The sequence below is a fragment of the Pinus tabuliformis genome, chromosome 1_1, assembly GCF_031772625.1.
Source record: "Pinus tabuliformis cultivar Carrire ecotype Pingquan chromosome 1_1, CPIR1, whole genome shotgun sequence".
Lineage (NCBI taxonomy): Eukaryota > Viridiplantae > Streptophyta > Pinopsida > Pinales > Pinaceae > Pinus > Pinus tabuliformis.
In genome coordinates, this window is record NC_142297.1 from 369,328,555 (window position 1) to 369,616,912 (window position 288,358).

Consider the following 288,358-nt stretch of genomic DNA (forward strand, 5'->3'; position numbering starts at 1 on the left):
CTGATTCCTGAGAAATCAAGTCAACAACTAGATGATACTAGAGTTACCCCCCAACCTTCTTCTTCTCTTGTTTCTCCCTCCCCTCCTTCCTCTTCACTTGGTGAAGCTGGTAAAGCTAAAAACCAAGTAACTGAGAAGAAGAAGAAAGGGAATGAGAAAGAGAAGAAGAAGAAGGAGCCAAAGGCAAAAAGGGGCAACCATGCATCATCTAGCGAAAATCCACACACTGCACCGTCCAGACCTAAATCTCCATGTGTCATTTGCAAAGGAGACCACTATCATCGAGATTGTCCTTGCATCCCTCGGATCTTAAGGGACTGGTCTCCTCATTTTCACAATCCAGTGTTGTCAACCTCTGACAATCATGTTCAGAGTACACTGTCAACTAGTGAAAACAAAGTCTCTAGACAGAAGGGAAAATGTAAATTCCCTTGTAGACTATGCGAAGGCAATCATGCCATCCACCATTGTCCCTTCCTGGATGAAGCTAAAAGAGTCTTGGATAACCGTCCTGCTTCACCGCTACGGCTTCCTCCTAGGTACAAGAAACTCTTGCCGAGTCCATTGCTAGTTGAAAATCCAACTGACACGCCCTTGTGGTTGGTTGAAGCATCTATCATTGAAGATAAACCCTCTGAGTCCACACCAGATGAAAGTCAAAAGGTTGAGGTAGCAGTCGACCCGGTCTTGTCTCCAGAAGGTCCGTCTTCAGATGATACCATCAGCGAGGAGAATAAGAATGACACCATTAAAATTCTTTTCGTAAACATAGACTCCGATGAACAGGGGGGAAATCTACCTATTCCTTTACCGTAGGAAGGAAGTTCGTCGAAGTCATATCCGGCCATCTATTTGTTGGCATTATGATTCTAGTTTGGCTCTATGGTACAGGTGTTGTACTTGATGGAAACTCACTCAAGTGGCAAAACTCTGTTCAGGCTCTCAAAATGATGAAAATTACGAGGTTCACAGGTGAATGGTTCAAAAGGTGCGGACCAGCAGGTTCATCGTTCATGAAGTGCGGTCATACTCGCAGGTTACCCGTTCAGAAAGTGCGGTCCCCCAGTTCACTCACTTTAAGGCAGAGGGAAGTGCGCTCACGTGGGGTTTCTTATGTCTAGCCCGTGGTATTTAGCCCGTCGTTCATGATCCTATGGTTTTGGCCCGTGGCATAGGATCTAATTTAGCCCTGGTTTGGATCCCTTGTATTGGTTATTGATGGTTTTGTCCCATGGTGTGAATAAGGGCTTGACTATAAATAGGGAAGGATATCACTTGGCTGAGATATATTTGAAAGTTGAAGATCTTAAGATCTGAATTTTGGGTTATCAGTTTTAAAAGCTAGGTCTAAATCAAGGTAAAATTAAAAGGTGAATCTATTGCTAAAGTCGTGATCTCTCGGGCGCATGATCAGATCTGTGGATCTGACTGTCTGTGGTACATTGGAGGACTATTAATTTGGCCCTAATCAGAGGTTCGCAGGTGATCTACAGCGTGAGTGCGGGGGTACGCAGTACAGAAGAAGGCGCAGTGCGGGTATACGCAGCGCAGCTGAAGGCGCAGTGCGGGGTACGCAGTACAGAGGAAGGCACAGTGCGGGTATACGCAGCGCAGCTGAAGGCACAGTGCGGGGTACGCAGTACAGAAGAAGACGAAGTGCGGGTATACGCAGCACAGCTGAAGGTGAAGTGCGGGTATCCGCAGGCTTATATTGGTGAAGTTGCGGACCTGTTTTGAAATATTTGTTGGCTGCCTATTTTCTATTTGCTGTTGTGTTCTGGGTTTAGGTTACTGGTGTTGGTTTTCTGTTTACAACATTCTGAGAAGTTTGGGTGGCTCATTGGTTTGATTGTATAAGGAGATTGGTTGATTCACATGTACTTGATGTTTATTTGATGTTCTTGGATCCAGTCTGAAAATTAATGAAAAGTGGTCCTTGAAAGAAAAGAAGTAGGGGGTTGTAGCTCCCTTCCAGGAGAGACTGGAAAATGAGAGAGAGTTGTAGCTCTCTGCAGGTTGCAGCCTGCATACTGGTAAAGGACTGCACCAGTACAAAATCATTGTAAAAGGAGTTTCTAATTGAAAGAAGATAGAGACATATTGCAGCAGGTGGTTTTCACCCACATTGGGTTTCCACCTTATATCTGGTGTTCTTTGGTGTGACTATCTGTTTTTCTTGTTCATGCTCATTATTTTATGGTACTGACATACAATATCTGAAGAATAATTCAAAGTATAAATATATTGAAAAGAATTTGATAATACTGATTCACCCCCCCTCTCAGTATTATTTCCAACAATTGGTATCAGAGCAGGTCCTTCTGAAGGAGCTTGATCGCTTGAAGGAAGATCTTTCATCATGAGCAACTACGAGAGGGAAGCATCAATCAGGCCACCGATTTTTGATGGGACAAACTTCGTGTATTGGAAGGTAAGAGTTACTGCCTATCTTCAATCTTTGGGTACAAAAGTCTGGGACATCATAGAAACAGGGTATACTTTTCCATCAGCTACTCCTACAGATCCAGCTGAGAAGAAGAAATATGAAACAAATGCAAAGGCAGTCAATACTCTTCTAGGATGTCTATCTCAATCAAAATTTGTGAAAGTTATGCAGTATAAATCCGCAAAAGAAATATGGGACAAGATTGTTCTGAGCTATGAAGGAGATGATCAGGTAAAACGTGCAAAACTTCAAACCCTCAGGATTCAATATGAAAATCTCAAGATGTATAATGATGAAAGTGTGGCTAACTATTTTCTTCGTGTGGATGAGATTGTTAATTGTATGAAAAATTTGGGTGAAGAAATAAAAGAGGCTGTTGTGGTTGAAAAAGTTCTAAGATCTTTGTCACCTAGGTTTGAATCTAAAGTTTCTGCTATAGAAGAAAAGGAGAATCTACAACATCTTAAAATGTCACAACTGCATGGAATTCTAACTGCTTATGAAATGAGGAAAGGAGGTCCATCTGACAGGAGAGAAGCTGCCTTCAAGGCTTCAGGCAAAGGAGAGTACTATGAATCAGGACATGGGTCAGAAGAAGAAGAAGAATCAAATTTTGTCAGAAATCTTCAACGGGGTGCTGGACGGTTCAGAGGTAAGTTACCCTTCAAATGCTTTGCTTGTGGAAGAGTAGGTCACTATGCTGCCAAATGTCCTCATAAGGATAAGATTGACAAGGGAAAGGAACCTATTAGATGGAACAAGAAACATAATGCAAATAAGAAAAGCTACTACACTCATGAAGACAGTGATGGTCTATCAAATAGTGATGAAGATGAACGAGGTAATGACTATAAACTTTTAATGGCCTTTGAAGATGATGATTACATGGATGCTATAGATGTGGATAGTTTCTATGAAGAGATTTCTAGACTCAAGACATGTATAGAAGAAAAGAATGTGATCATTGATACTCTCCAATTTCAAATTGATGAAAAAGAAAAATTTCTTGAAAAGTTAGAATGTGAAATTGTTGGCCTTAGAAAAGAAATTGAGAAAACAAAGGCTATTAATCTTAAGTTTGTCAAAGGATCTGAAACTCTGGATGAGGTCATCAATGTACAGCGTTTTCCACTAAACAAGGCAGGTTTGGGGTATAATGGAGAATCATCTCAAGCATCCACCTCAAAGAGTTATCTTGATGCAGCAAGAAGGAATGAGAAAAAGCACAATGGAGATCACCAGGTAAAGCAGGGACGAATTACATCAAGAACAAACAAAGACTACCAGGTAAACCAGGGGCAATCTGTCTTAAGGATGAACAAAAGCTACAACCAGCCACAGGTAAAATCTTCTCAACCTGCTTCAAGAATGGATGACAATAGAAATTACAATCATTTGGCCGGTAGATTTGATAACCGCAGAAGTTTCTTCAATGGCCAATGTTTCTCTTGCCATAACTTTGGTCACAAAGCAGCTCAATGTGTTGCATATAAAACAATCATGACTAGAGAAGCTCAAAAACAAAGAAGTATGACTGGGATTACAAAAAGGACCTATAACAACTTTTCGGCTCTTGAAAATGAAATTGAATGTTCTATTTGTAATAACTTCGGTCATGAAGATTCTGAATGCAGGAGCAGGTTTCAGCAGACAAAGGAACAAGCCTCAAGCACCAGAACATGGAGAATAAAGGAACCACAATCAGAAAGATGTGGGATAGCCTTTTATGCAGAGGGACAGGAAAATCTATGGTACATCGATAGTGGATGTTCGAAGCATATGACAGGTGATAAAGAAAAACTTGAATCATATTCTGCTTTAGAAAAGGGAAAGAAAGTTTCTTTTGGAAATGATACTCCTGCAGCTATAAAAGGAAAAGGCACAACTCAGTTGAAAGAAAAGGTCAAACCTGGAAATGTTTTGTATGTTAATGGCTTGAAGCATAACCTTCTGAGTGTCAGTCAGATGAGCGATCAAGGAACCGAGGTAATATTTCGATCAAATGGATGTAGTGTTCGTGATCTTGATATAGGGAAAACGGTGATCAAAGGTAGAAGAACTCCAAATAATCTATACATATTTGAAGAAGGACAACAACAATGCTATTTGAGCAAGGATGATGAACATTGGTTATGGCACCAGAGGTTGGGGCATCTAAGCTTTTCACAAATAAGGAAGGCATGCAAATATCAGGCAGTTCGTGGTCTTCCAGATATCAAAATTCCAGACAACACCATATGCAAATCATGTCAGTTTGGTAAGCAAACCAGAACCAACTTCCCGGAGAAGGAAGGATCAGCTAGCCGGCCTCTTGAACTAGTCCATACAGATGTATGTGGTCCTTTCAGGACAAGGTCACCACGAGGAGAAGAATACTTGATATTATTCATTGACGATTTCTCCAGGTTTGTTTGGTTAGGACTTTTGAAGCACAAAGACGAAGCATTCAAAAAATTCAAATCCTTCAAAGCCTTGGTTGAAAATGAATCAAGTTACAAAATTAAGTGCCTCAGGTCCGACAGAGGTGGGGAGTTTACCTCAAATGAATTTTTCGATTTCTGTGAAGAATATGGGATAAGAAGGGAATTCTCTACAGCTAGAACACCTCAGCAAAATGGAGTGGTGGAAAGGATGAATAGAACTGTCCAACAAATGGCTCGTGCTATGCTTGATGAGTCTGGAACTCCCGCAACTTTCTGGGGTGAAGCTGCATATGCTGTGGTTGTTATTCTCAACAAAACAAATGTCCGAGTAAACAACACTTGAACTCCTCATGAGCTCTGGTATGGTGAGACTCCTTCGGTAAAGCATTTCAAAATTTTTGGGAGCAAATGCTATATTAAGAATACTGATGAGAAACTTGGAAAACTTGAACCTAGAGCAGATGAAGGTATTCTTCTTGGTTATTCTCCACACAGAAAAGCATATAAGTGCTACAATAAAAGAGTTGGAAGAATTGTTGACAGCATTGATGTAGTGGTTGATGAAAAAGGATACATTCCTAGGCAAGTAAATCATGAAAATATCGAAGAAAATGAAGACTACCCTCAAAGACAGAACGATGAAGAAGAAGAACGTCAAGGAGCACCAGAGGAACATATAAGGATAGAAGAGAAGAATCCATCCAGGTACGTTAAGAAGAATCATCCAGAATCTCAGATTTTGGGGCAGAAAGAAGCAGGTGTACAAACAAGAAGAACAATTGTAGAAGCTTCAAGCTATTTGGCATTACTCTCCTCCATTGAACCACAAAATGTAAGAGAGGCATGCAAAGATGAATGTTGGGTCAAAGAAATGGATGAAGAACTTGAGCAGATGGAAAATAATAACACTTGGGAGTTGGTTCCTAGACCAAAGGATAAGAATGTTATAGGGACAAAATGGATCTTCAAGAATAAGTTGAATGAAAATGGGGAAGTAATTAGAAACAAGGCCAGACTTGTTTGTAAAGGGTATGCCCAGGAAGAAGGAATAGATTTTGAAGAAAATTTTGCTCGTGTTGCAAGACTTGAGGCCATCCGAATGTTCCTTGCTCTCTCAAGCTTTCAAAAGTTCAAAGTATTTCAAATGGATGTGAAATCAGCCTTTCTGAATGGAGACTTAGAAGAAGAAGTATACATTGAGCAGCCAGATGGTTTCATTCTTGGAAATGATCCAAATCTTGTATGCAGACTGAAAAAGGCTCTCTATGGTCTTAAACAAGCTCCAAGGGCTTGGTACTATCGTTTGGACAAATATCTTCATCAATAAGGTTTTTCAAAAGGATCAACAGATAGCAATCTTTATATAAAAATTGAAAATGACAAATTGGTAATACTTGTTGTGTATGTAGATGATATTATCTTTGGCAGCAATGAAGAAGCTATGAGTCAAAGCTTTGCCTTGGTGATGCAGAAAGAATTCGAAATGTCTTTGCTTGGAGAACTGACATATTTTCTTGGATTGCAAATCCAACAAAATGGAGGGATCTTCTTGTCTCAAACCAAGTATCTCAAGCAGATTTTGAAGAAATATGGTATGGAAGATGCAAAACTAGTATGTACACCCATGGTCACAGGATGTAACCTCAGTGCAAATGATGAATCAGTAGCAGTGCATCAACCAACCTACAGATCTATGATTGGAAGTCTACTTTATTTGACAAGTACTCAACTAGACATCATGCATGTAGTGGGAATAGTTGGAAGATTTCAGGCAAATCCAAAGGAAACTCATCTTCAGGAAGTGAAGAGAATTTTCAAATATCTTCAAGGGACTCAAAACTATGGCTTATGGTATCCTAGAGATACAGATCTCACACTTCATGCTTATACAGATGCAGATTGGGCCGGAAGCGTGGATGACAGGAAGAGCACAAGTGGTGGTGCATTCTTTATGGGTTCCAGATTAGTATCTTGGTTCAGCAAGAAACGGAGTTCAATTGCTTTGTCTATAGCTAAAGCGAAATATGTGGCTGCTGCATCTTGCTGCACTCAACTCCTTTGGATGATGCAGACCTTGCAGGATTTTCAAATCACTTGTACACCACCTATCTCCATCTTATGTGATAATACAAGTGCAATCAACATTTCAAAGAAACCAGTCATGCATTCAAAGACCAAGCACATACCAATCAAGTATCACTTTCTCTGGGAACAAGTGCTTGAACAAAAGGTCAAGTTGGAGTATGTTCCTTCTAAGGAACAAGTTGTTGATATACTCACCAAACCATTGCCCAGGGAGACCTTTGAATACCTTAGGCAAAAGGTGGGGGTTGTTGATACATCATCTTGTTGTTAACTCTCTTCTGATTGTTGGTTGTACGCAAGGTTCATATGGGGTATATGCGTACATTTGCTGAGTTGCGGATTGGTCGAAGATCAAATGGCACAGGTTCAGGGGGAGCATATAATGCATTGTTGGCATTATGGAGGAAGTACAGAAGGAATATTGCTGCAATATGTCTCTATCTCTTTCATGGTCATTTATGGTGTTTGGTGGATTATGGTTCTTCTTGAAGAAATTTCTTTCCTTTGCAGATCTGGTTTATAGTCAGGGGGAGCATGTTCTTAGGGGGAGCATAACCCTTTGCCCTTGATGTCAAAGGGGGAGAATGACGTTGAGGATCTTGAGGTTGCCATCAAGTCCAAAGGGGGAGATTGTTGGCATTATGATTCTAGTTTGGCTCTATGGTACAGGTGTTGTACTTGATGGCAACTCACTCAAGTGGCAAAACTCTATTCAGGCTCTCAAAATGATGAAAATTACGAGGTTCGCAGGTGAATGGTTCAAAAGGTGCGGACCCGCAGGTTCGTCGTTCATGAAGTGCGGTCATACTCGTAGGTTACCCGTTCAGAAAGTGCGGTCCCCCAGTTCACTCACTTCAAGGCAGAGAAGTGCGCTCACGTGGGGTTTTTTATGTTTGGCCCATGGTATTTAGCCCGTTGTTTATGATCCTATGGTTTTGGCCCGTGGTATAGGATCTAATTTAGCCCCGGTTTGGATCCCTTGTATTGGTTATTGATGGTTTTGTCCCATGGTGTGAATAAGGGCTTGACTATAAATAGGGAAGGAGATCACTTGGCTGAGATATCTTTGAAAGTTGAATATCTTAAGATCTGAATTTTGGGTTATCAGTTTTAAAAGCTAGATCTAAATCAAGGTAAAATTTAAAGGCGAATCTATTGCTAAGTCGTGATCTCTCGGGCGCATGATCAGATCTGTGGATCTGACTGTTTGTGGTACATTGGAGGACTGTTAATTTGGCCCTAATCAGAGGTTCGCAGGTGATCTACAACGTGAGTGCGGGGGTACGCAGTACAGAAGAAGGTGCAGTGCGGGTATACGCAGCGCAGCTGAAGGCGCAGTGCGGGGTACGCAGTACAGAGGAAGGCACAATGCGGGTATATGCAGCACAGCTGAAGGCACAGTGTGGGGTACGCAGTACAGAAGAAGACGAAGTGTGGGTATACGCAGCATAGCTGAAGGTGAAGTGCGGGTATCCGCAGGCTTATATTGGTGAAGTTGCAGACCTGTTTTGAAATATTTGTTGGCTGCCTGTTTTCTATTTGCTGCTGTGTTCTGGGTTTAGGTTACTGGTGTTGGTTTTCTATTTATAGCATTCTGAGAAGTTTTGGTGGCTCATTGGTTTGATTGTATAAGGAGATTGGTTGATTCACATGTACTTGATGTTTATTTGATGTTCTTGGATCTAGTCTGAAAATTAATGAAAAGTGGTCCTTGAAAGAAAAGAAGTAGGGGGTTGTAGCTCCCTTCCAAGAGAGACTGGAAAACGAGAGAGAGTTGTAGCTCTCTGCAGGTTGCAGCCTACATACTGGTAAAGGACTGCACCAGTACAAAATCATTGTAAAAGGAGTTTCTAATTGAAAGAAGATAGAGACATATTGCAGCAGGTGGTTTTCACCCACATTGGGTTTCCACCTTATATCTGGTGTTCTTTGGTGTGACTATCTGTTTTTCTTGTTCATGCTCATTATTTTATGGTACTGACATACAATATCTGAAGAATAATTCAAAGTATAAATATATTGAAAAGAATTTGATAAAACTGATTCGCCCCCCCTCTCAGTATTATTTCCAACACTATTTGGTCCCACCTCCAAGCAACCTAGTTGTTTCCTTCGATTGAAATCTACTAGACAGACCTCGTCTACCGTCTAATGTACCATTCCGAATCATTGTACAAAATTACAGAATGGTCATGGTTGGTACCATCATAGATGAGGGGGCTTCTGTGAGTATCCTTTCCTCAATTTCTTGGAAAGCGCTTGGTTCCCAATCGCTTCTGCCTAAGATGCGAAATCTAACAGGCTTCGACAAAGGAACCAGTCGACCGTTAGGGATCCTTCCAAGTTTGCCCATAATTTTGAGAGGGAAAACCGTGTATCTGAACGTAATGGTAGTCCAAGGACCTCTAGATTATAATCTGCTCCTTGGACGCGACTATATTTATAGCATGGGAGCCATCATCTCCTCGCTCTTTCGAGTAATGTGTTTTCCGCATGAAGGCCGAGTGGTCCAGCTCATAGACTAGATTTCATTCCCCGGCTCACACATAGCTAATAGTCAAATACCATCTCTAACTGGTCATTTCATGCAAGGAATGTCTCGTCAATCTCTAGTATGTCCACCTGATGAACGCAAGTACTTCGATGGCCATGACTGAACCCTAGGGGGCATGCACCCTGGTCTGCTTCGGCAGGGAAAATTTGGGTATAGGGTAGGTTTCCGTGAAGGGTATATGACTGGTCCTGTTATCACCCCAAGAAACTCACCTAGGTTGTGTATCAGTGATGCTCGGGAACATTACAAACTCAACAAATTTTTGTTGGATAAAATGATGGATGAATGAAAGAAATGTTGCACATTCAAGCCAGACAACCACTCCTACTATGATTTACCCCAAACATGGGTGAACACCCCCAAATTACAAGGCTTTTAACCACCAATTACTCACAGCTTAAGAATAAGGTGATAATGGAGAAGACTGACCACACCGGCAGATGCATAGGACCCTGTGATGGCCGGCTGCAACCAGTTAAGAGGTTTGTATATCTATTATCTAATACACAGACAGGATGACAGCTCTCTGGTATTCAACAACAGACATCTGCAAGCAATTTCAATGATACAACTAAATTCTAACATAGAGGCTGGATGATAGCCCCTCTGATGCTAAACATTCATAGACCATCAAATACATGCAAAGTAGACACAGCCTAGAACATAGAAGAAGTGAAAAATGGGCAAGTAACGGAAAAAAGAAGCTTGTATTGGTTGGGAATGAAGACTAGACGCTGCAGGTCACATAGCAGTTACAGTCTCCAGAAGTTGAAACTCATAGCAAACTCGCACTCAGCTAACACTCATCAAACTGATTACATCGTTTTTCTCAGTATATATAGAGTTTGTCTACAAAAATCTCTGCTAGAGTATGCGTGGAGGTGTCTTAATGGATCACCAACCACATTTATAATTTGATATGGGTTTTCTGATTCATTCTGATTGTTTTAATGGATGAAGATGGCCTTCTGCTGTTCTGCTGTACTTCTCGAGCAGGTGGAGTGGAATTCCATAACTGATAAATGTGCTGATCTGCTCGAGGCTGGTCCTTTTTGTCCTTCGGCCATTCTGTCTTTAAATGCAGTTGGTGAGGAGTAATGGCACAGATAGATAACCATCGTTGGATCACAGAGAACAACGGCGGAGATCGACTTGGAGGAAAATTTCAGGAGGAAATGGGAGCGAACAAACGAGAGCCGTCAGATCACTGGCGGACAGATCCGACAGCGGGGAAGCGATCGCAGTATCGCATCGACGGAAGACATAAGGGGGAAGCCTTGATACAACTGTCGGATTGGGCGATTTGCGATTTGCGATCAGATCGCATCGCGAAATCGCAATCGGCAGAAGACACGGTGAAACTTTAAGACACAGATGGCTGCGATTTGCGATAGCGATCATATCGCATCGCATCGCAACGCTACATCGCATCGCAATATCGCAGTGCGGAAGACGAGGACGAAGATTTAACATGCATGGCTGCGATATGCGATAGCAATCCGATCGCATCGCAATATCGCAGCGACGGAAGACAAGGGTGATAGGAGGCAGTGGGAAAATGTGCGATAGCGATCAAATAGCACCGCAAAGGGAAGAAAACGGAAATAGCGGGATTATTAAGAGTATAATGGGCATGAAGGAAAAAGGAAGAGAAGACTGTTGCGATCTGTTTTTCTGAGCATAAACACATGGCCAAGCTGATATTTGGTCCTCCCAAAAGCTGAAGTATGTAGCAGAGCTAACACTGGCTCCTTCTGGGGATGAGATCCTCCCTGTGAGGTCTCAAGAACCTGCAGACTACTGCCTTCCTAGCTGAAAATACATTAGGAAAAATTACTAGTGTTCCATTGGGCATGGAGTCAACTTCGCCTGCAAAAACTGAAAACAATAAAATATTTACAACTTTTAAGGCCATAAACCTTAAACAATATAGATTTTCAGAAACCGCCCATTGACTGGGCCATCAAAAACTGCTTCACCTCCCATACTTTTCAGTATGAAAGTATTGTTCCCTTGAATCTGTGAAATGATGAAAGGACCTGTCCAGAAAGCATCAAATTTCCCATGATTGCCTTTCTTTTCCTTCAGTGCATCCCATTTTAAGACCAAGTCACCAATTTGAAAACTATTTGTTTTTGCCTTCTTGTCAAAGGCTTCCTTGGTCTTTCTTTGATGTGCTGCAGCTTTCTCAACCAATTGTTCTCTAATCTGATGCAATTCTGTCAAATCAGTGATTCTGTTTGCCATATTTTCTTCTTCATTCTGTTCTTCTTGAAGAAATTTTTCCACAGGGAGAGTTAACTGAATTGGGAATATAGCCTCAGTGCCGTATACCAGCTTGAATGGAGAACTCCCTGTAGATCTCTTAATGGTCACTCTGTCGGCCCATAGTGCATACTTGAGCTTTGAATCCCAATTCCTTTTATTGTCTTCTAACAATTTTTTAATTATCCTGATCAGGCTTTTATTAGAGGATTCCGCTAGACCATTTCCTTGTGGATAATAAGAGGTGGAATAAATAAGTTTAATGCCCATTGTATCACACATTTCCACCAAATCCTTTGATTTGAAGGCTGCTGCATTATCTGTGACTAATTTGTGTGGACAACCAAATCCGCTGAAGATATTATCTGTTAAAAACTTCATGACCACATTATGATCAGCCTTCCTTGTAGGGACTGCTTCAATCCATTTGGTAAAATAATCCGTGGCAACTAATATCCACCTGTGCTGGCCACTGGAATGCGGATTGATTTCACCAATGAAATCCAAGCCCCACTGCTGAAAAGGTCCTTTTGCAATTATTGGCTTCAGGGGCAGGGATTTCAGCTGCTGCTTTCCTTCAAATCTTTGGCACCTGTCGCAAGCTTTAACAAAAACCAATACATCAGAAAATAACGTGGGCCAATAGTACCCAGCTCTGAGAATTTTGTGAGCTGTAGTTTTCCAATAATGATGCCCTCCACACTCGCTGGAATGAAACTGCTGCATGACTTCTCTTGACTGCTCTTTGTCCAGACACCTTAGAAATATCCCGGATGGATCCCTCCAATAGAGCAGGGTATTATTGATGCAATATTTTGCTGCCCTGAGTTTTAACGTTCTAGCTTGACTTGTGCTTAAGCCCGAAGGGATTTCTAGCTTCAACAAAAAACTAATTATTGCAGCATACCAATTACATGAAGCTAGATTCTCGGCCACCGACTGTTTTTTCCTTGTTTCAGCTGCGCTTTCCTCTTCTTGTACTTGACCATCTTCTGCAATCGTGCCCAGGAGATCAATGTCTAAATGTCTGCAATTTTCTTCAGCCAACAACTTGGCAAGCCCCTGACCTCTTACCAGCTTGGTGGGCCTCAAGTCTATGTTAAACTCAATCATTTTTGCAATCCACTTAGCCCTTCTTCCATCAGCATCAGGTTGCGTTAGGACGTCTTTAATTGCAGCCGAAGGCACATATGCAATTATCTTTGAATGCAAGATATAAACTCTGAAAGATTTTAAGGATTTAATAAGAGCATATGCCTGTTTCTCTATAATTTCATACCTTAGTTCAACATCCCTCAAATTCTTGCTGAAAAATGCCACTGGATGCTCTGAACCTTCTTCATCTTGCTGCAACAGAACGGCTGCAATGGTATCCTCAGAGGCAAATGAAAACAGGTGAAACTCCTTACTATAGTCAGGACTTATTAATGTTGGAGCTTCCATAATAGCCTTCTTGATGGACTCAAAATATTTTCTTGCTGTCTCAGTCCATTTTACCTCTGCTCCTTTTCTCAACATGGAGGTAACATGCTTTACCAGCTCAGCAAAATTAGGAATGAACCTCCTTACAAAGTTAATTTTGCCCAGAAAAGATTGAATATCTTTCTTTGATCTCGGTACAGTCAAAGCTTGAATTGCCTTGACTCTTTCTGGGTCAATTTGAACACCTGCAGCAGACACAATATGTCCTAACAGCTTGCCTTCATGCAAGGCAAATTGTGATTTCTTCGGATTGACTGAAATCCCAAACTCCCTGCACTTCAAAAACACTTTTTTCAAATGCTGTAAATGATCATGATGGCTGCTGGAATAAACAGTTATATCATCAAGGTAGATGAGGACAAATTTGTCCTTCTCTCCCACAAATGCTATATCCATAGCCCTCTGAAAAGTGGCTCCAACATTCATCAATCCGAATGGCATTTTGGCATACATGAAAGTACCCCAAGGAGTGGTAAATGCAGTCTTTTCTTGATCATCTGGGTGCACAACAATCTGATTAAAACCTGAAAATCCATCTATGAAAGACATGACTTTAGCTCCTGAGACCTTTTGCAGCAAATGCTCCATCTTTGGCAAAGGATAATTGTCTTTTTTTGAGCATTTATTCAAATTTCTAAAATCAACGCATAGTCTGATTTCTCCATTCTTCTTCCTTACCACCACCAAATTAGCTACCCATTTAGAATACCTGAGGGGCACTATGATCTTGGCAGCCAGCAATTTTTTAATTTCTTTCTCAATTAATGGAAGAAGCATTGGGTTTATTGGCCTCAGCTTCTGTTTAAAAGGAACTGAATCTTTCTCAAGAGGGATTTTGTGCTGAATTATGTTCTCGTCATATGTTTTCAGATCACTATATTCCCAAGCAAACACATCAGCAAATTGCCTCATTAATTTGCAGTATTTAGAACTTTGGTCAGCTGACAAACGAGTGGACAAATTCACATACCTGGGCTGACCTGGGCTTCCTATATCATGCTTACAAACTGCAGATTGATCTTCTTTTTGGGCAGCTTTGTAAGGCACATCATTTTGGTCAAACAGTCTCTCAAGAGGAATTAAACCTTTAGGAATATGGTTACTAGGAAGTTGGACAATGTTGCTTTTGCCAATCTTACTTCTAAGCTGGGACTGGGGATTTTCTAACAAGGCATCATTTTCTTGGTCAATTTGCATCTCAGAAAACTCATCAATGACTTGAAGAAATCTATTAATCTCACCATCATCATCAAAAACTTTCCAATGCAGGACATTGTCAGGCAGGGATGGTCTATATTTCATTTGTACTTCATACACTAGTTTGGGAGGCATTGGGGGAATAAATAAACTAGCAGAAACAGCAAGGGAATCAGCAAGCTGATTTTGGCTTCTAGGAATATATGAGATACAGAAAAAATTGAAAGAATCTCTCATACTCCATACCTCATCTCTGTATGCTCTTAGCCTTGGGTGCTTTGCTTGAAATGTTCTATTTACTTGCTGGATTATCAAATCAGCATCTCCAAACACCTTCAGGTTCTTGATTCCTCTGTCTTTTGCTGCATTGAGGCCCAATAGCAGTGCTTCATATTCTGCTATATTGTTCGTCACTTGAAAAACTAGCTTAAAAGACAGCTGAATGCTTTCTTGTTGTGGAGATACTAGCACTACCCCTGCTCCTGCAGTCTCCTTGGTACATGCTCCATCAAAGAACATCTCCCAAATTTGACTTCCTTGCTCTTGCTCAGCCTGAACAATTGGTTTCCTGATTTGCATCAAGGCCTTTTGAGATTCATCTATTTGGAGAATACATGCTCCAAAATCAGTGTCCACTGCATATATAGGATGATTTGTAGGATTCTTCTCATCACTGATGATGTATGCCAACTGTGCTTCTCTATATAACCTCCTGCTTTCTCCTCCAAATACTGGGACAGTTGCATAAGATAGGTCATTCTGTAATGTCCCACCTAGTCTCTTAATCCATCCTCTAGACAACAGCATGCCAAACTTAGGAGGGACATCTGCCACCACAATATCCATCATCATACTCTTCATAGGCAGTTGGGTAAGGGTAATGGCCAGATCCTTAATTAATCCAAGACATTTCACCTTCCTTGAATCAAAAGAAAATAAATCATGATAGGGTCTAGTGATATCAAGGCCTAACTCTTCCATGACAGTTTTAGGCATTAAATTGTGGCTGGCCCCTGTGTCTAGCAGACAATTGTGGAGGATTTTATCATGGATGGTTAATGAAACATAGAAAGATGGAGAATTATTATCAGCAGGTTGAATCATGGGGCTAAGCACAACAACAGGCTTGTCATCTTGCAAATTGACTGAGTCAATGGAGGTTTGTTTGGTCTCTAGCTCAAGGGCTTCAAGGATAGGCTTTCTAAATAATTTACTCTTCACCAACTCAACCAAAGGCACAAATATCTTCAATTTTTGGACCTCTGACTCAAAGCTGAAAGAAGAAAATGATTTATCAACAATTTTTACCTCTTGAACTGGAGCTTTGAGGGTGACAGGATCAGATGCTGGTCTTCTTTGCCTGATCCTCTGCGGTTCTGCTTGGACGACAACACTTTGTGCAGGATCCTCCTTGGCATTTTTTACATTAGATCTCAGGTTATATCTCTGTTGTTGTTCACCAGATTGCAGAACAGCACCCCTATCCCACATCTGACTGTTTTGCTCTTGCAGCAATGACTCTTCATATTCAGCCAATGTTAAAAATGCAGCGCTGCCTTTATCTTCCATGCAGTGAATTTCATCTTCATCCTCTTCAAATTGTTGCTCCTCCATGACTACATTCTAGAAAGGAGCCTTAACATTCTGATCTTCTTTTGACTCTTCACCCCTTTGCATTATTTGTAACTGATCATTTACTCTTCTGAATGGATTTGGATTTCTTGGAACAAATGTGTTCTGCTGCCTTGTTTTGCCTGAATTCTGCTCAACCTTAAGCTTAGAAATTTCAGCGGCCAATGACTCTATTACTTTAGTCATTTTATCTAATTTAGGTTCTGAAGTTGAGGCAGAGGAAGAAGAAGTCTCACTGGCCCTCTTTCTTCTGTCAGCATGACCTTTAAGTTTTTCTGCTGCCATGATATTAGATTCCACCTCTAGGGCTGCATCCTGCATATCAGCCAGGGTAGCACAACGTCTTTCTCTCAACAACAAGCAGAAATCAGCATCAAAAGCATTAGCATATGTGAGTTTGGCAGCTGTGGGAGTAGGCTTTACCTCAGCTGGTATTTTACTATACATCCTATTAAATCTTTTATTAAAGTCAGGCAAAGACTCACCCTTCTCTCTTTTCAAGTTTCCGAACTCAGTATGATAATACAACAAGTCCTTCTTATCTCCCCATTGCTTCAAAAATGCATCATCTAATGCTTCTATATCAGTTATTGATCTCTGGGGTAATTCTCTAAACCACTTCCTAGCCTCCCCATCAAGGCTCTGGACAAAAACTCTCATCCACACATCATTCTCACTTATATCCAAATTATCAGCATAACTGTAAAAAGCTTCTAAATGTTCTTCTGCTGTTACTCCCTCTGTTCCAGTGAATTTGGGCATATACTTCTGATATTCTCCCACAGGCATAGGATTTAAAGGCACAGGCAACACCAACGGTCCGTATCTAGCAGCTACAATTCTTTCTATTCTCGTAGGTGCTTGCTGTCCTGCCATGATTGGAATATTTGGAAGAATGCTAACAGATGGAGGAGTAGGAAGCAATGTGATGGATGGTAATGAATACGGGATGCTTTGGATTGAATGGGAAGTTTTCTTTGGACTGAGATTCAAAGGGGAACTAATTGAACAAGGGGCTGAACTAATCTCTGAAGGAACTTGCTTATTAACAGTGCTGATTTTTAAATCTTGAAACTGTAAATCTTCAGCAACAACTTTATCTTTCAGAGAAGAATTAGACTTCTTAGGCTTACCTGATCCTGATGCCCCTTTTTGTGATGATTTCTTCGATTTAACAGTCCTCTCAGGGTCAGGCAACGGTTCAGCTGGAGACTTCTGAGGATTTCTTCGGGTATGTCTCACAAACTGAGCCAGAACTTCAGTGTGGAGTCGCCAAAGGATAGTCTTCCACCAATGGAGTCGCCAGATAGATGATTACAACCGAAATACTGCGTTCAAACCTTCTCTATCATCAAAGCTTGAAACTATGTCGTTCTCCCAGGGAAGCTGAGCTTCAATTCTCCTCTCCCTGGCAACGACGCCAATTAATGTTATCACCCCAAAAAACTCACCTAGGTTCTGTATGAGTGATGCTCGGGAACATTACAAACTCAACAAATTTTTGTTGGATAAAATGATGGATGAGTGAAAGAAATGTTGCACATTCAAGCCAGACAACCACTCCTACTATGATTTACCCTAGACATGGGTGAACACCCCCAAATTACAAGGCTTTTAACCACCAATTACTCACAGCTTAAGAATAAGGTGATAATGGAGAAGACTGACCACACCGGCAGATGCACAGGACCCTGTGATGGCCGACTGCAACCAGTTAAGAGGTCTGTATATCTATTATCTAATACAAAGACAGGATGACAGCTCTCTGGTATTCAACAACAGACATCTGCAAGCAATTTCAATGATACAACTAAATTCTAACACAGAGGCTGGATGATAGCCCCTCTGATGCTAAACATTCACAGACCATCAAATACATGCAAAGCAGACACAGCCTAGAACATAGAAGAAGTGAAAAGTGAGCAAGTAACGGCAAAAGAAGCTTGTATTGGTTGGGAATGAAGACCAGACGCTGCAGGTCACATAGTAGTTACAGTCTCCAGAAGTTGAAACTCACAGCAAACTCGCACTCAGCTAACACTCATCAAACTGATTACATCATTTTTCTCAGTATATATAGAGTTTGTCTACAAAAATCTCTGCTAGAGTATGCGTGGAGGTGTCTTAATGGATCACCAACCACATTTATAATTTGATATGGGTTTTCTGATTCATTCTGATTGTTTTAATGGATGAAGATGGCCTTCTGCTGTTCTGCTGTACTTCTCGAGCTGGTGGAGTGGAATTCCATAACTGATAAATGTGCTGATCTGCTCGAGGCTGGTCCTTTTTGTCCTTCGGCCATTCTGTCTTTAAATGCAGTTGGTGAGGAGTAATGGCACAGATAGATAACCATCGTTGAATCATAGAGAACAATGGCGGAGATCGACTTGGAGGAAAATTTCAGGAGGAAAAGGGAACGAACAAACGAGAGCCATCAGATCACTAGCGGACAGATCCGACAGCGGGGAAGCGATCGCAGTATCACATCAACGGGAGACAAAAGGGGGAAGCCTTGATACAACTGTCGGATTGGGTGATTTGCGATTGCGATCAGATCTCATTGCGAAATCACAATCGGCAGAAGACACGGTGAAACTTTAAAACACAGATGGCTACGATTTGTGATAGCGATCATATCACATCGCATCGCAACGCTACATCGCATCGCAATATCACAATGCGGAAGATGAGGACGGAGATTTAACATACCTGACTACGATATGCGATAGCAATCTGATCGCATCGCAATATCGCAGTGGTGGAAGACAAGGACGATAGGAGGCAGCGAGAAAATGTGCGATAGCGATCAAATAGCACCGCAAAGGGAAGAAAACGGAAATAGTGGGATTATTAAGAGTACAATGGGCATGAAGGAAAAAGGAAGAGAAGACTGCTGCGATCTGATTTTCTGAGCATAAACACATGGCCAAGCTGATATTTGGTCCTCCCAAAAGCTGAAGTATGTAGCAGAGCTAACAGGTCCGACACCCGTCTGTATGGGAAGATAGGATTAGACTAGAATAAGATACCTCAGTTAAGGTAGGCCTTTCTCGATAGAACTAATGTTTTGTCTGCAAATTGAAGGGTAATTTGGAAACTCTACTTCACTATACCTGGGGGCATGCAAACCTTTTTGGATGCAAGAAAAGGGCGACCATTTGTTTTCTTAGTTTGTAGATTCTCAACCCTTTAAACTCGTAGGATTGGTCGTTCCTAGCTTGCATAATGAAAGGATGCGGAGCAAAGTTTCGAATGGTGCAAGCTCCTTAAAAATTGAACCTGTCGATGAGACATCCTTCTCATATGTCTGGCACAAGCAGTTTTTATGTGAAGTTCAAGCTCGTTAAAAATTAAACCTAAGGAATGAGCAAATGTTCCCCCAGAGTTTAAGCTCATTAAAAAATGAACCAACCTCTGGTAAATAACCATTGCGAACGCATTATCATCAGCTTTTTGAGCCTTGGTCGTGTTCTTACCATCACCTCCACTCTATTTTAGCCGATCATACGCCTCCATTTGATTGTTTACCCCTTTCGAGGAACAGCTGCGAAGAGTGATTCTGTTAGCCATCCTTGTGACACTGCCATGATTGGAAAATTCCAAACCTTACCCGGAATTAGCAGCTACCCGAAAATATCACTCCTTCCTAAAAAATGAGTCTCCTTTAAGCTATTTTCATCTGAATCGTAAAATATGAAAAGATTGTCGAGCAATTGGCCTCTCCAGCTCGTTAAAGCTACCGGGAGTGCTATCCCTCCTCTAGATTTTAATCTTTTTGGACCTGAGGGCTTATTACACAAAAAGATCGAGTGCTTGTCTTGTTCGGCTCGTTAAAATGATCGAAAAGTCATCCCTTTCGTATTATTTTATACTTTTTCGGACTTAAGGGGTTATATGACGAAAAAGGATTACCGGAGTTTCCTTTCCGTCCCTTTTCAGACTCTCTAAAACTGAAAAAGGACCGAGTTGTCTTTGTCGTTAAAATCGTTAAAACCAATAGCGACAAACTTGTCCATGCAGACAAGAACGAGTTTCACTATCGCTAGGCTCGTTAAAACATAGCGACGGGTTTGCCCGAAGGGAAAATTATAGAACAAGCATATGTTATCCTCCTCAAGCTTGATAAAAATAAAGAGGTACTGGTCAGCAATGATTGGGTAAAATTGGGAAGAAAACTTGAAGAAACTTTATTGGTAGCGATTCGCTCTTGAACATGACACTTTCACTCCATCACCATGATTGATTCGGGTTGGGTTATTCCATTCACCGGCCATACTACCATTGGTCCACCATACCATCCATATTTGGGTTAACGCTACCAATCCATTTCAGTGTCACCAATATGTTCAAGAGAAGTCGATCAGAGAATTCACCAACCCATCTTGTGTCTCATCCGCTGCAATACCTTCACACTTCATTCTTTCATGACTGCCACCCTGAACCCTGTATCGTCAGATCATTTTCACCTCCACAAAATCATTTGCTCCATTCCGTGTCGTAGATGTGGGATTCATTAAGGCCCTCCTACGATGGGTCACTTCTTGTCGACATCAGCTCATTATCCAAGAAGTCGACCTAGGAACAACCCTTTCACTACTTTGAAGCTTGCATGCCTCATGGCAAGTTTCTCACTTCCGGCAATAGGTTTACATCAATGGCCTTCGACCAAAAGATTTTACGTGGTGTTTGACGCCAAGTCCCTCTTTCACACCATGTAAACTATACTGTCATACCTTGAGGGTCATCATCATTATCTATGATTCCTCTCGCGCCTGTTAACAGCTTACATCATTGGCTGGTAATCAGGCGATGTCTTTCCATGTTCGACTCCAGAACATTTTTCACATGGATTGACTTGTACTTCGGGCGAAGATTGGACGAGTTTGAAGACCCCGCATCTAGTTTCATCCATCCGAGCTGTGATATATTCAGGAAAATAAAAACATAAAATGTACATCATTGCTGCACAGATAATCATCCGAATCAAAGGATGATGGCTCCATCAGAATCATCAGTCTGCCACACAAACAGTTGTCTGTCCTATGTACATGAAAATGAATTTATAAAGTTGAGCATGGGAATGCCCAGCTCAGCTAGATCATGAAAATGTTATGAAGATAATGTATTGTATTGTATCTTATTACAGGTCGCGTTCCTGTTCGAAAAACCTCGGATCCTCATGATAAAGCGTTTAACCCGGCATCAAAAGATTTTCGACCTCATGCTTTAGGGCGCAACTGTTATAGACATATTTGGGCACTGTAACCCCAATCACATATGTCAATAAACCAATGGCTTCTGAGTCCCTAAAACTGTTGTTTCATGCCCTAAAGGAAAAAATTCAGCTGATTACATCATCTCCCAGAAGTTCTCCACAGAAAACTGCTCAGAACTGGTCAAAACTAGACCATATAGATTGCTTAGCGCTAAGGGTGCGATGCATTTCACCTGCCCAGTGAAAAAAGTGCAATGCATATTGGAAAGCCCTTCTGTAGGGTGTGATGGACGAGAGTGGACAAAGGGCAGAGATAGTTTTCGAGGTGGATGATTATGGAATCTTCCAGAAGACTTCTCCTATGGCACTTGCCTCTGTGAATTCGCCCGGGGATGAGTAAGAGATCATCAATCTCTAAGTGGAATCAAGAACTATCAGAGAGAAGACACTAATCAAAATCCCAAAAGCTGACTCACCCCCCTACAATCATCTATATATGGATCCCTCATCCCAGAGATCCAGAGGCGGGAATTTTGCATCTTGTAAGGAAGTGTTGTTGGTTTCCTAGTGGAATATCATAGTGTTGGGTGATCTAAGCTTTTCATGAGGTGAAGAAGGGCTTTCATGCTGGGAGGATGATGCTGGTCAGATCAATGGGTTGTAATCCTCTCTTCTAATCTTTACATCAATAAAGCTATTCAAGTTTTCCTCCACATTCTTGTATGTCTGATTATATATGCATTTGTGTGGTTAATATATATCTGGTCCTATATTATTTATGATTGTAGATCTCTGCACTTTGAAGGTATTATGCTGCTTTGACTTTACAGGTACTCTTTGAAGCAGAGTGGTCATGGAAAGAGCAGCGAAGATCTGTCAGTGAGGAGAAGGAACAAGAAAGGAATCGAGCGAAATATCGAGGTTGGTATTCTTTGCTCCTCTCCTATCTACTTCTCATAAAGGAAAACGAAAGTATATTTAATCTGTTTGTTTCTAAGATAGCTACCCATCTTAGTGGGACTAGCAGCTCTGCATAGACACTAGATTTCCTGATAACACCATACAACCCAATGTGTTATTCCATGCCTCCATTCTAAATGATCATGAATGGATCCTTCGATACCTGAATCCAAAACAATCCTTTGGTCAATCCTACCCCCAATGGATTCTCCTAGATCCCAATGCCACCTAAGTCCTAGGACATGTTGGTTATGACACCACCTCAGCCCTCCATCATTGCTTGTGCTTGACGGCCTGAGTTGCAATATGCCCTTGGCTAAGAGTATCCCGTCAATAGAGTTCCAACTCATAATCTCATGTAAATCCATCTCGTGGGAAGTATATAATGCATGAATCCCTTCACATGGAATAAATATACCATGCTGATGTTGCCTAACGCTCAACTCATGTTGCTCCACCCGATCACCCATCATGATCCATTTGTATAACTCTTCCTTGCTATCCCTAATGTATAATGGTAGGTTAGTAGAGCTGCAAGCCTTATCTATGTACTCTTCCTGCCTTGTGAGGGACTTGAGTCGTTCCTCAACACTAGACAACTGGGTCATTGATTCAACACATACCCCTATGAGGTCCTCAAATTTTCTATTCTCCTATAAGACAGTGTTTCAGGCTGCCCTGACTCTCTAGTTTAACATCGTAAGATCTGTCTTGAAATGCATGATTCTTTCCCAAAAGTCTTCTACTAGAAATTCTCGTGCCCTGCAGAATGTCTCTATATTTGACTGCACCGGATGCGCCATGACCACAACTTTAACTTGAACCTTTGTTTGACCCTCCAGAAATGGCTTATCCTGCATACTATATTTGTCATGATACCCTACATGATCATGCTCATCATGTCGGTTTATTATTATTGGCTCCTCATTTGGTTCTCCTAGAATGTCTTCTTCCTGGCCTTTTTCACATGTGGGGATAAGTTGTCCACCCTCTTTGATTGTCAAACATGGATGTATTGGTGGACTCTTATCTATACTTTATTGTCCATACTCTTTATGGATGTTCTCCTGGATATCTATAGACTCAACTACCTCATCATTAGGAGGAATTCCCTCCTTCCTTTCCCAATTTACTTTGTCAAATTGATTGATTATCATCGACGCGTCCTATAAGTTTCTATGAAAGACATGGTGTTGTTGCTCACCATTTGTACTTGACTGCTTGGATCCTTCATAGGTTCTCTTCTAAAAACCAGTGAAACCAACTATGGATGAATCTTCATGATCTGCCCTTGTTTCCTCTTATCACTTGGACATGAATGGTTAAGGGCCCAAGGTCCTCTCATCCTTAGTTCATTATTGATGGATATTTTGTTCTTGCTTCCTCCATCAATCCTTATCAACTCCTTCATAGGGAGCACCCTTTTGAGTAACTTTATGTTTTTCCTAACAAACTTCTTGACTAGATCATAGGATCCCCGTGGTCCTTCCTCCAAATGGCAAACAATTTATATCTTAGTATCTTGCACATGTGAGTACGACCTTCTAATAATAGAGACACAATCTTTTGCATGCTTGTTTTGAGATGGCCTGAATGATTTGATGTAATACTGGTGTAAAAGTTATGGAGCAACTAAAAGATCAACTCATCACATTCCAAATTCAGTATGAATGTGCCAAAGTTGAATTCTGCCATGATTGTTAAAATTTCTACATCGGTTCAAAAAGGTAGGAAGCGTGATGTTATTCAACCCTTTAAGGCCTTCCATTATCAACTACAATATCTCCCTCATAAGATCATTATTGTAAGACAATACTTGGGATGTTAAAACTATGAGCTTGCTGAGAGAAAAAGCAATTGTGAGCTTGACCTCTTCACAAGGATGCTCCTAGAGTTTGGGTTGTATTAATGCAAGCATAGATGGCTTGAGATTTCAACTGAGTTTCCTCCATTCTGGTCGCCCCACCTCTACGAGCCATGTGTGTAATTCCTCCAATTTCTGAAGGTCTATGGTTGACTTCGTTCGTTGCAATTAAGATCCAAGTGCGAAGAACTTAGCTCCTCTTTGTTGTCCTTCCTTCACTTCCCATGGGAATTTTTGTTGCATAATGACATAGACCATTTTTGAGAAAGACTTGCTATTCTATTATAAAGTGATATTGCTAAGACAAGGGCCCATGCTTCGTTTATTTTATCTAGAATTTTGTCCAAAATTTTTTGAGTGTTTTTTAGGGAAAGTCCCATATCCCCTCATACCAAAGCATGAATACACTAATTCTTCAATGAATTTTGCCCCAAGATAAGGTAAATACAAACTTGATTGATAATAGTAAGATGATTGTACCACCACCTTCCTTTCCTATTCCCCCTTTTTTTTTTAACACAAAATCTCCTTTCTATCATCAAAATACAAAATTTGACAAATCTCGTGTCAAATGCTAAAAGCAATCGAAATTTTCAAAACTATAAACATGGTTTAGTCCATAACCTACCATCTTTCATGCTTCCACACTGAGATTTTTGAGCGGAAAATCTGTCTAGTTGGAAAGAGAATCAGTTTTCAGGTAAAGACTTAGATCTTCATACGCTAATCAAGAGTCTGTGGACCCAATAATTATGCCCTTACGAGTGATCAATGGATCATGTGCGACATTGAATTTGATGTTAGAGGTTTGAAATGTATAGGCATAAGACTATATTTGACAATGATAAACCTCTACACCAATCCAACCACATAATGCAACATACTATATAACGAAAAAAGACATAGCATTACTTTATTTAATAATGGTGACCCACCATGAAATATTTTGATGAAATATAATTTACTCGATTCCGCAAAAGCACAGTGTCTTTACCTCTATGACTAATGTGTGAGTGATCTTGATGTAGCGAGATCAATTTATCTAATGTAATAAAAAGAATACTTTGGCGTGCACCTGAAGAGGACCATGGTTGGCTCCTCGACTGATGCTACGGTAAAAATAATCTTGTCTCTGCTACTAAGATTGATGACAACTTTGGCTCCCATAATGAACCGATGGTCAATGATAGAACCGAAGCCTATGAAACTTGCTCGGCTCCTTCCCGCGCTTAGAGAGTTGTGGTGACAGTGCAACGTCTAAGCTATGTCCACTTCCTTTCACCTAGAATAGATATGGGGTTGCTCAATTCCTTCCTCTGCTCAGATAGTTGTTGTGATAGTGTTTTGGCAATGCGACCAATGCTCAGGCTATATCAACTAATCAGCATGCACACTCCCTTTCACCTTCCATTGAAACAAATCAGAGGTTGAAACCAATCTAACACCTCTACTCATTAGATGGCTCGTTGTTCATTTTAACACAAAATTACCCTCCTCACGACCTCGACTGCTACTGAGAAACATCACCCTTCAGATCAGCAATGCAACTGTTTGGTTATGAGTGCCTTGAATTCCCTTCTGTCAGTGGTATAGTCCCATGTGATTGATTCGATGGGTCTGCGTGATTTTCGGCCGAGCTCCTTTCTCTAGTGATTTGAATACTCCCTTTCTTGGTGAGGTGCCTCCTGGAAGGTCAAATGGTGGATCAGACCATTGTTGACCTGATCCATAGCTAAATAATGTCGGTAGAGTGTCTTGATGCAATCTATGCCTATGGCTATTGGTTTTATCCTCAATGGCCCTCAAATTCACTTGCTAAAGAAAAAATATTCCACCATCTCTCCTTGTTTAAATTGGTCCCCTTTGATGAAAGTGTTATCACCAAAAATTGATCATCTAGCCTAATTTACTAGATGGATCAAAGTACACCATGTAAATTCAATTTTACCATAGTAAAATTTCTTTCATTATGAGAAATTACTTAATAAACCACCTTTGTTAAGTAATTTATAATTAAACCCATGAAGAATAATTAAATAAATCACTATTTATTTTATTTTCTTCTAGGAATAATTAATTAAACTATTGTTCAATTATTATTCCTTGTCATATTTGACCCAATTATGAAAAATCAAAAGATAAATTATTAATTATCTTATTTTTCTCTAGGAATAATTAATTAATCACTAATTAATTGTTATTCCTTGTCAAATTTGACTAAATCCCTTAGGAATAATTAAATAAATCATTATTTATTTATTATTCCTTAACCAATTTCTTGAGATGATAAATAAATCATTTATTTATATATTATTTCTAAATAAAAGTTTAAATACGTTTTCCCTCCTAATCAAATATCATAAAATATTCCAAGTGGTTATTCCAAGAATGGGGTTAATAATATTTTATTGTTGCTCATTATTTGAGGATAAATCAATATTTTGTTACAAATAGAGGGGTTTTCCATTCATTATTCACTTTTGATTATTTTTGTTGTTGCACTTATTGTTGTAACTCTTATTATTTTCTCTGCCATTTGAGTTCCCATTAAGCCCAAACATTTTATTTGTTGGGTTTTCACATTACAGAGGAGAGAGACTCCACACAAGCTGAAGACATTTTAGGATAGATAAGAACCCATCCCATAGAGGGGGAATGGTAAAATTTATTTGTTACCTTCACAGGTGTTTTAATAAAATATATTCTTTGTATATCTGGTTTCCATTGGATGATTGGAGTTATTACTGTTTCTTTTTGCTGTTTAACTATGATTGTGTCATAGGTCAAGACTTTGCTCGGTTTTGTTTCTATCATTTGCTGCAAATCTACAATGTTTAGTAGCCATTTATATTATTTAGACTGTTTGTCATCCGCAGTCTTAAGTGGGTTCTTTTTGTACATCTTTGAGACGAAAACACTACAACAAAATTGGCAACTCCATTGGTTTTTTACTTCAGATCGAGAAACTTGGGTGACCTGCAGTTTTTAGGTTAGGGTTTCTTATTTGTTCTAACTCTTAATGTTATTTACTAGCTTTCTAACCCTAGATATGTCAAATTTCTAACTTCTTCAAGTTTTCTGGTCTTTTCCGCAGGTCACAGGAACGAGTTGCTACAGAGATGGTAGTTTTTATGAGATTTTCTGATGGGGAATCAAGGATCAGAAATCACACTTTTTAGCTCAATGCACGCTCACTAAAGATGTTACAAAATGGTATTTAGACTAGCCCACCACATTTCATTCCATTATCGTGACGCTTGCTAAATTGTTCCTCTCATATTTCTAGCTACCTCTCTGATACGACACTGGTAAAAGGATATTGACCTCATTTCGTCAGTCCTCTGCCACTCGCCTTTCTGACCATGATAAAGAGTGGTGTAGAAGGAGGAGCAAATTTCATGCCCCGCACTTCGAAGACCGTGTCTATCTAGATTGGTTTCTCAGGAGCCTTTTAGCAACCATTGCAAAAGATGTCACGTCCCATTTTCCTTAGACTGAGGAAGAAGCTCTCCAAACTGCTCTGAGATATGACCTGATTTATGTGCAATCTGGTTCTATCTATACCATCATTCCAAACCTTCCCTGTCCTGGAGGTTCCAATGCACCGGGGGAATCTCGCGTTGCCGACGATATTGTTGGAACCATTTCACATCCTTCTCCATATACTCAGCAAAGTTATGGCCATCCACAGGGGGGCACCAGTTCCTCCAACACTTATGCCCCTCCTACTGGCAACATGTTTTCAGGGCCCCATCCTATCTACCAAACCATTGCTCCTCCTTATGAATAGTCAAGCACTCCAGCCCCTCAAGCATTAACACCATGGCCTCCCATGCATCCTTAGCCCCCGCAGCTACTGCGCCCTTAGCGTCAAGAGTTTACACAACAGAGTGCAACCAATCCCAAAAATTTGAAGAAAAATAATAAGGGAAAGGGAAACAACGGTAACAAGGGTAACCAGGGTAATCAAGGTAATCAACCTAGTGAATCCCAGGGGAACTAGCCTAACACCAACAACTAGCAACAGGGAAGCTAACCCAAGCAAAACAAGGCTATTCGTACGAACAAGCCTTGTGCATGTTGTGGTGTACATGGCCATTATACACATGAGTGTATTATCTTACCCTAGATGCGCCGAATGTGGGAAGCTCAAGCAGCTTCTAGAGGCCAACAATTGCCTCAGAATCCTGCACCATCTCAACCGACAGTGCTTACAAATCCTTTCCCTCAACAAGTATTTGTTTCTTCTCAACCTCACCCAGGTCAAGCAGCCCACCCTCCCCAACCTTCTGGTCCTCGTGACTACCAAATCCTCATGATGAGCTCTGATGAGGTTAAACCCTCTAGTATCAAATTGTAAACTCGATCACATCAATATGATAAGCCATCAACTTCGTCTGCCACTGAGTCCAAAGCAAAATCTTCTACTAAGCCTCTTACGACGTCAAATGTTCCATTACAGAACCCTCAACCTAAAGATGAGGAAATTCCCAAGATCCCATAGGGACCATTACACCATAAGATAGCTTCTAAATGAGTTGCCCATACATGCAGTATAGTAGATGACTTGGCACAGTCACCTGCTGCCATGTCAATGCTGGATGTACTCCAGTCATGCCCATCTCAAAAGAAAGCTTTAATAACTTCTTTGGGCATAGTAGATCCTTCTGACGATCATTTCATTGTCTTGCCAATTGATACATTAGAACATCCCCCATTGCCTTGCTTCGTTTCTTTCTAGGTACTAGTCCCAGTCTGTAATGTCATCATCTCTCGATGCATTACTGATGATGGTGCATCCACCTATGTGATGTCTGCTAAAATTTGGAAAAAAATTTAGTCACCTGAGTTGTCCCCCTCCACCATCACTTTGCATGCTTGGGACGGACACTCCTCCTAGCCTCTTAACATGTACCGCAACTATCCAGTGACCATTGCGGGCAAGACTGTCCATGTAGATATTGCGGTTATTGATGCCCCTTTAGATTACAACATTCACTTGGGTAGTAGTTACACATATGCCATGTTAGCTGTCGCATCTACGGTTTTCCGCAAGATGTGCTTCCCCCATGAAGGGAAGATCATTATCATAGATCAGTTGACATACTATGAGCGGACATCCGTTACATCCCCTGAGTCCATGCTCTCATCAGTGTTAGATAAGAAGTCTTCAACTCCTCTCACTGGTGTTTCACTGAGAGTCTATAAAGATTCCTCATTGTTGGGTTCTTTCCCTGGTCCTCCCCGTCTCATATTAGAGCCTAAATCTTTCAGCATCACGAGTTGTCCTCAAGCAATCTGGTACATTCGATCCACAACGAGCTCATCCACACCGTGCAGTTACCATCCCAGTCGGGCCATCCAGATCCACCCCACAGAACCTCCTCCATTTGTGGGTGCCTCTCCTATCTTCCCCCGGGAACTATTCCTCTAGGTCTCAACCATCCAATTGTTGTTCCACCGAGACATTACCTTGCAGGCTAGATACCTTTCTCATTTCCCCCCTACCCCCCCACAATATTTTATGTACCTATCATGGCTTTATTTTTCCTTCCTAACATGAATTTAGGGATCCCTGTATGGTACATTGATCCTCCTGCAAGCATTCTTCCTGGTCAGCAAAGACCTTATCATGCTCTGACCCTGGTTCAACTGGTCCCTACAGCCCCTACCACTACTTTAGTTCCATTACAACCTCAAGATAAACCCACTCCTGTTGTGAAAGCATCTAGACAGGGAGGAAAAGCTAAGAGGAAAGAACCTGAGGACAAGGCTCCCCAACCTCCTCTAGTCCCCAAGGCCCCAAAGTCGTCACCTTTGTGCGCTTTGTGTAAAGTTGTGGGGCACACAACCAATAATTGTCCTGAGCTTCCTCATCTCAAACCTTTGGTTCATGAAACATTCCCTGAGTCAAATATCCCTAAAGTCCATGTTAACTTACCGGGTCCACCCAAGAAACTTAGAATGTTAAGCAAAAATCACCCTTGTGCCCTGTGTGATCATCATGGTGACTACTCCCATTGTTGCCCTCATCTCAATGAATTTTGGGATTTCATTAAGGCACTTCACGAATATGAGACCGCTCATAATTGATCACCTTCTCCTCCTACTGTGGATTTTGGTACCAATATTAAACCAGAATAGGGGGAATCCTGTCCCACCATCGTGATCGCTTCCCTAGATGTTGAGATGATGGACACCATGGGCCATATCCTTTACCTGTCGTCATCCTTGAGTTCCTAATAGGAAATCCTTTCTGAGGTTTCTGAGCGCGCTTCTATTCAACCTATTTCAACAGAATCCCAGGTCTCAACATACATAGATCCTTCAGCTACTATCTCGTCATCTACCATTCCAAATTATGCGTATGTGAACCTTCTTTCTCAGGTTGATGCACTAGGTACTGCGCCGCATGATGTAGTCAATATTCCTCTCGTCCGCTCATCTTCCATTTTGATGAAGACAACATGGAAGCTAAGTCTACCCCTAATTACCTTTGCACTTAGGCAAGGGGGAATATTTTTTGGAGGATTCTAAAGGCCATTTCCTTCCTAATAATCCCAATGCAATCTACCTAAAGATATTTTTCTCATAGCTTATCTCTTTGATTTGCATGTCCTTATTTTTGTCATGAAGTTAGGTAGTATGCATCATCTCATCTATCATCTTTTGCACCTTTCAGATGGATCCATCATCCACACCATATATCGGTCATGTTGATGGTGCAAGTCGCTTCTCCAAGAATATAGCCTCGACAGCCTGGGCCATTTTTACCCCCTTCCATACATTAGTCCTTTCGAAAGAGGTGTGCATTGGATCTACCACCAATAACCAAGACGAATATGATGCAGCGATAGGTTCTTTAGTTGATTCCATTTCTCATCGCATCCTTCATCTTCATGTTCATTTATATTCCTTGCTACTTGTCATGCAATTGAATGGTGTGTATCATGTGCATAACCAAGTCATATTTAGAAAATATGCGTGTTAAGATGTTGGTATGTGAATTTGAAACCATTACTTTTAGTCAAGTTCCTAGAGCCCAAAATAACTATGTAGATACCATTGCAAATAAAATTTAGATTGGCATTTATCACATGTATACCACAAAAGACAACCATAAACAAAACACATGGCGAACCATCATCGTGCTATAAAAACGCATAATCATATTTTGTATCATATAAGTGTTCGGAGCCCATAGCTCTAAATACATCCGACATGCCCATAACATGTTACAAAAATCAAAATCAAAGGGACCCACATGACCCCATATCTAGTCACTATCCGAAGTATCACGCACCAAAGGCTCTGCCCCACTTGCACGTAGATCATGTACTGCATGACTAGCCATTGCCATGCACCGCATGATACCTCGCCACTCTAAGGGAAGGTTGTTACACCCATATATGTATCGATCATCTAGCTCATGCCATCCATGCTCAAAAACTCTGGTCAAGAGTACCGCACATCTACGGTGTAGATAAGCGAGTAGCACACTATCCTCTGGACCCTGACAAGATGGCAATGTTCCCTAATCTGCAGCCATAGGCACTGGGGCTCGTCCTACATTTCTTGCCTATTTTACAGGTTCTATGTCTGAATACTACATATTTTATATTTAGTACCATATACATGTGATAAAAATATGAAATGCACCTTAAAAATAGCAACTTAACAATTACCATTTGGTCCCCATGCTTGCCTGAGCGAAAGTGGCAAGTCAGGATCTCCGTGATAGTTCATCCCACCATAAGGATAATCGTCAATCTAAAGGGGTATCTAATCCCAATGTGCAAAAAATACGGGTTGGAACACCTGTCTGACTCCCCATCCTCCTCTCCGTAATAGCTGACCCCAGTGGCAGATCCTGGGCTCCTGTGGGCCCCCATATCAGATCTATACATGAGGAAGGATGGTGGGTATTTTCTCAAAGAAGAATGTGCATAGTACTGTACAAAAAGCATAGTCATGGCTCACCTGCATAGACTTAACTATCGTTTCACCGACGACAGCATCATCTCGGCCCACCCACAGTAGGTACTAGCCAAAACACTCTCAACCAGCGTCATCTGCTCATTAGTGATGTGGTGGAATGCATGGCTGCCCAAGACCCGTAGCATAGCTGCAGAAACAACCTGTGTCTATAGCCTATCTAAATCACCAATCGGGATAGTCGTGCCCTTCACATACACATCCTGTGGACAATGGTGCTCCACAAACTCTGTAATGTTCCTCCCACAAGGGAACACTAGATGGATATCCCCCACCACTCTTAGGGGAGGGATTTCAATGAAGAAATAAATATCCTGTAATGTGAGCTCAATATTGTGCCCCTGCATGACAAATACCTCATGGTCTGGATCCTAATATCCCACAATTCTCAATAGCAAGGCTCACCTGCCCTCATCAATGGGTCCTCTACCAACTTGAGAACCCCATATCGAGCCATTGCCCCTTGAACCCCTTAATCCATCTGAATCTCGAATCGGAGGGTATCTAAGTCTCACTCACACCAGTTGATTTTTAGCTATGCCATGCCTGCAAAACACCACATGTCTTGTCAATTGAGAGAAGAAAACACTGGTCTACAGTAATCAATCTACAACCCCCACTAAGTGAGCAAACCACCCCTATTTTCAGCCCCAAATCACAGTTTTATGCCCAAAAAGTGTGAGCTCATAGGTTTTCACCTGTTTCCTATGATCTAAATTGCACTTCTAGGCACAAAAAGTGTGATTAGACCGTGAAGTGGAGCAAGGGTCTCCCAGGGAGCTGCTAGGAGCCAAAAATCATGAAATAAATAATTGAAATTGAAGAGATGAGTAAGGCCACCTACCTAAAAGTCACAGATTCTGATTTTGATGGCTGGTTTGTCTGCTATGATCTCCACAAGATTTAGGGCCTTTTCCTCCTCTCCAAATTTACCACAACTCACTGAAAAAATGAATTCCAATTGGAGGGAAAATGTCCTTTCATAGAAAAATCCACAATTTTTCTGTCACTTGCTTTGACAAAACGGTAGCTCAGCTTGACGAACCATCAAAATCATTGGAAATCTCTCATTGAGTACTATAAGGAGTCTTTCTTAGTTTTGGATGATTTGAAACTTCACTAGGAAGCCATTTTTCCAAGAAGGGTCACTTCATCACCTCTCAAAATCATATTTCTTCATATGCAACACTTGTAATTTGGGGACCACCTTCCCTTGGAACTTTTCATCTCACGTGTAAATTTTCATCATGCGTAACCATCATTTACTCATTTTCTCATGGTGCCCACCAAGCCTATTCTATGTGGTAGAGTCATCGGGTCACCCTTGTTCAGGGCATCCGTGATGAGTCACCCTTGCATCCATGGAGTTTGTTTCGTATCCCATTATATCATATCATAGTATTCCATCCACATTTTGATACCGTTCATCCCGTCTTGCCCATTTTGGCCTCCAGTCATACTGTCCGCATCCCATCTGGAGTTGAGTCAGTCGCTCCTAGGTCAACCATGCACTTTATTCTCTAACAAGGGAAGTCATCTATTTGTCCCTCAATCCCTCATTTTCCATTATACCTAGCGTCAGTCCATTAGTCACATTACTATTTTCCCTCATACCTTAGTTGATGATCCTCATTGCCTCACCTATCGTGGGCCCTATTCTGTCAACATCAGCTCATTTATTCCATAAGAACGACCTAGAGGGTGGTGTATCTTGGTTCCAGCTTCCATTCTTGTTCGGTACTCTAGATCGACTAGAGGGACTCATTATTGCCCTTTGACTTGGTTGTTTCATATTCGTGATCCATACACTCGATGGTCTAGTGATGCAGAAAATTGTACTAGTGATTCCTAGGTGTGCGTGAGATGTTTGAGACCTCATGAGGGGGTGGCCCTTCAGGTAGCCCCCCACATGCTCGGATGCATTCCTATTATGCTACAGCCTTAGATGCAGTTCCGCAAATATAATGGGTTCGGTTCCTACCAATCACAGTGTTCATAGCATGGACATCTCCTTCAGATGATCCATTTAGTTTTGTAGATCCCTTCCTTATTCAACAGGGCTTCTTCGATTGTTCTACCCTCCCTCCAACCCATTTTTTGAGGGAAGGGTCATTACATCTCATGTAATCAGTTCATATTATATTCAATCCTGGCTCATATTTTTTTCTGGTACACTATATATATGGGACATTTTGTATTATTTTCTGACTCAGTTAGGCCAACATGTTATGTACCATTCAGCATGTACTTCATTGCTCAATTTGATGTTTCTCAGCACACCATTATTTTTGTAATAAGTTATCTCGACGAGTATATGTATGCCTTCCCCGCCTCATTGAGGTCTGGTACCACAACATAAAAGGTGACTTGCATTGGTCTTGCCCCCTCTGTCCCTATCCTCCTTCTTCAGTTGTATTGGTCTCTCTTTCTCTCTCTCTCTCTCTCTCCACTTTGTTGTGTAGTGATTATGTCTTTACAACACAGTTCGGTCATATGTTTTCCACCTAACACTCATACGTTGGGAGGAAATCTGTTATCACCAAAATATTGATCATCTAGCCTAATTTACTAGATGGACCAAACTACACCATGCAAAGCGAATTTTACAATAGTAAAATTTCTTTCACTGTGAAAAATTACTTAATAAACAACGTTTGTTAAGTAATTTATAATTAAAATCATGCAGAATAATTAAATAAATCACTATTTATTTGATTTTCTTCTAGGAATGATTAATTAAACCATTGTTCAATTATTATTCCTTGTCATACTTGACCCAATTATGAAAAATCAACCGATAAATTATTAATTATCTTATTTTTCTCTAGGAATAATTAATTATTATCTCTTATCAAATTTGAAAAATCGCTTGGGAATAATTAAATAAATCATTATTTCTTTATTGTTCCTTAACCAATTTGTTGAAATGATAAATAAATCATTTATTTATTTATTATTTCTAAATAAAAGTTTAAATATTTTTTCCCTCCTAACCAAATACAATAAAATATTCCAAGTGGTTATTCCAAGAATGGGGTTAATAATATTTTATTATTGCTCATTATTCAAGGATAACTCAATATTTTGTTATAAATAGAAGGGTTTTCCATTCACTATTCAGTTTTGACTATTTTCATTATTGCACTCACTACTGTAACTCTGATTATTTTCGTTGATGCACTTCATTTCTCTGCCATTTGAGTTCCCATTAAGCTCAAACATTTTATTTGTTGGGTTTTCACATTATAGAGGAGAGAGACTCTAAGGAAGATGAAGACATTTGAGGATAGCCAAGAACCCATCCCATAGAGGGGGACAGGTAACATTTATTTGTTCCCTTTACAGGTGTTATAATAAAATCTAATTTTTGTATATATAGTTTCCATTGGATTATTTGAGTTATTACTGTTTCTTTTTGTTGTTTAACTATGATTGTGGCATAGATTAGGACTTTCGCAAGTTTTGTTTCTATCATTTGTTGCAGATCTACAATTTTTAGCAACCATTTATATTATTGATACTGTTTATCATTCACAGTCTTAAGTGGGTTCTTTTCGTACATCTTTGAGAAGAAAACACTACAAGAGAAAGAATTCTAGAAAATGCGTGGAGCAAGGACCCTTGAAACCCTCAGTCTTTGGAAAATAAATGTCGCCTCCCAATCTTAAAATTTGGCTATGGGTTCAACCTCAATCCTAGGATGAATTTGATTAAACAATTTATATTCTTCCTTGGGATCAAGTTTAGAAACTCGACCTTCCAACCCTTGCAATTTGACCTCTTTTACCTCCAATGAAACCAATCCACAATTATTTCAAGGAGACACTTTAGATCTATGAGCAAGTTAAAAATGGCATCGAAAGGCAGGGTCTCCTCCTTAGATTTAAATGATCCAGCCTCTTTCCAATATATATTACAAAAATATATTCATACCATTGACCTTGAAATGAAACGGATATAATCCAATATGATACTTGTGCTTAGAATTTAGCCTTTGAACCCTTGGTGTTTGACCCACTAGAAGGAGATGAACTCTTCCATTGGATTTCTATACACCTGTAATCAAATTATAGTCAAGATGGTAGTACTTCCTACAACAAATCTCACAGCCTTGCAATACAATTGAAAAGAGACCCTCAAATCTAATAGGGGTTCGATCTTGACCCCATAAACTTGAATGGATAAATATGGTAAAGCAGACCCAGTTCTAATCTAAAAATTTGGCAAAGTAATGTTTTCTCTTTTGTTTGCAATAAAATAATAACACTCAAAATAATGTAGAAAATTCTCCTTCCAATCAACTGAAAAATAGAACCAACTAGGATGATACGAAATACCATTGAAGACGAAAATGTTGGCTAGGGTGAACATAAATTCCACCAAAGTTCCCTGCATGAAACCTCCAAATAACCCTGCAAATAATTTTGAATTTTCCAATAAAACCCTCAAGCTGGCGGGATGCACAACTCTGATACCACTGTAGTTTCCCAATCATCAAAATTTTAATCATTTCTGGTACATTGTAGGTGTTCTAATAAAATTCATGCAGTAAAAACACAGAACATAATAAAGATCTGAGAATGTAGCCTCTTATTTATGTAAATAAATATAAAAAGAATTACATGCCCACAAAAGCACTACTAAAGCTCGTGCCTTCGCATGTATGGCTTCCAATCAACAGAGAAATTAAAGATGCTGAAGCACAATCTTAGATCCTCGATGGATCCACTAGAGAAATTACTCCCATGGGGTTTTCGTCCTTGGAATCAACTAGAACTTGACTTGACAAGCTCTCAACAAAATAAAAATAGACAAATAACTCTCGATGATTACATTGTTAGGCTCCTATACCCTTTTATATGCTTCATTGAATCTCTAGAGACTTTATTTTATTGTTTTCACTCGAAAAACAAAGGCAAATACCATGGGTCAATGCCATGGGCAACTACCACGGTAAATACCATGGGTAGATTCCATCCACTTTAACCATATCCACAAAGAAAAGAATATTACAAATCGATCGCTTCTTATTTAGTCTAAGAAGTTTATGTTTAGGAATTCCCCAAGATCCATAAAAGTAGAAACTTAATAGAAATTACTCATCAACACCACAAAGTATGTTATTTGTATTGAGAATATTGAGCACATGGAAAGCTGCTTGTTAAAGTGGATGTTAGAGAAATCCCTAATGCATAGGTCTAACAATAACAAGAATTGTGTTACCTTTTGGGTAATTTTCTTAAGAATCCTAACTATGTGTGAAAAATGTAGCTTGGCGCATTAAATTTAAACAATATTCCTTATTGATTTGGGATTGGGATGAGAGAGAGATAGGAGATATTGTCTATTCTAAAAATAAACCTCTTTTCACTTGTATCTTTTCCATACATAATGTCTCTTTTTCATAAATTAAATGGACAACCTTCTTTCCTTAATTCTTCATGAGAAACCATCCTTTCAAGAGACATGAAGGCCATTTCTAGACAAGTAAAGCCACCTACTCAGTCATAGATTTGAAATCCAACGACTCTACTACGAGCTCACCAAGATTTAGTACCTCTTACTCTTCTCTAAATTCTCCAACAAATCAATGTACAAATGAATAGGAATTGGGAGCAAGAAGCCCTTTTATAGGAAAAACTCTAGTTTTTGTTGGCCATTAGGAGTAAATGGTAGCTCGGTTTGACAAACCGTCAGCAATGTTGGAATTCTCTTACCAATATCTACAATGGGTCTCCATGTTTCTCGTAATTTGAAACTTCGCCACAGATCCATTTTTTCCATGATGTCTCACTTTGGCGCATTAAATCAAATCTCTTAATATGAGTCACATGTACTCTCGTACCACTTTTCCTTTGAATCTTTTGAATTATGAGTCGAGTTCTATCACGAGTAATCACTATTTACTCATTCTATTATGGCGCGTTGTGGGCCTTTCCCATGTGGAAGCATCTTATAGTCACCTTTCTTCAAAGCATTAGAGATGAGTCAACCCTACATCTATGGAGTCTGTTCAAAGTCCCATTGAGTCCTGTTACAATATATTATCCATCTATGTGTTGCATTTATCTCATTTTTCTTATATTTGACCTCCATCTATCCTCATGTGCCTTTGAAAATCCTTCGTCTGAGTAATTGACCATCCCTTATGGAATTGTGTCAGTCACTACAAGGTCAACCTTGCATGTTATGCTCTGACAAGGTAAATCATAACTCCATGAGTCCCCATATCTTCCAATTATCATCCCTGGTGTTAGTCGTTATTAGCCATAATACTATGATCCTTATGCTTTTGTTGAGGATTCGTAATTGCCTAAACTTTGGTGGGCCTGCTTTTGTTAACATCAACACATTTATTCCAGGAGAGTAGTTTAGAGGATGGTGTACCTTGGTTTCATCTTTCATCCTTTTTTGGATCCTCTAATCAAGCAAAGTGAATCATTATTTCCCTTTTACTTGGTTTTTTCTCGCATGCTCAAATTCAACTCATTGTCACATGATCAAGAAACATACACTTGGTGGTTTAATGATCTAGCATATTTTCCTAGATTTTCTGAGGTGTGTGTGAGATGTTCTAGACCTCATGAGGGGATGTCCCTTCAGGTAGCCCCTCACATACCTAGATGTCAGAAAATTATGATCTAGCCTTAGAAGAAGTTATTTTTATTTGAATGGCTTTATTTCTACTGATTGCATATCTCACAAGATGAACCTCTATTCAAAATGGTCCATTGAGGTATTTAAATACCTCTCCTATTCATCAGGGCTTCTTTGGTTGTGATCCCCCCCCCCCACCCCTTCACCACACCAACGTGGGGGAATTATGTCTCGTGTCCTCAAATCACCATACTTAATTGTATAAATCCTGGCCATTGTATTCGAGGAAATTATGTATATGGGGATCATTATCTCATTGTATCATTTTTTGCCCCATTAATGCCAGCATATCATGTATCATGTACTATGTACCTTAGACCTAGATTGTTAGGCACACCATTATGATTTGTACTTGGTTATCTGGTACGTATGGGTATATCTCCCCCACCTTATTGATATCTTGTACTCATCAATAAAGGAAACTTTTATCTCACAGGTAGGTTTCATCCCCTTCAACTTCATTCCTTCCATCATACGATGTGCTCCTCAAACTCTTATGTTGGGAAACAATCTGTTATCTCCCAAAAAATGATCACCTAGTCATGTATTACTAGGTTGATCAAAATGCACCATGTAGGATAGGTTTTTACATATTAAAACCTTCTTTTACCTTAGGCAATAATTTAGTGAACCAATTTCCTAAAGTATGTCGTTGCATTCTAGACTACTACAGGTAGGGGAATTTTAAGACAAATTTTTAAGACAATAAATCTTTTGTCTGAAAATTTTCGATATGATGCACTAGTAAAAAGGGTAAAGGATTAGGGGTTCGTCTTTATACTATTGATGGTTTCTTCGGGAAGTAGAGTGATGGAGGTTGACAACAACTAATGAGATTTAGGGTGATGGAGGCTGAAAGTAGAGGTGTGTGTCATGAGAGAAGCGATGGAGGCGCTTTCGCAGAACATTAATGGGTGGTAACATAGTTGGAGTACTTTTGAGGGTCTCCATCGATTGTGTTTTAATATGTGTTTTTTTACTGTTTTATTTATTTTGAATGCTACTTATATACATTGGTTGTTGTTATTAGAAAATTGTTGTGCTAGATTGGCAACATGGATTAGATTCACTTGAAGGATTGTTGAAAAATGTGGCAAGAAATTCTCAATTTGATTTTGCCTTGATTAAATTGAGAAAATTTGAATTTCCACATCAGCAGACAACTTGGATGCAATTATCTTGTATGACATGGTTTGTGTCACCCATTTTACTCAATCAATTCGAGTTGGAGGAGTTAGAGTTCAGTTAAGCATGTGTGATTTCTAATTTGTAACAATCAAAATCAGTTATCTCAAGTTGTTTTTAGTTAAACTAGGTATAACTATTGGAGGAACTAGTGGAAGGCTAGTTGTGCAGTGAGACTTCAGTCAAATGCAGTGATCATCTAGTTAAGTGATCAATCATCCCAAAATTGATAGTTCATGCAAACAATTCGAGTTCCCCAGTTATGGTGGAGATTCCAAGGCAGTGTAATATTAGTTGTAGACTAGTCTTGAGCGTACAAGTGTTGCATGCATTCACATGATCAACCTTAGGAATTATGCAATCCATTTTGAAAAAAACCTAAATAATAGGGGCCTAATTTCTCAAGGAATTGCATAAGGAAATAGGGGCTCAAGCAGAGGTAGGAATTAACAAAGTTTGGGTTTGAGCTTCTTAGTGAGCAGAGGGATAGGTTATTCACTTACGGGTTATGCATGGTTGAGTAAATCAATTGTAATACATCTATATTCATAAGATTGATGCAAGAAGGCATTGGAGTTATTACAAGATTTCTTTCCCCATGAAAATTATTATGTGCATGTATTTTATTTCTTATTGCATGTCTGAATTTTTTGTTCTAAATTGTGAATTAACTTTCATAGAGTAGTAGAGTAGGTTTGTGTCTTATGATTTTGAAAAAACTTCATGATGAGTTGCAAATTTACACCATAATTTCTACATCGTATCATAGTAGGATTCACAATAGAACATGAATTTTGAATTTGTTTCTCATGAGGTTCGAATTTGCAGTTCAGTGTAGCAAGATCTCTTAAGAACTGAAAATATGACCTTCAACGGGCTGAGGCTAGAGTATTCCATGGAAGGCAACTCTAATTTCATTGACTACAAGGACCGCATGGAGGAGGTATTCGATGACAATGGATTGATAGAATACATCAAGAGAGATGTTACAAAACCAGCAGAATCTGATGTCCAAAACCTTGCTCAGTGGAAGAAAGTTGTAGCGAAGGTGTGGATAATAATATTGGAGGGACTACGAGACCACATTGTGAGCAATCTCCATGGGAAAGCAAATCCTTATGGAATGTGGTAGGCACTCACAAATTTGTTCTAGAATAGTAGTGACCACAAAAAGTTGGTGCTCAAGGATAAACTTTGAAATATCAAGATGTAGAAGAATGACTTTACCCTGCAATATCTGATGAGGTTCACACAAATTCATGATGAGCTTGCAATAGCTAGTGTTATTCTTTCAAAGGATGACTTGGTAAGAATATCCCTTCTGGACCATCCCAAGAGTTGGCATACCTATCAAGATTAAGTGAATGGGAGGGAGAAACTATCGAATTGGGAACACTTATGGTATGATTTGGTACAAGAGGAAATAAGGCAGAATACTAGAGATGGGACCTCATCCAAGGGCAAGGATGAAGAAAAATTTGCATTGGTTGGAAAGGGAAAGGAGGGAAAATGGGATGAAGTCTCAAACCAAACCAGAATCCAACCAAGGGAGAAAGAAGAAAGATTTGTCAAAAATTAAATCCTTCCATTGTCACGAATATGAGCACTATGCCATGAAGTGCCCACAGAAAGAGGCAAGTGAGAAGACCTTAGGAGGAGTAGTGGATGAAGCCTTGGATTCATAGTTTGACCTTGACTTTACCCTTTTTGCATGCATGTCCAACATAGTGATGGGGAGTGTGTGTTACTAGGACTCAGGTGCATTGTTCCACATGACAGGGTGTAGAGACTTTTCAGTGACTTGGAGGAGAAAGATCTCCATATGTACATCAAGCTAGGGGATGACGAAAGGTACAACGTGACCAGTATTGGTACAGTCAACTTCCAAAGGGAGTCAGGCTCGCCTCTCAGGCTCAAGGATGTCATGTTTGTGGTAGGCCTAAAGAAAAATCTCATCTCAGTTGTAGTTTTGGAAGACCATGGTTATGACATGATCTTCAACAAAGGAAAAGCATTCCTGAGACACATAGCAACGAGGCAGGTGAAGAAGATCGAGGTTTGTGTGAAGAATCTATATAAGTTAGATGTGGAAGATTATGGTGCATTAAAAACTAAGGAAGAGAAAGTGCAGGGCCATGATGTAGGTGAACTTTAGCACATAAGCCTTGGCCATTTACATCATGGCACCTCAAATAGTATACAAAAAATATCCACTATCCTCCCTAAAGGAGCACTTGAGCAGCAGGATGTATGCAAAGGATGTACCTTGGGGAAGTACATAAAATCCGAATTTCATGATTGGGACAACAAAGCGCATGCAGTCCAAGAAAGGATCCACTTTGATGTTTGTGGACCTTTCTTTATAGCCTCCACTGCCCGACACAAATATTTTGTCCTTTTTATTGATGACTTTTCACATAAGTGTTGGATCTCTTCATGCGGAAGAAAGATGGGACATAGAATTCAAGGCACTATTTGAGAAAGAAACCAACAGGAAGGTGAAGGCTCTTTGGAGCAATAATGGAGGTGAGTATGTGTTGAATGAATTTAAAAATTTATGTATGAAATAAGGCATTCGATGAGAGTTGACAACACCCCACAACCCACATCAGACTGGGGTGGTTGAGAGAAATATCCATAGCATTTTGGGAGCAACAAGGGTGATGTTGCATGACCAAGGCCTACCTCTACATTTGTGGGTTGAGGCATGCAATACAATAGTTTGTTTGCAGAATTGAAGTTCTCATCGGATTCTTGGCATGATATTACACCAGAGGAGGCTTTCTTGAGAAGAAAGCCAGATGTGTCGCACTTCAAGAGTTTTGGAGCCTCTATTTACTGCCATGTCTCCAAAGAATCAAGGAAGAAGTTTTAGTGAATAGAAAAATTTAGGGTATTTGTGGGTTATGAAAAAACTCCGCACAACTAACATGTGTACTTGCCATCACTCATAATGATAGTTATGTGAAGGGATGTAAATTTTGATGAGGAGAAATCTATGTGGTGCTCTCTTGAGAGGGAGCTTTAGATGCCACGAAAAGATGTGATTTTACTCAAAAATAGGAACCTCAAGAAGTTGTAGAGCAACCAGAAATTTTGGAGCAAAGAGTGGAGACATTCACTAAAGAAAAACCTCCAGAGAAGACAGAAAAAGAACTAAGGAAGTTGATAGATTTGTTTAGGATGCAAGGGAGAATGTGGGATATCCTTCAAATTTGCATAAGCAAAGGAAGTCACCTGAGAGGTACACTGGTGACATGGCTCTTATGACTGAGCTTATAGAGATTGAGCCATCATATTTTGAGGAATAAATAGAGAAACTTGTATGGGTTGTTGCAATGGTGGAGGAATATGAATCCATTACAAAGAACCGTGTTTGGGAAAAGATCCCAAGAAGAACATATAAATCAATAGTGGGTTTGAGATGGATCTTCAAGGTGAAGCAGGCAAAAAACGGAAGAATAGGGAAGTATAAGGCCAGATTTGTGGCCTAGGGGTACTCTCAAGTTAAGGGAATTGACTATGAGGAGACATTTTCTCTTGTAGTAAGGTACTCATCCATTAGATCAACTCTTCGTCTTGCTACACATATGGGGTAGAATATCCACCAGATGGGTGTAAAAACAACATTTCTAAATGGGGTTACTAAGGAGGAGGTGTACATAGAGTAACAGAAAGGTTTTGGGACATTTGATCATGAGTCTCATGTGTGCAAACTCAAGTGAGCACTGTATGATCTCAAGCAAGCACCTCGTGCTTGGTACACCAATATCAATAGTTATCTCACTGGTTTGGGCTTCACCATAACTGAACCAGATGTAAACCTCATCACATATGGATAGAAGGTAAATTTCTTATTATTGTCTTATATGTTGATAATTTTATTTTAACTAGTGATGAGACGTTGATCATATCTTGCAAGGAGGACCTTGCAAGGGAATTTTAAATGAAGGACATGCGTCTCATGCACCACTTTCTCGGGTTGGAAGTATGACAAGGTGATGGGTAATTATTTGTCTCTCAAGGAAAATATGAAAATGAGATACTGTAGATATTCTGCATGGAGAGTTGTAAACCCATGGAAACACCTCTAACGAACAACTAGAGGAAGGAGGATGCCACTTCAGGTGAAGTGGATGATACCATTTATCGACAGCTAGTGGGTCCACTCTTGTATCTTGTGAACACATGACCAGATATGTGATGTGCAGTCAATGAGCTAAGACATGCTATGGTTAGGTCAACCAAACTATTTTGGAAAGCAACTAAGCATGTTTTATGGTACCTCACATGCACTACCCAGTTTGGGCTATGGTATAGACGAGCAGAGGGAGTGAAGTTGTGCGGCTTCATAGATGCAGGTTGGGTACGAAGTCCATTAGAATGAAAGAGTACATCAAGTGTAATTTTTAGTGTTGGGTTTGTGTTTGTTTCTTGGTACGATAGGAAGCAAAGACCTGTGGTGCTCAGCTAGACAGAAGCATAATACGTGGCTACAAGTCAAGAAACATGTGAGGCAATATGGATGAGAAAGATACTTGTTGGACTATTTGGTTAGATGATGGATCCAATTGTGATATTTAGAGTTGCATCAATCTCTTTGAGAATATTATATTTCATGATCAATCCAAGCATATAGATATCCAATATCACCATTTACAAGACTGTGTCTAGAGGCAGATGATGTTGCTACACTCCATTCTAATAGAGGAGTAAGATGTTAACATTTTGACAAAATCTTTGTCAAGAGGGAAGCTTGAATTCCTTAGGTGTAGGATAGGGGTGGTTGATAATCCCTTTCTTGCAGAGAGGGATTCTTAAAAAATGTAGCAAGAAATTCTCAATTTGATTTTTCCTTGATTAAATTGAGAAAACTTTAATTTCCACATCAACAGACAGCTTGGATGCAGTTAACTTGTGTGACATGGCTTGTGTCACCTGGTTTACACAGTAAATTCAAGTTCGAGGAGTTATAGTTCAGTTAAGCATGTATGATTGTTAATTTGTAGCAATCAAAGTCAGTTATCTCAAGTTATTTTCAGTTAAACTAGTTCCAACTACTTGAGGATCTAGTGGAAGGCCAATTTTGCAATGGGACTTCAGTCAAACTCAGTGATCATCCAGTTAACTAATCAATCAACCCAAAATAGCTAATGCATGTAGAATTCGAATTCCCCAGCCGTGGTGGAGATTCCAAGGCAGTGTAACGTCAACTGTAGACTAGCCTTGAGTGTACATGTGTTACATACAGTCAGATGATCAACCTTGGGAATTTGGCAATCCATTTTGTAAAAATTCCTAAATAATAGGGAACTAATTTCTCAAAGAATTACGCAAGGAAATATGGGCTCAAGCAGAGGTAGAAATTTACTAAGTCTGGCTTAGAGCTTCTCAGTGAGTAGAGAGATAGGTTATTCACTTGTAGGTTGTACTTAGTTGAGAAGATAAATTGCAATACATTTCCATTGATCATATTAATGCAAACAAACATTGGGGTTTTTAGCATATTGTTTTTCTTAGGAAAAATTTTGTGTGCATGTGTGTTATTTCTTATTACATGTATGAAATTTTGGTTGTAAATTGTGAATTAACTTTCGGAGAGCAGTAGAGTAGGCTTGTGTCTTATGATTTTGATTGAAACATCATGAGTAGTTGCAACTCTACACCATAATTTCTACAAGGATAGTGGAGGCAAATTACAGAATATTCATTGGTAGACAATATGCCTACTTCATAATATCTATGACAACTTTTGCGAGAAGAAGACATTGAGGATAAAAGATTGGATTTTCGAAGAATTAGTCACAAAATTCACAAGGGCGGTAGTTTTGGTTGCAAGTGTGGAGGTAGATGGATTAAATGTAATTTTGGTTGCATGTGTAAGTAGAAAAGTCACAGTTACTCCTTCGATTTTTGTTGATGACGTGTTACTATTTGGTAGATTGACCTATTTTGATTGGTCTTTGGACTCCTTATGGATAACATTAAATCTCATATGATTTATTCTTACCCAGATGATGAATTGGTATTGGAGATTTATCATATTTTTGGTGTTATCTCCACTGCATTGGATGCATATTTTAAATATTTTAGATTTATGCTCCAACCCAATTGTTATGGAATTAAGGATTGGAGCTGAATTATAGAGAAAATCCACTGTATACTTTTATCATGGGCACACAAGAGGCTCTCCCTAGGAGGCAAGTTGACTCTAGTTCGAGCTGTCCTTCAGAGCATCTCTGTATATTGGCTTCATATTTTTGCTCTGCCTAAGAATATCAATAAATGTATCTTTCCATCTTCATCTTAGCATGGGACAATTTATGTCGTAAAGGATAGAGTGGGCCTGGTTGTTGTTTACTCTGTATGGAGCCGATGGATGCCGAGAACCATCTATTTGTTTGATTCTCATTAATAAAATCAATTTGGAATGGTGTATTTAATATGTTCCATTTACAGGCAGATTAGAACTACTCTTTTGTGGTTTATTGTATTTCATACTAGATTATTGAATATAAAACATTTGGACCACTTCCAATATACATTGGGGGTTTGACCCAAATAATGCATTACTGTCCCAAGCTCCTTTATTGTTATACATCCACCTCCATCCTTGTCAAAAAAGCTAAAGGCCTCCCTGAACTTAGACATAACCTCCATCCCATATTCCTTTAGTAGATAAAACCCTTCTCTCATTTTCTGACCATGCCAATCTACCCTCCATCCCATATTCTCTCATGAGCCCTGTGTAAACCACAATTTCATTCAAGGATGGGGATTTTGATGCCTGCTCTAACCATATTTGATAGATAATTTCCCCCTTTTCTTGCTTATGATTTCTTGAGTTGGCCTCCTCTAAATATTCCCTACTCTCCTTAAATTATTTGAAAGGTATCCTTTGGCTACTAACCCCATTTTACTAGAGATCCTTGACATGTCCCTTGAAATTTTGATTCAGCCCCATGAACTATTTTATGCCAGTGAGTCGAAAGCTTTAGATTTCTTTTCCACATATTCATTCATGACCAAACACTATACCACTAGTTCTAAGAATCTTGTGGTTATTATCACCACAATAAATTTATATTGTATTTTAGAGGAGATAAGAATTGTATATTTCTCTTTGGGACACTCCAAAGATATTTTGATGCACCCTGTTTGTCTAACACTCTAATATACCTTATAACCTTAATTCCCATTCCACGTTCATCCATGTGGATGCACTTTATGATGTTCTAGGACAACCTAATGTCCTTGTCAACTCCCTCTCATCTTCCTTGTCATGTTTTCTAGGACTTGTGTATCCAACAAGAAATTTGGGAGATGATTGACATCAAGGTAGAAAATCAAGGGGTTTTCAAGTCATTTATTTAGGGTTCAAATTTTCATAGTCCCACCATATGATTCACCCAATCTCTAAATTGGGGTTTAGTGCTATTTTAATTAATTATTAGATGATCATGGTGGGCCATAATTCCACGTTAAATGTTATGACTCTTCATAGGATATTATTGGAGATACTTTAGGACACACCTCTTTGGCTAAAGGGTCAAGGAAAGATTTTCACTTCAATATCAAACCATCAACCATATCCTCAACATATCGAACCAACAATCATGAAGACAACTGAGGTGAAGCATGGGAATCCTCTCTCGCCCATGTTGATCAAGATATATATCAATCTATGAATGCCTCTACACTCCACCAACTGTGCATCAATAAAAATTTTGTTTGCCCCATTGTCCACCAAGATGGATACATATTGTCCCAACATTGTGCCTTTGATTGCCAAAATTGTAAAATTGGGATTTTCCATGTCAAAATTTTAATTCAAGACTGACCGTGCATTGGAAGGCCAAACACAATATTAGCACATAAAAATTGAATAACTGACACAATACCAAATACAATACATACATTGAGTTTTGTCTCACAAGGTACCTAGATGCTAATTGGGCAAGTTCACACAAAGAGAGAAAGGCAATGTCATGATAAATTGTTCAATTTGTAATCAAGAGCATTATCTTTGATAAGGGAGAAGTAACATTTAGTTTCTTTCTCATATACAAAGGCAAAATTATGAATCAATGTCAAATGCCTTTTGTGAAGCAATGCTGTTGTAAAGGGTGTTAGAAAGCTTACATTGTAGGCAAGGCCCTCACACCATACTAGATTGTGTTAACCAAAGCATGTTAACCATGTCCAATGATCTCAAATTTCATGAGCATGTTCAATGAGTGACCATAAATGAGGGGTGTCAGAGTGGCTAATAATCATAGCTTATAGTGGATGATAGTCATCATACATAACATATGTGGTCCAAGTCATTTGTTTGGTGCCCAATATTGGTGAATCATTGTATTACATCATGGTAGCATATCTTGCCTTTTTTAAAGCAAAAGTATATTGAAAATAAATTAAGTTATGTCTCATGCAAATGTTCAATATTGTTGTGTTGTGAGTGGTTTGCATATTATATGTATCATATATCTATAATCACTTATTTCAAGCATACCTTAAGAAATAAACGAAGAGGTGCTGGGCCTTTTCATAATAAGGACTCCCACAACTCCTCTCCTCATAGAAATCTTTCAAATGTTAGCCCATAAATCAAACACATGCCCTTGATTCCCTTGTTTCTCTACTTTGGAAACCCTTGGATGGATATGACAGTGAACTCCTCCCAACCACTTCTTTAACCATCTATTGAATACCTTTGATTGGTATGTGTAAATGATTTTGATTGATTCCTGGAGAGGTGTGAAATCTAATTTTGCATTGACATAATACAAAGAACAAACTTAACCCGTGATAGCCAACTTTCAGCCTTACAACTCTCTCATCCAATATTAAATACATCACTAATTAGTCAAGGGGTAATCTCCTTAACAATATATTAAATATAGGAAGCATTCATATTAATTGTCAAAATAAGAATATTATTTAATATTAAGTTATAATGCAGGTAGCTGCCAAGTTGACATATGAGACCCCGTTGTTTGTGAGACAAGGGATGCCCTCCATTCAATGCTTTAAATATTTAATCTATGGATGTGTACATACCTTAATTTCCATTGGATCGAATCTTGTGACCTTTAAAGACGAAACACTTTAACACAAATCGAACATGTAAATACAAACTTAATTTGTATATGTACCAAAGTTACTTTGAGAGTTGCATGGAATGCTTAATTTTGTATAGAAGCAAGGGAAAACTTGAAGGGTTGATCACAACAAACATGTATGGTCAATTATGATTATCATAGGTATATTAGTTTGGTTTTCCCAATCCAAAACTTGCACACTTTGTTACTACTGTTAAAGGCATGTCATGATGGTTTACTGGTGTAACATCATGTACATTTAGTTGTGCCTATTAAGGGCATGTTAGTTCGATGACAAAACCAATGGTTTGTCAACTTGGTCAGCTTAGTGAGCTATGTGTTAATCATCTCAATGAACAACATATAAGGTCAATTAGCTTAGCCATTGACATGCACATTCCATTGTCACTATTAGTGACATGTTAGGTTGGATATTAATATGTATTTTTGATTGAAATTATCTAGGAGATTAACCGAATCAACATGCATGTTCGACTACAAATGTGGGAGATATGTTAGATAGGTCAACCCCATCAACAACATTTATGTTCTATTCCACATGTTAGAGGCATGACACAATGGTCAATTGATTAGTAACATGTACATTTTGGTTATCGTTATTAAAGTTGTGTTAGGTTGGTTAACTTGTTCAATGACTTGTATATTTGGTTACAATTATTAAAGTCTCACTTGATTGTTTAATAGAATAAATGGAGTGTAAGTCTAGTTACCATTATCGAAGGCATGTTTTGTTGGTTAAATTAGTTAACATCATATACATTCAACTATGATTGTTAGAGCCATCCAAGGCTATTAAACCCATTTAAAGTAGTGCATAACATCGATGGGGGCTTGCTTATTGCATTGTGTGTGAGTATAGTGTGTTATTTTTTTTCTAAGTTGAAGATTTTTCATTAGTCAAAAAGAATGTACAAGGGTGTCAAAATGCATGGCTTATAATTATTTATATATTTAATGTAAGATGCCTTTCATTGAGAAGAGGAAACAAACTTTGGGGGATAGGGGAAATGGCGTTGTCTAGGGGAAACGTCGATCTCATCTATCTCATCTTCACTCTCCCTTCCCTATCATTAACATCCCTCTCCCTTTTTTCATTATCCACCAACACCATCAATAGACTTTTTGTTAAGAAGGAGCATTGGATGACTCAAGACAAGGGTTAGAGCTCATATGTTTATCTTGGGTTTCTCCTTGGGGTTTCTGAGCTTACGTATCTTGCTTTAAATTCTTCTTAAACATCCCAACAATATCCTTTCCCATCTCTTGTTCATGAAACTTCAGCTTGCAAGCACAATATTCATCCTAAATTTACTTTGAAGATTCATGTAGCCATTTTGCACCAAGGCCTATTCCTGGGGGGAGATTGGGAGGATCTACCTTTGTCAACAGACCTTTTTATTATTGTCCCATGCCACCCCAAACTTCATAGCCCATGTTTGTAGCCAAGATATACCCTCTTCCATATGTAAACTATTTATCAAATTGATAAAAAGAGAAAACTGAGCTCTTCCACGAGCTTTTATTTGAAGATGAGAATGACAGTGAAATGTTCATTTTTAACTGTACACCTAAACAAGCTTAGAGACCCTTCCATCTCATTGGATTAAAATCTGGACTCAAATCATGCCAGAATGTGACATTTTGAAGTGTGTCACTCTAGTCCCTTTGACAAGGAGTGACATGACACCTTTTGTGAAAGAGCAGCAAGAGACTGTCACCTCTTGCCCCTCTGAAAGTGGTGAAACTTTTTATAGAAAAAGGGTAAATGTATAAAAACCTCATGGAAAAAGGTTTCCAAAAATGTAAGAATGATTCCATTTTATTGAATCACTACTACAAGAGACTATCACCTTTTCCACCTTTCAAAAAGGTGAAACTATCTAGAAAAAAAATATATCTGAAAAAATCGTGAAAAAAGGTTTCCAAAGCATTTAAAAATAATTCCATTCCATTGAATCACTACTACATGAATTCATCTTAAAATTTCATTTTATTTATTGAAATTATCATAATCAAAATTCCCCATGGAAGACATTGAGAGGCATTAGAAGATATATATATTTTTTTCATAAGAGCTTGTTAAAACATACCATGGCAGTTTAATAACTTTATGTAAGACATTTTGTCTCCCACATACCAGTCACCGAATAAAATTTCAAGGTGGGCGATGCTATTTTTGTTCAAACCCTCAAGGATCACCCTCGAGGAGCTTTCAAGAATGGAAGAAGAACAATGGGTGATGCAACTTTGTTCATACCCTGGATTTTTGAATTCTGGAAAATGCTTCAGCAATTTTGTTCAAACCATGAATTTTTGAATTCTGGAGGAGGTTTTAGCAACAGAGACCAACATTCTTCTACAAGTATCCTATATTTCCCTTCCAGTTTGATAGAGGAAGGGGATTGTTGGAATTTTGTGCAGGGAACGGGAAACCTAACTGGAACTTGTGCGACTCCTTGTCTTCGCTATGGAACCCCAGACCCACATAAGGTTCAAATAGGGCTTTTCCTTTCCACCATCACCCAAAAAATGCCCCTTTCTCTATAGGTTTTCGACTTCTCCTCCAAGGTAGTGAAAGAGGTTGATAGACCTATTCCAGAAAGTCTGGACTCGAGTAACTGATGAAAAAGCTTCGATTGTTGGACATCCCCTTTGGAATCATACATTTTCCCTAGCATAGGCAACAAAAACCCCTCTGAGGCTGCTGCAACAAAGGCTGTTGATAAATCTAGGGAAGAGGGAAAAAAATTCATGGAGCCCGTTAACCAGCCGAGCCTTGGGAATGAACTTTCTACTGTATCCATTTCTTGCAGCAGTAAGTCTCTATCTAAATCCAGTTCTATTATCGAATTTCTGTCTTTAGAAGATTTGATGGTTATTGAAACTAGAGTAAATTAGAGGAAAGGAAAAACCATAGTAAATTAAATTCAGTTTGAATCGATCAAATAAAATAGACTTCTTTGACTAAGACTAATTCTATCCTAGCTTTAACTGATGGAATGCAAATTTGGCAGCTATGAAAAATAATGTGTAGCATGCACCGAGCATGGGTACTAGAAATTACTAATTAGAGAATATAAAGGTTTTTTAAACCCAAGATGTAAAAATCATATAAAAACTGATGGCTCTAGGCTAAACCCACGTGTGTGTCCTGATTGCCTCAATGAGTTGATATGAGAAGAAATGTTGAGATGCATTTGGCTTAGACACCAATAACAATCATACCTATTTAAATGAGATTTTAGAACATTGTGTTTTAGATTTCAAGATCCTTGAAATGATATTTATTTGTCATGAACCCCCTCTCCTTTGATACCAGAATCTCAGAGACGCATAAAGGTTGATCCTTTACCTTCAATAAGCATCTATCCAATGGAAAACCATGAAAATTATTTTTCAAACCCTCTTGATTGATGTCCAAGGGCCGAGGATACTTCACCTTTTTTAACATTTTATACTTCTCTGTGAGACAGAAAAATCCCTAATACAAGGTCGAAGGCATGTCAATGAGCTCAAGAATAATATTATATATATGAACTTAGATGCACTAGGAACTTTATAGCTTCAGATATGATTTTATATAAACCTGCAATAGAGAAGGAATTGCGAGTGAGACACTATCTCCAAACCAAATTCAATTCAACGGTGATTTCATAACAGAATATTTGACCCTAAAGCAACCAAAGCTTCCTGGCTGTAGTCATGACAAAAGGCCTTAGATATAGATAATTTGACCAACAATTTGACAGAGAGCTCTATCCTAGAGATGCTTGATTGATGAGGCCTTGATCTCATTTCCTTTCTGGGATCTATAACCTAGAATTTTGCAGTAGGAGTTTCAGTGCTTCATGATGACTGATCTTTGAAGAGGAAGGAGGTCAGTGTTGTCAGAAAACTTCTTGTGATTTCTTTCTTCCTTGCTTGGGTTTGCCCTCAGCTTAGCTCGGATACCTTGCCCTCACCTTAACTCTGATAGCATTCTGGCGGGCCAAGCTAAAGATGACAACGATAGAGGTAAGAAGTTGTGATTCCTGTGTTGTTTGTCTTTTAGCTTCTAGAACATCATATGTTTTATTGCCAATTTCTGCTAAATTTAAAATTGACAAACTGATCTGAGAAGAGGGTTTGCAATGCTAATAACCTCTTCTTCAGTCCATGTTGGCACACTCGAGTCATGTTAAAGGACCAATTGTTTCTTGTGAAAAATTCAAAGCAGACGACAACATACAACATGTTTTTTGAGAATCAAAATAGCTTGTAGAAGTGCTATGACATTAATCCAACACTATGTTTATAAATCGGTTCATACTAATGGACACAGGATGTGTAAAATGTATTCTTTAACAAAAATTTTCTCTGTCAGCTGGTTTAAAGCTTACAACCTTACTCCTATCTTGAAGAAAGGGTACTTGCTTCCCTTTCACTTCATAGGTATATGAAAACCTAGTTTTGTAAGCACCCATAACCATGAATATTATACCAACTCCCTATGGTTAGTGCATCAATAATGTAAGTGTAACACTCATCCATGTGGCAGTCATAAGGCATTTAGGTAAGGTTTTACTAACACTGGCATCCCAGAACATTAAGATCTATCCATGGCCTCAAAATGATGTATTTCCTTTACTCAATAGAACACTCATCATTTCTCTCCCCCAATCATCAAATTTTTTATCTTCATTCTGAATGAGAAATCAATCAAAAAGTCATCCTTTTAAATGTTAGATCACAATATGTTTAGCTTCTCTCTTGTCCTTACACTCTAGTATTCTCGCAACTTTAGAATCATGAATCTTAAACGCAGTCTCATGATGTGCATTCAGGGAGGCATAATTCACCCTTGTTCTACATCAAATTACCCCCCTAGCATTCCCTTTACCCTTACATGCATCAACGCAAGGCATGCCAAGTCAGAACTTGCTCAGTTAAATTAGTAATTTGAGGGGCGTCATATATACCCAACGCTGCCTGTTTGTTCTTCCTCTTCCTATGTCGTAGTGTATGAACGGTCAACCAGATTGGTGAGGATCCCCATTAATAATAACATTTATGTTGGCATCTGAATCTGAATGATGTGTTTCCCTTAACTATATGTTTTGGTTTTTTAACTAAAAGGGCTAATAGAGATAGAGACCCTCAAATCTGTCTACTTCCAGCCCCTATGCCCATTTTCATCTAGGTTTTTACCATGTGAGTGTCCCTTTCTTTCTCAAAATTGCATGAACTTAGTTGATCTATTCATTTCGTAATGCCTTTGGTAAATTTTTATATCAAATGCTCTGAAGTATATATGAGATCTAAGGTTTTTTTTGGTTGTTGCTGACTTCATATATTTCTACTAACCATGATATGGGTTTGATGTATAGGATTATGATTGAGTAAGGGTTGCATTGCTCGATATCTGTTTAGGAGGAGGAGAAGGAGAAAAGTGGTGTTAGGGTTGAGAGCTAAAGATGCCTGTGAAAAGAGGAGGTGTGTGGAATGGAGGGTTGTAGGGCTACCAGCATGGTAGAAATGGAGGATGGGGAGGTCAGGGTTTTCATCATCGAATAACTGTGGTGGGCTTCCTTGTTATCTTTATGGTCATGCCATTAGTTTTTCTGGTAGCTAGGTTTCTTCACTCCGCATCTACATCTGCAACTGGTAAGCTTCTTCCTTCCCTCCTCCCTCGCTCGTAAGTTTCTTCCTACCCTACTCCCTCATTGGTAAGCTTCTTCCTTCCCTCCTCCCTCGTTAGGTTGCTTCTGTCTCTTTTTCTGGGGTGGGTCAGTGTTTAATTTATCCTTATTGGCAAGCATGCCGTTTCTTAATCTGGTAGTATTACAATGAAGTGTAGACTTCTTATAACATTCAAGTAAGATCTCCATTACAATGAAGTGTAGTCGTCTTATACTATTTTAGAAAGATCCCTTTCATTGAGAACCCATTGAATAATGTATTTATGTGATTTGAGCCTTCGTAGGGAATTATCATCACCCCCGGTTAACCATTGAACCAAGACCCCATGGACCTGCTTCGAAATTTTGTTTGCCTTCACCACCCCTGGTTAATCATTGAACCAAAACCCCATGGACCGGCTTTGGAATCTGATTTTCCTTTTAGCATTTTCACAAGATCTGAAGGTGCAGATGTTATCAAACTTACTTTCCTCGCTTATTGTCAAAAGTTTAGCGCCTTTAGCATTTTTCCAAACATTTTGTGAGTTTTCTTTATAGGTTTCCTCTCATTTTATCTATGTGAAGCTGTGAACTCCATCTCTGCATTAACACAGTACAATACCTACTAGGAGAAAGATTCAAAGTTTGTACCTCTCTCATGCAAGAGCAAAGGTTTTGCCAACTACCCCTAGGGTAATTTCCCTTGCCAAAGATAATGGAACCATTCATCTTGATAGCAAGAAATAACAATGCTCTTTCCATTTTTTAACAAAGGGAAATGCATATGACTGGTAATTTTGCTGGGCAACTACTCGGTGAATTCACTGGGCACTCCTCATTCTGAGGAGGATGGTACTAAGTGTGCGCTAGATTCTACATAAGCTAGATGGGAATTATAGAAATATATTTGTTAAGAGTTCAGTTGAACATCTTACTCATGGGAATTGAATCTTGTGGGAATTGAATCTAGGTGGGAAGGGTAACAATCATTCTTCCTGTCCACTCATTATCCAAGCCAGACCCACTTTCCATCCATAAAGCTAAATCCACTTCTCATCAGTCAAGCTAAAACGAATTCTGATCCACCCAACCGAGACCCAATTCACAACGACAATCTTGTTCACCAGCTACTTTCTGCTATACATATCATTTTCACACTATTCCCATAGTGTTCACAGAACATTGGCCAAAACAAACGATAGATATTATACACACCATTTTATTATTGATGTGTAATGAAATCTCGATCTTAGCATATGCATGATAGCAAAGCAAACCCCTTTTTAGCATTTCAGTATTTTTATAGATATTCTTCTCCATCATGTTTTTCTGCTTGACCTTTTATGCATTTTTTGTCATTTAAAATAGAAGGGCACAACATCTCAGGAGATGGATCTGTTAGAATGGTATTCTCTTTCCACATCTTGAAAATCAATTCTATTTTTCTATGGCCATTTTGTTCTTTTTCAGGATCTGGGCAATGCACTTGCACTTACGTTAGTCTAATCCTAGAAAATAAATAGTGTGCCTAAACTGAAATTTAATCAACTTGAGTGGATTGAAATAGAGAGGAATTATTGAGGATACTAGAGCTCTGTCATATGTTTAAAATCACTCTTATCTATTTATCTGTGGGGTTCACAGGAATAGGTAGATGACTGGAGAAAGTAGAGTTTAACAGAGAGCATTGACTCTCTCTTCCCAAAGGAGCCAAGTATAAGAAACCTGCTGCATTTGGATATCTTAAATTTGATTTCTCCCCTATTGAGCAGAGAATTGAAAATAAATTTTATTTACTGGGTAGGTGATTGATGTCATAACAACTAACACAGAGGACTCAGGAACTCTAAACTTAAAAAGTTGCACTAGGTCACTACTTTTTGTTCTCATGGAGAAGGGAATAACTATATTATTTTCCAAAATCCTTTTTGAATGTTACTTCTCCAATAGAAAAATTTTATATTTCTTAGACTTTAGCATAGTATGCTTTAATTTATAGTAGTTTAATGCTTACAACAATTGAGACAAAAGAGGAGGGAGAAAAGGTCAAGAGAGCTTATTTAATAGGATGAAGAAAAACGAGTTGAGCTTGAAAACGCAACAATTAAACGTTCCAAGCAGGTAGATTCTGCTATCCTAGGAAAATACAGCATTTGGAGGCAGGAGAATGAGAACAAGAATTCTGACTCCACTGTTAGATTGATGCAAGACCAACTGATCATGGCTAAGGTGTATTCAAGCATTTCCCAGGCTAGGAATAATCTTGATTTATACCATGAATTGATGCTTCGTATTAAAGAATGTCAGTGTACATTGCATCAGGCTAATGCAGATTCTGATCTACGTCAAGGGTAATAGTTTTCGCATTGGCCGCTTCTAAATCAAGAGTAGTAAGTGCTTCCATTTGCATTTGGTGTTCATATCCTTTTTTTTCTTTTAAAGTTTTAGATTGTGTGTCAATATTTTTGCTTTTCATTCTATTTTTCATGGTCGATAATTGATATGAATGTTTCAGTGCACCTGAGAAGATCAAGGCTATGGGTCATGTCCTATCCAAGGCTAGAGAACAATTTTATGATTGTGCTATAGTAACAAAGAAGTTGTGAGCCATGCTTCAGTCTGCATACGAGCAAGTAAGGACCTTGAAAAAGCAAAGTACAGTTTTAAGTCAGCTAGCAGCGGAGACTACTCCCAAGGGCCTGCACTGTCTGTCCATGCGATTCACCATGGATTATTACTTGCTTGCCCTTAAAAAGAGAAATTTCATAAAAAGGACAAGTTGGAGGATCCAACTCTTTATCATTATGCATTAGTTTCTGACAATGTATTGGCTGCATCTGTGGTTGTGAATTCAACTGTCATGAATGTTAAGGTGAAGTGTTATTAATTTAAAATACTCTAAAGTTTGGAAGTCCAACAATTTTGCTGCATTTTACATTTAATATTTGGATCTCATCATAGGTGATTTACCAGTGTTTGCAAGAATCTCAAAAACATGTATTTCATCTTGTCACAAACAAGTTAAATTTTGGGGCCACGAAAATATGGGTTTTACTTAATACCCCAAGGAAAGCTGCGATGCATGTAGAAAATGTTGATGATTTTAAATGGCTCAATTCCTCCTATTTCCCTGTGCTTCAAGAACTTGAATCCAAAGCTATGAAAGAGTATTATTTCAAGGGAGATCACTTGAATACAATCTCAGCACGTTCCTCCAATTTGAAATATATAAATCCAAAATATTTATCCATGCTAAATCATCTTTGTTTCTATCTTCCACAAGTTTATCCCAAACTGGACAAGATCCTTTTTTGGGATGATGATATTGTGGTGCAGAAAGGTTTTACACCCTTGTGGTTAGTAGATCTTCATGGAAATGTTAATTGTTCAGTGGAAACTTGTGGAGAAAGCTTTCGTTGGTTTGACAAATACCTTAATATTTCCAATCCGCACATAGCCAGGCACTTTGATCATAATGCTTATGGTTGGGCATATGGGATGAATGTATTTGATCTCAAAGAATGGAAGAAACAAGATATAATTGGAATATATCACAAGTGGCAGAACATGGTAAGTGTGTAGTGTGGTTTATTTATGTTAATTCCTGTGATGCTTACTTTAAAGTATTTGAAGTAAATCTGAAGTAATTAGCTAGAAAACTTAATGGGTTTTTCTTTGTTTGATTTCTATGTTTTTCTTTTATTGTATGTCAGAATGAGGATAGAGTGCTGTGGAAACTTGGAACACTACCCCTTGGATTTTCGCATTGGCTGCTTGAAAATCAAGAGTAGTAAGTGCTTCCATTTTCATTTGGTGTTCATATCCTTTGTTTCATTTAAAGTTACAGTCTGTGTGTCAATCTTTCTGTTTTTCATTCTCTTTTTCATGACTAATAATTGATAAGAATGTTTCAGTGCACCTGAGAAGATCAAGGCTATGGGTCATGTCCTATCCAAGGCTAGAGAACAATTTTATGGTTGCACAATACTAACAAAGAAGTTGCAAGCCATGCTTCAGTCTGCAGACGAGCAAGTAAGGACCTTGGAAAAGCAAAGTAAATTGTTAAGTCAGGTGGAAACAAAGTCTGTTCCCAAGGGCCTGCATTGTCTGTCCATGCGATTGACCATAGATTATTACTTTCTTCCTCTTGAAAGGAGATAATTTTCTAAAAAGGACAAGTTGGAGGATCTGACTATGCATTATTTTCTGACAATGTATTGGTTTCATCTGTGGTTGTGAATTCAACTGTCACAAATGCTAAGGTGAAGTGTTATTAATTTAAATTACTCTAAAGTTTGGAAGTCCAAAAATTTTGCTACATTTTACATTTAATATTTGGATCTCATTGTAGGTGATTTACATGTGTTTGCAGGAATCTGAGAAACATGTATTTCATCTCATCACAGACAAGTTAAATTTTGGGACCATGAAAATGTGGTTTTTACTTAATCCCCCAGGGAAAGCTGCGATACATGTAGAAAATGTTGATGATTTTAAATGGCTCAATTCCTCCTATTGCTCTGTGCTTCAACAACGTGAATCGATGGCTATGAAAGAGTATTATTTCAAGGTTGATCACTCGACTACACTCTCAACATGTTCCTCCAATTTGAAATATATAAATCCAAAATATTTATCCATGCTAAATCATCTTCGTTTCTATTTTCCACAAATTTTTCCCAAAATGGACAAGATCCTTTTCTTGGATGATGATATTGTGGTGTGGAAAGATTTGACGCCCTTGTGGTCAGTAGATCTTCATGGAAACGTTAATGGTTTAGTGGAAACTTGTGGAGACAACTTTCATCGGTTTGACAAATACCTTAATTTTTCCAATCCGCACATAGCCAGGCACTTTGATCCTAATTCTTGCGGTTGGGCATATGGGATGAATGTATTTGATCTCAAAGAATGGGAGAAACAAGATATAACTGGAATATATCACAAGTGGCAGAACAAGGTAAGTGTGTAGTGTTGTTTATTTATGTTAATTCCTACGATGCTTACTTTAAAGTATTTGTAGAAAATCTGAAGTAATTAGCTAGAAAACTTTATGGGTTTTTCTTTGTTTGATTTCTAAGTTTTTCTTTTATTGTATGTCAGAATGAGGATAGAGTGTTTTGGAAGCTTGGAACACTACCACGTGGATTGAACATTTTATGGCTTGACCCATCCTTTAGACAAGTCTTGGCATGTGTTGGGTTTAGGATATAATCCTAGCGTAGACTATTTAGAGATTGACAATGCAGCTGTTGTTCATTACAATGGGAACATGAAACCTTGGTTAGAGCTGGCAATGATGAAGTGCAGGCCTTACTAGACAAAATATATAAAATATGATCATCCTTTCTTACAAAAATGCAATACAAATGAATAATTGTGACCTCAATATTCATACTGCAATAGATTATCAAATGTAAAGTGTAAAGGCCCTTGATTTTGGTTGATAATTCATTCTAATTCATTTGTTTTTGGAGTTCCATAGAAGTTTTCTAGTTGATGGCTTAATGAGTCAATTTTTTGGAGGTGCAGTGGCCTAGCCATGTTTAAGATTTACAAATTTTATGTCCTCATTGTATTCCTTCATAGTTGGAAGTAAACTCCTATATAAATATTATTTTCTTTGTTAGTTAATATTTCTCTTTCATCAAGTAAGTACACAAATTATTCTTCCAAGAATACAAAGAAGTACAAGACACAGAGATTTAGGCTTTCAAGCCAGGGAAAAACCTCTCAATAGTGGAAAACCCAACAATCCTCCTCTTATTGAATTTATTCAAAATGAGATATCCAACACAAGACCAAAGAGTCCCTCCAAGTCAGCCCTCCTCTTTAAGTCAAGGTCAATAGTTGAGTCTCTGCCTAGTCAAAGTCAGAAGCAGCTTCTGAATTTATGTTCGTATTGCAGGTTTAGTCTCTTATTATAATAGGATGACTTCCAATTACAGAATCTTTGCCTTCTATTACTGATCTTTGGCTACTATGTGTTATAGACATTTTTGTGCCTCGCGTCAAGGAGCAGGAAATGTCGATAATTACAGGGATCCTCAGTCCCTAAACATGTTGTTCTTACCCCTAAAAGAACAAGGTCATCAATCAACAGCACTTCCAATCAGTTCTCCACCTGAAAACACTTCAGAACAGGCTTATTTTGGATCATGTCAGCTGCTTAACTGAGCTTCTGCGTTGTATTGCAACTGTCCCACTCTGTACCTGCGCTGGAAGTCAAAAACAATGAAGGCTACCTGCGCTGGGTGAGATTGGCCAAGTGGCACAGTCCTCCTGCAAGGTGTCAATTGCCCAGGAAGCTTCCAAACTGACACTTGGTTCATCAGATTCGCCTTGTGATGAGTAAGAGGTACTTGATCACCATGTGTAACCAAGGATCTCCAAGTGGACTCAAGAACTGAAGATTAACTGAAGAGGGAGAGGACACTAGTCAGCTCTATGCCAGCCTCAAGCTGACTCATCCTCTCTTCTTCTCTCCTATATATAGAGCTCTTCTATGAGGTCTAAGGAGGCTGGAATTTTGTATAAGCAAGGAGGTGCTGTTGGTATACTGCCAGGATTATTGGGTGATTTTTTTACTAGAGGTGAAGAAGAGAGTTCTTGCTGTCGAGGAGGTGCTGCTGGATTGGGGCCAACATCATTGGTTGTAACTTCCTCTGGAACCCTGTTACTTTCTATCAATAAAGTTTGCATGTTCTTCTATATACTAGTTTTACATAGATGCTTTTGTGTTTACATGTATATTTGATGCAACCTAATCCATGCTTCAATTATGATTGCTTGTATCTCGTAGTTTGCTCCCTTTTGTTGTGCAGATTCTGTGTGTAGCTGGATCGGCTTGGAGAGTAAAGAGCTGGGAACGGGATACAAAGCGAGAAGGACAAGGATCGACTAAGCGCAAGACACCAGGTTGGTTGATCCTCTTTCTATTCTCTCTGTGCTTTCATAAAGATGAACATGAAAACTTTGTCATTCAGTTGTTGCTAAAGTCTGTCAGCTTTAGAAAGGGTTAGTGTCATCCGCATCGGATACTTTTCCCCACAACACTATGGCAAACCCTTCACTCTTTACCATAGATATTCAGATCCTGCTGCAAATAGATAGCTTTAGATTGAGATTCGGCTTAGTCATAGACTTCGGTTTCTTCAAGTGTTGTAGACTTTTTTTATCCTAATTTTTTCTTCTCCTGTTGGATTACAGACTTTGAGCTTTTTCACTTTCTTGGTTGCTACCCAAAAGAGGTTGAATATAGGCTAAAACACCTGGATATCATTCTCCATGAGCTTTGACTTAACTAAACAAAGAGTGACTATGCCTGGATTGTTGCCTTTGTAATGTTGAAATGTCATGCAATATTTTCCTGTGACAAGATGTAATAGCCCTAATTGGACAACATGGATACTAGCTCAATTCAGCGTTTAAGTGCCATGACCAATTCCTTCATTTTCCCATAACAACTATGCTGCAATAGTCTCACATGGAGTGAGGGATAATTTGCACGTGGACATCTCTCTTTTGACAATGAAGGAAATGTGCTAGGCTCTCATCTAATATATCTTCCTAAGATATAATAAACTTATGGTGAATGAGTATTTATGGTAGAATGTAATTATATTATAATGTTGTTAAATTGAGATTCATTACTTGAGTGATTCAAGTTATATGTTGTTCCATTGGTATTGGAAATCGTTACATGAGAACCCATTAACTATAATTATTCACCAATAATATCTAGAGGTTGTTCTGTACTAGAATGATGATTGTCCACTATGATGTATAATGAGGATAAGGTTGAGGAAATGAATGAGGAGAAATCACATTCAGGGGGCAGTGTAGATGAAAGTTGTATTGTAGAAAAACAAAATATAACAGTATGGACAAATATGGACAAATTCTGATGAAGAACATGCAACATTAGCCAACTTCGATGAAAACACAAAGTGTGAACAGTTTGAGCTGTCTAATTTCGCACTTATTGCATATCCAACTGGTGGATCTGTATCTTCTTGTATTGATAATATGGAAGATCAAGATTACATACAACAATGTATACACACTTTTACCTTAAGGAAAAGTGTTGGGAAAAATACGCTCAAGGAAAACTCCCCTGAGACAAGTATCAAGTCAGTGAGCAAAAACTATTGTAAAGACGCTAGTAGTCAATTGTCCAAGGGTGATTTTTTGATGCCCTCATTAGAACTAAAGATTGTATCCCACTATACAAAGGATCTTCTCTCGACTAAAAGGGGTATGCTAATAAATTCTTATGGGAAAAAGGCACAACACATTTATCTTTGGTTGGGAGTTTATCCATATTGCCCATGATGTAAATAGTTATAATGTCATGTTGAGTAGATTTTTTGCACACCTTTAAGAAGGTATCATTATCAAATGGGGGCTAGAAATCTAAAATGTTATCCATTGAATTAGATATAGGATTATATTTGTCTAGATGGGAATTTTGATATAGTTTGAGCTTGTAGGAATTAATTATCGGAGAATACCCTATTGCAAAGGAAGCTTTGGGTTGAATGAAATTTCTTGAACCTACTGTAAAATATGTAAGCTAAATTTTTTATTTTTAATATATTTTTGCCTTATACTATTTCTTATGATGGATGGCATATGATATGTAGGAAGCTCTTCGCTCTATAGAAGATATTCATGGCCTTTTGTGTGGTCAAGAAGATTCCTAAAGCTCAAATCACGACAATCTGCTATTAAAAGTTAACAAAGATATTTTGGATATTAGAAAGTCATTTGTATCATTCTTATGCATGGTACAAGCTCTATATCCTCCAGAAAAGCTACAATAAATACTTAGCATAAAAGGATTTGCAGCTGATGGCATCATCTAGATTGTTGGCTACCATTGTGAAATGGGATGAGGGAAATGTGTAGGGAAATCATATTCTAGAAACCATTTATCTTTGGTTAGGAGTTTAGCCATATTGCCCACGATGTAAATAGTTATAATGTCATGTTGAGTAGATTTTTGGCACACCCTTAAGAAGGTATCACTATTGAATGGGGACCAGAAATCTAAAATGTTATCTATTGAATTAGATATAGGATTATATTTGTCTAGATGGGAAGGTTGATATAGTTTGATCTTTTAAAAATTAATTATTGGAGAATACCCTATTGTAGAGGAAGCTTTGGGTTGAATGAAATTTCATGAACCTACTATAAAATCTGTGAGCTAAAATATTTTTATTTTTAATATATCTTTTCCTTATACTATTTCTTATGACAGATGGCATATGACATGTAGGAAGCTTTTCACTCTATTGAAGATATTCATGGCCTTGTGTATGGTCAAGAATATTCCTAAACCTCAAATGATGAAAATCTACTATTCAAAGTTAACAAAGATATTTTAGATATTAGAAATTCATTTGTATCTTGCTTATGCATGGTACAAGCTCTATATCCTCCAGAAAAGCTACAATAAATAATTAGCATAGAAGGATTTGCAGCTGATGGCATCATCTAGATTGTTGGATGCTATTTTTGTTATGCCCTATGATCACAAGCATGGGGCTCACCATTTTGAGCTAGAGAATGAGAAGGAAAGAAGTTCAAGAATGGCCAATCTTCTAAGTTTTGGGATTTAGTTTGGATTCTAAAATGGATACCAGAGAAGTGGTAAGTTATTTCAATGAAAAGGCTTAAGTTCATCTATCACTATTTGAGATGTTTGCATTTGTATAGGTTTTTCTAGTATAAGTATTATATTTTATGCTTAGGTCAAGGAGTTTTCTTCCAATATGTCTAATAATAATATGGTTTTTTGGCAGTTTTCACGCTCAACACTTCTATCTGAAGTGGTAAGTAATAGGTACAGAGATCATTAAAGAATTTATTTTTGAAATTAAGTCTTTCCTTGATGTTGCTAAGAAGTCAGAGCACACATATATTCTTCTAAGCACTTTTTATGCTTGTACAGGTTACCTCCCATATGTCCTTCCATATGTACCTTGTACCTTGTTACCTCCTAATGTACCTTGTTACCTTCAAACTTGAAAGTAAACTGTTACCTTCCATATGAAGAATTATCAGCCATTGAGATAGAAATCTTTCACCTGCCAAAGGTCCCAATGTTCAATCAAAAGCAGTACCCATAGCAGCAACTCCACCTCCTATCCTAGATCTTCTTGGTTATTTGATAGTTTTAGGCAATGCACTTGTCCCTAGAGATTAGTGGGCAGTAGGCTCTGGGTGGGTATTAGATAGTCAATTCCATTTCATTTTGTAAATAAAAAATGGAAAATATTGGCTTTATTGTTGTTAGATGTGAATTGTATTTACTATGATAAGTGTCAACTTGATTAAAGCAACTTGTGATGTTTGGTTAATGCTTTGTGCAGGCCTCCATTGCCTGTTTTACTTGCATCATCAGTATGTCAAGGCCTTCAAATGAATGGGAAACTTATATGGCGTGATGGTCAAATTTTTTACAGCTTGAAGCTTTAGAATAACTCTTTTGGTCTTGCAGCTGTTGGACCTCTACAGGTACAGTTTAAAAAATGTGAAAATAGTTGAGATATTTGTTCTATTTACTGTAAATATTGCTAGTTTAATAGGATGTAGATGGAAATCTATTTTGAGTCCTTTTCTTAAGTTTCATTCCTAGTAAATTAGGTTCCACCATTGGAGCTTGGTAGCTCAGCACACACACTACTACCAATGGTACTATTTCAAAACATATCTCCTGCACTAGCAAATGCTCTTTTGTAGGTGGAAGTAAAAAATAATCAACAACTTGTTTGGTATTTTAATGATAATATTTCATTTTAAGTTCTCTTCACTAAGGATGGAAGGATGGAGCGTGCAACATTTTTGGACATAATAATGAATGATAAGATCTAAATTTTAAGATTTGGAAGTTTTCTTCATTGAGGATGGCAAGATGGAGCGTGCAACGTTTCTGGAGGTAATAATGATTGCTAGGACCATTCCCCTTCTGCCACTCTACCTGCGCCTTCGACTCTGTTGGATTTTTAGGACTTTTGGGTCAGAAGGACTGGGTAGGATGGACAAGTCCAAGAGATCAAAAGGGGAAGAGGAAGAGCACATAGACGGTGAGCTTGTTCTCTCCATTGAAAAGCTGCAGGAAATCCAGGATGAGCTTGAGAGGGTAAGTTCTCATGCACTCTGAAAACTGCTTTTTGGGGATATTTTATTTTATTTATTTATTTATTTTTAAATTGGTTTTTTTCTTATCTTTTTTTAAAACATTTTTCCCATTCGTTTCTCTATGTATTATTTTTTTGATTTATTGGTGCATCTGTGGATTGATTGAATTTTTTCTTGTTCGTGGGCTGCTTGAGAATGATTTGTTACAATGCTTAAGAGTGGGTTTGAGGAAAAGAGCGGTTTTTTTCAGTAAACCCACACTTCATCTTCATATTCTTTCAGTCTTTTGGATATGGACATTTTGACTGGTTTAAATATATTGTTTTTCCAATAGTGTCGGGCAATTTATTTGAAGGAAAAATTGAAACTAGAACATACTCAAATTTGTTATTCCAGTTTTTTTGCCATATCCATTTATTGTTTTGGCATGAGTTGGTAAAGCTCAGGGTTCAACAAATATAATATTTTATGCGAAAATTCTTGATCAGTTACAGTCTGCCTGTTTACAATTAGGTTCATAATCACCCGGTGACCTGAGGCTCTCTCAATGTAGTATGCCACACTCCTAAATCCCTTTTAGTCTCAATTACAGTCTACAGGTTTATGATAAGGTCATAGTGGCCTGGTCACCTGGGGTACTCTCAGCCTAGTCACTGCCCCCAAAGGATCTAACAAGGTTGCTGGACTTAATGGTAAAAGTTCACAATTCTATTCGGTTCTATTCGGCACCTGCCCTTAGGGAAGGGTAGAACTACATTACCTATATGGTTGTTGACAGTTGGCTTATTCTTACATTCATTTTTTTATTAGTTGCTGGAAAGTGTTCTTGGAGGAATTAGTGGATAGAGTTTAAGTTGGATTCTAGATGATAATCAGAGTATTCCTACATTACATATTTGTAATTTCATAGTTTCATCCAATTGAGGAAAAACCAGATTCATTGTATCACTTTTGTTTTCCCTTTCCCCACTTATATAGCGATGTTGCAGCTCTAGATTTTATTTTTTCCTTCTACTTTTTCTCTCTGAGAGTGAATCTAAAGTTTCCAGTACCTAGCAGAGCCTTTTTCTCTTCTATCATAAGATGCATGTGTGTGTAAACCTATATAGTTGATGAAATAAATTTGGAGTGGGTTGAAACAGTGAGATTTTGCTATGGTGGTGGTGATGAATCATTTTTTCAATTGAGCATAACATTTCTATATGATATAATGGAGAAAAATGGAAAACAAAGTGAAAATTTTAAAGGGTGCATTGAGCTACTCTCTTTTGGCTATTCATATCCAGTTATGTTGAATGTTAGAACTGGGGGCCAATCGTAAAACTTTATTTCTTTCATGAGAATACAGAAATTAGTCTCCAAATGAATTGAAAATGTCTTGGTGCACTCTGGGTTGTTCTATCACTAGTCTTACATGGGATGTTTGTATTCAAGTCATTCAGGTTAATATTTTTTTTTAGTTATTATATGATGTCCAACTGAGTGGGGCCTTCTACATGAGTAAATTTCACTTGGGTATTATGGACGATTGAGTCCTCAATTATTTTTTGTGCTTTTCCTTTCACTATAGGGTCTTTAACATTCAATACTGTTTGATACACTGAGCATTAAATATCATCTGCCCTTCAACATAAACGATAAAAGATAAAGATTTCTTTATATATAATTTATTTGAATGAAAAAAAGGGAGAGAGTTGTTGTCTCAATTTCTCTAGCGTGGCATACATGAAACTGTGAAACACATCATTTCTATTTGAATAGAATAAGCATGCAGTTCATCGAATTAAAAATCGAATTATATCAAAGCTAAAAATCAGAACACCCATTTTTAAAAATCTCCCTATTAGGGAACAACATGGAAATATGATTATTTCCATTAGAATCGAGTGTCAAGGCTATGATACACAGCTTAATGTTATGAACATTGCATCCTATTTACATGAGATTACCATTGTGAACTAATGGCATTCTAGGAAGGGGTGTCTTCCTTGTGTACAATTTGAAACAAGTTATTTGTTAGATATATCAAATTTTCTGATAATACAACATTCAATAATCATGTGATTCTGGATCCTATGAATAGTAATAATGGGATACATGGGACTGAGAATTGACCATGGTTGGCAATGTCTAATCTCAGTAATTAGGCAGGGAAGACTGTAACTGAAGAAGGTGATGGTAGCAATCTACAGTGGAAGGCCTCTGATCTCGGTCTTGTTCCAAGCATCTAATCTGTAAATTCCTCAACAGCTCAGACACATTCATCCCACTTGTCTTGATAAGGTGTCCAGTACTCCACACATCAACTTTAACCCCATGAAAACCCCTAGACATCTCGGGAGCATGGTTCAAGCCACTAAGATTATGAGGGTAAACCTGAGGTGCACCAATGGCATCCTCAAAATCTATTATAAATCACTCATCTAATTCAATGTTCTTCATCACGTTATCCCACCTTAGATCCCTGTACATAAACAAAAGGGTGTGAAAAGACACCAGTGCCTTCGTCACAAATTTCAGAGCTTCCACAAGCTGTTTGGATTTGGTGTTTGAGTTTGTTCATAGTTTTTAATTTTTATCTTTTTTCTTTAATTTGAAATCAACGACTATAAATGTAATTTTTAACTCTTCACTTGGTTTGGTGTTGGGTTTGTTCATAGTTTTTAATTTTTATCTTTTAAATTTTTTCTTTAATTTAAAATCAATGACTATAAATGTAATTTTAAGGATTGGCATAACTCTTCACATAATTTTTTTAAGTGTGCTAGCTCAATGGAGGAGCGTTTTCTTTAGGAGGTAACATGAATTAATCAATGATTTTGTAGTTCATTTTTAATTAAATGTTTTTTTATATCAATTTATTTCAATGGTGAGATATTTTTGGATTCATTGTTTTGTATTGTCTCTAAAGAGACAAAAGTGATCTTTAAATAATTTTTTTATCGTCTCTAGAGAGACAATAGCTAGTATTAAAGACATAGCGTCTCTAATCCAAGTGTTGTCTTTAGAGAGAGAAAAATGAAATAGTCTCTAGTGAGACAAAAATGAAATTGTCTCCTAAGAGACAATAATGGTTGTCTTATATACTCTCTTTATAGAGACAATATTTTTTAAGACAATAATCTTTAAAACAATATACTTTAAGACAATATTTTTTAAGGCAATAATATTTAAGACACTATTTTTTAAGACAATAATCTTTAAGACAATAATTTTTGAGACACCCGCTTAAAGACAATATTTAAGATAATACACAATTTTTTTTTGTCTTAAGTTAAGACAATTTACCCAAAAATTGTCTCAAATATTGTCTTAAAACCCTCCTTTATGTAGTAGTGTAAACTAACTGTATATCAACACATAGTCAGTCCTAGATAAACCAATAATCTTGCACTCCATTTATTCTTTCCCATACCTACCATGCAATAATAATGCACTTAACCAAAACCAAAAGAAAAGAAATCTATGACGCCTTTTTGTATACCAAAAAGAAAGCGAAATCATGAACCATGGCATATTTGTGCTTATACTACACTGAAGAAATATTTAATTGTATGTAATGCACTGAAGAAATATGAAGCAAGATATCACATAAATATCTATAAATATGTAACAATAGATACCCTTAAATTTAATTAGATACATTTAAATGAATATATACATTAAATTTAATTTTGATTGATAATATTTTATTTAATTTGTTTATTTAATTAATTATTCAATTAACTACTTATTAGGAGATATCACGACCTGACCATAAATTAATTAAAACAAAGTAACCACGCAGGTCGGTTTTGCTCATACATAAATCAGAATTACACTATTCCAACGTCCATCTTCTTCTATTTATAAGTAAATAGAATATTTGGCTCTTTTCGTACATCTTTGAGACGAAAGCACTACAAGAAAATTGGCAACTCCATTGGTTTTTTACTTCAGATCCAGAAACTTGGGTGACCTTTAGTTTTCAGGTTAGGGTTTCTTATTTTTTCAGACTCTTAATGTTATTTACTAGCTTTCGAACCCTAGATATGTCAAATTTCTAACTTCTGCAAGTTTTTTGGTCTTTTCCGCAAGTCACAGGAACGAGCTGCGACAGAGACGGTAGTTTTTTCTGAGATTTTCCAACCGGGAATCAAGGATCAGAAATCACACTTTTAAGCCCAAAAAGTGCGATCTCGAGTCTAGAGTGCATATTTCACCCCAAAAACTACCATCCCCCCTAAAAATAGGTTACTACCTATGATTTTAGGGTTTCTGGGTTTTTATCAGATCTGTTTCTGGGTTTTGTCGAGAGCTATGTGTTGGGTTGTTTCACCTATGTCTCATCCTACTTAGGCCTTGATCTACTCTGATTTACTCATCAAAGAGGAATTTATCCCCTTAGGGCTTTTGGTACGCTTCCACCTTTATAGGAGGAGTTTAGCTGAGTAAGAAGTTTGAGTTTCTCTAGCACGTTTAGCCATATTTTCTAGATCTGTACCCTTTTCTTTCAGATCTCCAAATATTGGTTGTTTCCATCCATGGTTTCATATTAAACCTTGTTTGGTCATTCGGCTTAGGGTCCCATCGGTTTCCCTAGGATTAACACCCATCTCCCTATAATTTTGTAGCGATCTTCCTCTCAGGTTTTTTGTTGTTGCTGCACCTTTTCCCAGCAGTCTAGTGTAATTTCATCCTAGTCACACTGAAAATTAGATCCCTTCAACTTTTTAGTGTGTTTTCAGTCGATTTCACCACCAACCAGCATAGTGTTTGCAAATTTAGTTTAGGTGGGGTTTAGTTAATGGTTTTGCTATTCATTTACTATTGTTAATTTTAGTGTACTTTCAACAATATTTTTTCTTTTTTACAAACACGATCTAGGCTTAATTAATAAATACACTCGCACACATAATCACACCTTAAGTGAAGGGCAGTTGGTTTACACCCCCAAGCCAAGACTGAACATAATAAATTTATCTCCCTTCATTGAGACAAAGTCATATTATTGATCTCCCTTCACCATTTTCATGTCACATGTGTCTTACCACCATTGCGACACCAAGGCGATTTTCACAGAGACTCTTATAGCTTCATCTCCATTTTCCACTCGAGCATATTACTCCTCCCCACTGGGTTCAAGTTCATAGCCCTCTGAGTCCCCATACTGACTCTTCTCCTAGTTCATCTGATTCCAAGCCTCCTTCACCACATATTGTCACCATGTTTGGACCCACAGCTGGTGTAGGAACCCAACCTAGTGTTGGCTCCAGTTCTACACTAGTGATCACATCTAGAGGAGCAATCTCATGAACAGTTTAGAAAACTCCCATACTCCCTTTTATGGCTGGCTTAAGTCTCCTGGATTTTAGCTAGTTGATAAACAACCCAATACACCACAATTTTGGTTGGCATGCTATGCCGACAAAGCTTCCCTCAAATATCCCAAAGTTTGAGGGTAATTCTGGAGAGTATTCTATTGATCATGTTTTCTCCTTCCACATGTGGTGTTCATCCAACTCCATTACCAATGACTTCATTCGTTTTCGGCTGTTCCAATGCACACTCACTAGAGACACTACAAAATGGTATGTAGAATAGCCTGCCACATTTCATTCCATTTTCATGACGCTTGCTAAATTGTTCCTCTCATATTTCTAGCTACCTCTCTGATACGACACTGGTAAAAAGATATTGACCTCATTTCATCAGTCCTCTGCCACTCACCTTTCCGACCATGTTCAAGAGTGGTGTAGAAGGAGGAGCACATGTCGTTCCCCGCACTTCGAAGACTGTGTCTATCTAGACTAGTTTCTTAGGAGACTTTTAGCACCCATTGGAAAAGATGCTGTGTCCCATTTTCCTCAGACTGAGGAAGAAGCTCTCCGAACTGCTCTGAGATATGACCTATTTTATGTGCAATTCGGTTCTGTCTATACCGTCATTCCAAACCTTTCCCGTCCTGGAGGTTCCAATACACGGGGGGAATCTCAAGTTGCTGATGGTATCATTGGAACCCTTTCACATCCTTCCCCATATACTTAGCAAAGTTATGGCCATCCACACGGGGACACCAGTTCCTCCAACACTTATGCCCCTCCTACTAGCAACATGGTTTCAGAGCCCCAACCAATCTACCAAACCATTGCTCATCCTTATGAACAATCGAGCACTCCAGACCCTCAAGCATTAACACCATAGCCTCCCATGCATCCTTAACCCCTGCAGCAACTGCCCCCTTAGGGTCAGGTGTTTGCAGAGCAGAGTGCAACCAATCCCCAAAATTTGAAGAAAAATAGTAAGGGGAAGGGTAACAAGGGTAACAAGGGTAACCAAGGTAATCAAGGTAATCAACCTACTGAATCCTAGGGGAACCAGCCTAACACCAACAACCACCAACAGGGAACCCAACCCAAGCAAAACAAGGCTATTCGTATCAATAAGCCTTGTGCATGTTGTGGTGTACATGGCCATTATACACATGAGTGTCCTATCTTACCCCAGATGTGGCAAATGTGGGAAGCTCAAGCAGCTTCTAGAGGCCAACAATTGCCTCAGAATCCTGCACCATCTCAACCGACAGTGCTTACAAATCCTTTCCCTCAACAAGGATTTGTTTCTTCTCAACCTTACCCAGGTTAAGCAGCCCACCCTCCCCAACCTTCTAGTCCTGGTGACTACCAAATCCTCATGATGAGATTTGATGAGGTTAATCCCTCCGATATCAACTTGCAAACTCGATCGCGTCAATATGATAAGCCATCAACTTCATCCGCCATTGAGTACAAAGCCAAGGCTTCTACTAAGCCTCTTACGACATCAAATGTCCCATTACAGATCCCTCAACCTAAAGCTGAGGCAATTCCCAAGATCCCAAAGGGAACATTATGCCATAACACAACTTCTAACCGAGTTTCCCATACATACAGTATAGTAGATGACTTGGTGCAATCACCTACCGCCATGTCGACGTTGGATGTACTCCATTCATGCCCATCTCAAAAGAAAGATATAATAACTTCTTTGGTCATAGTAGATCGTTATGACGATCATTTGATTGTCTTACTAGTTGATACATCAGAACATCCCCCATTGCCTTGTTCCATTACTTTCTAGGTACTAGTGTGAGTCCATAATGTCATCATCTCCCGATGCATTACTGACGATGGTGCATCCACCTGTGTGATGTCCACTACCATTTGGAAAAAACTTTAGTCACCTGAGTTGTCCCCCTCCACCATCACTTTGCATGCTTGGGACAGACACTCCTCCTAGTCTCTTAGCATGTATCGCAACTATCTATTGACCCTTGCAGGTAAGACTATCCATGCAGATATTGAGGTTATTGATTCCCTTTTAGATTACAACATTCTCTTGGGTCGTAGTTACACATATGCCATGTCAGCTGTCACATCTACAGTTTCCCGCAAGATGTGCTTCCCCCATGAAGGGAAGATCGTTATCATAGATCAGTTGACTTACTATGATCTAACATATGTGACGTCCCCCAAGTCCATTATCTCATCAGTGTTAGGTAAGAAGTCTTCAACTCCTCTTAGTGGTGTTTCACCGAGAGTCTATAAAGATTCTGCATTGTTGGGTTCTTTCCATGGTCCTCGCCCTCTCTTCTTAGAGCCTAAATCTTTCAGCGTCACAAGTTGTCCTCAAGCAGTCTGCTACATTTGATCCACAACGATATCCTCCACACCATGCGGTTACCATCCCATCTGAGCCATCCAGATCCACTCCCCAAGACCTCCTCCATTTGTGGGTGCTTCTCCTATCTTCCCCCAGGAACTGCTCCTCTAGGTCTGAACCATCCAGTTGTTGTTCTGCCGAGACATTACCTTGCAGGCCAGACACCTTTCTTATTTCCCCCTCCTGCAATATTTTATGTCACTGTCATGGCTTTGTTGGTCCTTCCTAACATGACTTTAGGGATCCCCGTATGGTACATTGATCCCCCTGCAAACATTCTTCATGGTCAGCTAAGACCTTATCATGCTCTGACCCTGGTTCAACTTGTCCCTACGGCCCCTACCACTAATTTAATTCCATCACAACCTCAAGAGAAACCTACTCTTGTTGTGAAAGCATTCTGATAGGGGGTAAAAGCTAAGAGGAAAGAACCTAAGGACAAGGCTCCCCAACCTCCTCTAGTCCCCAAGGCCCCAAAGTCGTCACCTTCGTGCGCTTTGTGTAAAGTTGTGGGGCACGCGACCAATAATTGTGCTCAGCTTCGTCATCTCAAACCTTTGGTTCATGAAATGTTCCCTGAGTCAAATATCCCAAAAGTCCATGTTAACTTACCGGGTCCACCCAAGAAACTCAGAACGTTACGCGAAAATCACCCTTGTGCCCTGTGTGATCATCATAGTGACTACTCCCATTATTGCCCTCATCTAAACAAATTTTGTGATTTCCTTAAGGCACTTCTCGAATACGATACCACTCATAATGGATCACCTTCTCCTCTTCCTGTGGATTTTTGTACCAATAGTAAACTGGAATAGGGGTAATCTGGTCCCACCATCGTGATCCCTTCCCTAGATGTCGAGATGACAGACACCACGGGGCATATCCTTTACCTATCGTCATCATTGAGTTCCTGAGCGCGCTTCTATTCAACCTCTTTCGACAGAATCCTAGGTCTCAACATACACAGATCCTTCATCTACTATCTCGTTATCTACCATTCCATATGATGCATATGTGAACTTTCTTTCTTAGGTTGATGCACTAGGTACCACGCCGCATGATGTAGTCAATATTCCTCTCATCCGCTCATCTTGTATTTTGATGAGCACATCATGGAAGCTATGTCTACACCTAATTACCCTTGCACTTAGGCAAGGGGGAATATGTTTTGGAGGATTCTAAAGGCCATTTCCTTCCTTATAATCCCAATGCAATCTACCTAAAGAAATTTTTCTCATAGCTTATCTCTTTGATTTGCATGTCTTTATTTCTGTCATGAAGTTAGGTAGGATGCATCATCTCATATGTCATCTTTTGCACCTTTCAGATGGATCCATTGTCAACACCATATATCGGTCATGTTGATGGTGCAAGTCGCTTCTCCAGGAATATAGCCTCGACAGCCTTGGCAATTTCTACCCCCTTGCATACAATAGTCCTTTCGAACGACATGTGCATTGGATCTCCCACCAAAAACCAGGCCGAATATGATGCAGTGATAGGTTTGTTAGTCGATTCCCTTTCTCATCACATCCTTCATCTTCATGTTCATTTATATTCCTTGCTACTTGTCATGCAATTGAATGGTGTGTATCATGTGCATAACCAAGTCATATTTAGAGAATATTTGTGTGTTAAGCAGTTGGTACATGAATTTGAAACCATTACTTTTAGTCAAGTTCCTAGAGCCCAAAATAACTATGTAGATACCATTGCAAATAACATTCTAGATTTGAATTTGTCACATGTATACCATAGAAGACAACCATAAACAGAACACATGGTGAACCATCATCGTCATATAAAAATGCATAATCATATTATGTATCATATAAGTGTTCGGAGCCCATAGCTCTAAATACATTGACATGCCCATAACATGTTACAAAAATCAAAATCAAAGGGACCCACATGTCCCCATATCTATTCACTATCAGAAGGATCACGCACCAAAGGCTCCGCCCCACCTGCACATAGAACACATACTGCATGACTAGCCATCACCATGCGTCGGATGATACCTCGCCACTCTAAGGGAAGGCCATTACACTCATATATGTATTAGTCGTCTAGCTCATGCCATCTGCACTCAGAAACTCTGGTCAAGAGTACCCCATATCTACGGTGTAGATAAATGAGTAGCACACTATCCTCTGGACCCTGACAAGATGACGATGTTCCCCAATCTGCAGCCACAAGCACTGTGGCTCGTCCTACATTTCTTGCGGATTTTACTAGTGCTATGTCTGCATAGCACATATCTTACACTCAATACCATATACATGTGATAAAAATATGAAATGCACCATAAAAATAACAACATAACAATTATCGTTTGGTCCCCATGCTTGCCTGAGCGAAAGTGGCAAGTTAGGATCTCCCTGATAGTTCATCTTGTTATAAGGATAATCGTCAATCTAGAGGGGAATCTGATCCCAATGTGCAAAAAACGTGGGTTGGAACACCTGTCCGACTCCCCGTCCTCCTCTCCACAGTAGCTGCCCCTAGTGGCGGATCCTAGGCTCCTGTGGGCCCCCATATCAGATCTATACATGAGGAAGGATGGTGGGTATCTTCTCAAAGAAGAATGTGCACAGTACTGTACCAAACACATAGTCATGTTTCACCTACATAGACTTGACTATCATTCCACTGATGACAACATCCTCTCAGCCCACCCATAGTAGGTCCTAGCCAAAACACTCTCAACCAACATCATTTGCCAACCAATGATGTGGTGGAATGCATGGCTGCCCAAGACCCGTAGCACAGTTGTGGAAACAACCTGTGTCTCTAGCCAGTCTAAATCACCAATCGGGATAGTCGTGCCCTTGACATGCACATCCTGTGGACAATGGCGCTCCACAAACTTTGTAATGTTCCTCCCACAAGGAAACACCAGATGGATATCCCCCACCACTCTAAGGGGAGGGAGTCTGGTGAAGAAATAAATATCCTGTAATGTGAGCTCAATATTGTGCCCCTGCATGACAAATACCTCATGGTCTAGATCCCAATAGCTCACAATTCTCAATAGCAAGGGCTCACCTGCCCTCATCAATGGGTTCTCTACCAACTTGAGAACCCCATAGCGAGCCAATGCCCTTCAAACCGCCTGATCCATCTGAATCTCAGATCAGAGGGTATCCAAGTCTCACTCACACCAGTTGACTTTTAGCTCTACCATGCCTACAAAACACCACATGTCTTGTCAGTTGAGAGAAGAAAACACTAGTCTACACTAGTCAACCTACAACCCCCACCAAGCAAGAAAACCACCCCTCTTCTTAGCCCCAAATCACAGTTTTATGCCCAGAAAGTGTATCTCGCGGGTTTTCACATGTTTCCTGTGATCCAAATTGCACTTCTAGGTACAAAAAGTGTGATTAGACCGTGAAGAAAATCAAGGTTCTCCCAGGGAGCTGCTAGGAGCCAAAAATCATGAATAAATAACTGAAATTGAAGAGATGAGTAAGGCCACCTACCTGAAAGTCACAGATCCTAATTCTGATGGCTAGTTTGTCTGCTATGATCTCCACAAGATTCAGGGCCTTTTCCTCCTCTCCAAATTTACCACAACTCACTTAAAATATGAATTTCAATTGGAGGGAAAATGTCCTTTCATAGAAAAGACCACAATTTTTCTATCGCCCACTTTGACCAAACAGTAGCTCAGCTTGACGAACCATCAACATCATTGGAAATCTCTCATCGAGTACTATAATGAGCCTTTCTTAGTTTTGGATGATTTGAAACTTCACTGGGAAGCGATTTTTCTAGGAAGGGTCACTTCGTCACCTCTCAAATTTTAATTTCTTCATATGTGACGCTTGTAATTTGGTGACCACCTTCCCTTGGAACTTGTCATCTCACGTGTCAATTTTCATCATGTGTAACCATAATTTACTCATTTTTTCATGGTCCCAAATGGGCCTATTCTGTGTGGCAGTGTCATCGAGTCACCCTTGTTCAGAGCATCCGCAATGAGTCACCCTTGCATCCATGGAGTCTGTTTCGTATCCCATTATATCATATCAAAGTATTCCATCCATATTTTGATACCGTTCATCCCATCTTCCCCATTTTGGCCTCCAGCCATACTGTCCACATCTCATCCAGAGTTGAGTTAGTTGCTATCAGGTCAACCATGCACTTTATGCTCTGACAAGGGAAGTCGTCCATTTGTCCCTCAATCCCTCATTTTTCATTATACCTGGTGTCAGTCCATCAGTCACATTACTATTTTCCCTCATACCTTAGTTGAGGATCCTCATTGCCTCACCTATCATGGGCCCTATTTTGTCGACATCAACTCATTTATTCCATAAGAATGACCTAGAGGGCAGTGTATCTTGGTTCCAACTTCCATTCTTGTTTGGTACTTTGGATCGAGTAGAGGGACTCATTATTGCCCTTTGACTTGGTTGTTTCATGTTCATGATCCATACACTCGATGGTCCAGTGATGCAGCAAATTGTACTAGTGGTTCGTAGGTGTGTGTGAGATGTTTGAGACCTCATGAGGGGGTGGCCCTTCAGGTAGCCCCCCACATGATCAGATGCATTCCTATTATGCTACTGCCTTAGATGCAGTTCCGCAAATATAATGGGTTCGGTTCCTACCAATCATAGTGTTCATAGCATGCACATCTCCTTCGGATGATCCATTTAGTTTTGCAGATCCCTTCCTTGTTCAATAAGGCTTCCTCGGTTGTTACACCCTCCGTCCAACCCATTTTTTGAGGGAAGGGCCATTATATCTCATTTAATCAGTTCATATTATATTCAATCCTGGATCATATTTTTCTAGGTGCACTATATACATGGGACACATTGTATTATTTTCTGACTCAGTTATGCCAGCATGTCATGTACCATTCAGCATGTACTTCATTGCTCAGTTTGATGTTTCTCAGCACACCATTATTTTTGTACTAAGTTATCTCGGTGGGTATATGTATGCCTCCCCTGCCTCATTGAGGTCTGGTACCAAAACATAAAAGGTGACTTGCATTGGTCTTGCCCCCTCTATCCCTATCCTCCTGCTTTAGTTGTATTGGTCTCTCTCTCTCTCTCTCTCTCTCTCTCTCTCTCTCTCTCTCTCTCTCTCTCACTCCAATTTTTTGTGTAGTGATTGTGTCTTTACAACACAGTTTGGTCATATGTTTTTGTCCTAACACTCATACGTTGGGGGGAAATCTGTGATCACCAAAATATTGATCATCTAGACTAATTTACTAGATGGATCGAACCACACCATGTAAAGCAAATTTTACAATAGTAAAATTTCTTTCACTGTGAAAAATTACTTAATAAACCACCTTTGTTAAGTAATTTATAATTAAAGTCATGTAGAATAGTTAAATAAATCACTATTTATTTGATTTTCTTCTAGGAATAATTAATAAACCATTGTTCAATTATTATTCCTTGTCAAATTTGAAAAATCCCTTGGAAATAATTAAGTAAATCATTATTTCTTAACCAATTTGTTGAGATGATAAATAAATCATTTATTTACTTATTATTTCTAAATAAAAGTTTAAATATTTTTCCCCTCCTAACCAAATACAATAAAATATTCCAAGTGGTTATACCAAGAATGGGGTTAATAATATTTTATTATTGCTCATTATTCAAGGATAACTCAATATTTTGTTATAAATAGAACGGTTTTCCATTCATTATTCTCTTTTGACTATTTTCATTGTTGCACTCACTACTGTAACTCTGATTATTTTCATTGATGCACTCCATTTCTCTATCATTTGAGTTCCCATTAAGCTCAAACATTTTATTTATTGGGTTTTCACATTATAGAGAAGAGAGACTCTAAAGGAGATGAAGACGTTTGAGGATAGCCAAGAACCCATCCCATAGAGGGGGACAGGTAACATTTATTTGCTCCCTTCACAGGTGTTATAATAAAATCTATTCTTTGTATATATAGTTTCCATTGGATAATTTGAGTTATTACTATTTCTTTTTGTTGTTTAACTATGATTGTGGCATAGATTAGGACTTTCGTAGGTTTTATTTCTATCATTTGTTTCAGATCTACAATTTTTAGCAGCCATTTATATTATTGATACTGTTTATCATCCACAGTCTTAAGTGGGTTCTTTTCATACATCTTTGAGAAGAAAACACTACAAGAGAAAAAATTCTGGAAAATGCATGGAGCAAGGACCCTTGAAACCGTCAGTCTTTGGAAAAGAAATGTGGCCTCCAAGTGATCAATCTCCAAATTTGGCTATGGGTTCAACCTTAATCCTAGGATGAGCTTGATTAAACAATTTATATTCTTCCTTGGGATCAAGTTTAGAAACTCGACCTTCCAACCTTTGCAATTTGGCCTCTTTTACCTCCAGTGAAATCAATCCACAATTATTTCAAGGAGACACTTTAGATTTATGAACAAGTTAAAAATTGAATCGAAAGGTAGGGTCTCCTCAGATTTAAATGATCTAGCCTCTTTCCAGTATAGATTACAAAAATATATTCATACCATTGATCTTGAAATGAAACAGATATAGTCCGATATGATACTTGTGCTCATAATTTAGCCTTTGAACCCTTGGTGTTTGACCCACTAGAAGGAGATGACCTCTTCTGTTGGATTTCTATAGAACTGTAATCAAATTATAGTCAAGATGGTAGAACTTCCTACAACAAATCTCACAGCCTTGCAATACAATTGAAAAGAGACCCTCAAATCTAATAGGGGTTCGATCTCAACCTCGTAAACTTGAATGGATAAATATGGTAAAGCAGACCTAGGTCCAATCTAAAAATTTGGCAAAGTAATGTTTTCTCTTTTGTTTGCAATAAAATAATAACTCTCAAAATAATACAGAAAATTCTCCTTCCAATCAACTGAAAAATAGAACCAACTAGGATGATACGAAATACCATTGAAGACGGGAATGCTGGCTAGGGTGAACATAAATTCCACCAAAGTTCCCTACATGAAACCTCCAAATAACCCTGCAAATAATTTTGAATTTTCCAATAAAACCCTCAAGCTGGCGGGATGACAGCTCTGATACCACTGTAGTTTCCCAATCATCAAAATTTTAATCATTTCTGGTGCATTGTAGGTGTTCTAATAAAATTCATGCAGTAAAAACACCAAACACAATAAAGATCTGAGAATGTAGCCTCTTATTTATGTAAATAAATAAAAAAAAGAAATTAAATGCCCACAAAAGCACTACTAAAGCTCGTGCCTTGGCACGTATGGCTTCCCATCAACAGAGAAATTAAAGATGCTGAAGCACAATCTTAGATCCTTGATGGATCCACTAGAGAAATTACTCCCATGGGGTTTTCGTCCTCGGAATCAACTAGAACTTGACTTGACAAGCTCTCAACAAAATAAAAATAGACAACTAACTCTCGATGATTACATTGTTAGGCTCGTATCCCCTTTTATATGCTTCATTGAATCTCTAGAGACTTTATTTTATTGTTTTCACTCGAAAAATGAAGGCAAATACCATGGGTCAATGCCATGGGCAACTACCACGGTAAATACCATGGGTAGATTCCATCCACCTTAACCATATCCACAAAGAAAAGAATATTACAAATCGATCGCTTCTTATTTAGTCTAAGAAGTTTATGTTTAGGAATTCCCCAAGATCCATAAAGGTAGAAACTTAATAGAAATTACTCATCAACACCACAAATAATGTTATTTTTATTTAGAATATTGAGCACATGGAAAGATGCTTGCTCAAGTGGATGTTAGAGAAATCCCTAATGCATAGGTCTAACAGTAACAAGAATTGTGTTACCTTTTGGGTAATTTTCTTAAGAATCCTAACTATGTCTTAAAAATGTAGCTCGATGCATTAAATTTAAACGATATTCCTTATTGATTTTTGGATTGTGATGAGAGAGAGATACAAGATATTGTCTATTCTAAAAATAAACATCTTTTCACTTGTATCTTTTCCATACATAATTTCTCTTTTTCACAAATTAAATGGACAACCTTATTTCCTTAATTCCTCATGAGAAACCATCCTTCCAAGAGGCATTAAGGCCATTTCTAGACAAGTAAGTTCACCTACTAAGTCATAGATTCGAAATCCAATGACTCTGCTACGAGCTCACCATGATTTAGTACCTCTTACTCTTCTCTAAATTCTCCAATAAATCAATGTACAACTGAATTGGAATTGGGGGCAAGAAGCCCTTTTATAGGAAAAACACTAGTTTTTTGGTTGGCCATTAGGATTAAATGGTAGCTCGGTTTGACAAAGCGTCAACACTGTTGGAATACTCTCATCAAGCTCTATAATGGATCTCTATGTTTCTCATAATTTGAAACTTCACCACAAAGCCATTTTTTCATGAGGTCTCACTTTGGCGCATTAAATCAAATCGCTTAATATGAGTCACATGTACTCTCGTACCACTTTTCCTTTGAACTTTTAGAATTATGAGTCGATTTCTATCACAAGTAATCACTATTTACTCATTCTATTATGGCGCGCTGCAGGCCTTTCCCATGTGGAAGCATCATATAGTCACCTTTCTTCAAAGCATTAGATATGAGTCACCCCTACATCTATGGAGTCTGTTCAAAGTCCCATTGAGTCCTGTTACAATATATTATCCATCTACATGTCGCATTCGTCCCACTTTTCTTATATTTGACCTCCATCTATCCTCATGTGCCTTTGAAAATCATCCGTTTGAGTAATTGACCATCCCTTAAGGAATTATGTCAGTCACTACGAGGTCAACCTTGCATGTTATGCTCTGACAAGGTAAATCATAACTCCATGAGTCCCCATATCTTCCGATTATCATCCCCAGTGTTAGTCGTTATTAGCCATAATACTATGATCCTTGTGCCTTTTTTGAGGATTCATAACTGCCTAAACTCTAGTGGACCTACTTTTGTTAACATCAACACATTTAATCCAGGAGAGTAGTCTAGAGGATGGTGTACCTTGGTTTCATCTTTCATCCCTTCTTGGTGCCTCTAATCAAGCAAAGTGAATCATTATTTCCCTTTTAATTGGTTTTTCCTCACATGCTCAAATTCAACTCATTATCACATGATCAAGACACATACACTTGGTGGTTTAGTGATCTAGCAGATTTTCTTAGATTTTCTGAGGTGTGTGTGAGATGTTCTAGACCTCAAGAGGAGATGTCCCTTCAGGTAGCCCCTCACATAGCTAGATGTCAGAAAATTATGATCTAGCTTCAAAAGAAGTTATTTTTATTTGAATGCCTTTGCTTTTGCCAATTGCATAACTCACAACATGAACGTCTATTTAAAATGGTCCATTGAGATATTTAAATACCTCTCCTATTCATCAGGGCTTCTTTTGATGTGATCTTCCCCCCCAACGCCCCCCCCCCCTTCACCACACCAACGTGGGGGAATTATGTCTCATGTCCTCAAATCAACATACTTAATTGTATCAATCCTGGCCACTCTATTCGAGGAAATTATGTATATGGGGATCATTATCTCATTGTATCATTTTTTGCCCCATTGATGCCAGCATATCATGTATCATGTACTATGTACCTCAGACCTAGATTGTTAGGCACACCATTATCATTTGTACTCATTTATCTCGTAGGTATGGGTATATCTCCCTCGCCTTATTGAGATCATGTACTCATCAATAAAGGAAACTTTTATCTCACAAGTAGGTTTCACCCCCTCCAACTTCACTCCTTCCTATTACTTGAGTGATCTCTCTCTCTCTCCCTATGACTTCCCTTCGGCATTTTGCGAAAGTGAAGCTACGACATATTTCCATCATATGATGTGCTCCTCAAACTCTTATGTTGGGTAATAATCTGTTATCACCCAAAAAACGATCACCTAGTCATGTATTACTAGGTTGATCAAAATGCAAAATATAGGATAGGTTTTTACATATTAAAATCTTCTTTTAGCTTAGGCAATAATTTAGTGAACCAATTTCCTAAAGTATGTCGTTGCATTCTAGACTACTACATGGAGGGGAATTTTAAGACAAAATAAATCTTTTGTCTTAAAATTTTCAATATGATGCACTAGTAAAAAAGGTAAAGGATTAGGGGTTCGTCTTTATGCTATTGATGGTTTCTTCTGGAAGTAGAATGATGGAGGTTGACAACAACTAATGCGATTTAGGGCGATGGAGGCTAAAAGCAAAGGTGTGCATCGTGAGAGGAGCGATGGAGGCACTTTCGAAGAACGTTAATGGGTGGTAACATACTTGGAGTACTTTTTGGGGTCTCCATCGGTTGTGTTTTAACATGTGTTTTTTTACTATTTAATTTATTTTGAACGCTACTTATATACATTGGTTGTTGTTATTAGCAAATTTTTGTGCTAGATTGGCAACATGGATTAGATTCACTTCAAGGATTGTTGAAAAATGTGGCAAGAAATTCTCAATTTGATTTTTCCTTGATTAAATTGAGAAAATTTGAATTTCCACATCAGTAGACAACTTGGATGCAATTAGTGCTTGTACGACATGGTTTTTGTCACCCATTTTACTCAATCAATTCGAGTTGGAGGAGTTAGAGTTCAGTTAAGCATGTGTGATTTCTAATTTGTAGCAGTCAAAGTTAGTTATCTCAATTTTTTTTCAGTTAAACTAGGTCTAACTATTGGAGGAACTAGTGGAAGGCTAGTTTTGCAGTGAGACTTCTATCAAATGAAATGATCATCTAGTTAAGTGATCAATCATCCCAAAATTGCTAGTGCACGAAAACAACTCGAGTTCCCCAGCTATGGTGGAGATTCCAAGGCAGTGTAATATTAGTTGTAGACTAGTATTGAGCGTACATGTGTTGCATGCAGTCACATGATCTACCTTAGCAATTGTGCAATCCATTTTGGAAAAAACCTAAATAATAGGGGCCTAATTTCTCAAGGAATTGCACAAGGAAATAGGGGCTCAAGCAAAGGTAGAAATTGACAAAGTTTGGGTTTGAGCTTCTTAGTGAGTAGAGGGATAGGTTATTCACTTACGGGTTGTGCACATTTGAGTAAATCAATTATAATACATCTATATTCATAAGACTGATGGAAGAAGGCACTGGAGTTATTAAAAGATTTCTTTCCCCATGAAAAATATTGTGTGCATGTATTTTATTTCTTATTGGATGTCTGAATTTTTTCTTCTAAATTGTAAATTAACTTTCGTAGAGTAGTAGAGTAGGTCTATTCTTATGGTTTTGAAAAATGTTCATGATCAGTTGTAAATCTACACCATAATTTCTACATCGTATCATAGCAGGATTCACATTAGAGCATGAATTTCAAATTTGTTTCTAAGGGGGTTCAAATTTGCAGTTCAGTGTAGCAAGATCTCTTAAGAACTGAAAATATCACCTTCAACGGGCTGAGGCTAGAGTATTCCTTGGAAGGAAACTCTAATTTCATTGACTGCAAGGATTGCATGGAGGAGGTATTCGATGACAATTGATTGCTAGAATACATCAAGAGAGATGTTACAAAACCAGTAGAATCTGATGCCCAAAACCTTGCTCAGTCGAAGAAAGTTGTAGCTAAGGTGTGGATAATAATATTGGAGGGAGTACGAGACCACATTGTCAGCAATCTCCATGGGAAAGAAAATCCTTATGGAACGTGGTAGGCACTCACAAATCTATTCTAGAATAGTAGTGACCACAAAAAGTTTGTGCTCAAGGATAAACTTTGAAATATCAAGATGTAGAAGAATGACTTTACCCTGCAATATCTGAGGAGGTTCCCACAAGTTCATGATGAGCATGTAGGATTTGGTGTTACTCTTTCAAAGGATGACTTGGTAAGAATATCCCTTCTGGGCCTTCTAAAGAGTTGGCATACCTATCAAGATTAATTGAACGAGAGGGAGAAACTACCGAATTGGGAACACTTATGGTAGAATTTGGTACAAGAGGAAATTAGGCAGAATACTGGAGATGGGACCTTATCCAAGGGTAAGGATGAAGAAAAATTTGCATTGGTTGGAAAGGGAAAGAAGGGAAAAGGGGAAGAAATCTCAAACCGAACCAGAATCCAACCAAGCGAGAAAGAAGAAATATTTGTCAAAAATTAAATCCGTCCATTGTCACGAATACGAGCACTATGTCACAAAGTGCCCACAGAAGGAGGCAAGTGATAAGACCTTAGGAGGAGTAGTGGGTGAAGCCTTGGATTCATAGTTCGACCTTGACTTTACACTTATCACATGCATGTCCAACATAGTGATGGGGAGCGTGTGGTACTAGGACTCAGGTGCATTGTTCCAGATGACAAGGTGTAGAGACTTTTCAGTGACTTGGAGGAGAAAGATCTCCATATGTACATCAAGCTAAGGGACGACAGAAGGTACAACATGACTATTATTGGTACAATCAACTTTCAGAGGGAGTTAGGCTCCCCTCTCAGGTTCAAGGATGTCATGTTTTTTGTAGGCCTGAGACACATAGCCACGAGACAGGTGAAGAAGATTGAGGTTTGTGTGAAGAATATATATAAGTTAGATGTGGAAGATTGTGTTGCATTAAAAACTAAGGAAGAGAAAGTGCAGGGCCATGATGTAGGTGAACTTTAGCACATAAGCCTTGGCCATTTGCGTCATGTCACCTCGAGTAGTATACAACAAATATCCACTAGCCTCCCTAAAGGAGCAGTTGACTAGCAGGATGTATGCAAAGGATGTACCTTGGGGAAGTACATAAAATCTGAATTTCATGATCGGGACAACAAAGTGGATGCAGTCCAAGAAAGGATCCACTTTGATGTCTGTGGACCTTTCTTTATAGCCTCCACTACCCGACACAAATATTTTGTGCTTTTTATTGATGGTTTCTCACATGAATGTTGGATCTCTTCATGCGGAAGAAAGATGGGACATTCTCCAAGTTCATAGAATTCAAGGCACTGTTTGAGAAAGAAACCAACAACAAGGTGAAGGCTCTTTGGAGCAATAATGGAGGTGAGTATGTGTTGAACAAATTTAAAAATTTATGTGTGAAAGAAGGCATTCGACGAGAGTTGACAACAACCCACAACCCACATCAGGCTGGGCTGGTTGAGAGAAATATCCATAGCATTTTGGGAGCAACAAGGGTGATGTTGCATGACCAAGGCCTACCTCTGCATTTGTGGGTTGAGGCATGCAATGCAATAGTTTTTTACGGAACTGAAGTTCTCATCATATTCTTGGTATGATATTACACCGGAGGAGGCTTTCTCAGGAAGAAAGCTGGATGTGTCACACTTCAAGATTTTTGGAGCCTCTGTTTACTACCATGTCTCCAAAGAATCAAGGAAGAAGCTTTAGTCAATAGCAAAATTTGGGGTATTTGTGGGTTACAAAAAAACTCCCCACAACTAACATGTGTACTTGCCATCATTCATAATGATAGTTATGTGAAGGGATGTAAATTTTAATGAGGAGAATACTATGTGGTGCTCTCTTGAGAGGGAGCTTAAGATGCCACCAAAAGATGAGATTTTAGCTCAAAAAGGGGAACCTAAAGAACTTATAGAGCAACCACAAATTGTGGAGCAGAGAGTGGAGACTTTCACTAAAGAAAAACCTCCAGAGAAGGAAGAAAAAGAACTAAGGAAGTTGATAGACTTGTGCAAGATGCGAGGGAGAATCTGGGATATCCTTCAAAATGCATAAGCAAAGGAGGTCACCTGAGAGGTACACTGGTGACATGGCTCTTATGACTGAGCTTATAGAGATTGAGCCATCCTATTTTGAAGAAGAAATAGAGAAACTTGTATGTGTTGATGCAATGGTGGAGGAATATGAATCGATTACAAAGAACCATGTTTGGAAAAAGATCCCAAGAACAACATATAAATCAATAGTGGGTCTGAGATGGATCTTCAAGGTGAAGCAAGCAAGAAATAGAAGAATAGGGAAGTATAAGGCCAGATTTGTGGCCAAGGGGTACTCTGAAGTTGAGGGAATTGACTATAAGGAGGCATTTTCTTTGGTAGTAAGGTACTCATCCATTAGATCAATTCTTTGTCTTGCTACACAGATGGGGTGGAATATCCCCCAGATGGGTGTAAAAACAACATTTCTGAATGGGGTTATTAAGGAGGAGGTGTACATAGATTAACAAAAAGGTTTTGAGACATTTGATCAAGGGTATCATGTGTGAAAACTCAAGTGAGCATTGTATGATCTCAAGAAAGCACCTCAGGCTTGGTACAACAAGATCAATAGTTATTTCACCGATTTGGGCTTTACCATAAGTGAACCAGATGTAAACCTCATCACGTATAGATAGAAGGTAAATTTATTATTATTGTCCTATATGTTGATAATTTTATTTTAACTAGTGATGAGACGTTGATCATATCTTGCAAGGAGGACCTTGTAAGGGAATTTTGAATGAAGGACATGGGTCTCATGCACTACTTTCATGGGTTGGAAGTATGACAAGGTGATGGGTAATTATTTGTCTCTCAAGGCAAGTATGAAAATGAGATACTGCACAGATTATGGCTGGAGAGTTGTAAACCCATGGAAACATCTCTAACAAATAACTAGAGGAAGGAGGATGCCACTTCAGGTGAAGTGGATGCTACCATTTATCAACAGCTAGTGGGTCCACTCATGTATCTTGTGAACACACGACCAGATATGTGATGTGCAGTCAATGCGCTAAGACACGCTATGGTTAGGTCAAACAAACTATTTTGGAAGGAAACTAAGCATGTTTTACGGTACCTCACAGGTACTACCTAGTTTCGGCTATGGTATAGACGAGCAGAGGGAGTGAAGTTGTGCAGCTTCACAGATGCAGTTTGGGCACGAAGTCCATTAGAATGAAAGAGTACATCACGTGTAATTTTTAGTGTTGGGTTTGTAGTTGTTTCTTGGTACGAAAAGAAGCAAAGATCTATGGTGGTCAGCTAGATAGAAGCATAATACATGGCTGCAAGTCAAGAAACATGTGAGGCAATATGGATGAGAAAGATAGTTGTTGGACTATTTGGTCAGATGATGGATCCAATTGTGATAATCAAAGTTGCATCAATCTCTCTGAGAATCTTATATTTCATGATCAATCCAAGCATATAGATATCCAATATCACCATTTACGAGACTGTGTCTAGAGGCAGATGATGTTGCTACACTTCATTCTGATAGAGGAGTATGATGTTAACATTTTGAGAAAATATTTGTCAAGAGGGAAGTTCGAATTCCTTAGGTGGAAGATAGGGGTGGTTGGTAATCCCTTTCTTGCAGAGAGGGAGTCTTAAAAAATGTAGAAAGAAATTTGATTTTTGCTTGATTAAATTAAGAAAAAATGAATTTCCACATCAACAGACAGCTTGGACGCAGTTAACTTGTGTTACATGGCTTGTGTCACCTGGTTTACATAGTAAATTCGAGTTAAAGTAGTTATAGTTCAATTAAGCATGTATGATTGTTAATTTGTAGCAATCAAAGTCAGTTATCTCAAGTTATTTTTAGTTAAACTAGTTCCAACTTCTTAAGGAACTAGTGGAAGGCCAATTGTGAAGTGGGACACCAGTCAAACTCAGTGATCATCCAGTTAACTAATAAATCAACCCAAAATAGCTAATGCATGGAGAATTCGAGTTCCCCAGCTGTGGTGGAGATTCCAAGGTAGTGTAACATCAACTGTAGACTAGCCTTGAGTGTACAGGTGTTGCATACAGTCAGATGATCAACCTTGGGAATTTCACAATCCATTTTGTAAAAATTCCTAAATAATAGGGTCCTAATTTCTCAAGGAATTGCACAAGTAAATATGGGCTCAAGAAGAGGTATAAATTTACTAAGTCTGTCTTAGAGGTTCTCAATGAGCAGAGAGACAGGTTATTCACTTGTAGGTTGTGCTCAGTTGAGAAGATAAATTGTGATACATTTCTATTGATGATATTAGTGCAAATAGACATTGGGGTTTTTAGCATATTGTTTTCCGTAGGAAAAATTTTGTGTGCATGTGTGTTATTTCTTATTGCATGAATGAAATTTTGGTTCTAAATTGTGAATTAACTTCCGGAGAGTAGTAGAGTAGGCTTGTGTCGTATGATTTTGATTAAAACTTCATGAGTAGTTGCAACTCTACACCATAATTTCTACAAGGATGGTTGAGGCAAATTACAAAATATTTCTTAGTAGACAATATGCCTACTTCAAAATATCTATGAAAAATTTTGCGAGAAGAAGACGTTGAGGATAAAATACTGGATTTTTGAAGAATTAGTCACAAAATTCACAAGGGCGGTAATTTTGTTTGCAGGTGTGGAGGTAGATGGATTAAATGTAATTTTGGCTGCATGTGTGTAGGTAGACAAGTCACAGTTCTTTGATTTTTTTTCGATGATGTGTTACTATTTGGTAGATTGACCTCTTTTGATCGATCTTTGGACTCCTTATGAATAATATTAAATCTCATATGATTTATTCTTACCTAGATGATGCATTGGTACTAGAGATTTATCGTATTTTTGGTGTTATCTCCATTAGATTGGATGCAGATTTTAAATATCTTAGATTTATGCTCCAACCTAATTGTTATGGAATTAAGGATTGGAGCTGAATTATAGAGAAAATCCACTGTATACTTTTATCATGGGCACACAAGAGGCTCTCCCTAGGAGGCAAGTTGACTCTAGTTTGAGCAGTTCTTCAGAGCATCTCTGTATATTGGCTTTATATTTTTGCTCTGCCTAAGAATATTAGTAAATGTATCTTTTCGGATTCATCCTGGCATGGGACAATTTGTGTCATAAAGGATAGAGTGGGCTTGGTTGTTGTTTACTCTGTATGGAGGTGATGGATGACCAGAATCATCTATTTCTTTGATTCACCAGAGTAAAATCAATTTGGAATGGTGTATTTAGTATATTCCATTTACAGGCATATTAGAACTACTCTTTTGTGGTTTATTGTATTTGGCACTAGATTGCTGAATATAAAACATTTGGACCACTTCCAATATACATTAGGGGTTCAACCCAAAGAATGCATTACTGTCCCAAGCTCCTTTGTTGTGATACATCCACCTCCATCCTTGTCAAAAAAGCTAAAGGCCTCCCTAAACTTAGACGTAACCTCCATCCCATATTCCTTTAGTAGATAAAACCCTTCTCTCATTTTCTGACCATGCCAATCTACCCTCCATTCCATATTCTCTCATGAGCCCTGTGTAAACCACCATTTCATTCAAGGATGGTGATTTTGATGCCTACTCTAACCATATTTGTTATATACTTTCCCCCTTTTCTTGCTTATGGTTTCTTGAGTTGGCCTCAACTAAATATTCCCTACTCTCCTTAAATTATTTGAAAGCTATCCTTTGGCTACTAACCCCATTTTACCAGAGATCCTTGACATGTCCCTTGAAATTTTTATTCGGCCCCATGAACTAGTTTATGCCAGTGAGTCAAAAGCTTTAGATTTCTTTTCCACATATTCATTCATGACCAAACACTATACCACTAGTTCTAAGAATCTTGTGGTTACTATCACCACAATAAATGTATATTGTATTTTAGAGGAGATAAGAATTGTATATTTCCCTTTGGGACACTCCGAAAATATTTTGATGCACCCTATTTGTCTAACACTCTAGTATACTTTATGACCTTAATTCCCATTCCATGTTCATCCATGTGGATGCACTTTATGATGTTTTAGGACAACCTAATGTCCTTGTCAACTCCCTCTCATCTTCCTTGTCATGTTTTCTAGGACTTGTGTATCCAACAAGAAATTTGGGAGATGAATGACATCAAGGTAGAAAATCAAGTGGTTTTCAAGTCATTTATTTAGGGTTCCAACTAGCATAGTCCGACCATATGATTCACCCAATCCCTAAATTGGGGTTTAGTGCTATTTCAATTCATTATTAGATGATCATGTTGGGCCATAATTCCAGGTTAAATGTTATGACTCTTCATAGGATATTATTGGAGATACTTTAGGAGACACCTCTTTGGCTAAAGGGTCAAGGAAGGATTTTGAATTCAATATCAAACCATCAACCATATCCTCCACATATCAAACCAGCAATCAAGAAGACAACTGAGATGAAGCATGGGAATCCTCTCTCGCCCACGTTGTTCAGGATATATATCAATCTATGAATGCCTCTACACTCCACCAACTATGCATCAATAAAAATTTTGTTTCCCCCATTGTCCACCAAGATGGATACACATTGTCCCAACATTGTCCCTCTGATTGCCAAAATTGTAAAATTGGGATTTTCCATGTCAAAATTTTAATTCAAGACTGACCATGCATTGGAAGGCCATTAAGACAATATTAGGACATAAAAATTGAATAATTGACACAATACCAAATACAATACATACATTGAGTTTTGTCTCACAAGGTATCTAGATGCTAACTGAGCAAGTTCACACAAAGAAAGAAAGGTAATGCCATGATACATTGTTCAATTTGTAATCAAGAGCATTATCTTGGATAAGTGAGAAGTAACATTTAGTTTCTTTCTCATATAGAAAGGAAAAATTATGAATCAATGTCAAATGCCTTTTGTGAAGCAATGTTGTTGTAAAGGGTGTTAGAAAGCTTGCATTGTAGGCAAGGCCCTCACACCATACTATATTGTGTTAACCAAAGCATGTTAACCATGTCCAATGATCTCAAATTTCATGAGCATGTTCAATGAGTGACCATAAATCAGGGGTGTCAGAGTGGCTAATAATCATAGCTTATAGTGGATGATTGCATCGCGCATAACATTTGTGGTCCAAGTCATTTGTTTGGTGCCCAATATTGGTGAATCATTGTATTACATCATGGTAGCATATCTTGCCTTTTTTAAAGCAAAAATATATTGAAAATAAATTAAGCTATGTCTCATGAAAATGTTCAATATTGTTGTGTTGTGATTGGTTTACATATTATATGTATCATATATCTATAATCACCTATTTCAAGCCTACCTTAAGAAATAAAAGAAGAGGTTCAGGGCATTTTCATAATAAGGACTCCCACCAACTCCTCTCCTCGTAGCAATCTTTCAAACGTTAGCCCATAAATCGAACAGATGCCCTTGTTTCTCCAATTTGGAAACCCTTGGATGGATATGACAGTGAACTCCTCCCAACCACTTCTTTAACCATATATTGAATGCCTTTGATTGGTATGTGTAAATGATTTTGATTTATTTTGGAGAGGTGTGAAATCTAATTTTGCATTGACGTAATATAAACACCAAACTTAACCTGTGGTAGCCAAAATCTCAGCCTTACAACTCTCTCATCCAATATTAAATACTTCACTAATTAGTCAAGGGGTAATCTCCTTAACAATATATTAAATATTAGAAGCATTCATATTAATTTCAAAAATAAGAATATTATTTAATATTAAGTTATAATGCAAGTAGCTGCCAAGTTGACTTATCAGACCCCCTTGTTTGTGAGACGAGGGATGCCCTCCATTCAATGCTTTAACTATTTAATCTTTGGATGTGTTCATACCTTAATTTCCATTGGATCGAATCCTGTGACCTTTAAAGAGGAAACACTTTAACACAAATCGAACATGTAAACACAAACTTAATTTGTATATGTATCAAAGTTACTTTGAGAGTTGCATGGAACGCTTAATTTTGTATAGAAGCAAGGGGAAACTTCGAGGGTTTATCACAACAAACATGTATGGTCAATTATGATTATCATAGGTACATTAGTTTGGTTTTCCCAATCCAGAACTTGCACACTTTGTTACTACTGTTAAAGGCATGTCATGATGGTTTACTGGTGTAACGTCATGTACATTTAGTTGTGTCTATTAAAGGCATGTTAGTTCAATGACAAAACCAATGGTTTGTGAACTTGGTCAGCTTAGTGAGCTATGTGTTAATCATCTCAATGAAAAACATATAAGGTAAATTACTTAGCCATTGACATGCACATTCCATTGTCACTATTAGCGACATGTTAGGTTGGATATTAATATGTATTTTTTATTAACATTATCTAGGAGATTAACCGAATCAAAATGCATGTTTGACTACAATTGTGGGAGATATGTTAGATAGGTCAACCCCATCAACAACATTTATGTTCAATTGTACATGTTAGAGGCATGACACAATGCTCAATTGATTAGTAACATGTACATTTTGGTTATCACTATTAAAGTTGTGTTAGGTTGGTTAACTTGTTCAACGACTTATATGTTTGGTTATAATTATTAAAGCCTCACTTGATTGTTTAATGCAGTAAATGGAGTGCAAGTCTAGTTACCATTGTCGAAGGCATGTTTTGTTGGTTAAATTAGTTAACATCATATACATTCAACAATGATTGTTAGAGCTATCCAAGGCTATTAAACCCATTTAATGTAGTGCATAACATCGATGGGGGGTTGCTTATTGCATTATGTGTGAGTATAGTGTGTTATTTTTTTTTGTAAGTCAAAGATTTTTCATTAATCAAAAATAATGTACAATGGCATCAAAATGCATGGCTTATAATTATTTATATATTTAATGTAATATGCCTTTCATTAAGAAGAGGAAACAGACTTTGGGGGATAGGGAAAATGGTGTTGTCTAGGGGAAACGTCGATCTCATCTTCACTCTCCCTTCCCTATCATTAGCATCCCTCTCCTTTTTTTCTTTATCCACCAACACTAATAATAGACTTTCTGTTAAGAAGTAGCATTGGATGACTCAGGACGAGGGTTAGAGCTCATATGTTTATCTTGGATTTCTCCTTGGGGTTTATGAGCTTACGTATCTTGCTTTAAATTCTTCTTAAACGTCCCAACAATATCCTTTCCCATCTCTTGTTCATGAAACTTCAGCTTGCGAGAATAATATTCATCCTAAATTTCCTTTGAAGATTCATGTATCCATTTTTCACCGAGGCCTATTCCTGGGGGGAGATTGGGAGGATCTACATTTGTCAACAGACCTTTTTATTATTGTCCCATGCCAACCGAAACTTTATAGCCCATGTTTGTAGCCAAGATATACCCTCTTCCATATGTAAACCATTTATCAGATTGATAAAAAGAGAAGAGTGAGCTCTTCCATGAGCTTTTATTTGAAGATGAGAATGACAATGAAATGTTCATTTGTAACTGTGAACCTAAACAAGCTTAGAGACCCGTCCACCTCACTAGCTTAAAATCTAGACTCAAACCATGGCAGAATGTGACATTTTGAAGTGTGTCACTCTAGTCCCTTTAACAAGGAGTGACATGACACCTTTTGTGAAAGAGCAACAAGAGACTATTGCCTCTTGCCCCTTTGAAAGTGGTGAAACTTTTTAGAAAAACAGTAAATGTCTAAAAACATCATGGAAAAAGGTTTCCAAAAATTTAAGAATGATTCCATTTTATTGAATCACTACTACTAGAAACTATCGCCTCTTCCCCCTTTGAAAAAGGTGAAACCATCTAGAAAAAAAAATATATCTGAAAACATTGTGAAAAAAAGTTTCCAAAGCATTTAAAAATGATTCCATTCCATTGAATCACTACTACATGAATTCATCTTAAAATTTCATTTTATTTATTAAATTTATAATAATCAAAATTCCCCGTGGAAGACATTGAGAGGCATTGGAAGATATATATATTTTTTTTCATAAGAGCTTGTTAAAACATACCATGGCAATTTAATAACTTTATTTAAGACATTTTGTCTCCCGCGTACCAGTCACCAAATAAAAGTTCAAGGTGGGTGATGCCATTTTTGTTCAAACCCTCAAGGATCACCCTCAAGGAGCTTTGAAGAATGGAAGAAGAACAATGGGAAACACAATTTTTTTCATAACTTGGTTTTTTGAATTCTGGAGAAGGTTTCAGCAATTTTGTTCAAACCATGAATTTTTGAATTCTAGAGGAGGTTTCAGCAATGGACACCAACGTTTTGCTACGAGTATCCTATTTTTTCCTTTCAGTTTGATAGAGGCAAGGGATTGTTGGGGTTTTGTGCAGGGAACGGGACACCTAACTGGAACTTGTGCAGCTCCTTGATTTCGCTATGGTACCCTAGACCCACATAAGGTTCAAACAGGGCTTTTCCTTTCCACCATCACCCAAAAAATGTCCCCCTCTCTCTATAGGTTGTTGCCTTCTCCTCCAAGGTAGTGAAAGAGGTTGATAGACCTATTCCAGAAATTCTGGACTCGAGTATCTAATGAAGAAGCTTCAGTTGTTGGACATCCCCTTCGGAATCATACATTTTCCCTAGCACAGGCAACAAAAACTCCTCTGAGGCTACTGCAGCAAAGGCCATTGATAAATATGGGGAAGAGGGAAAAAAAATTCATGGAGCCCGTCGACCTGCCAAGCCTTGGGAAAGAACTTTTGACTGTATCCATTTCTCGCAGTCGTAAGTCTCTATTTGACTCTAGTTCTATTATCAAATTTCTGTCTTTGGAAGATTTGATGGTTATTGAAACCGGAGTAAATTAAACGAAAGGAAAAACCATAGTAAATTAAATTCATAACTTTTGAATCCATCAAATAAAATATACTTCTTTGACTAAGACTAATTCTATCCTAGATTTAACTAATGGAATGCAAATTTGGTAGCTATAAAAAATAACGTGCAACATGCACCGAGCATGGGTACTAGAAATTACTAATTAGAGTATATAAAGGTTTTTTTAAACCCAAGATGTAAAAATCATATAAAAAGTGATGGCTCTAGGCTAAACCCACGTGTGTGTCCCGATTGCCTCAATGAGTTGATATGAGAAGGAATGTTGAGATGCATTTGGCTTAGACACCAATAACAATCATACCTATTTAAATGAGATTTTAGAACATTGTGTTTCAGATTTCAAGATCCTTGAAATGATCTTTATTTGTCATGAACCCCCTTTCCTTTGATACCAGAATTTCAGAGACACACAAAGGTTGATCCTTTACCTTTAATAAACATCTACCCAATGGAAAACCATGAACACTATTTTTCAAACCCTCTTGATTGATGTCCAAGGGCCGAGGATACTTCACCTTTTGTAGCCTTTTATACTTCTCTGTGAGACAAACAAAGCCCTAATATAAGGCCGAAGGCATGTCAATGAGGTCAAGAATAATAAATTATGTATATGAGCTTAGATGCTAGGAACTTTAGAGCTTCAGATATGATTTTATATAAACCTGCAACAGAGAAGGAATTTTGAGTGAGGCACTATCTCCAAACCAAATTCAATTCAAGGGTAGATTCATAATAGAAGATTTGACCCTAAAGCATCCAAAGCTTCCTGGCTATAGTCATGGAAAAGGGCCTTAGATATAGATCATTTGACCAACAATTTGACAGAGAGCTCTATCCTAGAGATGCTTGATTGATGAGGCCTTGATCTCATTTCCTTTGTAAGATCTCCAACCTAGAATTTTGCAGTAGGAGTTTCAGTGCTTCACGATGACTGATCTATGAAGAGGAAGGAGTTCAGTGTTGTCAGAAAACTTCTTGCGATTTCTTTCTTCCTTGCTTGGGCTTGCCCTCACCTTAACTTTGATACCATTCTAGCGAGGCAAGCTAAACATGACAACAATAGAGGTAAGAAGTTGTACATTCCGATGTTGTCTGTCTTTTAGGTTCTAGAACATCATATTTTTTATTGCCAATTTCTGCTAAATTTAAAATTGACATACTAATTTGAGAAGAGGGTTTGCAATGCTAATAACCTCTTCTTCAGTACATGTTGGCACACTCACGTCTTGTTAAAGGACCAACTATTTATTGTGCAAAATTCGAAGCAGACAACAACATACAACATGTTTTCTAAGAATCAAAACAACTTCTAGAAGTGTTATGACATTAATCCAACGCTATGTTTATAAACCGGTTCATACTAATGGACACAAGATGTGTAAAATGTATTCTTTAACAAAACTTTTCTCTGTTGGCTGGTTTAAAGCTTACAACCTTACTCCTATCTTAAAGAAAGGGTACTTGCTTCCCTTTCACTTCATAGGTATATGAAAACCCATTTTTGTAAGCACCCATAACCATGAATATTATACCAACTCCCTATGGTTAGTGCATCAATAATGTAAGTGTTACACTCATCCATGTGGCAGTCATAAGGAATTTACGTAAGGTTTTACTAACATTGGCATCCTAGACCATTAAGATCTATCCATGGCCTCAAAATGATGTATTTCCTTTACTCAATAGAACACTCATCATTTCTCTCCCCCAATCATCAAATTTTTTCTCTTCATTCTAAATGAGAAATCAATCAACAAGTCACCATTTTAAATGTTAGATCAGAATATGTTTAGATTCTCTCTTGTGCTTACACTCTAGTATTCTCGGAGCTTCAGAATTGTGAATCTTAAACACAATCTCATGATGTGAATTCAGGGAGGCATAATTCACCCTTGCTTTGCATCAAATTAGCCCCCTAGCATTCCCTTTAGCTTTACATGCCTCAATGCAAGGCATGCCAAGTCTGTACCTGCTCAGTTAAATTAATAAGTTGAGGGGTGTCATATATACCCAACGTTGCCTGCCTGTTCTTCCTCTTCCTATGTCGCAGTGTATGAACAGTCAACCAAACTGGTGAGGATCCCCATTAATAATAACATCTATGTTGGCATCTGAATCTGAATGACGTGTTTCCCTTAATTATATGTTTTTGTTTTTTAACCAAAAAGGCTAACAGAGATAGAGACCCTCAAATTTGTCTACTTCTGGCCCCTATGCCCATTTTCATCTAGGTTTTTACTATGCTAGTGTCCCTTTCTTTCTCAAAACTGCATGAAATCAGTTGATCTGTCCATTTCGTAATGCCTTTGGTAAAGTTTTCTATCAAATGCTCTGAAGTATATATGAGATCTAAGGGTTTTTTTGGTTGTTGCTGACTTCATATATTTTTGCTAACCATGATATGGGTTTGATGTAGAGGATTATAATTGAGTAAGGGTTGGATTGCTCGATATCTGTTTAGGAGGAGGAGAAGGAGAAAAGTGGTGTTAGGGTTGAGAGCTAAAGATGCCTGTGAAAAGAGGAGGTGTGGAATGGAGGGTGGCAGCGCTACCAGCGTGGTAGAAATGGAGGATGGGGAGGTCAGGGTTTTTATCATCGAATAGCTATGGTGGGCTTCCTTGTTATCTTTGTGGTCATGCTGGTTTTTCTGGCAGCTAGGTTTTGTCACTCCGCATCTACATCTACACCTGGTAAGCTTCTTCCTTCCCTCCTCCCTCACTGGTAAGATTCTTCCTGCCCTCCTCCCTCACTAGTAAGATTCTTCCTGCCCTCCTCCCTCGTCAGGTTGCTTCTGTCTCTTTTTTTGGGGTGGGTCAATGTTTAATTTATCTTTATTGGCAAGAATGCTTTTTCCTAATCTGGTAGTATTACAATGAAGTGTAGACTTCTTACAAAATTCAAGTAAGATCTCCATTACAATGAAGTGTAGTTGTCTTATACTATTTTAGAAAGATCCCTTTCATTGAGAACCCACTGAACAATGTATTTATGTGATTTGACCCTTGGCGGGGAATTATCATCACTCCCAGTTAACCACTGAACGAAGACCCCATGGATCTGCTTCGAAATTTGATTTTCCTTCACCACCGCCAGTTAACCATTACCAAAACCCTATGGGACTACTTTGGAATTTGATTTTCCTTTTAGATTTTTTGCAGGATCTAAAGGCGCAGATGTTATCAAACTTACTTTCCTCACTTATTGTCAAAGGTTTAGCACCTCTACCATTTTTCCAGACATGTTGTCTGTTTCCTTTATAGGGTTCCTTTCATTTGATCTGTGTGAAGTTGTGAACTCCATCTCTGCATTAACATGGTACAATACCTACCAGGAGAAAGATTCAAAGTTTGTACCTCTCTCATGCAAGAGCAAAGGTTTTACCAACTGTCCCTAGGGTAATTTCCCTTTCCAAAGATAATGAAACCATTCATCCCAATAGCAAGAAATAACAATGCTCTTTCCATTTTTTAACAAAAGTAAATGCATATGACTGGTAAATTCGCTGGGCAACTATTCGGTGAATTCGTTGGGCACTCCTCATTCTGAGGAGGATGGTACTAAGTGTACACTGGATTCTACATAAGCTAGATGGGTATTATAAAAATATATTTGTTAAGAGTTCAGTTCAACATCATACTCATGGGAATTGAATCTTGTGAGAATTGAATCTGGGTGGGAAGGGTAACAATCATTCTTCTCGTCCACTCATTATCCAAGCCAGACGCACTTTCCATCCATAAAGCTAAATCCACTTCTCATCTGTCAAGCTAAAACCAGTTTTGATCCACCCAACCTAGACTAATTTACAACGAAAATCTTGTTCGCCAGCTACTTTCTTCTATACATATCATTTTTACACTGTTCCCATAGTGTTAAGAGCACATTGGCCAAAACAAATTATAGATATTATACACACCATTTTATTATTGATGTGTAATGAAATCTCGATCTTAGTATATGCACGATAGCAAAGCAACCCCCTTTTTAGTGTTTTAGTATTTTTATAGATATTCTTGTCCATCAAGTCTTTCTACCTAACATTTTATGTGTTTTTTGTCATTTAAAACAGCAGGGCACAACTTCTTAGGTGATGGATCTATAAGAATGGTATTCTCTTTCCACATCTTGAAAACGAATTCTATTTTTCTATGGCCATTTTGTTCTTTTTCAGTATTTGGGCAATGCACTTGCACTTACGTTAGTCTAATCCCAGAAAATAAAGTGTCCCTAAACTGAAATTTAATCGACCTGAGTGGATTGAAATAGAGAGGAATTATTGAGGATACTGGAGCTCTGTCATATGTTTAAAATCACTCTTATCTATTTATCTATGGGATTCACAGGAATAGGCAGATGATTGTTGAAAGCAGAGTTTAACAGAGAGAATTGACTCTCTCTTCCCAAAGGAGGCAAATATAAGAAACCTACTGCATTTGGATATCTTAAATTTGATTTCTACCCTATTGAGTAGAGAATTGAAAACAAATTTTATTTACTGGGCAGGTGATTGATGTCATAACAACTAACACACAGGACTTGGGAACTCTAAACTTAAATATTGTTGGACGGAATGATTTATCTTCCTCATGGGTATTAGAAAAGCCCTCCGAAGTAAACCAAAGGGATATTACTAACTTTGAGGTACAATTGGTGAAGATTTTGGTTATTTTCTCTATTGAACATGTAAGGAAACCTGTGTGATGATGATCTATGTAGTTGAGTAGGGTTGTATTAAGCAGGAAGTGAAAACTGACATTGGCAGGGGTGCTTCTCTATTTCTAACGGTGTACATCAAGCTGAGGCAAACGACTTCTAGAGATAGCTCAGAAAAGTTACATTCGCAACAAGATGGTGTGATCTTCAATGAAGAAGGCAAGGAAAATCCTGAGGGAGGTAAAATGAATGACGAGGTACAGAAAAAAAACTTCCAATGACGAAGAAATTCTTACGAGGTTTCAAGAGGATGACACAAGAAGTGAACATCGCGACGTCAAAGAGAATGCTCTTGATGGAAAGTTTTGATTTTCCCTGGTTAACTGATCTATGATGTTGGTAGCCTACTGTAAGGTAATGTCTAGTCAAACTCCTAGGATAATGGTTGTTGTAATGCAGACCATTTGTAGCTTGAAGAAAGTCCAACAAAAGTTTTGCGGAGGGTAAAATTCTTTGTTGCACTAGATCACTACTTTTTGTTGTCATGGAAAAGGGAATTGTTATATTATTTTCCAAAATCCTTTTTGAATGTTACTTCTCCAATAGAAATTTTTTATATTTCTTAGACTTTAGCATAGTATGCTTCAATTTATATTAGTTTAAAGCTTACAGCATTTGAGACAAAAGAGGAGGGAGAAAATCTCAGTAGAGTTTATTCAACAGGATGAAGGAAAACAAGTTGAGCTTGAAAAAGTATCAATTAAATGTTTCAAGGAGGTAGATTCTGTTGTCTTGGGAAAATACAACATTTGGAGGCGGGAGAATGAGAACGCGAATTCTAACTCCACTGTTAGATTGATGTGAGACCAGTTGATCATGGCTAGGGTGTATTCAAGCATTTCCCAGGATAGGAATAATCTTGATTTATACCATGAATTAATGCTTTGTATTAAAGAATGTCAGCATACATTGGGTGAGGCTAATGCAGATTCTGATCTACCTCAAAGGTAATATTTTTCGCATTGGCTACTTCTAAATAAAGAGTAGTAAGTGCTTCCATTTGTATTCGGTGTTCATATCCTTTGTTTCTTTTAAAGTTGCAGTCTGTGTGTCAATGTTTTTGCTTTTCATTCTCTTTTTCATGGCCAATAATTGATATGAATGTTTCAGTGCACCTGAGAAGATCAAGGCTATGGGTCATGTCCTATCCAAGGCTAGAGAAAAATTTTATGAATGTGGAATAGTAACAAAGAAGTTGTGAGCCATGCTTCAGTCTACAGACGAGCATGTAAAGACTTTGAAAAAGCAAAGTACATTTTTAAGTCAGCTGGCAACAAAGACTATTCCCAAGGGCCTGCACTATCTGTCCATGCGATTGACCATGGATTATTACTTGCTTGCCCTTGGAAAGTGAAATTTCCTAAAAAGGACAAGTCGGAGGATCCAACCCTTTATCATTATGAATTATTTTCTGACAATGTATTAGGTGCATATGTGGTTGTGAATTCAACTATCATGAATGCTAAGGTGAAGTGTTATTAATTTAAAATACTCTAAAGTTTGGAAGTCCAACAGTTTTGTTGCATTTTACATTTAATATTTGCATATCATTGTAGGTGATTTACTTGTGTTTGCAGGAATCTCAGAAACATGTATTTCATCTCGTCATAGATAAGTTAAATTTTGGGGCCACGAAAATGTGGTTTTTACTTAATCCCCCAGGGAAAGCTGCAATACATGGAGAAAATGTTGATGATTTTAAATGGCTCAATTCCTCCTATTGCCTTGTGCTTCACCAACTTGAATCTGCAACTATGAAAGAGTACTATTTCGAGGTAGATCACTCGACTACACTCTTAGCACGTTCCTCCAATTTGAAATATATAAATCCAAAATATTTATCCATGCTAAATCATCTTCATTTATATCTTCCACAAGTTGATCCCAAACTGGACAAGATCATTTTCTGGGATGATGATATTGTGGTGTAGAAAGATTTGACGGCCTTGTGGTCAGTAGTTCTTCATGGAAAGGTTAATGGTTCAATGGAAACTTGTGCAGACAGCTTTCGCCAGTTTGACAAATACCTTAATTTTTCCAATCCGCATGTAGCCAGGCACTTTGATCCTAATGCTTGTGGTTGGGAATATGGGATGAATGTATTTGATCTCAAAGAATGGAAGAAGCAAGATATAATTGGAATATATCACAAGTGGCATAACATGGTAAGTGTGTAGTGTGGTTTATTTATGTTAATTCCGGTGATGCTTACTTTAAAGTATTCGAAGTAAATCTGAAGTAATTAGCTAGAAAACTTAATGGGTTTTTCTTTGTTCAATTTCTAAATTTTTCTTTTATTGTATGTCAGAATGAGGATAGAGTGTTGTGGAAGCTTGGAACACTACCCCTTGTATTTTTGCATTGGCTGCTTCTAAATCAAGAGTAGTAAGTGCTTCCATTTTCATTTGGTGTTCATATCCTTGGTTTCTTTTAAGGTTGTAGTCTGTGTGTCAAACTTTCTGCCTTTCATTCTCTTTTTCATGACCGATAATTTATATGAATTTTTCAGTGCACCTGAGAAGATCAAGGCTATGGGTCATGTCCTATCCAAGGATAGAGAACAATTTTATGGCTGAGTGACAGTAACAAAGAAGTTGCAAGCCATGCTTTAGTATACAGACAAGCAAGTAAGGACCTTGGAAAAGCAAAGTAAATTTTTAAGTCAGGTGGCAACAAAGTCTGTTCCCAAGGGCCTGCACTATCTATCCATGCGATTTACCAAAGATTATTACTTTCTTCCTCTTGAAAAGTGATAATTTTCTGAAAAGGACAAGTTGGAGGATCTGACTCTTTATCACTATGCATTATTTTCTGACAATGTATTGGCTACATCTGTGGTTGTGAATTCAACTGTCATGAATGCTAAGGTGAAGTGTTATTAATTTAAATTACTCTAAAGTTTAGAAGTCCAACAGTTTTGCTACATTTTAGATATAATATTTGGATCTCATTTTAGGTGATTGACACGTGTTTGCAGGAATCTAAGAAACATGTATTTCATCTCATTATAGACAAGTTAAATTCTGGGGCCATGAAAATGTGGTTTTTACTTAATACCCCAGGGAAAGTTGTGATACATGTAGAAAATGTTCATGATTTTAAATGTTTCAATTCCTCCTATTGCCCTGTGCTTCACCAACTTGAATCCGCAGATATGAAAGAGTATTATTTCAAGGCAGATCACTCGACTACACTCTCAGCACGTTCCTCCAATTTGAAATATATAAATCCAAAATATTTTTCCATGCTAAATCATCTTCATTTCTATCTTCCACAAGTTTATCCCAAAATGGACAAGATTCTTTTCTTGGATGATGATATTGTGGTGCAGAAAGATTTGACGCCCTTATGGTCAATAGATCTTCATGGAAAGGTTAATGGCTCAGTGGAAACTTGTGGAGAAAGCTTTCACCAGTTTGACAAATACCTTAATTTTTCCAATCCGCACATAGCCAGGCACTTTGATCCTAATGCTTGTGGTTGGGCATATGGGATGAATGTATTTGATCTCAAAGAATGGGAGAAACAAGATATAACTGGAATATATCACAAGTGGTAGGACACTGTAAGTGTGTAGTGTGGTTTATTTATGTTAATTCCTGTGATGCTTACTTTAACGTATTTGAAGTAAATCTTAAGTAATTAGCTAGAAAACTTAATGGGTTTTTCTTTGTTTGATTTCTAAGTTTTTCTTTTATTGTATGTCAGAATGAGGATAGAGTGTTGTGGAAGCTTGGAACACTACCCCCTGGATTGAACGTTTTATGGGTTGACCCATCCTTTGGACAAGTCTTGGCATGTGCTGGGTTTAGGATATAATCCTAGCGTGGACTGTTCAGAGATTGAAATTGCAGCTGTTGTTCATTACAATGGGAACACGAAACCTTGGTTGGAGCTGGCAATGATGGAGTGCAAGCCTTACTAGACAAAATATATAAAATATGATCATCCTTTCTTACAACAATGCAATATAAATGAATAGTTGTGACCTCAATATTCATACTACAATAGATTGTCAAATGTAAAGTGTAAATACCCTTGATTCTGGTTGATAATTCATTCTAATTCATTTGTTTTTGGAGTTCCATAGAAGGTTTCTAGTTTATGGCTTAATGAGTCAGGTTTTTGGAGGTGCAGTGGCCTAGCCAAGTTTAAGATTTACAAATTTTATGTCCTCATTGTATTCCTTCATAGTTGGAAGTAAACTCCTATATAAGTATTCTTTTCTTTGTTAGTTAATATTTCTCTTTCATGAAGTAATTACACAAATTGTTCTTCCAAGAACACAAAGAAGTACAAGACACAGAGATTTAAGCATTCAAGGCAGGGAAAAACCTCTCAATAGTGGAAAACCCAACAATCCTCCTCTTATTGAATTTATTCAAAATGAGATATCCAACACAAGATGAAAGAGTCCCTCCAAGTCAGCCCTCCTCTTTAAGTCAAGGTCAATAGTTGAGTCTCTACCTAGTCAAAGTCAGAACAAACTTCTAAATTTCTATACTTATTGCACATTAGTCTCTTAGTATAATACGTTGACTTCCAATTACAGACTCTTTTCCTTCTATTACTGATCTTTCGCTACTACAACAAACCCTTGACTCTTTACCACATATATTCAAATCCTGCTACAAATAGATAGCTTTAGATTGAGATTCAGCTTAGTCACAGAGTTTGGTTTCTTCAAGTGTTGTAGACTTCTTTTTATCCTCAGTTTTTCTTCTCCCATTGGATTATAGAATTCGAGCTTTTTCAATTTCTTGGTTGCTACCCAAAAGAGGTCGAATATAGGCTAAAACACCTGGATATCATTCTCCATGAGCTTTGACTTAACTAAACAAAGAGTGACTATGCCCGGATTGTTGCCTTTGTAATGTTGAAATGTCCTGCAATCTTTGCCTGTGACAAGATGCATTAGCCCTAATTGGACAACACTGAAACTAGCTCAATTCAGCCATGACCAATTCCTTCATTTTCCTATAGCAGCTATGCTGCAATTGTCTCACATGGAGTGAGGGTTAATTTGCACATGGACATCTCTCTTTTGACAATGAAGGCAATGTGCTAGGCTCTCATCTAATATATGTTCCTAAGATATAATAAACTTATGGTGTATGAGTTATCATCATTCTTACTCCTTAGTTATATTATATGTGCTCCCTATCTTTGTTCTCATGGCTGAAATAAATAACTCTGCATTGAATTTCTATTAGCATTATTTAGAAACTCTTGATTGATTGATGCTCTATGAAATGCATAAGCTCTGAGTTACTCATAACCCACTTTCTTGTTGAGTTAGAGATCAACTGCCATGGCTCTAGAGCTGTTGCATCTCCTCAAGGAGTTGCTAATTTGGTTTCTATACGACTGTTAAGAATTTATGTCTCCTTACCTAGAGTGTTCTTAAGTGTTCCTGGGTGGATTTCTCCTTACTAGAGTCATTTCCCTCTCCCGTGAGCATTATTTTCATTTGCTGGGGTGAGCTTGAGCTCAATCTTGGTTGTCTAAGAGGCCATAGGTACTGGACAAGGCCATACATAACTGTAGGAGATCATTAGGTTTCCAATTTCCCTTCATTCCCATAAATCCATCGAATACATGGGTGCTGAAATCTACAAGGCAAAGCATTCTTGATGTGTATTTATGGTAGAATGTAATTATATATAATGTTGTTAAATTCAGATTCATTACTTGAGTGATTCAAATTATATGTTGTTCCATTGGTATTGGGAATCGTTACATCAGAACCCATTAACTATAATTATTCACCAATAATATCTAGAGGTTGTTCTGTACGAGAATGATGATTGTCCAGTATGATGTATAATAAGGATAAGGTTGAAGAAATGAATGAGGACAAATCACATTCAAGGGGTAGTTTGGATGAAAGTTGTAGTGTAGAAAAAGAAAATATAATAGTATGGACAAATATGGACAAATTCTGATGAAGAACATGCAACATCAACCAACTTCGATGAAAACACAAAGTGTGAACAGTTTGAGCTATCTGATTTCACACTTATTGCATATTCAACTGGTGGATCTGTATCTTCTTGCATTGATAATATGGAAGATCAAGATTACATACAACAATGTATACCCACTTTTACCTTAAGGCAAAGTGTTGGGCAAATGACCCTCAAGGAAATCTCCCCTAAGACAAGTATCAAGTCAATGAGAAAAAGCTGTTGTAAAGATGCTAGCTGTCAATTGTCCAAGGGTAATTTTTGGATGCCATCACAAGAACTAAAGATTGTATCCCACCATCCAAAGTATCTTCTCTCAACTATAAAGGGTATGCTAATAAATTCTTATGGGAAAAAGGCACAACACATTTATCTTTTGTTAGGAGTTTATCCATATTGCCCATGATGTAAATAGTTATAATGTCATGTTTAGTAGATTTTTTGCACACCTTTAAGAAGGTATCATTATCGAATGGGGGCTAGAAATCTAAAATGTTATCCATTGAATTAGATATAGGATTATATTTGTCTAGATGGGAAGGTTGATATAGTTTAAGCTTGTAGGAATTAATTATTGGAGAATACCCTATTGCAGAGGAAGCTTTGGGTTGAATGAAATTTGATGAAACTACTGTAGAATATGTGAGCTAAATTTTTTATTTTTAATATATTTTTGCCTTATACTATTTCTTATGATGGATTGCATATGATATGTAGGAAGCTTTTCACTCTATAGAAGATATTCATGGCCTTGTGTATGGTCGAGAAGATTCCTAAACCTTAAATGATGATAATCTGCTATTCAAAGTTAACAAAGATATTTTGGATATTAGAAAGTCATTTGTATAATGATTATGCATGGTACAAGCTCTATATCATCTAGAAAAGCTACAATAAATACTTATCATAGAGGGATTTGTAGCTGATGGCATCATCTAGATTGTTGGCTACCATTGTGAAATGGGATGAGGGAAATGTGTAGAAAAATCATATTCTAGAAACCATTTATCTTTGGTTGGGAGTTTACCCATATTTCCCATGATGTAAACAGTTATAGTGTGATGTTGAGTAGATTTTTGGCACAACATTAAGAAGGTATCACTATCGAATGGGGGCCAGAAATATAAAATGTTATCTATTGAATTAGATATAGGATTATATTTGTCTAGATGGGAAGGTTGATATAGTTTGATATTGTAGGAATTAATTATTGGAGAATACTCTATTGTAGAGGAAGCTTTGGGTTGAATGAAATTTCATGAACCTACTATACAATCTGTGATCTAAATTATTTTTATTTTTAATATATTTTTGCCTTATACTATTTCTTATGAAAAATGGCATATGATATGTAGGAAGCTTTTCACTCTATAGAAGATATTCATGGCCTTGTGTATGGTCAAGTATGTTCCTAAACCTCAAATGACGACAATCTACTATTCAAAGTTAACAAAGATATTTTAGATATTAGAAAGTCATTTGTATCATGCTTATGCATGGTACAAGCTCTATAGCCTCGAGTAAAGCTACAATAAATACTTAGCATATGTTATCACTCAGGTTGTCCTTAAGCTTCGGAAAAGGATACGGCCGAGGTAACCACGGACCAACTTTGGACTGCAGGTTCTAGCCAACCTGCAATCAGAGAAGGCTCTCTCTTTAAGATTTAGCTTTGTTGAAAAGGATTTTAGGCTAGGTCTCGAGTTCAGAGGGTTTTGTTTTGTTTTTAGTGGGAAAATTGAGGTCTTCATATAGAGAGGCAAGGCATAGTCTGGAAGTTTCAAACCATTGGGCGTGGAGTCGAGGATTCTCACTGCTGGTGCTTTCACTTGGTCACAACAGAGGGAAAATGGAGCAAGACAGTTGCGCAGGAAACAATGTTTCATGTCTAAGTGATGGAAAGAAATGCTAAGCGATGAGGGGCAGTTAAGAATCTCTCAATCAACTTAGCAGAGAGAAGTAACAGAGTGCTACCTAGGGGCAGTTAAGAATCCCTAGATAATTGGAAAACACAGGTGAATCGGGGTAAACATGAGCCAAAAGGAATTCATATTCATAACCAATTCATTCAGAGGAAAACATAAAGAAACAGCAGAAATTGAGCATAGAGAGTATTTAAACTAATTCTAAGCTATTCTTTCTTTCTGCTATTTAGATAGTGATAACAATAAAACAGAGGTAAGATGCACTTATTGTTTCAGGCTGCAGCACAAGAATTCCATCTTCAGTCTCTAAAACATTCATTTACAACAAACATTTTTCTCTCCAAGCTTTTTGCAATCTTTGATTATAGAAATAGTCAGGTATACAGTGCCGGTCTCTAGTGAAAATTCTCAATTGACCAACCCTTAAAACTATACAGAGGGTGGTATATATAGCGCAAAACTATATACAGAGTTCCTTTATTATATCTTGACCTAATCAGGTCATAAAAAATAATTAATTGACCTACTCCTATCTGAAATAAATGCATGAAAATATCTCAGGCTGCGCTGGGGGCGACAGTATCAAAATTGAATAACTTATGTAGTCCTTGGTGGCTTGGTGCAGGTGCTTCTGAAATAAATGCGTATGGGTTTCTGCTTCTTTGTTGTCCTGTGGCTTTGAATGCCTTAATTGTGATTTGAGGGCAAGGATGGGCTTACGCCTCTTGATTTGACTTTCTGGGGGGCTCATCAATGTTCAGGTGCTTCGAGCCCCTAAAAAATCTTCGGCTGATACTCTTTGGCTTTTCTTATTCCTCTGATACTCTTTGGCAATAAACTGATGTTGTTCTGATGTGCTAGGGGTCTAAATCATCATTTAATGGCCGCTGTTTGGCCTCTGTATCCTCTGAAATTGTTTTCTGCTCCTTTCGGTATGCTCTGTGAAGAAAACGGATCATTTTTGCGCCTTTCGGGCTTCCTGGGGGCTGCAAAACGAAAAGATTCCCTGAAGATTCCCTGAAGATTCTCCATTTCGGCCTAAAAAATCCTGCGATGAGCTAGGCGCAAATCGCTCATCAAAAACTGCCTCAGAATCAGATTCCGAGGCTCTGAAGTGCGATTTTTGCGCCTTTGCGCCCAAAAAGTGTTGATGACATCAGCATGACGTCAACATGATGTGACATTGTATGGCGGGTGACGTTAGCATGACGTCAGCTGATGGCGAGGTGGCGGGATGACGTCAGCATGACATCATCATGTACGGATGGTGACGTGGCAGGTACGGTGGCAGGGATACATGGCAGTGACGTGGCAGGAGGCCACGCAGGCAGGTGACTCGACATGGTGACTGGGCAGGGGGGTGACGTAAGCGGCGACTGTGTAGGGGGTGACGTGGGATGTGACGTCACGGGCGGTAAGCGGTTTTGTGGTGCACAGCTTATGGACAAAGGTGATTTTGGGGGAGAGGGCTCCGCCACACCCTAACGCTTGACGGGTGGCGGGAGGTACGGCGGTAATACCGCCCATCTCCCGGACGCTAAACGTCGGGCAGGTCGGGGATGGGATGGCCCGCCCACCATTGATCTGTGGGGCGGGTGATCCAACGGTTGGCGGTGAGTGCGATATGATGGAGGGATAAGGGGCGGCATATGTGCAGGAATATTCCCTTTTTGATTGTTTGCGGCGGCGGGTTTAGACTTAGGGAATGGGGTTTTTATGTGTTAAAAAGGCGCGGGTTAATATTTTATGTACAGAACGTAGGAAACAGGTGCAAAAATGGGTTTTTTAAGGTTTTTGAGGGGTTTTTGGGCTAGGGGAGAGGTTACTAGCTGACCAGATGTCAAACTAGCTCCTTAATGACTCGGATGGGCTAAAGACAGCCCTAGATGGACTGTGATTTCCCAGACTCAGTGGAATTATGGCTATAATGCCCGGGAGGGAGTATTTACATAAGGGAGTTTTATATACATGATTTTAATAGGGGAAGGGAAAAACTGATAGGGAGTTATATAATAAAGTTAGTAGTTAATATGGAGATGAACAGAGGGCGCTAAGGTATGAGACCTTAGGCTTTGTTGGGAAAAGAAGGCTCACAGAAGATGAGTGAGCAATGCTTGGGTGAAGCAGATCCTCACCAAGGCGAATGTCATGGAAATGATGAAACTGAGAGGCTCAAGCAGATCTTGACCTCTTAGGGGATGTTAGTAAGTGACTTGGGGGAAATGAGAAGAAGGGGAGGTTAGTGAATTCCAGCTTGAGTACCTCCTTTGCATGCAAAACTGCCTGATAACTGTGATCTGAAAAGATAAGACATTGTGAGACACAAAATTGATCATCAATCATCATTCTGCCACCAAACAGCTACCTACCTAGCCTATTGTCCTAACATTTTTTCTTCTTTTCTGATTAGGGTGCACTTAGACTTGTAGACCCAGAATTACAATTTTTCTTTTGAATGTTTCCTATCTAAATCTGCACTTATTTCTGCCAGGGCCCAGATTAAACAGTTGGGTCCCTTTGATTCTCTACCTATCTACAAATTTGCCAAGGTTAAACTGTTTGGACAGATGCATTCTCTATATTCTACAACAGGAAATTGAAACCTAGGGAGACCAAGATTAGACTGTTTGGACCTCCCTTAAATGAAAACTCTTCAAAACTGGAACAACTCATCAAAATGGAATCTCAACAGTGGCATTTGGACTAGCCCACTCTCATGGTATCTTCTGGAAATATGGAACACTGCAGCTTGAAAAGTATGACATATTTGGCATGTAAAAATGTCAATCATGAAAATGAAACGCTGTTGCAACAGGAGGCTAACAGTGGCTCCACTTGGGGATGGCCTTCCCTTGTGGAAGGCCAAGAACAGTAGGTGAGATTGCCTTGATCTTCTGTTTGTTGCTGTGGTCTGGGAAATTCTTCTTTGTTCTGGCTGTTAAAGATATGAAACTTTGAACTATGAAAAACTCCTCCTCAACTGAGTTACTGTGAATTGTACAGCATCGCCTGCTTTCTTCTGCGTGCTTGATCTCTTATGTATAATGCTGCTGGAACATGCCTTTTAAAACAGTTTAGGGACATGGATCAAACTACTGTGTTTGCCTTGCTTTTGCTTAGAGCAAGGTGCTGATATGAACTGAAAATTTTGCTCTGTTTTGATACTCTTGAGACTGGAAAATTTGCATTGGTTGTGTCCTCACCGAATTTATTTTTATTCCTCAAACAATCGGCTTGTTTATACAAAATAAAAACTGAGTGCTGGTATTTACAAATAATATTGTACAAAGATATTTACAGAATTTGCATTGTTTCAACAACAAGGATCATGATAATGTTTCAACATCCTGCCATTCACAGGGCCTTCTTCAACAATGTTGTCCTCCATAGATCTGAGAAAATAAGTGTTATTTCCCTGAAAAACAACAACAAGAAATGGACCTTTCCATAGAAAATCAAACTTTGCATGTTTGCCCTTGTCTTCTCTTCGTGAATCCCACTTTAAAACTTTGTCACCGATACTGAAATCTTCAGCTTTAGCCCTCTTATCAAACATCTTTTTTAGCTTTTCTTGAAAAATTTGAGCTCTGTCATAAACTTGTTCTCTGGTTTGCTGAAGGTGAATTGTCTGATTAATCCTTCTCTGAATGTCATTTGGTTCAGCCTGCATCTCTTGTAACAGCTTGATAGTAGGAATGCCCAGGGATGAAGGAAATCTAGCCTCCATGCCATATACTAGCTCATAAGGGCTCATCCCAATTGATCTTTTGCTTGAAATTCTATCTGCCCATAGCGCATTTACCAGCTTTTTGTGCCAGTTCTTCTTGTTTTCTTCTAGCACCTTCTTTATGATGTTAATGAGGCTCTTGTTTGAAGATTCTGCCAATCCAGTACCTTGAGGGTAATAAGCTGTGGAGTGGCCCATGGTAATATGAAATCTGTGGCAAAAATTGATCATCTTTTTGGATTTAAAGGCAGCGGCATTGTCAGTGATGATTTTCTCAGGGCAGCCAAATCTGGAAAGGATATTGCACTCAAGGAATTGGATAATGATGGTGTCATTGGCTTGTCTACAGGGAATGGCTTCAACCCACTTAGTGAAATAGTCGGTGGCTGTTAGGATCCATCTGTGTTGTCCTGAGGAAGAGTGATGGATTTCTCCAATGAAGTCAAGACCCCATTGTTGAAAAGGTTTTTCGGTGGAGATGGGTTTAAGGGGAGGGGTAATAACTTCCTCTTACCTTCAAAGATTTGACACTTGTGACATAATATGGAACACTTTTTTACATCTGCGAAAAGAGTGGGCCAATAGAAACCAGCCCTTAGGATTTTATCAGCAGTGGACTTCCAGTAGAGATGTCCTCCACAATCACTTGCATGGAATTCTTTCATGACATTGTTAGTTTCATTCATGGTTAAAAAATTAAGCAATATACCTTCATGATTTCTCCAAAATAATGCACCATCTATAACACAAAACTTTAAAGCCTTCATTTTCAAAAATCTTTTCTTGGTTCTGGACAATCCTGGGGGAGCACACAGGTTTAACAATACAAAGCATATATCAGTGTACCATGGGGATTGTAAAAAGATTTCACTGATCTGTGGAGTCGCCAGCTCCGGTTCATTGTCCAGCTGGTTAATTTCTAAGGCTTGAAAATTTGTCTCGGACATCAGTTTAGCTAAACCTTGTCCCTTTATCAGCTTGGTTGGTTTTATTTCAATGTCATATTCGAGGATACTTGCAATCCACTTACCTCTTTTGCCTTCTAGTCCCTCTTGAGTCAATATGTCTTTAACAACAGTGTGTGGGACATAGGCAATCACGTGTGAATATAAAATGTACACTATGGAATCCTTGATGGCCTTAACAAGTGCGTAGGCTTGTTTTTCCATGATTGGGTATTTCAACGGGGCATCTCTTAAAGCTCTGCTGAAAAAAGCGATTGGTTTTTCAGCTCCCTGTTCATCCTTTTGCAAAAGGACAACGACTATTGTATGCTCTGATGCAAACAAAAATATGATAAAATCTTTGTCAAATTGTGGACTAGTTAGGACAGGGGTTAAGGAAGATTTGATACTCTCAAATGCTTTCTTGGCTTCCAGGGACCATCTTACCTTGGCATCCTTCTTTAACATGTTGCTTAACAGTCTTATTAATTCAGCCAGATTCGGAATGAATCTTCTCAAAAAGTTGATTTTCCCAAGGAATGCTTGTAGCTCTTTTATGTTTCTGGGGTATGGAATTTGGAGGATGGCCTGTGTTCTCTCAGGATCAATTCTGATCCCATCCTTTGATATGATGTGGCCAAGTAATTTTCCTTCTTCAAGGCCAAATAAGGACTTCTTGGGGTTCAAGGAAATGCCATATTTCCTGCATGTTATGAAAATTTGCCTGAGATGTTTGAGGTGTTCTTCATCAGATTTGGAAAATGGGGTTAAGTCATCAAGGTAGACAACTAGGAAGTCATGTATTTCTTTGGCGAAAGCAATATCCATTGCTCGTTGAAAAGTAGCACCAGTGTTTTTAAGTCCGAATGGCATCTTTACATACTTAAATGTTCCCCATGGTGTGGTAAAAGTTGTTTTGTCTTGGTCATCTGGGTGAACAAGTATTTGGTTGAAACCTGAAAAACCATCTAGTAAAGAGATTCTAGATGATCCCACTACTCTCTGCAATGTGTGGTCCATTTTGGGCAAAGGATAGTGGTATTTTAAGGAGACTTGGTTTAAGTTTCTGAGGTCTACACAAAGTCTAATCTCGCCTGTCTTTTTTCTCATAGGGACAAGATTGGATACCCATTCAGAGAATCTGATGGGTGCTATAATGCCTGCTTCAAACATCCTCTTTACTTCCTTCTCAATCAGGGGAAGAAGCATGGGGTTAGTTCTTCTAAGTTTCTGCTTGAAGGGTTTCTGGTTTGGTTTTAAAGGAATGGTGTGTTGGATCACCGAAGTGTCATAGGATTTCAGATCCTCATAGCTCCAAGCAAATACATCTTGGAATTCCTTGAATAAATCAATGTACTTGGGCTTTTGATCAGGTGGTAGATTTTTGGACAGTTTGATCATTTTCGGATTTTCTGGTGTCCCGATGTTGTGTTCTTCTATTTCAGTGTTTATGGGTTGCAATTTTGGTTTTCTGGGAACGTCATTAGAGTCAAACATGTCTTCTAGCGGGGTTAGACCAGCAGGCAAAAAATTGTCTTTTAGCTCAATGATTTCTGCCTCTGTTTTGTCTATTTCTTCTACTTGTGTTTGTTTCAGTTGTTCTATGTTTTGTTTGTCAAAAACAGTCGGTTTCAGAATCTGTCTGGCTGTTGCAATTGTTACAGCCTGCTGATTTTCATTTGTTTGCTGTTCTGGATCTGTCATGGCATCCATGTCAATGTCGATACTTGAAAACTCATGCTCAAGGGTGAGGAAATTATTAATCTGGGCATCATTTTCGAATACTTGCCAGTCTTTAACGTTATTTGGGACTGTGGGCCTATGTTTTATTTCAGTTGTGAAGTGATGGTTTGGGTCAAAGGGAAGCTTGCATGTACTAGCAAAGGTGTCTAGGCTATGTGCATGAATGTTGTGATTTCTGGAAATCTTGTCAAGCTTGAATTCAGTGAATGTCTGGAGTATGTTAGTAGCAGCAGTCCTATAGGCTCTCATTCTATTGTCATTGGTAACAAAATTACCTTTCATCTGTTGTATAACTAGGTCAGAGTCACCTAAGATAGACACTTTTACAGCTCCTAGAGTTTTTAGCAGTTTAAGGCCTAAAAGCAGAGCCTCATACTCTACCATGTTATTTGTGCATTTGAAGTTCAGTCTGTAGGCATGTCCTTCTGCATGGTTGTTATATGTGTTGTGAATCCAAACACCTGCTCCTACTCCTAACTTGTTGACAGAGCCATCAAACTCTAGGTACCATGTGATTTCTTGTTTATGGTCAGTATCAAGAGTTTGAGCTGTTTCAGGATTGGGCAGATTTATGTTTGGGGAACTTCTTTTGGTAGGCTAGTTGCATCAGCTGCTGTGACAATTTCGTGGGTATGTGCAACCGACTCTTCGTTGATGTGTGCTTGTTGCTCTAGAGTGAAGGACTCATTATCAATTGAAACATTTGTATCATCATTAAACCAAATAAATGAATCCATATCAGAGTGGATTGAGTAAATGGGAAAATTTTCAGGCTTACTTTCACTACTCACTACATACTTCACGAGCGTTTCTCTGTACAGTCTCTTTGGTTACCCAAAGACTGAAATAGTAGTGTAGGAAAGGTCTAATTGAAGGGATCCTTGGAGCTTTGCTCCCCATGATCTTGACAGGAGCATACCGTACTTTGGTGGAATGTCAGCGACCACTACATCCATGAGGATGGTCTTGTTGGGATATTGGACTAAGGAGACACACAAGTCTTTGATGAGGCCTAAACATTTCACTTGACTTGAGTCAAATGAGTACAGATCTTTGTAAGGTCTTGTAACATCAAGATTCAGTTTTTCCATAACTGCTTTGGGCATAAGATTGTGCGATGCCCCTGAGTCAAACATAGCATTGTGCAATACTTTTTCATGTATATGCAAACTGACATAAAAGGGTGGGACAGGTCCATGTGTTGATTTTCCGTTAACTTCTGGGCCAAATAGCAGCTCTGGGGTGTCGTCTAAAACATTTACATCATCCTTAACCTCTGGCATTTGAAGTGATCTTTGAATTTGCTGCCTATATACATTGTGTTTGGCCAATTCTGAGAGGGGAATGGATATTTTTAACTTAGCTATTTCTGTCTCTAAGTTGAATGGCTTTTCTAGTGGAGTCTTGGTGTTGATAACAGCAGTTTTTTCTGTTTCATTTGAATTATCTGCGTTTTGCTCTTGTTTATCACTGCTATGGGAAGTTTTTGCTTGCGGTTTTTCAACTTCAGGAGTACTTTTTGGGACGCTGTTTGAATTTTGTTTTGAGAAAGGAGGTGGCTGAGGCTGCTCAACAGAAGGCTGAGTGATGTGGGTTTGGGACAGTTATATCAGCTGGTTCTGTTACAACAGCTTTGTTTTTAATCTTGTTGGGTTGTTTGCCTTCGATTGTCTTGCCAGGCTCAGAGATGTCAATGGTCCTAGTTCTGAGCTTATACTGTTTGTGTACTTCATACAGAGCAGTATCATAACCCTGTTTGAAATCAAAAGACTCACCAGATTTAGTCTGAAATTGATTACAGTCATGTTCGTTTTGGTCTTCTTGTGTCAGGAAAGTTTGATGCTCACCCTTTAGATCCATTAAGTTCATGTGATCGTCTTCTGTTTGATTACCAGAGGTGGATCCTTCTACATAGTTGTCTTGGAAAGGGGGCCTAATTTCATGGTCTTAATTAGGCCTACCAGCATTGAAGTTTGGGTTTCTTATGGTGTTGGAATGCTGTCCTTCCCATGATGCTTTCCTCTCCACATTTTCTACTCTTTCTCCTAGCCTTTGCAGGCCATTGATAATAGCATCAAGCTTCTGGTCAAAGGCTGAGGGTTCTTCTTTAAAGGTAGTTCTTCTTTCGACTCTAGCTCTGTTTCTCTTAGCAATCAAATTGGCTTCTACGGTAACAGCAACATTTTGTGCATCCACAAGAGTTGCAGGGGCTCTTTCTTTCAACTGATATGCCATATCCGGGTCAGAACCGTCAGGAAATTTGTACAAGGCAAGGTCTGGTGGAGGCTTTAAGTTCTGTGGTATTGCATTGTAGACGTTATTGAATCTTGCACAGTACTCCAAAACAGTCTCTTGAGGACCTCGTTTGATTGTATCGTATTCAGCTAGTATGTGCAAGGGATCTTTCTTTTTCTCCCACCTGTTAGTGAAGGATTGGTAAAGCTCATTTGGGGTGGTTATGGAATTTGCGGCAAGTGATCAGAACCAAGTTCTAACATCACCTGTCAGACTCAGAACAAAAATTCTCATTCTTACACTATCATCATCTATCTCATAGTTTTCAAAATAATCTTGCATATTTTTGGTATGCTGAATGGCTGTGAAAGGACCGCTGCTGTCAAAATATGTGATTTTAGATTGGTACTCTTGAGGTAAAGCGCCAGCATTAGCAGGTAATTGCAGGGGTGCATATCTATTAGCCATATTGGTAGGTATAAGCGGAACAACGGAGATAAGTGGAACAACTGGAGTAACAGGGATAACGGGAGTAACTGGAATGCTGGAAACAACAGTAGTGTTAGCATGTGCAGTGGATGAAGGTGTGGAAGGAGTACTACGGGATGTAGATGATGAACTGATGGAAATAGGGGATGAACGGAGCAAAACCTTGATAGTAGTCGGAAAATAGCTGGGGTAAGTTGTTTTAGGGCTCAAATCAGCAAAATTTTCCTGTCTTTCTTGCTTCCTAATGATTTTGGGGATTATGTTAGGGTTTTCAAAAACCGCTGGAGGGTTGGGATCTAGATTTGACCTTGTATATCGTGGATTTTTCTTGGGAGCCAGCTTCTAAATTATTTTTTGGGTATTTTTCCTGAGAATGTTTTTGTAATCGACAAGGGACTAATTACAATATGGGACAGCTTGTTTGTAACTTAAAACTAGCATGAAGATTGACTGAAGCAACATTTATTTACTCCTGTTAATGCAAAGCAAAACAGTCTCAAAGGCTTCCTGGCTGACATTCAGGCTTCATCTGTAGTTTTAAGAGATAAACAACAATTCGAATGTTTGATTTATGGTCTTGGTAGAGCTTTCTTACCTTCTTTGTGAAACTATCTGAGGAAGTTCCCCAGCGGAGTCGCCATTATGTTATCACTTAGGTTGTCCTTAAGCTCCGGAAAAGGATACGGCCGAGGTAACCACAGACCAACTTTGGACAGCAGGTTCTAGCCAACCTGCAATCAGAGAGGGCTCTCTCTTTAAGATTTAGCTTTGTTGAAAAGGATTTTAGGCTAGGTCTCGAGTTCAGAGGGTTTTGTTTTGTTTTTGGTGGGAAAATTGAGGTCTTCATATAGAGAGGCAAGGCATAGTCTGGAAGTTTCAAACCATTGGGCGTGGAGTCGAGGATTCTGACTGCTGGTTCTTTCACTTGGTCACAACAGAGGGAAAATGGAGCAAGACAGCTGCGCAAGAAACAATGTTTCAGGTCTAAGTGATGGAAAGAAATGCTAAGCGATGAGGGGCAGTTAAGAATATCTCAATCAACTTAGCAGAGAGAAGTAACAGAGCGCTACCTAGGGGCAGTTAAGAATCCCTAGATAATTGGAAAACACAGGTGAATCGGGGTAAACATGAGCCAGAAGGAATTCATATTCATAACCAATTCATTCAGAGGAAAACATAAAGAAATAGCAGAAATTGAGCATAGAGAGTATTTAAACTAATTCTAAGATATTCTTTCTTTCTGCTATTTAGATAGTGATAACAATAAAACAGAGGTAAGATGCACTTATTGTTTCAGGCTGCAGCACAAGAATTCCATCTTCAGTCTCTAAAACATTCATTTACAACAAACAATTTGCTCTCCAAGCTTTCTGCAATCTTTGATTATAGAAACAGTCAGGTATACAGTGCGGGTCTCTAGTGAAAATTCTCAATTGACCAACCCTTAAAACTATACAGAGGGTGGTATATATAGGGAAAAACTATCTACAGAGTTCCTTTATTACATCTTGACCTAATCAGGTCATAAAAAATAATTAATTGACCTACTCCTATCTGAAATAAATGCATGAAAATATCTCAGGCTGCGCTGGGGGCGGCCGTATCAAAACTGAATAACTTATGTAGTCCTTGGTGGCTTGGTGCAGGTGCTTCTGAAATAAATGCGTATGGGTTTCTGCTTCTTTGCTGTCCTGTGGCTTTGAATGCCTTAATTGTGATTTGAGGGCAAGGATGGGCTTACGCCTCTTGATTTGACTTTCTGGGGGGCTCATCAATGTTCAGGTGCTTCGAGCCCCTAAAAAATCTTCGGTTGATACTCTTTGGCTTTTCTTATTCCTCTGATACTCTTTGGCAATAAACCGATGCTGTTCTGACGTGCTGGGGGTCTAAATCATCATTTAATGGCCGTTGTTCGGCCTCTGTATCCTCTGAAATTGTTTTCTGCTCCTTTCGGTATGCTCTGTGAAGAAAACGGATCATTTTTGCGCCTTTCGGGCTTCCTGGGGGCTGTAAAACGAAAAGATTCCCTGAAGATTCTCCATTTCGGCCTAAAAAATCCTGCGATGAGCTAGGTGCAAATCGCTCATCAAAAACTGCCTCAGAATCGGATTTCAGGGCTCCGAAGTGCGATTTTCGCGCCTTTGCGCCCATAAAGTGTTGATGACGTCAGCATGACATCAGCATGATGTGACATTGTACGGCAGGTGACATCAGCATGATGTCAGCTGATGACGAGGTGGCAGGATGACGTTAGCATGACGTCATCATGTACGGATGGTGACGTGGCAGGTATGGTGGCAGGGATACGTGGCAGTGACGTGGCAGGAGGCGACGCAGGTAGGTGACTCGACATGGTGACTGGGCAAGGGGGGTGACGTAAGCGGCAACTGTGCAGGGGGTGACGTGGGATGTGACGTCACGGGCGGTAAGCGGTTTTGTGGCGCACCGCTTATGGACAAAGGTGGTTTTGGGGGAGAGGGCTCCGCCACAGCCCAACTCTTGAAGTGTGGCAGGAGGTACGGTGGTAATACCGCCCATCTCCCGGACGCTAAACGTCGGGCAGGTCGGGGATGGGACGGCCCGCCCACCGTTGATCTGTGGGGCGGGTGATCCAACGGTTGGCGGGGAGTGCGATATGACAGAGGGATAAGGGGCGGCATATGCGCAGGAATATTCCCTTTTTGATTGTTTGCGGCGGCGGGTTTTGACTTAGGGAATGGGGTTTTGATGTGTTAAAAAGGCGCGGGTTAATATTTTATGTACAGAACGTAGGAAACAGGTGCAAAAATGGGTTTTTTAAGGTTTTTGAGGGGTTTTTGGGCTAGGGGAGAGGTTACTAGCTGACCAGATGTCAAACTAGCTCCTTAATGACTCGGATGGGCTAAAGATAGCCCCAAATGGACTGTGATTTCCCGGACTCAGTAGAATTATGGCTATAATGCCCGGGAGGGAGTATTTACATAAGGGAGTTTTATATACATGATTTTAATAGGGGAAGGGAAAAACTGATAGGGAGTTATATAATAAAGTTAGTAGTTAATATGGAGATGAACAGAGGGCGCTAAGGTATGAGACCTTAGGCTTTGTTGGGAAAAGAAGGCTCATAGAAGATGAGCGAGCAATGCTTGGGTGAAGCAGATCCTCACCAAGACGAATGTCATGGAAATGATGAAACTGAGAGGCTCAAGCAGATCTTGACCTCTTGGGGGATGTTAGTAAGTGACTTGGGGGAAATGAGAAGAAGGGGAGGTTAGTGAATTCCAGCTTGAGTACCTCCTTTGCATGCAAAACTACCTGATAACTATGATCTGAAAAGATAAGACATTGTGAGACACAAAATTGATCATCAATCATCATTCTGCCACCAAATAGCTACCTACCCAGCCTATTGTCCTAACATTTTTTCTTCTTTTCTGATTAGGGTGCACTTAGACTTGCAGACCCAGAATTACAATTTTTCTTTTGAATGTTTCCTATCTAAATCTACACTTATTTCTGCCAGGGCCCAGATTAAACAGTTGGGTCCCTTTGATTCTCTACCTATCTACAAATCTGCCAAGGTTAAACTGTTTGGACAGATGCATTCTCTATATTCTACAACAGGAAATTGAAACCTAGGGAGACCAAGATTAGACTGTTTGGACCTCCCTTAAATGAAAACTCTTCAAAACTGGAACAACTCATCAAAATGGAATCTCAGCAGTGGCATTTGGACTAGCCCACTCTCATGGTATCTTCTGGAAATATGGAACACTGCAGCTTGCAAAGTATGACATATTTGGCATGTAAAAATGTCAATCATGAAAAATGAAACCCTGTTGCAACAGGAGGCTAACAGTGGCTCCACTTGGGGATGGCCTTCCCTTGTGGAAGGCCAAGAACAGCAGGTCAGATTGCCTTGATCTTCTGTTTGTTGCTGTGGTCTGGGAAATTCTTCTTTGTTCTGGCTGTTAAAGATATGAAACTTTGAACTATGAACAACTCCTCCTCAACTGAGTTACTGTGAATTGTACAGCATCGCCTGCTTTCTTCTGCGTGCGTGATCTCTTATGTATAACGCTGCTGGAACATGCCTTTTAAAACAGTTTAGGGACATGGATCAAACTGCTGTGTTTGCCTTGCTTTTTCTTAGAGCAAGGTGCTGATATGAACTGAAAATTTTGCTCTGTTTTGATACTCTTGAGACTGGAAAATTTGCATTTCCTGCGTCCTCACCGAATTTACTGTTATTCCTCAAACAATCGGCCTGTTTATACAAAATAAAAACTGAGTGTTGGTATTTACAAATAATATTGTACAAATATATTTACAGAATTTGCATTGTTTCAACAACAAGGATCATGATAATGTTTCAACATCCTGCCATTCACAGGGCCTTCTTCAACAGTGCTGTCCTCCATAGATTTGAGAAAATAAGTGTTGTTTCCCTGAACAACAACAACAAGAAATGGACCTTTCCATAGAAACTCAAACTTTGCATGTTTGCCGTTGTCTTCTCTTCATGAATCCCACTTTAAAACTTTGTCACCGATACTGAAATCTTCAGCTTTAGCCCTCTTATCAAACATCTTTTTTAGCTTTTCTTGCAAAATTTGAGCTCTATCATAAACTTGTTCTCTGGTTTGCTGAAGGTGAATTGTCTGATTAATCCTTCTTTGAATGTCATTTGGTTCAGCCTGCATCTCTTGTAATAGCTTGATAGTAGGAATGCCCAGGGATGAAGGAAATCTAGCCTCCATGCCATATACTAGCTCATAAGGGCTCATCGCAATTGATCTTTTGCTTGAAAGTCTGTCTGCCCATAGGGCATTTACCATCTTTTTGTGCCAGTTCTTCTTGTTTTCTTCTAGCACCTTCTTTATGATGTTAATGAGGCTCTTGTTTGAAGATTTTGCCAATCCATTACCTTGAGGGTAATAAGCTGTGGAGTGGCCCATGGTAATATGAAATTTGTGGCAAAAATTGATCATCTTTTTGGATTTAAAGGCAGCGGCATTGTCAGTGATGATTTTCTCAGGGCAGCCAAATCTGGAAAGGATATTGCACTCAAGGAATTGGATAATGATGGTGTCATTGGCTTGTCTACAGGGAATGGCTTCAACCCACTTAGTGAAATATTCGGTGGCCGTTAGGATCAATCTGTGTTGTCCTGAGGAAGAGGGATGGATTTCTCCAATGAAGTCAAGACCCCATTGTTGAAAAGGTTTTTCGGTGGAGATGGGCTTGGATTCTAAGTTTTGGGATTTAGTTTGGATTCTAAAATGGATACTAGAGAAGTGGTAAGTTATTTCAATGAAAAGGCTTAAGTTCATCTGTCACTCTTTGAGATGTTTGCATTTGTATAGGTTTTTCTAGTATAAGTATTATATTTTGAGCTTAGTTCAAGGAGTTTTCTTCCAATATGTCTAATAATAATATGTTTTTTGGCAGTTGTCATGCTCAACACTTCTATCTGAAGTGGTAAGTAATAGGTACAAAGATCATTAAAGAATTTATTTTTGAAATTAGGTCTTTCCTTGATGTTGCTAAGAAGTCAGAGCACACATATATTCTTCTAGGTGATTTTTATGCTTGTACAGGTTACCTCCCATATGTCTTTCCATATGTACCTTGTACCTTGTTACCTCCAAACTTGCAAGTAAATTGTTACCTTCCATATGAAGAATTATCAACCAGTGAGATAGAAATCAATGTTTCACCTACCAAAGGTCCCAATGTTCAATCAAAAGCAGTACCCATAGCAGCAACTCCAGCTCCTATCGTAGATCTTCTTGGTTATTTGATAGGTTTAGGGAATGCACTTGTCCCTAGAGATTAGTGAGCAGTAGGCTCTGGGTGGGTATTAGATAGTCAATTCCATTTCATTTTGTAAATAACAAATGGAAAAAATTGGCTTTATCGTTGTTAGATGTGAATTGTATTTACTATGATAAGCGTCAACCTGATTAAAGCAACTTGTGATATCTGGTTAATGCTTTGTGCAGGCCTCCATTACCTATTTTACTTACATCATCAGTATGTCAAGCCCTTCAGATCAATGGGAAACTTATATGGCGCGATGATCAAATTTTTTATAGCTTGAAGCTTTAGAATAGCTCTTTTGCTCTTGCAGTTGTTGGAACTCTACAGGTATAGTTCATAAAATGTGAAAATAGTTGAGAAATTAGTTCTATCTACTGTAAATATTGCTAGTTTAATAGGATGTAGATGCACATCTATTTTGAGTCCTTTTCCTAAGTTTCGTTCCTGGTAAATTAGGTGCCACCATTGCAGCCTTGTAGCTCATTCCTACCAATGGTACTATTTCAAAACATATCTCCTGGACTGGCAAAGCTCTTTTGTAGGTGGAAGTAAAAAATAATCAACAACTTGTTTGGTATTTTAATGATAATATTTCATTTGAAATTTTCTGCACCGAGGATGGCAGGGTGGAGCGCGAAAAATTTCTAGACATAATAATGAATGATAGGATCTAGATTTTAAGCTTTGGAAGTTTTCTTCATTGAGGATGGCAAAATGGAGGGTGAAACATTTATATAGGTAATAATGAATGCTAGGACCATTCCCTCTTCGCCACTCTACCTGTGCCTTCGACTTTGTTGGATTTTTAGGGCTTTTGGGTCAAAAGGATTGGGCAGGATGGACAAGTCGAAGAGATCAAAAGGGGAAGAGGAAGAGCACATAGACGGTGAGCTTGTTCTCTCCATTGAAAAGCTGCAAGAAATCCAGGATGAGTTTGAGAGGGTAAGTTCTCATGCACTCTAAAAACTTCTTTTTGGGGTTATTTTATTTTATTTGTTTATTTTTAAATTGGTTTTTTTCTTATCTTTTTTTAAAACATTTTGCCCATTCCTTTCTCTATGTATTATTTTTTTGATTTATTGGTGCATCTGTGGATTGATTGAATTTTTGCTTGTCTGTGGGCTGCTTGAGAATGATTTGTTACAGCCCTTAAGAGCAGGTTTGAGGAAAAGAGTAGTTTTTTCAGTAAGCCCACACTTCATCTTCATATTCTTTCAGTCTTTTGGATATGGACATTTTGATTGGTTTACATATATTGTTTTTCCAATAGTGTCGGGAAAATTATTTCAAGGAAAAATTGAAACTAGAACATCCTCAAATTAGTTATTTCAGTTTTTTTGCCATATGCATTTATTGGTTGGGCGTGAGTCGGTAAAGCTCGGGGTTCAACAAATGTAATATCTTATGTGACAGTTCTTGATCAGTTATAGTCTGCCTGTTTACGATTAGGTTCGTAATGACCTGGTGACCTGAGGCTCTCTCAATGTATTATGCCGCACTCCTAAATCCCTTTTGGTCTCAATTACAGTCTGCACATTTATGATAAGATCATAGTGGCCTGGTCACCTCGGGTACTCTCGGCCTAGTCACTACCCCCAAAGGATCTAACAAGGTTGTTGGACTTAATGGCAAAATCTCGCAATGCTATTCGGAACTTGCCCTTAGGGAAGCGTAGACCTACCTTACCTATATGGTTGTGGACAGTTGGCTTATTCTTACATTCGTCTTTTTATTAGTTGCTAGAAATATTTCTTGGAGGAATTAGTGGATAGAGTTTAAGTTGGATTCAGGATGATAATCAGAGTATTCCTACATTACATATTTGTAATTTCATAGTTTCATTCAATTGAGGAAGAACCAGATTCATTGTATCACTTTTGTTTTCCCTTTCCCCACTTATATAGCGATGTTGCAGCTCTGGATTTTATTTTTCCCTTCTACTTTTTCTCTCTGAGATTGAATCTAAAGTTTCTAGTACCTAGCAGAGCCTATTTCTCTTCTATCATAAAATGAATATGTGTGTAAACCTATGTAGTTGATGAAATAAGTTTGGAGTGGATTGAAACAGTGAGATTTTGCTGTGGCGGTGGTGATGAATCATTTTTTCAATTGAGCATAACATGTCTATATGATATAATGAACAAAAATGGAAAACAAAGTGATATTTTTAAAGGGTGCATTGAGCTACTCTCTTTTGGCTATTCATCTCCAGTTATGTTGAATGTTAGAAATGGGGGCCAACTGCAAAACTTTTTTTCTTTCATGAGACTGCAGAAATTGGTCTCCAAATGAATTGAAAATGTCCTGGTGCACTCTGGGTTCTTCTATCACTAGTCTTACATGGGATGTTTCTATTCAAGTCATTCAGGTTATTATTTGTTTTAGTTATTATATGATGTCCAACTGTGTGGGGCCTTCTACATGGGTAAATTGCACTTGAGTACTATGGAAAACTGAGTCCTCAATTATTTTTTGTGCTTTGCCTTTCACTACAGGGTCTTTAACATTCATTACTGTTTGATACGTTGAGCATAAATATCATCTACCCTTCTTTGTGCCTTTCCTTTCATTACAAGGTCTTTAACATTTAATACTGTTTGATATGCTGAGCATTAAATATCATCTGCCCTTCACCATAAACCATAAAAAAATAAAGTTTTGTTTATATATAATTTATTTGAATGGAAAAAAGGGAGAGAGCTGTTGTTTCATTTTCTCTAGCACGGCATACACCAAACTATGAAACACATCATTTCTATTTTAATAGAATAAGCATGTAGTTCATCGAATTAAAAATCAAATTATATCAAAGCTACAAATCAGAACACCCATTTTTAAAAATCCCCCTATCAGGGAACAACATGGAAATATGCTTATTTCCATTAGAATTGAGTATCAAGGCTATGCTACGCAGCTTAATGTTATGAACATTGCAGCCTGTTTACATCAGATCACCATTGTGAACTAATGGCATTCTAGGAAGGTGTGTCCTCCTTGTGTACAATCTGAAACAAGTTCTTCATTAGATATATCAAATTTTATGATAATACAACATTCAATAATCATGTGATTCTGGATCCCATGAATAGTAATAATGAGATACATAGGACTAAGAATTGACAATGGTTGGCAATGTCTAATCTCAGTAATTAGGTAGGGAAGACTGCAACTGAAGAAGGTGATGATAGCAATCTGCAGCAGAAAGTCTCTGATCTGGGTCTTGTTCCAAGCATCTATTCTATAAATTCCTCAACAGCTCAGACACATTCAGCCCACTTGTCCTGATAAGGTGTCTAGTACTCCACACATCAACTGTAACCCCATGAACACCCCTAGACATCTCAGGAGCATGGTTCAAGCCACTAAGATTATGAGGGTAAATCTGAGGTGCACCAATGTGTTAACGGGAAAAGTGTCTACTCAGAACGACCCTATCCCACTAAGGTGTGACAGTGACCTTAGAAACAAACAGGGAAAACTACTTTCATATTCTTCTTTATGAACTATAAACGAAGAGGAATAGGATGAACCAACCTACGTCTTGCGCTAGTCCTTTGATCCAATCTCTCTCCTCCTTGACAGCTTCCAGCTACCTGCTCCCTTACTTGCCCAGCTTCGCCAAGTTCCTGTAAGATCACAAAAGAAGAAAACTACACAAAGACATGGATTTATATTCATAAATAGCTTACGATCAGATTTAAGCTAAACATACAAATGTAACAAACATCAATGATACACAGGCATGTAGGAGAAACTCAAATAGTTTTATTGATATAACAAGAAGATCCAGGAGGAGTTACAACTGATGATTCCTGATCCAGCATCAACCTCCCAGTAAAGGAGTCCCCTCTTCACCTCCAACAAAGCATAAATCACCCAATACTCTGATATCTATCTCAAAACCAACAACAATTCTCTGCAATGTACAAAATTCCAGCCTCCGGATCTCTGGGATGATGGATCCATATATAGATGTATGCAAAGAGGATGAGTCAGCTTGTGATCTGACTAGTGGCCTCTCTCTGTCAGTTCTTGTTTCCACTTGGAGACTGAGAGCCTCTTACTCATCCTTGGTCGAACTCAGTGAAGCAAGTGTCATTGGGGAAGATTCTGGAAGCTTCCATTGTCTGTCCACCTCGTGGAATGACACTGCCATTTTTCATTTCCCGCTCAACGCACCCTGGTAGTGCATTTAGGTGCGTTACAATGCACCTAGCTAGTGTACTTGGGTGCTATGCAACGCATCTAGCTAGTGGAGCAACAGAAAGTCTCTGATCTGGGTCTTGTTCCAAGCATCTATTCTATAAATTCCTCAACAGCTTAGACACATTCAGCCCACTTGTCCTGATAAGGTGTCTAGTACTCCACACATCAACTGTAACCCCATGAACACCCCTAGACATCTCAGGAGCATGGTTCAAGCCACTAAGATTATGAGGGTAAATCTGAGGTGCACCAATGTGTTAACAGGAAAAGTGTCTACTCAGAATGACCCTATCCCACTAAGGTGTGACAGTGACCTTAGAAACAAACAGGGAAAACTACTTTCGTATTCTTCTTTATGAACTATAAACGAAGAGGAATAGGATGAACCAACCTACGTCTTGCGCTAGTCCTTTGATCCAATCTCTCTCCTCCTTGACAGCTTCCAGCTACCTGCTCCCTTACTTGCCCAGCTTCGCCAAGTTCCTGTAAGATCACAAAAGAAGAAAACTACACAAAGACATGGATTTATATTCATAAATAGCTTAGGATCAGATTTAAGCTAAACATACAAATGTAACAAACATCAATGATACACAGGCATGTAGGAGAAACTCAAATAGTTTTATTGATATAACAAGAAGATCCAGGAGGAGTTACAACTGATGATTCCTGATCCAGCATCAACCTCCCAGTAAAGGAGTCCCCTCTTCACCTCCAACAAAGTATAAATCACCCAATACTCTGATATCTATCTCAAAACCAACAACAATTCTCTGCAATGTACAAAATTCCAGCCTCCGGATCTCTGGGATGATGGATCCATATATAGATGTATGCAAAGAGGATGAGTCAGCTTGTGATCTGACTAGTGGCCTCTCTCTGTCAGTTCTTGTTTCCACTTGGAGACTGAGAGCCTCTTACTCATCCTTGGTCGAACTCAGTGAGGCAAGTGTCATTGGGGAAGATTCTGGAAGCTTCCATTGTCTGTCCACCTCGTGGAATGACACTGCCATTTTTCATTTCAAGCTCAACGCACCCTGGTAGTGCATTTAGGTGCATTGCAATGCACCTAGCTAGTGTACTTGGGTGCTATGCAACGCAGCTAGCTAGTGGAGCAGCTGAAATGATCCTGATTTGACTGATTCTGGGCAGTTTCTAGTGGAGAACTTCTGGGAGAAGCTGTAATTTGTTGACCTTGTTCCTTTAGGGGTCGGAACCACACTTTTAGGGACTTAGGATCCCTTGGTTTATGGACATTTCATGCTTAGAGCTGTAAGGCACAAAAATGTCTATAACAGTTGCCCCCTAAAGTATGAGGCCGTTTATCGGGTGAAATGATTTATTAGGAGGATCCAAAGTTCTTTCAATGCTGGGAGGAGACCTGTAATAAGATACAATACAATACATTATCTTCATACTTTTTTCATGATCTAGCTGAGGCGGGCATTCCCATGCTCAGCTTTATAAATTCATTTTCATGTACATAGGACAGACAATCGTCTGATGGTAGACTGATGATTCTGATAGAGCCATCATCCTTTTGGTAGGATGATTATCTGTGCTGCAGTGCTGTGCATTTCAATGTCTTTATTTTCCTGAATATATATCGCAGCCCAGATGGATGAAACTAGATCTGGGGTCTTCAATCTCGTTCGATCTTCACTCGAAGTACAAGTCGATCCATGTGAGAAATGTCTTGAAGTTAAACATGGAAAGACATCGCTTGATTACTAGCCAATGATGTAAGCTGTTAACAAGCGCGAGAGGAATCACCGATGATGATGATGACCCTCAAGGTACTGCAGTACAATTCACGTGGTGTGAATAAAGGACCTCGCGTCGAACGCCATGCAAAATCTTTCGGTCGAAGGTCATTGATGTATACCTGTCGCCGGGAGTGAGAAACTTGCCATTGAGGCATGCAAGCTTCAAAGTACTGAAGGGGTTGTTCCTAGATCAACTTCTTGGATAATGAGTTGATGTCAACAAGAAGTGATCCGTCAAAGGAGGGCCTTAATGAATCCCGCATCAATGACACGGAACGGAGTAAATGATTTTGATGGAGGTGAAAACGATCTGATGATATATGGTTCAGGATGGCGGTCATGAAAGAATGAAGTATAATGTATGGTAGTGGATGGGACACGGGTGACCTCTCTGGATGACTTCTCTTGAACATGTCGGCGACACTTATGTGATGGATTGGTAGCATTTACCCCAAATATGGATGGTATGGCGTGACCATGGTGATGTGACCGGTGAATGAGACAACCCAACCCGACTCAGGCACGGAGTGGAAGTGTCATGTTCAAGAGCGACTTGCTACCAATAAAGATTCTTTGGGTTTTCTTCCCAATTTTTCCCCAGTCATTGCTGACCAGTACCTCTTTATTTTGTAAAGCTTGAGGAGGATAACATATGCTTGTTCTATAATTTTCCCTTCGGGCAAACCCATCGCCATGTTTTAACGAGCCTAGTGATAGTGAAACTTGTTCTCGTCTAAAGACAAGTTTGTCGCTATTAATCTTTTTAACGAGTTTAACGACAAAGATAACTCAGTCCTTTTCATTTTTAGAGAGTCTGAAAAGGTACGTAAAGGCAACTCCAAAATTCCTTTTTCGCCATCTAATCCCTTAAGTCCGAAAAAGTATAAAACAATACAGAAGGGATGAATTTTCGATAGTTTTAACGAGCCGAACAAAACAAGCGCTAGATCTTTTTGTGCAATAATCCCTTAGGTCCAAAAAGATTAAAATCTAGAGGAGGGATAGTACTTCCCGTCGCTTTAACGAGATAGAAGGCCAAAACTCGGCAATCTTTTCATATTTTACGAGTCAGTCGAAAAGAGCTTAAAGAAGACTCGTCTTTTGACGAACGAGTGATAAAATGTGTAGCAGCTGATTCCAGGTAAGGTTTGGAATTTTCCAATCACGGCAGTGTCACAAGGATGGCTAGTGAAATCACTCTTCGCAGCTGTTCCTCAAAATGGGTAAACAATCAAATGGAGGTGAATGATCGGCCAATGGAAAAGTGGAGGTGACGGTGCAAACACGACCAAGGCTTTAATGGCTGAAATGCTTCATTCACGGTGGTTATTTACCGGGGAATAGTTCATTTTTTAACGAGCTTAAACGCGGGTGGAAACATTTGCTCAGATCTTATGTTTATTTTTTAACGAGCTTGAACTATGTGCTAAAACTACTCGATTAATCCAGTCATATGATAAGAATGTCTCATATAAAAACTCGGCAATCTTTCGAGTGTTGCCCCACATCCTTTCTTTATGTAAGTTAGGAAACGACTAATCCTACGAGTTTAAAGGGTTAGAGATCCTAAAAATTTAAAAAAATAAATAGCCGCCCCTCGCTTGCACTCCAAAAGGTTTGCATGCCCCCAGGTATAAAATATGGTTTCAAGGTTACCCCTCAATTTGCAGACAAAACATTTGTTCTATTAGGAAACGCCCCCCTCTTACAGGTTACCCAAAGATTGTTCTATTCGCGGTGCAAACAAAACACTTCTTTGGCGATGTTGCTCGAAATAAACAAAGGTGAGTGACTATGCCCGCCAACTCACATAACTTTGACGAGAGAATCTTATTCTAGAATAACCCCTCTTCCACCGACGGACGGGGTACAGACTAGTCATATTCTCCCGCGGAAACCTATCTTATACCCGAAGTTTTCCTGTCGAAGCAGACCAGGATGCATGCCCCCTGGGTTTCAGTCATATCCCTCCGAATTACTCGCGCTCATTGGGAGGACGGACTGGGGATTGAGACATTTCTTGCGTGAAGAGACCATTTAGGGATGGTATATGACTATTTGCTATGCGTGATCCAGGAAATGAAAGTTGGTCCATGAGCTTGACCACTCTTCCTTCATGCGGAAAACACATTACTCTAAAGAGTGAGGAGATGATGGCTCCCATGCAATAAATATAGCCTCGTCCAAGGAGTAGGTTATAATCCAAGGGTCCTTGAACTACCATTACATTCATGCGAACTGTCTTCCTTCTCAATGTTATGGGCACATTGGGAAGGATCCCTAAAGGTCAACTGGTTCCTTTATCAAAGCCTGTCAGATTTCTCATCTCAGGCAACAGCGATGGCGAACCAAGCGCTTTCCAAGAAATAGAGGAAAGGATACTCACAGAAGCCCCCTCATCTATGATGGTACCAGCCATGACCATTCTATATATTTGAACGATAATTCGTAATGGTACACTTGCTGGTAAACGGGGTCTGCCTAGTTGATTCCAGTCGAAGGAGACAACTAGGTTGCTTGGAGGTGGGACCGAGTAGACGGCCAGGTATGGCTCTGACGAAATTCCCTCCTGCGGTAAGGGAATGGGTAGATTTCCCCCATGTTCGTCGGAGTCTGTGTTGATGAAGAGAATTTGGACGGTGTCATCCTTGTTCTCTTCAGTGACTGTATCATCCGAAGATAAAACCTCTGAAGGAAAGACCAGGTCAACTGCCGCCTCGACCTTTTGACTTTTGTCTGGTATGGATTCAGATGGTTTATCTTCAATGATAGGTGCTTTAGCCGACCACTTGAGCGGGCCACCTGGATTCTCAACTAGCAACGGAATCGGCAAGAGTTTTTTATATCCAGGAGGAAGTCGTAACGGTGAAACCAGACGATCATCCAAAACTCTTTTAGCTTCATCTAAGAAGGGACAACGGTGGATGGCATGATTGCCTTCGCATAGTTTACAAGGAAATCTAGCTTTCCCTTTTTGTCCTGGGGCTTCACTTTCGCTAGTTGACGGTGTGCTTTCAACATGATCACCAGAGGTTGATGACACCAGAATGTGCAAACGAGGAGACCAGTCCCTTAGTATCCGAGGGATGCAAGGACAATCTCTGTGAAAGTGGTCTCCTTTGCAAATGACACATGGCGATTTAGGCCTGGTCGGTGCAGTGTGTGGATTTTCGTTAGACGATACTCGTTTTCCCCCATTCGCCTTTGGCTCCTTCTTCTTCTTCTCCTTCTTCTCCTTAGAAACTTAGCTTTTGGCTTTGCCAGCCCCATCAAGCGAAGAGGAAGGAGGAGAGGAAGTAGAAGGCTGGTGGGCAACTCTGGACTCGTCTGGTTGCTAATTCGATTGTTCAGGAATAGTGGTGTTTTGAACGACATTGGTTGAGAAGAGCCATACTGGCAAGCCAATTGTTAGTCCTGGAAGCGACAATGTGGCCATATGGGGTGCACCAACATCTCCCCAAGAGGAGAAGGGACTAGGATTTCCACCAAGGGGAATTCCTTGGTTGGTAGACTCCATTTTGTCAACCTAAGATCAACGTAGGAAAAGGGTATGAATATTCCGTTTAAAATAAATTTTTAGACGCTTCGACACAACTTGTTTTTAAATTTTTAAGAGTCGAGAAAAAACAAAAGATGACTCTAGTCTCCTTCAATTTTTTATGAGCCTGAAGTGACAAGTGCTCAGATGGACCTTTTCCGTTAAGGAGTCTGAAAAGGAACGAAAGGGACTGCTCTGGAGATCTAGGTAGAGGGAGTACCAAACCAATCGCAAAACTGCAGAATACTTTTTACGGTACGGCAGTCAATCTTCCCGAATGCTGTGTTCGGTGCATTGCGATCAGTAGGGCGGCCGACATGGCTTCCTATGGATAAAAGGTTTTAAGCCTATAGGGGTCTCCCAATATATACTTGACGGTACGTGGGAGCACAACTCCGTATTGGCACTTATCATCTCAAAGTGGAGGAATCACCCAACCATCAGTGAGGACAACAGTTACCAGGCTTTACGACGCCGGAATACGTCTCTAGCCTAGACCTCTAAATGTTGTGCGTTAAGTTCCAAAGCGTTGTTAGATTCATTCAATTTATTTTAAGTTGATCTTTCTTATGAAGTTTTCCTTTTGGGTTCACCACGAGATGTAGATGTAATTCCTAAAATGCAATCTACAAGGGGAAAAGAAAGACACAATCTTTTCTCAAAGAGCAAAGAGCACACTGTAAATGCACTTTTCCTAAATCAAGCCAAACAAACTGTCAATATGCAAATGCACATGTGCATGTATTTGTTTTTCACTTTCTTAATATTGATGCCTAAAAAGAAAGTTGATGTACAAATCTGAATTTGCTTTCAAGTGACAAACACAAACAAGCTTCTTTTTGAAATCAAAAGGTAGAGATGATTACTACACTTTATGATTTTGAAATAAATACTCGTTTCGACACTAGAAAGTCACAAATTCAAACCAAAGGCGAAGGTAAAAGCATAATCGACTGTCAACAACAAATAAACTTTCTCCTATGATCAAAATCGACACTTGCGACAGATCTAAATCAAATGACGACAGTATGACTATTCTACTTTTTCAATGGAAAACTGTAAATGATGTAACAAACACACAAAAACATCTACAGTCTTTTTGTACAAAGGAGGCGGAATTAAGGCAAAGAAAAGGGGTTTTTAAACAGACACATACACTGATCACAGGCTGCAAAGATCAGAGACAAAACTGAAAAAATGAAGCAAAGAACCTCAGCTGCACAAGGCTAGGCTGATCAGCGCACCTGTTACACAGAGAAACTGGATTGCAACGCAGGTAGCCCTCTCGGGAACTGCGTTGAAATGTAGAATCTCTTCACAGAGCCTGCGCTGGGGCAGAAACGAGAATTCTATCCGGGTTCTGGGTCACGGTTTGCAGTTTAATCTATGGTTTTTGGCCGAGTAAAAGCAATCGATAATGCACAATCAGAGGGTAGATTTAAAGCAGGTCTAAGAGCTATCACAAAGGGCAATCAGATCATTTGTGAATCAGCTGTTCAGATCATAGACAGATCCAGTGAGTGGATTGAAGTAGCAGATGTCTACTTTGCATTTGTTAATGGCAAATGCAGTTCGATTGTTACTTCTATGTTTATGAAACAAACAACAAGAGAAACACAAACAAACTAACTAGACATGTTCCCCAGTAGAGTCGCCATTTTGTTAACGGGAAAAGTGTATACTCAGAACGACCCTATCCCACTAAGGTGTGACAGTGACCTTAGAAACAAACAGGGAAAACTACTTTCGTATTCTTCTTTATGAACTATAAATGAAGAGGAATAGGATGAACCAACCTGTGTCTTGTGCTAGTCCTTTGATCCAATCTCTCTCCTCCTTGACAGCTTCCAGCTACCTGCTCCCTTACTTGCCCAGCTTCGCCAAGTTCCTGTAAGATCACAGAAGAAGAAAACTACACAAAGACATGGATTTATATTCATAAATAGCTTAGGATCAGATTTAAGCTAAACATACAAATGTAACAAACATCAATGATACACAAGCATGTAGGAGAAACTCAAATAGTTTTATTGATATAACAAGAAGATCCAGGAGGAGTTACAACTGATGATTCCTGATCCAGCATCAACCTCCCAGCAAAGGAGTCACCTCTTCACCTCCAACAAAGCATAAATCACCCAATACTCTGATATCTATCTCAAAACCAACAACAATTCTCTGCAATGTACAAAATTCCAGCCTCCGGATCTCTGGGATGAGGAATCCATATATAGATGTATGCAAAGAGGATGAGTTAGCTTGTGATCTGACTAGTGGCCTCTCTCTGTCAGTTCTTGTTTCCACTTGGAGACTGAGAGCCTCTTACTCATCCTTGGTCGAACTCAGTGAGGCAAGTGTCATTGGGGAAGATTCTGGAAGCTTCCAATGTCTGTCCACCTCGCAGAATGACACTGCCATTTGTCATTTCCCGCTCAACGGACCCTGGTAGTGCATTTAGGTGCGTTGCAACACACCTAGCTAGTGTACTTGGGTGCTATGCAATGCAGCTAGCTAGTGGATCAGCTGAAATGATCCTGATTTGACTGATTCTGAGCAGTTTCTGGTGGAGAACTTCTGGGAGAAGCTGTAATTTGTTGACCTTGTTCCTTTAGGGGTCGGAACAACACTTTTAGGGACTTAGGATCCCTTGGTTTATGGATATTTCATGCTTAGAGCTGTAAGGCACAAAAATGTCTATAACACAATGGCATCCTCAAAATCTATTATAAACCACTCATCTGATTCAATGTTCTTCATCATGTTATCCCACTTGAGGTCCATGTGCATAGACAAAAGGGTGTGCAAAGACACCAGTGCCTTGGTCACAAATTTCAGAGCTTCCATAAGCTGTTCGGGTTTGGTGTTTGGGTTTGTTTGTATTTTTTAATTTTTATCTTTTTTCTTTAATTTAAAATCAACGACTATAAATGTAATTTTAAGGATTAACATAACTCTTCACTTGGTTTGGTGTTTGGGTTTGTTCGTAGTTTTTAATTTTTATCTTTTAACTTTTTTCTTTAATCTAAAATCAATGACTATAAATGTAATTTGAAGGATTGGCATAACTCTTCACATAATTTTTTAAAGTGTGCTAGCTCAATGGAAGAGTGACTGCTTTAGGAGGTAACATGAATTAATCAATGATTTTATAATTGATTTTTAATTAAATGTTCTTTATATTGATTTATTTCAATGGTGAGATATTTTTGGATTCATTGTTTTATATTGTCCCTAAAGAGACAAAAGTGATCCTTAAATAAATTTTTTATCATCTCTAGAGAGACAATAGCTAGTATTAAAGACATATTGTCTCTAATCCAAGTGTTGTCTTTAGAGGGACAAAAATGACATTGTCTCCAATGAGACAAAAATGAAATTGTCTCCTAAGAGACAATAATGGCTGTGTTATATACTCTCTTTATAGAGACAATATTTTTTAAGACAATAATCTTTAAAACAATATACTTTAAGACAATATTTTTTAAGGCAATAATATTTAAGACACTAATTTTTAAGACAATAATCTTTAAGACAATAAGACAATATTTATGACAAGATACGGGACCGGCGGGCCGCCCCAAAACAAGACCTTGTATGTCAGTACAACTAGTGGGGATTACGGGGGCAGGCCACCCAATGCGGAGCCGACCCCCACTCATATTTTTTTTGCCCTCTTTACTGATGTAACTAAGATTTATTTGCACAGCTAGGCAGATGAGTTATTCTTCTTCTTGGATTTCTTCATGCGCAAAGGGGCATAGTTATTTCTTCACGTGGAAAAAGAAAATTTTAATCTTTGTTATTATTAGAGTGAAAAATGTAAATATTTTTAAAAACAATCTTTGTTCTGATTATTTTTACTCTAACTACATCTTTATTTCCATTTTCAAGATGTCAATACTTTCTAAAAATACTTAAAAACAATGAAAGTCCCTCGTCACAATATTTAAAACTCTAATAATAATTCAAGTAAAACACATATCATCTCATTACCTCCTAAAAGCAGTCACTCCTCTTGAAATTGTCTTTCCTTTTGAAGTTTTTGTCTTCTCAGAGCCTTCTAGAGAACCAATTTTGGTTATTTCTTTAGTACTAGGATATTGTAGATGAAGCTATGTTGGGAATGATGGAATATATTTTTTGGCTAATCCCCCATTAAAAACACATTATGAGAAATATAACTACTACGCTTATATGCATGCATGTTAGCCATTTATTTGGTATATGCATATTTGGATCTATATTTTGAACTTATACAAATTATCCTTAATTATGGAAGTAGTGTTCATTGACTATTTCATTTAAAAAGAATAAATTGCAATTGGCCTTAACCCCATTGTTGAATGGTGATAATTTTGTCAAAATATTAGAAAAACCATGAAGAAAGTCTACTTAGAGCAAGGTGCTGATATGAACTGAAAATTTTGCTCTGTTTTGATACTCTTGAGACTGGAAAATTTGCATTGCCTGCGTCCTCACCGAATTTACTGTTATTCCTCAAACAATCGGCCTGTTTATACAAAATAAAAACTGAGTGTTGGTATTTACAAATAATATTGTACAAATATATTTACAGAATTTGCATTGTTTCAACAACAAGGATCATGATAATGTTTCAACATCCTGCCATTCACAGGGCCTTCTTCTACAGTGCTGTCCTCCATAGATTTGAGAAAATAAGTGTTGTTTCCCTGAACAGCAACAACAAGAAATGGACCTTTCCATAGAAAATCAAACTTTGCATGTTTGCCGTTGTCTTCTCTTCATGAATCCCACTTTAAAACTTTGTCACTGATACTGAAATCTTCAGCTTTAGCCCTCTTATCAAACATCTTTTTTAGCTTTTCTTGCAAAATTTGAGCTCTGTCATAAACTTGTTCTCTGGTTTGCTGAAGGTGAATTGTCTGATTAATCCTTCTTTGAATGTCATTTGGTTCAGCCTGCATCTCTTGTAATAGCTTGATAGTAGGAATGCCCAGGGATGAAGGAAATCTAGCCTCCATGCCATATACTAGCTCATAAGGGCTCATCCCAATTGATCTTTTGCTTGAAAGTCTGTCTGCCCATAGGGCATTTACCAGCTTTTTGTGCCAGTTCTTCTTGTTTTCTTCTAGCACCTTCTTTATGATGTTAATGAGGCTCTTGTTTGAAGATTCTGCCAATCCATTACCTTGAGGGTAATAAGCTGTGGAGTGGCCCATGGTAATATGAAATTTGTGGCAAAAATTGATCATCTTTTTGGATTTAAAGGCAGCGGCATTGTCAGTGATGATTTTCTCAGGGCAGCCAAATCTGGAAAGGATATTGCACTCAAGGAATTGGATAATGATGGTGTCATTGGCTTGTCTACAGGGAATGGCTTCAACCCACTTAGTGAAATATTCGGTGGCTGTTAGGATCAATCTGTGTTGTCCTGAGGAAGAGGGATGGATTTCTCCAATGAAGTCAAGACCCCACTGTTGAAAAGGTTTTTCGGTGGAGATGGGCTTGGATTCTAAGTTTTGGGATTTAGTTTGGATTCTAAAATGGATACTAGAGAAGTGGTAAGTTATTTCAATGGAAAGGCTTAAGTTCATCTGTCACTCTTTGAGATGTTTGCATTTGTATAGGTTTTTCTAGTATAAGTATTATATTTTGTGCTTAGTTCAAGGAGTTTTCTTCCAATATGTCTAATAATAATATGTTTTTTGGCAGTTGTCATGCTCAACACTTCTATCTGAAGTGGTAAGTAATAGGTACAAAGATCATTAAAGAATTTATTTTTGAAATTAGGTCTTTCCTTGATGTTGCTAAGAAGTCAGAGCACACATATATTCTTCTAGGTGATTTTTATGCTTGTACAGGTTACCTCCCATATGTCTTTCCATATGTACCTTGTACCTTGTTACCTCCAAACTTGCAAGTAAATTGTTACCTTCCATATGAAGAATTATCAACCAGTGAGATAGAAATCAATGTTTCACCTACCAAAGGTCCCAATGTTCAATCAAAAGCAGTACCCATAGCAGCAACTCCAGCTCCTATCGTAGATCTTCTTGGTTATTTGATAGGTTTAGGGAATGCACTTGTCCCTAGAGATTAGTGAGCAGTAGGCTCTGGGTGGGTATTAGATAGTCAATTCCATTTCATTTTGTAAATAACAAATGGAAAAAATTGGCTTTATCGTTGTTAGATGTGAATTGTATTTACTATGATAAGCGTCAACCTGATTAAAGCAACTTGTGATATCTGGTTAATGCTTTGTGCAGGCCTCCATTACCTATTTTACTTACATCATCAGTATGTCAAGCCCTTCAGATCAATGGGAAACTTATATGGCGCGATGATCAAATTTTTTATAGCTTGAAGCTTTAGAATAGCTCTTTTGCTCTTGCAGTTGTTGGACCTCTACAGGTATAGTTCATAAAATGTGAAAATAGTTGAGAAATTAGTTCTATCTACTGTAAATATTGCTAGTTTAATAGGATGTAGATGCACATCTATTTTGAGTCCTTTTCCTAAGTTTCATTCCTGGTAAATTAGGTACCACCATTGCAGCCTTGTAGCTCATTCCTACCAATGGTACTATTTCAAAACATATCTCCTAGACTGGCAAAGCTCTTTTGTAGGTGGAAGTAAAAAATAATCAACAACTTGTTTGGTATTTTAATGATAATATTTCATTTGAAATTTTCTGCACTGAGGATGGCAGGGTGGAGCGCGAAAAATTTCTAGACATAATAATGAATGATAGGATCTAGATTTTAAGCTTTGGAAGTTTTCTTCATTGAGGATGGCAAAATGGAGGGTGAAACATTTATATAGGTAATAATGAATGCTAGGACCATTCCCTCTTCGCCACTCTACCTGCGCCTTCGACTTTGTTGGATTTTTAGGGCTTTTGGGTCAAAAGGATTGGGCAGGATGGACAAGTCGAAGAGATCAAAAGGGGAAGAGGAAGAGCACATAGACGGTGAGCTTGTTCTCTCCATTGAAAAGCTGCAAGAAATCCAGGATGAGCTTGAGAGGGTAAGTTCTCATGCACTCTAAAAACTGCTTTTTGGGGTTATTTTATTTTATTTATTTATTTTTAAATTGGTTTTTTTCTTATCTTTTTTTAAAACATTTTGCCCATTCCTTTCTCTATGTATTATTTTTTTGATTTATTGGTGCATCTGTGGATTGATTGAATTTTTGCTTGTCTGTGGGCTGCTTGAGAATGATTTGTTACAGCCCTTAAGAGCAGGTTTGAGGAAAAGAGTAGTTTTTTCAGTAAACCCACACTTCATCTTCATATTCTTTCAGTCTTTTGGATATGGACATTTTGATTGGTTTACATATATTGTTTTTCCAATAGTGTCGGGAAAATTATTTCAAGGAAAAATTGAAACTAGAACATCCTCAAATTAGTTATTTCAGTTTTTTTGCCATATGCATTTATTGGTTGGGCGTGAGTCGGTAAAGCTCGGGGTTCAACAAATGTAATATCTTATGTGACAGTTCTTGATCAGTTATAGTCTGCCTGTTTACGATTAGGTTCGTAATGACCTGGTGACCTGAGGCTCTCTCAATGTATTATGCCGCACTCCTAAATCCCTTTTGGTCTCAATTACAGTCTGCACATTTATGATAAGATCATAGTGGCCTCGTCACCTCGGGTACTCTCGGCCTAGTCACTACCCCCAAAGGATCTAACAAGGTTGTTGGACTTAATGGCAAAAGCTCGCAATGCTATTCGGCACTTGCCCTTAGGGAAGCGTAGACCTACCTTACCTATATGGTTGTGGACAGTTGGCTTATTCTTACATTCGTCTTTTTATTAGTTGCTAGAAATATTTCTTGGAGGAATTAGTGGATAGAGTTTAAGTTGGATTCAAGATGATAATCAGAGTATTCCTACATTACATATTTGTAATTTCATAGTTTCATTCAATTGAGGAAGAACCAGATTCATTGTATCACTTTTGTTTTCCCTTTCCCCACTTATATAGCGATGTTGCAGCTCTGGATTTTATTTTTCCCTTCTACTTTTTCTCTCTGAGATTGAATCTAAAGTTTCTAGTCCCTAGCAGAGCCTATTTCTCTTCTATCATAAAATGAATATGTGTGTAAACCTATGTAGTTGATGAAATAAGTTTGGAGTGGATTGAAACAGTGAGATTTTGCTGTGGCGGTGGTGATGAATCATTTTTTCAATTGAGCATAACATGTCTATATGATATAATGAACAAAAATGGAAAACAAAGTGATATTTTTAAAGGGTGCATTGAGCTACTCTCTTTTGGCTATTCATCTCCAGTTATGTTGAATGTTAGAAATGGGGGCCAACTGCAAAACTTTTTTTCTTTCATGAGACTGCAGAAATTGGTCTCCAAATGAATTGAAAATGTCCTGGTGCACTCTGGGTTCTTCTATCACTAGTCTTACATGGGATGTTTCTATTCAAGTCATTCAGGTTATTATTTGTTTTAGTTATTATATGATGTCCAACTGTGTGGGGCCTTCTACATGGGTAAATTGCACTTGAGTACTATGGAAAACTGAGTCCTCAATTATTTTTTGTGCTTTGCCTTTCACTACAGGGTCTTTAACATTCATTACTGTTTGATATGTTGAGCATTAAATATCATCTACCCTTCTTTGTGCCTTTCCTTTCATTACAAGGTCTTTAACATTTAATACTGTTTGATATGCTGAGCATTAAATATCATCTGCCCTTCACCATAAACCATAAAAAAATAAAGTTTTGTTTATATATAATTTATTTGAATGGAAAAAAGGGAGAGAGCTGTTGTTTCATTTTCTCTAGCGCGGCATACACCAAACTATGAAACACATCATTTCTATTTTAATAGAATAAGCATGTAGTTCATCGAATTAAAAATCAAATTATATCAAAGCTACAAATCAGAACACCCATTTTTAAAAATCCCCCTATCAGGGAACAACATGGAAATATGCTTATTTCCATTAGAATTGAGTATCAAGGCTATGCTACGCAGCTTAATGTTATGAACATTGCAGCCTGTTTACATCAGATCACCATTGTGAACTAATGGCATTCTAGGAAGGTGTGTCCTCCTTGTGTACAATCTGAAACAAGTTCTTCATTAGATATATCAAATTTTATGATAATACAACATTCAATAATCATGTGATTCTGGATCCCATGAATAGTAATAATGAGATACATAGGACTAAGAATTGACCATGGTTGGCAATGTCTAATCTCAGTAATTAGGTAGGGAAGACTGCAACTGAAGAAGGTGATGATAGCAATCTGCAGCAGAAAGTCTCTGATCTGGGTCTTGTTCCAAGCATCTATTCTATAAATTCCTCAACAGCTCAGACACATTCAGCCCACTTATCCTGATAAGGTGTCTAGTACTCCACACATCAACTGTAACCCCATGAACACCCCTAGACATCTCAGGAGCATGGTTCAAGCCACTAAGATTATGAGGGTAAATCTGAGGTGCACCAATGTGTTAACGGGAAAAGTGTCTACTCAGAATGACCCTATCCCACTAAGGTGTGACAGTGACCTTAGAAACAAACAGGGAAAACTACTTTCATATTCTTCTTTATGAACTATAAACGAAGAGGAATAGGATGAACCAACCTACGTCTTGCGCTAGTCCTTTGATCCAATCTCTCTCCTCCTTGACAACTTCCAGCTACCTGCTCCCTTACTTGCCCAGCTTCGCCATGTTCCTGTAAGATCACAAAAGAAGAAAACTACACAAAGACATGGATTTATATTCATAAATAGCTTAGGATCAGATTTAAGCTAAACATACAAATGTAACAAACATCAATGATACACAGGCATGTAGGAGAAACTCAAATAGTTTTATTGATATAACAAGAAGATCCAGCATCAACCTCCCAGTAAAGGAGTCCCCTCTTCACCTCCAACAAAGCATAAATCACCCAATACTCTGATATCTATCTCAAAACCAACAACAATTCTCTGCAATGTACAAAATTCCAGCCTCCAGATCTCTGGGATGATGGATCCATATATAGATGTATGCAAAGAGGATGAGTCAGCTTGTGATCTGACTAGTGGCCTCTCTCTGTCAGTTCTTGTTTCCACTTGGAGACTGAGAGCCTCTTACTCATCCTTGGTCGAACTCAGTGAGGCAAGTGTCATTGGGGAAGATTCTGGAAGCTTCCATTGTCTGTCCACCTCGTGGAATGACACTGCCATTTTTCATTTCCCGCTCAACGCACCCTGTTAGTGCATTTAGGTGCATTGCAATGCACCTAGCTAGTGTACTTGGGTGCTATGCAACGCAGCTAGCTAGTGGAGCAGCTGAAATGATCCTGATTTGACTGATTCTGGGCAGTTTCTGGTGGAGAACTTCTGGGAGAAGCTGTAATTTGTTGACCTTGTTCCTTTAGGGGTCGAAACAACACTTTTAGGGACTTAGGATCCCTTGGTTTATGGACATTTCATGCTTAGAGCTGTAAGGCACAAAAATGTCTATAACAGTTGCCCCCTAAAGTATGAGGCCGTTTATCGGGTGAAATGCTTTATTAGGAGGATCCGAAGTTCTTTCAATGCTAGGAGGAGACCTGTAATAAGATACAATACAATACATTATCTTCATACTTTTTTCATGATCTAGCTGAGGCGGGCATTCCCATGCTCAGCTTTATAAATTCATTTTCATGTACATAGGACAGACAATCGTCTGATGGTAGACTGATGATTCTGATAGAGCCATCATCCTTTTGGTAGGATGATTATCTGTGCTGCAGTGCTGTACATTTCAATGTCTTTATTTTCCTGAAAATATATCGCAGCCCAGATGGATGAAACTAGATCTGGGGTCTTCAATCTCGTTCGATCTTCACTCGAAGTACAAGTCGATCCATGTGAGAAATGTCTTGAAGTCGAACATGGAAAGACATCGCTTGATTACCAGCCAATGATGTAAGCTGTTAACAAGCGCGAGAGGAATCACCGATGATGATGATGACCCTCAAGGTACTGCAGTACAATTCACGTGGTGTGAATAAAGGACCTGGCGTCGAACACCATGAAAAATCTTTCGGTCGAAGGTCATTGATGTATACCTGTCGCCGGGAGTGAGAAACTTGCCATTGAGGCATGCAAGCTTCAAAGTACTGAAGGGGTTGTTCCTAGATCAGCTTCTTGGATAATGAGTTGATGTCGACAAGAAGTGATCCGTCAAAGGAGGGCCTTAATGAATCCCACATCAATGACACGGAACGGAGTAAATTATTTTGATGGAGGTGAAAACGATCTGATGATATATGGTTCAGGATGGCGGTCATGAAAGAATGAAGTATAATGTATGGTAGTGGATGGGACACGGGTGACCTCTCTGGATGACTTCTCTTGAACATGTCGGCGACACTTATGTGATGGATTGGTAGCATTTACCCCAAATATGGATGGTATGGCGTGACCATGGTGATGTGACCGGTGAATGAGACAACCCAACCCGACTCAGGCACGGAGTGGAAGTGTCATGTTCAAGAGCGACTTGCTACCAATAAAGATTCTTTGGGTTTTCTTCCCAATTTTTCCCCAGTCATTGCTGACCAATACCTCTTTATTTTTGTAAAGCTTGAGGAGGATAACATATGCTTGTTCTATAATTTTCCCTTTGGGCAAACCCATCGCCATGTTTTAACGAGCCTACTGATAGTGAAACTTGTTCTCGTCTAAAGACAAGTTTGTCGTAATTAATCTTTTTAACGAGTTTAACGACAAAGATAACTCGGTCCTTTTCATTTTTAGAGAGTCTGAAAAGGTACGTAAAGGCAACTCCAAAATTCCTTTTTCGCCATCTAATCCCTTAAGTCCGAAAAAGTATAAAACAATACAGAAGGGATGAATTTTCGATAGTTTTAACGAGCCGAACAAAACAAGCGCTCAATCTTTTTGTGCAATAATCCCTTAGGTCCAAAAAGATTAAAATCTAGAGGAGGGATAGTACTTCCCGTCGCTTTAACGAGCTGGAAGGCCAAAACTCGGCAATCTTTTCATATTTTACGAGTCAGTCGAAAAGAGCTTAAAGAAGACTCGTCTTTTGACGAACGAGTGATAAAATGTGTAGCAGCTGATTCCAGGTAAGGTTTGGAATTTTCCAATCACGGCAGTGTCACAAGGATGGCTAGTGAAATCACTCTTCGTAGCTGTTCCTCAAAATGGGTAAACAATCAAATGGAGGTGAATGATCGGCCAATGGAAAAGTGGAGGTGGCGGTGCAAACACGACCAAGGCTTTAATGGCTGAAATGCTTCATTCACGGTGGTTATTTACCGGGGAATAGTTCATTTTTTAACGAGCTTAAACGCGGGTGGAAACATTTGCTCAGATCTTATGTTTATTTTTTAACAAGCTTGAACTATGTGCTAAAACTACTCGATTAATCCAGTCATATGATAAGAATGTCTCATATAAAAACTCGACAATCTTTCGAGTGCTGCCCCACATCCTTTCTTTTTGTAAGTTAGGAAACGACTAATCCTACGAGTTTAAAGGGTTAGAGATCCTAAAAATTAAAAAAAATAAATAGCCGCCCCTCGCTTGCACTCCAAAAGGTTTCCATGCCCCCAGGTATAAAATATGGTTTCAAGGTTACCCCTCAATTTGTAGACAAAACATTTGTTCTATCAGGAAAGGCCCCCCTCTTACAGGTTACCCAAAGATTGTTCTATTCGCGGTGCAAACAAAACACTTCTTTGGCGATGTTGCTCGAAATAAACAAAGGTGAGTGACTATGCCCGCCAACTCACATAACTTTCACGAGAGAATCTTATTCTAGAATAACCCCTCTTCCACTGACGGACGGGGTACAGACTAGTCATATTCTCCCGCGGAAACCTATCTTATACCCGAAGTTTTCCTGTCGAAGCAGACCAGGATGCATGCCCCTGGGTTTCAGTCATATCCCTCCGAATTACTCGCGCTCATTGGGAGGACGGACTGGGGATTGCGACATTTCTTGCGTGAAGACACCATTTAGGGATGGTATATGACTATTTGCTATGCGTGATCCAGGAAATGAAAGTTGGTCCATGAGCTTGACCACTCTTCCTTCATGCGGAAAACAAATTACTCTAAAGAGTGAGGAGACGATGGCTCCCATGCAATAAATATAGTCTCGTCCAAGGAGTAGGTTATAATCCAAGGGTCCTTGAACTACCATTACATTCATGCGAACTGTCTTCCTTCTCAATGTTATGGGCACATTGGGAAGGATCCCTAAAGGTCGTCTGGTTCCTTTATCAAAGCCTGTCAGATTCTCATCTCATGCAACAGCGATGGCGAACCAAGCGCTTTCCAAGAAATAGAGGAAAGGATACTCACAGAAGCCCCCTCATCTATGATGGTACCGGCCATGACCATTCTATATATTTGAACGATAATTCGTAATGGTACACTTGCTGGTAAACGGGGTCTGCCTAGTTGATTCCAGTCGAAGGAGACAACTAGGTTGCTTGGAGGTGGGACCGAGTAGACGGCCGGGTATGGCTCTGACGAACTTCCCTCCTGCGGTAAGGGAATGGGTAGATTTCCCCCATGTTCGTCGGAGTCTGTGTTGATGAAGAGAATTTGGATGGTGTCATCCTTGTTCTCTTCAGTGACTGTATCATCCGAAGATAAAACTTCTGAAGGCAAGACCAGGTCAACTGTCGCCTCGACCTTTTGACTTTTGTCTGGTATGGATTCAGATGGTTTATCTTCAATGATAGGTGCTTTAGCCGACCACTTGAGCGGGCCAGCTGGATTCTCAACTAGCAACGGACTCGGCAAGAGTTTTTTATATCCAGGAGGAAGTCATAACGGTGAAACCGGACGATCATCCAAAACTCTTTTAGCTTCATCTAAGAAGGGACAACGGTGGATGGCATGATTGCCTTCGCATAGTTTACAAGGAAATCTAGCTTTCCCTTTTTGTCCTGGGGCTTCACTTTCGCTAGTTGACGGTGTGCTTTCAACATGATCACCAGAGGTTGATGACACCGGAATGTGCAAACGAGGAGACCAGTCCCTTAGTATCCGAGGGATGCAAGGACAATCTCTGTGAAAGTGGTCTCCTTTGCAAATGACACATGGCGATTTAGGCCTGGTCGGTGCAGTGTGTGGATTTTCGTTAGACGATACTCGTTTTCCCCCATTCGCCTTTGGCTCCTTCTTCTTCTTCTCCTTCTTCTCCTTAGGAACTTAACTTTTGGCTTTGCCAGCCCCATCAAGCGAAGAGGAAGGAGGAGAGGAAGTAGAAGGCTGGTGGGCAACTCTGGACTCGTCTGGTTGCTAATTCGATTGTTCAGGAATAGTGGTGTTTTGAACGACATTGGTTGAGAAGAGCCATACTGGCAAGCCAATTGTTAGTCCTGGAAGCGACAATGTGGCCATATGGGGTGCACCAACATCTCCCCAAGAGGAGAAGGGACTAGGATTTCCACCAAGGGGAATTCCTTGGTTGGTAGACTCCATTTTCTCAACCTAAGATCAACGTAGGAAAAGGGTATGAATATTCCGTTTAAAATAAATTTTTAGACGCTTTGACACAACTTGTTTTTAAATTTTTAAGAGTCGAGAAAAAACAAAAGATGACTCTAGTCTCCTTCAATTTTTTATGAGCCTGAAGTGACAAGTGCTCAGATGGACCTTTTCCGTTAAGGAGTCTGAAAAGGAACGAAAGGGACTGATCTGGAGATCTAGGTAGAGGGAGTACCAAACCAATCGCAAAACTGCAGAATACTTTTTACGGTACAGCAGTCAATCTTCCCGAATGCTGTGTTCGGTGCATTGCGATCAGTAGGGCGGCCGACACGGCTTCCTATGGATAAAAGGTTTTAAGCCTATAGGGGTCTCCCAATATATACTTGACGGTACGTGGGAGCACAACTCCGTATTGGCACTTATCATCTCAAAGTGGAGGAATCACCCAACCATCAGTGAGGACAACAGTTACCAGGCTTTACGACGTCGGAATACGTCTCTAGCCTAGACCTCTAAATGTTGTGCATTAAGTTCCAAAGCGTTGTTAGATTCATTCAATTTATTTTAAAGTTGATCTTTCTTATGAAGTTTGCCTTTTGGGTTCACCACGAGATGTAGATGTAATTCCTAAAATGCAATCTACAAGGGGAAAAGAAAGACACAATCTTTTCTCAAAGAGCAAAGAGCACACTGTAAATGCACTTTTCCTAAATCAAGCCAAACAGACTGTCAATATGCAAATGCACATGTGCATGTATTTGTTTTTCACTTTCTTAATATTGATGCCTAAAAAGAAAGTTGATGTACAAATCTGAATTTGCTTTCAAGTGACAAACACAAACAAGCTTCTTTTTGAAATCAAAAGGTAGAGATGATTACGACACTTTATGATTTTGAAATAAATACTCGTTTCGACACTAGAAAGTCACAAATTCAAACCAAAGGCAAAGGTAAAAGCATAATCGACTGTCAACAACAAATAAACTTTCTCCTATGATCAAAATCGACACTTGCGACAGATCTAAATCAAATGACGACAGTATGACTATTCTACTTTTTCAATGGAAAACTGTAAATGATGTAACAAGCACACAAAAACATCTACAGTCTTTTTGTACAAAGGAGGCGGAATTAAGGCAAAGAAAAGGGGTTTTTAAACAGACACATACACTGATCACAGGCTGCAAAAATCAGAGACAAAACTGAAAAAATGAAGCAAAGAACCTCAGCTGCACAAGGCTAGGCTGATCAGCGCACCTGTTACACAGAGAAACTGGATTGCAACGCAGGTAGCCCTCTCGGGAACTGCGTTGAAATGCAGAATCTCTTCACAGAGCCTGCGCTGGGGCAGAAACGAGAATTCTATCCGGGTTCTGGGTCACAGTTTGCAGTTTAATCTATGGTTTTTGGCCGAGTAAAAGCAATCAGTAATGCACAATCAGAGGGTAGATTTAAAGGAGGTCTAAGAGCTATCACAAAGGGCAATCAGATCATTTGTGAATCAGTTGTTCAGATCATAAACAGATCCAGTGAGTGGATTGAAGTAGCAGATGTCTACTTTGCATTTGTTAATGGCAAATGCAGTTCGATTGCTACTTCTATGTTTATGAAACAAACAACAAGAGAAACACAAACAAACTAACTAGACATGTTCCCCAGCAGAGTCGCCATTTTGTTAACGGGAAAAGTGTCTACTCAGAACGACCCTATCCCACTAAGGTGTGACAGTGACCTTAGAAACAAACAGGGAAAACTACTTTCGTATTCTTCTTTATGAACTATAAATGAAGAGGAATAGGATGAACCAACCTGTGTCTTGCGCTAGTCCTTTGATCCAATCTCTCTCTTCCTTGACAGCTTCCAGCTACCTGCTCCCTTACTTGCCCAGCTTCGCCAAGTTCCTGTAAGATCACAGAAGAAGAAAACTACACAAAGACATGGATTTATATTCATAAATAGCTTAGGATCAGATTTAAGCTAAACATACAAATGTAACAAACATCAATGATACACAAGCATGTAGGAGAAACTCAAATAGTTTTATTGATATAACAAGAAGATCCAGGAGGAGTTACAACTGATGATTCCTGATCCAGCATCAACCTCCTAGCAAAGGAGTCGCCTCTTCACCTCCAACAAAGCATAAATCACCCAATACTCTGATATCTATCTCAAAACCAACAACAATTCTCTGCAATGTACAAAATTCCTGCCTCCGGATCTCTGGGATGAGGAATCCATATATATATGTATGCAAAGAGGATGAGTTAGCTTATGATCTGACTAGTGGCCTCTCTCTATCAGTTCTTGTTTCCACTTGGAGACTGAGAGCCTCTTACTCATCCTTGGTCGAACTCAGTGAGGCAAGTGTCATTGGGGAAGATTCTGGAAGCTTCCAATGTCTGTCCACCTCGCAGAATGACACTGCCATTTGTCATTTCCCGCTCAACGGACCCTGGTAGTGCATTTAGGTGCATTGCAACGCACCTAGCTAGTGTACTTGGGTGCTATGCAACGCAGCTAGCTAGTGGAGCAGCTGAAATGATCCTGATTTGACTGATTCTGAGCAGTTTCTGGTGGAGAACTTCTGGGAGAAGCTGTAATTTGTTGACCTTGTTCCTTTAGGGGTCGGAACAACACTTTTAGGGACTTAGGATCCCTTGGTTTATGGACATTTCATGCTTAGAGCTGTAAGGCACAAAAATGTCTATAACACAATGGCATCCTCAAAATCTATTATAAACCACTCATCTGATTCAATGTTCTTCATCATGTTATCCCACTTGAGGTCCATGTGCATAAACAAAAGGGTGTGCAAAGACACCAGTGCCTTGGTCACAAATTTCAGAGCTTCCATAAGCTGTTCGGGTTTGGTGTTTGGGTTTGTTTGTATTTTTTAATTTTTATCTTTTTTCTTTAATTTAAAATCAACGACTATAAATGGAATTTTAAGGATTAACATAACTCTTCACTTGGTTTGGTGTTTGGGTTTGTTCGTAGTTTTTAATTTTTATCTTTTAACTTTTTTCTTTAATCTAAAATCAATGACTATAAATGTAATTTGAAGGATTGGCATAACTCTTCACATAATTTTTTAAAGTGTGCTAGCTCAATGGAAGAGTGACTGCTTTAGGAGGTAACATGAATTAATCAATGATTTTATAATTGATTTTTAATTAAATGTTCTTTATATTGATTTATTTCAATGGTGAGATATTTTTGGATTCATTGTTTTATATTGTCCCTAAAGAGACAAAAGTGATCCTTAAATAAAAAAAATTTCGTCTCTAGAGAGACAATAGCTAGTATTAAAGACATATTGTCTCTAATCCAAGTGTTGTCTTTAGAGGGACAAAAATGACATTGTCTCCAATGAGACAAAAATGAAATTGTCTCCTAAGAGACAATAATGGCTGTGTTATATACTCTCTTTATAGAGACAATATTTTTTAAGACAATAATCTTTAAAACAATATACTTTAAGACAATATTTTTTAAGGCAATAATATTTAAGACACTAATTTTTAAGACAATAATCTTTAAGACAATAAGACAATATTTATGACAAGATACGGGACCGGCGGGCCGCCCCAAAACAAGACCTTGTATGTCAATACAACTAGTGGGGATTACGGGGGCAGGCCACCCAATGCGGAGCCGACCCCCACTCATATTTTTTTTGCCCTCTTTACTGATGTAACTAAGATTTATTTGCACAGCTAGGCAGATGAGTTATTCTTCTTCTTGGATTTCTTCATGCGCAAAGGGGCATAGTTATTTCTTCACGTGGAAAAAGAAAATTTTAATCTTTGTTATTATTAGAGTGAAAAATGTAAATATTTTTAAAAACAATCTTTGTTCTGATTATTTTTACTCTAACTACATCTTTATTTCTATTTTCAAGATGTCAATACTTTCTAAAAATACTTAAAAACAATGAAAGTCCCTCGTCATAATATTTAAAACTCTAATAATAATTCAAGTAAAACACATATCATCTCATTACCTCCTAAAAGCAGTCACTCCTCTTCAAATTGTCTTTCCTTTTGAAGTTTTTGTCTTCTCAGAGCCTTCTAGAGAACCAATTTTGGTTATTTCTTTAGTACTAGGATATTGTAGATGAAGCTATGTTGGGAATGATGGAATATATTTTTTGGCTAATCCCCCATTAAAAACACATTATGAGAAATATAACTACTACGCTTATATGCATGCATGTTAGCCATTTATTTGGTATATGCATATTTGGATCTATATTTTGAACTTATACAAATTATCCTTAATTATGGAAGTAGTGTTCATTGACTATTTCATTTAAAAAGAATAAATTGCAATTGGCCTTAACCCCATTGTTGAATGGTGATAATTTTGTCAAAATATTAGAAAAACCATGAAGAAAGTCTACTTGGCTTATAGGGCTCCACTAACATGCAAATATTGCATGATTGTATCCTGTAATATCCCAACATCAAAATTTTAATGAGATATGGTACACTCTAGGTGTTCTAATGAAATTCTTGCACTAAAAACACCTAACACAATAAAGATCTAAGAATGCAGTCTCTTCTTTATGTAAATAAATAGAAACAAAATTACATGTCCACACAAGACCTACTAAAGCCCGTGCCTTGGCATATATGGCTGCCCATCAACAAAGAAATTAAATATATTTATGCACAATTGTAGATCCTAGATGGATCCACTACACAAATTACTCCCATGGGTTTTCATACCTAGGATCAACTAGAACTAGCCTTGCCAAGTTCATAACAAAATCCAAATAGATAAATAACTCTCCTATCCCCTTTTATAGGCTTGATTGACTCTTTAGAGACTTTATTTTATTGTTTTCCCTTAAAAAAAAGGAAAATACAATGGGCCAATGCCATGGGCAACTGCCACATTAAATACCATGGGAAGATTCCATCCACTTTAACCATATCCATATATATATATATATATATATATATATATATATATATATATCTTACAAATCCTCCCGCCCAAAGACTGTTTGCCCTCAGGTAATCCACTTCTATCCACAAAAGAAGTATTTGTATATTGATACCAAGATCCCATACAACCCAATGTGTTATTCCATGCCTCCATTCTAAATATAAATTAATGGATCCTTTGATACCTGAATTGAAAACAATCCTTTGGTCAATCCTACCCCCAAAGGATTCTCCCAGATCCCAATGCCACCTATGTCCTAGGACATGTTGGTTATGGCACCACCTCAGCCCTCCATCATTGCTTGTGCTTGAGGGCCCAAGTTGCAATATGCCCTTGGCTAAGAGTATCCCGTCAATAGAGTTCCAACTCATAATCTCTCATAAATCCATCTCGTGGGAAGTATATAATGCATGAATCCCTGTACAAGGAATAAATCTACCATGTTGATGTTGCCTCATGCTCAACTCATGTTGCTACACCCGATCACCCATCATGATCCATTTGTATAACTCTTCCTTGGTATCCCCAATGTATAATGGCAGGTTGGTAGAGCTGCAAGCCTTATCTATGTACTCTTGTAGAGGGCTGCTCTACAACTCCCAAATGTACTCCTCTTCCTGCCTTCTGAGGGACTTGAGTTGTTCCTCAACACTAGACAACTGGGTCATTGATTCAACACATACCCCTCTGAGGTCCTCAAATTTCCTATTCTCCTGTAAGACAGTGTCTCACGCTACCCGAAATCTCTACTTCAACATCGTAAGATCTATCTTGAAATGCATGATCCTTTCTCAAAAGTCCTCTACTAGAAATTCTCATGCCCTGCAAAATGTCTCTATATTTGACTGCACCGGATGCCCCATGACCACAACTTTAAGTTGAACTTTTGTTTGACCCTCCATAAATGGCTTATCCTGCATACTATATTTGTCATGATACCCTGCATGATCATGCTCTTCATGTCAGTTTATTATTATTGGTTCTTCGTTTGGTTCTCCTAGAATGTCTTCTTCCTAATCTTTTTCATATATGGGGATAAGTTGTCCACCCTCTTTGATTTTCAAACATGGATGTATTGGTGGACTGTTATCTATACCTGATTGCCCATACTCTTTATGGAAATTCTCCTAGATATCTATAGACTCAACTACCTCATCGTCAGGACGAATTCCCTCCTTCCTTTCCCGATTTGCTTTGTCAAGTTGATTCATTTTCATCGACCTCTCTTGTAAGCTTCTCTGGAAAACATGGTGTTGTTGCTCACAATTTGTACTTGACTACTTGCATCCTTCATAGGTTCTCTTGTAAAAACCGGTGAAACCAACTATGGGTGAATCTTCATGGTCTTCCCTTGTTTCCTCTTATCACCTAGACATGAATGGTTAAGGGCCCAAGGTCCCTTGCAGATAAAGAATAGTCCTCTCATCCTTAGTTCATTCTTGATGCATATTTTGTCCTTGTTTCCTCCATCAATCCTTATCAACTGCTTCGTAGTGAGCAACCTTTTGAGTAATTTTATGTTTCTCCTGACAAACTTCTCGACTTGATCATAGGATCCTTGTGGTCCTTCCTCCAAATGGTCAACAATTTACATCTTAGTATCTTGCATATGTGAGCATGGCCTTCTAATAATAGAGACACAATCTTTTGCATGATTGTTTTGACATGGTCTGAATGAGCTGATGTAATACTGGTGTAAAAGTTATGGAGCAACTAAAAGATCAACTCATCACATTCCAAATTCAGTATGAATGTGCCAAAGTTGAATTCTTCCATGACTGTTAAAATTTCTGCATCGGTTCTAAAAGGTAGGAAGCATGATGTTATTCAACCCTTTAAGGCCTTACACTATCAACTACAATATCTCCTCATAAGATCATTATTGTAAGACAATACTTTGGATGTTAAAGCTATGATCTTGCTGAGACAAGAAGAAATTGTGAGCTTGACCTCTTCACAAGGATGCTCCAAGAGTTTGGATTGTATTAAAGGAAACAAAGATGGCTTGAGATTCCAACTGAGTTTCCTCCATTCTGGTTGTGCCACCTCTAAGAGTTGTGTGTCTAATTCCTCCAATTTCTAAAGTTCTATGGTTGACTTTGTTCATTGCAATTAAGATCCAAGTGCGAAGAACTTGGCTCCTCTTCCTTGTCCTTCCTTCACTTCCCATGGGAATTTTTCTTGCATAATGGCATAGACCATTTTTGAGAAAGACTTTCCATTATATTATAAAGTGGTATTGCTAAGAAAAGGCCCCATGCTTCTTTTATTTTATCTAGAATTTTGTCCAAAATTTTATGAGTGTTTTCTAGGGAAAGTCCCATCTCCCCTCAGACCAAAGCATGAATACACTAATTCTTCAATGGATTTCGCCCCAAGATAAGGTAAATACAAACTTGATTGGTAATAGTAAGATGATTGTTCCACCTCCTTCCTTTCCTATTCCCTTTTTTTTTTTAACACAAAATCTCCTTTCTATCGTCAAACTCCAAAATTTGACAAACCCCTTGTCAAATGCTAAAACCAATCAAAATTTTCAAAACTATAAACATGGTTTAGTCCATAACCCGTCATCTTTCATGCTTCCACACTGATATTTTTGAGCAGAAAATCTGTCTAGATGGAAAGAGAATCAATTTTCAGGTAAAGACTTGGATCTTCATACGCTAATCAAGAGTCTGTGGACCCAATGATTATGCCCTTGCGAGTGATCAATGGACCATGTCCGACATTGAATTTGATGTTAGAGCTTTCAAATGTATAGGCATAAGACTATATTCGACCATGATAAACCTCTACACCAATCCAACCACATAATGCAACATACTATATAACGAAAAAATCCATAGCATTACTTTATTTAATTATGGTGACCCACCACAAAATCTTTTGATGAAATATAATTTACTCGATTCCACAAAAACACGGTGTCTTTTCCTCTATTATTAATGTGTGAGTGATCTTGATGTAGCGAGATCAATTTATCTAATGTAATAAAACAAATACTTTGGTGTGCACCTGAAGAGGACCATGGTTGGCTCCTTGACTGACGCTATAGTAAAAATAATCTTGTCTCTTGTATTAAGAGTGATGACAACTTTGGCTCCCGTAATGAATCGATGGTGAATGCCAGGACCGAAGCCTATGAAACTTGCTCAGCTCCTTCTTGCGTTTAGAGGGTTGTGGTGATAGTGCAATGCCCAGGCTATGTCCACTTCCTTTTGCCTAGAATAGATATGGGGAAGCTAAACTCCTTTCTCTGCTCAGACAGTTGTCGTGATAGTGTTTTGGAAATGCGACCAATGCTCAGGCTATATCAACTAATCAACATGCAACACTCATACTCCCTTTCACCTTCCATTGAAATGAATTAGAGGCTGAAACCAATCTAACACCTCTACTCATTAGATGGCTCGGTGTTCATTTTAACACACAAAATTACCCTCCTCGTGACCTCGATTGCTACTGAGAAACATCACCCTTCAGATCAGCAATGCGACTGTTTGGTTATGAGTGCCTTGAATTCACTTCTATCAGTGGTATAGTCCCATGTGATTGATTCGATGGGTCTGCATAATTTTCGGCTGACCTCCTTGCTCTAGTGATTTGAATACTCCATTTCGTGGTGAGGTGCCTTCCGGAAGGTGAAATGGTGGATCAGAGCATTGTTGACCTGATCCACGGCTCAACAATGTCGGTAGAGTGTTTTGATGCAATCTATGCCTATGGCTATTGGTTCTATCCTCAATGGCCCTCAGATTCACTTGCTAAAGAAAAAATATTCGGCCTTCTCTCCCTATTTAACTTGGTCCCCTTTGATGAAAGTGTTATCACCAAAAATTGATCATCTAGCCTAATTTACTAGATGGATCAAAGTACACCATGTAAAGTCAATTTTACCATAGTAAAATTGCTTTCATTGTGAGAAATTACTTAATAAACCACCTTTGTTAAGTAATTTATAACTAAACCCATGAAGAATAACTAAATAAATCACTATTTATTTTATTTTCTTCTAGGAATAATTAATTAAACCATTGTTCAATTATTATTCCTTGTCATAATTGACCCAATTAAGAAAAATCAAAAGATGAATTATTAATTGTCTTATTTTTCTCTAGGAATAATTAATTACTCACTAATTAATTATTATTCCTTGTCAAATTTGACAAAACCCCTTAGGAATAATTAAGAAAATCATTATTTATTTATTATTCCTTAACCAATTTCTTGAGATGAAAAATAAATCATTTATTTATTTATTATTTCTAAATAAAAGTTTAAATACGTTTTCCCTCCTAACCAAATATAATAAATTATTCCAAGTGGTTATTCCAAGAATGGGGTTAACAATATTTTATTATTGTTCATTATTCTACTATAACTCAATATTTTGTTATAAATAGAGAAGTTTTCCATTCATTATTCACTTTCAATTATTTTCGTTGCTGCACTTATTGCTGTAACTCTTATTATTTTCATTGTCGCACACTATTTCTTTGCAATTTGAGTTCCCATTAAGCTCAAACATTTTATTTGTTGGGTTTTCACATTATAGAGGAGAGAGACTCTACACTAGCTGAATACATTTCAGGATAAACAAGAACCCATCCCATAGAGGGGGACTGGTAAATTTTATTTGTTCCCTTCACAGGTGTTATAATAAAATATATTCTTTGTATATTTGGTTTCCATTGGATGACTGGAGTTATTATTGTTTCTTGTTGTTGTTTAACTATGATTGTGTCATAGGTCGGGACTGTGCTAGGTTTTGTTTCTATCATTTGTTGCAAATCTACAATGTCTAGTAGCCATTTATATTGTTCAGACTATTTGTCATCCACAGTCCTAAGTGGGTTCCTTTCATACATCTTTGAGACGAAAACACTACAACAAAATTAGCAACTCCATTGTTTTTTTACTTCAGATCTAGAAACTTGGGTGGCCTTCAGTTTTCAGGTTAGTGTTCCTTATTTGTTCGGGCTCTTAATGTTATTTACTAGCTTTCTAACCCTAGATATGTCAAATTTCTAACTTCTATAAGTTTTCTGGTATTTTCCGCAGGTCATAGGAATGAGCTGCGACAGAGACGGTAGTTTTTCTGAGATTTTCCAACCAAGAATCAAGGATCAGAAATCACACTTTTTAGCCCAAAAAGTACGATGTCACGTCTAGAGTGCATATTTCACCCCAAAAACTGTGATCCCCCCTAAAAATAGCTTAGTACCTGCGATTTTAGGGTTTCTAGGTTTCTATTAGATCTGTTTCTGGGTTTTGTTAAGAGCTATGTGTTGGGTTGTTTGACCTCTGTCTCACCTTGCTTAGGCCTTGATCTACTCTCATTTATTCGTCAATGTGGAATTTAATCCCCTTAGGGCTTCTAGTATGCTTCCACCTTTATAGGAGGAGCTTAGCTCAGTAAGAAGTTTGAGTTTCTCGAGCACTTTCAGCCATATTTTCCTGATCTGTACCCTTTTCTTTTAGATCTCCAAAGATAGATTGTTTCTATCCATTGTTTCATATTAAACCTTGTTTGATCATTGGTCTTAGGGTCCCGCCCTAGGATTTACACCCATCTCCCTATCTTTTTGCAGCGATCTTCCTCTCTGGTTTTTTGTTGTTGTTGCACCACTTTCTAGTAGCCTAGTGTCATTTCATCTGAGTCACACTGACACTTAGATCCCTTGAACTTTTTAGTGTGTCTTCAGTCGATTTCACCACCAACCAGCACAGTATTTGCAAATTTAGTTTGGGTGGGGATTAGTTAATGGTTTTGCTGTTCATTTAGTATTGTTAATTTTAGTTTATTTTCAACAATATTTTTCCTTTTTTACAAACATGATCTGGGCTTAATCAATAAATACACTTGCACACACAAGCACACCTTAAGTGAAGGGCGGTTGGTTTACACCCCCAAGCCAAGACTGAACATAATAAATTTATCTCCCCTCATCGAGACAAAGTCATATTGTTGATCTCCCTTCACCATTTTCATATCACATGTGTCTTACCACCATTGTGCCACCAAGGCGTTTGTCATAGAGACTCTTATAGCTTCATCACCATTTTCCACTCGGGCATATTACTCCTCCCCACTAGGTTCAAGTTCATAGCCCTCTGAGTCCCCATACCGGCTCTTCTCCTGGTTCATCTGATTCCAAGCCTCCTTCACCACATATTGTCACCATGTTTGGACCCACAGCTGGTGTAGGAACCTAATCTGGTGTTGGCTCTAGTTCTACCCTAGTGATCACATCTAGAGGAGCAATCTCATGAACCATTAAGAAAACTCCCATACTCCCTTTTATGGCTCGCTTAAGTCTCCTGGATTTTAGCCAATTGATAAATGAACCAATACACCACGATGCTGGTTGGCATGCTATGCCAACTAAGCTTCCCTCAAATATCCTAAAGTTTGAGGATAATTTTGGAGAGGATCCTACTAATCATGTTCGCTCCTTCCACCTGTGGTGTTCATCCAACTCCATTACCAATGACTTCATTCGTTTTCGGCTGTTCCAACGCACGCTCAATAGAGACGCTACAAAATGGTATGTAGACTAGCTCACCACATTTCATTCCATTTTCGTGACTTTTGCTAAATTGTTCCTCTCATATTTCTAGCTACCTCTCCGATACGACACTGGAAAAAAGGTATTGACCTCATTTCGTTAGTCCTCTGCCCCTCACCTTTCCAACCATGTTCAAGAGTGGCGTATAAATAGGAGCACATGTAGTGCCTTGCACTTCGAAGACCGCATCTATCCATATTGGTTTCTCAGGAGCCTTTTAGCACACATTGGAAAAGATGTCACGTCCCATTTTCCTCAGACTCAGGAAGAAGCTCTCCAAACTGCTCTGAGATATGACCTGATTTATGTGCAATCCAATTCTATCTATATCGTCATTCCAAACCTTCCTCGTCCTAGAGATTCCAATGCACCGGGGGAATCTCACGTTGCTGATGGTATCGTTGGAACCCTTTCACATCCTTCCCCGTATACTCAACAAAGTTATGGCCATCCATAAGGGGGCACTAGTTCCTCCAACACTTATGCCCCTCCTGCTATCAACATGTTTTCAAAACCCCAAACTATCTACCAAACCATTGCTGCTCCTTATGAATAGTTGAGCACTCTAGCCCCTCAAGCATTAACCCCACAGCCTCCAATGCGTCCTCAGCACCCGCATCTACTGCCCCCTCAGGGTTAGGTTTTTGCACCTTAGAGTGCAACCAATCCCTTAAATTTGAAGAAAAATAATAAGTGGAAGGGTAACAATGGTAACAAGGGTAACTAGGGTAATCAAGGTAATCAACCTAGTGAATCCCAGGGGAACCAGCCTAATACCAATAACCAGCAACAAGGAAGCCAACCCAAGCAAAACAAGGCTATTCATATGAAGAAGCCTTATGCATGTTGTGGTGTACATGGCCATTATACACATGAGTGTCCTATCTTACCCCAGATGCACCAAATGTGGGAATCTCAAGTAGCTTCTAGAGGCCAACAATTGCCTCAGAATCCTGCACTATCTCAACCGACAGTGCTTACAAATCCTTTCCCTCAACAAGGATTTGTTTCTTCTCAACCTCACCCAGGTCAAGAAGCCCACCCTCCCCAACCTTCTGGTCCTAGTGACTACTAGATCCTCATGATGAGCTCTGATGAGGTTAATCCCTCTGATATCAACTTCCAAACTCGATCGCGTCAATATGATAAGCCATCAACTTCATCCACCACTGAGTCCAAAGCTAAAGCTTCTACTGAGCCTCTTACGACATCAAATGTTCCATTATAGATCCCTCAACCTAAAGCTGAGGCAATTCTCAAGATCCCAAAGGGACCATTATGCCATAACATGACTTCTAACCGAGTTGCCCATACATACAGTATAGTAGATGACTTGGCACAATCACCGGTCGCCATGTCGACACTAGATATACTCTAGTCATGCCCATCGCAAAAGAAAGATCTAATAACTTCTTTCGGCGTGGTAGATCCTTCTGACAATCGTTTGATTGTCTTCCTAGTTGATACATCAGAACATACCCCATTGCCTTGCTCCATTGCTTTCTAGGTACTAGTCTGATTCCGTAATGTCATCATCTCCCAATGCATTACTAACGATGGTGCATCCTATCATGGCTTCGTTGGTCCTTCCTAACATGACTTTAGGGATCCCCATATGGTACATTGATCCCCCTCCAAGCATTCTTCCTAGTCAGCTAAGACCTTATCGTGCTTTGACCCTGGTTCAACTAGTCCCTATGGCCCCTACCACTATTTTAGTTCCAGCACAACCTCAAGAGAAACCCACTCCTGTTGCAAAAGCATCTAGATAGGGGGGAAAGGCTAAGAGGAAAGAACCTAAGGACAAGGCTACCAAACCTCCTCGAGTCCCCAAGGCCCCAAACTTGTCACCTCTATGCGCTTTGTGTAAAGTTGTGGGGCACGTGACCAATAATTGTCCTGAGCTTCCTCATCTCAAACCTTTGGTTCATGAAATGTTCCCTGAGTCAAATATCCCTGAATTCCATGTTAACTTACTGGGTCCACGCAAGAAACTCAAAAATTTACGCAAAAATCACCCTTGTGCCCTGTTTGATCATCATGGTGACTACTCCCATTGTTGCCCTCATCTCAACGAATTTTGTGATTTCCTTAAGGCACTTCGCGAATACAATACCACTCATAATGGACCACCTTCTCCTCTTCCTGTGGAATTTTGTACCAATAGTAAACCAGAATAGGGGGGAATCCGGTCCCACCATCGTGATCCCTTCCCCAGATGTCGATATGACGAACACCACGAGCCATATCCTTTACCTGTCATCATCCTTGAGTTCCTCGTAGGCAATCCTTTCTGAGATTTCTGAGCACGCTTCTTTTCAACCTCTTTCAACAGAATGCCAGGTCTCAACATATATAGATCCTTCATCTACTATCTCATCGTCCACCACTCCATATGATGCGTATGTGAACCTTCTTTCTCAGGTTGATGCACTAGGTACCGTGCCGCATGATGTAGTCAATATTCGTCTCGTCTTCTCATCTTCCATTTTGATGAGGACATCATGGAAGTTATGTTTACCCCTAATTACCCTTACACTTAGGCAAGGGGGAATATTTTTTGGAGGATTCTAAAGGCCATTTCCTTCCTAATAATCCCAATGCAATCTACCTAAAGAAATTTTTCTCATAGCTTATCTCTTTGATTTTCATGTCTTTATTTCTGTCATGAAGTTAGGTAGGATGCATCATCTCATCTGTCATCTTTTGCACCTTTCAGATGGATCCATCATCCACACCATATATTGGTCATGTTGATGGTGTAAGTCGCTTCTCCAAGAATATAGCCTCGACAGCCTGGGCCATTTTAACCCCCTTTCATACATTAGTCCTTTCGAATGACATGTGCATTGGATCTGCCACCAATAACCAGGCCAAATATGATGCAGTGATAGGTTTGTTAGTCGATTCCCTTTCTCATCGCATCCTTCATTTTCATGTTCATTTATATTCCTTGCTACTTGTCATGCAATTGAAGGGTGTGTATCATGTGGATAACCAAGTCATATTTAGAAAATATCTGCATGTTAAGCTGTTGGTACGTGAATTTGAAACCATTACTTTTAGTCAAGTTCCTAGAGCCCAAAATAACTATGTAGATACCATTGCAAATAACATTCTAGATTGACTATGTAAAAATGCATAGTCATATTATGTATCGTATAAGTGTTTGGAGCCCATAGCTCTAAATACATCCGACATGCCCATAACATGTTACAAAAAGCAAAATCAAAGGGACCCACATGTCCCAAAATCTAGTCACTATCTGAAGGATCACACACCAAAGGCTCTACCCCACCTTCATGTAGATCATGTACTGCATGACCAACAATCACCATGCACTGCATGATACCTTGCCACTCTAAGGGAAGGCCATTACACTCATATATGTATCGATCGTCTAGCTCATGCCATCCGGACTCAGAAACTCTGGTCAAGAGTATGCCACATCTACGGTGTAGATAAACGAGTAGCACACTATCCTCTGGACCCTAACAAGATGACGATGTTCCCCAATTTGCAGGCACAGGTGCTGCAGCTCGTCCTACATTTCTTGCCAGTTTTACCAGTGCTATGTTTGCGTACCACATATTTTACACTTAGTACCATATACATGTGATAAAAATATGAAATGCACCATAAAAATAGCAACTTAATAATTACAATTTGGTCCCCTTGTTTCCCTGAGTGAAAGTGGCAAGTCGAGATCTCCCTAATAGTTCATCCCGTAATAAGGATAATCATCATTCTAGAGGGGCATCTAATACTAATGTGCAAAAAACACGATTTGGAACACCAGTCCTCCTCTCTGCAGTAGCTGCCCCCAGTGGCGGATCCTGCGCTCCTATGGGCCCCCATATCAGATCTATAGATGAGGAAGGATGGTGGGTATCTTCTCAAAGAAGAATGCGCACAATACTGTACGAAAAACATAGTCATGGCTCACATGCATAGACTTAACTATCATTTCACCGATGATAGCATCATCTTGGCCCACCCATAGTAGGTCCTAGCCAAAACACTCTCAACCAGCATCATCTGCCCACCAGTGATGTGGTGGAACGCATGGCTGCCCAAAACCCATAGCACCACTGTGGAAACAACCTATGTCTCTAGTCGGTCTAAATCACCAATCAGGATAGTCGTGCCCTTCACATGCACATCCTGTGAACAATGGTGCTCCACAAACTTTGTAATGTTCCTCCCACAAGGAAACACCAGATGTATATCCACCACCACTCTAAGCGGAGGGAGTCTGGTGAAGAAATAAATATCCTGTAAGGCCACCTACTTGAGTAAGGCCACCTACCTAAAAGTCGCAGATCCTAATTTTGATGGCCGGTTTATTCGTTATGATCTCCATAAGATTTAGGGCCTTTTCCTCCTCTCCAAATTTACCACAACTCACTTAAAAAATGAATTCCAATTGGAGGGAAAATGTCCTTTCATAGAAAAATCCACAATTTTTCTGTTACCCGCTTTGACCAAATAGTAGCTCAGCTTGACGAACCATCAACATCATTGGAAATCTCTCATCGAGTACTATAATGAGTCTTTCTCTGTTTTGGATGATTTGAAACTTCACTAGGAAGCCATTTTTCCAAGAAGGGTCACTTCTCGCCTCTCAAAATCAGATTTCTTCATATGCGACACTTTTAATTTGGGTACCACCTTCCCTTGGAACTTGTCATCTCACATGTCAATTTTCATCATGTGTAACCATCATTTACTCATTTTTTCATGGTCCCCACCGGGCCTATTCTGTGTGGCAGCGTCATCGAGTCACCCTTGTTCAGAGCATCCGCGATGAGTCACCCTTGCATCCATGGAGTCTGTTTCGTATCCCATTATATCATATCACAGTATTCCATCCATATTTTGATACTGTTCATCCCATCTTGTCCATTTTTGCCTCCAGTAATACTGTCTGCATCCCATCCGGAGTTGAGTCAATTTCTACCAGGTCAACCATACACTTTATGCTTTGACAAGGGAAGTCGTCTATTTGTCCTTCAATTTCTCATTTTCCATTATACCTGGTGTCAGCTCATCAGTCACATTACTATTTTCCCTCATACCTTAGTTGAGGATCCTCATTGTCTCACCTATCGTGGGCCCTGTTCTATCGAGATCAACTCATTTCTTCCATAAGAACGACCTAGAGGGCAGTGTATCTTGGTTCCAGCTTCCATTCTTTTTCAGTACTTTGGATCGCATAGAGGGACTCATTATCACCCTTTGACTTGGTTGTTTCATGTTCATGATCCATACAATCGATGGTCAAGTGATGCAGTAGATTGTACCAGTGGTTCCTAGGTGTGCGTGAGATATTTGAGACCTCATGAGGGGGTGGCCCTTCAGGTAGCCCGCCACATGCTCCAATGCATTCTTATTATGCTACAACCTTAGATGCAGTTACACAAATATAATGGGTTCGGTTCCTACCAATCACAGTGTTCATAGCATGCACATCTCCTTTAGATGATCCATTTAGTTTTGCACAACCCTTCCTTGTTCAACGGGGCTTCTTCAGTTGTTCTACCATCTATCCAACCCATTTTTTGAGGGAAGGGCCATTATATCTCACGTAATTAGTTCATATTATATTCAATCCTGGATCATATTTTTCCAAGTGCATTATATATATGGAACACATTGTATTATTTTCTGACTCAGTTATGCCAACATGTCATGTACCATTCAACATGTACTTCATTGCACAGTTTGATGTCTCTCATCACACCATTATTTTTGTACTAAGTTATCTTGGCAGGTATATGTATGCCTCCCCTGCCTCATTGAGGTCCAGTACCACAACATAAAAAGTGACTTGCATTGGTGTTGCCCCCTCTGTCCCTATCCTCTTGCTTAAGTTGTATTGGTCTCTCTCTCTCTCTCTCTCTCTCACACACACACACACAGACACACACACACACTCCACTTTGTTGTGTAGTGATTGTGTCTTACAACACAGTTCGGTCATATGTTTTCCTTCTAACACTCGTACGTTGGGGGAAAATCTATTATCACCAAAATATTGAATCGAACCACACCATGTAAAGCGAATTTTACAATAGTAAAATTTCTTTCACTGTGAAAAATTACTTAATAAACCACATTTGTTAAGTAATTTATAATTAAACTCATGTAGAATAATTAAGCAAATCACTATTTATTTGATTTCCTTCTAGATATAATTAATTAAACCATTGTTCAATTATTATTCTTTGTCATATTTGACCCAATTATGAAAAATCAACAGATAAATTATTAATTATCTTTTTTTTCTCTAGGAATAATTAATTATTATTCCTTGTCAAATTTGAAAAATCCCTTGGGAATAATTAAATAAATCATTATTTCTTTATTATTCCTTAACCAATTTGTTGAGATGATAAATAAATCATTTATTTATTTATTATTTCTAAATAAAAGTTTAAATATTTTTTCCCTCCTAACCAAATACAATAAAATATTCCAAGTGGTTATTCCAAGAATGGGGTTAATAATATTTTATAATTGTTCATTATTTGAGGATAACTCAATATTTTGTTATAAATATAAGGGTTTTCCATTCATTATTCACTTTTGACTATTTTCATTGTTGCACTCACTACTGTAACTCCGATTATTTTCATTGATGCACTCCATTTCTTTGCCATTTGAGTTCCCATTAAGCTCAAACATTTTATTTGTTGGGTTTTCACATTATAGAGGAGAGAGACTCTAAAGAAGATGAAGACGTTTGAGGATAGCGAAGAACCCATCCCATAGAGGGGGATAGGTAACATTTATTTGTTCCCTTCACAGGTGTTATAATAAAATCTAGTCTTTCTATATATAGTTTCCATTGGATTATTTGAGTTATTACTATTTCTTTTTTTTATTTAACTATGATTGTGGCATAGAGTAGGACTTTCTCAAGTTTTCTTTCTATCATTTGTTGCAGATCTACAATTTTTAGTAGCCATTTATATTATTGATATTGTTTATCATCCACAGTCTTAAGTGGGTTCTTTTCTTATATCTTTGAGAAGAAAACACTACAAGAGAAAGAATTCTGGAAAATGCATGGAGCAAGGACCCTTGAAACCCTCAGTCTTTGGAAAAGAAATGTGGCCTCCACGTGATCAATCTCCAAGTTTGGCTATGGGATCAACCTCAATCCTAGGATGAGCTTGATTAAACAATTTATATTCTTCCTTGGGATCAAGTTTAGAAACTCGACCTTCCAACCTTTGCAATTTGACCTCTTTTACCTCCAGTGAAATCAATCCACAAGTATTTCAAGGAGACACTTTAGATCTATGAGCAAGTTAAAAATGGCATCGAAAGGCAGGGTCTCCTCCTTAGATTTAAATGATCTAGCCTCTTTCCAATATAGATTATAGAAATATATTCATACCATTGATCTTGAAATGAAATTGATATAATCCAATATGATACTTGTGCTCAGAATTTAGCCTTTGAACCCTTGGTGTTAAAATTTAGAATTTAGAACGAGATGAACTCTTCCATTGGATTTCTATAGACCTGTAATCAAATTATAGTCAAGACGGTAGTAATTCCTACAACAAATCTCACAGCCTTGCAATACAATTGAAAAGAGACGCTCAAATCTGATAGGGGTTCGATCTCGACCCCGTAAACTTGAATGGATAAATATGGTAAAGCAGACCCAGGTCCAATCTAAAAATTTCGCAAAGTAATGTTTTCTCTTTTGTTTGCAATAAAATAATAACTCTCAAAATAATGCAAAAAATTCTCCTTCCAATTAACCAAAAAATAGAACCAACTAAGATGATATGAAATACCATCGAAGATGGAAATGTTGGCTAGAGTGAACCTAAATTCCACCAAAGTTCCCTGCATGAAATCTCCAAATAACCCTGCAAATAATTTAGAAATTTCCAATAAAACCCTCAGGCTAGCAGGATGCACAGCTCTGATACCACTGTAATTTCCCAATCATCAAAATTTTAATCAGTTCTGGTACATTGTAGGTGTTCTAATTAAATTCTTGCAGTAAAAACACTGAACACAATAAAGATCTGAGAATGCAGCATCCTATTTATGTAAATAAATATAAACAAAATTACATGCCCACAGAAGCACTACTAAAGCTCGTGCCTTGGCATGTATGGCTTCCCATCAACAGAGAAATTAAAGATGCTGAAGCACAATCTTAGATCCTCGATGGATCCACTAGAGCAAATACTCCCATGGGGTTTTCGTCTTTGGGATCAACTAGAACTTGCCTTGACAAGCTCTAAACAAAAGAAAAATAGATAAATAACTCTCGATGATTACATTGTTAGGCTCCTATCCCCTTTTATATGCTTCATTGAATCTCTAGAGACTTTATTTTATTGTTTTCACTCGAAAACGAAGGCGAATACCATGGGTCAATGCCATGGCCAACTACCATGGTAAATACGATGGGTAGATTCCGTCCACTTTAACCATATCCACAAAAAAGGAATATTATAAATCAATCGCTTCTTATTTGGTCTAAGAAGTTTATGTTTAGGAATTCCCCAAGATCCATAAAAGTAGAAACTTAATAGAAATTACTCATCAACACCACAAAGTATGTTATTTTTATTGAGAATATTGAGCACATGGAAAGATGCTTGTTAAAGTGGATGTTAGAGAAATCCCTAATGCATAGGTCTAACAATAACAAGAATTGTGTTACATTTTGGGTAATTTTCTTAAGAATACTAACTATGTCTTAAAAATGTAGCTCGGGGAATTAAATTTAAATAATATTCCTTATTGATTTTGGGATTGGGATGAGAGCGAGATAGGAGATATTGTCTATTCTAAAAATAAACATCTTTTCACTTGTATCTTTTCCATACATAATGTCTCTTTTTCATAAATTAAATGGACAACCTTCTTTCCTTAATTCTTCATGAGAAACCATCCTTCCAAGAGGCATTAAGGCCATTTCTAGACAAGTAAGGCCACCTACTAAGTCATGGATTTGAAATCCAATGACTCTGCTACGAGCTGACCAAGATTTAGTACCTCTTACTCTTCTCTAAATTCTCCAACAAATCAATCTACAAATGAATTTGAATTGTGGGCAAGAAGCCCTTTTGTAGGAAAAACTCTAGTTTTTTTTGGCCATTAGGAGTAAATGGTAGCTTGATTTGAAAAACCGTCAACACTGTTGGAATTCTCTCACCGATCTCTACAAGGGGTCTCCATCTTTCTCATAATTTGAAACTTTGCCACAAAGCCATTTTTTCCATGAGGTCTCACTTTGGCACATTAAATCAAATCTCTTAATATGAGTCACATGTACTCTCGTACCACTTTTCCTTTAAACTTTTGGAATTATGAGTCGAGTTCTGTCACAAGTAATCATTATTTACTCATTCTGTTATGGAGCACTATGAGCCTTTCCCATGTGGAAGCATCATATAGTCACCTTTGTCCAAAGCATTAGAGATGAGTCACCCCTACATCTATGGAGTCCATTCAAAGTCCAATTAAGTCCTGTTACAATATATTATCCATCTATGTGTCACATTCATCCCATTTTTCTTATATTTGACCTCCATCTATCCTCATGTGCCTTTGAAAATCCTCCATTTGCATAATTGACCATCCCTTATGGAATTGTGTCAGTCACTACGATGTCAACCTTGAATGTTATGCTTTGACAAGGTAAATCATAACTCCACGAATCCCCATATCTTCCAATTATCATCCCAGGTGTTAGTCGTTATTAGCCATAATACTATGATCCTTGTGCCTTTATTGAGGATTCATAATTGCCTAAACTCTGATGGGCCTACTTTTGTTAACATCAACACATTTATTCTAGGAGAGTAGTCTAGATGATGGCGTACCTTGGTTTCATCTTTCATCCTTTCTTGGTGCCTCTAATCAAGCAAAGCGAATCATTATTTCCCTTTTACTTGGTTTTTTCTCGCATGCTCAAATTCAACTCATTATTGCACGATCAAGAAACACACACTTGGTGGTTTAGTGATCTAGCATATTTTCCTAGATTTTCTAAGGTCTGTGTGAGATGTTCTAGACCTCATGAGGGGATGTCCCTTCAGATAGCCCCTCACATAGCTAGATGTCAGAAAATTATGATCTGGCCTCAGAAGAAGTTATTTTTATTTGAATGGCTTTGTTTCTGCCAGTTGCATAACTCACAACATGAACCTCCATTTAAAATGGTCCATTGAGATATTTAAATACCTCTCCTATTCATCAGGGCTTCTTTGGTTGTGATCTCCCCCCACCCCCCCCACCCTCCCCCCACCTCCCTTCACCACACCAACGTGGGGGAATTATGTCTCATGTCCTCAAATCAACATACTTAATTGTATCAATCCTTGCCACTGTATTCGAGGAAATTATGTATATGGGGATCATTATCTCATTCTATCATTTTTTGCCCCATTGATGCCAACATATCATGTATCATGTGCTATGTACCTCAAACCTAGATTGTTAGGCACACCATTATCATTTGTACTCGGTTATCTCATAGGTATGGGTATATCTACCTCGCCTTATTGAGATCTTGTACTCATCAATAAAGGAAACTTTTATCTCACATGTAGGTTTCAGCCCCTCCAACTTCACTCCTTCGTATTACTTGAGTGATCTCTCTCTCTCCCTATGACTTCCCTTCGGTGTTTTGCAAAAGTGAAGCTACAACATATTTCTGTCATACGATGTGCTCCTCAAACTCTTATGTTGGGCAGCAATCTGTTATCACCCAAAAAATGATCACCTAGTCATGTATTACTAGGTTGATCAAAATGCACCATGTAGGATAGGTTTTTACATATTAAAACCTTCTTTTACCTTAGGCAATAATTTAGTGAACCAATTTCCTAAAGTATGTCATTGCATTCTAGACTAGTACATGGAGGGGAATTTTAAGACAAAATAAATCTTTTGTCTTAAAATTTTCAATATGATGTGCTAGTAGAAAAGGTAAAGGATTAGGGGTTCGTATTTACGCTATTTATGGTTTCTTCGGGAAGTAGAGTGATGGAGGTTGACAACAACTAATGAGATTTAGGGCAATGGAGGCTGAAAAAAGAGGTGTCCATCGTGAGAGGAGTGATGGAGGCACTTTTGAAGAACGTTAATGGGTGGTTACATAGTTGGAGTATCCTTCGGGGTGTCCATCGATTGTGTTTTAATATGTGTTTTTTTACCGTTTTATTTATTTTGAACGCTACTTATATACATTGGTTGTTGTTATTAGCAAATTATTGTGCTATATTGGCAACATGGATTACATTCACTTGATGGATTGTTGAAAAATGTGGCAAGAAATTCTCAATTTGATTTTGCCTTGATTAAATTGAGAAAATTTGAATTTCCACATCAGCAGATAACTTGGATGCAATTAGATTGTATGACATGGTTTGTGTCACCCATTTTACTCAATCAATTCGAGTTGAAGGAGTTAGAGTTCAGTTAAGCATGTGTGATTTCTAATTTGTAGCAGTCAAATTCAGTTATCTCAAGTTGTTTTCAATTAAACTAGGTCTAACTGTTGGAGGAACTAGTGGAAGGCTAGTTGTGCAGTGAGACTTCAGTAAAATGCAATGATCATCTAGTTAAGTGATCAATCATCCCAAAATTGCTAGTGCATGCAAACAATTCGAGTTCCCCAGCTATGGTGGAGATTCCAAGGCAGTTTAATATTAGTTGTAGACTAGTCTTGAGCATACAGGTGTTTCATGCAGTCACATGATCAACTTTAAGAATTGTGCAATCCATTTTGCAAAAAAAACCTAAATAATAGGGGCCTAATTTCTCAAGGAATTGCACAAGGAAATAGGGGCTCAAGTAGAGTTAGAAATTGACAAAGTTTCCGTTTGAGCTTCTTAGTGAGTAGAGGGATAGGTTATTCACTTACGGGTTGTGCACAGTTGAGTAAATAAATTGTAATACATCTATATTCATAAGATTGATGCAAGAAGGCATTGGAGTTATTAGAAGATTACTTTCCCCGCGAAAAATATTGTGTGCATGTATTTTATTTCTTATTGCATCTTTGAATTTTTTGTTCTAAATTGTCAATTAACTTTCGTAGAGTAGTAGAGTAGGTCTATGTCTTACGATTTTGAAAAAAATTCATGATGAACTGCAAATCTACACCATAATTTCTACATCGTATCATAGTAGGATTCACATTAGAGCACGAATTTCAAATTTCTTCTCAAGAGGTTTGAATTTGCAGTTCAGTGTAGCAAGATCTCTTAGGAACTAAAAATATGACCTTCAAGGGGCTGAGGCTAGAGTATTCCTTGGAAGGCAACTCTAATTTCATTGGCTGCAAGGATCACATGGAGGATGTATTCGATGACAATGGATTGCTAGAATACATCAAGAGAGATGTTACAAAACCAGTAGAATCTAATGCCAAAAACCTTGCTCAGTCGAAGAAAGTTGTAGCCAAGGTGTGGATAATAATATTGGAGGGAGTATGAGACCACATTGTCAGCAACCTCCATGGGAAATAAAATCCTTATGGAATGTGGTAGGCACTCACAAATCTGTTCTAGAATAGTAGTGACCACAAAACGTTGGTGCTCAAGGATAAACTTTGAAATATCAAGATGTAGAAGAATGACTTTACCCTGCAATATCTGAGGAGGTTCACACAAGTTCATGATGAGCTTGCAGGAGTTGGTGTTACTCTTTCAAAGGATGACTTGGTAGGAATATCCCTTCTGGGCCTTACCAAGAGTTGGCATACTTATCAAGATTAAGTGAATGGGAGGGAGAAACTACCAAATTGGGAACACTTATGGTACGATTTGGTACAAGAGGAAATAAGGTAGAATACTAGAGATGGGACATCATCCAAGGGAAAGGATGAAGAAAAAATTTCATTGGTTGGAAAGGGAAAGAAGGGAAAAGGGGAAGAAATATCAAACCAAACAAGAATCCAACCAAGGGAGAAAGAAGAAAGATTTGTCAAAAATTAAATCCTTCCATTGTCACATATACAAGCACTATGCCACGAAGTGCCCATAGAAAGAGGCAAGTGAGAAGACCTTAGGAGGAGTAGTGGGTGAAGCCTTGGATTCATAGTTCGACCTTGACTTTACCCTTATCGCATGCATGTCCAACATAGTGATGGGGAGTGTGTGGTACTAGGACTCAGGTGCATTGTTCCACATGATAGGGTGTAGACACTTTTCAGTGACTTGGAGGAGAAAGATCTCCATATGTACATAAAGCTAAGGGATGACTAAAAGTACAACGTGACCAGTATTGGTACAGTCAACTTTCAGCGGGAGTCAGACTCCTCTCTCACGCTCAAGGATGTCATGTTTGTCGTAGGCCTAAAGAAAAATCTCATCTCTGTTGTAGTTTTGGAAGACCGTGGTTATGACGTGATCTTCAACAAAGGAAAAAAATTCCTGAGACACATAGCCACGAGACAGGTGAAGAAGATCGAGGTTTGTGTGAAGAATCTATATAAGTTAGATGTGGAATATTCTGTTGCATTAAAAACTAAGGAAGAGAAAGTGCAGGGCCATGATGTAGGTGAAATTTAGCACATAAGCCTTCGCCATTTGCATCATGGCACCTCGAATAGTATATAAAAAATATCCACTAGCCTCCCTAAAGGAGAACTTGAGCAGTAGGATGTATGCAAAGGATGTACATTGGGGAAGTACATAAAATCCAAATTTCATGATCGGGACAAAAAATCTCATGCAATCCAAGAAAGGATCCACTTTGATGTCTGTTGACCTCTCTTTATGGCCTACACTGCCCGACACAAATATTTTGTCCTTTTTATTGATGACTTCTCACATAAGTGGTGGATCTCTTCATGCGGAAGAAAGATGGGACATTCTCCAAGTTCATAGAATTCAAGGCACTGTTTGAGAAAGAAACCAACAAGAAGGTGAAGGCTCTCTATAGCAATAATGGAGATGAGTATGTTTTGAATGAATTTATAAATTTATGTGCGAAAGAAGGTGTTCGATGAGAGTTGACAACACCCCACAACCCAAATCAACTGGGTAGTTGAGAGAAATATCCATAGCATTTTGGGAGCAACAAGGGTGATGTTGCATGACCAAGGCCTACCTTTGCATTTTTCGGTTGAGGCATGCAATACAATAGTTTGTTTGCAGAACTGAAGTTCTCATCGGATTCTTGGCATGATATTACATCGGAGCAGGATTTCTTGGGAAGAAAGCTGAATGTGTCGCACTTCAAGATTTTTGGAGCCTCTGTTTTCCACCATGTCTTCAAAGAATCAAGGAAGAATCTTTAGTCAACAACAAAATTCGGGGTATTTGTGGGTTACACAAAAACTCCCCACAACTAACATGTGTACTTGCCATCACTCATAATGATATTTATGTGAAGGGATGTAAATTTTGATGAGGAGAAATCTCTGTGGTGCTCTCTTGAGAGGGAGCTTTATATGCCACCAAAAGATGAGATTTTACTCAAAAAGAGGAACCTCAAGAAGTTGTAGAGCAACCAGAAATTTTGGAGCAAAGAGTGGAGACATTCACTAAAGAAAAACCTCCAGAGAAGACAGAAAAAGAACTAAGGAAGTTGATAAATTTGTTCAGGATGTAAGGGAGAATGTGGGATATCCTTCAAATTTGCATAAGCAAAGGAAGTCACCTGAGAGGTACACTGGCGACATGGCTCTTATGACTGAGCTTATAGAGATTGAGCCATCCTATTTTGAGGAATAAATAGAGAAACCTGTATGGGTTGTTGCAATGGTGGAGGAATATGCATCCATTACAAAGAACCGTGTTTGGGAAAAGATCCCAAGAAGAACATATAAATCAATAATGGGTTTGAGATGGATCTTCAAGGTGAAACAGGGAACAAACGGAAGAATAAGGAAGTATAAGGCCAGATTTGTGGCCAAGGGGTACTCTCAAGTTGAGGGAATTGACTATGAGGAGACATTTTCTCTTGAAGTAAGGTACTCATCCATTAGATCAACTCTTCATCTCGCTACACAGATGGGGTAGAATATCCACCAGATGGGTGTAAAAACAACCTTTTTGAATGGGGTTATTAAGGAGGAGGTGTACATAGAGTAACAGAAAGGTTTTGGGACATTTGATCATGAGTCGCATGTGTGCAAACTCAAGTGAGCACTGTATGATCTCAAGCAAGCACCTCGTTCTTGGTACACCAATATCAATAGTTATCTCACCGGTTTGGGCTTCACCATAAGTGAGCCAGATGTAAACCTCATCACGTATGGATAGAAGGTAAATTTCTTATTATTGTCTTATATGTTGATAATTTTATTTTAACTAGTGATGGGACGTTGATCATATCTTGCAAGGAGGACCTTGCAAGGGAATTTTAAATGAAGGACATGGGTCTCACGCACTACTTTCTCGGGTTGGAAGTATGACAAGGTGATGGGTAATTATTTGTCTCTCAAGGCAAATATGAAAATGAGATACTGTAGAGATTCTGCATGGAGAGTTGTAAACCCATGGAAACACCTCTAACGAAGACTAGAGGAAGGAGGATGCCACTTCAAGTGAAGTGGATGCTACCATTTATCGACAGCTAGTGGGTCCACTCTTGTATCTTGTGAACACATGACTAGATATGTGATGTGCAGTCAACGAGCTAAGACATGCTATGGTTAGGTCAACCAAACTATTTTGGAAAGCAACTAAGCATGTTTTACGGTACCTCACATGCACTACCCAGTTTGGGCTACGGTATAGACAAGCAAAGGGAGTGAAGTTGTGAGGCTTCACAGATGTAGGTTGGACACGAAGTCCATTAGAATGAAAGAGTACATCAAGTGTAATTTTGAGTGTTGGGTTTATAGTTGTTTCTTGGTACGACAGGAAGCAAAGATCTGTGGTGGTTAGCTAGACAGAAGCATAATACATGGATGCAAGTGAAGAAACATGTGAAGCAATATGGATGAGAAAGATACTTGTTGGAAAATTTGGTCAGATGATGGATCCAATTGTGATAATCAAAGTTGCATCAATCTCTCCAAGAATCTTATATTTCATGATCAATTCAAGCATATAGATATCCAATATCACCATTTATGATACTATGTCTAGAGGCAGATGATGTTGCTACACTCTATTCTGATAGAGTAAGATGTTGACATTTTGACAAAATCTTTGTCAAGAGGGAAGTTCGAATTCCTTAGGTGAAGGATAGGGGTGGTTGATAATCCCTTTCTTGCAGAGAGGGAGTCTTAGAAAATGTAGCAAGAAATTCTCAATTTGATTTTTCCTTGATTAAATTGAGAAAAATTGAATTTCCACATCAATAGACAACTTGGATGCAGTTAACTTGTGTGACATGGTTTGCGTCACCTGGTTTACACAGTAAATTCGAGTTGGAGGAGTTATAGTTCAGTTAAGCATGTATGATTGTTAATTTGTAGGAATCAAAGTCAGTTATCTCATGTTATTTTAAGTTAAACTAGTTCCAACTACTTGAGGAACTAGTGGAAGGCCAATTGCGTAGTGGGACTTCAGTCAAACTCAGTGATCATCCAGTTAACTAATCGATCAACCCAAAATGGCTAATGCATGGAGAATTTGAGTTCCCCAGATGTGGTGGAGATTCCAAGGTAGTGTAACATCAACTGTAGACTAGCCTTGAGTCTATAGATGTTGCATACAGTCAGATGATCAACCTTGGGAATTTCGCAATCCATTTTGTAAAAATTCCTAAATAATAGGGGCCTAATTTCTCAGGGAATTGCGCAAGGAAATATGGGCTCAAGCAGAGGTAGAAATTTACTAAGTCTAGCTTAGAGCTTCTCAGTGAGAAAAGAGACATGTTATTCACCTGTAGGTTGTGCTCAATTGAGAAAATAAATTGCAATACATTTCTATTGATCATATTAGTGCAAACAAACATTGCGGTTTTTAGCATATTGTTTTCCTTAGGAAAAAAAAATTGTACATGTGTGTTGTTTCTTATTGCATGTATGAAATTTTGGTTCGAAATTGTCAATTAACTTCCAGAGAGTAGTAGAGTAGGCTTGTGTCTTATGATTTTGATTAAAACTTCATGACTAGTTGCAACTCTACACCATAATTTCTACAGGGATGGTGGAGGAAAATGACAGAAATTCGTTAGTAGACAATATGCCTACTTCAAAATATATATGACAACTTTTGCGAGAAGAAGACTTTGAGGATAAAAGATTGGATTTTCAAAGAATAAGTCACACAATTCACAAGGGCGGTAAGTTTGGTTGCAGGTGTGGAGGTAGATGGATTAAATGTAATTTTGGCTGCATGTGTGTAGGTAGACAAGTCACAGTTACTCCTTTGATTTTTGTCGATGATGTCTTACTATTTGGTAGATTGAGCTCTTTTGATCGGTCTTTGGACTCCTTATGAATAATATTAAATCTCATATGATTTATTCTTACCGATATGATGCATTGGTACTGCAGATTTATCATATTTTTGGTGTTATCTCCACTGCATTGGATGCAGATTTTAAATATCTTAGATTTATGCTTCAACCTAATTGTTATGGAATTAAGGATTGGAGTTGAATTATAAAGAAAATCCACTGTATATTTTTATCATGGGCACAAAAGAGGCTCTCCCTAGGAGGCAAGTTGACTCTAGTTCGAGTAGTCCTTCAGAGCATCTCTGTATATTGGCTTCATATTTTCGCTCTGCCTAAGAATATCATTAAATGTATCTTTCCAGCTTCATCTTGGCATGGGAAAATTTGTGTAGTAAAGGATAGAGTGGGCCTGGTTGTTGTTTACTCTGTATGGAGGCAATGGATGACCAGAATCATCTATTTCTTTGATTCTCTAGAGTAAAATCAATTTGGAATGGTGTATTTAATATGTTCTATTTACAGGTAGACTAGAACTACTCTTTTGTGGTTTATTGTATTTGGCACTATATTATTGAATATAAAACATTTGGACCACTTCCAATATACATTGGGGGTTCAACCCAAAGAATGCATTACTCTCCCAAGCTCCTTTGTTGTGATACATCCACCTCCGTCCTTGTCAAAAAATCTAAAGGCCTCCCTGAACTTAGACATAACCTCCATCCCATATTCCTTTAGTAGATAAAACCCTTCTCTCATTTTCTGACCATGCCAATCTACCCTCCATCCCATATTCTCTCACGAGCCCTATGTAAACCACCATTTCATTCAAGGATGGGGATTTTGATGCCTACTCTAACCATATTTGTTAGATACTTTCCCCCTTTTCTTGCTTATGGTTTCTTGAGTTGGCCTCCTCTAAATATTCCCTACTCTCCTTAAATTATTTGAAAGGTATCCTTAGGCTACTAACCCCATTTTACCAGAGATCCTTGACATGTCCCTTGAAATTTTGATTCCGCCCCATGAACTATTTTATGCCAGTGAGTCGAAAGCTTTAGATTTCTTTTCCACATATTCATTCATGACCAAACACTATACCACTAGTTCTAAGAATCTTATGGTTACTATCACCACAATAAATGTATATTGTATTTTAGAGGAGATAAGAATTATATACTGCCCTTTGGGAGACTCCAAAAATATTTTGATGCACCCTACTTGTCTAACACTCTAGTATACTTTATGACCTTAATTCCCATTCCATGTTCATCCATGTGGATGCACTTTATGATGTTCTAGGACAACCTAATGTCCTTGTCAACTCCCACTCATCTTCCTTGTCATGTTTTCTAGGACTTGTGTATCCAAAGAGAAATTTGGGAGATGAATGACATCAAGGTAGAAAATCAAGGGGTTTTCAAGTAATTTATTTAGGGTTCCCACTAGCATGGTCCCACCATATGATTCACCCAATCCCTGAATTGGGGTTTAGTGCTATTTCAATTAATTTTCAGATGATCATGGGGTGTCGTAATTCTAGGTTAAATGTTATGACTCTTCATAGGATATTATTGGAGATACTTTAGGAGACACCTCTTTGGCTAAAGGGTCAAGGAAGGATTTTGACTTCAATATCAAACCATCAACCATATCCTCAACATTTGTCCCATCAACCATATCCTCAACATATCGAACCAACAGTCAAGAAGACAATTGTGGTGAAGCATGGGAATCCTCTCTTGCCCACATTGTGTTGGCATTATGAATCAGGTTTGCCACTATGGCACAGGTGTTGTCCTTGATGGCAACTCACTCAAGTGGAAAATCATTGTTCAGGATCTCAAAATGATAGAAAAGGAGATACCCATAGGTGCGCTTAACAAAAGCTTCGGACCCATAGGTGTCCCGAACAAGAAGTGCGGACATACCCACAGGTCCTCCGAACAAAAGGTGCGGACGTCAAATTCACTCACTTTCATGCAGAGAAGCACACGCACGTGGGAATGTTTATGATTGGATGATGGTGTCGAGTCCGACAAGTTTGATCCTATGGTTTTGGTCCGTGGTATTGCATCTAAAATATTGAACGCCGGTTTTTGGGTCCCTTGTATTGGCTTTCTATGGTTTTGATCCATGGTTTGAGAAAGGGATTGCGTATAAAAAGGAAAGGAGATCAATTGGCTAAGCACTTATGTGCTGAATATCTTAAGAGGAACAGGATCTGAAATAATTGTAATCGGTTGGTGAGTTAGAGTTGAACCTGAGGATGAGAAGACAAATCAATTGAGGGGTCGTGATCTCTTTGGCGCATGATCAGATCTGTGGATCTGACAATTTGTGGCACATTAGAGGACTGATAATTTGGCTCTATTTAGAGGTCCGCAGGTGATCCATAGTGGAGGTGCGGTGGTACGCAGTCCAGTAGAAGGCGCAGGTGCGGAGGTGTGCAGACCAGCAGAAGCCGCAGGTGCGGAGGTGCGTAGTCGAGTAGACAGAGCAGGTGCAGAGCTACGCAGGCTAGACACAGAAGAACTGTGAATATTTGCAGGTTTCTATTGGTGAAGTTGTGGACTTTTCTTGAAATATTTGTTGGCTGCCCTTTGTCTATTTCTGCAAAATTCTGGGTTTAGATTACTGGTATTGCTTGTCTGGTTAATGCATTCTGAGAGGCTATTGGTTGATTCATTAGTTGATTGTAAAAGGAGATTGGTTGATTCACATATACTTGATGATTATTTGATGTTCATGGATCCAGTCTGAAAATTAATGAAACTTTGTCCTTGGAAGAAAAGAAGTAGGTCAGCACCTATGTACTAGTAGCTCAGCTAGTACAAGAGCTAAGGGGGTTGTAGCTCCCTTCCAGGAGAGTTTGGAAAATGAGAGAGGGTTGTAGCTCTCAGTAGGTTGTAGTCTGCGTACTGGTAAAGGACTGCACCAGTACAAAATCATTGTAAAAGAAGTTTCTAATTGAAAGAAGATAGAGACACATTGCAGCAGGTGGTTTTCACCCACATTGGGTTTCCACCTTATATCTGGTGTTCTTTGGTGTGACTGTCTGTTTTTCTTGTTCTTGTTAATTATTATATGGTACTGACATTCAAATTAATGGTCAACATCTGAAGAATAAATTGAAGTATAAATCTAGAGGGAATATTGAAAAGAATTTGATAATACTGATTCACCCGCCCCTCTCTCAGTATTATTTCCGACAATTGGTATCAGAGAAGTTCCTTCAGAAGAAGCTTGATCGCTTGAAGGAAGATCTATCATCATGAGCAACTATGAGAGAGAAGCATCAATCAGGCCACCGATTTTTGATGGGACAAACTTTGTATATTGGAAGGTAAAAGTCACTGCCTATCTTCAATCTCTTGGTACAGAAGTCTGGGATATCATAGATATAGGGTACACTTTTCCGTCAGCAACACCTACATATCTGACTGGCAAGAAGCAATATGAAACAAATGCCAAGGCTGTTAATACTCTATTAGGATGTCTATCTCAATCAGAATTCGTTAAGGTTATGCAGTATAAATCCGCAAAAGAAATATGGGACAAGATTGTTCTGAGCTATGAAGGATATGAACAGGTAAAATGAGCAAAACTTCAAACCCTTAGAATTCAATATGAAAATCTCATAATGCACAATGATGAAAGTGTGGCTAACTATTTCCTTCGTGTAGATGAGATTGTTAATTGTATGAAAAACTTGGGTGAAGAAGTAAAAGAGGCTGTTGTGGTTGAAAAGGTTCTAAGATCCTTGTCCCCTAAATTTGAATCTAAAGTTTCTGCAATAGAAGAAAACGAGAATCTACAAAACCTCACTATGTCATAGCTGCATGGAATTCTGACCGCTTACGAAATGAGGAAAGGAGGACCATCAGACAGAAGAGAAGCTGCATTCAAGGCTTCAGGCAAAGGAGATTACTATGAGTCAGGAAATCTATCAGAAGAAGACGAAGAATCAAATTTTTTCAAGAACCTTCAACGGGGTGCTGGAAGATTCAGAGGTAAGTTACCTTTCAAATTCTTTGCTTATGGAAGAGTCGGTCACTATGCTGCAAAGTGTCCTGATAAAGACAAGCTTGATAAAGGTAAGGAACCTGTCAGATGGAACAAGAAACAGAATGTAAATAAGAAAAGTTATTACACTCATGAAGACAGTGATGGACTTTCAAATAGTGACGGAGATGAACAAGGTAACAATTATAGACTCTTAATGGCTTTTGAAGATGATGATTTCATGGATGCTATAGATGAATAAGGTCTGTATGAAGAGATTTCTAAACTCAAAATTTGTTTAGAAGAGAAAAATATGATTATTGATACTCTGCAATTCCAACTGGCTGAAAAAGATAAACTTCATGAAAAGTTAGAATATGAAATTGTTGGTCTTAGAAAAGAGATTGAGAGAACAAAATCTCTTAATCTTAAATTTATTAAAGGATCTGAAACTCTAGATGAGATTATCAATGTGCAGCGTTCTCCACTAATCAAGACAGGTCTGGGATATAATGAAGAAGCATCTCAAGCATCCACCTCCAAAAGTTATCTTGATGCAGCAAGGAGGAGCGAGCAAAGGCCTAATAGAAATCATCAGGTAAATCAGGGACAGTTTACCTCAAGAATGGACAAAGACTATCAGGTAAATCGGGGGCAATCTTCTTTAAGGGAAAACAGAAGCTACAACCAACCTCCAGTAAAACCTTCTCAATTTTCCTCAAGAATGGATGTCAATAGAAACTACAATCATTTCGCTGGTAGATTTGATAATCACAAGAGTTTCTTCAATGGCCAATGTTTCTCTTGTCATAAGTTTGGCCACAAAGCAGCTCAATGTGTTGCCTATAAGACAATCATGACTAGAGAAGCTCAAAAACAAAGGAGCATGACTGGGATCGTGAAAAAAACTTACAATAACTTTTATGCTCTTGAAAATGAAATAGAATGCTCTATTTGTAACAACTTCGGTCATGAAGATTTTGAATGCAAGAGCAGGTTTCGGTAGATAACTCAGAAGGAGCAAGCCTCAAGTGTCAAAACATGGAGAATGAAGGAACCACAACCAGAGAGATGTGGTATAGCTTTATATGCAGAAGGGCAAGAAAATCAATGGTACAGTGGCAGTGGTTGTTCGAAACACATGACGGGTGATAAGGAAAAACTCCAGTCATATAGTGCCTTAGAGAAGGAGAAGAAGGTCTCTTTTGGAAATGACACCCCTGTGCACATAAAAGGCAATGGTTCTGTTTAGTTGAATGAAAAGGTCAAAGCTGGAAATGTTATGTATGTTGATGGGTTAAAGCATAATTTGTTGAGTGTAAGTCAGATGTGTGATCAAGGAACGGAGGTAATATTTTGATCAAATGGATGTAGTGTGCGTGATCTTGATACAGGAAAAACAGTGATCAAAGGCATAAGGACTACAAATAATTTATACATATTCAAAGAATGACAACATCAATGCTATCTGAGCAAGAATGATGAACACTGGTTATGGCACAAAAGATTGGGGCATCTTAGCTTCTCATAGATAAGGAAAGCATGTAAATACCAGGCAGTTCGTGGTCTTCCAGATATCAAAATTCTAGAGAATACAATTTGCAAATCATGTCAGTTTGGTAAGAAAACCAGAACTAACTTCCCTGAGAAGGAAGGATCAGCTAGCAGGCCACTTGAACTTGTCCATACTGATGTATGTGGCCCATCTAGGAAAATGTCACCTCAAGGAGAAGAATATTTTATATTACTCATTGACGACTTTTCCAAGATGTGTTGGATAGGACTTATGAAGCACAAAGACGAAGCCTTTGAAAAGTTCAAATCATTCAAAGCCTTGGTGGAGAATGAATCAGATCACAAAATCAAATGCCTCAGGTCTGATAGAGGTGGGGAGTTTACCTCGAATGAATTTTTCGACTTTTTTGAAGAACATGGAATAAGAAGGGAATTCTCTATAGCTAGGACTCCTCAGCAAAATGGAGTGGTGGAAAGGATGAACAGAACGGTTCAACAAATGGCTCATGCTATGCTTGATGAGTCTGGAACTCCTGCAACCTTCTGGGGTGAAGCCGCATTTGCTGCAGTTGTTATTCTCAACAAGACAAATATTCGGGTGAACAACACTCAAACTCCTCATGAGCTCTCGTATGGTGAGACTCCTTCGGTAAAACATTTCAAAATTTTTGGAAGCAAATGCTATATTAAAAATAATGATGAAAATCTTGGCAAGTTTAAACCTAGGTGTTGTGGGGAAAAGTATCCGACTCGGATGACCCTATCCCTACTCTAAGGGTGACAGTCCTTAGCAACAATTGAAAGTAAAGCTTTGATATTTCCCTTTATGAAAGTACAAAGAAGAAAGAAAAGATTGACCAACCGGTGTCTTTCGCTTTTGTCGATCCTGTCCTCTCTCTTTGTCTCTTGTTCCCAGCTCCTTGCTCCCTTTGCCGGCCCAGCTACACACAGATCCTGCACAAACAAGAGATGGAAACTACAAGAAACATGTACTCATAACTGATGCATGGATTAGAGTGAATCAGATATACAAGTAAATACAATACATCAATGCAATACAAGTATATAGGAGAACATTCAAAGCTTTATTGATAGAAGTAAAAGGGTTCTGAGAAGGTTACAACCATCAATGGCTCCAATCTAGCAGCACCTCCCCAGCAGCAAGAAATCTCCTCTTCACCTCTATAAAAGCAATCACCCAATAGTTCTAACTGTAAACCAACAACACTTCCTTGCTTTGCACAAAATTCCAGCCTCTTTAGACCTCATAGAAGAGCTCTATATATAGGAGATTTGGAGAAAGGATGAGTCAGCTTGAGGCTGGCATAAAGCTGACTAGTGTCCTCTCCCACTTTAGTTAATCTTCAGTTCTTGAGTCCACTTGGAGAATCTTGCTTCCACTTGGAGATCAAGACCTTCTTACTCATCATAGGGCGAATCCCTTGAGCCAAGTGTCAGTTTGGAAGCTTCCTGGGCAGTTGACACCTTGCAGAATGACTGTGCCACTTGGCCAATCTCGCCCAGCACAGGTAGCCTTCATTGGTTTTGACTTTCAGCGCAGGTACAAGGAGGAGCAGTTGACATTCAGCGCAGATGCTCAGTGGAGCAGCTGACATGATCCAAAAATAGCCTGTTTTTGAGTGTTTTCAGGTGGAGAACTGATAGGAAGTGCTGTGGTTTGCTGACCTTGTTCCTCTAGGGGTAAGAACAACATGTTTAGGGACTTTGGATCCCTGTAATTATCGACATTTCATGCTCCATGCTGTGAGGCACAAAAATGTCTATAACAGTTGCCCCCTAAAGTATGAGGCCGTTTATCGGGTGAAATGCTTTATCCAGAGGGTCCGAAGTTCATTCAAGTGCTGAGAGGTGCCCTGTAATACAATACAATACAATACATTATTTTTCATTCTGTTTTCATGATCTAGCTGAGGCGGGCATTCCCATGCTCAGCTTTATAAATACATTTTGGTACATAGAACAGACGATCATCTGATGGTAGACTAATAATTCTCTGCTGAAATTATCATCCTTTGAGTAGGATGATCATCTGTTGCAATGATGTACATGACAAATGCTTTTATATTTCCTGAATATGTATCGCAGCCCGGATGGATGAAACTAGATCCGGGGTCTTCAAACTCGTTCGATCTTCACTCTAAGTACAAGTCGATCCATGTGAGAATTTCACTGAAGTCGAACATGGAAAGACATCGCTTGATTACCGGTCAATGATGAAAACCGTTAACAGGCGCAAGAGGAATCACCGATAATGATAATGACCCTCAAGGTACTGCAGTACAATTCACGTGGCGTGAATAAAGGACTTGGCGTCGAACGCCACGCAAAATCTTCTGGTCGAAGGTCATTGATGTATACCTGTCGCCGGAAGTGAGAAACTTGCCATTGAGGCATGCAAGCTTCAAAGTACTGATGGGGTTGTTCCTAGATCAACTTCTTGGATAATGAGCTGAAGTCGACAAGAAGTGATCCGTCAAAGGAGGGCCTTAATGAATCCCACATTAATGACATGGAACGGAGCTAATGATTTTAGTGGAGGTGAAAACAAACTGTGATATATGATTCAGGGTGGCGATCATGAATGGATGAAGGATAATGTATGGCAGTGGATGGGACACGGTTGACACTTTCAGAATGACCTCTCTTGAACATATAACGACACTGATGCGATGGATCGGTAGCATTACCCCAAAATGTGGATGGTTTGGCGAAGACCATGGTGATGAGACCGGTGAATGAAACAACCCAACCCGATGTGGTACGGAAGAAAAGTGTCATGTTCAAGAGCGACTTGCTACCATTAAGCTTCGATGTTCTCCCAATTTTTCCCCAGTCATTTCTGACCAGTACCTCTTTATTTTTGTCAAGCTTGAGGAGGATAACATATGCTTGTTCTATAACCTGCCCTTCGGGCAAGCCCATCGCTATGATTTAACGAGCTTAGCGATAGGGAAACTCGTTCTCGTCTAAAGACAAGTTTGTCGCTATTTAATCATTTTAACGAGTCTAACGACAAGGAAAACTCGGTCCTTTTCATTTTTAGAGAGTCTGAAAAGGTACAGAAAGTTAACTCCATAATTCCTTTTTCGTCATCTAATCCCTTAAGTCCGAAAAAGTATAAAACAATACAGAAGGGATGGGTGTTCGGTACTTTTAACGAGCCGAACAAGACAAGCGCTCGATCTTTTTGTGTAATAATCCCTCAGATCCAAAAAGATTAAAGTCTAAAAGAGGGATAGCTCCTCCGGTCCCTTTAATGAGCTGGAAGGCCAGAACTCGGCAAACTTTTCATATTTTACGAGTCAAAAAAGAGCTCAAAGATGACTCGTCGTTTGAGGAACGAGTGATAAACAAGGATAGCAATTGATTCCAGGTACAGGTTGGAATTTTCCAATCACGGCAGTGTCACAAGGATGGCTAGGTGAAATCACTCTTCGCAGCTATTTCTCAAAAGAGGTAAACACACAAATGGAGGTGAATGATCGGCCAAATGAACAGTGGAGGTGGCGGTGCACAAACACGACCAAGGTTTTTATGGCTGATGAATTTACGATCTCAAAAGGTTATTTACCGGTTCATTTTTTCTGAATGAGCTTGAACTCTGAAGGGAAGCCTGCTCATAAACTTATGTTTATTTTTTAACGAGCATGAACTATGCGCTAAAACTGCTCGGGTCTTGTGTTTATTTTTTAACGAGCATGAACTATGTGCTAAAACTGCTCGATATACCAGTCATAAGAACGCCTCCTGTGAGATAGCTATTTTTTAAGGAGCTTTACCTCACGAAGCTATGCTCCAATTTTGGCAAGTTTTTACCTTTGCCCCACAGGCTTTCTTCATGCAAGGTCGGAAACGGCTAATCCTACGAGTTTAAAGGGTTAGACCTACAGGTTTAAAGGGAGGACCTAAAAATTTAAAAAATAAATAGTCACCCCTTGCTTACATTCCAAAAGTTTGCATGCCCCCAGACATAGGATAGGATTTCGAGGCTGCCCCTCCTCTCCCCTACCTCTGCTTTTCTTTGGGTGTTCACAGCTACTTGTCATCTTGCTAATCTAATGTTAACGATACTAGTCTTCTCGTTATTTTAAGGGGTCTTATGCGGTACTTGTCTTCCCGTCGGCCCAACTTTTAACGAACAGCTATTTGTGACAAGAGAAGAACACTACTCAAAGATAAAACATTGGTATATTTGAGGGAGGCTTGCTTCTTTCTTATTATCCGAAGATGGTTCTATTCGCTGCCGCAAATCAATCTCTTTCTTCGACGATGTCTATCATTGGGTTTACTCAAAGATGGTTACCCCTTGTCACAACAATATAGTCTCCTTCTTTGGAGGCTGCCCCTACTTATCCTTCAAAACATTTGTTTTAATGGGTGAGGCTTGCTTTTCTCCAAAGATGGTCACTACTTGTTACAATAAAGGGAATTCCTACTTGGGCAGTGCCCACCTATTTAGACAAAGGTGAATGACTCTTTTGCCAAACACATAACTTTAACAAAAGAATACTATTCCAGAACAACCCCTCTTCCATCCACGGACGGGGTACGGACTAGTCATATTCTTCTGCGGAAATTCTACCTTATACCCGGGGTTTCTTCTGCCCGGAGCAGACCAGGGTGCATGCCCCCTGGGTTCCAGTCTTTCTTTCCGAATCACTCGCACTCATCGGGAAGGAGGACTGGGGGTGGAGGCGAATCTTGAGTGAACAGACCATTTAGGAATGGTATTTGACTATTTGCGATGCGAGATCCCGGAAACGAAAGTTGGTCTACGAGCTTGACCATCCTTCCTTCGTGTGGAAAACACATTACTCTAAAGAGTGAGGAGACTATCGCTCCCATGCAATAAATATAGTCACGTCCAAGGAGTAGGTTATAATCCAAGGGTCCTTGGACGACCATCACGTTCAAATTAACGGTCTTCCCTTTCAATGTAACAGGCACATTGGGGAGGATTCCTAAGGGTCGACTGGTTCCTTTATCAAAACCTGAGAGATTTCTTAACTCAGGTAAAAGCGCCGGGGAACCCAGTGCTTTCCAAGCAACAGAGGAAAGGATACTCACAGACGCCCCTTCATCAATGATAGTACCAGCCATGATCATTCTATAGATCTGGACAATGATTCTGAATGGTACACTGGCTGGTAACCGGGGTCTGCCTAGTTGATTCCAATCAAAGGATACAACCAGGTTGCTTGGTGGTGGGACCGAATATACGGCCGGATATGATCCTGATGATGTTCCTTCCTGCGATAAAGGAATGGGCACATTGCCCTGACGCTCATCAGAGTCGGTGCTGATGAAAAGAATCTGGATGGTGTCATCCTTATTCTCTTCAGTGAGGGTGTCGCATGAAGATGACTTTTCCGTGACGATGTCATTTGAAGATGAAACTTCTGAAGGTAGAACCGGGTCAACTGCCGTATCGACCTTTGGACTTTCGTCCGGTCTGGATTCAGTAGGTTCATTTTCAGTGACTGACGCTTCAGCCGACCACTTGAGCGGGCCAGCTGTATTTTCAACCAACGAAGGACTTGGCACGAGTTTTTTGTATCCAGGAGGAAGTTTTACCGGTGAAACCGGACGATCTTCCAAAACTCTCTTCGCTTCGTCTAAGAAGGGACAACGGTGGATGGCATGACTGCCTTCACACAACTTACAGGGGAATCTTACTCCCCCTTTTTGTCTTGATCCTTCACTTTCACTGGTTGACGGAAAGCAATCAACCTGATGGTCAGAGGTTGATGCCCCCGAATTGTGCAGACGAGGGGACCAGTCCCTTAGTATCCGGGGAATACAGGGACAATCTCTGTGGAAATGGTCTCCTCTACATATGACACATGGCGATTTAGGCCCAGTCTGTGCAGTGGGTGGGTTTTTGTCAGATGTCTTTTGCTTGCCCCCAGTCGCCTTAGGCTCCTTCTTCTTCTTTTCTCTCTTCTTCTTTTCCTTCTTCTCCTTGTGAGGCTGACTTTTGTCAACTCTACCTTGCGAAGATGAAGGATCAGAGGAAGTAGTGTAAGAAGTGGAAGGCTGGTGGGTAGTTCTAGACTGTTCTGACTGTCGATTCGACTGCTCAGGATTAGTGGCGATCTGGACTACATTAGTTGAAAAGAGCCATACAGGTAGGCCAATTGTCAATCCTGGAAGTGACAATGTCGCCATATGAGGTGCACCAACATCTCCCCAAGAGGAGAAGGGATTTGGACTTCCGCCAAGGTTGCCTCCTTGGTTGGTGGGCTCCATACTTTTCAACTGAAAGATCAACGTGGGAATAACAGGTGATTTTGTTCCGCTTAAAATAAATTTTATTAACGACGCTTTTAGACACAAACTTGCTTTTTCATGTTTTAAGAGTCGAGAAAAAGCTAAAGATGACTCTAGTCGCCTTCGATGTTTTAACGAGCCCGAAGTGACAAATGCTCGGTTGGACTTTTTCAGTTATAGAGTTTGAAAAAGGCCAAAAGAAACTGCTCTGGAGATCTAGGAAGAGGGTGTGCCAAACCTTTCGCGAAACCACAGAATACGTTTTACGGTACGGGTGGTCGATCTTCGTGAATGCTGTGTTCACTGCATCGCGATTAGTAGGGCGGCCGACACGGCTTCCTAAGGATAAAGGATAAAAGCCTATAGGGGTCTCCCAATATACGCGACGGTATGCGGGAGCACAAGTCCGTATTAGTGCCACCGACTCTCAAGAGGAATCACCCACCTTCGTAGAGATCGACAGTCACTATGTTTAACGACGCCGGAACACGTCTCTACCTAGACCTCTAGATGTTTGCGTTATGTTACAAAGCGTTGTTATGTAAATTGGGTTTATTTTAATGTTGATCTTGCTTAGCAGTTTGCCTTTAAGGATCACCACGAGATGTATATATACAACTTCCTAAATGCAATCTAAGATGAGAAGAAAAACTTTTCAATCTTTCAACTTTGAAAACCTTAATCTACTGAGGGAAAAGAAAGACACAACTTTTCGCACAGATCATAGAACACACACTAAAATGCAAATTTTCCTAAATCATCAAGCACACATTCAAATGCAAAATGCACAATGCAGATATTTCTTTTCTTTTTCCTTAATGTTGATGTAAGACAGAAAGGAAACTGTTGTATAACTTCGAATCTAATTTCAAGCGAAAATAAACAAGCTTCTCCAAAATCAAAAGACACCTTAAGATTGACTTGTTTAGACACTGGAAATGTATAGATTCAAACCATAAAATGAAAAACAAACAAACTCAAACAACCATGAACAGTAATAAAACTAGCTCTTAAGACCACTACGACACTTTTACAGTTCAGGATCTAAGAGGTCACAACTATACTGGTTTGCTTTTCACAATGGGAAACTGTAACTGAAACAAGAAATATTGAAAGAACAATCACAGTTTCATCACACAACTGAGGCGGAATAATGTCAAGGAAAGTTGGTTTACAGCAAGTACAATGACAAGCAATCAACAGCAAAATAACAGTGAAAACAGGGCTCAGACATAGTGGGAAACCTCAGGAAGACATAGCCTAACTGGATCAGCGCAGGCTCTGGTCTGTCAAATTGACTCTCAGCGCAGTTCCCGAAGGGAGTACCTGCGCTGGAATGCAGACTGCCTATGGACAGCCTGCACTGAGACACGAGAGTTGCGTTTACAAGGATTTCCGGGTCATAAAAAGCTCAAAAATTCACTGTTTTTGCTGAAATAAAAAGCTATAGGTCAAGTACAAGCTAAGGGATGATCAAGAGGATGAAAAGCTATCACAAAGAGTACAAGAGTCTTTTGTAGATCAGCTCTTCAAATCATGAATCTGCTCAGTAAATGAGCAAGAGTAGCAGCCCCTCTACTTCGCTTTTGATATAGTCAAAAGCTTTTCGATTTGGTACTCTTTGGTTCAGGAAATGAATAGCAAAGATACTACAAACACCAACAAGATACTAGGCTCCCCAGTGGAGTCGCCAGTTTGTTGTGGGGAAAAGTATCCGACTCGGATGACCCTATCCCTACTCTAAGGGTGACAGTCCTTAGCAACAACTGAAAGTAAAGCTTTGATATTTCCCTTTATGAAAGTACAGAGAAGAAAGAAAAGATTGACCAACCGGTGTCTTTCGCTTTTGTCAATCCTGTCCTCTCTCTTTGTCTCTTGTTCCCAGCTACACACAGATCCTGCACAAACAAGAGATGGAAACTACAAGAAACATGTACTCATAACTGATGCATGGATTAGAGTGAATCAGATATACAAGTAAATACAATACATCAATGCAATACAAGTATATAGGAGAACATTCAAAGCTTTATTGATAGAAGTAAAAGGGTTCTGAGAAGGTTACAACCATCAATGGCTCCAATCCAGCAGCACCTCCCCAGCAGCAAGAAATCTCCTCTTCACCTCTATAAAAGCAATCACCCAATAGTTCTAACTGTAAACCAACAGCACTTCCTTGCTTTGCACAAAATTCCAGCCTCTTTAGACCTCATAGAAGAGCTCTATATATAGGAGATTTGGAGAAAGGATGAGTCAGCTTGAGGCTGGCATAAAGCTGACTAGTGTCCTCTCCCACTTTAGTTAATCTTCAGTTCTTGAGTCCACTTGGAGAATCTTGCTTCCACTTGGAGATCAAGACCTTCTTACTCATCATAGGGCGAATCCCTTGAACCAAGTGTCAGTTTGGAAGCTTCCTGGGCAGTTGACACCTTGCAGAATGACTGTGCCACTTGGCCAATCTCGCCCAGCGCAGGTAGCCTTCATTGGTTTTGACTTTCATCGCAGGTACAAGGAGGAGCAGTTGACATTCAGCGCAGATGCTCAGTGGAGCAGCTGACATGATCCAAAAATAGCCTGTTTTTGAGTGTTTTCAGGTGGAGAACTGATAGGAAGTGCTGTGGTTTGCTGACCTTGTTCCTCTAGGGGTAAGAACAACATGTTTAGGGACTTTGGATCCCTGTAATTATCGACATTTCATGCTCCATGCTATGAGGCACAAAAATGTCTATAACACTAGGGTAGATGAAGGCATTCTCCTTGGTTATTCTCCTAATAGCAAAGCATACAAATGTTACAATAAAAGGCTTGGAAGAATTGCCGACAGCATTGTTGTAGTGGCGGATGAAGAAGAAAACACTCCTAGGTAGGTAAGATCTGAAGACTTCGAAGATGATGAGGACTATCCATCAACATCAAATCAGATTCATGAGGAAGAAGAAACCCATGAGGCACCAGAGGAACAAATAAGGATAGAAGAGGACTCCATCCAGGTATGTTCAAAAGAATCATCCAGAATCTCAAATTTTGGGGCAAAAGGAGGCAGACATACAAACAAGAAGAATAATTGCAGAAGCTTCAAGCTATTTGGCATTACTTTCCTCCACTGAACCAAAAAATGTAAGAGAGGCATGCAAAGATGAATGCTAGGTCAAGGCAATGGATGAAGAACTTGAACAGATTGAAAGGAATAACACTTGGTAATTGGTTCCTAGACCAAAAGATAAGAATGTCATAGGGACAAAGTGGATTTTCAAAAATAAACTAAATGAAAATGAAGATGTGGTTAGAAACAAGGAAAGACTTGTTTGTAAAGGATATGTGCAACAAGAGGGCATAGACTTTGAAGAAACCTTTGCACCATTTGCTAGACTTGAGGCTATAAGAACGTTTCTTGCTCTCTCTAGCTTTCAAAAGTTCAAAGTATTTCAGATGGACGTAAAATTTGCCTTTCTGAATGGAGACTTGAATGAAGAAGTGTACATTGAACAATGAGATGGGCTCATCCTTGGAAATGATCCGAATCTTGTATGCAGGCTCAAAAAGGCTCTCTATGGTCTTAAACAGGCTCCTAGGGCATGGTATTATCGGTTGGATAAATATCTTCATCAACAAGGTTTTATAAAAGGATCAACTGACAGCAATCTATATATAAAGGTTGATAATGAAAAGTTGCTAATACTTGTTGTGTATGTAGATGATATCATCTTTGGTAGCAATGAAGAAGACATGAGTCAAAAGTTTTCCTTGGTGATGCAAAAGGAGTTTGAAATCTCCATGATTGGTGAGCTCACATATTTCCTTGGTTTGCAATTCCAACAAAACAAAGACGGTATTTTTTTTTATCACAAACCAAGTATCTCAAGCAGACCTTGAAGAAATATGGGATGGAGGATTCGAAAGCAGTATGTACCCCTATGGTGACAGGATGCAGCCTCAGCGTGAATGATGAGTCAGCAGCAGTACATCAACCAACCTATAGATCCATGATTGGAAGTCTGCTTTATTTGACAGGTACCCGATCAGACATCATGCATGTAGTGGGAATTGTTGGAAGATTTAAGGCAAATCCAAAGGAAACTCATCTTCAGGCAGTTAAGAGAATCTTTAGGTACATTCAAGGAACTCAAAACTATGGCTTATGGTATCCTAGAGATACAGATATCATGCTTCATGCTTATATAGATGCAGATTGGGCCGAAAGCGTGGATGACAGGAAAAGCACTAGTGGTGGTGCATTCTTCATGGGTCCTAGATTAGTATCTTGGTTCAGCAAGAAACAAAGCTCTATTGCATTATCTACAGCTGAAGCAGAATATGTAGCTGCTGCATCTTGCTGCACACAACTCCTTTGGATGATGCAAACATTGCAAGACATGCAAATCACTTGTACTCCACCTATCTCCATCTTCTGTGATAATACAAGTGCAATCAGTATTTCAAAGAATCCTGTCATGCATTCAAAGACCAAGCACATACCAATCAAGTATCATTTTCTTTGGGAACAAGTGCTTGAACAAAAGGTCAAGTTGGAGTATGTTCCCTCTAAGGAACAAGTTGCTGATATACTCACCAAACCGCTGCCCAGGGAGACCTTTGAATACCTCAGGCAAAAGCTAGGGGTAGTTGATGCATCATCTTGCTGTTGAATCTTGTTTGTTTCAGAGATTGTTGGTTCTATGCGACTTTCATAAGGGTATACGCATACATTCGCTGGTTTATGGATTGGTCAAAGACCAAATGGCACAGGTTCAGGGGGAGCATATATTCTTCTAATAATGCATTGTTGGCATTATTGTAGAAGATCTTGGAGGAGCATGTACAGAAGGAGTTCATGGATGTTGATCTGAATATTTCTGCTAATGTTTTGTCTCTATGTCTTATATTTCTTTTGTCAAGGTCATGTAACGGCCTATGTCCGGGATGGATGATGTAATGCACTTGGTTGTCATATGTAAATTTCTGATGTAACCCCAATTGGTTGGGAGAATGATCCCCACTTGGCTGGGTCATGAATGTATGTATAGAATCTTTTGGTGATAGGAAGGTCATTTGGTGTATGGTGGTTTATGGTTCTTCTTGAAGAAAATTTCTTTTACAGATCTGGCCTACAGTCCGGGGGAGCACGATCAGCACAGCAGAACAGAGTTTTTCATCATATTCTCAGGGGGAGCATAACCTTTTGCCCTTGATGACAAAGGGGGAGAATGACTTTGAGGATCTTGGGGTTGCCATCAAGTCCAAAGGGGGAGATTGTTGGCATTATGAATCAGGTTTGGCACTATGTCATAGGTGTTGTCCTTGATGGCAACTCACTAAAGTGGAAAATCACTGTTCAGGCTCTCAAAATGATAAAAAATGAGATACCCGCAGGTTTTCTTAACAAAAGATGTGGACCCGCAGGTGTCTCAAACAAGAAGTGCTTACATACCCGGAGGTCCTCCGAACAAAAGGTGAGAACGTCAAATTCACTCACTTTCATGTAGAGAAGCACGCACACATGGGAATTTTTATGATTGGTCAATGGTATCTAGTCCAACGTGTTTGATCCTATGGTTTTTATCCGTGGTATTGCATCTAAAATATTGAACCCCGGTTTTTGGGTCCCTTGTATTGGTTTTCTATGTTTTTGATCCATGGTTTGAGTAAGGGCTTGCCTATAAAAAGGAAAGGAGATCAATTGGCTAAGCACTTATGTGTTGAATATATTAAGAGGAACAAGATCTGAAATAATTGTAATCGGTTGGTGAGTTAGAGTTGAACCTAAGCATGAGAAGATAGATCATTTGAGGGGTCGTGATCTCTTTGGCGCATGATCAGATCTATGGATCTGACAATCTGTGGCACATTGGAGGACTGATAATTTGGCTCTATTCGGAGGTCTGCAGGTGATCCATAGCGCAGGTGTGGTGGTACGCAGCTCAACGACAAGATCAGGTGCAGAGGTATGTAGTCCAGTAGAAGGCGCAGGTGCGGAGGTACACAGTCCAGTAGAAGGCGCAGGTGTGAAGTTGGGCAGACCACCAGAAGTTGCAAGTGCGAAGGTGCACAGTTCAGTAGACGGATCAGGTGCGGAGGTGCGTTTTCGAGTAGACAGAGCAGGTGTAGAGCTACCCAGGCTAGACACAGAAGAACTGCGGATATTCGCAAGTTTCTATTGGTGAAGTTGCGGGATTTTCTTGAAATATTTGTTGGCTGCCTTTTGTCTATTGCTGCAGAATTCTGAGTTTATATTACTGGAATTGCTTGTCTGGTTACTACATTCTAAGAGGCTATTGGTTGATTCATTAGTTGATTGTAAAAGGAGATTAGTTGATTCACATGTACTTGATGATTATTTGATGTTCATAGATCCAGTTTGAAAATTAATGAAATGTGGTCTTTGGAAGAAAAGAAGTAGGTCAGCACCTACGTACTAGTAGCTCAGCTAGTACAAGAGCTAAGGGGGTTGTAGCTCCCTTCTAGGAGAGTTTGGAAAATGAGAGAGGGTTGTAGCTCTCTGCAGGTTGTAGCCTGCGTACTGGTAAAGGACTATACTGGTACAGAATCATTATAAAAGAAGTTTCTAATTGAAAGAAGATAGAGACACATTGCAGCAGGTGGTTTTCACCCACATTGGGTTTCCACCTTATATCTGGTGTTCTTTGGTGTGACTGTCTTTTTTTCTTGTTCCTGTTCATTATTATATGGTACTGACATTCAAGTTAATGGTCAACATTTGAAGAATAAATTGAATTATAAATCTAGAGGGAATATTGAAAAGAATTTGATAATACTGATTCACCCCCCCCCCCTCTCAGTATTATTTCCAACACGTTGTTCAGGATATATATCAATCTATGAATGCCTCTACACTCCACCAACTGTGCATCAAAATTTTTTTGTTTACCCCATTGTCCACCAAGATGGATACACATTGTCCCAACATTGTGCCTCTGATTGCCAAAATTGTAAAATTGGGATTTTCCATGTCAAAATTTTAATTCAAGACTGACCATGCATTGGAAGGCAATTAACACAATATTAGGAGATAAAAATTGAATAATTGACACAATACCAAATAGAATACCTATATCGATATTTGTCTCACAAGGTATCTAGATGCTAGTTGAGAAAGTTCACACAAAGAGAGAAAGGCAATGTCATGATACATTGTTCAATTTGTAATCAAGAGCATTATCTTAGATAATGGAGAAGTAACATTTAGTTTCCTTCTCATATACAAAGGAAAAATTATGAATCAATGTCAAATGAATTTTTTGAATCAATTTTGTTGTAAAGGGTGTTAGAAAGCTTGCATTGTAGGCAAGGCCCTCACACCATACTAGATTGTGTTAACCAAAGCATGTTAACCATGTCCAATGATCTCAAATTTCATGAGCATGTTCAGTGAGTGACCATAAATGAGGGGTGCCAGAGTGGCTAATAATTATAGCTTATAGTGGATGATTGTCATTGTACATAACATATGTGGTCCAAGTCATTTGTTTGGTGCCCAATATTGGTGAATCATTCTATTACATCATGGTAGCATATCTTGCCTTTTTTAAAGCAAAAATATATCGAAAATAAATTAAGTTGTCTCATGCAAATGTTCAATATTGTTGTGTTGTGAGTGGTTTTCATATTATATGTATCATATATCTATAATCACTTATTTCAAGCCTACGTTAAGAAATAAACAAAGAGGTCCAGGGCCTTTTCATAATAAGGACTCCCACCAACTCCTCTCCTCATAGAAATCTTTCAAACGTTAGCCCATAAATCAAACACATGCCCTTGCTTCTCTAGTTTAGAAACCCTTGGATGGATATGACAGTGAACTCCTCCCAACCACTTCTTTAACCATCTATTGAATGCCTTTGATTGGTATGTGTAAATGATTTTGATTGATTCCTGGAGAGGTGTGAAATCTAATTTTGCATTGACATAATACAAACACCAAACTTAACCTGTGGTAGCCAAAATTTTAGCCTTACAACTCTCTCATCCAATATTAAATACTTCACTAATCAACCAAGGGGTAATATCCTTAATGATATATTAAATATTAGAAGCATTCATATTAATTGAAAAAATAAAAATATTATTTAATATTAAGTTATATTGCAGGTAGCTACCAAGTTGACATATGAGACCCCCTTGTTTGTGAGACAAGGGATGCCCTCCATTCAATGCTTTAACTATTTAATCTATGGATGTGTACATACCTTAATTTCCATTGGATTGAATCCTGTGACCTTTAAAGAGGAAACACTTTAACACAAATCGAACATGTAAATAAACACTTAATTTGTATATGTATCAAAGTTACTTTGAGAGTTGCATGGAATGCTTAATTTTGTATAGAAGCAAGGGAAAACTTGAATAGTTGATCACAACAAACATGTATGGTCAATTATGATTATCATAGGCATATTAGTTTGGTTTTCCCAATACAAAACTTGCACACTTTGTTACTACTGTTAAAGGCATGTCATGATGGTTTACTGGTGTAACATCATGTACATTTAGTTGTGTCTATTAAAGGTATGTTAGTTCAATGGAAAAACAAATGGTTTATCAACTTGGTCAGCTTAGTGAGCTATGTGTTAATCATCTCAATGAACAAAATATAAGGTCAATTAGCTTAGCCATTGACATGCACATTCCATTGTCACTATTAGTGACACATTAGGTTGGATATTAATATGTATTTTTGATTAACATTATCTAGGAGATTAACCGAATCAACATGCATGTTTGACTACAATTGTGGGAGATATGTTAGATAGGTCAACCCCATCAACAACATTTATGTTCAATTGCACATGTTAGAGGCATGACACAATGGTCAATTGATTAGTAACATGTAAATTTTGGTTATCACTATTAAAGTTGTCTTAGGTTGGTTAACTTGTTCAACGACTTGTATGTTTGGTTACAATTATTAAAGCCTCACTTGATTGTTTAATGCAGTAAATGGAGTGTAAGTCTAGTTACCATTGTCGAAGGCATGTTTTGTTGGTTACATTAGTTAACATCATATACATTCAACTATTAAACCAAGAGGCTATTAAACCCATTTAAAGTAGTGCATAACATCGATGGGGACTTGCTTATTGTATTGTGTGTGAGTATAGTGTGTTATTTTTTTCTGTAAGTCGAAGAGTTTTCATTAATCAAAAAGAATGTACAAGGGTGTCAAAATGCATGACTTATAATTATTTATATATTTAATGTAATATGCCTTTCATTAAGAAGAGGAAACAGACTTTGGGGGATAGGGGAAATAGCGTTGTTTAGAGGAAACGTCGAACTCATCTATCTCTCCTTCACTCTCCCTTCCCTATCATTAGCATCCCTCTCCTTTTTTTCTTTATCCACCAACACCAATAACAGACTTTTTGTTAAGAAGTAGCATTGGATGACTCAGGACGAGGGTTAGAGCTCATATGTTTATCTTGGGTTTCTCCTTGGGGTTTTTGAGCTTACATATATTGCTTTAAATTCTTCGTAAACGTCCCAACAATATGCTTTCCCATCTCTTGTTCATGAAACTTCAGCTTGTGAGCACAATATTCAACCTAAATTTCCTTTGAAGATTCATGTAGCCATTTTGCACCGAGGCCTATTCCTAGGGGGAGATTGGGAGGATCTACATTTGTCAATAAACCCTTTTATTACTGTACCATGCCACTCCAAACTTTATAGCCCATGTTTGTAGCCAAGATATACCCTCTTCCATATGTAAACTATTTATCAAATTGATAAAAAGAGAAGACTGAGCTCTTCCATGAGCTTCTATTTTAAGATGAGAATGACAGTGAAATGTTCATTTTTAATTATACACCTAAACAAGCTTAGAGACCCTTCCACCTCACTGGCTTAAAATTTGGACTCAAACCATGGTAGAATGTGACATTTTGAAGCGTGTCACTCTAGTCCCTTTAAAAAGGAGTAACATGACACATTTTGTGAAAGAGAAACAAGAGACTATCGCCTCTTGCCCCTTTGAAAGTGGTGAAACTTTTTAGAAAAAGGGTAAATGTCTAAAAACATCATGGAAAAAGGTTTCCAAAAATTTGAGAATGATTCCATTTTATTGAATCACTACTACAAGAGACTATCGCCTCTTCCCCCTTTGAAAAAGGTGAAACCATAGTTTCTGTCTTTGGAAGATTTGATGGTTATTGAAACAGAGTAAATTAAAGGAAAGGAAAAACCATAGTAAATTAAATTCAGTTTAAATCCATCAAATAAAATAGACCTCTTTAACTAAGACTAATTCTATCCTAGCTTTACTTGATGGAATGCAAATTTGGCAGCTATGAAAAATAATGTGCAGCATGCACTGAGCATGGGCACTAGAAATTACTAATTAGAGTATATAAAGGTTTTTTAAACCCAAGATGTAAAAATCATATAAAAAGTGATGGCTCTAGGCTAAACCCACGTGTGTGTCTTGATTGCCTCAATGAGTTGATATGAGAAGAAATGTTGAGATGCATTTGGCTTAGACACCAATAACAGTCATACCTATTTAAATGAGATTTTAGAACATTGTGTTTTAGATTCAAGATCCTTGAAATGATCTTTATTTCTCATGAACACCCTTTCCTTTGATACCAAAATCTCAGAGACGTAGAAAGGTTGATCCTTTACCTTCAATAAGCATCTACCTGATGGAAAATCACTAACACTACTTTTCAAACCCTCTTGATTGATGTCCAAGGGCCGAGGATACTTCACCTTTTGTAGCCTTTTATACTTCTCTGTGAGACAGACAAAGGCCTAATACAAGGCCGAAGGCATGTCAATGAGCACAAGAATAATATTATATATATGAGCTTAGATGCTTGGAACTTTATAGCTTCAGATATGATTTTATATAAACTTGCAACACATAAAGAATTCTGAGTGAGACACTATCTCCAAACCAAATTCAATTCAAGGGTGATTTCATAATAGAAGACTTGACCCTAAATCAACCAAATATTCCTGGCTGTAGTCATGAAAAAAGACCTTAGATATAGGTCATTTGACCAACAATTTGACATAGATCTCTCTCCTAGAGATGCTTGATTGATGAGGCCTTGATCTCATTTCCTTTCTGGGATCTGCAACCTAGAATTTTGCAGTAGGAGTTTCAGTGCTTCACGATAACTGATCTTTGAAGAGGCAGGAGGTCAATGTTGTCAGAAAAATTCTTGTGATTTCTTTCTCCCTTGCTTGGGCTTGCCCTATCCTTAACTCTGATACCTTGCCCTCACCTTAAATTTGATACCTTGTGGCAGGGCAAGCTAAACATGACAACAATGTAGATTCCCGTGCTGTCTATCCTTTAGCTTCTAAAAAATCATATGTTTTATTGCCAATTTCTACTAAATTTAAAATTGACATACTGATCTGAGAAGAGAGTTTGCAATGCTAATAACCTCTTCTTTAGTCTATGTTGGCACACTCGAGTCTTGTTAAAGAACCAATTGTTTCTTGTGCAAAATTCAAAGCAGATGACAAAATACAACATGTTTTTTAAGAATCAAAACAACTTCTAGAAGTGCTATGACATTAATCCAACACAATGTTTATAAACCAATTTGTACTAATGGACACAGGATGTGTAAAATGTATTCTTTAACAATTTTTTTCTCTGTCAGTTTGTTAAAATCTTACAGCCTTACTCCTATCTTGAAGAAAGGGTACTTGCTTCCCTTTCACTTCATAGGTATATGAAAACCCAGTTTTTTAAGCACCCATAACCATGAATATTATACCAACTCCCTATGGTTAATGCATCAATAATGTAAGTGTAACACTTATCCATGTGGTAGTCATAAGGCATTTAGGTAAGGTTTTAGTAACACTGGCATCCCAGACCATTAAGATCTATCCATGGCCTCAAAATGATGTATTTCCTTTACTTAATAGAACACTCATCAATTCTCTCCCCTAATCATCAAATTTTTTCTCTTCATTTTGAATGAGAAATCAATCAACAAGTCACCATTTTAAATGTTAGATCAAAATATGTTTAGCTTCTCTCTTGTTCTTACAGTTTAGTATTCTCGCTACTTCAGAATCATGAATCTTAAACACAGTCTCATGATGTGCATTCAGGGAGGCATAATTCACCCTTGCTTTGCATCAAATTACCCTCGTAGCATTCCCTTTACCTTTACATGCCTTAATGCAAGGCATGCCAAGTCGGTACCTGCTCAGTTAAATTAGTAAGTTGAGGGGCGTCATATATACTCAACACTACCTGCCTGTTCTTCCTCTTCCTATGTCGTAGCGTATGAACAGTCAGCCAAACTGGTGAGGATCCCCATTAATAATAACATCTATGTTGGCATCTAAATCCAAATGACGTGTTTCCCTTAATTATATGTTTTGGTTTTTTAACCAAAAAGGCTAACAAAGATAGAGACCGTCAAATTTGTTGACTTCCAGCCCTTATGCCCATTTTCATCTAGGTTTTTACCATGTCAGTGTCCCTTTCTTTCTCAAAACTGCATGAAATTAGTTGATCTATCCATTTCGTAATGCCTTTGGTAAATTTTTCTATCAAATGCTCTGATGTATATATAATATCTAAGGGTTTTTTTGGTTATTGCTGACTTCATATATTTCTGCTAACTGTGATATGGGTTTGATGTAGAGGATTATGATTAAGGGTTGCATTAGTCGATATCTATTTAGGAGGAGGAGAAGGAGAAAAGTGGTGTTAGGGTTGAGAGTTAAAGATGCCTGTGAAAAGAGGAGGTGTGTGGAATGGATGGTGGCAGGGCTACTAGCATGGTAGAAATGGAGGATGGGGAGGTCGGGGTTTTCATGGTCGAATAGCTGCGGTGGGCTTCCTTGCTATCTTTGTGGTCATGCCATTGGTTATTCTGGTAGCTAGGTTTCGTCACTCTGCATCTGCATCTACAACTGGTAAGCTTCTTCCTTCCCTCCTCCCTCGCTGGTAAGCTTCTTCCTCCCCTCCTCCCTCACTGGTAAGTTTCTTCCTCCCCTCCTCCCTCGTCAGGTTGCTTCAGTCTCTTTTTTTGGGGTGGGTCAGCGTTTAATTTATCTTTATTATCAAGCATGCCCTTTCTTAATCTGGTAGTATTACAACATTCAAGTAAGATCTCCATTACAATGAAGTGTAGTCATCTTTTACTATTTTAGAAAGATCCATTTCATTGAGAACCCATTGAAAAATGTATTTATGTGATTTGAGCCTTGACTGGGAATTATCATCACCCCCGGTTAACCATTGAAACAAGATGCCATGGACCTGCTTCAAAATTTGATTTTCCTTCACCACCCCCGATTAACTATTGAACCAAAACCCCATGGACCTACTTTGGAATTTGATTTTCCTTTTAGCTTTTTTCGCAGGATCTGAAGGCACAGATGTTATCAAACATACTTTCCTCACTTATTGTAAAATGTTTAGCACCTCTAGAATTTTTCCAGACATTTTGTGGGTTTTCTTTATAGGTTTCCTGTCATTTGATATGTGTGAAGCTGTGAACTCCATCTCTGCATTAACACGGTACAATACCTACCAGGAGAAAGATTCAAAGTTTGTACCTCTCTCATGCAAGAGCAAAGGTTTTACCAACTGCCCCTACGGTAATTTCCCTTGCCAAAGATAATGAAACCATTCATCCTGATAGCAAGAAATAACAATGCTCTTTCCATTTTTTAACAAAGGGAAATGCATATGACTGGTAAATTCACTGGGCACTCCTCATTCTGATTAGGATGGTACTAAGTGTGCACTGGATTCTGCATAAGCTGGATCAGTATTATAAAAATATATTTGTTAAGAGTTCAGTTCAACATCTTACTCATGGGAATTGAATCTTGTGGGAATTGAATCTGGGTGGGAAGGGTAACAATCATTCTTCCCATCCACTCATTATCCAAGCCAGACCCACTTTCCATCCGTAAAGCTAAATCCACTTCTCATCAGTCAAGCTAAAACCAGTTCTAATCCACCCAACCTAGACCCAATTCACAATGACAATCTTGTTCACCAACTACTTTCTGCTATACATAACATTTTCACACTATTCCCACAGTGTTCAAGGCACATTGGTCAAAACAAACGATAGATATTATACACACCATTTTATTATTGATGTGTAATGAAATCTCGATCTTAGCGTATGCATGATAGCAAAGCAACCCTCTTTTTAGTGTTTTAGAATTTTTATAGATATTCTTCTCCATCAAGTCTTTCTACCTAAGCTTTTATGTGTTTTTTGTCATTTAAAACAACAAGGCACAACTTCTCAGTAGATGGATCTATTAGAATGGTATTCTCTTTCCACATCTTGAAAACCAATTCTATTTTCCTATGGCCATTTTTTTCTTTTTCAAGATCTGGGCAATGCACTTGCACTTACGTTAGTCTAATCCCAGAAAATAGATAGTGTCCCTAAACTAAAATTTAATCAACCTGAGTGGATTGAAATAGAGAGGAATTATTGACTCTCTATTCCCAAAGGAGGCAAGTATAAGAAACATGCTTCATTTGGATATCTTAAATTTTATTTCTCCCCTATTGACGAGAGAATTGAAAATAAATTTTGTTTACTGGGCAGGTGACTGATGTCATAATAGCAAACATAGAGGACTCAGGAACTCTAAACTTAAATATTGTTGGAAAAAATGATTTATCTTCCTCATGGGTATTAGAAAAGCCCTCCGAAGTAAACCAAAGGGATATTACTAACTCTGAGGTACGATTGGTGAAGATTTTGGTTATTTTCTCTATTGAACATGTAAGGGAACCTATGTGATGATGATCTATGTAGTTGAGTAGGGTTGTATTAAGCAGGAAGTGAAAACTGACATTGGCAGGGGTACTTCTCTATTTCTAATGGTGTACATCAAGCAGAGGCAAACGACTTCTGGAGATAGCTCGGAAAAGTTACATTCACAACAAGGTGGTGTGATCTTCAATGAAGAAGGCAAGGAAAATCCTAAGGGGGGTAAAATGATTGACGAGGTGCCGAAAAAAACTTCCAATGACGAAGAACTTCTTACAAGGTTTTAAGAGGATGACACAAGAAGTGAACATCAAGACGTCAAAGAGAATGCTCTTGATGGTAAGTTTTGATTTTCCCTAGTTAACTGATATATGATGTTGGTAGCCTACTGTCAGGTAATGTCTAGTCAAACTCCTAGAATAATGATTGTTGTAATGCAGACCATTTGTAGCTTGAATAAAGTCCAACAAAAGTTTTTCGGAGGGTAAAATTCTTTGCTACACTAGACTGCTACTTTTTGTTCTTATGGAAAAGGGAATTGTTATATTATTTTCCAAAATCCTTTTTGAATGTTACTTCTCCAATAGAAAAATTTTATATTTCTTAGATTTTACAATAGTATGCTTTAATTTATAGTGGTTTAATGCTTACAGCAATTGAGACAAAAGAGGAGGGAGCAAAGGTCAACAGAGCTGATTCAACAGGAAGAAGAAAAACGAGTTGAGCTTGAAAATGCGGCAATTAAACGTTCCAACGAGGTAGATTTTGTTGTCCTGGGAAAATACAACATTTGGAGGCGGGAGAATGAGAACGACAATTCTGACTCCACTGTGAGGTTGATGCGAGACCAACTGATCATGGCTAGGGTGTATTCAAGAATTTCCCAGGCTAGGAATAATCTTGATTTATACCATGAATTGATGTTTCGTATTAAAGAATGTCAGTGTACATTGGGTAAGGCTAATGCAGATTCTGATCTACCTCAAAGGTAATAGTTTTCACATTGCCTACTTCTAAATCAAGAGTACTAAGTGCTTCCATTTGCATTTGGTGTTCATATCATTTGTTTCTTTTAAAGTTGTAGTCTGTGTGTCAATCTTTCTGCTTTTCACTCTCTTTTTCATGGTTGATAATTGATATGAATGTTTTAGTGCACCTGAGAAAATCAAGGCTATGGGTCATGTCCTATCCAAGGCTAAAGAACAATTTTATGACTGTGGGACAGTAACAAAGAAGTTGTGAGCCATTCTTCAATCTGCAAACGAGCAAGTAAGGACCTTGGAAAAGCAAAGTACATTTTTAAGTCAGCTAGCAGCAAAGACTGTTCCCAAGGGTCTGCGTTGTCTGTCCATTCTATTGACCATGGATTATTACTTTCTTGCCCTTGAAAAGTGAAATTTTATAAAAAGGACAAGTTGGAGGATCTAACTCTTTATCACTATGCATTATTTTCTGACAATGTATTGGCTACATCTGTGGTTGTGAATTCAACTGTCATGAATGCTAAGGTGAAGTGTTATTAATTTAAATTTCTCTAAAGTTTGGAAGTCAAATAGTTTTTCTTAATTTTACATTTAATATTTGGATCTCATTGTAGGTGATTTACATGTCTTTACAGGAAGCTAAGAAACATGTATTTCATCTCATCACAGACAAGTTAAATTTTGGGGCCATGAAAATGTGGTTTTTACTTAATCCCCCAAGGAAAGCTGCGATACATGTAGAAAATGTTGATGATTTTAAATGGCTCAATTCCTCCTATTTCCCTATGCTTCGCCAACTTGAATCTGTAGCTATGAAGGAGTATTATTTCAAAGCAGATCACTTGACTACACTCTCAGCACGTTCCTCCAATTTGAAATATATAAATCCAAAATATTTATCCATGCTAAATCATATTCATTTCTATCTTCCACAAGTTTATCCCAATAAGGACTAGATCCTTTTCTTGGATGGTGATATTGTGGTGCAGAAATATTTGATGCCCTTCTGGGAAGTATATCTTCGTGGAAAGTTTAATGGTTCAGTGGAAACTTGTGGAGAAAGCTTTCGCTGGTTTGACAAATACCTTAATTTTTCCAATCCGCACATAGCCAGGTACTTTGATCCTAATGCTTGTGGTTGGGTGTATGGGATGAATGTATTTGATCTCAAAGAATGGGAGAAACAAGATATAACTGGAATATATCACAAGTGGAAGAACACGGTAAGTGTATAGTCTGGTTTATTTATGTTAATTCCTGATGATGTTAAGTGTATAGTGTGGTTTTTCTTTGTTTGATTTCTAAGTTTTTCTTTTATTGTATGTCAAAATGAGGATAAAGTGTTGTGGAAGTTTGGAACACTACCCCCTGGATTGAAATTTTTATGGGTTGACCCATCCTTTGGACAAGTCTTGGCATGTGTTGGGTTTAGGATATAATCCTAGCGTTGACTGTTTAGAGATTGACAATGCAGCTGTTGTTCATTACAATGGGAACATGAAACCTTGGTTACAGCCGGCAATGATGAAGTGCACGCCTTACTAGACAAAATATATAAAATATGATCATCATTTCTTACAACAGTGCAATATAAATGAATAGTTGTGACCTCAATATTCATACTGCAATAGATTGTCAAATATAAAGTGTAAAGACCCTTCATTCTGGTTGATAATTCATTCTAATTCATTTGTTTTTGGAGTTCCACAGAACGTCTCTAGTTTATGGCTTAATGAGTCAGGTTTTTGGAGGTGCAGTGGCCTAGCAAGTTTAAGATTTACAAATTTTATGTCCTCATTGTATTCCTACATAGTTGGAAGTAAACTCCTATATAAGTATTCTTTTCTTTGTTAGTAAATATTTCTCTTTCATCAAGTAATTACACAAATTGTTCTTCCAAGAACACAAAGAAGTACAAGACACAAAGATTTAGGCTTTCAAGGCAGGCCAAAACCTCTCAATAGGGGAAAACCCAACAATCCTCCTCTTATTGAATTTATTCAAAATGAGATATCCAACACAAGACCAAAGAGTCCCTCCAAGTCAACCCTCCTCTTTAAGTCAAGGTCAATAATTGAGTCTCTACCTAATCAAAGTCGAAAGCAGCTTCTGAATTTTTGTCATTATTGTAGGTTTAGTATGTTATTATAATACACTGACTTCCAATTATAAACTCTTTGCCTTCTATTACTAATCTTCAGCTACAATAGCAAACCCTTGACTCTTTAATACAAATATTCAGATCCTGCTACAAATAGATAGCTTTAGATTGAGATTTGGCTTATTCACAGACTTCGTTTCTTCAAGTGTTGTAGACTTCTTTTTATCCTCAGTTTTTCTTCTCCCGTTGGATTACAGACTTCGAGCTTTTTCACTTTCTTGGTTGCAACCCAAAGGAGGTCGAATATAGGCTAAAATTCCTGGATATCATTCTCTATGAGATTTGACTTAACTAAACAAAGAGTGACTATGGCTGGATTGTTTCCTTTGTAATGTTGAAATGTCCTACAATCTTTTCCTGTGACAAGATGTAATAGCCCTAATTGGAAAACACTGAAACTAGCTCAATTCATTGTTTAACTGCCATGACCAATTCCTTCATTTTCCCATAGCAACTATGCTGCAATAGTCTCACATGGAGCGAGGGTTAATTTGCACATGGACATCTCTCTTTTGACAATGAAGACAATGTGCTAGGATCTCATCTAATATATGTTCCTAAGATATAATAAACTTATGGTGTATGAGTTATGATCATTCTTACTCCTTAGTTATATTATATGTGCTCCCTGTCTTTGTGCTTATGGCTGAAATAAATAACTCTCCATTAAATTTCTATTAGCATCATTCATAAACTCTTGATTGATTGATGCTCTATGAAATGCATCAACTCTGAGCTACTCATAATCCACTTTCTTGTTGAGTTAGAGATCAACTGCCACGGTTCAAGAGATGTTGCATTTCCTCAAGGAGTTGCTAATTTGGTTTTTGTACGACTGTTAAGAATTTCTCTCTCCTTGCTTGGAGTGTTCTTAAGCATTCTTGGGTGGATTTCTATGTACTAGAGTCGTTTCCCTCTCCCCTAAGCATTATTTTCATTTGCTGGGGTGAGTTTGAGCTCGATCTTGGTTGTCTAAGAAGCCATAGGTACTAGACAAGGCCATACATAATTGTAGGAGATCATTGGCTTTCCAATTTCCCTTCATTCCTGTAAATCCATCGAATACATGGGTGCTGAAATCTACAAGGCAAAGATGTTATGAAACCACCTCAAGAAAAGATAGAAAAGATAGATCAACGCCTTAGAATTCAGCCTCTTCGAGGGGGCAACCTCCTTTACATTACATAGATGAACAATTCTTGGATGATACAAATGACAAAACCTCCTTTCTATATATAAGAGTCTAAGGAGTCACAATATAATCCAGCCGACCTAACAATAATAATATAAAGCCACAAAAATAACAATAGAGGGATTCTATGGGGCAGAGAAATAACAATATGGGGGTAATAGGGGCACAACAATATAAATAAGGGGTATAACTACAATAGTAATGGGGTAATCACTAGTATTATAGTGACCCAACATGCCCCTCTCCTTCAAAAAAGTGTTTTCCTCAACGCTTGAGTAGTTCTGGCTACTTCTGCATAAAATTCTCATCCTCCCATGTGGAATCTTCAGCGGATAAGTTCTTCCACTTGATAAGATACTCTGAAATTGATGATTTCGTAGCTGTCGAGTTCTTGTTTCTGTGACTGCTTCCGGTTCCAATATAATTTTTCCTTCCTCGTCAAGTTCTGGCAATATTGTTTGAATTGGGAGCTTGTCACCTATAACCTTCTTTAAACATGAAACATGAAAAACTGGGTGCAATCGAGAAGCTGCAGGAAGCTCCAATTTGTATGCCATAGTACCAATCTTTTGCAACACCTTTTACGGACCATAATACTTTGGTGATAATTTATTATCCTTCTTAGCTTGCTTTAGGGACATTTTCTTATATGGTTGTAGCCGTAGGAATACCCAATCACCTACATCAAAACTTCTTTCACTGCGATGTTGATCTGCCTGTTGTTTCATTCTATTTTGTGCCAACACGAGGTTATCCTTTAAGAGTTGGAGGACTTGTTGTTGATGTTCGATGTGATGTTCCACTCCTGAACCTTAGAATTTTCTCTTAAATATGATGTGATGGATGGTGGTTGATACCCATAAAGTGCCATAAATGGGGTCATTTTTGTTGCTGTATGGAAGGAAGTGTTATACCACCATTCAGCCAGAGGCAACCATTTGACCCATTGTGTCTGTTTATCAGATACAAAGCAACAAAGATATCCTTCCAAACATTTGTTTACTATCTCAGTTTTCCCATCAGATTGAGGATGATAAGATGAGCTATGAGCTAACTGAGTACCAAGACAAGAAAATAATTCTGTCCAAAAATTTCCAGTGAAAATGGGATCTCTGTCACTTACAATAATCTTTGGGTTTCCATGTAGCTTTTGAACTGTTTCCATAAATGCAGTAGAAACTGTACTGGCTTTAAATGGATGTGATAATGCACAAAAGTGTGCATACTTGGTAAGTCTGTCAACTACCACCATGATGACACTCTTTCCCTCAGACTTGGGTAAACCTGTGATAAAATCCATTGAAACCTCCTCCCAACGTTGGCTTGGAATGGATAAAGGTTGTAATAGACCCGGTGTCTTAATTGTTTCAACTTTATTTTGTTGGCAAACCAAACATTCCGCCACAAACTTTTGAATATCTGATTTAAGGCCATCCCAAAAAAATTCCTTCTTAACCCTGTGGTAAGTTTTTAAAAATCCTGAGTGCCCTCCTAAGGGAGAAGTGTGCAATTCCATAAGAATCTTTTGTTTTAGCTGGAATTCTTACAGAGGTATAAGCGATCTTTGTACCATAACGAATCATTTTGCCAGCTAAATGTATCAGAAGTACTGGAATCTTGTTGTAGCTTTCGAATAAGTGCCCACACTTCTTCGTCATTCTTCCATTCCTCCCTTGCTTCATTTATCCAATCTGGTTGGATAATAGAAATGGCACACAACAATGCTTCCACATCCTCATCCTTTCTTGAGAGTGCATCTGCCACCACATTTTGCTTCCCTTTTTTGTAGATGATTTCAAAGTCATAACCCAACATCTTTGTGACCCACTTTTGTTGCTCTTCAGAGGATAATCTTTGTTCTAAAAAGTATTTAAGGCTATCATGATCCGTTTTTACCTTGAAGTGTCTTCCCATTAGGTAGGGTCGCCATTTCTTAAGTGCATGGAGTATTGCCAACATTTCCTTCTCATAAATAGCTTTGCTTAAAAACTTTCCCTTGATTGGACGACTTTCAAAAGCAATGGGTCTTTCATCTTGCATTAGAACAGCACCAATTCCATTTCCTGAAGCATCACATTCCACAATAAAGGTTTTTGTGAAGTCCGGTGTAGCTAAGACCGGTGCTTGGCACATTGCCTCTTTAAGATGTTCAAAGGCCTTTTTTGCTTCCGGAGTCCATGAAAATGAATCTTTCTTCAATAATGTTGTTAGAGGTGCTGCTATTCTCCCATAATTCTTAACAAACTTGCGATAATACCCTGTCAACCCAAGAAATCCTCGCAGATGCTTTATGGATGTGGGGATTTTCCATTCCTTAATGGCTTTAATTTTGCTAGGGTCTACCTTAACTCCTTCATGAGATACAATATGACCCAAATATTCCACCTCCTGGACTCCAAAGAAACATTTGGATCTTTTTGCATATAATTGTTTCTCCTCCAATAGTTGTAGCACCCTGTCAACATGTTCAACATGATCCTTCCAAGACTTGTTGTAGATTAGTATATCATCAAAAAATACTAACACAAATTTTCTAAGGAATGGTTTGAAAATTGAATTCATCAAACCTTGAAATGTTGAAGGTGCATTGGTAAGGCCAAAAGGCATGACCAAAAATTCATAATGACCCTCATGAGTTCTAAATGCTGTTTTCAGAATGTCTTCAATCTTCATTCTGATTTGATGATATCCCGAACGAAGATCCAACTTGGTGAAGTAAATTGATCCATGCAATTCATCCAGTAATTCATCAATAACAGGAATGGGGAACTTATCTTTAATAGTGAGCTTGTTGAGCTCCCTATAATCCGGACACATGCGCCATGATCCATCCTTCTTGTGCACCAATACTACTGGAGCTGAGAAAGAACTTTGACTTGGTTGAATTATACCAGCCTCTAGCATTTCTGCAACCATACGTTCAATTTCACTTTTTTGGGCATAGGGATATCTGTACGGCCTGATGTTTGGAGGAACACTTCCTGGAATCAGATGAATAGCATGATCATGATCACGCATAGGTGGGAGACCTTTGGGAGTCTCAAATACCTTGGAATGATTGTCCAGGACTTTTTGGAGATCTGGAGAAATAGATGATTCCAATGTGGAAACATCTAGCGAACATAATTGTGCAATTACACCTCTTTGCTCCTTTTTAAGAAGCTTAGTCATGCCATTAGAGCTGATTATCTTTCCTGGTTTCCCTGCAATACCCCTTAATTCAACTTCCTTTCCTTTCGTAGAAAATTTGATGAAAAGTTCTTGAAAATTAAAAGCTATTGTACCCAAGGATTGTAGCCATTGGACTCCTAGTACAACATCAGCACCTCCCATTGGAATGGAAAGCATTGGGCTAGTCAATACATATTCTCCCATGGATAGCTTGATATTATGGCACTTTCCAGAGCAATTTATTGTTCCTCCATTTGCAATCATCACTTGACACTCTGGTGCTGGATATAGGAAGCAATTCAATTCTTTTGCTACCCTACAATGAATAAAATTGTGGGTGCTTCCTGAATCAATCAACACTATTACCTTTTTCTTCTTGATTTGTCCTTCTATCTTGATGGTTTGAGGAGTGGTAATTCCCGCCAATGCATTACAAGATATGGTCAGATTTATTTGTTCTTCATCTAGGCTTTGTTCCTGGAGTATATCTTCTTCTTTTGACCTTTCTTGCTCCTTTTCTTCTTCCTCTTCACAATCTATGTAGAATAATTTCTTCTCAGCACACTTATGACCTTTAGTGTATTTGCTATCACAACTGTAACAAAGCCCTTTTGCTCTTTTTTCTTCCAATTGTTGTGGTGTCAACCTTATAGGTTGTGGAAGACTAGGGGCAACAACACTTCCGTCTTTATAGTTGTGAGTGGTATGCTTCCTGGTTGCCATAATTTTGCTTTCCATTTTTCTTGCTAACCTGAATGCCTTCTCTAATGAATCAGGTTCCCAAAGGTGAACATCATGTTGGATATTATCCTTTAAAGACCCTATGAACACATCAATCCTATGCTCCTCTGGAATATCTTTTACCCTTATGTTCAATTTTTGGAACTCCTCAATGTGCTCCATTACTGAACCCTTTTGTTTGAGACTTATCAATTGGCTAAAAAAAGTGTTGCTTTTTGTATCTTCATAATGTGCTATCAATTCTTCCGTAAAAATTGCCCAAGTGATAAATTGTTTACGAGAGCAAAGCCATTGATACCATACAAACTGATTTGGTTCCAAATATACAGTTGCCATACGTACCTTTTGTGCGTTTTGCACATTATTGAGATCGAAGAATTGCTCCATCTGTAATATCCATGTGGCGGGATCCTTGCCATCAAACTTCCTCATATCGATTTTTGGAATATGGTGATTCTTCGATCCAACATTAGCGTCTATGGAATCATGATTAACATTTCTTTTGTTCTCATCATGAGTTTCCTTTACTACCTTTTCACCATTAGTGACCCTTTCTTGTAGCAACTTCTTCAATTCTTCCATGTCTATCTTCAAATCTGCCATCGAATCCTCCATCTTAGCTTCCATGCCCTTTATCTTAGATTCCACGCCATTTATCTTAGATTCCATGCCACTTATCTTAGCTTCTATTAGCTTTTGTGAGTGTGACATTTGTTGCACTTGTTCTTGTAATTTTGATATATCATGTAGCATTTCTTCCTCTTCTTCATGAGTCATGCTAGAGCTTTTAGGTTCCTTACTAGGTGTTTGCATTTTCTTTCCTTGGGGCATCAGTTACCGATAATAATGCTTTACTATGCCCTTTGAATTCCGTTAAACCAAGCTTACACAAAAATTTAAAAAAAAAAAAAACTACACACCTTTTTTCACTTTATAGAAGCCTGATATTGAATCTGATGTATCTCTGTAATTTTGGATCATCCAGTTCTAAAATTGCTACCTGTAGTCGCCTTCTGTGTCCTCTTTCCAATGCCGCAAGTCTGAGCCAAATTGGATTCTCCAAGGAAGAGTTATGTGAAATCTCCCACAGTGACATGCTTTTAGACTGGTTCAGTAGAGTGAACTTGTATGACGTGCCATGAGTCACTGTTTCAACCTTTGAATCTAAAACACACATACAAGATACTGCAGTCCGTCCTCTTTCTGTACCTTCTTACGAAATTTCAATCCGATCCCTAGAGAGAAAGTTATGACGATTTTCCCCAGGTCACCTGTTTTGAATGTAATTCAGGAGTCTGCAAAAAGACCAACTTCCTCAGATCATATCTCTGCAAATATCGCGCAAAAAGCTCAAAAATTCGGACCCAAGGTTCAGCGTGATTTCTTCTCAGATGGGTTTTTCTTGTGACTTCTGAAACGTCACAGAAAAATAGTTATAGCGAAAATTCCACGATGACCTGTTTGGAGCAGGGAAACGCTAGAATCCAAAGCTTTGATACCAAATGTTATGAAACCAGCTCAAGAAAAGATAGAAAAGATAGATCAACGCCTTAGAATTCAGCCTCTTCGAGGGGGAAACCTCCTTTACATTACATAGATGAACAATTCTTGGATGATACAAATGACAAAACCTCCTTTCTATATATAGGAGTCTAAGGAGCCACAATATAATCCAGCCGACCTAACAATAATAATATAAAGCCACAAAAATAACAATAGAGGGATTCTATGGGGCACAGAAATAACAATATGGGGGTAATAGGGGCACAAAAATATAAATAAGGGGTATAACTACAATAGTAATGGGGTAATCACTAGTATTATAGGGACCCAACAAAAGAATTCTTGATGTGTATTTATGGTAGAATGTAATTATATTATAATGTTGTTATATTGATTTTCATTACTTGAGTGATTCAAATTATATGTTGTTCCATTGGTATTAGGAATCGTTACATGAGAACCCATTAACTACAATTATTCACCAATAATATCCAGAGGTTTTTTTTTACTAGAATGATGATTGTCATGTATGATGTATAATGAGGATAAGGTTGAAGAAATGAATGACAAAAATTGCATTCAAGGGGCAGTGTGGATGAAAGTTGTACTGTAGAAAAAGAAAATACGATAGTATGGACAAATATGGATAAATTCTGATGAAGAACATGCAACATCAGCCAACTTTGATGAAAACACAAAGTGTGAACAGTTTGAGCTGTCTGATTTCGCACTCATTGCATATTCAACTGGTGGATCTGTATCTTCTTGTATTGATAATATGGAAGATCAAGATTACATACAACAATGTATACACACTTTTACCTTAAGGCAAAGTGTTGGGCAAAAGGCCCTCAAGGAAAACTCCCTTGAGACAAGTATCAAGTCAGTGAGCAAAAATTGTTGTAAAGATGCTAGCAGTCAATTGTCCAAGGGTGATTTTTGGATTCCCTCACAAGAACTAAAGATTGTATCCCACTATACAAAGGATCTTCTCTCAACTAAGAAGGGTATGCTAATAAATGCTTATGGGAAAAAGTCACAATACATTTATCTTTGGTTGGGAGTTTATCCATATTGCACATGATGTAAATAGTTATAATGTCATGTTGAGTAGATTTTTGGCACACGTTTAAGAAGGTATCATTATCAAATGGGGGCTAGAAATCTAAAATGTTATCCATTGAATTACATATAGGATTATATTTGTATAGATGGGAAGGTTGATATAGTTTGAGCTTGTAGGAATTAATTATTGGAGAATACCCTATTGCAAAGGAAGCTTTGGGTTGAATTAAATTTGATGAACCTACTGTAGAATATGTGAGATAATTTTTTTATTTTTAATATATTTTTGCCTTATACTATTTCTTATGATGGATGGAATATGATATGTAGGAAGATTTTCACTCTATAGAAGATATTCATGGCCTTGTGTATGGTCAAGAAGATTCCTAAACCTCAAATGACGAAAATTTTCTATTTAAAGTTAACAAAGATATTTTGGATATTAGAAAGTAATTAGTATCATGCTTATGCATGGTACAAGCTCTATATCCTCCAGAAAAGCTACAATAAATACTTAGCATAGAAGGATTTGTAGCTAATGGCATCATCTAGACTGTTGGCTACCATTGTGAAATGGGATGAGGGAAATGTGGAGAAAAATCATATTCTAGAAACCATTTATCTTTGGTTGGGAGTTTACCCATATTACCCATGATGTAAATAATTATAATGCCATGTTGAGTAGATTTTTGGCACACCTTTAAGAAGGTATCATTATCAAATGGGGGCAAGAAATCTAAAATTTTATCTATTGAACTAGATATAGGATTATATTTGTCTAAATGGGAAGGTTGATATAGTTTGATCTTGTAGGAATTAATTATTGGAGAATACCCTATTGCAGAGGAAGCTTTGGGTTGAATGAAATTTCATGAACCTACTATAGAATCTGTGAGCTAAATTATTTTTATTTTTAATATATTTTTGCCTTATACTATTTCTTATGACAGATGGCATATGATATGTAGGAATCTTTTCACTCTATAGAAGTTATTCATGGCCTTGTGTATGGTCATGAATATTCCTAAACCTCAAATGAAGACAATCTACTATTCAAAGTTAGCAAAGATATTTTAGATATTATAAAGTCATTTGTATCATGCTTATGCATGGTACAAGCTCTATATCCTCCAGAAAAGCTACAATAAATACTTAGCATAGAAGGATTTGCAGCTGATGGCATCATCTGGATTGTTGGATGCCATTTCTATTATGCCCTATGATCACAAGCATGGGGCTCACCATTTTGAGCTGGAGAATGAGAAGGAAAGAAGTTCAATAATGGCTAGTCTTCTAAGTTTTGGGATTTAGTTTGGATTCTAAAATGGATACCAGAGAAGTGGTAAGTTATTTAAATGAAAAGGCTTAAGTTCATCTGTCACTGTTTGAGATGTTTGCATTTGTATAGGTTTATCTAGTATAAGTATTATATTTTATGCTTAGTTCAAGGAGTTTTCCTCCAATATGTCTAATGATAATATGTTTTTTTGCTAGTTGTCACGCTCAACACTTCTATCTGAAGTGGTAAGTAATAGGTACATTGATCATTAAAGAATTTATTTTTGAAATTAAATATTTCCTTGATGTTGTTGAGAAGTCAGAGCACACATATATTCTTCTAAGCACGTTTTATGCTTGTACAGATTACCTCCCATATGTCTTTCCATATGTACCTTGTACCTTGCTACCTCCCAATGTACCTTGTTACCTCCAAACTTGCAAGTAAATTGTTACCTTCCATATGAAGAATTATCAGCCACTGAGACAGAAATCAATGTTTCACCTACCAAAGGTCCCAATGTTCAATCAAAAGCAGTACCCATAGCAGCAACTCCACCTCATGTCCTAGATCTTCTTGGTTATTTGATAGGTTTAGGCAATGCACTTGTCCCTAGAGATTAGTGAGTAGTAGGCTCTGGGTGGGTATTAGATAGTCAATTCCATTTCATTTTGTAAATAACAAATGGAAAAAATTGGCTTTATTGTTGTTAGATGTGAATTGTATTTACTATGATAAGCGTCAACCTGATTAAAGAAACTTGTGATATTTGGTTAATGCTTTGTGCAGGCCTCCATTGCCTGTTTTACTTGCAACATCAGTATGTCAAGGCCTTTAGATCAATGGGAAACTTACATGGCGTGATGGTCAAATTTTTTACAGCTTGAAGCTTTAGAATAACTCTTTTGATCTTGCACCTGCTGGACCTCTACAAGTACAGTTCATAAAATTTGAAAATAGTTGAGATATTAGCAATATTTAATGTAAATATTGCTAGTTTAATAGAATGTAGATGCACATCTATTTTGAGTCCTTTTCCTAAGTTTCGTTCCTAGTAAATTAGGTGCCACCATTGCAGCCTGGTAGCTCAGCACACACACTGATACCAATGGTACTATTTCAAAACATATCTCCTGGATAGGAAAACGCTCTTTTGTAGGTGGAAGTAAAAAATAATCAACAACTTGTTTGGTATTTTAATGATAATATTTCATTTCAAGTTTTCTTCACTGAGGATGGCGGGATGGAGCGTGCAACATTTATGGACGTAATAATGAATGATAGGGTCTAAATTTTAAGCTTTGGAAGTTTTCTTCATTGAGGATGGCAAGATGGAGCGTGCAACGTTTCTGGAGGTAATAATGAATGCTAGGACCATTCTCTCTCTGTGTTGGGTCCCTATAATACTAGTGATTACCCCATTACTATTGTAGTTATACCCCTTATTAATATTGTAGTGCCCCTATTTCCCCCATATTGTTATTACTGTGCCCCATAGAATCCCTCTATTGTTATTTTTGTGGCTTTATATTATTATTGTTAGGTCGGCTGGATTATATTGTGACTCCTTAGATTCCTATATATAGAAAGGAGGTTTTGTCATTTGTATCATCCAAGAATTGTTCATTTATGTAATGTAAAGGAGGTTTCCCCCTCGAAGAGGCTGAATTCTAAGGCGTGGATTTATCTTTTCTATTTTTTCTTGAGCTGGTTCCATAACATTTGGTATCAGAGCTTTGGATTCTAGGGTTTCGCTGCTCCAAATAGGTCATCGTGGCATTTTCGCTATAACGTTTTTTCTGTGACATTTCAGAAGTCACAAACAAAACCCATTTGAGAAGCAATCGCATTGAACCTTGAGTCCAAATTTCAGAGCTTTCTGCGTGATATTTGCGGAGATATGATCTGAGGAAGTTGGTCTTTTTGCAGACTCCTGAATTACATTCAAAACAGGTGACCTGGGGAAAATTGTCATAACTTTCTATCTGGGGATCGGATTGAAGTTTCATTAGAAGGTACAGAAAGGGGACAGACTGTAGTTTCTTGTGGGTGTTTTTCAGATCCAAAGGTTCAAACAATGACTTGTGGCACGTCGTACAAGTTCGCTCTACTGAACTAGTCTATAATCAAGTCACTGTGGGAGATTTCGCATAACTCTTCCTTGGAGAATCCAATTTGGGTCAGACTTGTGGCATTGGAAAGAGGGCATAGAGGGCTACTACAGGTCACAAATTCAGAACTAGATAATGAGAAAGTACAGAGATACATCAGAGGCAATATCGAGCTCCTACAAAGTGAAAAAAAGGTGTGTAGATTTTCTTTAATTTTTGCTTAAGCTTGGTTTGAAAATTTATTTTGAAGGAATTCAAAGGGCATATTAGAGAATTATTATCGGTAACTGATGCCCCGAGGAAAGAAAATGCAAACACCTAGTAAGGAACCTGAAAGCTCTAGCATGACTCATGAAGAAGAAGAAGAAATGCTATATGATATATCAAAATTACAAGAACAAGTGCAACAAGTGTCACTTGCACAAAAAGCAACAGAATCTAAGATGGATGGTTTAAGGAAAGATATAGAAGCTAAGATGGATGGTTTAAAGAAGGGTGTAGAAGCTAAGATGGATTTTTTAAAGAAAGGCGTAGAAGCTAAGATGAATGGCATGGAAGCTAAGGTGAATTGCATGGATGCTAAAATTGATGGCATGGATGATAAGATGGAAGAATTGAAGATAAATATGAATAAGTTGCTACAAGAAATGGTCACTAAGGGTGAAAGGGTACTAAAGGAAACTCATGATGAGAACAAAAGAAATGTTAATCATGATTCCATAGACTCTAATGTTGGATCGAATACTCACCATATTCCAAAAATCGATATGAGGAAGTTTGATGGCAAGGATCCTGCCACATGGATATTACAGATGGAGCAATTCTTCGATCTCAATAATGTGCAAAACACACAAAAGGTACGTATGGCAACTTTATATTTGGAACCAAATCAGTTTGTATGGTATCAATGGCTTTGCTCTCGTAAACAATTTATCACTTGGGCAATTTTTACGGAAGAATTGATAGCACATTATGAGGATACAAAAAGCAACACTTTTTTTAGCCAATTGATAAGTCTCAAACAAAAGGGTTCAATAATGGAGCACATTGAGGAGTTCCAAAAATTGAACATAAGGGTAAAAGATATTCCAGAGGAGCATAGGATTGATGTGTTCATAGGGTCTTTAAAGGATAATATCCAACATGATGTTCGCCTTTGGGAACCTGATTCATTAGAGAAGGCATTCAGGTTAGCAAGAAAAATGGAAAGCAAAATTATGGCAACCAGGAAGCATACCACTCACAACTATAAAGATGGAAGTGTTGTTGCCGCTAGTCTTCCACAACCTATAAGGTTGACACCACAACAATTGGAAGAAAAAAGAGCAAAAGGGCTTTGTTACAGTTGTGATAGCAAATACACTAAAGGTCATAAGTGTGCTGAGAAGAAATTATTCTACATAGATTGTGAAGAGGAAGAAGAAAAGGAGCAAGAAAGGTCAAAAGAAGAGGATATACTCCAGGAACAAAGCCTAGATAAAGAAGAAATGAATTCGACCATATCTTGTAATGCATTGGCGGGAATTACCACTCCTCAAACCATCAAGATAGAAGGACAAATCAAGAAGAAAAAGGTAATAGTGTTGATTGATTCAGGAAGTACCCACAATTTTATTCATTGTAAGGTAGCAAAAGAATTGAATTGCTTCCTATATCCAGCACCAGAGTGTCAAGTGATGGTTGCAAATGGAGGAACAATAAATTGCTCTGGAAAGTGCCATAATATCAAGCTATCCATGGGAGAATATGTATTGACTAGCCCAATGCTTTCCATTCCAATGGGAGGTGCTGATGTTGTACTAGGAGTCCAATGGCTACAATCCTTGGGTACAATAGCTTTTAATTTTCAAGAACTTTTCATGAAATTTTCTGTGGAAGGAAAGGAAGTTGAATTAAGGGGTATTGCAGGGAAACCAGGAAAGATAATCAGCTCTAACGGTATGACAAAGCTTCTAAAAAAGGAACAAAGAGGTGTAATTGCACAATTATGTTCGCTAGATGTTTCCACATTGGAATCATCTATTTCTCCAGATCTCCAAAAAGTCTTGGACAATCATTCCAAGGTATTTGAGACTCCCAAAGGTCTCCCACCTATTCGTGATCATGATCATGCTATTCATCTGATTCCAGGAAGTGTTCCTCCAAACATCAGGCCGTACAGATATCCCTATGCCCAAAAGAGTGAAATTGAACGTATGGTTGCAGAAATGCTAGAGGCTGGTATAATTCAACCAAGTCAAAGTTCTTTCTCTGCTCCAGTAGTATTGGTGCACAAGAAGGATGGATCATGGCGCATGTGTCCGGATTATAGGGAGCTCAACAAGCTCACTATTAAAGATAAGTTTCCCATTCCTTTCATTGATGAATTACTGGATGAATTGCATGGATCAATTTACTTCACCAAGTTGGATCTTCGTTCGGGATATCATCAAATCAGAATGAAGATTGAAGACATTCCGAAAACAACATTTAGAACTCATGAGGGTCATTATGAATTTTTGGTCATGCCTTTTGGCCTTACCAATGCACCTTCAACATTTCAAGGTTTGATGAATTCAATTTTCAAACCATTCCTTAGAAAATTTGTGTTAGTATTTTTTGATGATATACTAATCTACAACAAGTCTTGGAAGGATCATGTTGAACATGTTGACAGGGTGCTACAACTATTGGAGGAGAAACAATTATATGCAAAAAGATCCAAATGTTTCTTTGGAGTACAAGAGGTGGAATATCTGGGTCATATTGTATCTCATGAAGGAGTTAAGGTAGACCCTAGAAAAATTAAAGCCATTAAGGAATGGAAAATTCCCACATCCATAAAGCATCTGCGAGGATTTCTCGGTTGACAGGGTATTATCGCAAGTTTGTTAAGAATTATGGGAGAATAGCAGCACCTCTAACAACATTATTGAAGAAAGATGCATTTTCATGGACTCCAGAAGCAACAAAGGCTTTCAAACATCTTAAAGAGGCAATGTGCCAAGCACCGGTCTTAGCTACACCGGACTTCACAAAAACCTTTATTGTGGAATGTGATGCTTCAGGAAATGGAATTGGTGCTGTTTTAATGCAAGATGAAAGACCCATTGCTTTTGAAAGTCGTCCAATCAAGGGAAAGTTTTTACACAAAGCTATTTATGAGAAGGAAATGTTGGCAATACTCCATGCACTTAAGAAATGGCGACCCTACCTAATGGGAAGACACTTCAAGGTAAAAACGGATCATGATAGCCTTAAATACTTTTTAGAACAAAGATTATCCTCTGAAGAGCAACAAAAGTGGGTCACAAAGATGTTGGGTTATGACTTTGAAATCATCTACAAAAAAGGGAAGCAAAATGTGGTGGCAGATGCACTCTCAAGAAAGGATGAGGATGTGGAAGCATTGTTGTGCGCCATTTCTATTATCCAACCAGATTGGATAAATGAAGCAAGGGAGGAATGGAAGAATGACGAAGAAGTGTGGGCACTTATTCGAAAGTTACAACAAGATTCCAGTATGTCTGATACATTTAGCTGGCAAAATGATTCGTTATGGTACAAAGATCGCTTATACCTCTGTAAGAATTCCCAGCTAAAAAAAAAGATTCTTATGGAATTGCACACTTCTCCCTTAGGAGGGCACTCAGGATTTTTAAAAACTTACCACAGGGTTAAGAAGGAATTTTTTTTGGATGGCCTTAAATCACCAGGTCTATTACAACCTTTATCCATTCCAAGCCAACGTTGGGAGGAGGTTTCAATGGATTTTATCACAGGTTTACCCAAGTCTGAGGGAAAGAGTGTCATCATGGTGGTAGTTGACAGACTTACCAAGTATGCACACTTTTGTGCATTATCACATCCATTTAAAGCCAGTACAGTTTCTACTGCATTTATGGAAACAATTCAAAAGCTACATGGAAACCCAAAGATTATTGTAAGTGACAGAGATCCCATTTTCACTGGAAATTTTTGGACAAAATTATTTTCTTGTCTTGGTACTCAGTTAGCTCATAGCTCATCTTATCATCCTCAATCTGATGGGCAAACTGAGATAGTAAACAAATGTTTGGAAGGATATCTTCGTTGCTTTGTATCTGATAAACAGACACAATGGGTCAAATGGTTGCCTCTGGCTGAATGGTGGTATAACACTTCCTTCCATACAGCAACAAAAATGACCCCATTTATGGCACTTTATGGTATCAACCACCATCCATCACATCATATTTAAGAGAAAATTCTAAGGTTCAGGCAGTGGAACATCACATCGAACATCAACAACAAGTCCTCCAACTCTTAAAGGATAACCTCGTGTTGGCACAGAATAGAATGAAACAACAGGCAGATCAACATCGCAGTGAAAGAAGTTTTGATGTAGGTGATTGGGTATTCCTACGGCTACAACCATATAAGCAAATGTCCCTCAAGCAAGCTAAGAAGGATAATAAATTATCACCAAAGTATTATGGTCCATACAAGGTGTTGCAAAAGATTGGTACTATGGCATACAAATTGGAGCTTCCTGCAGCTTCTCGATTGCACCCAGTTTTCCATGTTTCATGTTTAAAGAAGGTTATAGGCAACAAGCTCCCAGTTCAAACAATATTTCCAGAACTTGACGAGGAAGGAAAAATTATATTGGAACCGGAAGCAGTCATAGAAACAAGAACTCGACAGCTACGAAATCGATCAATTTCAGAGTATCTTATCAAGTGGAAGAACTTATCCGCTGAAGATTCCACATGGGAGGATGAGAATTTTATGCAGAAGTATCCAGAACTACTCAAGCGTTGAGGACAACACTTTTTTGAAGGAGAGGGGCATGTTGGGTCCCTATAATACTAGTGATTACCCCATTACTATTGTAGTTATACCCCTTATTAATATTGTTGTGCCCCTATTGCCCCCATATTGTTATTACTGTGCCCCATAGAATCCCTCTATTGTTATTTTTGTGGCTTTATATTATTATTGTTAGGTCGGCTGGATTATATTGTGACTCCTTAGACTCCTATATATAGAAAGGAGGTTTTGTCATTTGTATCATCCAAGAATTGTTCATTTATGTAATGTAAAGGAGGTTGCCCCCTCGAAGAGGCTGAATTCTAAGGCGTGGATTTATCTTTTCTATCTTTTCTTGAGCTGGTTCCATAACACTCTGCCACTCTGCTTGTGCCTTCAACTCTGTTGAATTTTTAGGACTTTTGTGTCAGAAGGACTGGGCAGGATGGACAAGTCCAAGAGATCAAAAGGGGAAGAGGAAGAGCACATAGATGGTGAGCTTGTTCTCTCCATTGAAAAGCTACAGGAAATCCAGGATGAGCTTGAGAGGGTAAGTTCTCATGCACTCTGAAAACTACTTTTTGGGGTTATTTTATTTTATTTATTTATTTTTAAATTGTTTTTTTTCTTATATATTTTTAAAATATTTTGCCCATTCCTTTCTCTATGTATTATATTTTTGTTTTATTGGTGCATCTGTGGATTGATTGAATTTTTGCTTGTCCGTGGGCTGCTTGAGAATGATTTGTTATAGCCCTTAAGAGTAGGTTTGAGGAAAAGAGCAGTTTTTTCAATAAACCCACACTTCATCTTCATATTCTTTCAGTCTTTTGGATATGTACATTTTGATTGGTTTACATATATTGTTTTTCAAATAGTGTTGAGAAAATTATTTCAAGGAAAAATTGAAACTAGAACATCCTCAAATTAGTTATTTCAGTTTTTTTGCCATATCCATTTATTGTTTAGGCATGAGTTGGTAAAGCTCGGGGTTCAACAAATGTAATATTTTATGCGAAAATTCTTGATCAGTTATAGTCTGCCTGTCTACGATTAGGTTCGTAATGACCTGGTGACCTAAGGATCTCTCAGTGTAGTATGCTACACTCATAAATCCCTTTTGGTCTTAATTACAGTCTGCATGTTTATGATAAGGTCATAGTGGCCTAGTCACCTGGGGTACTCTCGGCCTAGTCACTGCCCCCCAAAAGATCTAACAAGGTTGCTAGATTTAATGGCAAAAGCTCACAATTCTATTTGGCACCTGCCCTTAGTGAAGGGTAGACCTGCCTTACCTATATGGTTTTTGACAATTGGCTTATTCTTACATTCATCTTTTAATTAGTTGTTGGAAAGATTTCTTGTAGGAATTAGTGGTTTCAGTTGGATTTTGGATGATAATTAAAGTATTCCTACATTACATGTTTGTAATTTCATGGGTTCATTCAATTGATGAAGAACTAGATTCATTATATCACTTTTTTTTCCCTTTCGCCACTTATATAGCGATGTTGCAACTTTGGATTTTATTTTTTCCTTCTACTTTTTTTCTCTGAGATTGAATCTAAAGTTTCCAGTACCTAGCAGAGCCTTTTTCTCTTCTATCATAAGATGCATATGTGTGTAAACCTATGTAGTTGATGAAATAAGTTTGGAGTGGATTCAAACAGTGAGATTTTGCTGTGGCAGTGGTGATGAATCATTTTTTCAATTGAGCATAACATGTCTATATGATATAATGGAGAAAAATGGAAAACAAAGTGAATTTTTTAAAAGGTGCATTGAGCTGCTCTCTTTTGGCTATTCATCTCCACTTATTTTGAATGTGAGAAATGGGGGCCAACTGCAAAACTTTTTTTCTTTCATGAGACTGCAGAAATCGGCCTGCAAATGTATTGAAAATGTCCTGGCACACTCTGGGTTGTTCTGTCACTAGTCTTACATGGGATGTGTGTATTCAAGTCATTCAGGTTATTATTTCTTTTAGTTATTATATGATGTCCAACTGTGTGGGGCCTTCTACATGGGTAAATTGCACTTGGGTATTATGGACAATTGAGTCCTCAATTATTTTTTGTGCTTTGCCTTTCACTACAGGGTCTTTAACATTCATTATTGTTTGATACACTGAGAATTAAATATCACCTACCCTTCTTTGTGCTTTTCCTTTCACTAGAGGGTCTTTAACATTCAATACTGTTTGATACATTGACCATTATATATCATCTGCCCTTCACCATAAACCATAAAATAATAAAGCTTTCTTTATATATAGTTTTTTTGAATGAAAAAAAGGGAGAGAGATGTTGTTTCAATTTCTCTAGCGTGGCATACACCAAACTGTGAAACACATCGTTTCTATTTTAATAGAATAAGCATGCAGTTCATCGAGTTAAAAATCAAATTATATCAAAACTACAAATCAGAACAGTCATTTTTAAAAATCCCCCTATCAGGGAACAACATGGAAATATGCTTATTTCCATTAGAATCAACTGTCAATGCTATGATACGCAGCTTAATGTTATGAACATTGCAGCCTATTTACATGAGATCACCATTGTGAACTAATGGCATTCTAGGAAGGGGTGTCTTCCTTGTATACAATCTGAAACAAGTTCTTCATTAGATATATCAAATTTTATGATAATACAACATTCAATAATCATGTGATTTTGGATCCTATGAATAGTGATAGTGGGATACATAGGACTAAGAATTGACCATGGTTGGCAATGTCTAATCTCAATAATTAGGCAGGGAAGACTGCAACTGAAGAAGGTGATGATAGCAATCTGCAGCAGAAGGCCTCTGGTCTGGGTCTTGTTCCAAGCATCTATTCTATAAATTCCTCAACAGCTCAGACACATTCAGCCCACTTGTCCCGATAAGGGGTCCAATACTCCACACCTCAACTTTAACCCCATGAACACCCCTAAACATCTCAGGAGCATGGTTAAAGCCACTAAGATTATGAGGGTAAATCTGAGGTGCACCAATGGCATCCTCAAAATATATTATAAACCACTCATCTGATTCAATGTTCTTCATCACGTTATCCCACGTGAGATCCCTGTGCATAAAAAAAAGGCTATGCAAAGACACCAGTGCCTTGGTCACAAATTTCAGAGCTTCCACAAGCTTTTTGGGTTTGGTGTTTGGGTTTGCTCGTAGTTTTTAATTTTTATCTTTTTTCTTTAATTTAAAATCAACGACTATAAATGTAATTTTAAGGACTGCCATAACTCTTCACTTGGTTTGTTGTTTGGGTTTGTTCCTAGTTTTTAATTTTTACCTTTTAGCTTTTTTCTTTAATTTAAAATCAACGACTATAAATGTAATTTTAGGGATTGGCATAACTCTTCACATAATTTTTTAAAGAGTGCTAGCTCAATGGAAGAGCATCTGCTTTAGAAGGTAACATGAATTAATCAATGATTTTGTAATTCATTTTTAATTAAATGTTTTTTATATAGATTTTTTTCAATGGTGAGATATTTTTGGATTCATTGTTTTATATTGTCTCTAAAGAGACAAAAGTGATCTTTAAATAATTTTTTTAATGTCTCTAGAGTGGCAATAGCTAGTATTAAATACATATTGTCTCTAATCCAAGTGTTGTCTTTAGAGAGACAAAAATGAAATTGTCTCCTAAGAGACAATAATGGTTGTGTTATATACTCTTTTTATAGATACAATATTTTTTAAGACAATAATCTTTAAAACAATATACTTTAAGACAATATTTTTTAAGGCAATAATATTTAAGACACTATTTTTAAGACAATAATCTTTAAGACAATAATTTTTGAGACACCCGCTTAAAGACAATACACAGTTTTTTTTGTCTTAAGTTAAGACAATTTACCCAAAAATTGTCTCAAATATTGTCTTAAAACCCTCCTTTATGTAGGAGTGTAAACTAATTGTATATCAACACATAGTCAGTCCTAGATAAACCGATAATTTTGCACTGCATTTATTCTTTCCCATACTTGCCATGCGATAATAATGTACTCAACCAAAACCAAAAGAAAAGAAATCGATGACGCCTTTGTGTAGTCCAAAAAGAAAGCGAAATCATGAAACATGACATATTTGTGTATATACTAGACTGAAGAAATATTTAACTCCATGTACTGTACTAAAGAAATATGAAGCAAGATATCACATAAATATCTATAAATATGTGACAATAGGTACACTTAAATTTAATTAGATACAATTAAATGAATATATACATTAAATTTAATTTTGATTGATAATTTTTTATTTAATTTGTTTATTTAATTAATTATTCAATTAACTACTTATTAGGAGATATCACGACCCAACCATAAAATCATTAAAACAAAGTAACGAGGTAGGTAGGTTTTGCTCATACATAAATCAGAATTACAATATACCAGCCTCCATCTTCTTCTATTTATAAGTAAATAGAGTATTTGGCTCTAAACTAACTATATATCAACACATAGTCAGTTTTAGATAAACAGATAATCTTCTATTGCATTTATTCTTTCCCATACCTTCCATGCAATGACAATGTAATTAACCCTAAGGAAAATAAATTCATGATATACTTAATGCAAAAATTATTAACGATGACATATTTGTGCAAATAGTGCAGTAGTGAAGCAAAGGTTTACGGATATTGAAACTGGAACGCCTTCGAAGGCAACAGGATTCCCACTTTTGCAAGAAAACGGCTTCAGTTCAACAATACATAACGTGGACATTGATAAGTTACTGTGAATCAATGCTTAACGTGGACATAGAATATGAGCAAATCAATGATATCTCAAGAATTAGCCGAACTCCAAACTCGGATTTGAAAACCATCTACAAGTTTTGAAGTTTTCATGTATTAAATTTACATGAATGACATCATCAATCATGCAAAGACCAGCGTCACGAGGATGACATATTGTGGAAGCCCTGTTGGGCGGACGAGTTATTTTTTTTTTTTTTTTTTTTTTGAGTCTGAAGTGTTTAATCATAAATGTGATTTCTTTAGTATTTGTGACTGTTCAAAAACTTTTACTTTTATTATGGGATTTACTAACAGTTTAGCATAATCTTGCAAGCAACCTTTTTTTTTTGGACTTTTACCATGTGAATTTAGGTATCACATGTGGCTTTATACTTCGGAAGGAAAATATAGTGTGGTTATATGGAAATTTAGTCTATGTGGTATATTTTTTATTTGTTATTAATAATAAGGTAATCTTGTATTGAATTTAGGTATCACATGTAGCTCTATACTCCGAAGGAAATATATGTGTGGTATATTTTTTAATTATTATTAATAATGAGGTTTTTTTATGTAAGATAACAATAAGTTTGTTTATGTAAAATAGGTTTTGGTAGTCTTGTCAATAAATGTTGTTTTTGTTTTTTGTTTTTTGTTTTTTGTTTTTTGTTTTTTGTTTTTTGTTTTTTGTTTTTTGTTTTTTGTTTTTTGTTTTTTTTTGTTTTTTTCTTTTTTTTACGTTTTGAGAATTTATTTCAATAGAATGAGGCGATTCATTATTTTCCTAGAAATGTATTTTTGTGGTTAATATTAATAAAAATGAATATAGTTTTTGATACACGTGGTTAATATTATTAAAAATGTATATAGCTTTATCTAGTATCAAGTGCTTTGATGTAATAATACTAGTTGGATTCATAATAAGATTACTATTATAGATATTCGATGGTTATTGAAGATATCTTTAAGGAAAAATAATTGAGTTCAAAATTGTAGGATTTACCTCTCAAATTAGTTGTGAAGAATCTCTCATAGTACTTTATAAACCATTCATTTGAACTTAAGTTGGGGTGGTGGAGAACCAATGGCATGCCTCCTTTATTTTCATAAAGCCTTTCCTTTGACCCCTACGATTTTGGTTTTTAGGAAGGAGTTTGAGATTGTAAGTGTTGTAGTCATTTTTAAAATTTCATGAATAAAGCTAGCCTTGATGATCTCATCCACAAATTAAGGCATTGTGTTATGTAAGCTTATCTATGATTTGTAATTATTAGCACAAGACACCATTAAAATCATGTCAATAGTTGGCATCTTCAATATACAAGTCTCACTAAAATCTATTCACATGTTGGAAGTAAATCCAAGGATTATAGAAAGACAAATGTGATGGGATGGATGATCAAATTCATGTATACTTTGCAAAGAAAAGGTTGCAAAATATTTCAAAGATTAACAAGGTGTCACAATCATAACATAACCTTGCACTTCTTGAACCACACATGGTATGTTGAAGGAGAATGGTAGTTTTAAAAACCATTAGAAAAGCCTCCATGTACCACTCATAAATTGTTATGCTCTTGACCTGCGAGAAATTCCAGAATACCAAATATGCAAAGAAATACAACCCAAGACATAGAACAAAATGAGAAAAACAACAAGTATTTTATTATTAAGAGATGAAAGCAGTGTTCACTTTCCTCTTCGAGAGGGCAACCTCCAACATAGTAGAGCTCAATTACAAAATAAGACTCGATATATCTCAATGGGGAGTCTTTATCCTTTATATAGGATTCATACTTATTGTGGCCTTCCCAAGCTATTTTCCTTCCATTAAAAATAATGTACATAGAATTTTAAAGAGACAACTAGTCAATGTACTATTTTAGAGGAGTTACTCTTCTTAGACACCCATGCATTGTGGCAATAACTCTTCTTAGACACCCACTTATTGTGGCCCTGTCGAGCTATTGTCCTCGCACTAAAAATAATGTACATAGACTTTTAAAGAGACAATTACTCACTGTACCATTTCAAAGGAGTTATTCTTCTTAAACACCCACACATTGTGGCCATAACTCCTCTTAGACACCAGTTATTGTGGTCTTGCCAAGCTATTGTCCAAAATACTAATTTTTAGAATTTATTTATGAGTGTGCTAAACTCAAAAATCTTTCTAAGCAAGCTATGATGCCCTCCTCAATAAGCCATGACGTCTCATGATTGTTTCCCAATTATTTTTACTCTAAATACATCTCTATTTTTATTTTCAAGATGTCAATACTTTCTAAAAATACTTAAAAACAATGCAAATCCCTTGTCGCAATATTTAAAACTCTAATAACAATTCAAGTAAAACACCTATTGTCTCATTACCTCCTAAAAGCAATCACTCCTCTTGAAATTGTCTTTCCTTTCGAAGTTTCCGTCTTCTCAAAGCCTTCTAGAGAAGCAATTTTGGTTATTTCTTTCGTACTAGGATATTGTAGATGAACCTATGTTGCGAATGATGGAATATATTTTTTGGCCAATTCCCCATTAAAAACACATTATAAGAAATATAACTACTATGCTTATGTGCATGCATGTTCGCCATTTATTTGGTATATGCATATTTGGATCTATATTTTGAACTTATACAAATTATCCTTAATTACGGAAGTAGTGTTCATTGACTATTTCATTTAAAAAAAATAATTTGCAATGGACCTTAACCCCATTGTTGAATGGTGATAATTTTGTCAAAATATTAGAAAAACCATGAAGAAAGTCTACTTGGCTTATAGGGCTCCATTAATATGCAAATATTGCATGATTGAATCTTGTAATATACCAAGATAAAAATTTTAATGAAATATGGTACACTCTAGGTGTTCTAATGAAATTCTTACACTAAAAACATCTAACAAAATAAAGATCTAAGAATGCAGCCTCTTCTTTATGTAAATAAATAGAAACAAAATTACATGCCACACAAGACCTACTAAAGCCCGTGCCTTGGCATGTATGGCTGCCCATCAACAAAGAAATTAAGTATATTGAAGCACAATTGTAGATCGTAGATGGATCCACTACACAAATTACTCCCATGGGTTTTCATACCTAGGATCAACTAGAACTAGCCTTGCCAAGTTCACAACAAAAGCCAAATAGATAAATAGCTCTCCTATACCCTTTAGAGACTTTATTTTATTGTTTTCCCTCAAAAAGCAAAGGCAAATACCATGGGCCAATGCCATGGGCAGGTGCCACATTAAATACCATGGGAAGATTCCATCCACTTTCACCATATCCATTTATATATATATATATATATATATATATATATATATATATCAAATCCTCCCGCCCAAAGATTCACTTGTATCCACAAAAGAAGCATTTGTATATTGATACCAAGATCCCATACAACCCAATGTGTTATTCCATGCCTCCATTCTAAATGATCATGAATGGATCCTTCTATACTTGAATCCAAAACAATCCTTTGGTCAATCCTACCCCCAATGGATTCTCCTAGATCACAGTGCCACCTAAGTCGTAAGACATGTTGGTTATGACACCACCTCAGCCCTCCATCATTGCTTGTGCTTGAGGGCCCAATTTGCAATATTCCCTTGGCTAAGAGTATCTCGTCAATAGAGTTCCAACTCATAATCTCTCGTAAATCCATCTCATGGGAAGTATATAACACATGAATCCCTGCACATGGAATAAATCTACCATGCTGATGTTGCCTAATGCTCAACTCATGTTGCTCCTCCCAATCACCCATCATGATCCATTTGTATAACTCTTCCTTGCTATCCCCAATGTATAATGGCAGGTTGGTAGAGCTGTAAGCCTTATCTATGTACTCTTATAGAGGGCTGCTCTGCAACTCCCAAATGTACTCCTCTTCCTGCCTTGTGAGGGACTTGAGTCGTTCCTCAACACTAGACAACTAGGTCATTGATTCAACACACACCCCTATGAGGTCCTCAAATTTTCTATTCTCTTGTAAGACAGTGTCTCAAGCTACCTCGACTCTCTACTTCAACATCGTAATATCTGTCTTGAAATGCATCATCCTTTCCCAAAAGTCCTCTACTAGAAATTCTCGTGCCCTACATAATGTCTCTATATTTGACTGCACCGGTTGCCCCATGACCACAACTTTAACTTGAACCTTTTTTGACCCTCCAGAAATGGCTTATCCTGCTAATATATTTTTCATAATACCCCGCATGATCATGCTCATCATGTCAGTTTATTATTATTGGCTCCTAATTTGGTTCTCCTAGAATTTCTTCTTCCTAGCCTTTTTCACATGTTGGGATAAGTAGTCCACCCTCTTTGATTGTCAAACATGGATATATTGTTGGACTGTTATCTATACCTGATTGTCCATACTCTTTATGGATGTTCTCCTGGATATCTATAGACTCAACTACCTCATCATCAGGAGGAATTCCCTCCATTTCCCAATTTACTTTGTCAAGTTGATTGATTATCATTGACCTATCCTATAAGTTTCTCTGAAAAACATGGTGTTGTTGCTGACCATTTGTACTTGACTTCTTGGATCCTTCATAGGTTCTCTTCTAAAAGCCGATGAAACCAACTATGGATGAATCTTCATGATCTGCCCTTGTTTCCTCTTATCACTTGGACATGAATGGTTAAGTGCCCAAGGTCCCTTAAAGATAAAGCATAGTCCTCTCATCCTTAGTTCATTATTGATGCATATTTTTTTCTTTCTTCCTCCATAAATCCTTATCAAATCCTTCGTAGTGAACACCCTTTTGAGTAACTTTATGTTTTTCCTGACAAACTTCTCGACTAGATCATAGGATCCCTGTGGTCCTTCCTCCAAATGGTCAACAATTTACATCTTAGTATATTGCATATGTGAGCATGGCCTTCTAATAATAGAGACACAATCTTTTGCATGCTTGTTTTGACATGGTTTGAATGAGCTGATGTAATACTAGTGTAAAAGCTATGGAGCAACTAAAACATCAACTCATCACATTCCAAATTCAGCATGAATGTGCCAAAGTTGAATTCTGCCATGACTATTAAAATTTCTACATCGGTTCTAAAAGGTAGGAAGAAGATTGTTATTCAACCCTTTAAGACCTTCCACAATCAACTACAATATCTCCCTCATAAGATAATTGTTTTAAGATAATACTCGAGATGTTAAAGCTATGATCTTGCTAGGACAAGAAGCAATTGTGAGCTTGACCTCTTCACAATGATGCTCCGAGAGTTTGGGTTGTCTTAATGCAAGCATAGATGGCTTGAGATTCCAACTGAGTTTCCTCCATTTTGGTTGCCCCACCTCTAAGAGCCATGTGACTAATTCATCCAATTTCTAAAGGTCTATGGTCGACTTTGTTCATTGTAATTAAGATCCAAGTGCGAAGAACTTAGCTCCTCTTCCTTTTCCTTCCTTCACTTCCCATGGGAAATTTTTTTGCATAATCGCATAGACCATTTTTGAGAAATACTTGCTATTTTATTATAAAGTGATATTGCTAAGAAAAGGCCCCATGCTTCCTTTATTTTATCTAGAATTTTGTCCAAAATTTTATGAGTGTTTTCTAGGGAAAGTCCCATCTCCCCTCATACCAAAGCATGAATACACTAATTCTTCAATGGATTTTGCCCCAAGATAAGGTAAATACAAACTTGATTGTTAATAGTAAGATGATTCTACCACCTCCTTCCTTTAATATTCCCTTCTTTTTTTTGAAGACAAAATCTCCTTTCCATTTTCAAACTCCAAAATTTGACAAACCCCTTTTCAAATGCTAAAACCAATCAAAATTTTCAAAACTATAAACATGGTTTAGTCCATAACCCACCATCTTTCATGCTTCCACACTGAAATTTTTCAGTGGAAAATCTGTCTAGCTGGAAAGAGAATCAGTTTTCAGGTAAAGACTTAGATCTTCATACGCTAATCAATAGTTTGTGGACCCAATAATTATGCCCTTTCGAGTGATCAATGGATCATGTGCGAAATTGATTTTGATGTTAGAGGTTTCAAATGTATAAGCATAAGACTATATTCAACAATGATAAACCTCTACACCAATCCAACCACATAATGCAACATACTATATAACGAAAAAAGACATAGCATTACTTTATTTAATTATGGTGACCCACCATGAAATATTTTGATGAAATATAATTTACTCGATTCCACAAAAACACAGTGTCTTTGCCTCTATGACTAATGTGTGAGTGATCTTGATGTAGCGAGATCAATTTATCTAATGTAATAAAACAAATACTTTGGCGTGCACCTGAAGAGGACCATGGTTGGCTCCTTGACCGACGCTACGGTAAAAATAATCTTGTCTCTACCATTAAGAGTGATGACAACTTTGGCTCCCGTAAAGAATCGATGGTCAATGCCAGAACCGAAGGCTATGAAACTTGCTGGGCTCCTTCCTGTGCTTAGAGGGTTGTGGTGATGGTGCAATTCCCAAGCTATGCCCACTTCCTTTCGCCTGGAACAGATATAGGGATGCTCAACTCCTTTCTCCGCTCAAATAGTTGTTGTGATAGTGTTTTGGCAATGCGACAAATGCTGAGGCTATATCAACTAATCATCATGCAACACTCATACTCCCTTTTGCCTTCCATTAAAACGAATCAGAGGCTAAAACCAATCTAACACCTCTACTCATTAGATGGCTCAATGTTCATTTTAACACAAAAAATTACCCTCCTCACGACCTCAACTGCTACTGAGAAACATCACTCTTCAGATCAGCAATGCGACTGTTTGGTTATGCGTGCCTCGAATTCCCTTTTGTCAGTGGTATAGTACCATGCGATTGATTCGATGGGTCTACGCAATTTTCGGCTGACCTCCTTTCTCTAGTGATCTGAATACTCCCTTTCGTGGTCAGGTGCCTCCCGAAAGGTGAAATGGTGGATCAGACCATTGTTCACCTGATCCATAGCTTAGTAATGTCGATAGAGTGTTTTGATGCAATCTATGCCTATGGCTATGGGTTCTATCCTCAATGGCCCTCAGAATCACTTGCTAAAGAAAAAATATTCCGCCCTCTCTCCCTATTTAACCCAGTCCCCTTTGATGAAAGTGTTATCACCAAAAATTGATCATCTAGCCTAATTTACTAGATGGATCAACGTACACCATGTAAAGTCAATTTTACCATAGTAAAATTGGTTTCTTTGTGAGAAATCACTTAATGAACCACCTTTGTTAAGTAATTTATAATTTATAATTAGACCCATGAAGAATAATTAAATAAATCACTATTTATTTTATTTTCTTCTAGGAATAATTAACTAAACCATTGTTCTATTATTATTCCTTGTCAAATTTGACTAAATCCCTTAGGAATAATTAAATAAATCATTATTTATTTATTATTCCTTAACTAATTTCTTGACATGATAAATAAATCATTTATTTATTTATTTATTATTTCTAAATAAAAGTTTAAATGTGTTTTCCCTCCTAACCAAATGTAATAAAATATTCTAAGTCGTTATTCCAAGAATGGGGTTAATAATATTTTATTATTTCTCATTATTCAAGGATAACTCAATATTTTGTTATAAATAGAGGGGTTTTCCATTCATTATTCACTTTTGATTATTTTCGCTATTGCACTCATTGCTGTGACTCTTATTATTTTCATTGCCGCACACCATTTCTCTGCCATTTGAGTTCCCATTAAGCTCAAACATTTTATTTGTTGGGTTTCACATTATAGAGGAGAGAGACTCTACACAAGCTGAAGACGTTTTAGGATAGACAAGAATCCATCCCACAGAGGGGGACTAGTAAAATTTATTTTTTCCCTTCACAGGTGTTATAATAAAATATATTCTTTGTATATCTCGTTTCCATTAGATGATTGGACTTATTACTAATTCTTTTTGCTATTGAACTATGATTGTGTCATAGGTCAAGACTTTGCTAGGTTTTGTTTCTATCATTTGTTGCAAATCTACAATGTTTAGTAGCCATTTTTATTGTTCAAACTGTTTGTCATCCGCAGTCTTAAGTGCGTTCTTTTCGTACATCTTTGAGAAAAAAACACTACAACAAAATTGGCAACTCCATTGGTTTTTTACTTCAGATCCACAAACTTGGGTGACCTTCAGTTTTCAGGTTAGGGTTTCTTATTTGTTCAAACTCTTAATGTTATTTACTAGCTTTCTAACCCTAGATATGTCAAATTTCTAACTTCTACAAGTTTTCTAGTCTTTTCCACATGTCACAGGAATGAGTTAAGACGGAGAGGGTAGTTTTTTTTTAGGTTTTCCGACCGCGAATGAAGGATCAGAAATCACACTTTTTAGCCTAAAAAGTGCGATCTCGAGTCTAGAGTGCATATTTCACGCCAAAAACTGCGATCCCCGCTAAAAATAGGTTAGTACCTATGATTTTAGGGTTTCTGGGTTTTGTCGAGAGCTTTGTGTTGGGTTGTTTGACCTCTATCTCATCTTGCTTAGGCCTTGATCTACTCTTATTTACTCATCAAAGTGGAATTTATCCCCTTAGGGCTTCTAGTACGCTTCCACCTTTATAGGAGGAGTTTAGCTGAGTAAGAAGTCTGAATTTCTCCAGCACTTTCAGCCATATATTCCAGATCTGTACCCTTTTCTTTCAGATCTCCAAATATAGGTTGTTTCCATCCACGGTTTCATAGTAAACCTTGTTTGGTCATTGGCCTTAGGGTCCCATCGGTTGCCCTAGGATTTATACCCATCTCCCTATCTTTTTGTAGCGATCTTCCTCTCTAGTTTTTTATTGTTGCTACACCACTTTCCAGTAGCCTAGTGTCATTTCATCCCAATCACACCAACACTTAGATCCCCTGAAATTTTTAGTGTGTTTTCAGTCGATTTCACCACCAACTAGCAGAGTGTTTGCAAATTCAGTTTGGGTGTGGTTTAGTTAATGGTTTCGCTATTCATTTACTGTTGTTAATTCTAGTTTATTTTCAACAATATTTTTTCTTTTTTACAAACACGATCTAGGCTTAATCAATAAATACACTTGCAAACACAAGCACACCTTAAGTGAAGGGCAGTTGGTTTACACCCCCAAGCCAAGATTGAACATAATAAATTTATCTCCCCTCATCGAGACAAAGTCATATTGTTGATCTCCCTTAACCATTTTCATGTCACATGTGTCCTACCACCATTACGCCACCAAGGCATTTGTCACAAAGACTCTTATAGCTTCATCCCCATTTTCCACTCAGGTATATTACTCCTCCCCACTGGGTTTGAGTTCATAGCCCTCTGAGTCCCCATACCGACTCTTCTCCTAGTTCATCTAATTCTGAGCCTCCTTCACCACATATTGTCACCATGTTTGGACCCACAGCTGGTGTAGGAACCCAACCTAGTGTTCGTTCCAGTTCTACCCTAGTGATCACATTTAGCGCAGCAATCTCATGAACCGTTCAGAAAACTCCTATACTCCCTTTTATGGCTGGCTTAAGTCTCCTGGATTTTAGCCAGTTGATAAATGACCCAATACACCACGATGCTAGTTGGCATGCTATGCCAACTACGCTTCCCTCAAATATCACAAAGTTTGATGGTAACTCTGGAGAGGATCCTACCGATCATGTTCACTCCTTCCACATGTGGTGTTCATCCAACTCCATTACCGATGACTTCATTCATTTTCAGCTCTTCCAAAACACACTCACTAGAGACACTACAAAATGGTATGTAGACTAGCCCACCACATTTCATTCCATTTTCGTGATGCTTGCTAAATTGTTCCTCTCATATTTCTAGCTACCTCTCCAATACGACACTAGTAAAAATATTATGACCTCATTTTGTCAATCCTCTGCCACTCGCGTTTCCTACCATGTTCAAGATTGGCATAGAAGGAGGAGCACATGTCGTGCCCTACACTTCGAAGACCATGTCTATCTAGATTTGTTTCTCAGGAGCATTTTAGCACCCATTGGAAAAGATGTCGCATCCCATTTTCCTTAGACTGACGAAGAAGCTCTCCAAACTGCTCTGAGATATGACCTGATTTATGTGCAACCTTGTTCTGTCTATACCGTCATTACAAACCTTCCCTGTCTTGGAGGTTCCAATGCACCGGGGCAATCTCACATTGCCAATGGTATCATTGGAACCCTTTCACATCCTTCCCCATATACCCGGCAAAGTTATGGCCATCCACAGGGGAGCACCAGTTCCTCCAACACTTATGCCCTTCCTGCTAGCAACATGTTTTCAAGGCCCCAACCTATCTACCAAACCATTGCTCCTCCTTATGAATAGTCGAGCACTCCAACCCCTCATGCATTAACACCGCAGCCTCCCATGCATCCTCAGCCCCCACAGCTACTGCCCCTTAGGTTCAAGTGTTTGCACACCAGAGTGCAACAAATCCCCAAAATTTGAAGAAACATAATAAGGGTAAGGGTAACAACAGTAACAAGGGTAACCAGGGTAATCAAGGTAATCAACCTAGTGAATCCCAGGGGAAACAGCCTAACACCAAAAACCAGCAATAGGGAAGCCAACCCAAGCAAAACCAGGCTATTCGTATGAACAAGCCTTGTGCATGTTGTGGTGTACATGGCCATTAAATACATGAGTGTCCTATCTTACCCCAGATGTGCCAAATGTGGGAAGCTCAAGCAACTTCTAGAGGCCAACAATTGCCTTAGAACCCTACACCATCTCAATCGATAGTGCTAACAAATCCTTTCCCTCAACAAGGATTTGTTTCTTCTCAGCCTCACCTAGGTCAAGTAGCCCACCCTCCCCAACCTTCTGATCCTAGTGACTACCAGATCCTCATGATGAGCTGTGACAAGGTTAATCCCTCTTATGTCAACTTGCAAACTCAATTGCGTCAATATGATAAGCCATCAACTTCGTCCACCACTAAGTCCAAAACCAAAGCTTCTATTGAGCCTCTTATGGCATCAAATGTTCCATTACAGATCTCTCAACCTAAAGCTGAGGAAATTCCCAATATCCCAAAGGGACAATTACGCCATAACATGGCTTCTAACTGAGTTGCCCATACATAGAGTATAGTAGATGACTTGGCACAATCACTTGCTGCTATGTCGATGCTGGATGTACTCTTGTCATGCCCATTTCAAAAGAAAGCTCTAACAGCTTCTTTGGGCGTAGTAGATACTTCTGATGATCGTTTGATTATCTTCCCAATTAATACATCAGAACATCCCCCATTGCCTTGCTTCGTTGCTTTCTAGGTACTAGTCCGAGTCTGTAATGTCATCATCTCCCGATGCATTACTGATGATGGTGCATCCACCTGTGTGATGTCCACTACCATTTGGAAAAAAATTTAGTCACCTAAGTTGCCCCCCTCCACCATCACTTTGCATGCTTGGGACAGACACTCCTCCTAGCCTCTTAGCATGTACCACAACTATACAGTGACCCTTGCGGGCAAGACTGTCCATGTAGATATTGAGCTTATTGATGCCCCTTTAGATTACAACATTCTCTTGGGTCGTAGTTACACATATTCCATGTCATCTATCGCATCTACAGTTTTCCGCAAGATATGCTTCCCCCATGAATGGAAGATCGTTACGATAGATTAGTTGACTTACTACGAGCTGGCATCCGTGACGTCCCCCAAGTCCATTATCTCATCAGTGTTAGATAAGAAGTCTTCAACTCCTCTCACTGGTGTTTCACTAAGAGTCTATAAAGATTCCTCATTGTTGGGTTCTTTCTCATTCCTCCCCCTCTCATCTTAGAGCCTCAATATTTTAGCGTCATGGGTTGTCCTCAAGCAATCTGGTACATTTGATCCACAACGAGCTCCTCCCCAAGGCCCCAAAGTCCTCACCTTCGTGCACCTTGTGTAAAGTTGTGGGGCACGTGACCAATACTTGTCCTGAGCTTCCTCATCTCAAATCTTTGGTTCATGAAACGTTCCCTGAGTCAAATATCCCTGAAGTCCATGTTAACTTACTAGCTCCACCCAAGAAAATCAGAACGTTACACAAAAATCACACTTGTGCCCCGTGTGATCATCATGGTGACTACTCCCATTGTTGCCCTCATCTCAACATACATAGATCCTTCATCTACTATCTCATTGTCTACCATTCCATATGATGCGTATGTGAACCTTATTTCTCAAGTTGATGCACTAGGTACTGTGCTGCATGATGTAGTCAATATTCCTCTCATCCGTTCATCTTCCATTTTGATGAGGACATCATGGAAGCTATGTCTACCCCTAATTACTGTTGCACTTAGGCAAGGGGGAATATTTTTTGGAGGATTCTAAAGGCCATTTCCTTCCTTATAATCCCAATGCAATCTACCTAAAGAAATTTTTCTCATAGATTATCTCTCTGATTTGAATGTGTTTATTTCTGTCATGAAGTTAGGTAGGATGCATCATCTCATCTATCGTCTTTTGCACCTTTTAGATGGATCTATCATCCACACCATATATCGATCATGTTGATGGTGCAAGTCGCTTCTCTAGGAATATAGCCTCGACAGCCTGGGCCATTTTTAGCCCCTTGCATACATTAGTCCTTTTGAACGACTTGTGAGTTGGATCTGCCACCAATAACCAAGCAAAATATGCTGTAGTGATAGGTTTGTTAGTCGATTCCCTTTCTCATCGCATCCTTCATCTTCATGTTCATTTATATTCCTTGCTACTTGTCATGCAATTGAATGGTGTGTATCATGTGCATAACCAAGTCATATTTAGAAAATATCTACGTCTTAAGCTATTGGTACGTCAATTTGAAACCATTACTTTTAGTTAAGTTCCTAGAGCCCAAAATAACTATGTAGATACCATTTCAAATAACATTCTAGATTGGCATTTATCACATGTATACCACAGAAGACAACCATAAGCAAAACACATGGTGAACCATCATCGTCATATAAAAATGCATAATCATATTATGTATCATATAAGTGTTCCGAGCCCATAGCTCTTAATACATCCGACATGCCCAAAACATGTTACAAAAATCAAAATGAAAGGGACCCACATGTCCCCATATCTAGTCACTATCCAAAGGATCATGCACCAAAGGCTTTGCCCCACCTGCACGTAGATCACGTACTGCATGACCAGCCATCGCCATGCGCCGCATGATACCTTGCCACTCTAAGGGAAGGTCGTTACACTCATATATGTATCAATCGTCTAGCTCATGCCATCCACACTTAGAAACACTGGTCAAGAGTACCCCACATCTACGGTGTAGATAAATAAGTAGCATACTATCCTCTGGACCTTGACAAGATGACAATGTTCCCTAATCTGTAGCCACAGGTGCTATAGCTCGTCCTACATTTCTTGCCGGTTTTACCGGTGCTATGTCTGCATACCACATATTTTACACTTAGTACCATATACATGTGATAAAAATATGAAATGCACCATAAAAATAACAACTTAACAATTACCGTTTTCTCCCCATGCTTGCCTGAGCGAAAGTGGCAAGTCAGGATCTACCTGATAGTTCATCCCGCTATAAGGATAATCGTCAATCTAGAGGGGCATCTGATCCCAATGTGAAAAAAACGTGTGTTTGAACACCCGTCCGACCCCCCGTCCTCCTCTCCGTAGTAGCTACCCCCAGAAGTAGATCCTGGGTTCCTGTAGGCCCCAATATTGGATCTATACATGAGGAAGGATGGTGGGTATCTTCTCAAAGAAGAATGTGCACACCACTATACCAAAAGCATAGTCATGGCTCACCTGCATAGACTTAACTATCATTTCACCGATGACAGCATCATCTTGGCCCACCCATAGTAGGTCCTAGCCAAAACACTCTCAACAAGCATCATCTGCCCACCATTGATGTGGTGGAACGCATGGCTACCCAAGACTTGTAGCACAATTGCGGAAATAACCTGTGTCTCTAGCTGGTCTAAATCACCAATCAGGATAGTCGTGCCCTTCACATGCACATCTTATGGACAATGACACTCCAAAAACTCTGTAATGTTCTTCCCACAAGAAAACACCAGATGGAAATCCCCCACCACTCTGAGGGGAGGGAGTCTAGTGAAGAAATAAATATCCTGTAATGTGAGCACGATATTGTGCCCTTGCACGACAAATACCTCATGGTCTGGATCCCAATAGCTCACAATTCTCAATAGCAAGGGCTCAACTGCCCTCATCAATGGGTTCTCTACCAACTTGAGAACCCCACAGCGAGCCAATGCCGCTCGAACCCCCTGATCCATCTGAATCTCGGATCAGAGGGTATCCAGGCCTCACTCACACCAGTTGATTTTTAGCTCTGCCATTCCTGCAAAACACCACATGTCTTGTCAGTTGAGAGAATAAAACACTCGTCTAAACTAATCAACCTACAACCCCCACCAAGCGAGCAAACCACCCCTCTTTTCAGCCCAAACTGCAGTTTTATGCCCAGAAATTGTGAGCTCACAAGTTTTCACCTATTTCCTATGATCCAAATTGAATTTCTAGGCACAAAAAGTCTAATTAGACCGTGAAGAGGAGCAAGGGTCTCCCGAGGAGCTACCAGGAGCCAAAAATCACGAAATAAATAACTGAAATTGAAGAGATGAGTAAGGCCATCTACCTGAAAGTCACAAATCCTGATTCTAATGGCCGGTTTGTCCGCTATGATCTCCACAAGATTTAGGGCCTTTTCCTCCTCTCCAAATTTACCACAACTCACTTAAAAAATGAATTCCAATTGGATGTAAATTGTCCTTTCATAGAAAAATCCACAATTTTTCTACCACCCGCTTTGACCAAACAGTAACTCAGCTTGACGAACCATCAACATCATTAGAAATCTCTCATCATGTACTATAATGAGTCTTTCTTAGTTTTGGATGATTTGAAACTTCACTAGGAAGCCATTTTTCCAAGAAGGGCCACTACGTCACCTCTCAAAATTAGATTTCTTCATATGTGATGCTTGTAATTTGGGGACCACCTTCCCTTGGAACTTGTCATCTCACGTGTCAATTTCCATCATGTGTAATCGTCATTTACTCATTTTTTCATGGTTCCCACCGGGCCTATTCCATGTGGTAGCGTCATCAAGTCACCCTTGTTCAGAGCATCTATGATGAGTCGCCCTTGTATCCATGGAGTTTGTTTCGTATCCCATTTTATCATATCACAGTATTCCATCCATATTTTGATATCGTTCATCATGTCTTTCCCATTTTGGCCTCCAGTCATACTGTCCGCATCCCATCTAGAGTTGAGTCAATCACTGCCAGGTCAACCATGCACTGTATGCTTTGACAAGGGAAGTCATCTATTTGTCCCTCAATCCCTCATTTTCCATTATACTTGGTGTCATTCCATTAGTCACATTACTATTCTCCCTCATAACTTAGTTGAGGATCCTCATTGCCTCACCTATCGTGGGCCCTATTTCGTTGACATCAGCTCATTTATTCCATAAGAATGACCTAGAGGGCGGTGTATCTTGGTTCCAGCTTCCATTCTTATTCAGTATTTTGGATAGGGTAGAGGGACTCATTATTGCCCTTTGACTTGGTTGTTTCATGCTCGTGATCCATACACTCGATGGTCCAGTGATGCAGCAGATTATACCAATGGTTCCTAGGTGTGCGTGAGATGTTTGAGACCTCATGAGGAGGTGGCCCTTCAAGTAGCCTCCCACATGCTCAGATGCATTCCTTTTATGGTACAGCTTTAGATGCAATGCCGTAAATATAATGGGTTCAGTTCCTACCAACCACAGTGTTCATAGCATGCACATCTCCTTCAGATGATCCATTTAGTTTTGCAGATCCCTTCCTTGTTTAACAGGGCTTCTTCGGTTATTCTACCCTCCCTCCAACCCATTCTTTGAGGGAAGGGCCATTATATCTCATGTAATCAGTTCATATTATATTCAATCCTAGCTCATATGTTTTCAGGTGCATTATATATATGGGACATTTTGTATTATTTTCTAACTCAGTTATGCCAACATGTCATGTACCATTTAGCATGTACTTCATTGCTCAGTTTGATGTTTCTCAGCACACCATTATTTTTGTACTAAGTTATCTCGGCGGGTATATGTATGCCTCCCCCGCCTCATTGAGGTCTGGTACCACAACATAAAAGGTGACTTGCATTGGTCTTGCCCCCTCTGTCCCTATCCTCCTACTTCAGCTGTATTGGTCTCTCTCTCTCTCTCTCTCTCTCTCTCTCTCTCTCTCTCTCCACTTTGTTGTGTAGTGATTGTGTCTTTACAACACAGTTCAGTCATATGTTTTCCTCCTACCACTCGTACGTTGGGGGGAAATCTGTTATCACCAAAATATTGATCATCTAGCCTAATTTACTAGATGGATCGAACTACACCATGTAAAGCGAATTTTACAATAGTAAAATATCTTTCACTGTGAAAAATTACTTCATAAACCACCTTTGTTAAGTAATTTATAATTAAACTCATGCAGAATAATTAAATAAATACTATTTATTTGATTTTCTTTTAGGAATAATTACTTAAACCATTGTTCAATTATTATTCCTTGTCATATTTGACCCAATTATGAAAAATCAACAGATAAGTTATTAATTATCTTATTTTTCTCTAAGAATAATTAATTATTATTCCTTGTCAAATTTGAAAAATCCCTTGGGAATAATTAAATAAATCATTATTTCTTTATTATTCCTTAACCAATTTGTTAAGATGATAAATAAATCATTTATTTATTTATTTATTCTAAATAAAAGTTTAAATATTTTTTCCCTCCTAACCAAATACAATAAAATATTCCAAGTGGTTATTCCAAGAATGGGGTTAATAATATTTTATTATTGCTCATTATTCGGGGATAACTCAATATTTTGTTATAAATAGAAGGGTTTTCCATTCATTATTCACTTTTGACTATTTTCATTGTTGTACTCACTACTGTAACTCTGATTATTTTCATTGATGCACTCCATTTCTCTGCCATTTGAGTTCCCATTAAGCTCAAACATTTTATTTGTTGGGTTTTCACATTATAGAGGAGAGAGACTCTAAAGAAGATGAAGATGTTCTAGGATAGCCAAGAACCCATCCCATAGAGGGGGACAGGTAACATTTATTTGTTCCCTTCAAAGGTGTTATAGTAAAATCTATTCTTTGTATATATAGTTTCCATTGGATTATTTGAGTTATTACTGTTTCCTTTGTTGTTTAACTATGATTGTGGCATATATTAGGTCTTTCGCAGGTTTTGTTTCTATCATTTCTTGCAGATCTACAATTTTTAGCAGCCATTTATATTATTGATACTGTTTATCATCCACAGTTTTAAGTGGGTTCTTTTCATACATCTTTGAGAAGAAAACACTAGAAGAGAAAGAATTCTAGAAAATGCGTGGAGCAAGGACCCTTGAAACCTTCAGTCTTTAGAAAATAAATGTAGCCTCCAAGTGATCAATCTTCAAATTTGGCTATGGGTTCAACCTCAATCCTAGCATGAGCTTGATTAAACAATTTATATTCTTCCTTGGGATCAAGTTTAGAAACGCAACCTTCCAACCTTTGCAATTTGACCTCTTTTACGTCCAATGAAATCAATCCACAACTATTTCTAGGAGACACTTTAGATCTATGAGCAAGTTAAAAATTTCATCGAAAGGCAGGGTCTCCTCCTTAGATTTAAATGATCCAGCCTCTTTCCAATATAGATTACAAAAATATATTCATACCATTGATCTTGAAACGAAACGGATATAATCCGATATGATACTTGTGCTCAGAATTTAGGCTTTGAACCCTTGGTGTTTGACTGACTAGAAGTAGATGAGCTCTTCTGTTGGATTTCTATAGACCTGTAATCAAATTATAGCCAATATGGTAGTACTTCCTACAACAAATCTCACAGCCTTGCAATACAATTGAAAAGAGACCCTCAAATCTAATAGGTGTTCGATCTTGACCATGTAAACTTGAATGGATAAATATGGTAAAGCAGACCCAGGTCCAATCTAAAAATTTGGCAAAGTAATGTTTTCTCTTTTGTTTTTAATAAAATAATAACTCTCAAAATAATGCAGAAAATTCTCCTTCCAATCAACCGAAAAATAGAACCAACTATGATGATACGAAATACCATCGAAGATGGAAATGTTCACTAGGGTGAGCATAAATTCCACCAAAGTTCCCTGCATGAAACCTCCAAATAACCCTGCATAAAACCCTCACGCTGGCAGGATGCACAACTCTAATACCACTGTAATTTCCCACTCATCAAAATTTTAATCAGTTCTGGTACATTGTAGGTGTTCTAATAAAATTCTTGCAGTAAAAACACCAAACACAATAAATATCTGAGAATGCAGCATCTTATTTATGTAAATAAATATAAACAAAATTGCATGCCCATAGAAGCACTACTAAAGTTCGTGCCTTGGCATGTATGGCTTCCCATCAATAGAGAAATTAAAGATGTTGAAGCACAATCTTAGATCCTCGATGGATCCACCAGAGAAATTACTCCCATGGGGTTTTCTTCCTTGGGATCAACTAGAACTTGCCTTGACAAGCTCTCAACAAAAGAAAAATAGATAAATAACTCTCAATGATTACATTATTAGGCTCCTATCCCCTGTTATATGCTTCATTGAATCTCTAGAGACTTTATTTTATTGTTTTCACTCGAAAAACAAAGGCAAATACCATGGGTCAATGCCATGGGCAACTATCATGGTAAATACCATGGGTAGATTCCATCCACTTTAACCATATCCACAAAAAAAAGAATATTACAAATCGATCGCTTCTTATTTAGTCTAAGAAGTTTATGTTTAGAAATTCCCCAAGATCCATAAAAGCAGAAACTTAATAGAAATTACTCATCAACACCACAAAGTATGTTATTTTTATTGAGAATGTTGAGCACATGGAAAGATGCTTGTTCAAGTGGATGTTAGAGAAATCCCTAATGCATAGGTCTAACAATAACAAGAATTATGTTACCTTTCGGGTAATTTTCTTAAGAATCATAACTATGTCTTAAAAATGTAGCTCTGGGCATTAAATTTAAACAATATTCCTTATTGATTTTGGTATTGGGATGAGAGAGAGATAGGAGATATTGTCTATTCTAAAAATAAACATCTTCTCACTTGTATCTTTTCCATACATAATGTCTCTTTTTCATAAATTAAATGGAAAACCTTCTTTCATTAATTCTTCTTGAGAAACCATCCTTCCAAGAGGCACTAAGGCCATTTCTAGACAAGGTTGGCCACCTACTAAGTGATAAATTTGAAATCCAATGACTCTGCTACGAGCTCAGCAAGATTTAGTACCTCTTACTCTTCTCTAAATTCTCCAACAAATCAATGTACAAATGATTGGAATTGGGGGCAAGAAGCCCTTTTATAGCAAAAACTCTAGTTTTTTTGGCCATTAGGAGTAAATGGTAGCTCAGTTTGACAAACCGTCAACACTGTTGGAATTCTCTCACGGATCTCTATAATGGGTCTCCATGTTTCTCGTAATTTGAAACTTCACCACAAAGCCATTTTTTCCATGAGGTCTCACTTTGGCGCATTAAATCAAATCTCTTAATATGAGTCACATGTAATCTTGTACCACTTTTCCTTTGAACTTTTATAATTATGAGTCAAGTTTTGTCACGAGTAATCACTATTTACTAATTCTATTATGGTGCGTTGTGGGCCTTTCCCATGTGGAAGCATCATATAGTCACCTTTCTTCAAAGCATTAGAGATGAGTCACCCCTACATCTATGGAGTCTGTTCAAAGTCCCATTGAGTCCTGTTACAATATATTATCCATCTATGTTTCGCATTCATCCCATTTTTCTTATATTTGGCCTCCATCTATCCTCATGTGCCTTTGAAAATCCTTCATGTGAGTAATTGACCATCCCTTATGGAATTGTGTCAATCACTACGAGGTCAACCTTGCATGTTATGCTCTGACAAGGTAAATCATAACTCCACGAGTCACCATATATTCCAATTATCATCCCCGATGTTAGTCGTTATTAGCCATAATACTATGATCCTTGTGCGTTTATTGAGGATTCATAATTACCTAAACTCTGGTGGGCTTGATTTTGTTAACATCAACACATTTATTCCAGGAGAGTATTCTAGAGGATGGTGTACCTTGGTTTCATCTTTCATCCTTTCTTGGTGCCTCTAATCAAGCAAAGTGAATCATTATTTCCCTTTTACTTGGTTTTTTCTCACATTCTCAAATTCAACTCATTATCACACGATCAAGAAACATACAATTGGTGGTTTAGTGATCTAGGAGATTCTCCTAGATTTTCTAAGGTGTGTGTGAGATGTTCTAGACCTCATGAGAAGATGTCCCTTCAGGTAGCTACTCACATACCTAGATGTCAGAAAATTATGATCTAGCCTCACAAGAAGTTATTTTTATTTGAATGGATTTGTTTCTACTGATTGCATAACTCACGACATTAACCTCTATTTCAAATGGTCCATTGAGATATTTAAATACCTCTCCTATTCACAGGGCTTCTTTGATTGTGATCTCCCCCCCCCCCACTTCACCACACCAATGTGGGGGAATTATGTCTCATGTCCTCAAATCAACATACTTAATTGTATTGATCCTAGCTAGTGTATTCGAGGAAATTATGTATATGGGGATCATTATCTCATTGTATCATTTTTTGCCCCATTGATGCCAGCATATCATGTATCATGTACTATGTACCTCAGGCCTGGATTGTTAATCACACCATTATCATTTGTACTCGGTTACTTCGTAGGTATGGGTATATCTCCCCCACCTTATTGAGATCTTGTACTACTCAATAAAGGAAACTTTTATCTCACAGGTAGGTCTTTTGTTCTAAATTGTGAATTAACTTTCGTAGAGTAGTAGAGTAGTCCTGTGTCTTATGATTTTGAAAAAACTTCATGATGAGTTGCAAATGTACACCATAATTTCTACATTGTATCATAGCAGGATTCACATTAGAGCACGAATTTCAAATTTGTTTCTTAGGAGGTTCGAATTTTCAGTTCAGTGTAGCATGATCTCTTAAGAACTGAAAATATGAACTTCAACGAGCTGAGGCTAGAGTATTCCTTGGAAGGCAACTCTAATTTCATTGACTGCAAGGATCGCATGGAGGAGGTATTTGATGACAATGGATTGCTAGAATACATCAAGAGAGATGTTACAAAACTAGCAGAATCTGGTGCCCAAAACCTTGCTCAGTGGAAGAAAATTGTAGCCAAGGTGTGGATAATAATATTGGAGGGAGTATGAGACCACATTGTCAGCAATCTCCATGGGAAAGAAAATCATTATGGAATGTGGTAGGCACTCACAAATCTGTTCTAGAATAGTAGTGACCACAAAAATTTGGTGCTCAAGGATAAACTTTGAAATATCAAGATGTAGAAGAATGACTTTACCCTGCAATATCTGAGGAGGTTCACACAAGTTCATGATGAGCTTGCAAGAGTTGGTGTTACTCTTTCAAAGGATGACTTGGTAAGAATATCCCTTCTAGGCCTTCCCAAGAGTTGGCATACCTATCAAGATTAAGTGAACAGGGGGGAGAAACTACCAAATTGGGAACACATATGGTATGATTTGGTATAAGAGGATATAAGGCAGAATACTAGAGATGGGACCTCAGCCAAGGGCAAGGATGAAGAAAAATTTGCATTGGTTGGAAAGGGAAAGAAGGGAAAAGGGGAAGAAATCTCAAACCAAACCAGAATCCAACCAAGGGAGAAAGAAGAAAGATTTGTCAAAAATTAAATCCTTCCATTGTCACGAATACGAGCACTATGCCACAAAGTTCCCACAGAAAGAGGCAAGTGAGAAGACCTTAGGAGGAGCAGTGGGTGAAGCCTTGGATTCATAGTTTGACCTTGACTTTACCCTTATCGCATGCATGTCCAACATAGTGATGGGGAGCATGTGGTACTAGGAATCAGTTGCATTGTTCCACATGACAGGGTGTAGATACTTTTCAGTGACTTGAAGGAGAAAGTTCTCCATATGTACATAAGGCTAGGGGACGATAGAAGGTACAACATGACCAATATTGGTACAATCAAATTTCAGAGGGAGTCAGGCTCCCCTCTGAGGCTCATGGATGTCATGTTTGTTGTAGGCCTAAAGAAAAATCTCATCTCTGCTGCAGTTTTGGAAGACCGTGGTTATGACGTGATCTTCAACAAAGGAAAAACATTCCTGAGACACATAGCCACGAGACAGGTGAATAAGATTGAGGTTTGTGTGAAGAATCTATATAAGTTAGATGTGGAAGGTTGTTGCATTAAAAATTAAGGAAGAGAAAGTGCAAGGGCATGATGTAGGTGAACTTTAGCACATAAGCCTTGGCCATTTGCATCATGGCACCTCGAATAGTATACAACAAATATCCACTAGCCTCCCTAAAGGAGCACTTAAGCAGCAGGATGTATGCAAAGGATGTACCTTGGGGAAGTTCATAAAATCCGAATTTCATGATTGGGACAATAAAGCGCATGCAGTCCAAGAAAGGATCCACTTTGATGTCTGTGGACCTTTATTTATAGCCTCCATTGCCCGACAAAAATATTTTTTCTTTTTTATTGATGACTTCTCACATAAGTGTTGGATCTCTTCATGTGGAAGAAAGATGGGACATTCTCCAAGTTCATAGAATTCAAGGCACTGTTTGAGAATGAAACCAACAAGATGGTGAAGGCTCTCTGGAGCAATAATGGAGGTGAGTATGTGTTGAATGAATTAAAAAAATTATGTGCAAAAGAAGGCATTCGACGAGAGTTGACAACACCCCACAACCCACACCAGACTGGGGTGGTTGAGAGAAATATCCATAGCATTTTGGGAGCAAGGGTGATGTTGCATGACCAGGTCCTACCTCTACATTTGTGGGTTGAGGCATGAAATACAACAGTTTGTTTGCAGAACTGAAGTTCTCATCAGATTCTTGGCATGATATTACACTAGAGGAGGCTTTCTTGGGAAGGAAGCTAGATGTGTCACACTTCAAGATTTTTGGAGCCTCTGTTTACTACCATGTCTCCAAAGAATCAAGGAACAAGCTTTAGTCAACAGCAAAATTTGTGGTATTTGTGGGTTACAAAAAAGCTCCCCACAACTAACATGTGTACTTGCCATCACTCATAATGATAGTTATGTGAAGGGATGTAAATTTTGATGAGGAGAAATCTATGTGGTGCTCTCTTGAGAGGGAGCTTTAGATGCCACCAAAAGATGAGATTTTAGCTCAAAAAGAGGAACCTCAAGAAGTTGTAGAGAAACCACAAATTGTGGAGAAAAGAGTGGAGATGTTCACTAAAGCAAAACCTCCAAAGAAGGCAGAAAAAGAGCTAAGAAAGTTGATAGACTTGTGCAGGATGCGAGGGAGAATGTGGGATATCCTTCAAATTTGCGTATGCAAAGGAGGTCACCTGAGAGGTATACTGGCGACATGGCTCTTATGACTGAGCTCATAGAGATTGATCCATCGTATTTTGAGTAAGAAATAGAGAAACCTGTATGGGTTGATGCAATGTTGGAGGAATATGAATCCATTGCAAAGAACCGTGTTTGGGAAAAGATCCCAAGAACAATATATAAATAAATAGTGGGTTTGAGTTGGATCTTCAAGGTGAAGCAGGAAAAAAATGGAAGAATAGGGAAGTATAAGGGCAGATTTGTGGCCAAGGGGTACTCATCCATTAGATCAATTCTTCGTCTTGCTACACAGATGGGGTGGAATATCCACTAGATGGGTGTAAAAACAACATTTCTAAATGGGGTTATTAAGGAGGAGGTGTACATAGAGTAACAAAAAGGTTCTTAGACATTTGATCAAGAGTCTCATGTGTGCAAACTCAAGTGAGCACTGTACGATCTCAAGCAAGCACCTCGTGCTTCGTACACCAAGATCAATAGTTATCTCACCGGTTTGGGCTTCACCATAAGTGAACTGGATGTAAACCTCATCACGTATGGATAGAAGGTAAATTTCTTATTATTTTCTTATATGTTGATAATTTTATTTTAACTAGTGATGAGACGTTGATGATATCTTGCAAGGAGTACCTTGCAAGGGAATTTTAAATGAAGGACATGGGTCTCATGCACTACTTTCTCGGGTTGGAAGTATGACAAGGTGATGCGTACTTATTTGTCTCTCAAGGCAAGTATGAAAATGAGATACTATAGAGATTCTGCATGGAGAGTTGTAAACCCATGGAAACACCTCTAACGAACAGCTAGAGGAAGGAGGATGCCACTTCAGGTGAAGTGGATGCTACCATTTATCAATAGCTAGTCGGTCCACTCATGTATCTTTTGAACACATGACTAGATATGTGATGTGCAGTCAGTGAGCTAAGACACACTATGGTTAGGTCAACCAAACTATTTTGGAAGGCAACTAAGCATGTTTTACGGTACCTCACAGGCACTACCTAGTTTGGGCTATGGTATAGACGAGCAGAGGGAGTGAAGTTGTGCGGCTTCATAGATGCAGGTTGGGCACGAAGTCCATTAGAACGAAATAGTACATCAAGTGTTATTTTTAGTGTTGGGTTTGTAGTTGTTTCTTGGTGTGACAGGAAGCAAAGATCTGTGGTGCTCAGCTAGACAAAAGCATAATACATGGCTGCAAGTCAAGAAACATGTGAAGCGATATGGATGAGAAAGATACTTGTTGGACTATTTGGTTAGATGATGGATCCAATTGTGATGATTAGAGTTGCATCAATCTCTCTGAGAATATTTTCATGATCAATCCAAGCATATAGATAACCAATATCACCATTTACAAGATTGTGTCTAGAGGCAGATGATGTTGCTACACTCCATTCTGATAGAGGAGTAAGATGTTGACATTTTGACAAAATATTTGTCAAGAGGGAAGTTTGAATTCCTTAGGTGCGGTAGAGGCTTGCAGAGAGGGAGTCTTAAAAAATGTAGCAAGAAATTCTCAATTTGATTTTTCCTTGATTAAACTGAGAAAAATTGAATTTCCACATCAATAGACAACTTGAATGTAGTTAACTAGTGTGACATGGCTTGTGTCACCTGGTTTACACAATAAATTCGAGTTGGAGGAGTTATAGTTTACTTAAGCATGTATGATTGTTAATTTGTAGCAATCAAAGTCAGTTATATCAAGTTATTTTCAGTTAAACTAGTTCCAACTACTTGAGGAACTAGTGGAAGGCCAATTGGATAGTGGGACTTCAATCAAACTCAGTGATCATCCAGTTAACTAATCAATCAACCCAAAATGGCTAATGCATGGAGAATTCAAGTTCCCTAGCTGTGGTGGAGATTCCAACGCAGTGTAACATCGACTGTAGACTAGCCTTGAGTGTACAGGTGTTGCATACAGTCAGATGATCAACCTTGGAAATTTTGCAATCCATTTTGTAAAAATTCCTATATAATAGGGGCCTAATTTCTCAAGGAATTGCGCAAGGAATATGTGCTCAAGCAAAGGTAGAAATTTACTAAGTCTGGCTTAGAGCTTCTCAGTGAGCAGAGAGACAGGTTATTCTCTTGTAGGTTATGCTCAGTTGAGAAAATAAATTGCAATACATTTCTATTGATCATATTAGTGCAAAAAGAGATTGGGGTTTTTAGCATATTGTTTTCCTTAGGAAAAAAATTTTGTGCATGTGTGTTATTTCTTATTGCATGTATGAAATTTTGGTTCTAAATTGTGAATTAACTTCCGGAGAGCAGTAGAGTATGCTTGTGTCTTATGATTTTGATTAAAACTTCATGAGTAGTTGCAAATCTACACCATAATTTCTACAAGGATGGTGGAGGCAAATTACAGAATATTCGTTAGTAGACAATATGCCTGCTTCAAAATATTTATGACAAATTTTGCGAGAAGAAGACGTTGAGGATAAAAGATTGGATTTTCGAAGAATTAGTCACAAAATTCACAAGGGTGGTAATTTTGGTTGCAGGTGTGGAGGTAGATGGATTAAATATAATTTTGGCTACATGTGTGTAGGTAGACAAGTCACAGTTACTCCTTTGATTTTTGTCTATGATGTGTTACTATTTGGTAGATTGACCTCTTTTGATCAGTCTTTGGATTCCTTATGAATAATATTAAATCTCATATGATTTATTCTTACCTAGATGATGCATTGGTACTGGAGATTTACCATATTTTTGGTGTTATCTCCACTGCATCGGATGCATATTTTAAATATCTTAGATTTATGCTCCAACCTAATTATTATGGAATTAAGGATTGGAGCTGAATTATAGAGTAAATCCATTGTATACTTTTATCATGGGCACACAAGAGGCTCTCCCTAGGAGGCAAGCTGACTCTAGTTCGAGCAATCCTTCAAAGCATCTCTATATATTGGCTTCATATTTTCGCTCTGCCTAAGAATATCAGTAAATGTATCTTTCTGGCTTCATCTTGGCATGGGAAAATTTGTGTCGTAAAGGATAGAGTGGGCCTGGTTGTTGTTTACTCTATATGGAGGCAACGAATGACCAGAATCATCTGTTTCTTTGATTCTCTAGAGTAAAATCAATTTGGAATGGTGTATTTAATATGTTCCATTTATAGGCAAATTAGAACTAATCTTTTGTTGTTTATTGTATTTGGCACTAGATTATTGAATCTAAAACATTTGAATCACTTCCAATAAATGTTGGGGGTTTGACCCAAAGGATGCATTACTGTCCCAATCTCCTTTGTTGTGATACATCCACCTCCATCCCATATTCCTTTAGTCGATAAAACCCGTCTCTCATTTTCTGACCATGCCAATATACCCTCCATCCCATATTCTCTCATGAGCCCTGTATAAACCACCATTTCATTCAAGTATGGGGTTTTTGATGCCTACTCTAACCATATTTGTTAGATACTTTCCCCCTTTTCTTACTTATGGTTTATTGAGTTGGCCTCCTCTAAATATTCCCTACTCTCCTTAAATTATTTGAAAGGTAGCCTTTGGCTACTGACCCCATTTTACCATAGATCCTTGACATGTCCCTTGAAATTATGATTCGGCTCCATGAACTATTTTATACCAGTGATTCGAAAGCTTTAGATTTATTTTCCACATATTCATTCATGACCAAACACTATACCACTAGTTCTAAGAATCTTGTAGTTACTATCACCACAATAAATGCATATTATATTTTAGAGTAGATGAGAATTGTATATTACCCTTTGGGACACTCCAAAAATATTTTGATGCACCCTATTCGTCTAACACTCTAGTATACTTTATGACCTTAATTCCCATTCAATTTTCATCCATGTGGATGCACTTTATGATGTTCTAGGACAACCTAATGTCCCTGTCAACTCCCTCTCATCTTCCTTGTCATGTTTTCTAAGACGTGTATCCAACAAGAAATTTGGGAGATGAATGACATCAAGGTAGAAAATCAAGGGGTTTTCAAGTCATTTATTTAGGGTTCCCACTAGCATAGTCCCAACATATGATTCACCCAATCCCTAAATTGGGGTTTAGTGCTATTTCAATTAATTATTAGATGATCATGGTGGGCAATAATTCCAGGTTAAATGTTATGACTCTTCATAGGATATTATTGGAGATACTTTAGGAGACACCTCTTTGGCTAAAGGATCAAGGAAGGATTTTGACTTCAATATCAAACCATCAACCATGTCGTCAACATTTCTCCCATCCACAATATCCTCAACATACTGAACCAACAATCAAGAAGACAACAGAGGTGAAGCATGGGAATCCTCTCTCACCCACATTGTTTAGGATATATATCAATCTATGGATGCCTCTACACTCCAACAACTGTGCATCAATAAAAATTTTGTTTGCCCCATTGTCCACCAAGATGGATACACATTGTCCCAACATTGTGCCTCTGATTGCCAAAATTGTAAAATTGGGATTTTCCATGTCAAAATTTTAATTCAAGACTGACCATGCATTGGAAGGCCATTAACACAACATTAGGACATAAAAATTGAATAATTGACACAATACCAAATACAATACATAGATTGAGTTTTGTCTCACCAGGTATCTAGATGCTAATTTAGCAAGTTCACACAAGAGAGAAAGGCAATTTCATGATACATTGTTCAATTTGTAATCAAGAGCATTACCTTGGATAAGGGAGAAGTAAAATTTAGTTTCTTTCTCATATACAAAGGAAAAATTATGAATCAATGTCAAATGCCTTTTGTGAAGCAATGTTGTTGTAAAGGGTGTTAGAAAGCTTGCATTGTAGGCAATGCCCTCACACCATACTAGATTGTGTTAACCAAAGCATGTTAACCATGTCCAATGATCTCAAATTTCATGAGCATGTTCAATGAGTGACCATAAAAGAGGGGTGTAAAAGTGGCTAATAATCATAGCTTATAGTGGATGATTGTCATCGTACATAACATATGTGGTCCAAGTCATTTGTTTGGTGCCCAATAATGGTGAATCATTGTATTACATCATGATAGCATATCTTGCCTTTTTTAAAGCAAAAATATATTGAAAATAAATTAAGTTATGTCTCATGCAAATGTTCAATATTGTTGTGTTGTGAGTGGTTTTCATATTATATGTATCATATATCTATAATCACTTATTTCAAGCCTACCTTAAGAAATCAACGAAGAGGTGCAGGGCCTTTTCATAATAAGGACTCCCACCAACTCCTCTCCTCGTAGCAATCTTTCAAACATTAGCCCATAAATCAAACACATGCCCTTGTTTCTCTAGTTTGGAAACCCTTGGATGGATATGACAATGAACTCCTCCCAACCACTTCTTTAACCATCTATTGAATGCCTTTGATTGGTATGTGTAAACGATTTTGGTTGATTCCTGGAGAGGTGTGAAATCTAATTTTTCATTGACATAATACAAACACCAAACTTAACCCGTGGTAGCCAAAATTTCAGCCTTACAATTCTCTCATCCAATATTAAATACTTCACTAATTAGTCAAGGGGTAACCTCCTTAACAATATATTAAATATTAGAAGCATTCATATTAATTGAAAAAATAAGAATATTATTTAATATTAAGCTATATTGCAAGTAGCTACCAAGTTGACATATGAGACCCCCTTGTTTCTGAGACAAGGGATGCCCTCCATTCAATGCTTTAACTATTTAATCTATGGATGTGTACATATCTTAATTTCCATTGGATCGAATCCTATGACCTTTAAAGAGGAAACACTTTAACACAAATCGAACATGTAAATACAAAATTAATTTGTATATGTATCAAAGTTACTTTGAGAGTTGAAAGGAATGCTTAATTTTGTATAGAAGCAAGGGAAAACTTGAAGGGTTGATCACAACAAACATGTATGGTCAATTATGATTATCATAGGTATATTAGTTTGGTTTTCCCAATACAGAACTTGTACACTTTGTTACTACTATTAAAGGCATGTCATGATGGTTTACTATTGTAACATCATGTACATTTAGTTGTGTCTATTAAAGGCATGTTAGTTCAATGACGAAACCAATGGTTTTTCAACTTGGTCAGCTTAGTGAGCTATGTGTTAATCATCTCAATGAACAACATATAAGGTCAATTAGCTTAGCCATTGACATGCACATTCCATTGTCACTATTAGTGACATGTTAGGTTGGATATTAATATGTATTTTTAATTAATATTATCTAGGAGATTAACTGAATCAACATGCATGTTTGACTACAATTGTGGGAGATATGTTAGATAGGTCAAACTCGTCAACAACATATATGTTCAATTGCACATGTTAGAGGCATGACACAATGGTCAATTGATTAGTAACATGTACATTTTGGTTATCACTATTAAAGTTGTGTTAGGTTGGTTAACTTGTTCAACGACTTGTATGTTTGGTTACAATTATTAAAGGCTCACTTGATTGTTTAATGCAGTAAATGGAGTGTAAGTCTAGTTACCATTGTCGAAGGCATGTTTTGTTGGTTAAATTAGTTAACATCATATACATTTAGCTATGATTGTTAGAGCCATCCAAGGCTATTAAACCTATTTAAAGTAGTGCATAACATCGATGTTGGCTTGCTTATTGCATTGTGTGTGAGTATAGTGTGTTATTTTTTTTTGTAAGTCAAATATTTTTCATTAATCAAAAAGAATGTACAAGGGCGTCAAAATGCATGGCTTATAATTATTTATATATTTAATGTAATATGCCTTTCATTAAGAATAGGAAACAGACTTTGGGAGATAGGGGAAATGGTGTTGTCTAGGGGAAACGTCGATCTCATCTATCTCATCTTCACTCTCCCTTACCTATCATTAGCATCCCTCTCCTTTTTTTCTTTATCCACCAACACCAATAATAGAATTTTTGTGAAGAAGTAGCATTGGATGACTCAGGACGAGGGTTAGAGCTCATATGTTTATCTTGAGTTTCTCCTTGGGGTTTCTAAGCTTATGTATCTTGCTTTAAATTCTTCTTAAACATCCCAACAATATCCTTTCCCATCTCTTGTTCATGAAACTTCAGCTTGCGAGCACAATATTCATCCTAAATTTCCTTTGAATATTCATGTAGCCATTTTGCACCGAGGCCTATTCCTGGGGGGGAGATTGGGAGGATCCACATTTGTCAACAGACCTTTTTATTACTGTCCCATGCCGCCCCAAACTTTATAGCCCATGTTTGTAGCCAAGATATACCATCTTCCATATGTAAACTATTTATCAGATTGATAAAAAGAGAAGACTAAGCTCTTCCATGAGCTTCTATTTGAAGATGAGAATGACAATGAAATGTTGATTTTTAACTATACACCTAAACAAGCTTAGAGACCCTTCCACCTCGCTGGCTTAAAATCTGGACTCAAACCATGGTAAAATGTGACATTTTGAAGCGTGTCACTCTACTCCCTCTGACAAGGAGTGACATGACACATTTTGTGAAAGAGCAACAACATATTGTAACCTCTTGTCCCTTTGAAAGTGGTGAAACTTTTTAGAAAAAGGGTAAATGTCTAAAAACATCATGGAAAAAGGTTTCCAAAAATTTAGGAATGATTCCATTTTATTGAATCACTACAACAAGAGACTATCGGCTCTTCCCCCTTTGAAAAAGGTGAAACTTTCTAGAAAAAAAAAATATATCTGAAAACATTGTGAAAAAAAGTTTCCAAAGCATTTAAAAATGATTCCATTCCATTGAGTCACTACTACATGAATTCATCTAAAAATTTCATTTTATTTATTAAATTTATCATAATCAAAATCCCCATGGAAGACATTGAGAGGCATTAGAAGGTATATATATTCTTTTTCATAAGAGCTTGTTAAAACATACCATGGGTGATGCCATTTTTGTTCAAACCCTCAAGGAGAACCCTCGAGGAGATTTCAAGAATGGAAGAAGAACAATGGGCGATGCAATTTTGTTCATACCTTGGATTTTTGAATTTTGGAGAAGGTTTCAACAATTTTGTTCAAACCGTGAATTTTTTAATTTTGGAGGAGGTTTCAGCAATGGAGACCAACGTTTTTCTATGAGTATCCTATTTTTCCCTTCTAGTTTGATAGAGGCAGGGGATTTTTGGGGTTTTGTTCAGGGAATGGGACACCTAACTGGAGCTTGTGTGACTCCTTGATTTCACTAAGGAACCCTAGACCCACATAAGGTTCAAACAGGGCTTTTCCTTTCCACCGTCACCCAAAAAATGTCCCTCTCTCTATAGGTTGTCGCCTTCTCCTCCAAGGCAGTGAAAGAGGTTGATAGACCTATTCCAGAAATTATGGACTTGAGTGACTAATGAAAAAGCTTCGGTTGTCAGACATCCCCTTCAGAATCATACATTTTCCATAGCACAGGCAAAAAAAACCCCTCTGAGGCTACTGCAGCAAAGGCCATTGATAAATCTGGGGAAGAGGGAAAGAAAATAAATGGAGCCCATTGACCTACCAAGCCTTGGGAAAGAACTTTCGGCTGTATCCATTTCTCGCATTGGTAAGTCTCTATCTGACTCCAATTCTATTATCGAATTTCTATCTTTGGAAGATTTGATGGTTATTGAAACCAGAGTAAATTAAGGGAAAGGAAAAACCATAGTAAATTAAATTCAGTTTGAATCCATCAAATAAAATAGGCTTCTTCGACTAAGAATAATTCTATCCTAGCTTTAACTGATGGAATGCAAATTTGGCAGCTATGAAAAATAATGTGCAGCATGCACGGAGCATGGGTACTAGAAATTACTAATTAGAGTATATAAAGGTTTTTTAAACCCAAGATGTAAAAATCATATAAAAAGTGATGGCTCTAGGCTAAACCCACATGTGTGTCCTGATTGCCTCAATGAGTTGATATGAGAAGAAATGTTGAGATGCATTTGGCTTAGACACCAATAACAGTCATACCTATTTAAATGAGATTTTAGAACATTGTGTTTCAGATTTCAAGATCCTTGAAATGATCTTTATTTGTCATGAATCCCCTTTCCTTTGATACTAGAATCTCAGAGACATACCAAGGTTAATCCTTTACCTTCAATAAGCATCTACCCAATGGAAAACCACGAACACTATTTTCCAAAACCTCTTGATTCATGTCCAAGGGCCGAGGATACTTCACCTTTTATAGCCTTTTATACTTCTTTGTGAGACAGACAAAGCCATAATACAAGGCCGAAGGCATGTCAATGAGCTCAAGAATAATATTATATATATGAGCTTAGATGCTAGAACTTTATAGCTTCAGATATGATTTTATATAAACCTACAATAGAGAAGGAATTTCGAGTGAGACACTATCTCCAAACCAAATTCAATTCAAGGGTGATTTCATAATAGAAGATTTGACCCTAAAGGAACCAAAGCTTCCTGGCTATAGTCATGACAAAAGGCCTTAGATATAGATCATTTGACCAACAATTTGACAGAGAGCTCTATCCTAGAGATGCTTGATTGATGAGGCCTTAATCTCATTTCCTTTCTGGGATCTGCAACCTAGAATTTTGCAGTAGGAGTTTCAGTGCTTCATGATGACTAACCTTTGAAGAGGAAGGAGGTCAGTGTTGTCAAAAAACTTCTTGTGATTTATTTCTTCCTTACTTGGGCTTGCCCTCACCTTAGCTTGGATACCTTGCCCTCAACTTAACTTTGATACCATTCTCACGGGGCAAGCTAAACATGACAACAATAGAGGTAAGAAGTTGTAGATTCCTGTGTTGTTTGTCTTTTAGCTTCTAGAACATCATAAGTTTTATTGCCAATTTCTGCTAAATTTAAAATTGACACACTGATCTGAGAAGAGGGTTTGCAATGCTAAAAACCTCTTCTTCAGCCCATGTTGGCACACTCGAGTCTTGTTAAAGGACCAACTGTTTCTTGTGAAAAATTCGAAGCAGACGAAAACATGCAACATGTTTTCTAAGAATCAAAACAACTTCTAGAAGTGCTATGACATTAATCCTGAACTATGTTTATAAACCGGTTCATACCAATGGACACGGGATGTGTAAAATGTATTCTTTAACAAAAAATTTCTCTGTTGGCTGGTTTAAATCTTACAACCTTACTCCTATCTTGAAGAAAAGGTACTTTCTTCCCTTTGACTTCATAGGTATATGAAAACCCAGTTTTGTAAGCACCCATAACCATGAATATTATACCAACTCCCTATGGATAGTGCATCAATAATGTAAGCGTAACACTCATCCATGTGGCAGCCATAAGGCATTTAGGTAAGGTTTTACTAACACTGGCATCCTAGACCATTAAGATCTATCCATGGCCTCAAAATGATGTATTTCCTTTACTCAATAGGACACTCATCATTTCTCTCCTCCAATCATCAAATTTTTTCTCTTCATTCTGAATGAGAAATCAATCAACAAGTCACCATTTTAAATGTTAGATCACAATATGTTTAGCTTCTCTCTTGTGCTTACACTCTAGTATTCTCGCAGCTTCAGAATCGCGAATCTTAAACACAGTCTCATGATGTGCATTTAGGGAGGCATAATTCACCCTTGCTTTGGATCAAATTACCCCCCTAGCATTCCCTTTACCTTTACATGCCTCAATGCAAGGCATGCCAAGTTGGTACCTGCTCAATTAAATTAGTAAGTTGAGGGGTGTCATATATACCCAGCGCTGTCTGCCTGTTCTTCCTCTTGCTATGTCGTAGTGTAGGAATAGTCAGCCAGACTGGTGAGGATCCCCATTAATAATAACATCTATGTTGGCATCTGAATCTGAATGACGTGTTTCCCTTAATTATATGTTTTGGTTTTTTAACCAAAAAGGCTAACAAAGATATAGACCCTCAAATCTGTCTACTTCCGGCCCCTATGCCCGTTCTCACCTACGTTTTTACCATGTCAGTGTCCCTTTCTTTCTCAAAATTGCATGAAATCAGTTGATCTATCCATTTCATAATGCCTTTGGTAAATTTTTCTATCAAATGCTCTGAAATATATATGAGAACTAAGGGTTTTTTTTGTTGTTGCTGACTTCATATATTTCTGCTAACCATGATATGGGTTTGACGTAGAGGATTATGATTGAGTAAGTGTTGCATTGCTCGATATCTGTGTAGGAGGAGGAGAAGGAGAAAGGTGGTGTTAGGATTGAGAGCTAAATATGCCTATGAAATAAGGAGGTGTGTGGAATGGAGGGTGGCAAGGCTACCAGCGTGGTAGAAATGGAGGATGGGGAGGTTGGGGTTTTCATCATCAAATAGCTATGGTTGGCTTCCTTGTTATCTTTGTGGTCATGCCATTGGTTTTTTTGGTAGCTAGGTTTCATCACTCCACATCTACATCTGCAACTAGTAAGCTTCTTCCTTCCCTCCTCCCTCGCTGGTAAGCCTCTTCCTGCCCTCCTCTCTCGCTGGTAAGCTTCTTCCTGCCCTCGTTCCTCGTCAGGTTGCTTCTGTCTCTTTTTTTGGGGTGGGTCAATGTTTAATTTATCTTTATTGGCAAGCATGCCCTTTCTTAATCTGGTAGTATTACAATGAAGTGTAGACTTCTTACAACATTCAAGTAAGATCTCCATTACAATGCAGTGTAGTCGTCTTATACTATTTTAGAAAGATCCCTTTCATTGAGAACCCATTGAACAATGTATTTATGTGATTTGAGCCTTGGCGAGGAATTATCATCACCCCCGTTTAACCATTGAACCAAGATGCCATGGACCTGCTTTGAAATTTGATTTGCCTTCACCACCCTCGGTTAACCATTGAACCAAAACCCCATGGACCTACTTTGGAATTTGATTTTCCTTTTAGCTTTTTCGCAGGATCTAAAGGCGCAGATGTTATCAAACTTACTTTCCTCACTTATTGTCAAAATTTTAGCACCTTTAGCATTTTTCCAGACATTTTGTGAGCTTTCTTTATAGGCTTCCTTTCATTTGATCAGTGTGAAGCTATGAACTCCGTCTCTGTATTAACATGGTACAATACCTACTAGGAGAAAGATTCAAAGTTTGTACCTCTCTCATGCAAGAGCAAAGGTTTTACCAACTACCCCTAGGGTAATTTCCCTTGCCAAAGATAAAGAAACCATTCATCCCGATAGCAAGAAATAACAATGCTCTTTCCATTTTTTAACAAAAGGAAATGCATATGACTAGTAAATTCCCTGGGCAACTACTCGGTGAATTCACTGTGCACTCCTCATTCTGAGTAGGATGGTACTGAGTGTGCGCTGGATTCTGCATAAGGTGGATGGGTATTATAAAAATATATTTGTTAAGAGTTTAGTTCAACATCTTACTCATGGGAATTGAATCTTATGGGAATTGAATCTGGGTGGGAAGGGTAACAATCATTCTTCCCGTCCACTCATTATCCAAGCCAGACCCACTTTCCATCCACAAAGCTAAATCCACTTCTCATCAGTCGAGCTAAAACCAATTCTGATCCACGCAACCTAGACCAAATTCACAACGACAATATTATTCACCAGCTACTTTCTGCTATACATATCATTTCCACACTATTCCCACAGTGTTCAAAGCACATTGGCCAAAACAAACGATAGATATTATACACACCATTTCATTATTGATGTGTAATGAAATCTCGATATTACCATATGCATGATATCAAAGCAACCCCATTTTTATCGTTTTAGTATTTTTATAGATATTCTTCTCCATCAAGTCTTTCCACCTGACATTTTATGCATTTTTTGTCATTTAAAATAGCAGGGCACAACTTCTCAGGAGATGGATCTGTTAGAATGGTATTCTTTTTCCACATCTTGAAAACCAATTCTATTTTTCTATGGCCATTTTGTTCTTTTTCAAGATCTGGGCAATGCACTTGCACTTACGTTAGTCTAATCCCAAAAAATAAATAGTGTCCCTAAACTAAAATTTAATGGACCTGAGTGGATTGAAATAGAGAGGAATTATTGAGGATACTGGAGCTGTATCATATGTTTAAAATCACTCTTATCTATTTATCCATGGGGTTCACAGGAACAGGCAGATGATTGGAGAAAGCAGAGTTTAAAAGAGAGCATTGGATCTCTCTTCCCAAAGGAGGCAAGTATAAGAAACCTGTTGCATTTGGATATCTCAAATTTTTTTTCTCCCCTATTGAGTAGAGAATTGAAAATAAATTGTATTTACTAGGCAGGTGATTGATGTCATAACAGCTATCATAGAGGACTCGGGAACTCTAAACTTAAATATTGTTGGATGGAATGACTTATCTTTCTCATGGGTATTAGAAAAGCCCTCCGAAGTAAAACAAAGGGATATTACTAACTCTGAGGTACGATTGTTGAAGATTTTGGTTATTTTCTCTATTGAACATGTAAGGAAACCTATGAGATGATCATCTATGTAGGTGAGTAGGGTTGCATTAAGCAGCAAATGAAAACTGACATTGGCAGGGGTGCTTCTCCATTTCTAACAGTGTACATCAAGCAGAGGCAAACGACTTCTAGACACAGCTTAGAAAAGTTACATTCGCAACAAGATGTTGTGATCTTCAATGAAGAAGGCAAGGAAAATCCCGAGGGGGGTGAAATGAATGACAAGGTGTAGAAAAAAAACTTCCAATGACGAAGAACTTCTTATGAGGTTTCAAGAGGATGACGTAGGAAGTGAACATCGAGATGTCAAAGAGAATGCTCTTGATGGTAAGTTTTGATTTTCCCTGGTTAACTGATCTATGATGTTGGTAGCCTACTATAAGGTAATGTCTAGTCAAACTTTGAAGACAATGGTTGTTGTAATGCAGACCATTTGTAGCTTGAAGAAAGTCCAACAAAAGTTTTGCGGAGGGTAAAATTCTTTGCTGCACTAGATCGCTACTTTTTGTTCTCATGGAAAAGGGAATTGTTATATTATTTTCCAAAATCCTTTTTGAATGTTACTTCTCCAATAGAAAAATTTTATATTTCTTAGATTTTAGCATAGTATGCTTTAATTTATAGTAGTTTAATGCTTACAGCAATTGAGACAAAAGAGGAGGGAGAAAAGGTCAACAGAGTTGATTCAATAGGATGAAGAAAAATGAGTTGAGCTTGAAAACGCAGTAATTAAACATTCCAAGGAGGTAGATTTTGATGTCCTACGAAAATACAGCATTTGGAGGTGGGAGAATGAGAATGAGAATTCTGACTCCACTATTTGATTGATGCGAGACCAACTGATCATGGCTAGGGTGTATTCAAGCATTTCCCAGGCTAGGAATAATCTTCATTTATACCATGAATTAATGCTTCGTATTAAAGAATGTCAGCATACATTGGGTGAGGCTAATGCAGATTCTAATCTACCTAAAAGGTAATATTTTTCTTATTGGTTTCTTCTAAATCAAGAGTAGTAAGTGCCTCCATTTGCATTTGGTGTTCATATCCTTTGTTTCTTTTAAAGTTGCAGTCTGTGTGTCAATCTTTCTACTTTTCATTCTCTTTTTCATGGCCGATAATTGATATGAATGTTTCAGTGCACCTAAGAAGATCAGGGCTATGGGGCATGTCCTATCCAAGGCTAGAGAACACTTTTATGACTGTGGGACAGTAACAAATAAGTTGCGAACCATGCTTCAGTTTGCAGTTGAGAAAGTAAGGAGCTTGAAAAAGCAAAGTACATTTTTAAGTCAGCTGGTAGCAAAGACTGTTCCCAAGGGCTTGCACTATCTGTCCATGCGATTGACCATGGATTATTACTCGCTTGCCCTCGAAAAGTGAAATCTCCTAAAAAGGACAAGTTGGACGATCCAACGCTTTATCACTGTGATTATTTTCTGACAATGTATTGGTTGCGTCTGTGGTTGTGAATTCAACTGTCATGAATGCTAAGGTGAAGTGTTATTAATTTAAAATACCCTAAGTTTGAAAGTCCAGCAGTTTTACTGCATTTTACATTTAATATTTGAATCTCATTGTAGGTGATTTACTTGTGTTTGCAGGAATCTCAGAAACACGTATTTCATCTTGTCACATACAAGTTAAGTTTTGGGGCCACAAAAATGTGGTTTTTAATTAATCCCCCAATGAAAGCTACGAGACATGTAGAAAATGTTGATGATTTTAAATGGCTCAATTCCTCCTATTGCCTTGTGATTTGCCAACTTGAATCCACAGCTATGAAAGAGTATTATTTTAAGGCAGATCACTCAACTACACTCTCAACACGTTCCTCCAATTTGAAATATATGAATCCAAAATACTTATCCATGCTAAATCATCTTCATTTCTATCTTCCACAAGTTTATCCCAAACTAGACAAGATCCTTTTCTAGGATGATGATGATATTGTGGTGTAGAAAGATTTGATGCCCTTGTGGTCAGTAGATCTTCATGGAAAGGTTAATGCTTCAATGGAAACTTGTGGAGAAAGCTTTCACCGGTTTGAAAAATACCTTAACTTTTCCAATCCGCACATAACCAGGCACTTTGATCCTAATGCTTGTGGCAGGGCATATGGGATGAATGTATTTGATCTCAAAGAATGGAGGAAACAAGATATAACTGGAACATATCACAAGTGGCAGAACATGGTAAGTGTGTAGTGTGGTTTATTTATGTTAATTCCTATGATGCTTACTTTAAAGTATTTGAAGTAAATCTAAAGTAATTAGCTAGAAAACTTAATGAGTTTTTCTTTGTTCGATTTCTAAGTTTTTCTTTTATTGTAGGTCAGAATGAGGATAGAGTGTTGTGGAAGCTTGGAACACTACCCCGTAGATTTTCACATTGGCTACTTCTAAATCAAGAGTAGTACGTGCTTCCATTTGCATTTGGTTTTCATATCCTTTGTTTCTTTTAAAGTTGCAGTCTGTGTGTCAATCTTTCTGCTTTTCATTCTATTTTTCATGACCGGTAATTGATATGAATGTTTCAGTGCACCTGAGGGGATCAAGGCTATGGGTCATGTCCTATCCAAGGCTAGAGAACAATTTTATGGCTGTGCGACAATAATAAAGAAGTTGCGAGCCATGCTTCAATCTGCAGATGAGAAAGTAAGGACCTTAGAAAAGAAAAGTAAATTTTTAAGTCAGGTGGCAACAAAGCCTATTCCCAAGGGCCTACACTATCTGTCCATGTGACTGACCATAGATTATTACTTTCTTCCTCTTGAAAAGTGATAATTTCCTAAAAAGGACAAGTTGGAGGATCCCACTCTTTATCACTATGCATTATTTTCTGATAATGTATTCGCTGCATCTATGGTTGTGAATTCAACTGTCATGAATGCTAAGATGAAGTGTTATTAATTTAAATTACTCTAAAGTTTGGAAGTCCAAAAGTTTTGTTGCATTTTACATTTAATATTTGGATCTCATTGTAGGTGATTTACATGTGTTTGCAGGAATTTGAGAAACATGTATTTCATCTCATCACAGAGAAGTTAAATTTTGGAGCCATGAAAATGTGGTTTTTACTTAATCCTCTAGGAAAAGCTGCGATACATGTAGAAAATGTTGATGATGTTAAATGGCTCAATTCCTCCTATTGCCCTGTGCTTCGCCAACTTGAATCCGCAGCTATGAAATAGTATTATTTCAAGGCAGATCACTCGACTACACTCTCAGCACATTCCTCCAATTTGAAATATATAAATCCAAAATATTTATCCATGCTAAATCATCCTCATTTCTATCTTCCACAAGTTTATCCCAAAATGGACAAGATCCTTTTCTTGGATGATGATATTGTGGTGCAGAAAGATTTTACACCCTTGTGGTCACTAGATCTTCATGGAAAGGTTAATGGTTCAGTGGAAACTTGTGGAGAAAGCTTTCACTAGTTTGATAAATACCTTAATTTTTCCAATCCGTACATAGCCAAGCACTTTGATCCTAATGCTTGTGGTTGGGCATATGGGATGAATGTATTTGATCTCAAAGAATTGGAGAAACAAGATATAACTAGAATATCTCACAAGTGGCAGAACACGGTAAGTGTGTAGTGTGGTTTATTTATGTTAATTCTTGTGATGCTTACTTTAAAGTATTTGAAGTAAATCTGAAGTAATTAGCTAGAAAACCTAATGGGTTTTTCTTTGTTCGATTTCTAAGTTTTTCTTTTATTGTATGTCAGAATGAGGATAGAGTGTTGTGAAAGCTTGTAACACTACCCCTTGGATTGAATGTTTTATGGCTTAACCCATCCTTTGGACAAGTCTTGGCATGTGTTGGGTTTAGGATATAATCCTAGCGTGGACTGTTCAAAGATTGACAATGCATCTGTTGTTCATTACAATGGGAACATGAAACCTTGGTTAAAGCTGGCAATGACGAATTGCAGGCCTTACTAGACAAAATATATAAAATATGATCATCCTTTCTTACAACAGTGCAATATAAATGAATAGTTGTGACCTCAATATTCATACTGCAATAGATTGTCAAATGTAAAGTGTAAAGGCCCTTGATTCTGGTTCATAATTCATTCTAATCCATTTGTTTTCAGAGTTCCACAGAAGGTTTCTAGTTTATGGCTTAATGAGTCAGGTTTTTGGAGGTGCAGTAGCCTATCCAAGTTTAAGATTTACAAATTTTATGTCCTCATTGTATTCCTTCATAGTTGGAAGTAAACTCCTATATAAGTATTCTTTTCTTTGTTAGCTAATATTTCTCTTTCATCAAGTAATTACACAAATTGTTCTTCCAAGAAGACAAAGAAGTATGAGACACAAATATTTACGCTGTCAAGGCAGGGCAAAACCTCTCAATAGGGGAAAACCCAACAATCCTCCTCTTATTGAATTTATTCAAAATGAGATATCCAACACAAGACCAAAGAGTCCCTCCAAGTCAGCCCTCCTCTTGAAGTCAAGGTTAATAGTTGGGTCTCTACCTAGTCAAAGTTAGAAGTAGCTTCCGAATTTCTATCCTAATTGTAGGTTTAGTCTCTTATTATAATATAATGACTTCCAATTACAGACTCTTTGCCTTCCATTACTGATCTTTGGCTACTACAGAAAACCCTTGACACTTTACCACAGATATTCAGATCTTGCTGCAAATAGATAACTTTAGATTGAGATTCAGCTTAGTCACAGACTTCAGTTTCTTCAAGTGTTGTAGACTTCCTTTTATCCTCAGTTTTTCTTCTCCCATTGGATTACAGACTTCGAGCTTTTTCACTTTCTTGGTTCCTACCCAAAAGAGGTCAAATATAGGCTAAAACACCTGGATATCATTCTCCATGAGCTTTGACTTAACTAAACAAAAAATGACTATGCCTGGATTGTTGACATTGCAATGTTGAAATGTCCTGCAATCTTTGCCTGTGACAAGATGCAATAGCCCTAATTGGACAACACTGAAACTAGCTCAATTCAGTGTTTAACTTCCATGACCATTTCCATCATTTTCCCATAGTAGCTATGCTGCAATAGTCTCACATGGAGTGGGGGTTAATTTGCACATGGACATCTCTCTTTTGACAATGAAGGCAATGTGCTAGGCTGTCATCTAATATGTGTTCCTAAGATATAATAAACTTATGGTGTATGAATTAGCATCATTCTTACTCCTTAGTTATATTATATGTGCTCCTTGTCTTTGTGCTCATGGCGAAAATAAATAACTCTCCATTGAATTTCTATTAGCATCATTCAGAAACTCTTGATTGATTGATGCTCTATGAAATGCATCAGCTCTGAGTTACTCATAATCCACTTTCTTGTTGAGTTAGAGATCAACTGCCACAAGTCTGGAATTGTTGCATTTCCTCAAGGAGTTGCTAATTTGGTTTTTGTATGACTGTTAAGAATTTCTCTCTCCTTACTTGGAGTGTTCTTAAGTGTTATTGGGTGGATTTCTACTTACTACAGTCGTTTCCCTCTCCCCTGAGCATTATTTTCATTTTTTGGGGGTGAGTTTGAGCTCAATCTTGGTTGTCTAAGAGGCCATAGGTACTAGAAAAAGCCATACATAACTGTAGGAGATCATTGGCTTTCCAATTTCCCTTCATTCCCATAAATCCATTGAATACATGGGTGCTGAAATCTACAAGGCAAATCATTCTTGATGTGTATTTATGGTAGAATGTAATTATATTATAATGTTGTTAAATTGAGATTCATTACTTGAGTGATTCAAATTATATGATGTTCCATTAGTATTGGGAATCGTTACATGAGAACCCATTAACTACAATTATTCACCAATAATATCCAGAGTTTGTTCTGTACTAGAATGATGTATAATGAGGATAAGGTTGAAGAAATGAATGAGGAGAAATCGCATTCAAGGGGTAGTGTGGATGAAAAATGTACTGTAGAAAAAAATACAATAGTATGGACAAATATGGACAAATTCTGATGAAGAACATGTAGCATCAGCCAACTTCGATGAAAACAGAAAATGTGAACAGTTTGAGCTGTCTCATTTCGTATTTATTGCATATTCAACTGTTGGATCTATATCTTCTTGTATTGAGAATACGGAAGATCAAGATTACATACAACAATGTATACACACTTTTACCTTAAGGAAAAGTGTTGGCAAAAGACCCTCAAGGAAAACTCCCCTGAGACAAGTATCAAATCAGTGAGCAAAAACTATTGTAAAGATGCTAGCAGTCAATTGTTCAAGGGTGATTTTTGGGTGCCCTCAAAAGAACTAAAGATTGTATCCCACTATCCAAAGGATCTTCTCTCAACTAAAAAGGGTATGCTAATAAATGCTTATGGGAAAAAGGCACAACACATTTATGTTTGGTTGGGAGTTTATCCATATTGCCCATGATGTTAATAGTTATAATGTCATGTTGAGTAGATGTTTGGCACACCTTTAAGAAGGTATCATTATTGAATGGGGGCTAGAAATCTAAAATGTTATCCATTGAATTAGATATAGGATTATATGTGTCTACATGGGAAGGTTGATATAGTTTGAGCTTGTAGGAATTAATTATTGGAGAATACCCTATTGCAGAGGAAGCTTTGGGTTGAATGAAATTTCATGAACCTACTGTAGAATATGTCAGCTAAATTTTTTATTTTTAATATATTTTTGCCTTATACTATTTCTTATAACAGATGCCATATGATATGTAGGAAACTTTTCACTCTATAGAAGATATTCATGGCCTTGTGTATGGTCAAGAAGATTCCTAAACCTCAAATGACGACAATCTACTATTCAAAGTTAACAAAGATATTTTGGATATTAGAAAGTCATTTGTATCATGCTTATGCATGGTACAAGATTTATATCCTCTAGAAAAGCTACAATAAATACTTAGCATAGAAGGATTTGTAGCTGACGGCATCATCTAGATTGTTGGATGCCATTGTGAAATGGGATGAGGGAAATGTGTAGAAAAATCATATTCTAGAAAGCATTTATCTTTGGTTGGGAGTTTACCCATATTGCCCATGATGTAAATAGTTATAATGTCATGTTAAGTAGATTTTTGGCACACCTTTAAGAAGGTATCACTATCGAATGGGGGCCAGAAATCTAAAATGTTATCTATTGAATTAGATATAGGATTATATTTGTCTAGATGGGAAGGTTGATATAGTTTGATCTTGTAGGAATTGATTATTGGAGAATACCCTATTGCAGAGGAAGCTTTGGGTTGAATGAAATTTCATGAACCTACTATAGAATCTGTGAGCTAAATTATTTTTATGTTTAATATATTTTTGCCTTATACTATTTCTTATGACAGATGGCATATGATATGTAGGAAGCTTTTCACTCTATAGAAGATATTCATGGCCTTGTGTATGGTGAATAATATTCCTAAACCTCAAATGACGACAATCTACTATTCAAAGTTAACAAAGATATTTTAGATATTAGAAAGTCATTTGTATCATGCTTATGCATGTTACAATCTCTATATCCTCCATAAAAGCTACAATAAATACTTAGCATAGAAGCATTTGCAGCTGATGGCATCATCTGGATTGTTGGATGCCATTTCTCTTATGCCCTATGATCACAAGCATGGGGCTCACCATTTTGAGCTAGAGAATGAGAAGGAAAGAAGTCCAAGAATGGCTAGTCTTCTTAGTTTTGGGATTTAGTTTGGATTCTAAAATGGATACCAAAGAAGTGGTAAGTTATTTCAATGAAAAGACTTAAGTTCATCTATCACTGTTTGAGATGTTTGCATTTGTATAGGTTTTTCTAGTATAAGTATTATATTTTATGCTTAGTTAAAGGAGTTTTATTCCAATATGTCTAATAATAATATGTTTTTTTGGCAGTTGTCACGCTCAACACTTCTATCTGAAGTGGTAAGTAATAGGTACAGAGATCATTAAAGAGTTTATTTTTGAAATTAAGTCTTTCCTTGATGCTGCTGAGAAGTCAGATCACACATATATTCTTCTAAGCACTTTTTACGCTTGTACAGGTTACCTCCCATATGTCTTTCCATATGTACCTTATACCTTGTTACCTCCCAATGTACCTTGTTACCTCCAAACTTGCAAGTAAATTGTTACCTTCCATATGAAGAATTATCAGCCACTGAGAGAGAAATCAATGTTTCACCTGCCAAAGGTCCCAATGTTCAATCAAAAGCAATACCCATAGCAGCAACTCCACCTCCTGTCCTAGATCTTCTTCGTTATTTGATAGGTTTAGGAAATGAACTTGTCCCTAGAGATTAGATAGCAGTAGGCTTTCGGTGGGTATTGGATAGTCAATTCCATTTCATTTTGTAAATAACAAATGGAAAAAATTGGCTTTATTGTTGGTAGATGTGAATTGTATTTACTATGATAAGTGTCGACTTGATTCAAGCAACTTGTGATATTTGGTTAATGCTTTGTGCAGGCCTCCATTGCCTGTTTTACTTGCAACATCAGTATGTCAAGGCCTTCAGATCAATGGGAAACTTATATGGCACGATGGGAAAAAAATTTACAGCTTGAAGATTTAGAATAACTCTTTTGGTCTTGTAGCTACTGGACCTCTAGAGGTACAGTTCATAAAATGTGAAAATAGTTGAGATATTAATTCTATTTAAAGTAAATATTGCTAGTTTAATAGGATGTACATGCACATCTATTTTGAGTCCTTTTCCTGAGTTTCATTCCTGGTAAATTAGGTGCCACCATTGCAGCATGGTAGCTCAGCACACACACTGCTACCAATGGTACTATCTCAAAACATATCTCCTGGACTAGAAAACTCTCTTTTGTAGGCGGAAGTAAAAAATAATCAACAACTTGTTTGATATTTTAATGATAATATTTCATTTTAAGTTTTCTTCACTAAGGATGGCAGGATGGAGCGTGCAACATTTCTGGATGTAATAATGAATGATAGGATGTAAATTTTGAGCTTTGGAAGTTTTCTTCATTGAGGATGGCAAGATGGAGCATGTAATGTTTTTGGAGGTAATAATGAATGCTGGGACCATTCCCTCTCCACCACTCTACCTGTGCCTTCGACTCTGTTGGATTTTTAGGACTTTTGGGTCAGAAGGACTTACAGGATGGACAAGTCCAAGAGATCAAAAGGGGAAGAGGAAGAGCACATAGATGGTGAGCTTGTTCTTTCCATTGAAAAGCTACAGGTAATCCAGGATGAGCTTGGGAGGGTAAGTTCTCATGCACTCTGAAAACTTCTTTTTGGGGTTATTTTATTTTATTTATTTATTTTTAAATTGGTTTTTTTCTTAATATTTTTTAAAACATTTTTCTCAGTCCTTCCACTATGTATTTTTTTTTATTTGTTGGTGCATCTATGGATTGATTGAATTTTTGCTTGTCTGTGGGCTAGTTGAGAATGATTTGTTACAGCCCTTCAGAGCGGGTTTGAGGAAAAGAGTGGTTTCTTCTGTAAACCCACACTTCATCTTCATATTCTTTCACTTTTTTGGATATGGAAATTTTTATTGGTTTATATATATTGTTTTTCCAATAGTGTGAGGCAAATTATTTCAAGGAAAAATTGAAACTAGAACATCCTCAAATTAGTTATTTTAGTTTTTTTTCCATATCCATTTATTGTTTGGGCGTGAGTTGGTAAAGCTTTGGGTTCAACAAATGTAATATTTTATGCCACAATTCTTGATCAGTTACAATCTGCCTATTTACGATTAGGTTCATAATGACCTGGTGACCTGAGGCTCTCTCAATCTAGTATGCCGCACTCCTAAATCCCTTTTGGTCTCAATTACAGTCTGCATGTTTATGATAAGGTCATAGTGGCTTAGTCACTTGGGGTACTCTCGGCCTAGTCACTGCCCCCAAAGGATCTAACAAGGTTGCTAGACTTAAAGGCAAAAGATTGCAAGTATATTTGACACATGCCCTTGGGGAAGGGTAGACCTGCCTTACCTATATGGTTGTTGACAGTTGGCTTATTCTTACATTCATCTTTTTATTAGTTACTGGAAAGCTTTCTTGGAGGAATTAGTGGATAGATTTTAAGTTGGATTCTGGATTATAATCAGAGTATTCCTACGTTACATATTTCTAATTTCATAGTTTCATTCAATTGAGGAAGAACAAGATTCATTGTATCACTTTTGTTTTCCCTTTCCCCACTTATATAGCGATGTTGCAGCTTTCGATTTTATTTTTTCCTTCTACTTTTTCTCTCTGAGATTGAATCTAAAGTTTCTAGTACCTAGCAGAGCCTTTTTCTCTTCTATCATAAGATGCATATGTGTGTAAATCTATGTAGTTGATCAAATAAGTTTGGAGTGGATTGAAACAGTGAGATTTTGCTCTGGCTGTGGTGATGAATCATTTTTTCAATTGAGCATAACATGTCTATATGATATAATGTAGAAAAATGGAAAACAAAGTGAAATTTTTAAAGGTTTCATTGAGCTACTCTCTTTTGGCTATTCATCTCCAATTATGTTGAATGTTAGAAATTGGGGCCAACTGCAAAACTTTTTTTCATTCATGAGACTACAGAAATCGGTCTCCAAATGAATTGAAAATGTCTTGGTGCACTCTAGGTTGTCCTATCACTAGTCTTACATGGGATGTTTGTATTCAAGTCATTCAGATTGTTAGTTTTTTTAGTTATTATATGATGTCCAACTGTGTGGGGCCTTCTACATGGGTAAGTTGCACTTGGGTATTATGGACAATTGAGTCCTCAATTATTTTTTATGATTTGCCTTTCACTACAAGGTCTTTAACATTCATTACTGTTTGATACGCTGAGCATTAAATATCATCTGCCCTTCTTTGTGCTTCACCTTTCACTACAAGGTCTTTAACATTCAACACTGTTTGATACACTGAGCATTAAATACCATTTGCCCTTCATAAACCATAAAAAAATAAACCTTTCTTTATATATAGTTTATTTGAATGGAAAAAAGGGAGACAGTTGTTGTTTCAATTTCTCTAGCATGGAATACACCAAAATGTGAAACACATCATTTCTATATTAAGAGAATAAGCATGCAATTAATTGAATTATATCAAAGCTACAAATCAGAACACACATTTTTAAAAATCCCCCTATCAGGGAACAACATGGAAATATGCTTATTTCCATTAGAATCGAGTGTCAAGGCTATGATACGTAGCTTAATGTTGTGAACATTGCAGCCTGTCTACATGAGATCGCCATTGTGAACTAATGGCATTCTAAGAAGTGGTGTTTTCCTTATGTACAATCTGAAACAAGTTCTTCGTTAGATATATCAAATTTTTTGATAATACAACATTCAATAATCATGTGATTCTGGATCCTATGAATAGTAATAATGGGATACATAGGACTGAGAATTGACCATGGTTGGCAATGTCTAATCTCAGTAATTAGGTAGGGAAGCCTGCAACTAAAGAAGGTGATGATAGCAATCTGCAGCATAAGGCCTCTGATCTGGGTCTTGTTCCAAGCATGTATTCTGTAAATTTCTCAACAACTCAGGCACATTCAGCCCACTTGTCCTGATAAGGTGTTCGGTACTCCACACATCAACTTTAACCCCATGAACAACCCTGGACATCTCAGAAGCATCGTTCAAGCCACTAAGATTATGAGGGTAAATTTGAGGTGCACAAATGGCATCCTCAAAATCTATTATAAACCACTCATCTGATTCAATGTTCTTCATCACGTTATCCCACCTGAGATCCATGTGCATAAACAAAAGGGTGTGTAAAGACACCAGTGCCTTGGTCACAAATTTCAGAGCTTCCATAAGCTGTTCGGGTTTGGTGTTTGGGTTTGTTTGTAGTTTTTAATTTTTATCTTTTTTCTTTAATTTAAAATCAATGACTATAAATGTAATGTTAAGGATTGCCATAACTCTTCACTTGGTTTGGTGTTTGGGTTTGTTCGCAGTTTTTAATTTTTATCTTTTAACTTTTTTCTTCAATTTAAAATCAATGACTATAAATGTAATTTTAAGGATTGGCATAACTCTTCATATAATTTTTTAAAGTGTGCTAGCTCAATGGAAGAGCGTCTTCTTTAGGAGGTAACATGAATTAATCAATGATTTTGTAGTTCATTTTTAATTAAATGTTTTTTATATCGATTTATTTCAATGGTGAGATATTTTTGGATTGATTGTTTTATATTGTCTCTATGAGTTGGTTCATTGTTTTATATGGTCTCTATATTGTCTCTATAAGTTTTATATTTTTGATACACGTGGTTAATATTATTAAAAAAGTATATAGTTTTATCTAGTATCAAGTGCTTTCAGGTAATAATATTAGTTGGATTCATAATAAGATTACTATTATAGATATTCAATTGTTATTGAAGATATCTTTAGTGGTTATTCCAAGAATGGGGTTAATAATATTTTATTATTACTCATTATTCGAGGATAACTCAATATTTTGTTATAAATAGAGGGGTTTTCCATTCATTATTCACTTTCGATTATTTTCGTTGTTGCACTCATTGCTGTAAATCTTATTATTTTCATTGTCACACACCATTTCTCTGCTGTTTGAGTTCCCATTAAGCTCAAACATTTTATTTGTTGGGGTTTCACATTATAAGGAGAGAGACTCTACACAAGCTGAAGATGTTTTAGGATAGACAAGAACCCATCCCATAGAGGGGGGACTGGTAAAATTTATTTGTTCCCTTCACAGGTGTTATAATAAAATATATTCTTTGTATATCTGGTTTCCATTGGATGATTAGAGTTATTACTGTTTCTTTTTGTTGTTTAACTATGATTGTGTCATAGGTCAGGACTTTGCTAGGTTTTGTTTCTATCATTTGCTGCAAACCTACAATGTTTAGTAGCCATTTTTATTGTTCAAACTGTTTGTCATTCGCAGTCTTAAGTGGGTTCTTTTCATGCATATTTGAGACGAAAACACTACAACAAAATTGGAAACTCCATTGGTTTTTTACATCAGATCCAGAAACTTGGGTGACCTTCAATTTTCAGGTTAGGGTTTCTTATTTTTTCAAACTCTTGATGTTATTTACTAGCTTTCTAACCCTAGATATGTCAAATTTCTAACTTCTACAAGTTTTCTAGTCTTTTCCATAGGTCATAGCAACGAGTTGCAATGGAGACGGTAGTTTTTTCTGAGGTTTTCCAACAGGGAATCAAGGATTAGAAATCACACTTTTTAGCCAAAAAAGTGCAATGTCGAGTATAGAGTGCATATTTCGCGCCAAAAACTACGATCCTCGCTAAAAATGGGTTAGTACCTACGATTTAAGGGTTTCCAGGTTTTTATCAGATCTGTTTCTGAGTTTTGTCAAGAGCTGTGTGTTGGGTTGTTTGACCTCTTTCTCACCTGCTTAGGCCTTGATCTACTCTTATTTACTCGTCAAAGTGGAATTTATTCCCTTAGGGCTTCTAGTACGCTTCCACATTTATAGGAGGAGTTTAGTTGAGTAAGAAGTCTGAGTTTCTCCAGCACTTTCATCCATATATTCTAGATTTGTACCCTTTTCTTTCATATCTCCAAATATATTGTGTTTCCATCCATGGTTTCATATTAAACCTTGTTTGGTCATTGGCCTTAGGGTCCCATCGGTTGCCCTAGGATTTACACCCATCTCCCTATCTTTTTGTAGTGATCTTACTCTCTAGTTTTTTGTTATTGCTAAACCACTTTCCAGTAGCCTAGTGTCATTTCATCCCAGTCACACCGAAAATTAGATCCCTTGAACCTTTTAGTGTGTTTTCAGTTGATTTCACCACCAACCAGCACAATGTTTGCAAATTCAATTTGGGTAGGGTTTAGTTAATGGTTTTGCGGTACGTTTACTGTAGTTAATTCTAGTTTATTTTCAACAATTTTTTTTCTTTTTTACAAACACGATCTGGGCTTAATCAATAAATACACTTGCACACACAAGCACACCTTAACCGAACCAAGCCCAAACTGAACATAAAAAATTTATCTCCCCTCATCGAGACAAAGTCATATTGTTGATCTCCCTTCACCATTTTTCATGTCACATGTGTCCTACCACCATTGTGCCACCAAGGCATTTGTCACAGAGACTCTTATAGCTTCATCCCCATTTTCCACTCAGGCATATTACTCCTCCTCACTAGGACCCATACCGACTCTTCTCCTGGTTCATCTAATTCCGATCCTCCTTCACCACATAATGTCACCATGTTTGGACCCACAGCTAGTGTAGGAACCCAACCTAGTGTTGGCTCCAGTTCTACCCTAGTAATCACATCTAGAGGAGCAATCTCATGAACCATTCAAAAAACTCCCATACTCCCTTTTATGGCTGGCTTAAGTCTCCTGGATTTTAGCAAATTGATAAACGACCCAATACACCACAATGCTGGTTGGCATGCTATGTCGACTAAGCTTCCCTCAAATATCCCAAAGTTTGAAGGTAATTCTGGAGAGGATCTTACCGATCATGTTCGCTACTTCCACATGTGGTGTTCATCCAACTCCATTACCGATGAGTTCATTCATTTTCGGCTCTTCCAACGCACGCTCACTAGAGACGCTACAAAATGGTATGTATACTAGCCCGCCACATTTCATTCCATTTTAGTGATGCTTGCTAACTTGTTCCTCTCATATTTCTAGCTTCCTCTCTAGCGCGACACTGGTAAAAAGATTATGACCTCATTTCTTCAGTCCTCTACCACTCACGTTTCTGACCATGTTCAAGAGTGGCGTAGAAGGAGGAGCACATGTCGTGCCCTGCACTTCGAAGACCGTGTCTATCTAGATTGGTTTCTCAGGACCCTTTTAGCACCCATTGGAAAAGATGTCATGTCCCATTTTCCTCAGACTGAGGAAGAAGCTCTCCAAACTGCTCTGAGATATGACCTGATTTATGTGCAATCCAAATCTATCTATACTGTCATTGCAAACCCTCCCCGTCCTGGAGGTTCCAATGCACCAGGGTAATCTCATGTTATCGACGGTATCATTGGAACCCTTTCACATCCTTCCCCATATACTCAGCAAAGTTATGGCCATTCATAGGGGGGCACCAGTTCCTCCAACACTTATGCCCCTCTTGCTAGCAACATGTTTTCAGGGCCCCAACCTATCTACCAAACCGTTGCTCCTCCTTATGAACAGTCAAACACTTCAGCCCCTCAAGCATTAACACCGCAGCCTCCCATGCATCCTCAGCCCCTGCAGCTACTACCCCCTTAGGGTCAAGTGTTTGCACAGTAGAGTGCAAAAAATCCCCAAAATTTGAAGAAAAATAATAAGGGGAAGGGTAACAACAGTAACAAGGGTAACCAGGGTAATCAAGGTAATCAACCTAGTGAATCCCAGGGGAACCAGCTTAACACCAACAACTAGCAACAGGGAAGCCAACCCAAGCAAAACAAGGCTATTCGTACGAACAAGCGTTGTGCATGTTGTGGTGTACATGGCCATTATACACATGAGTGTCCTATCTTACCCCAGATGTGCCAAATGTGGGAAGCTCAAGCAACTTCTAGAGGCCAACAATTGCCTTAAAATCTTGCACCATCTCAACCGATAGTGCTTACAAATCCTTTCCCTCAACAAGGATTTGTCTCTTCTCAACCTCACCTAGGTCAAGCTGCCCACCGTCCCCAACCTTCTGGTCCTGGTGACTACCAGATCCTCATGATGAGCTCTGATGAGGTTAATCCCTCCGATATCAACTTGCAAACTCGATCGCGTCAATATGATAAGCCATAAACTTTGTCCACCACTAAGTCCAAAACCAAAGCTTCTATTGAGCCTCTTACGACAACAAATGTTCCATTACAGATCCCTCAACCTAAAGCTGAGGAAATTCCCAAGATCCCAAAGGGACAATTATGCAATAACACAGCTTCTAACCAAGTTTCCCATACATACAATATAGTATATGACTTGGCGCAATCACCTGCCACTATGTCGACACTGGATCTACTCCAGTCATGCCAATTTCAAAAGAAAGCTCTAACAACTTCTTTGGGCGTAGTAGATCCTTCTGACGATCGTTTGATTATCTTCCTAGTTGATATATCAGAACATCCCCCATTTCCTTGCTCCATTGCTTTCTAGGTACTAGACCGAGTCCGTAACGTCATCAACTCCCGATGCATAACTGTCAATGGTGCATCCACTTGTGCGATGTCCACTACCATTTGGAGAAAACTTTAGTCACCTGAGTTGTTCCCCTCCACCATCACTTTGCATGCTTGGGACAGACAGTCCTCCTAGCCTCTTAGCATGTACCACAACTATCCAGTGACCCTTGCGGGCAAGACTGTCCATGTAGATATTGAGCTTATTGATGCCCCTTTAGATTACAACATTCTCTTGGGTTGTAGTTACACATATGCCATGTCAGCTATCGCATCTACGGTTTTCCGCAAGATGTGCTTCCCCCATGAAGGGAAGATCGTTACCATAGATCAATTGACTTACTACGAGCCAGCATCTGTGACGTCCCCTGAGTCCATTATCTCATCAGTGTTAGATAAGAAGTCTTCAACTCCTCTCACTGATGTTTCACTGAGAGTCTATAAACATTCCTCATTATTGGGTTCTTTCCCTAGTCCTCCCCCTCTCATCTTAGAGCCTAAGTATTTTAGCGTCACGGGTTGTCCTCAAGGAGTCTAGTACATTTGATCGACAATGAGCTCCTCCCCAAGGCCCCAAAGTCGTCACCTCCGTGCACTTTGTGTAAAGTTGTGGGGCACACAACCAATAATTGTCTTCAGCTTCCTCATCTCAAATCTTTGGTTCATGAAACGTTCCCTAAGTCAAATATCCCTAAAGTCCATTTTAACTTGCCAGGTCCACCTAAGAAACTCAAAACGTTACACAAAAATCACCCTTGTGCCCTGTGTGATCATCATGGTGACTACTCCCATTGTTGCCTTCATCTCAACGAATTTTATGATTTACTTAAGCCACTTCACGAATACGAGACCACTCATAATGGATCACCTTCTCCTCTTCCTATGGATTTTTGTACCAATAGTAAACCAGAATAAGAGGAATCTGATCCCACCATCGTGATCCCTTCCCCATATGTAAAGATGACAGATGCCACGGGCGATATCCTTTACCTATCATCATCCTTGAGTTCCTCGTAGGCAATCCTTTCTGAGGTTTCTGAGTGTGCTTGTATTCAACCTCTTTCGACAAAATCCCAGGTCTCAACATACATAGATCCTTCATCTACTATCTCATCATCTACCATTCCATATGATGCGTATGTGAACCTTCTTTCTTAGGTTGATGCACTAGGTACTGCACCACTTGATGTAGTTAATATTCCTCTCATCCGCTCATATTCCATTTTGATGAGGACATCAAGGAAGCTATGTCTACCCCTAATTACCGTTGCACTTAGGCAAGGGGGAATATTTTTTCGAGGATTCTAAAGGCCATTTCCTTCCTAATAATCCAAATGAAATCTACCTAAAGAAATTTTTCTCATAGATTATCTCTTTGATTTAAATGTCTTTATTTCTATCATGAAGTTAGGTAGGATGCATCATCTCATCTATCGTCTTTTGCACCTTTCAGATGGATCCATCATCCACACCATATATCGGTCATGTTGATGGTGCAAGTCGCTTCTCTAGGAATATAGCCTTGACAGCATGGGCCATTTTTACCCCCTTGCATACATTAGCCCTTTCGAACGACATGTGCAATGGATCTGCCACCAATAGCCAGCCCGAATATGATGCAGTGATAGGTTTGTTGGTCGATTCCCTTTCTCATCACATCCTTCATCTTCATGTTTGTTTATATTCCTTGCTACTTGCCATGAAATTGAATGGTGTGTATCATGTGCATAACCAAGTCATATTTAGAAAATATCTGCGTGTTAAGATATTGGTACGGGAATTTGAAACCATTACTTTTAGTCAAGTTCCTAGAGCCCAAAATAACTATGTAGATACCCTTGAAAATAACATTCTAGATTGGCATTTATCACATGTATACCACAGAAGACAACCATAAGAAAAACACATGGTGAACCATCATCGTCATATGAAAATGCATAATCATATTATGTATCATATAAGTGTTCGGAGCCCATAGCTATAAATACATCCGACATGCCCATAACATGTTATAAAAATCAAAATTAAACGGACCCACATGTCCCCATATCTAGTCACTATCCGAAGGATCATGCACCAAAGGCTCTGCCCCACCTGCACGTAGATCATGTACTGCATGACCAACCATCGCCATGCATTGCATGATACCTCACCACTCTAAGGGAAGGTCGTTACATTCATATATGTATTGATCGTCTAGATCATGGCATCCCTTCTCAGAAACTCTGGTCAAGAGCACCCCACATCTACGGTGTAGATAAACGAGTAGCACACTATCCTCTGGACCCTGACAAGATGACGATGTTCCCCAATCTGTAGCCATAGGCGCTGCGGCTCGTCCTACATACTTTGCCGGTTTTACCAGTGCTATGACTGCATACCACATATTTTACACTTAGTACCATATACATGTGATAAAAATATGAAATGCACCATAAAGAAAGCAACTTAACAATTACCGTTTGGTCCCCATGCTTGCTTGAGAGAAAGTGGTAAGTCAGGATCTCCCTGATAATTCATCCCACTATAAGGATAATCGTCAATCTATAGGGGCATCTTATCCCAATGTGCAAAAAACGTGCTTTTGAACACCCGTCTAACTCCCCGTCCTCCTCTCCGCACTAGCTACCCCTAGAAGCGGATCCTGGGCTCCTGTGGGCCCCAATATCAGATCTATACATGAGGAAGGATGGCGGGTATCTTCTTAAAGAACAATTCACATAGTATGATACCAAAAGCATAGTCATGGCTCACCTGCATAGACTTAACTATCGTTTCACTGACGACAGCATCGTCTTAGCCCACCCATAGTAGGTCCTAGCCAAAACGCTCTCGACCAGCATCATCTACCCACCAGTGACGTGGTGGAACACATGGCAGCCCAAGACCCGTAGCACAGCTACGGAAACAACTTGTGTCTCTAGCCAATCTAAATCACCAATCGGGATAGTCTTGCCCTTCACATGCACATCCTGTGGACAATGGCACTCTACAAACTCTGTAATGTTCCTCCCACAAGGAAACACTAGATGGATATCCCCCACCACTCTAAGGGGAGGGAGTCTGGTGAAGAAATAAATATCCTGTAATGTGACCTTAATGGGTTCTCTACGACCTTGAGAGCCCGACAGGGAGCCAATGCCCCTCGAACACCCTGATCCATCTGAATCTCAGATCAGAGGGTATCCAAGTCTCACTCACACCAGTTGATTTTTAGCTCTACCATGCCTGCAAAACACCATATGTCTTTTCAGTTGAGAGAAGAAAACACTGTTCTACACTAATCAACCTACAACCCCCAACAAGCGAGCAAACCACCCCTATTTTCAGCCCAAATCGCAGTTTTATGCCCAGAAAGTGTGAGCTCACAAGTTTTCACTTGTTTCCTATGATCCAAATTGCATTTCTAGGCACAAAAAGTGTGATTAGACCATGAAGAGGAGCAAGGGTCTCCTAGGGAGCTGCCAGGAGCGAAAAATCACGAAATAAATAACTGAAATTGAAGAGATGAGCAAGGCCACCTACTTGAAAGTCGCAGATCCTAATTCTAATGGTCGGTTTGTCTGCTATGATCTCCACAAGATTTAGGGCCTTTTCCTCCTCTCCAAATTTACCACAACCCACTTAAAAAATGAATTCCAATTGGAGGTAAATTGTCCTTTCATAGAAAAATCCACAATTTTTCTACCACCCGCTTTGACCAAATGGTAGCTCATCTTGACGAACCATCAACATCATTGGAAATCTCTCATCAAGTACTATAATGTGTCTTTCTCAGTTTTCGATGATTTGAAACTTCATTAGGAAGCCATTTTTCCAAGAAGGTTCACTTCGTCACCTCTCAAAATCAGATTTCTTCTATGTGACACTTCTAACCATCATTTACTCATTTTTTCATGGTCCCCACCAGGCCTATTCTGTGTGGTAGCATCATCCAGTCACCCTTGTTCAGAGCGTCCGCGATGAGTCACCCTTGCATCCATGGAGTTTGTTCCGTATCCCATTTTATCATATCACAGTATTCCATCCATATTTTGGTACCGTTCATCCTGTCTTGCCCATTTTGGCCGCCAATCATATTGTCCGCGTCCCATTTGGAGTTGAGTCAGTCGCTGCCAAGTCAACCATGTACTTTATGCTCTGACAAGGGAAGTCGTCTATTTGTCCCCCAATCCCTCATTTTCCATTATACCTAGTGTCAGTCCATTAGTCACATTACTATTTTCCCTCATACCTTAGTTGAGGATCCTCATTGCCTCACTTATCGTGGGCCCTATTCTGTCGACATCCGCTCATTTATTCCATAAGAACGACCTAGAGGGTGGTGTATATTGGTTCCAGCTTCCATTCTTGTTCGGTATTTTGGATTGAGTAGAGGGACTCATTATTTCCCTTTGACTTGGTTGTTTCATGTTCGTGATCCATACACTCGATGGTCCAGTGATGCAGCATATTGTATCAGTGGTTCCTAGGTGTGCGTGAGATGTTTTAGACGTCATGAGGGGGTGGCCCTTCAGGTAGCCCCACACATGCTCGGATGCATTCCTATTATGCTACAGCCTTAGATGAAATGCCGTAAATATAATGGGTTCGGTTCCTACCAATCACAGTGTTCATAGCATGCACATCTCCTTCAGATGATCCATTTAGTTTTGCAGATCCCTTCCTTGTTCAACAAGGCTTCTTCAGTTGGTCTATCCTCCCTCCAACCCATGTTTTGAGGGAAGGGCCATTATATCTCATGTAATCATTTCATATTATATTCAATCCTAGCTCATATTTTTTTCAGGTGCATTATATATATGGGACATTTTGTATTATTTTCTGACTCAATTATGCCAACATGTCATGTACCATTTAGCATGTACTTCATTGCTCAGTTTGATGTTTCTCAGCACACCATTATTTTTGTACAAAGTTATCTCGGTGGGTATATGTATGCCTCCCCCACCTCATTGACGTCTAGCACCATAACATAAAAGGTGACTTGCATTAGCCTTGCCCCCTCTGTCCCTATCCTCCTGATTTAGTTGTATTGGTCTCTCTCTCTCTCTCCCCCCACTTTGTTGTGTAGTGATTGTGTCTTTACAACACAGTTCGATCATATGTTTTCCTCCTACCACTTGTACATTTGGGGGGAAACTGTTATCACCAAAATATTGATCATCTAGCCTAATTTACTAGGTGGATTGAACTACATCATGTAAAGCGAATTTTACAATAGTAAAATTTCTTTCACTATGAAAAATTACTTAATAAACCACCTTTGTTAAGTAATTTATAATTAAACTCATGCAGAATAATTAAACTAATCATTATTTATTTGATTTTCTTCTAGGAATAATTAGTTAAACCATTTTTCAATTATTATTCCTTGTCATATTTGGCCCAATTATGAAAAATCAACAGATAAGTTATTAATTATCTTATTTTTCTCTAGGAATAATTAATTATTATTCCTTATCAAATTTGAAAAATCCCTTGGGAATAATTAAATAAATCATTATTTATTTATTATTGCTTAACCAATTTGTTGATATGATAAATAAATCATTAACTTATTTATTATTTCTAAATAAAAGTTTAAATATTTTTTCCCTCCTAACCAAATACAATAAAATATTCCAAGTGGTTATGCCAAGAATGGGGTTAATAATATTTTATTATTGCTCATTATTCGAGGATAACTCAATATTTTGTTTTTTTTTTCTACGTAAAATTAATCTATTAATATGTACAGAAAGAAGCAAAGAGGACAAGGCCTCGACCAAGGTATCGTAGAATATCAACAAAATCTGGACTGCCCCAACATTGGGGAAACTAGTCTAGTGAGAGCAGAAACCTCAAAAATGGTATCGCTTCTCAAGTCCAGACCCCACAAAAAAAAGAGTAAGATTGTTCCTTGACGATTAGTCCAGGTAGGAAACCAGAATCCAAGTAACACTAGCAAAAAACAAAAAGACCAAATAATGAACACTTGGGCAGCCACAGCTGTCCTCGTACTATCATCAAGCAGCCCCTGCCTATTCTCCATCCCATGGGCTCCGCCCCTATGTTTCCGCCGATGCGATATTGTGATGCGATATGATCGCAATCGCATATCACTATAAGTTAAGGCCTTGCCCTTTGGTCTCCCCATTCTGCGATCCACCGTTGAGTCTGCGTCATCGCATCGCACATGTGAAACTGTGGAGGCTCCGCTCCTAGGTTTTCGCCAATGTAATATTGCAATGCGGTCTGATCGCGATCGCTTATCACTATAAGATAAGGCCTCGCCCTTTGGTCTCCCCATTCTGCGATCCGCCGTCGGGTCTGCGTCATTGCATCGCACATGTGAATGTGTGGAGGCTCTGCCCCTAGGTTTCCGCCGATGCGATATTGCGATGCGATCTGATCGCAATCGCATATCGCTATAAGATAAGGCCTTGCCATTTGGTCTCCCCATACTGCGATCTGTTGAGATTGTGATGCGATCTGATTGCAGTCTCATATTGCTGGTTATCGATCTGCGATCCACCATTTCTGTTGCATTGAAGAGAGCCGAAGTCTGAGGCATGCTGGAGCATGCTGAGGCATGAACCAGAGCGGAGGACAGGATATGAAATCCGGAACCACTTAAAACAATGCCATTGAACCCTGCATTTCTCAAATGCAGAGATCGATTGATCAGAAACCAATTATCTGGCTTGTCTTGGGTAGGCAGGTGTCGCCCCATCTCGCCCCAAAAGGTAGTGGGCTTGGCCAGGTTTAGACTAACTACTCGCACGACGAGCTACGATCTTGCTCGAGATCGAACACAAGACCGGTCCATCATGACGAGGCCAACTTTACCACTACAGCGCCCCCAAGACCTTATAACTCAATATTTTGTTATAAATAGAAGGGTTTTCCATTCATTATTCACTTTTGACTATTTTCATTGTTGCACTCACTACTGTAACTCTGATTATTTTCATTGATGCACTCCATTTCTCTGCCATTTGAGTTCCCATTAAGCTCAAGCATTTTATTTGTTGGATTTTCACATTATAGAGGAGAGAGACTCTAAAGAAGATGAAGACGTTCTAGGATAGCAAGGAACCCATCCCATAGAGGGGGACAGGTAACATTTATTTGTTCCCTTCACAGGTGTTATAATAAAATCTATTCTTTGTATATATAGTTTCCATTGATTATTTGAGTTATTATTGTTTCTTTTTGTTGTTTAACTATGATTGTGGCATAGATTAGGACTTTCGCAGGTTTTGTTTCTATCATTTGTTGTAGATCTACAACTTTTAGCAGCCATTTATATTATTGATACTATTTATTATCCACAGTCTTAAGTGGGTTCTTTTCATACATCTTTGAGAAGAAAACACTAGAAGAGAAAGAATTCTAGAAAATGCATGGAGCAAGGACCCTTGAAACCCTCAGTCTTTGGAAAATAAGTGTAGATTCCAAGTGATCAATCTCCAAATTTGGCTATGGGTTCAACCTCAATCCTAGGATGAGCTTGATTAAACAATTTATATTCTTCCTTGGGATCAAGTTTAGAAACTCGACCTTCCAACCTTTGCAATTTGACCTCTTTTACCTCCAATGAAATCAATCCATAATTATTTCAAGGAGACACTTTAGATCTATGAGCAAGTTAAAAATGGCATCGAAAGGTAGGGTTTCCTCCTTAGATTTAAATGATATAGCCTCTTTCCAATATACATTACAAAAATATATTCATACCATTGATCTTGAAATGAAACGGATATAATCCGATATGATACTTGTGCCCAGAATTTAGCCTTTGAACCCTTGGTGTTTGACTGACTAGAAGGAGATGAACTCTTTTGTTGGATTTCTATAGACCTATAATCAAATTATAGTCAATATGGTAGTACTTCCTACAACAAATCTCACAGCCTTGCAATACAATTGAAAAGAGACCCTCAAATCTGATAGGGGTTCGATGTTGACCCAGTAAACTTGAATGGATAAATATGGTGAAGCAAACCCAGGTCCAATCTAAAAATTTGGCAAAGTAATGTTTTCTCTTTTGTTTGCAATAGAATAATAACTCTCAAAATAATGCAGAAAATTTTTCTTCCAATCAACCGAAAAATAGAACCAACTAGGATGATACGAAATACCATAGAAGATGGAAATGTCGGCTAGGGTGAGCATAAATTCCACCAAAGTTCCCTGCATGAAACCTCCAAATAACCCTGCAAATAATTTAGAATTTTCCAATAAAACCCTCAGGATGGCGAGATGCACAGCTCTGATACCACTGTAATTTCCCAATCATCAAAATTTTAATCAGTTCTGGTACATTGTAGGTGTTCTAATAAAATTATTGCAGTAGAAACACTGAACACAATAAATATCTGAGAATGCAACATCTTATTTATGTAAATAAATATAAACAAAATTGCATGCCCACAGAAGTACTACTAAAGCTCCTGCCTTGGCATGTATGGCTTCCCATCAATAGAAAAATTAAAGATCCTGAAGCACAATCTTAGATCCTCGATGGATCCACTAGAGAAATTACTCCCATGGGGTTTTCGTCCTTGGGATCAACTAGAACTTGCCATGACAAGCTCTCAACAAAAGAAAACTAGATAAATAACTCTCGACGATTACATTATTAAGCTCCTATCCCCTTTTATATGCTTCATTGAATCTGTAGAGACTTTATTTTATTGTTTTCACTAGAAAAACAAAGGCAAA

At 38.3% G+C, this 288,358-nt stretch overlaps 2 pseudogenes; both read left to right on the forward strand.

Annotated features, from left to right (window-relative positions):
• The first annotated feature begins 29,035 nt into the window (after window positions 1–29,035).
• LOC149213155 (polygalacturonate 4-alpha-galacturonosyltransferase-like) lies at window positions 29,036–60,122 on the forward strand (annotated as a pseudogene).
• A 5,667-nt stretch (window positions 60,123–65,789) lies between these two features.
• Window positions 65,790–205,578, forward strand: LOC149213156 (polygalacturonate 4-alpha-galacturonosyltransferase-like; annotated as a pseudogene).
• The last annotated feature ends 82,780 nt before the right edge of the window (window positions 205,579–288,358 follow it).